Source organism: Bos grunniens, chromosome 11 (assembly GCF_055505025.1).
Source record: "Bos grunniens cultivar Pamir isolate PY7600 chromosome 11, Bosgru_T2T1.0, whole genome shotgun sequence".
Taxonomy (NCBI): Eukaryota; Metazoa; Chordata; class Mammalia; order Artiodactyla; family Bovidae; genus Bos; species Bos grunniens.
The window spans coordinates 105,227,938-105,497,763 of record NC_141175.1 but is presented as its reverse complement, the minus strand read 5'-3'; the positions used below and the strand labels follow the sequence as shown (position 1 = coordinate 105,497,763).

At 52.5% G+C, this 269,826-nt stretch overlaps 6 protein-coding genes and 4 long non-coding RNA genes across 43 annotated transcripts; 4 read left to right on the top strand and 6 right to left on the bottom strand.

Annotated features, from left to right (window-relative positions):
* Positions 1-7,612: 7,612 nt before the first annotated feature.
* On the top strand, positions 7,613-24,363 carry PROM2 (prominin 2). 18 transcript variants are annotated; one of them, XR_015137431.1, is made up of 24 exons: positions 7,613-7,973; positions 8,652-8,701; positions 9,508-9,710; positions 9,808-9,928; positions 10,211-10,274; positions 10,463-10,552; positions 10,815-11,014; positions 11,649-11,723; positions 12,508-12,571; positions 12,812-12,971; positions 13,270-13,422; positions 14,594-14,717; positions 15,258-15,349; positions 15,462-15,546; positions 18,260-18,406; positions 18,902-19,058; positions 19,925-20,017; positions 20,154-20,207; positions 20,507-20,587; positions 20,812-20,880; positions 21,550-21,639; positions 21,848-21,954; positions 22,292-22,366; positions 22,550-23,974. XR_015137431.1 is itself a non-coding variant. In XM_086328237.1 (24 exons), the coding sequence occupies exons 1-23, from the start codon at positions 7,730-7,732 to the stop codon at positions 22,353-22,355; spliced, it is 2,502 nt and encodes an 833-aa protein (XP_086184363.1). In that variant the 5' UTR covers positions 7,613-7,729; the 3' UTR covers positions 22,356-22,362; positions 23,525-24,363. The 18 variants fall into 18 exon arrangements, 17 of the variants coding, with proteins under 17 accessions (XP_086184363.1, XP_086184361.1, XP_086184359.1 ...); XM_086328237.1 differs by having other exon boundaries at positions 18,902-18,973; positions 22,292-22,362; positions 23,525-24,363; XM_086328235.1 differs by having other exon boundaries at positions 18,902-18,973; positions 22,292-22,362; positions 23,408-24,363.
* A 7,467-nt stretch (positions 24,364-31,830) lies between these two features.
* KCNIP3 (potassium voltage-gated channel interacting protein 3) lies at positions 31,831-125,426 on the top strand. Of its 3 annotated transcripts, XM_086328230.1 has the most exons (9): positions 31,831-31,973; positions 47,269-47,434; positions 113,856-113,980; positions 114,418-114,487; positions 114,751-114,821; positions 123,096-123,203; positions 123,891-123,995; positions 124,621-124,683; positions 125,250-125,426. In XM_086328230.1, exons 1-9 carry the CDS (start codon positions 31,890-31,892, stop codon positions 125,295-125,297), a joined length of 840 nt encoding a protein of 279 aa, XP_086184356.1. In that variant the 5' UTR covers positions 31,831-31,889; the 3' UTR covers positions 125,298-125,426. The 3 variants fall into 3 exon arrangements, with proteins under 3 accessions (XP_086184356.1, XP_086184358.1, XP_086184357.1); XM_086328231.1 differs by lacking the exons at positions 31,831-31,973; positions 47,269-47,434 and adding an exon at positions 97,187-97,833; XM_086328232.1 differs by lacking the exons at positions 123,096-123,203; positions 123,891-123,995; positions 124,621-124,683; positions 125,250-125,426 and adding an exon at positions 116,739-117,303.
* Positions 122,022-123,100, bottom strand: LOC147363781 (uncharacterized). The gene is made up of 2 exons (XR_015137428.1): positions 122,963-123,100; positions 122,022-122,818 (listed from the first exon to the last, which is right to left on the bottom strand). It is a non-coding gene; the product is annotated as an uncharacterized LOC147363781 (long non-coding RNA).
* LOC147363779 (uncharacterized) lies at positions 123,945-136,718 on the bottom strand. Of its 2 annotated transcripts, XR_015137427.1 has the most exons (3): positions 136,623-136,718; positions 128,618-128,740; positions 123,945-124,095 (listed from the first exon to the last, which is right to left on the bottom strand). It is a non-coding gene; the product is annotated as an uncharacterized LOC147363779 (long non-coding RNA). The 2 variants fall into 2 exon arrangements; XR_015137426.1 differs by lacking the exon at positions 123,945-124,095 and having other exon boundaries at positions 127,336-128,740.
* Positions 136,719-142,657: 5,939 nt separating this feature from the next.
* LOC147363778 (oxaloacetate tautomerase FAHD2A, mitochondrial) lies at positions 142,658-153,329 on the top strand. 7 transcript variants are annotated; one of them, XR_015137425.1, is made up of 9 exons: positions 142,658-142,834; positions 144,022-144,087; positions 145,903-146,153; positions 147,469-147,685; positions 151,250-151,295; positions 151,514-151,676; positions 152,707-152,815; positions 152,921-153,008; positions 153,122-153,329. XR_015137425.1 is itself a non-coding variant. In XM_086328224.1 (9 exons), the coding sequence occupies exons 3-9, from the start codon at positions 145,909-145,911 to the stop codon at positions 153,182-153,184; spliced, it is 945 nt and encodes a 314-aa protein (XP_086184350.1). In that variant the 5' UTR covers positions 142,658-142,834; positions 144,022-144,087; positions 145,903-145,908; the 3' UTR covers positions 153,185-153,329. The 7 variants fall into 7 exon arrangements, 6 of the variants coding, with proteins under 6 accessions (XP_086184350.1, XP_086184354.1, XP_086184351.1 ...); XM_086328224.1 differs by having other exon boundaries at positions 151,250-151,309; XM_086328228.1 differs by lacking the exon at positions 144,022-144,087 and adding an exon at positions 143,617-143,660.
* Positions 153,330-153,422: 93 nt separating this feature from the next.
* LOC147363777 (glycerol-3-phosphate acyltransferase 2, mitochondrial) lies at positions 153,423-166,113 on the bottom strand. 6 transcript variants are annotated; one of them, XM_086328222.1, is made up of 22 exons: positions 165,735-166,113; positions 163,462-163,590; positions 163,220-163,333; positions 162,468-162,541; positions 161,961-162,065; positions 161,587-161,715; positions 159,162-159,261; positions 158,633-158,766; positions 158,222-158,321; positions 157,908-158,120; positions 157,446-157,565; positions 157,196-157,278; positions 156,733-156,851; positions 155,980-156,050; positions 155,649-155,907; positions 155,414-155,562; positions 155,250-155,327; positions 154,673-154,804; positions 154,479-154,599; positions 154,313-154,378; positions 154,041-154,096; positions 153,423-153,713 (listed from the first exon to the last, which is right to left on the bottom strand). In XM_086328222.1, exons 2-22 carry the CDS (start codon positions 163,522-163,524, stop codon positions 153,597-153,599), a joined length of 2,403 nt encoding a protein of 800 aa, XP_086184348.1. In that variant the 5' UTR covers positions 163,525-163,590; positions 165,735-166,113; the 3' UTR covers positions 153,423-153,596. The 6 variants fall into 6 exon arrangements, with proteins under 6 accessions (XP_086184348.1, XP_086184347.1, XP_086184344.1 ...); XM_086328221.1 differs by having other exon boundaries at positions 166,068-166,113; XM_086328218.1 differs by having other exon boundaries at positions 155,649-156,050; positions 166,068-166,113.
* Positions 166,114-215,803: 49,690 nt separating this feature from the next.
* On the bottom strand, positions 215,804-224,690 carry LOC147363776 (uncharacterized). Its single transcript, XR_015135984.1, has 4 exons — positions 224,577-224,690; positions 217,752-217,834; positions 217,517-217,658; positions 215,804-216,539 (listed from the first exon to the last, which is right to left on the bottom strand). It is a non-coding gene; the product is annotated as an uncharacterized LOC147363776 (long non-coding RNA).
* Positions 224,691-240,909: 16,219 nt separating this feature from the next.
* On the bottom strand, positions 240,910-244,671 carry ADRA2B (adrenoceptor alpha 2B). Its single transcript, XM_086323888.1, has one exon. The coding sequence runs from the start codon at positions 244,221-244,223 to the stop codon at positions 242,880-242,882; it is 1,344 nt and encodes a 447-aa protein (XP_086180014.1). The 5' UTR covers positions 244,224-244,671; the 3' UTR covers positions 240,910-242,879.
* Positions 244,672-245,163: 492 nt separating this feature from the next.
* Positions 245,164-250,992, top strand: LOC147363774 (uncharacterized). Of its 2 annotated transcripts, none has more exons than XR_015135983.1 (3): positions 245,164-245,289; positions 245,456-245,487; positions 250,841-250,992. It is a non-coding gene; the product is annotated as an uncharacterized LOC147363774 (long non-coding RNA). The 2 variants fall into 2 exon arrangements; XR_015135982.1 differs by lacking the exon at positions 250,841-250,992 and adding an exon at positions 245,873-246,032.
* Positions 250,993-252,107: 1,115 nt separating this feature from the next.
* On the bottom strand, positions 252,108-267,444 carry ASTL (astacin like metalloendopeptidase). Of its 2 annotated transcripts, none has more exons than XM_086323889.1 (9): positions 267,295-267,443; positions 266,227-266,352; positions 264,142-264,203; positions 262,678-262,768; positions 261,572-261,689; positions 260,649-260,830; positions 257,663-257,744; positions 257,419-257,573; positions 252,108-253,414 (listed from the first exon to the last, which is right to left on the bottom strand). In XM_086323889.1, the coding sequence occupies exons 1-9, from the start codon at positions 267,344-267,346 to the stop codon at positions 253,143-253,145; spliced, it is 1,140 nt and encodes a 379-aa protein (XP_086180015.1). In that variant the 5' UTR covers positions 267,347-267,443; the 3' UTR covers positions 252,108-253,142. The 2 variants fall into 2 exon arrangements, with proteins under 2 accessions (XP_086180015.1, XP_086180016.1); XM_086323890.1 differs by lacking the exon at positions 252,108-253,414 and adding an exon at positions 256,102-256,133 and having other exon boundaries at positions 267,295-267,444.
* Between the last annotated feature and the right edge of the window lie 2,382 nt (positions 267,445-269,826).

Sequence of the window (269,826 nt, the reverse complement as noted above, 5' to 3'; positions counted from 1 at the left end):
TCTCAGAACTACTCTCCTGGGCTCGGAGTCCTAAACATTCCCACCAAATAAAATGACTCTCTGCTTTCAGGCTGTGACTATATTTTTTGCTCCACAGTTCCTGCTCCACTGTCCAGTGTGTTTTAAAGACAGCTGCGATGTCCTTTGTGTTTCGAGGGCACTGCCCACCATTCTCTGGAACACGTAGGCACAGCTCCGCGGGCCACTTCCCTGGCTAGTTCTGCTAGCGTCTGCATCTGGAGTCACTGCTCCACAGTCCTTTGCTTCTGAAGGAGCTGCTCCTGTGCTCTCTCATCCCCGTTGTGCTGGTCTACTCTCCTCTGCATTTGAGAAAGGCCCCGTCACCCACCTCTGTGTTCAGAGGAGGCGCTGGCCCACTGTCTTCTGCATTTAGAAAACACAGGCTTCCATCATCCCTGTCCCACTGTCATCTTGATTTAAAAGTCCTTCTACGTTGAAGGACCAGCTGGAGCAAGGTAGGGACCCCCCTGCTTTGATCACTGACTCGTCTGCTTTCTTGCCTGCATAGCAGCGCACCCCAAAGAGCTCACTGTGGCCTCACTGGCCCCCAAAAGCCCCCTAAGGAACCCCAGAGGCCGCTGGACCTTGGCAGGGAAGTCTCCCCATCTCCAAACATTCTGGGGACAGGTGTTACTCCCCCAAATCCCAGCTGGCCCACAAGTAACTGAAGGCTTCCCAAAAGGTGGTTCTGTGGGGCCCAGTCTCCTCCCTGCCCCCTCCCCATGCCCTGAGAATGGCTGCTCACTTGTACTCCCCACACCTACACTGATGTGGTCCCTGAAGCCTGGCTCAGTGGTTACAGTGGGGAGAAGGGGGGGATGGCCACAGGCAGGGATAGAGTCCTGACACCCCCTCCCCGTGTCCCCACAAGAAATCTCCTGAGTTCGTGAGGATAAGGGCTGCACTCCTGTGAGGGGGGCTGGGACCACCCATGGCGATGGCTCTCAGGTCATTCTCGGCCCATCGGAACCCCCGGGGAGTGCAGGAACCCACATCCACCTGAGCGCCACCCCTGGAGACTTGCAACCCAGGCCTCTGCAGGTGATTCAGCTTAGGGCATCTGCAGCCTGTCGAAGGCTGCAGACTACCCCCAGCCTCGTCTCTGCTCTTCTTGCCGGCTGAGCCCAAGGCTCCTGTGCAGATGACAGCTCCCTTTTCAGCCCTGAAAAGCCCAGTTCACGCTGAAGTTTCAGGACTTGCACCTTAGGAGGAAGAGAAGGTCTCCCGTGGGAATGATTGCTTTTGCCATCATCCCCATTCCTCAAAAGTTGGCATTTGGGGCTTCTCTGGTGGCTCAGTGGTAAAAACTCTGCCTGCCCATTCAGGAGACACGGGTTTGATCCCTAGTCTGGAAGGATCCCACATGCCACGGAGCAGCTAAGCCCATGTGCCACAACTACTGAGCCTGAGCTCTAGAGTCTGGGGGCCACAACTCCTGAAGCCCAGTGCCCCTAGAGCCCCCGCTCTGCAACGAGAGACGCCACAACAGTGAGAAGCCCCTGCACCACAACGGAGAACAGTCCACGCTCTCCACAACTAGAGAAAGGCCTGCACAGGAACAGAGACCCGGCACAGCCAGAGATAAATAAATAAACACAATTGTTCTTAAAAAGAGAAGCTGGCATCCCTTCAGGTGAGGGCACATGACTCAGAAGCCCCACAGTTTTACGTGGCTTCCTTATGTTGTAGGGGCACGCGTGTGCTAAGTCACTCAGTCGTGTCCGACTCTTTACGACCCCATGGACTATAGCCTGCCAGGCTCCTCTGTCCATGGGATTCTCCAGGCAAGAATACTGGAGTGGTTGCCATGCCCTCCTCCAGGGGATCTTCCCAACCCAGGAATCAGACCCGTGTCTCTTATGCCTTCTTCCCTGGCAGGAGGGTTCTCGGCCGCTAGCACCACCTGGGAACTGCTATGTAATTCGTATTCCTAGGTGAATATGTCCACAGTTCGTTTTGTGGTACTTGTGTTCATTAGCATCACTGCATACCTTGGCGAGCCCTCCCTTTGGATTTGAACTTTTCTAATGAAATGGCCTTCAATACTTTGGCCACCTGATGCAAAGAGCCAACTCATTGGAAAAAACCCTGATGCTGGGAAAGATTGAGGGCAGGAGGAGAAGGGGGTGACAGCATGAGATGGTTGGATGGTATCACTGATTCAATGGACATGAACTTGGGCAAACTCTGGGAGATAGTGAGGGACAGAGAAACTTGGCGTGCTGCAGTCCATGGGTCGCAGAGTCGGACACGACTTGGCAACTGAACAACAGTGAAGTGAGGGCGAGGGCAGTTCTACCTGTAAATCACCCAGAGAAGAAAGACCTTCCTTTCTTCTCAGATGAGCAGAGAGGCTCAGAAGAGCAACTTGCCGCTTCCTGCAGACAGCACCCTGCCTCCTGAAGGTGGTTGCTGCAGACTTACCTCCGTGGGGCTGGCTGTGGGAGTACAGGAGTGCCTGTGACCTCTCAGGGCTCAGGGGGCTGCTATGTCCTCACCCAGGGTCTGGGGGGCCCCGACTCGTTCAGCCATCGTCAGCCTGGGGAAATAGGAGCTGCATGGAAATGGGGAAATGCTGCTGGTGTGGAGCCCTGAGAGGCCTGCAGTGCCCACCCTCGTCCTCGGCGGCCGTGAGCAGCCTCCGTGGCCCGGTCTGAAGTGGGGCAGAGAAGGCAGGAGAGAGGCCTAGGGACATGAGGGCCTGGGGACAGGCAGGGCAGGTCTCTTGGCTGCTTCCAGCGTGGAAGACCAGAAGTCAAGGGGGCCTTTTCCCTGACACTCCTGTCCTTTTGAGGCCTGTGGGGTGGTTCTGTCCTGGGCACAGGTGGCCACTCCTGGCATGGTGCTCTGGTCCTGCCTCATCTAGTCGTGGCCATCACCAGAGGAACTTAAAGTTCCAGAGTCCAGTTGAGCAGCACTGGACAATGGCCCTAGGCCTCTGCAGGGGAGACCTTTGGCCTCTCAGGCCGGCTCCCTTGCGGTCAGCTGGCCCTTCGTGGTCTTTTTTGTTTCCACAAACAGTTATGAATCTAGGAATCTGTAAAATGGCTATTTCAGTTCTCCTGCTCCATTTCATGCTGAACACTTGAACCGCCTCCTGGTCCGGTCCAGTGGATGGAGATTCTCTTGAATCTTCCTTCTGTCATCAGGACCACTTTCCTCCCCAGTTTCACGTAGTTGGCATCAAGCAGGAGACAGGTTCTGATTCAAAGAAGGCAACATGTCACGTGAAACTTCCCTGTAGACTTTATTGTGTTTTTTTTTTTTAATCTTTTTTATAAAACATTTATTTGGCTGCACTGGGTATGGGTTGCAGCATGCCGGATCTTTAGTTGTGAACTCTTAGTTGCAGCACATGGGTTCCCTGACCAGGGATCAAAACTGGGCCCCCTACATTGGGAGCATGAAGCCTTAACCACTGGACCCACCAGGAAAGACTCCCTGTAAACTTTAGGTATTGTGTGTTCCCCACTCTCCATGACGTCACTCATCTCCTGGTCATGGTTGGGTGGGCTTATCTTTTGGGCCTAACCCCCTCTTCCAGCCCTCCACTCCTAAGCCTGTGTCCTTGCAGAGCTGTATCGTGGGGACAGAGGGTGGAGCCACTTCTTCCTGGATACAATATAAGATCTAGTTCTTTAAGATTTTTGGCCTGGAACTGCTGGGCACCTGGATGGAACGTGTCCAAGAGGAGACTAAGGGTGCAGACAGAGCTCCTGGGGGTCTGCTCCGTGCTGCTGTCGTGAGCACCCAATGGGAAGAAATGGATGCACAGCACCTCTAGGGGCTCTCTCTTCGGGCTGGACCACAGTGGCCTGGGGGAGGCTGTTTCAGGTTGGCACCGTCAGTGTCTTGCTGCTTGAGTTCAGGATGTGGCTTGTGGTTCTTTGGTCTCTGGCACCAGCAGATCTGGGAAAACAGGTACCCTTGGGCTGGCAGGACAGCGTTCTTTGCCCTCAGACCCACAGTCTGATCCCTGGCCAGTGTGCAACAGGGGAGGTCTCTGACCAGAGACTATCTGAGACAGAGCAGGGAGCACTCAGTGGTTTCCTGTTTCGGCCCCCAGCCCTCCTGAGGCCCAGCTCCACTTCCCATGCGTGGGCTCTTCAAATGCCCTGTATCCCTATAATAAATGCTCACTTTTAAAATCTCTAAGTGGATCTCTGATTCTTGCCATCAAAAGAGGGTTGACTAAGGCAAAGCTGATCTGTCCCCTGGGATGATTTACAACCCATGAACTCAGAGGTAAAGAACTCCTGCCATGCAGGAGACGCGGGTTCCAACCCTGGGTCGGGAAGGTCCCCTGGAGGAGGAAATGGCAACCCACTCCAGTGTTACTGCCTGGGAAATCCCATGGACAGAGGAGCCTGGCGGGCTACAGTCCATGGGGTCGCACAGAGTTGGACACGACTGAGCACAGGACAGCAGCAGCCCAGGGCAGAAGACAGACTCCAGAGGCCAGAAGCAGGAGGAGCCCGCTCTGTCTGATGCTTCCCTTCGTTTCCAGGGCAGGCAACATGAGCAGCCAGAGGGCCCCCTGCTGTTCTTGGGCCCTGCTGCTTTGTGAATCAAGGCAAAGGTCCCTCATACCACCCCCTCAGGTCTCCACCTCCACACTCCCCTCCCAACCTCAAGGCCTGTGAGATTTAGGAACTACCAACTTCTGACGATGTGTGAGGTCAAGTGTAGGAAAGTGGCCCCGGAAATATTCCCAAGGTAACAACAGTCAGTCGATCCCAGACCAACCAAGGAATTTCCATGGATGGTAGTGGGTCCCAGGGATAGCAGGAGGAAGGGACATGCAGGTATGCCCAGAAAGGTGTGACTACAAGGGGGGAGCAGGACAGAACCTCCTTTGGACCCCCTTCCTGATTCTAGAAGCCCTCCAGCCCCTGCCTGCCAGCTCCACACCCTTAGAGGCTGCTGCAGGGGTAACCCTGCGGCCCAGAGGCCCAGCCCCCACACAGCCTGCTTGGTCTGCTCCTCCTAGGAATTCAATTATAGCAGCAATTTCCTCTCCTCCTCCACCGGCAACCACGGCTGCCCCGCTGAGCCTCACCTGCTCTCCCAGGTGGGGCTGGGGGAGGGAGGAGACTCGGGCCACCAGCCGGTCTGACGAAAGATTATTTAGATTGCTTCATCAGGATCTGGCTCAAGAGGGAGACTCGTGGCTTTGATCACTGCCTTGGCACAGTCCCTGTTTCCGAGCCTCACTTGGCCTACCTATCAAATAGGCAGATTCAGTATCTTTATCAACCCTCCTCGCCCTAAAGGAGGCTTGGTATGTTTTGCTTTTTCTTGGGGAAACTCTTTTTTTTTTAATTTTTATTTATTTATTTGGCTGCAGTGGGTCTTAGGTGAGGGCTGCGGGATCTAATTCCCCAATCAGGGATCAAACCCTGGGCCCCCTGCATTGGGAACACGGAGTCTTAAGCCACTAGGCCAAGGAGGAAGTCCCGACTGGGGAGACTCTTATCTTGAAAGTGCAGTGCTTTTGTTAGAGTCACATGAAAATTAGCTTAATAATAATTGTTAAGAGAGGGGTGGGTGGGGAGACAGGACCTGGGGGTCTGGGCTGCTTTTTTCCCAAAGCCCAAAGGGTTTCTAATCCTTCCCAGGTAGTTAGGACCTCAGCTTCCCTGCTGCTGGTGCACTCAAGTCAAAGCACACAGAAAATCCTAAATGGCAGTTACTGAAATTGCACAGGTGGATTATACCAAGCCGGGAAGGGGCTATTTCCATCCTACTGGCGGCAGGACTCAAGTTAGAAAGTGATGGCCAGGGAAGTCATTCCTTCTAGCAGCTCACATTGGAGGAGGAGAGTGAGGGGAGCAGGAGGCTCTGGGGAGACCAGCCCTTCCTGATGGCAGCCTTGGTGTCCCCAGCTAGGTGCAAAGCTCAGGGAAGTCAGATGGGAAGGGTGAGGGTGGGCACAGCCTGTATTTAGCTTTCGACACAATTACAGGTTGAGTGGTCAGGGGCCTCCCTCCACAGCTGCAACTGGGCTCCAGGGGTCAGTGCTGGCCCTGGACACCCCTCCTTCTAGGGCACCCCCGTCCATTCCCCGAGTAGCCCTGATCCTCGTCTCTGAGTCACCCTTTGATGAGGTTCTGTTTCCTGTCTGCACCCTGTTATTAACTAGACTATTCTTTCCACAACTTCATCCTCTTAACCCCCAGCTCTGCGGGGGTAGCAGTGGGACTTGTCGGGGCTCTGCTGCAGGCCCAGCCGTGGCTTAAGCTTAAGGCACTTCAGGGGACTTGCCTGGTGGTCCAGTGGCTAAGACTCTGGGCCTGATCAGGGAACTGGGTCCCACATGCTGCAGCAAAGATGGAAGGCCCTGCATGCTGCAACTAAGACCTGGTGTGGCCGAGTAAATAAATAAATAAATATTAAAAAAATATTTAAAAAAAATTTGAGTCACTTCTCTACTGCAGACCCCCATGAGCAGCCCAAACCCCTATTCCCCTCACACACACCACAAACCAAGCCTGAGCTGCGGGGTCCCACGGACAGGTGCATCCTTTCCTTCCAGGGCTCCGTGGTGGCTGCTATGGCCACTCACAAACTTCTCATACTTCTTTGAACGTGAGAAACGCTTGTAATTGTTGCACACACATTAGTAAGTGCAGATGAGCAGAAGAGAATGAGAAATTGCCCGAGGTTCCACTTGGAGACGATCATGGTTTTATGCCTTCACTCCAGATACCCCGCTATTTGTCATCAGCTACTCACACTTGTTAAGACGCTGAGTACCTTTCAAAAGAGCCATTTCCACATCATTTTCTTTATTGACAGCCCAGTGTGTGAGATGCTCATTTTGCCAGTTTCTCCACCACCCCATGATGGTGCCATCAGGGCTGTTTCCGGGATTGTGAATAATGCTGCCAGGAACATCCATCCATTTAGCAAATATTTCCTCCAACATGCTCAGCTATGGGCACCCTCTGCGTACTGGGCTCACAGCCACTCACAAAACAGAAGCCTGTGCAGACACATCTCTGGGCATATTCTTGACAGTTCTTTCAGCCGATGACTGGATGGGGCATTGCTGGGCTAAAGGGCATACCTTTGCCAGGACTCACCCTCCCAAAGGACTGTACCCATCTGAGTGACTCGTCAGAGAGCCTCGGTGGACAAAGCCTGGTGGCCTCTCTGCTCCAGACTGACCTGGCCTGGGCGCAGGCATGGCTGGAGCCAACAGAACAGGCCCCAGGGGGAGCTGAGAGAGGAACCTGGTTCCTGGGCCCAGGTGGCTGGTCTTGCCACCCCTTGCAGTCCTTCACCTGGTGGCTGTTTTCCCAGGCTCCAAATTTGGCTTCTGAGTCTGGGCACTGAATATAATCGTTGAAATTGGGCAATCCTCCATAATTCAGACGTGTGCGCCCCCACTCAGCTCGGAGGCTAAGCCCTTCCAAGAGCGTCTGGCGAGGGCAGAGGGCACCCAGGCTCCCACCCGAGGCCGCTGCGGGGCGGGTCCGGAGCAGGCCCTGCCCCCACCCCCACCCCACCCCCAGCCCAGGCCTCCACCCCTGGCCCGGCCGCGCTCGGGCGGATGCCCAGGTAGCCCAAACCTGTCGGGCAGGTTTGGAGAGCGGAGAGCGGCGGGACGGAGAAGGGTGAAGGATGCGCGGCCTGCCCCGTGCGCCGCTCGCACTCTCGGCTCCCTGAACCCGGTCCGTCCACCCGCAGCCTACTGGCCGACCCCATGGTGCGCTCGCCCGACCTCCTGGCGGCCCTCCTGGGCCTGGGCCTGGGGGCAGTCCTGACCCTCCCGGGGGCGGGCGCGGCGGGCTGCAGGGCCCTCGGCCCGGCGGAGCGCCTGGTTTTCGCCCCGGCGGCCAAGGCCCGCTGGCTGGCCCCTCGCGTCCGCGCCCCGGGACCCCTGGACTCACTGTACGGCACCGTGCGCGGCTTCCTCTCCGTGGTGCAGCTCAACCCCTTCCCCGCGGGTGAGTGCGCCCCACCCCCGGACAAGCCTGGACGAGTTTGGGTCCCCAGCCTCACCTTAACCGCCTGTCCACCGCGGGGCGCGCCCACCCTCATCAGCCACTTGGAGGGCAGGGTCCCAGCTCTCCCCACCCCCGTCTTCCTCCCCCAGAAACTCCCAGAGCATCACCTTCCTGAGTGACCTTGGGGAAGCCCCTGTTCCTCTCTGAGCCTCCGTTTCTCGGCCCTAGAGTAGAGAAGATACATTCAAAGTTCTCAAAGAGCCGGCTGAGGTCTTCCCTAGGACTGGTGTTGCGAGGGGCTTGCAAGGACCAGGAGGGACGGCCAGACCACCGCCCCTCACCACCCCCCAACACCCCCCCACCCCGCCCCCAGCCTGTCCCTAACTCTTAGCAGGGAGGGTTGCTAGACCAGGCCCCTTCTCTGCTTTTAACCGGCTTTCCTGCTGCTTTCCTACCCCGGGGGCCCAGAGGGAGGGTTGGGCCAGGCCTGCCCTCAGAAATACCCTCCTGTATCCCTGCGGAGGCCAGGGTAGGTGGGCACTGGTCTGTGGTGACACTGCCTTCTCTGAGGGTGCCGGGTGGTGGGAGGACCCCCTCTGGAGAGGGATTAGCCTGGCAGTGGGGATGGACACAGAGGCAGGGCCGCTGCCCCCAGACTCAGCTTGACTCTTTCCCTAGAGCTGATAAAGACCCTGCTGAATGAGCCGGCCTCTGTGAAGGTGGATGAGGTGAGTGTGGAGGCGGTTTGGGGGAGGGTGTTCAGGTGTGAGCATCTGGGGCAGGAGGAGACAGGCCTTCTCAGCTGAGCCCACTTGGCTGGGTGACCCCCAGGGTGGGGTTCAGGCATCGCTTCCTCTCTTCTGTAAGCAGTCCACAGACCTGATTTCAGACCACAGTTCTGCCCTTAAGTGGTTTTGGGGTTGGCGTGTGTGCGTGCTAAGTTGCTTCAGTTGTGTCCAACTCTGCGACCCTATGGACTGTAGTCTACCACGCTCTTCTGTCCATGGCATTCTCCAGTGGGTTGCCACGCCCTCCTCCAGGGGATCTTCCCGACCTCGAACCTGTGTCTCTTATGACTCCTACATTGGAAGGTGAGTTCTTTACCACTAGCGCCACCTGGGACAGGGAGCCCCAACTCCCTGGACTTCCTTTCCCTTATTTGTAAGATGGTAAATAACAATATGGGGCTTCCCTGGTGGCTCAGTGGTAAAGAACCTGCCTGCCGATGCAGGAGAGGCAGGTTCGATTCTTGGATCCGGACGATCCCCTGGAGAAGGAAACTGCAAATCCACACCAGTATTCTTCCCTGGTAAATCCCATGGACAGAGAAGCCTGGCGGCTACCTTCCATGGGGGTCACAGAAGAGTCAGACATGACTTAGCGACAAATAACAGTAAGGACACTGTGCCCCTCACAAGGAAATAGGAGATGTGGGCAAGGTGCCCCCTGCCCCCCTACCCGCTTCTGATGTCAGGCGGCAGAGGGCTGGGGAGGGAGGGTCAGCACAGCCCCTCATGCCTCGCCGCTGGCCCAGGTGGTGCGGTACCAGGCCGGCTACGTGGTGTGCGCTGTGATCGCCGGCCTCTACCTGCTGGCGATGCCCACCGCGGGGCTCTGCTTCTGCTGTTTGCGCTGCCGCCGGCGCTGCGGTGGTCGAGTGAAGATGGAGCACAAGGCGATGGCCTGCGAGCGCGCTGTCCTCGTGACGTTCCTGCTGCTGACCACCCTCGTGCTGCTGTGAGGGGCGCCCAGGTCAGGCGGGAGGCGTGGGCCGAGGCCCGAGGGGCCATGGGCATCCAGCCAGCAGCCCCCTCCTCCTTCCCCATCCCCGCAGGATCGGTGTGGTCACTGCCTTTGTCACCAACCAGCACATGCACGAGCAGATGGGCCCCAGTGCCGAGGCTGTGCCGGAGACCCTCCTCAGCCTCCGGGGCCTGGTCTCCGAGGTGCCCCTGGTGAGCACCGAGTAGCCCCTCACCCCCACACGCCCCCAAGTGGGCGGGACAGAGCAGGGTGGGGCCTGCAAATTCCTGCTTAGCCCACTCATTAGAAAGGGTGCCTCTTCTAGCGTGCACCTGACTGCCCCCTGCTGGGGAGTCGCGTTCATAACCGCACTCTTGCTAGTCTCAGGATGGACGCCCAGGTGCAGGGATGGTGGGAGGAAGGGCCGGGGAAGGCATGGGAGCCGGGCTGTTCCGTGACGGGGAAGAGCAACCTCCTGCCCTGTGTTTGCCTAGGAGCTGCAGGCCGTGGCAGAGCAGTTTTCCCTTCCTCAGGAGCAAGTCTTGAAGGAACTTAATGGTGAGGGTTTGGGCTGGGTTCTGCCCTGGGGGCCCTCTCATCCCCTCATCCATGCCCTTGAGGAGGTGGGGATCAGGCCCATCCCGGCGGCATGGCACTCACTCCACTGCAGAGCACCCCGACCCAAGAGGAGGCGGAGGGAGGGTGGGGAGGCCCGGCCGCCCTGCAGACTGTCCTGTGCTCTCCAGGCGTCGGCAGCAGCATCGGGAAGGCGATCCACTCCCAGCTCAAGAGCACCGTGTATGAGGCGCTGGCCTCAGTACTCAGCCTGGGCCAGGGTGAGTGTCTCCGGGGGCCCGGCCCCACCCTCGCCCAGCCCTACATTTCTTCTGCCACCTCAGGGGCCCCACTCCTGCCTTTCTGCACTCTCTGTCCACTCCTGGCTTCATGTGCCCTGGGGCCACTTCCATTATAACTACAGAGAGCAAGGACCAGCAGGCCCCTTGGGCTGGGGGAGGGAAAGATGCTCCGACTCCCCCCAAGGCCTCTGAGGATGCTGGTAGCAGCAGAGACCCCTCAGTCTGGATGTGGGTCTCTCAGCCCTGCAGGTCTCCGTGGATCACCTCCGAGGCCTGAACGCCACCTCTGTGGAGCTGCAGGAGGGGCAGGAGGCCCTGGCACCGGCTCTGCATGGGCACCGGCAGCGCCTCCTGTCACTACTGCAGGAGCCCCCCTGCCAGGGCTGTGCAGGGGCCCTGGACAAAAGCCACACCCTGGAGCTGGGAGCAGACTTCAGCCAGGTGCTGGCCCAAGACTGAGTCCTCTTGGGGCGAAGGGGGCTGCTCTGCCCATGGCTCCAGGGCAGCCTGTGCTCCAGGTGTCTTCTGAAGCGAACACCCAATCCCTTTCTCCAGCTGCCCCTCCTCTGTCCACACACCTGGGGTTAATGACCGTCATCCTGTACCATGCTTGTGCCAGTGAGCCTCACGTGACTTAACTGCTTTTTTTGTTTATTTTTTTATTTTTGGCTGTGCTGGGTCTTCGCTGCTGCTCTGGCCTTTCTCTAGCTGTGGTGAGTGGGGGCTGCTCTCTGGTTGCGGTGCCCAGGCTTCTCACTGCCGTGGCTCCTCTTGTTGTGGAGTGTGCATGGGCTTGGTTGCCCCACAGCATGTGGGATCTTCCCAGATCAGGGATCGAACCCACGTCCCCTGCACTGGCAGGTGGATTCCTAACCACTGGACCACCAGGGAAGTCCCGGTTTAGCTTCTTGAGTTCTCACTATCACCCAGGGCTGTCGGGGCTGTGGTGCTCCCCATCGTGTACATAAGGACACTGAGTGTTCAGAGGCCTCTGCCCCCATCCTTCCCCAGGGACCCCTCCCAGGCTTCTTCGTGGTCTTTGTCATAACAACCCCCTCTCAAAAAACCGTTTCAGGTGCCCTCTGTGGACCACGTCCTACATCGGCTGAAAGGCGTCCCAGAGGCCAACTTCTACAGCATGGTCTTGGAGGTGAGTGTCCCTGGTCTCCCTGACTTCTCTCCCACCTGCCTGGGAACTCAAAAGTGAGGGACCTCAGTTCTTCCCTTTTGGGGTGGGAGCCCAGTGGAACCTCAGGCTTGGGTCCAGTCAGGGCCTGACCTACCACGTGACACTCTGGACTGGAGGCTCACGATGCTGGTCCTTGCACGCACAGTCTGGTGGGGGAGGTAGGCCTGGAGTTCAGAAGGAAGGGCTAGGATCCTCATGAGGTGTGGGCTGGGGATAGCTAGGGAGCAAGCTCACACCCTGAGCCCCAGAAAACAGGCAGGTTCTCCTGGGTGGAGACAGGTAGTGGGGGCAGGGTGCAGGGTGAGTCAGCATCTGTGACCCAGGGCCTGGAAAATGCCAGGGCTGGGAACTGGTGAGTCAGTTGTGCTGGGTGACTATAGCAAACTATTCCAGGAGGAAGGAAGTGGAACCGGAGGCTGGAAGAATAGCCCAGAGCTGGACTTTAGGGAAACAGAGGGTGCTGTGCAGAATGGCTGGGATAGATGAGACACTGGCTGGGAGTCTACTGCAATAGTCCGGGCAGGAGGGTCGAGACAGAAAGGAGCCGCGTTTGGGGGAGTTGAGTCAGCTTGGGCTGAGGGAGGGGAAAAGGACCAAGAGAGCAGAAGGACGCGCATTTCCCTGATTTCCTGGGCTGGGAGCACCATGAGGGATGCTCTCCCTCCAGACCTGGTGAAGCAAGGGTCCCCCAAGCTGGGCCCCCCGGGTGGAAAGCAGGAGGCACAGCCTCGTTTGGTTCCGGCAGGAGAACACCACCTTCAACGCCCTCCCGATCCTGGCTGCCTTGCAGACGGCCGACATGATCAGAGGTGAGGGCCTGCCCAGGGGCCAATTGGGCTATCCAGAATGCCCCCCACCCTATCCCTACCAAAGAAGCTTATTGAGAAAGGGGCAGGGCAGTGGGGTGGGGGAGGCTGAAGGCTGCCCTCTTGGGTGGGCAGGCCTGCTAGACCATCTCTATGCATCCCAGATGTTCCTCCTGTCTATCTCCTCCTTCCTGGGCCCTGGGGGGTCTCCCCCATCTCTTAAGCCCCTGCTGCTTTGGGCAGAGCTGAAGAAGGTCGTGGCTGAGCAGCCCAGAGGGCTAAACACAATGGGAGAAGCGTTCCCAGTCTGGGAGGCAGCTTCTCGCTGGAGCCAGGCGCTGGAGGAGGTCGAAGAGCGCAGCCGCCCCTTCCTGGAGGAAGTGCAGAACTATGAGAGATACAGGTGTCTGGAAACCTGTGGAGGGGGGTGGGCGGTTCAGCCTGTCAGCCACCCGGGGCCCAGTTTCCAGCCCTAGTCAGCCCTCCTTGTACTAAGTGCCTGCCTCCATTTAAGCCAAGACCCCTTACTCATTGGGCCTCCATGCCCCCAACTTAGCTGTGCGCCCTGGGGATCTGAGCCTGAGGACCCTATAGGAAGTCCACTTCTAAAGCCCCAGCCTCGGGGCTAGGCGCCTCCCCCAGCCAGTAGGTCCTCAGTCAGCCCCCGCTTGTTTCCCTGATGCCCACCTCCTCCTTGGCAGGTGGATTGCAGGTTGCGTGCTGTGCTCTGTGGTCCTGCTTGTGGTGGTCTGTAACCTGCTGGGCCTCAACCTGGGCATCTGGGGGCTATCTGCCAGAGAGGACCCCAGCCACTCGGAAGCCAAGGGTGAATCCGGAGCCCGCTTCCTCATGGTGTAAGAAGGCCTGGGGGAGAGGGGAAGGGTCTCCGCCTACCGGACTGGCACTTTCTTCTCATGCTCCTCGTGTGACTACAGGAGCCGGTCCTGGGGATCAAGAGACTGAGCTCTGCTCTGGCTCTGGGCCAACTTGCTGCATGGCCCTGGGTGAATTATAACCCAGCTGGGCCTCAGTGTCCTTCTTTGTATAAAAGGGTTGGCCTAGAGCAGGAATGGCAAAGAAGAAGCGTGTCCCCTTCCCCATTGGTGGCAACTATGGTAATTGATGGGTGCCTTTCTCTCAGAGCCCAGATGAATAATGGTGGCTCAGCTGTAAAGAGTCCGCCTGCCAATGCAGGAGATGAGGGTTCGATCCCTGGGTCGGGAAGATCCCCTGGAGAAGGAAATGGCAACTTCACTAACTATAATAATCAATGGGCACTTTTCTCTCTGAGCCTCAGAATCCTTCTTAACCCAGTGTCCAGCCATTAGCAGGTGGCACCAGAGGCAGGCTCTATTTGCCCTCTCTGAACTAGATCATCTCGAAGGCCAGGGCTGCCACATTCTGCTGTGCAGGCTGGGCACTGCATAAAGGGGCCTGGCCCTTTATGGGTGAGTGAGATCCAGCCCACGTTTCACTCCCCAAGCTTCATGAAGAAGCTCTGGATGGTCGTACGGGTCCTACCTACGCCATAGGTGGCTGCCCCTGCTGGTAAGTCATGGCTGGCCATGCCAGGTAGTCGTGTTGAGGCTGAGCCCTGGAGCTGGCCACCTGCAAGTGCCCTTGGCCCAGAGACCGGCAGCGCTGGCTCTTTTTCTAAAAAATTAATTTATTTTAATTGGAGGATAATTACAGTATTGTGATGGTTTTTGCCATACACCAACATGAATCAGCCATAGGTATACATGTGTCCCCCTCATCCTGAAGCCCTGGCTGCCCTCTCCTCTAGGCTGCCAGCCAGGGCATGGAGTGGGGATGGGGTGGGATGAGGTGGGGCAGTCGTCAGTTCTGAGTCCTTCCTCCTGCCCTGGAGGCCACGTCCTGTGAAGTCCTCTCCCCAGAGGGCTCTGCCCTGGGGCCAGCTCACTGACCAAGGTGGCCCTGGGATGCAGAATGGGGATGGAGAGCATGGTCCAGGGCATCCTCCTTGCTCAGGCCATCTCAACCGTGTCCCCCCACCTTCCTCAGCGGTGTGGGCTTCAGCTTCCTCTTCGCTGTGCCCCTCATCATCCTCATCTTCTCCACCTTCCTGGTGGGCGGCAACGTGCAGACGCTGGTGTGCCAGAGCTGGGAGAGTGGAGAGCTGTACGAGGTGGGCTTACCTAGCCCTGGGCCCAGAGGGACATGGAAAGAGATAAGGGTAGAGCTGGAGGTTCAGAAGGAAGTTTGGAGCCAGAGGGGGCCAGAGGGCAAAAGGGACAGGAAAAATGATGGAGACGGCTAAGAAGAGAGAAATTCACCAATAATAAGGAGTAAGAGAAAAGAGCCAGTGAGTCCCTAGGCCCCAGGCAGGGACCTCGAGGGATGACACCCAGACATGAGCCCCTCTGTTTCCTAACACTAAGTCTGGGAACTGGGGATCCTGGTTCCCTATTGCACTAAGCAAGTGAGCTGAGATGCTGGCCCAGATCCTCTGCCAAAGAGCAGGCTGGCCACCCACCTAGAGATTCCTGGAGAGAGTCCCTGCCAGGATTTAGGGCCCAAGAGTGACTGGAGATAGAGGCAGGTGTGGGCTGAAGTCACAGGGATGTGGTCTCTGCTGTGCCAGGGCAGCAGGGGACCAGGCCCTGGGAAGCTGTGCCATATTCCCTACTCCCTGCTCCAAGCCCATTCCCTCCTGCCCCATCCCCAGTTTGTAGACACTCCAGGGAACTTGCCACCGTCCATGAACTTGTCCCACCTCCTTGGCCTGAAGAAGAACCTCAGCATCCTCCTGGCCTACGAGTGAGTGGGCAGCCTGGGCTGGGGGATGGGGTGTGAGGAGGCACTAAGGTGGGTGTCCCGTTGGGATGACACACCTGCCCTCCTTGCTCTCACCTCCCATGTCCATCCCCAGGCAGTGCAAGCAAGGGGCCGTGCTCTGGACTGTCCTGCAGCTCAATGACTCCTATGACCTGGAGAAGCACCTGGATATCAGCCAGGTGAGAGAACCTTCTGGAATACAGTGGGGACCCCCCTCCTGCAGGTCCCCCCTCTTTTGGTCTTGCCTTTATGGAGGAAACTTCTCCTTCGACCTGAGAAGTCTGCAAGAGCGATGGAGGTGCCTCCGGGGCAGAAGAGCCAGGTGCAAGCTCAGGGCATGGCCCAGGGCTAGAGCCCAGGGAAGGTTCCAGAGTGTGTGGGTGGGTGCATGAGTGCCTGGAGGCTGTGATCAGCTCAGAGTGCTGTGCTCCCAGGAAAACTGAACACACCTGAGGTTGAGACTGGACAGGGTGGTGACCGTGAGGGAGAGGACTCGAGTGTGTGTCCTGACCCAGGACAGGCATTGGTTGGGATACTCCAGTTGGGAGTGGGGAGGTTGGGGAGGGGTGTGACAGTGAAAATGATGGTGATAAAGTTGGGTACCACTAGAGTAGGGCTCCCCACAGCCCCCTCCTGAGCTCACACAGCCTGTAGGTGATGTCAGGATTTGAACCCCCACCAGCCTGTTCCCTAACCATTGGACTTTGCCAGAACTTGGTGTGTAGAACTGGAGAAACTTATTCACAGTGGCAAGAGACAGTTCTAGAACAGAGAGAAGGAAAGTCTACTTCCCGAGAGGAGACGTGCTTTGTGAATGTGGCTCTCTCAACGGTGCACAGAGGCTGTAGAAATACCCGTCCAGTCCTCCCTCCACTCCTCCTAAGACGCTAACTCCTGATTCTGCCCCCTCTCCTTTCTGAAAAATATTTATTTAAGTATCTACTTGCATTTTCTGCCGCTTTTATTTTTTCATGGCATTTTCGTTGTTGTTGCTTTATTTTTATGCATTTATTTTTAGGCCATGCTATGGGGCATGTGGGATCTTAGTTCCTCAACCAGGGATCAAACCTGTGCCCCTGCATGGGGAGTGCAGAGTCTTAACCACTGGGCTGCAGGGAAGTCCCCTTACAACTCCTTTTGAATTCGCCATCCGTTCCTAGCCCACAGCATAGCATAGCCAAGTGGTCCAGATTTTCCGTCCCAACTCCATGTCCTAAACTGTATAACCTGGGGCAGTTTCCCTAACACGGTAGCCACCTCCTCCTTCAGCATCTCTAATCAGATGGGAGGTCGACTGAGCAGACTCTGTCCTGGTGGGAGGCTACAGGGTGAAAGCTGGCCAGGGAGGGCTTCTGTGAGGGGCCTGGGCACTGAGACGAGGTCCCATGCTCCGCTGACTGGAAGGAGGGGGAGCTCTCAGCCCCGGTCCAGGGAAGGGGTCCAAGTCACAGAACAGCTTCAGGTCCAGAGGGATTGGAGCAGCCCTCAGGGGCCATCTGGCAACATTCCAAATATGACCTTAGGAGAACTTGTCCTCAAAGGAGGTAATAGTGAGCTGATGATGCAGAGATAAGTAAGACAAGGTGTGCCTTCCCGGGCCCCAGGAGGGCTCTGGCCATCTGGAGACACGTGTACCTGTCTGTTACTGATGCCTAAAGCCTCTAAGGTTCTGGGCTCTGAGAGGATGGGCCTTTGCTCCCCTGAGGAAGGCAGTGTGGGGGATGGGGAGAGGTAGACTGAGCCGCATCCTCTGATGCCCCTCCTGGCTTCAGCTTCTCATCTGTGAAACTTGGGGCTGAATTTCATGCCCTTTAAATCTCTCCCAGCAATGGTTGGAAAATGTCGAATCCCTTTTTAAACTGCTCTATCTTAGAAATAATTTGGCCATCTAATGCGAAGAGCCGACTCATTGCAAAAGGCCCTGATGCTGAGAAAGATTGAGGGCAAGAAGAGAAGGGGGTGACAGAGGATGAGATGGTTGGATGGCATCAACAACTCGATGGACATGGGTTTGAGCAACTTCCAGGAGATAGTGAAGGACAGGGAAGCCTGGTGTGCTACAGTCCAGCGGCATTGAGTTGCAAAGAGTCAGGTACCACTGAGCAGCTGAGCAACAACAAATTGTAGAAATGTTGGTTATGTCCATTCATTCATTCATTTATTTTTGCCCATTCATCAGACTTATACTGAACCTATCACGTGTGAACCTCTGGTCTAGACACTGCTGGTTTGATACAGAGTTGAGCAGACAAGATGGCATTCTCATGGGGGCTGATGGCAATAAACAAGCACCCACATAAGTAAATAGCATTCTTGGTGATATAATTAAGCACATAGCCTGCGTGTGTTAGTTGCTCAGCCATGCCCAACTCTTTGCAGCCCTGTAGCCCGCCAGACTCCTCTGTCCATGAAATTCTCCAGGCAAGAATACTGAAGTGGGTAGCCATTCCCTTCTCCAGGGGATCTTCCCTATTCAGGGATTAAACCTGGGTCTCCTGCATTGCAGGCAGATTCCTTACCATCTGAGCCACCAAGGAAGCCCAAAGCACATAGCATACTATGTGTTAAATAAGTAAATACCATGCTATGAAGACCTTAATACAAGGTGATATAATAAAGATGGGCCAAGGAAGCTGTTTCTACTGGGTGACCTTGGAAGGTCTGTGTTGCTGTCCAGTAGCCAGATAGGTGCTGGAGGAGAGCTGAGTCTTGGTGAGGGTGAGTTGGGGATAGGGAGCGTGGGGAGCAGAGACCTGCTAGGAGCCTGTCTGGGGCTGGTAGTGTCCTCAATATTCAGAAGGAGGGCCTTGAGGGGTTCCTCACCTAGGATAGCAGCTTTGGGGTCCTGGCTCAGCCATCGAGCATGGCCCCAGCCTGCCCCCTCCCTCCCAGTACACCATCAAGCTGCAGCAGGAGTTGCAGAAGCTCAAAGTGGACGTGAAGAATCTGGACCTGCTGAGCCCAGCCGCCCGCCGGGACCTGGAGGCTCTGCAGAGCAGTGGGCTCGAGAGCATTCATTACCCTGGCTTCCTTGCCGAGGTCAGCAGTGGGCACCTCAGGCCAGACCTTGGTAGATCAGAGGAGGTGGGGGTGGGTTACTGTCTCACCTCATCTGGGCCCTCCATTCTCCCTTGACTTCCCTACATGTCTCTAGGGCCTCTTCTATTGGGGATGTCCCCAGACCCTGTGCCCCAGAGTGCCACACCCCACCCCTGCCCCGTCCCAGGCTGGGGGGGAGTGAATGCGCCCCACCCAACCACAGGTGTCACTGTCCATGATCCTGAACCCACTGCTGTTACAAAAGCTGGTGGGAAGTTGCCTCTCCATTGGGTTACACCAGAGAGTGCCTCATTTTTTTTTCCCTTTCCTAATGGAAAATGTCTCATATATTTCACAATTTCAGGTCAAACCCACTGTGATTGATGTGTTGTTACAGTAGACTTAGCTGGTGTGGGTACTTTCGAAAATACTGGGAATTCTAGGGTTGGGGGAGCCGGGGTTCATCCCCTCTTGGCCTTTCCTGTCTATCTCTAGATTCAGAAGCCAGTGGTGAATAGTGACGTGGAGAAGCTGGCCCAGGAGCTGGAGGGACTGTCCCAGACCCAAGTGAGAAGGGAGCAGCGACCCTGCTGGGCAGGCTGGAGACAGAAGCCAGGGAGAGGGGATGGGCAAGAATGCCTGACTTGGGGAGGTGTGTGTGTGTGTGTGTGTGTGTGTGTGAAGCTGCTTTAGTTGTGTTCGACTCTTTGTGACCCCATGGACTGCAGCCTGCCAGGCTCCTCTGTCCATGGAATTTCCCAGGCAAGAATACTGGAGTGGGTTGCCATGTCATCTTCCAGGGGATCTTCCCAACCCAGGGACTGAACCCGTGAATCTTATGAATTGGGGATGGGATGAGGGCAAAGGCAATGGACTGAGGACCCCCACCACCAAGGGCTGAGACCCTGGGCCCCTCACTGGGATGCAGGGTCAGTTTTGTAGGGTCAGTTCTGACTCAAACTCTACCACCAATTCGCTGTGGGGCCTTGAGCAAATCTTTCTACATCTCTGGGCCTTCATCTCTAAAGTAGATTATCCCCCATCTTAGATCAGATGCTGTCAGATGTGGTCTGACATCACAGCTGGGCAGGCATTACTAGGTGCACACGGCTTGTAGCATCCACAGGATCTGATGCTGTGAGGACAGTGGGATCGGATGTCATGACAGTTGCCTCTCGAAGCTTAAAATCTACTGGAAAAAAATATACTTTGTCTTTATAAATATTGAGAGTTTAAAAAGTTCTCTTTGAGACATCTCACAGACAGCCCTCCCCAGTTCCCCCATGGTGGACAGAGCAAGTGAGGGCTGAACTTGGAACTTGGGCTCAGGTAGGCCCCCAAACCCAGATGTGGTCCACGAGCTTCAGGAGGCCTCAGTTTCCTGCCTCTGAGCCCAACTGCTGATTCCCGCACTTTCCATGCCCTGCAGTGTGTCTTGTTGAGCAGTTTGGTGAAGGGTATGTTGGCAGGGGCTGTCTTGGCCTGGGCAGAGTGCCATTCTGATCTGTGCCCCCTCAGGGCAATGCTACGCTGGGGCAGAAGCTGCAGGAAGAGGCCCGAGGGCTCCAACACCTCCATCAGGAGAAGATCCTCCCACAGCAGAACCTTGTGGTACGTCTGGATGCTCAGGGAGCTGGGGACCTGGAGAGGAGATGCAGGGAGGGGACGTGGAAGAGGAAGGGGGATGCTGTGACCCCTCCCTCCTACCCAGCCCTTCCCCTGACCAGCCCTGATCTCTCTTTCACAGGCTAAACTCAACCGCAGTGTCCAGGCACTGGCATCCTCTGCCCCACATCTCCAGGTGGCCACTAGGGAGGGCTGGGGAGGGTGGGGTGGGGCAGGTGGGCAGTAGAGGGAGGAAGGACGTGACTTTCAGCTGACACGAAGCCTTGCCTGCTCTGATCTGTCCCAGTGGAGGCGGAAGGTGGGGTGGAAAAACGTGAGGCTGGTGGGCAGAACCCACCATATACGGCCTCTGTGTCCTTGGGGCCTAACATCCCCCACCCCAAGTTGAGTGTGTTGTGTGTCGTATGTTGAGTTAATGGATGAACAAGTGAATGAGTGGCTGTTCCCTGATGGATCCTCTCTCCTCCCCCACAGTCGGAGATCTCAGGTGTCCTAGACAGAGTCACTCACCTGAAAGAAGAGCTGCCAACCTGGGCCACCCATATCCTGAGGAATGTGAGTGGGGGGCGTGGGGCAGGGACAGGGGTCAGCCTCAGAGTTGGAGGTGAGTTGAATGGTTAAGGCACAGGGGCCTCACACCCTATGATTCTCCAGCCCTGCTCCCTCACCAGGGGCTCCCAGAAAAGACAGCTCAGCCTGTCCTGATGGAGCCAGGCATGGGGGACAGGGCTGCTGGCCCGGGGACTCTTACCAGCCCAGGACTCCTCTCTTCCTTGTAGGAAAGTGAGTGTTTCCTGAAGCGGGAGATGGGCTACTTCTCCCAGTACATGGCCTGGGTGAGAGAGGAGGTGAGTGGGGGCTCAGACCCTCCTGGCCTCAGGCAAGCTCCCAGCTATTTCCCTTCCTCTGCCCGCTAGAGCCCTTGGGGGTGCCCTGGACCCAGACTCCCAAACCTGGCATCTGGATGCTGAGTTCTGCCCACCCCCAACCTCTGCCACAGCCCTTCTCTGAGGCCCGAGCATGGCCGGGCTGGGACTGGTCAGCGTCGCTCTCTAGGGCGCGCTGTCCATCGGCCCCTGCCCCTCCTCGTGCTGGTCCCACGCCAGCCTGTCTGAGGCCGCGCAGCACTCAGAGCCCAGCTCCTCCCGCGGGCCCTTACTGATCACAGCTTCTGCAGGCAGTCTGCCACTCGCACGAGGCTGAGGGGGTCTTGCTTAGCCTGAGTGTGTTTGAATGCGTGTGTGGGTATGAGTGTGTGCAGTGCACTCTGTGTGCACATGTGTTGTCCCCCAGTGTGAGTGACTTAGAGGGAGGGCATCTCTGGGCACACAGCAGGGGCTTAGCACAGGCTGGTGCTGGGGTGGGGAGTGCAGGAGGCGAGTGGCGGGCCGAGGTCAGGGGGTCCTCACTGCTCTGTGTTTCCCTGCCTGGGCCCGTCCCGCGTCCCTGTCGCCTCTCTCTGAACACCCGTGGGTCTGGGAGTGCTGGCATGTAGCTGCCTCATGTTGATACCACAGGTGACTCAGCGCATTGCCACCTGCCAGCCCCTCTCCGGAGCCCTGGACAGCGGCCGTGTGATCCTGTGTGACATGGTGGCTGACCCCTGGGTGAGCGCCCTGCCCCAGCTCACCAGGGCTCGTGGACGGGGAGGCCGCCGGCGGGGGGCAGCGTGAGCCCACACCCCGGTCCTTCCCCTCAGGCCTGAGGTCACATCCCCGCACCCCTCGTTGAGTCCATGGGAGGCTGGGGGTGTCGAGCCGTGTGGGAGGGTGCCGCTCCCAGCACAGCGTGCTGACCCCACATCCTCTGTCCCAGAACGCCTTCTGGTTCTGCCTGGGGTGGTGCACCTTCTTCCTGATCCCCAGCATCGTCTTTGCTATCAAGACCTCCAAGTACTTCCGTCCCATCCGGAAACGCCTCAGGTGAGGACGCTGCTAGGACTAGGGGTGGGGGCAGGGGCTGAGGAAGGAGCCCTTCCAGCTGCTGGCCCCGGCCCCCTGCTGCCTACCCCCACTTCTTGAGACACACACCCCTCCAGGCCAGGGAAGCCTATGCCTAACCCCAAAGAGTCACACATTCTGAGGTACTCCAGGGCCAGAAAGTTCTTCCGTGTCTCTGCCCCGAAGCCTTCTTGCTGCAACACACCCACAGTTCATAGCTTTGGGGAACTCTGCTCTTCTGGGCTCAGCTTGTTCCTGTGTCGGGGCTGAGGGTCTGGGCCTGGGGCTCACACACTCATCCCCTGCGACAATGCTGCAGCTCCACCAGCTCCGAGGAGACGCAGCTCTTCCACATCCCCCGGGTCACCTCCCTGAAGCTCTAGGACCCCAGTGAGTGAGTTTTCCCAAGCCCGTAATTCCTTGGTGCCACGGGTTGGGGCGGGAAGGGAAGGGCTGGGATCTGGGGTCCCCAGGGCCCAGGAGGAAGGTTCTGGGATGTGGCCGGGACGGACGGGCCTGCGCTCGGCTCTTCCCTTCCCACCTCCTCGCCCTTCCCCATTTGGTTCTTAATCCACAGCCCGGATATGGCCGCAGGGTGGTACAGGGTCTGCCTGCCTCCCCACTGACTTGGCTGGGACCAGAGGACTTCTGTCACCTTTGCTGCCAGAGCCCAGGCTGGCATTCAGGCCTGGGTTGTCCCGTCTCCAGTTACCAGACACCCTCTTGCTAATCCCTTTGCACCCCACTTTCTGCTCATGACCCCTTCATTCATTCATTCTCAAAAACACATTTAGCTTCTTTGGAACTTCAGAGCCAACAGAATCCCCCAGGTGTCTCCCTTCTCCTCCTCCTCGCAGTATATCAGCACCAGGAAGAGCCTCTTGTCTGCCTAGAGGAACCCCCCCAGCCGCGGAGGGTACAGAGACCCTGCCCAACCCCGTGCTGCCCCATCCCCTTCCCTGCGCCTCTCCCAGCCCCTTGCTCACCCCTTCCTCTCCTCTGGCCCCCACTTGCCCTCTTGGCTCTGTTTCCTCCCCGGCCCTCACTTCCTCCCCCTGGGAAGCCCTTTCCCCCTGTGTCCCCTCTGTACCTTATGCCACTATCTGCTGACCCTGAGACCTCTCCTGTCCAACCACACTGATGAGGTAAAGCCACCGAGCAAGCCTGGGCCAGCTGCAGGCTCTGCCTCGTGTCCCCTGAGCCCTCCACTCCTAGGGCACTGGGACCATCCCTCCACAGACCCCGGCCTGGATTTCTGGCCCCCGGGAGTGCAGGAGGCCCATGTGAAGGCTGAGCCCCCGCCTGCACCTTGGGCTGGGAATTACGTTGCTGCCCCTCTGCCCTTCTCTGAGCACTGGCTCCCTAGGAAGGGACCTAGGGTGTGGGCTGCCGTGGGGCTCACCCTCGGCACCCTAGTCAGTAGCCTCTTCGACAGCTACCCAGCTTTTCCAGGAGAGATCTGGTGGCCACAAGAGGATTTTGCACGATGGCCCTTACTCCTTCAGGCCCATGCATGTAGCCGGGTGTCATCCCATCTCCATCTTTGTGTCAGATCCTGAGTTCCAGAAGTGGGGAAGAGGAAGAGAGACAACAGGAAGTGGACAGGACCTCGAATCCATTGAAGTGTTTTCACTTGGCTAAGCCTTGGCCTTGGGTCTTTCAGCTCTCCCAGGCTGGGGCCCTGGATGTGGCTGGTGTTCAATGAGTGTGGAGAGGGAACTTCAAGGCCTCCTCTGACCACAGGCATCCAGGGGTCACCCCGACAATGAGCAGATGGGCTGGGGCCCACTCTGGGAGCAGTCAGACCTGGCTTCACTCTGGGCTCTAGTGTATGGTGACCAGGTACCTTGAACATGATCCATGGGTCCTCCAGACCTCAGTTTTTCCACCTGTAAAATGGGAACAGTCATAGCCATCTCATATCTCATACGGTTGTAAATAATGTAACAATGTGTGGAAACCCCTTGGCAGGGGACTGTCACAAAACAAATACTCAAATGCTGCCATTTCTCTCTGTTTTTTTTTTTTTGCCATGACTACTCTGGGCCAGGGGCAGAGCTGGGTCTGGGCAGATACAAGTGAAGAGGGAGACAGGTTCCTGTTCAAAGGAGCAAAGCCCTTTAAGATAACAATCTGCTGAGTTTTCAGGGGGTGTCTATTTTTAATTGCATCTTACAAACCAGCAACAAATTTGCTACTAGAAATTGGGATGGTGTCCCAATTTCCACTCTCAGACCAGCACCCTTAAATGTGGCACAGCCGCCTCTTTTTGGCTTTTCCCAGAACACTCCTGGCTTGCTTTTCATCTGTTGTCCGGCACGGGGAACTGTAGCGCCTCGCATTTTAAGAATTAAATTGATGGGATAAAAATAGAAAATGATTAAAAAATAATCTCTAGTTCTCGATCAATATTGCCTTTTATATATTTGACCAAACTAGGTATAGTTTAAGTTCAGTAACTCCCTAATAAGGAGCCTCTGTGAGCCTATTTCTATTGTCTGTTGTTTCTCTCGGTTTTTCTTAGTATTGTCTCCTTGCCTACTTGGAAAAAATTAAATGCCACATATTTTATCTGTAAATCTATAGAACTAATTTGAGGCAGAATGAGGTTAACTTGGAGAAGGAAATGGCAACCCACTCCAGTGTTCTTGTCTGGAGAATCCCAGGGACGGGGGAGCCTGGTGGGCTGCCGTCTCGGGTCACACAGGGTCGGACACGACTGAAGTGACTTAGCAGCAGCAGCAGCAGCAGCAGCGGTTAACTTGCTCTGTGAGGATTATGTGTACATTGGGCAGATGGCTTGCGATCCTGCAAACCAAGTTGTTTTAATTGGCTTTCAGGGACTGAGATGATTTGCAGTGCCTTGGAGCACTTGTCTGTTTCCAGTTCATTCATACTTTGGGGATGAAACCATCCCGGGTCCCAACCTGAAGCATGAAGGATTTTTCAGGCAACCCCCCTGCTCTTGGTGGCCCTAGTTTTGACCTCCTTAGATCCAGAGGCTGTCAACAGCTCTGCTCAGCATCTTTGCTCTATCACCAGATCCTTTAGGGAGAAAGTAGCCCCAGATGTCTCTGGGTTTCTTTCTTTTTCCAGATCTTGGCCCTGTGAGTTTTTACTGCCTTGTTTGCTCCCTGATACCCCTGAATCAAGGGCTTCCCAGGCGGTGCTAATGATAACCCACCTGCCAATGCAGCAGACAAGAGACTCGGTTTCGATCCCTGGGTCAGGAAGATCCGCTGGAGGAGGGCACGGCAACCACTCCAGTATTCTTGCCTGGAGACGCCCATGGACAGAGGAGCCTGATGGGCTGCAGTCCATGGGGTCACAAAGGGTTGAATACACCTGAAGCAACTGAGCACGCACCCCTGAATCAAACTTTCAAAAACTATTTTTTGAGCAGCTTTTAGTTGTCCGCAGTTGGGAATTTAGTCCAAGTTACCTAGTCCAACATGATCAGAAGTAATAGTCCTAAGAAACTAGCTAGGTTTTCCCCTGTGAATTGGGAAAGGCTGCCGTTCGTTGAATTTAGTATCTAGAAACCTTGGCCTAGGGCACTGGACTCTTCAAAGGAGCTCCATTCAGGGAGCATCATTTGTAGGCTCTGATAACCCACGGGTGAGGGTGGCGCTCGGCAGGTGACAGAAGTAGCCACAGGGAGAAATAAACTACATATTTTCCCAGTTTTTAAAATGCTGGGATCCTAAAATGCTCTTCCTCTACGTGTGAAACAAAGCCCCTTCGAGGTGTGCAGTCTCATCTGTTCTCAGGACAGTCCCCAAAGCGGGCAGAGTGTCATCCAGTTTCACAGTTGAGCAGGTGAAGCTCAGAAACCCTGTGGCTGCGTCAAGGACCCATAAGCTGAAGTCCCGCCAGGACTTGGATTCAGATGTCCTGACCCTGGTGGCCCCGGAGGTTTCCTCCTGGGCACGCTGCCAGCCCACGTCCCCTGTGAGTGGGTGGGAGGGAGGCCCATCTCCAAGGAGATGTGAGCCACGTGTCCTTGCTGTCCCTGTGACAGGAGAGATGACAGATGGGAGGCCCTGGGAGTTCTGCCAGCCTGGCCACCCCAGAGTGAAGGCCGTGAGCCACAGGTGGCGGATTCTGCCAGAGAAATGCCACATGGGCCAGGTCCCAGGCGGCTGGCCAGGGTAGTTCCGGTTGGCTCCAGGTGTGCAAAGAAGTCAGATGGCCAGAGGCCCGCTCAGGCTACCTGAGGGGACAAACAGTTTCGGTTTTTGGGCTCTGAGTATAAATGAGGAAGTGTGCTAAGCATTTCTCATGGACTTACTAAGAGATTGTTGTTGTTAAGTCACTAAGTTGTGTCGGACTCTTTGCAGCCCCATGGACCATAGCACACCAGGCTCCTCTGTCCTCCACTGTCCCCGGGGGGTTTGCTCAAGTTCATGTCCATTGAGTCGGCGATGCTCTCTAACTATTTCATCTCGGATACAAAGGAGCTTACTTACAAAACAGAAACACAGACTTAGAGAAGCGGGGGCGAAGAATGGGGTAAAGATAGTTTGGGATGGGCATGTACACACTGCTATATTTAAAATCGGTAACCAACAAGGACCTACTATACAGCACAAGGAACTCAGCTCAATTTATGCGGCAACCTGCATGGGAGGGGAGTTTGGGAGAGAATGGATACATGTGTAGGTATGGCTGAGTCCCTTCGCTCTCCACCCGAAACTATCACAACATTGTTTGTTAATAGGCTAACACTCTTGGATTCATGGGATTTCCCAGGCAAGAATACTGGAGTGGGTTACCATTTCTTTCTTCAGGGGATCTTTCCAACCCAGGGATCGACCCCAAGTCTCCTGCATCGGCAGGCGGGTTCTTTACTGCTGAGCCACCAGGGAAGCCCTTGTACTAACCACTCTAGACACTTACTGTCACCTGTTTATGGTTGAGAAAACTAAGGCACAGACTGGATATGGGCTGATTAGAAAGGACACAACTTACCCCAAAGAAACATTGATAATGGTGGCTTTATAATTCAGATGATACCATGCTACTGGCATGAAGCCCCTTCTCTGTGGCCCCTAATCCTTCCTGCACTGTCCGGGATGTGCCACTCCCGGAGCAGTTGTTAACTGTAAGAGGAGTTCTCACCCCTCTTACAAACACAGCACCGCAGTACCCAGCGAGGGCAAGGTGGGGTGTGGGCAGAGATGACCCCACCCGGCCCCAGCCTTTGCCCAGCAGTGATGCAGAATTTCAGTAGCCTGAGCCCTCCCCACACTAGGGGTACCTAGGAGTCAGGCTTTGAGGTTGAGGGGGAGTTTTAGGAGGTGGTGAGCTGAACACAATGGGGGGAACCCTCCCTTCACATCAAGCCAGAAGAAAGGGGCCTTAAAGAAAACCTTCAGGGCTCAGTGGATAAAAATCCTCCTGCTAGTGCATGAGACTGGTTCGATCCCTGGTCTTGGAAGATTTCACAAGCCGAGGAGTAACTAAGCCTGTGCATCACCACCACCAAGCCTTCGAGCCACAGCTACTGAAGTCTGAATGCCTAGAGCCCATGCTCCGCAGCAAGAGAAGCCACCGCAATGAGAAGCCTGTCTGCAACTAGAGTGGCCCCTGCTCACCACAATTAGAGAACGCCTGTGCAGCAACGAAGACCCGGCACAGCCAAAGATAATTTTTTTTTTTTAAGACTGTCTTCAGGGCTTTCCAGGATCCCCTGCGGTTTGAGGAACACAGCCGATGCCCCAGCCCCACCTCAAGGTCTAGAGAGCAAGAGACAAGCTGGCTGCTTTGCTCACAGAGCCGAGGAGAGGCCGGTGAGCCAGACGAGGGCCCCATGTGAGGGGGGGTCAGCGTGGAGGCTGCCTGGAGTGTGCACAGGCCCCAGCAGAGGGCAGATGGATCTGCCTGGGGGTGTGGAGTCTCCTTGGCCCCCCTGAGGTTCACATGACGTACGGGGGGAAGGTGAGAGGACCACATGACATCAGGGGGAAGGTGTGGGGGTGCCCAGTGATGGCCAGGAAGGAGGCGTATAGCTTCTGTCTTTTGACCTTCGCCAAACCCAGAGCACCACCCAGGAAGGATCCACTGGGGAGCCGCGCCCTGCCCCTGGAGCTGGGCAGAGTCCCCGGCTGTGCACCAGGACAGCTGGCCTGGACTGGAGCTGGGACAGTCTGGTGAGATTAAGTGAACCACTGTATCTCCCTACCAGGCATCATCTCAGGTCTGCCAGGGCTTCCATCCAGCCCCGGAAAGGCAGGCAGCGGAAGAGGTATCCAGGCAGTGAGAGACAAATAAAGCCAAGTAAGACAATGGCACAGCTGTGCCGACTGATGGGACAGCTGGGTGCTGTGGCCTTCAGGGAAGCACTGCTTGAGGGCAACAGACTTCTGTTGAACTCCTGTGGGGAGGGGCCTCCACCTGCCTGGGGAGACCCACCACCTCCCAGAGAGGCTTTCCTCACAGGTAGGGGCTCTTGGTGGAGCAAGGACCTAAACCCTGAAACTGTACTGTCTGTCTCCTGTGCCCCTCAGCCAGGGGTAAGCAGAACCAGGGCTCAAAGGAATCTGGAAAAAAGATACAGAGTGGGGACTCCATGAAGCCAAGTTTGGGGTACCAAGGAAGAAGGGTTTGAAGTTGGATCTGGAAAGAAAGTATTGTTGCTCAGTCATGTCCAGTTCTTTGCAGCCCCATGGACTGTAGCCCGCCAGGCTCCTCTGTCCATGGAATTCTCTAGGCAAGAATACTGCACTGGGTTGCCATTTCCTTCTCCAGGGGATCTTCTCGACCCAGGGATCAAACCGAGGTCTTAGGGATGAAAGTAATGGGCTTTGCAGGCATAATCTGCCTTGGGTCTGGAAGTGGAGGGGATTGTTTGCAACAATTGAGGAAGGTCCAGAAGACCCCCAAGGATTGTGGGTAGGTCAGTGTGAGCCCTCACCAAGATGGGATTACAGTGAGGGCCCAGCTGGCTCAGATGGCTTGCCACTGCCTCCTCTCAAATGCAAGCTACTCAACCTTCTTCCAGGCTTGAAATGGTCCATTCCTTCCCACTTCCAAACTCCCCTCTCCTGGGTCTCATCACCCTCCAGGACGAGGGAAAGCACAGCTGAGACCCATGAGGCTGAGGATTGTGGCTGACAAAGTGAGGCCCTTCTGCAGTCTTCCTTAACCTTTTTTGGGTCTGATGCACTGCCAAATGAAGAAGGCAATGGCACCCCACTCCAGTACTCTTGCCTGGAAAATCCCATGGACGGAGGAGCCTGGTGGGCTGCAGCCCATGGGGTCGCTAAGAGTCGGACACGACTGAGTGACTTCACTTTCACTTTTCACTTTCATGCATTGGAGAAGGAAATGGCAACCCACTCCAGTGTTCTTGCCTCAAGAATCCCAGGGACGGCGGAGCCTGGTGGGCTGCCGTCTATGGGGTCGCTCAGAGTTGGACACGACTGAAGTGACTTAGCAGCAGCAGCACTGCCAAAGAATCTCCAGAAACTCTCAGACATTCACAAGGAGAGTTAGCTGCCACCTATGAGTCCATACCACTGCTAGGCTTGCTGAGGCCCATGTGGGGAGCTCTGCTCCGGGGTGTCCTTGACCTCCACACTCTCCTAACCTTTCTCTTTCCTGCATCTCCCACAGGCCTGGGCAGGAACAGCTCATAGTGCTCTGGAAAAACCCCTGTGGGTGCTGGGGAAAAAAGAGATGGGGGGCATACATCATGCAGGCCAACCCCATGTGTGTTTAATGAGGGGCACACCCTTGGTGGCAGCTATGGGTGGAGATTCTCCAGGCCCAAGGTGCTAGAGGACTGGTGGGGGAGTGGGGTGTGTGGGCAGCTGCCCTGTTTTGTTGTATTGGGTTGGCTCAAAAAGCTCATTTGGGTTTTTTCGTAAGATGAGCTCCTTGAAGCTCATTAACTTGTGAATTCAGAAGAAAGCATATCTGGTAATGGAAGTTCAGCCCTCATCCCAAATGGGGAGCGGGGATGGGGGCCTTCTCTGGTCCTGCCTCATGCTGACTAGGCCATAATTATGGCCAGGTCTGTCTTGGACAGCATGACTGGCAAATTCCTAAGCTGATGTCTGCAGCATGGGAGGTTCGGCAGGGTCTTAGCCATGTATGTCACTTAGGGATGAAAGTAATGGGCTTTGTGTACCAGCTTTGTCACTTTCTAGGTCTCAGTGGCGCCAGTGGTAAAGAACCCACCTGCCAATGTAGGAGACATAAGAGACATGGGTTTGATCCCTGGGTTGGGAAGATCCCCTGGAGGAAGATATGACAACCCACTCCAGTATTCTTGCCTGGAGAATCCCATGGACAGAGGAGCTGGTGGTCTACAGTCCATGGGGTCTCAAAGAGTCGGACACAACTGAGTGACTTGGGGCAAATCCTTTACCTTTTCTGGGTCTCACTCTCATCATCCACAGAGATAATGACACTTCCCTGCCGAGGCCACTGTGAGGACCCAACCTGCTCGGGCAGGGGGCGGGGCGGGATGCTGGATAGCTCAGAGCTGAGATTACCAGGTCTCCAGGCTCTCGAGCTCAGCCTCTGCCCTGACCCGACAGCTGCAGGGGGCTTGCACGCTCCTCTGCTGCCGTAGTCAGCTCCAGGGTCCACTGAGTCCCTGCCCGGTGTGAGGCCCAGGCAGTCCAAACTCCTCCCCCCTCGGTGGGTCAACTGCTCCAGACTTTTCTTCCTCCCAGGACCTGAAAGTTGGAGCTGATTGGCTGGCGCAAACACACACAAATGGAGAAGGGTGTGCAAGTGCACGCAGAGGAGGGGGTGGATCAGGGCTCTGTTTCCATGGGAACCAGTGGCACAGGCTGGCTCCTTCCTGGGGTGCAGAAAGGGGAAACTTGGCTGAGATTTTGGGCACCTGGCTCCTGGGTGCTTTCCCTGGGGGCTGAGCAAATGCCCGGAGACTGCCCTCCTGAGGGGCGGGAAGGAGACTCCCTCCCCAGGATGTCCAGGTACCCTCACCTCTTTCCTCCACGTCTGCCCCGGGAAAGTCTAGCCAGGTCCCTCAGCTGCCCCGATGTGGTCCCAACCTCAGACACAGACATCAGGGAGAGATGCTGGGCTCCCCAGAGAGTATAAGGAGTTCAAGTTTGGGGAGAGCTCCCCCCCATGGCAAGTCCCCACGTGGGGTGAAAGGAGACAAGTGAGGGGGCACAGGTGAAACAGGTTGAAGGCCCCCTGGCCTGTGACCCGCATGATGTGGTCTTGGTAGCCGTCACCATCTCTGGGTGGTGCATCCCCATCGCTGGGGCCATTGAGGGCCCAGCACCCAGAGCTATGTCACCACTAGGAGCATGCTCTGGATGCCCGGTGCCCAGAAGTCACCTTCAGGGCTGCTGGAGGGAGACCAGAGAGACCCCTCTCCAAACCCCAGCTTGACTGTAAAGGCCCAAGGTCATAGGCAGGGGTTGGGGTCACTCCACCCGTTGTCCATAAGGGGCTGGTAGCACGAGGGAGGGCGCAGCCAGAAGGGAAGGAGCTGGCCTGTTCTGGAAAATGCTCTGGGAGGCTCCCAGTGCTGCCCTGCTGTCCTTCCCTCTGTTGGGCAGGAACGCGGGGCTCTCTCCACACCCGGCAAGCTTCCCCCTTTCAAGGTTAGGGAGCAGACAGCGTGTTAGAGAAAGAGACAGATGGGATGAAAGTGGGCATAGACAGAGACCCGGGGTGACAGGGGCAGAGGGGCGACCCAGAGGGAGAGCCGGACTAGGAACGGTTACACAGACAGTCGGGCAGGGAGACCGGGAGAGGGACGGGAAAGATGAGAGAGAGCTCGAAGGAGAGAGGTGCACGCGGAGGGCGGCTGAGCACGGATTGACACAGCAGAAGGGGCGGAGCCTAGGGTGGCAGCGCTGGCGAGGAGGGTGGGCAGGGGGCGGGCGGGAGCCGCCAGCAGCAATTGCGTCTGGGTCCCGGCAAGCATGAGGCAGCTGCCCGCTCGGCCGGCTGCGCGGAGGGGAAGCCGGCAACAGTTTTCTCGGTTGTCCAGGATGCAGCGGGCCAAGGTAGGCTCTGGCGGGGCTGGGCGCTCGCCCAGGGCTGGGGCGTGGGGGCTTCGGGGGTTTACCCTGGACCAGGAAGCCTTGCTGTGCCTCTTTGTTTGACCCCATTCCCTGCTGTCCCCCGTAGGGTCGCTATGGAAAAAGTAAGTGTTGAGGTGTCCTGCCTGGGAGGCTAGACTCCTGGGGCCCCCTTCAGACGGCAAACGCTGTAGGTGTTTGTGGAACAGAAGCTGGACAGAGGAGTAGCTTGGGGTCAGCCATGTGGTTCAGTTAAGTCCCTGGGGCAAGTGCCAGAGTGCTGACCCCAAGCCTCTGACTCATTAGTGCTGGGGAAAGGCTGAATGCTGGGAGGGGGTGTCTTACCTTTGAAGGCTGGGCAATGAGTGCATCATTTAATTATCCAAGTAATTAATGAATATCCACTTCCTGAAGGGCTAGAGGACCCCTGACAAGGACACATGCGGTTAGTTCCCGCTGTGGGGCTGTTGGGAGGCTGGAGAGAGAGAGAAAGCAAGGGAAATACCGGGAGTAGAGTTCAAGAGATGGTGTCAAGGAGTTGGGAAGGATGAAGAATAATTAATGCAGAATAATGAGGAAAAGGAAAACAAGCTCCCCCCTCCCAGAAGACAGTGAACACTCAGAAAATCTGCTGATGCTTTGCACCTCCCCACACGTCTGGGACAGTCTTGCTTTGGATGGAAGAAGAAACACCAGGATTAGATTTGGCTGCTTATAACAGAACAACCCAAATAACAGTGGTTTGAACACATTTGCTTACATTTCTCACACAGAGTCCAGAGGGAGGCAATAGAGGGCTGGCACCCTATGATCCACAGGGACTAAGGGCCATCTGTCTCAGCATGGACTCAGGCTCCATCTGTCTCACTGGCTTCCATTCGAGAGGTTACCTTCACGTCCAAAATGGCTGCTGGAGTTCCAGCCAACACACACAGGCTGCAGGGAGTAGAAAAAAGGAAGGGCCAAAAAAACCAACAACCCTCTAATAAAATCAGGGCTTTGTGAGTAAGGAAGAGTGGATATTGGGCTGGTGTGTGCCAGTCTCCCCCCCAGCTCCATGCCCTTCCCCCCGAGATGGATTCCTACCTCTCTGTCACTCATGAGGACAAGCAGTCCAGAATGGGCTTGTGGCTGCTGGCTCCAGGCCACCCCGCCCCTGACCCCAGGCCACCCCCCGTCCCCCGCACTGTCTGCTCCATCTCAGTGGTGTCAGGAGGATCGGCAGAGGTGCTGATGTGAGACCCTTCGAGCACGCCGGCGGGGCGTGTTGAAAAGGTGTTTTTCTCCCCGTCGCCTTAAGTCTCCCCGCCACCTCCAGGCAGACAGGGCAGGAGTAGAGAAACGTAGAGCCTTGTCACAGGCTCACACACTGAGTGCTCACTGTATACATGTGCCACAGCCATCACAGGTCATGCGCATCCTCGGGCATCAGTCTGAGCCTGCGACGCACAGCCACACCCCGTGGCTGTACCCATGGTTGGCCAGGTTGCCAAACCTGCAGAGGTGGGGCTCTCAACTGAGTCAGGCTGCGTGCAGGTTTGCATTCAGCCTGCTGTGTCCACCAGCCTCCCGACAATCCCCCTTCTCTTGCCTTTCCCCCACTGGCTCCTACCTGCCAGGAGGTCACGCCCTGTCCCTGCCAGATGAGTGTGGTGAGTGGTTCCCGTCCTCCACATGCATCTGGCCCTTCCCTTGGTTATCATGACCCCACACTGGCCCCTGCCCTCTCTCACAGCCAGGCCCCAGTGGGTCCACCATGCCTGCCAGTGCCCTTCCTACAGCTGGCCTGGCTGGAGACTGGAACGGACCCCACACCTTCAGCGGTGGGCCAGGCTGGGACAGTGATCACCACTGTCACCAAGGTCAGCAGGGAGATTATGAAAAATCAGCTTCCTCTCAGTGGTAAAGAATCTGCTTGTAATGCAGGAGACGCGTGTGTGATCCCTGGGTCAGGAAGATTCCCTGGAGAAGGAAAATGACAACCCGCTCCAGTATTCTTGCCTGGAGAATCCCATGGACAGGGAGTCTGAGGGCCTACATACCCCTACATTCTTATGGGGTCACAAGAATCAGACACGACTTAGCGACTAAACCGCCACCACCAGTAGCGGCAATAGGGGCGACAGTTCGGAGCGCAGGCTGGGAGGTGGCCTGACCCATCCGTCCTCAGCGCCTGTCACTGTCATCTGTGGGTCCTCACAAAGTCCTGGGAGGGTGGGCCCTGCCACTTCCCCTTCTGTAGACATGAGGCTTGGGATTGAGGGTGGTGGGGGTGGGCGTGCAGCTCGCCCAGCACAGGGCCGGGACTTGAACTCCTTGAGATCTTAGGAAAAAGGAGCAAGCAGAACCCTTGCTCTGCTCCTGGGTCTTCAGGGAGAGCTGTCTTCACGGCCCGGCATGTCCACTGGGACCCTCTACCTGCCCAGGTTCCTGCCTTCTTGCAGGGAGTTTGTGGGAGGCAGTCCCTAATTGTTTCCCTTATTTCCAAGTATAGTAATCACATCCCTGAATTGAATGGCAAGTAAAGTGGTCCTGGGTGTTCTCTGGGACAAGGCCAGGGCCGAAGGGCAGAGCCCTGAAGTGGCCGCTCCTCCCTCCAGGGTCCTTCCAACAGGCTCTGCACCTGGATTATCTCTCTGGACCCCCACGCGGCCCCCCAGGTAGTGCTTGGTATTGTACCCACTTTACAGATGAGGAAGCTAAGGCCCACCCTAGATTGCAAGCTACAAAGTATTACAGTGGGAATTTGAACCCTGCTCTGTCTTACTCCAAAGCTCAGTTCCCTACTGCTTGTGGGTGGGGATGAATGGGGATGTCATGGGAGAAGGCTACAGGGAGAGAGGAGTGTGCCTATAACCAGGCAGCTGGTTATAGGAGATGCCCCACCCCGGTTGGGGGCTGGCCCCATGGAGTTGTGGCCTATTGCACCCTCCGAATACTTTAGTGAGTACACTCGGGTCAGACCCTACCCCAACCATGCCTCCTGGATTATTCGTGTGACCTTGAGCCAGCCACATCCCCTTTTCAGGGGCTCCAAAGAATAAGACCCCAATGTTTTGACACTAGGAGCCCTTTTCTTATCCAAATCTGCGGCAAGCATGGGAGCTGCTTTGCCAGCTGGGGCTGGGGGGCCATCTGCTCTCCCACCCCAGCCCCCTCCCAGGAGCATCTGCACAGCCCTGAATGTGGCCTCTGTGAGGAAGAGGGGAGACCCTGGTTTCCAAGGCAAAGAAAAAAGAAGGGAAAGCACTTGGCGCGCCTCCCTTTGCTGGTCCTGCAGCCCCGGCCGGAAGGAGACAGAGCGCGAAGGAGGGTGCAGTGTGGAGTGAGTCACTGTGCGGCCCCTCCCGCAGCTCCAGCTGACTGATGTTTCTCTGGAACAGGCAGGTGCATCTGTCAGCTGTGATCAGCCCACATCCCGGAGCGTCACAGAGCATCCACGTGATGGGGACAAGCCAAGGGGACCCGCAGGCGCCAGAGTGAGGGGTGGATGTGGGGTTAGCTGAGCTGACCTGAGAAGGACGGCTGAAAGGGCCTGTCCCAGCTCCCCAGCTGGCCCAACTCTGATCTGTTGCCTGAGGTCTCTGCCCAGCGCTCCCCTCCAGCAGGCGGCCCACACCCACGCCAGGCTCAGCCAGGCAGAGCAATGCTGGTCTTTCCCGGCCTCACCTCTACCTCTTTGGCCACCCCCTGCCCTCCCTGGCCCCCCAGCACATGCCTTTCGAGGCAGGCAAGGGATAAATCCGAGACCTGCTGCTGCTGCTGTGCCCTGTGCCCAGTCCACCCTGGCCCTGTGTTCAGATTCTCTCTCGGCACTTCGCTGGGGGTCCAGTGGTTAAGACTCTGAACTTCCATTGCAGGGGGCTCAGGTTTGATCCCTGGTCAGGAGATGCAAGAGACGTGGGTTCAATCCCTGGGTCTGGAAGATCCCCTGGAGGAGGGCATGATGACCCACTCCAGTATTCTTGCCTGGAGAATCTCATGGATAGAGGAGCCTGGTGGGCTACAGTCCACAGCGTCACAAAGAGTCAGACACGACTGAAGCCACTTACCACACATGGGTTCTATCCTTGGTAAGGGAACTGAGAGTCCACATGCCACGGTGTGCAGCTATTAAAAAAAGATCTTGTCTCAAGATGGGCCCTCTGGGCAGTGACTCCAGAGCGCCAAGTACTCGCCCCAACTCTGCCCAAGTGACACTGTGAGCGTGGGCAGCATCCATCCCCTCCCTGGGCCGCAGATATGCTCATCGCCTCTGCCAGGCCCTCACCTGAGGTTGGGCCCTATGCTGAGCCATGGGGGCTGGGGGGCCATAGTGCAGATCAGCCTGCCCCTACATACGTGTATGCCCCCAGGCCCGTCACAGAGCCCACCCCCAGCATTTGGAATTGACGGGCCAGCCACGCCCGAATGTAGCTGCGGAAGTAACATGGCTGTGCCTCTGGGCTCAGTTCCAGGCCCCTCATGCCTTAGCTGTCTGTCTTCAGACAAGTTAGTTAGCTTCTCTGTTCCACCGGCTCCTCGTTTTCCTTCTTGGTAAATAAGATCCTCCACCAACCCCGCCCCCCAACACCCGTGCATAGAGAGAGCTCTGTAAATAGTGTGAGTATCAGTGTTGTCATTTTGGGGTTACTGAGTCGAGCCTGTGAAGGGCACCCCAATGGGATAGTGTGATCTGTGAGCGGCTCAAGTCCACCCCCGGGTTGGTGAGAAGCCTTCATTGCCTGGGCAGCAATGGGCAGGTGAGGAGATGGTGGGCTGCTGGATGTGGCAGCACCAGAAGCAGGGCAGCAACACCCCAGTGGCCCCCGCCTCGGCGCCAGTGTTCTGAGTGGATCAGCACCCAGGCATGTGTGTGTGTGTGTGTGTGTATGCGTGCCTGTGTGCACGTGTGAGTTCTGCAGGGGCTCACGACAGTCTCACCTCCCCTCCCATCCGGGAGGCAGGCTGCCTGGCTGGCGTCTATTGATGCCCAGGGGTGGGAGGAAAACCAAGCGCTCCCCGCTCCTCCTGCGAAGCCTTCCCATCCCAAATCCTCAGGGCCTGCATGACTCGACGCCCACTGCCACTTCCTGCCATCTGTCCCGAGTGATGGAAATAGAGCGAGCGAAGAAGAGTGGGTGCTCACGAGCCTGCCTGCAGCAGTCCCCACGGACAGGGTCAGGGCGCCAGGCAGCCCCACACCTGGAGCCTGCACGTCCCTGCCGGTCCAGGCTCTGGGTTCGAGACAGCCCCCCTCCCCACCCCAGCTGGGAGAAAGGGAGAGTGTGAATGCGAGACCCCTTCTTGCCACAGATAAGGCCCAGAATTTCCTATCTGGTGGGATAAGCACTAAACCTTGGCTGCACTTTCAGATTGACTGTCGAGCTTTATAAAAATAGAGTGGTGCAGGCCCCACTGAATCAATAATGCAGCCCCCGGGGAAGGCAGAGGTGGGGAGACTTCCCAAGTGATTCTGCTGTGCAGCAGCTGAGCAGAGTGAGTTGGGTGGCCCTGCTGATGTCACTGGGTCATGGGCTGGGCCCTGCCCCTGCATGGGGCAGCCAGACCCTCACGCAGCACCAGGAGGGTGAAGGATAGTGCTGATCACTCCTGCTGGGGGTGGGGCGTGTCACCTTATTTAACCTCCCCCATAGTCCTGTGAATTATACCCACTTTATAGACAAGCAAACTGAGGCTTGGGTCTTCCCCCATGGCTCAGTGGAAAGAATCCACCTGCAATGCAGGAGACACAGTTAACATGGGTTTGATCCCTGGATTGGGAAGATCTTCTCGAGGAGGGAATGGCGACGCGCACAAGTATCATTGCATGGGAAAATCCCATGGACAGAGGAGCCCGGTGGGCTACAGTCCATAGAGTCACAAAGAGTCGGACATGACTGAAGCGACTGAACACACACACACACACACACAATGAGTCTCAGAGTGGTCAAGAACTTCATCCAAGGTCTCCCAGCCAGGAGAAAAGGGCCCAAGTTTCAAGTCCCTGCCTGGTTGACCACAGACCTCTTCCCACCATACTTGACTGAAATATCATTCTGCTGGAAATCTTCCCTCCCCCACCCCCCAAAAGTCTTCCCTCCCTCCCCAGCTAGGTGTGTCTTCTGAGTTAGAGGCCAGTGGGTCCTGGCGGCCCTTAGGAAGCTGTTCGTGCTGTTTCTCATGCACAAACGCCTGTAAGCATTTGGGAGAAGCTAGGCGTGCCTTTGCGTATGCGTGACCTCGATCACTTTACCTCTGGGGAAAGGAGCCTGGGTGTTTTCAGCCCAAAGGCTGCCACCTATGTGCCCACAGGTCACCTCTGCCAAGCCTTCTCTGAGATGCTCTTTGGGGGTTTTCTGGAGCCCAGGTGACAAGAACCCCAAAGACTGAGCCAGTTGCTCAAAGGTGTGTCCCTAACGGCCTGACCGCACGGGCCTCCACAGGATGGAGCTGTGCCCACTGGGCATGGGGCAGTGCCCAATGGGCTGCTGGCCTTTCTGGGGGCCTGTGGAGCCACAGGGTAGAATGTCCCAGTTGCGGTCCCAGTGGTTTGTTTAAAATGCTCTGGCCTCTTTCTGTGGCGTGGTGAAAACTCTCAGATGGTGATTGAGAATGGAGTGTTCTCATGGAGAGTCTGGACTGCATTTGCGGGGAGCTGGAAGGCATGGGGGGTATTCTTCCTGTACCATCTCCATGGTGTTGATGTCAAAGTTACTGAGGAGTCACCTTGACCCTTCCGTTGCTGCCCACATCTATGGCAGAACCTAAATACCCACCACACTAATATGCCCCCACCTGTCCCACTGCGGGCATCCGGCTCCGTGCTCTACCATTTTCCCCTCAACCTGGGCAGATCCCAAGCTGGCCTTCGGCCTCATTGTGCCCCAGTTGCCCTCCACGCTCCACCAGACCACCTTTCTGAAGCAACTCTGACAGGCCCTCGTCTGGACTTGGGTGGGAGAGAGGAGCTGGGGGTCAGGTGTGCCCTGGTAGCAGCAAGCTGCCCACGGCCCCACAGCTGGAAGGTCTAGAAGGTGCCGGCCCGCAGACATGAATTTCATGGCGCTTCCCTCGTGGTCCAGTGGTTAAGGATCCACCTGCCAGTGCAGGGGATTCGGGTTCGGCCCCAGTCGGGAAACTAAGATCCCGTAAGCCGTGGGGCAGCTGAGCCTGTGCGCCTCAACCGGACAGAAGCCCGCGTGCTGCAGTGGAGATCTCATGACGCAACTGAGACCCAACACGGCCAAAAATAAATATTATTTTTTTTAAAGAAGTGTATTGCAAGGCACAAGTGTCACTTTAAATGGCCAGGCAGATACATTAAAGAAAGTAAATTAAAAGAGAAAAATTTTAAATAATATATTCTATTTAATCCAATGTAAATATTATTTCAGTGTGTGCTCAATATAAAAATTATTAATAAGTTATTATCCTACTAAGAAGAATTTGAAATCTGGTGTGTATTTGCACTAATGGCACGTCTGCATTTGGACTAGTCTCGTTTCAAACATTCAGTAGCCACATTCAGCGCGTGGCTGAGGCGTGGGGCACCCAGTCCCAGAGGACTCAGTTCTCTGAGCTGAGCTGAGCAAGGGAGCCCTCAGACTGCAAGTTTTCTAGCTGTTGGTATTCCTGCACCGATTTTATCTTGCCTGCTGCAACCTGTGCTATAGTTTATTTTTCTTTAAATTAACTCATGTTTTAAATTTCCATAAATTCAGTTAAAAGGGAATCAGTAGATCACTCTTGTAAAAGGAGAGCTGGTAGCAGGTGAAGAGGTAACCATAACAACGCCCCCAAAACAAACAAGAGCACTGAGTTCTAGCGGCTCTCCGACCCTCCTTCCTCCCACTCTTGCCTGCTGAGGCTCTGAGCTGAAGCTAGAGGGATGCTTCGGGCACCCAGAGTCTCAGCCAGGGTGCCCAGCTTCTGGGATCTAATACCTGATGATCTGAGGTGGAGCTGACATCATAACAATGGGAAGAGAGTGCACAGTAAACGTAATGCTCTTGAGTCATCCCCAAACCGTCCCCCCTCCAGTCCATGGAAGAATCGTCTTCCACGAGACCCGTCCCTGGTGCCAAAGGGGCTGAGGACCGCTGGTCTAAGTCATCCCCTCTCCCAGACAGGAGGTTCTCCCAGGCGTTCCCTTCCTGGAGCCAATGCATGTGTGCGCTAAGTCCCTGCAGTCATGTCCAACTCTTTGTGACCCCCATGGACTGTAGCCCGCCAGTCTCCTCTGTCCATGGGATTCTCCAGGCAAGAATTCTAGAGTGGGTTACCATGGCCTCCCCCAGGGGATCTTCCCAACCCAGGGATTGAACCCCTGTCCCCTGCATTGGAGGCAGATTCTTTGCCCCTGAGCCACCTGGGAAACGCCCTGGAGCCAATGACCTCCAGCCAAAGCCCCGCAGTGAACACACCTGGATGTGAACGAGCGGGGCTGGCTCCTCGTTGGCCTTGGGCAACAGAGAACACACCAGATGGGAACATGGCGATCTTGGTGAGAGGGTATCAGAAAGACCTATTTCAGGATTTGTGCTCCAGCTGGGTGATTTGCCGGAGGGCCTAAGGAACCCTGAAAGAGGGATGTGGGCTTAAACATGGCACCTCTCCAAGCACCCAACACAGTGCCTGCTGGAAAGCAGAGGCCTCCCCAGCACGCTGCCCTTTCTATACACCCCCTGCTCCCCCAACTCCTCCTAGACCTGGGACTTGGAAGAAGGGAAGCTGACACCTGCCCCTGGACTCCCCTGGAGGGCAGGAGCTGCCAGTGTGGGCTGAGTGGCCAGAAATGTCTCAGCGTAGCTGCAGCACTTGCCCTGAAGGTACCTTGTCAGCCTCGGAGGAGGCTGCAGGTCCCGGGCCAGCCTAGGGCCACTTCTGGGACCTGGCTCGGAATGCTCACTGCTGGGGATGCTGTGTGACCTCACGACCCAGGTCTTCTGGCTTCACTGGTCTCTGCCACCCAGCTCTGGCCATCGCCTCCCCTGAGGGCCATGGAGGATGAAAGGATGGCTCCATCCTTGTTAAAATGCATCAGACAAGAGCAAGAGGGGAGAAAGCCTCAGCGAATTATGGCAAGAGCTTCAGAGGGCTTTCAGTCAGGCATTTTAGGATATTTATTGAGGGTTTTGTGTGTGTGTGTATTTTTAAAATATTCTTTTTTTTGTATGTGTGAAAGTTTTTTTTTTTAATGGAAACTTCATTGAGACCATTGCAGACTCACTTGCAGTTGTAAGAAATAAAACAGAGGGGATTTCCTGGTGGTCCAGTGGCTAAGACTCTGAGCTCCCAATGCAGGGGGCCTGGGACTGATCTCTGCTCAGGGAACTAGAGCCCCCATGCTGCAGCAAATAAAAAAGATCCTGTGTTCCTGAAACCAAGACCTGCCATAGCCAAATAAATAAATAAATGTTTAAAAAAGAACTGAAACAGATCCCGAGGACCCGTCACCCAGTTTTACACGCACTCGTGTGTGTTTAGCCCTGCGCACTTAAACACACAAACACGCAGTATCATATGTGTCCGTTCGTGTTTCCATCCCTGCAGTTAACACACGTGACAGTTCCATCACCTCAAGGACTCGTGTTGACCTTTCATAGCCACACCCACCTCCCCTCTTCCCCCTATCCTTAACCCCTGTCCCACTAACCTGTTCCGTTTCTAAATTGTTGCCACTTTGAAGTGCTACGTAAATAGAATTACATCCTTTGTGACCTTTTGAAACTGTGGCCGTTCCGACAGTGTGACATCTCCTTGTGGTTTTGTTTGCCTCTCCCTGGCGGCTCATGATGTGGAGCGTCTTTTCAGGGCTTCGTGCCACCTGTCTGTCTTCCGTGGTGACATGTCTGTGCTAGTCTTCTGCCCATCTGCCAGCTAGAGGCTTTGTTCTTTTACTGCTGGGTTTGGAAGTGAGGGTCTTTTGGGTGTCAGGCTCTGTGATGGGGAAGAGCAGTTCACACAGGAGGCCAGGGCCGGCTCTAGGAGCCAACATTCCAGGAGAAAGAGACAGAAATGCACCCAGGTAAACAAATAAACAGGGTTAGTTCAACAGCCAGCTGTGCTGGGGATCACAGCAGGTACTGGTGTGGGTGAGGAGGTGGGGGTCTCCTAGCACCTGATCTGAGTGAGGCCTGACAGGGAGCAGCAGTCCATCTTGAATGTCCAGGAGGAGTGTGCAAGTGAGGGGGGAGGGATTGCAGGTAAAGGTGCAGAGAAGTGTACAGGGGGAGGGGGCGTGTGCAGGGGAGAGGGGAGTGTACAGGTGGGGGAGGGGCGTGTGCAGGGGTAGGGGGGAGGAATTGTGCAGGTGAAGGGGGAGGAAATGCAGGTAGAGATGTGGAGAAGTGTACAGGAGGGGGAGTGTTCAGGGGGAGGGGATTGTGCAGGGGAGGGGGAGGGGTGTGCAGGGGAGGGGAGTGTGCAGGGGGAGGGGGAGGGGAGTGTTCAGGGGGAGGGAGAGGGGTGTGCAGGGGGAGGGGAGTGTTCAGGGGGAGGGAGAGGGGTGTGCAGGGGGAGGGGAGTGTGCAGGGGGAGGGGAGTGTGCAGGGGGAGGGAGAGGGGTGTGCAGGGGGAGGGGAGTGTGCAGGGGGAGGGGAGTGTGCAGGGGGAGGGAGAGGGGTGTGCAGGGGGAGGGGAGTGTGCAGGGGGAGGGAGAGGGGTGTGCAGGGGGAGGGGAGTGTGCAGGGGGAGGGGAGTGTTCAGGGGAGGGAGAGGGGTGTGCAGGGGGAGGGGAGTGTGCAGGGGGAGGGGAGTGTTCAGGGGAGGGAGAGGGGTGTGCAGGGGGAGGGGAGTGTGCAGGGGGAGGGGAGTGTGCAGGGGGAGGGGAGTGTGCAGGGGGAGGGGAGTGTGCAGGGGGAGGGAGAGGGGTGTGCAGGGGGAGGTGAGTGTGCAGGGGGAGGGGGGAGTGTGTAGGGGAAGGGGGGTTTAGGCGTCCCTCCCCAACTTCCAAGGCCTCAGAAAGCCGCGCAGCACCGCCCATGGCTGAGACCCCCTGAAAGTTGGAACCAGGAGGCCGCGAGTACAGCATGGCCCTGGCGTGCCCCCAGGCATCTGAGGCTTAGTTTGTGCTTCTGTGCTTAGTCGCGCAGTCCTGTCTTTACAACCCTAGGGTGTGTAGCCTGCCAGGCTCCTCTGTCCATGGGACTCTCCAGGCAAGAATACTGGAGTGGGTTGCCATTTCCTCCTCTAGGGGATTTTCCTGACCCAGAGATCCAGCCTGTGTCTCCTGCATTGTAGGCAGATTCTTTACCCACTGGGCCACCTGGGAAGCCACCTGGGAGACTTAGTTTGCGCATCTTTAAAATGGGCGGGTGCTGCCAACCTCCTACAGTTGTCGTAACAATGAGGTGCCTTAAGGCCCAGAAGTGCAGGAGTGGGGTTCTCGGCTCGCCCTCTGGGCCCTCCCAGCACGGCCCCATCTCGGTAGGACAGAACCCCAGGTCACCTGCTCAGGATCTCAGCACAACAGCCCAGGCCTGACTGCAAGACAGAGTCCTCAGGACTAGCCGCGGGCTCCGTGAGGGCCACCTGTGCCGGCCACCCAGTGCTGTCCTGAGGCAGGGGCACCGACAGACAGCTCCTGCCCAGGCTCTGAGCCCCTCTTGGGTTTCCCCTCTGACCTTCTCCACTCAGCCCATGTACAGAGCGTTCAGCAAAGAATTCATGAAATCATGAAGGGCCAGCTGCCCATAGTCCCCCACCTGCCTCCTGGGCTGAAATAAAGACCTGATTCATTGAGGCCTTTTCTCTCCCGAATAAGATCATTAATAATGGAGAAGGTCTCTGTCAGCCTGAGCAGGGCCTGTGCACATGTGTGTGTGTATGTGTGTGTGTGTGTGTTAATGTGTAGGGCGCCTCCCTCAGCATCCCTGGCACCTGGGGCCTCCGGTCACCCTCACCAAAGCCCCTTTCTGCCCTGTTGGGATGGTGAGCCCAGTCCGGCTATAGCTCTGCGCACCACTGACCACCCCCGACAGCAGGCTAGGCTAAGCCTGGGAGAAGGGAAGAGCGTGGAGGGGCTGCTGAGCATGTTTGTTGGAGGGGCGGCCTGTGGGGGCAACAGCCACGGGGGGGACGGGCAGCTGGGACCTGGCTGGAAAGATCGCAAAAGTCAGGATAAGTGGTTGGGTGTTGCTGGGTCTAGACAGCTGCTTCATCGAAAGCTGACCAGGAGGCCCACCGCCCAGCCCCAAATACGGACTGCCCTCGTGGGGCCATGAGCCAGCTCAGCTCCTGGAGGGCTCCCCCAGCCAACAAGAGCCCGCAGGAGGTAGCGCACCAGCCTCTCCTCACCTGAGCGTTTGCTCAGATTCCACAGTTTCGGGGACGTTTGTAGGGTTTTTCTTATTCGTCAAGTTTAGGAAAGCCACCACAGAGGACAGGCAAGAACCCAAAAGGCCAGAAGCTTGCTTTCGCAGCTCTCCTTGCAGCCAGAGAGGAGACATATGACGTGGGCTGGGACAGTCTGACTCCTTTGCTCTTGACCTTGAACCAGGAGCCAGTGACTCAGCCGAGACTCCCACAGGGTGGTGACACCAGTGGGGGGTCCCAGGCCCAGTGTCCCTGGATGGCCGCGCCAGCAGCAACAGAGGTCCTTGTCCTGGCCCCCGGGTGTCCATGACTGAGGTCTGGCTGTCCGTCAGCCTGCTCTTTGCTCTGGTCTGTCTTCCAAGCCTGTCTCTGTCTGTCCCGGGGAGGCTGCGAATGGCCTGGGTCCCCCACCATTGATTCCTCTCCAGTTACCATCCACCTGGGTGCATTGTTCTGGTCCTTGTACCCAAGAACCCACCCATCGCAGGGGCCGTGCTGGAGTCTCTGCATCTGCAGAACTTGCCCGAATGTACATCTGTTTGTGATGTGTTTCAGACACTCATATACTTTTCAGGACCGTATAAATGTCTGCCTACGATGTGGGAGTCACAGGAGACATGGGTGGGATCGCTGGGTCTGGAAGATCCCCTGGAGGAGGAAATGGCAACCCACTACAGTATTCTTGCCTGGAGAGTCCCATGGACAGAGGAACCCGGCGGGCTACAGTCCTTGAGGTTGCAGAGATGGACACGACTGAAGTGACTGAGCACGCGTAAATGTAGTGAAATCCCATGGCCCTGGAAGGATATCACCACCATCATCCTGGCCAGTCCGCCCACCCACTCAGAACCAGGGCCCACGTGGGGGCGCTGCTTCCTCCCGCGCCTGGAACTCAGATCGCACGTACTGAGTACAGCGAACCTGGGGGCGACCTGGGGCCGTGACCCGACAGGCACAACTGGGGCACAGCCATCCTGAGCAGGGGGCATGACGCACAGGCAACAAGTCAGACTCAGCAGATGCCCAGAGGGGCCACCCTGCTGCCTGCCTGGGCGCTGAGGATGCTGGGCCAATGACGGGCTACGGGAGGGCAGGCCAGGTGAGAGTGCTCCACTTATCAATGCAGGAAAACAAGTCTTGCAGCTCCGGGGTCCACTGTGCCCGCTGGCTGTCCTTTCCTGACCCATACTCGGTGGGGCTCACAGCCCAGCATCTCAACAACTCACCCGCAGCTCCCTGCCCCAAGACTCCATCCACCAGTTGTCTGAGTTGTTTCTGCAGATGGTTACGCAGTGTAGAGTGGTGGGTTCCATCCACGTGCCCCCTCCCAGGGAAGTCGTCAGGCCCTTCTGCAGCCTCTATTTGCCTCAAGGTAAAAAAATTATAATAATAATAATCAGGGACTTCCCAGGTAGCTCAGTGGTAAAGAATCTGCCTGCCAATGCAGGAGACCCAGGTTCAATCCCTGGGTCAGAAAGATCCCCTGGAGCAGGAAACGGCAACCCACTCCAGTATGCTTGCCTGGAGAGTCCCATGGACAGAGGAGACTGGCGGGCTACAGTCCTTTGTGTCGTAAAGAGACGGACACGACGGAGCGACTGAGCACGAATGCAAAAAATATTGAGGGCTCTAGAGTGAAGCAAGGAGGCCCGACTTTGCTCTGTGGCCCAGTGTGGATCTACCCCCCTCTCTGGGCTTAGTCACTGAGGGATTTGGACTGGGATCTCTGACTGACATACAGACTTGTGTCGGGGTGCTGGGGAGGTTGATAAGCCAGTCTGGACCCTCACCTCCCTCCTTCCAAGGGCCCCATCATGTGCCAGAGCAGGTGCCCCGTGGAGAAGCCCACGGACCCTGCCCTCAGCTGGGAGTTCCTCCAGCAAGTCACCACTGCACAGTCCATTCCGTGGTGGAGATGTGGATGCAAGGGTAGTCCCAACGCCCGCAGCTGTAGAGCCCAGGGTGCTTCATGCAGGAGATGGCTTTCTGGTTGCATCTTTTTTTTAAAGTTTTACTGATTTTTATCTTGGGCTTTCCTAGTGAATCAGGCTGTAAAGACTCTGCCTGCAATGCAGGAGACCCAGGTTCTATCTCTGTGTGGGGAAGATCCCCTGGAGCAGGGGATGGCTCCCCACTCCAGTATGCCTGCCTGGAGAATCTCATGGACAGAGGAGCCTGGTGGACTGCAGTCCATGGGGTTGAAAAGAGTACACGAATGAGCGACTAACACATTCACATTTTTATTTAATCTATTCATTATTATTTGGGGCTGCACGAGCTCTTCATTGCTACGTGCGGGCTTTCTCTAGGTGTGGCGCGTGGGGAATACTCGCTAACTGTGATGCGTAGGCTTCTCATTGTGGCGCCTTCTTGTTGCAGAGGACATGCTCCAGGGCATGGACGGGCTTCAGTAGTTGCTGCCCAAGGGCTTAGTTGCCCTGCAGCACGTGGGTTCTTAGTTTCCCTACCAGGGACTCAACCCATGTCCCCTGCGTTGTAAGGCAGATTCTTGACCACTGGACCATCTGGGGAATCCCTGTTAGCTGGATCGTAAAGCATGAGCAGGGCTTGTGTGGAGGGAGTGTGTGTTCACAGATCAGCCTAGCGAGGCTGGCAGGGAGCGTGCCTGCGAGCAGAGGGTGCCCAGCCCCACGGTGGCCTTGAACATCCTTCTCAGCCCACTCCTCCAGCTTGGATCACCAGCGGACACTGCGCTTGCAAGGTGGCCTCGCCATGCAGGGACAGAGGCTTCTTGGAGAGAGAGGGGGAGGGTTGAGAGATGGGGCAGGAGGTGACCCACGCTGGGGGCAGTGGTGCCCTGGGAATCGTCCAGTGGGCCAGGGGGCTCCTCTCACACGCCCCCGGAAGGTAAGGGCCTGTGTGGAGTGAAGGACCTCCCCGAGGAGGAGGATCTGGAGGGGACGATCTGCAGGTGCCCTTGGTGAACCAGGGCTCACGGTCTCTCTGCCTGTTCCTGCTGCAGGAGGTGATGAAAGTGTCCGACGGCAGCCTCCTGGGGGAGCCCGGGCGCACTCCACTGAGCAAGAAGGAGGGCGTGAAGTGGCAGCGGCCGAGGCTCACCCGGCAGGCCCTGATGCGGTGCTGCCTGGTCAAGTGGATCCTGTCCAGCGCGGCCCCGCAGGGCTCAGGTAGGGGCTGGGCCCCCTGGGGAGAGGGTGGGTGTCTGTCCTGAGCTCAGAGACCTACCTGAGGACCCCAGCCTGGATCTCTGCAGGGAGGGGCTTCTATTCACTCACGCCTGTCCCTGTGCCTTGGTGTCCATGCCCCACGGGGCACAGAGCTCGAGGCAGGGGCCCAGGGAGGCAGGGAGTGTTGGGTCCTCACTGGGGTTCTCCCAGCCAGGAGGATGGAAAGGGGTTTCAGAGCCTTGCCAGCTGGGGGACCTTTAGCATTACACTCTTCCTGAGTCCTCGGTGAAAAGAGGGGCTGATGCCCCGCTACAGGGGCCTGGTGAGGAGGTGGCCCGGCCTTCGGCCTCCTCAGTCCTGCCTGCACAGCCCGAGGGCTGGCCGTGTACCGCAGGCTGCGCTCCGGGCGTTGGCAGCACAGACAGCGGCCTGGCTCTTGCTGGGGCACTTGGGTGTCCGTGATGCAGTAAGTGGTGCAGGAGGGACTTGGTGCAGCCCCGTACTCTCACACACATGTGCTCATACCACACACTCACACTCATACACACCCACTAAAACCTGTGGGCACACACAGGCATGCACACCGCACACAGGCACACGTATCGCGCACACTCCCCGTGACCATACACACAAGGCGTGCTTGAGAGTCTGCCTATTTGACTTTAAGGAAAAGGTGCGGACTTGGACCCCTGAATGCTGTGTCTTGTTCATTGTCTCAGACACTCTCTGTGATTTCCAGAGACTCAGTCTCCTTGACTGGAAAATGGGGACATTCATGACCCCCAGCATCCCAGGCTTGATACGGTGGGGGGTCAGCCGTGTGTGCAGGCCAGGCCCCTGTCCTTGACTTGCACCCCTACTCCACAGCACACTCATCTGCTTCCCAGAGCCCCTGCCATCTGTGGTGCTTTGCCACCCTCCTCTGGCCTTTTTCTTCTCCACAGCAGCCTCCGTGGAGGCCCTGAAGCCTGTGAACACGCGTGAGGTCCATGGGGGTTCTCCACTTCTCGCGATGGAGCAGAAACATGAAGTCACTAAAAGTTCATGCAAACAGCTTAACTGGGAAGCTCCCATCTTCACGGACTGTTTTTTCTGCAGCGGAGTAAAAGCAATTTGTTTTCCATCAGGGTAGGAACAAGGAGCAGACGTGAGCAGTGGCGCCCTCGTGTGGCTAGTCCTATGCGCCTAGCGGACTCGAGTTTGCTCTTGCAGACCCCACGTGACCTCACTGGAGGCACAAATTTTTAATTTGATTGAAATGTAGTTGATTTATAATGTCGTGTTAATTTACGCTGCACAGCAGAGTGATTCAGTCATACATACATACATATATATTCCTTTCCATACTACTACTACTAAGTTGCTTCAGTCATGTCCGACTCTGTGCGACCCCATAGACGGCAGCCCGCTAGGCTCCTCTGTCCCTGGGATTCTCCAGGCAAGAACACTGGAGTGGGTCGCCATTGCCTTCCCCATTCCTTCCCATATTCTCTCCCATCATGGTTTATCACAGGATATTGAACAGTTCCCGGTGCTGTGCAGTAGGAGCTCCTTGTTTATCCATCCTATAAGCAACAGTTTGCATCTGCTAATCCCAGACTCTCTCTCCGTCGCGCCCCTGAGCCGCGGCCACCACAAGTCCGTTCTCTCTGTGAGTCTGTTCCCGTTTTGCAGATAAGCGCATATGCCTTGTATTTAGAGTCCACATATAAGTGATATCATACGGTATTTGTCTATTTCTGACTTACTTCATTGAGTATGACAGTCTCTAGGTCCATCCAGGTTGCCACAGATGGTAGGATGTCATTCTCTTTAACGGCTGAGTAATATTCCATTGTGTCCTTGTGAAGTCATCTCTGACTCTTTTTGACCCGGTGGACTGCAGCACAGCAGGCTTCCCTGTCCTTCACTGTCTCCTGGAGTTTGCTCAAACTCATGTCCACTGAGTCGGTGATGCCATCCAACCTTCCCATCCTCTGTTGCTGCCTTCTCCTCCTGCCCTCAATCTATCCCAGCATCAGGGTCTTTTACAGTAAGTCAGTTCTTTGCATCAAGTGGCCAAAATATTGGCGCTTCAGCTTCAGCATCAGTCCTTCCAGTGAACACATATATTTTCCACATCTTCTTTATCCATTTATTCAAGGCTCCAATTCTCAAGGTCTCCTTGGCAGCAGCACAGGCTCCTTTTCCTCCTGTGACCTCACAGCCCCTCGGTGACCCGTGTCTGGTTTGCTCCGTCCTGGGTCCTCTCCACCCAGCAGCCGTCTCCCTGGCCCCAGGACTCTCTCCTGCTGAGCCCCAGCTTCCACCTTCCAGGAGGAACATCTGGCATGCGGTGGTCTTCAGGACAGTGCTGGAGTGTCCTGCACTGAGGCCTCTTGCACACCTACTTGTGGGTGGACACGCGGAAGAGCAAGCCAGGGAACAGGCTGCGTGTCCAGGGTCACAAGAGGGGACCACACCCACAGGTCCCAGCTTTAGCTCAGGTGGGTTTGTAGATGGCAGGGCCTGTTCCCTGCAGCTCCTTCTAGAGCTGTGTGGAAGTGTTTGCTGAATGACTGGTCTCGGCCAGGAGGCAGGGGGGCAGGGAAGGGGTGCACAGCCTAGGACACCACCAGGGCTTTGCCCAGCCCTGCCATTCCCCTGGCGACCTGGCGACCTGTTCACCAGACACCCTGCCAGGCCGTGAGGGGGCATGCGGGGCACGGAAAACGTGCCCTTAGCTGTGTGGGGCAGGCGTGGAGGGCCGCACTGTTTTACTAAACCTAGAGAGCAAGTGTTCAGGAAGGTCACAAGAGTCCATGGGTCACACGGGCCAGGGCTGAGTGAGGGCTCTGACCCGGGGCGTCTTCCATGCGCTGCGGGCAGGGTGCCCACCCGGACGCACTCTCCCTGCCTTTTCTCTCGCGAGCTGTGGGAAATGGGGGTAACTCAGGGTCTATGGAGGCAGCAGCCACTCTTGGCAGCAGAGGAGCAGAGACCCCCAGCCTGCCCCCCTAGCCACTGGGCATTGCTCCCAGGCCTCGCGCCACAGTCTAAACAGCTCCTTTGCATGTCCCTCCGGGACGCACTGTTGATGTGGTCATTCCGAGGGCTCTCGTGGAACGCTCAGCTGTGCCCAGGCAAGGTGCCTCTCTGCTCCTTTGGGAGCCTCCCAGGCTCTGGGTGCAGAGGCCAGCTGTGCCATTCAGCACCGCTCTGTCCCCATGCTCAGCCTGGCCTGGCTGGGTGTCCTGGGCCAGGGCCTCCCGAAGGCGGGCAGGCGGCCAGGGCACTGTGCCCTCATGGCGGGTGGGCATGGTTTCCATCAGCAGAAGTGGTGCCTGAGACACCGATTTCTGGGACACCCTGGAGCAGGGGTCTGGCTCAGTGGAACACACAGGTGTCCTGAGCCTCTGTGACATGGCAGGATGTGCGGGACTCAGAGGCTGGGGTGCATGAAGACAAGGGCCAGGCCCGTGGCTGCTGCGGCCCAGGGGGTCAGCCCTGGCTGAGAAGAGCCTCAGCATGGGGTTGGCAGCAGGTCAGCAGGGGTGGTCTCTAAGATGGGTAGACCCAGGTCCCGGCAGCACAGAGAGGGCCATGGCCCCCACCCCACTCAGGAGGAGCGCCTGTCCTTGGCCCAGAAGTGTGTCCCTCCCCAATACCGGGGGCCCATCCTCAGTGACCCAGAGGCTGGGACTCTGAGCTGCTCTGCTTATCTCCCCAGCATCTTAAAGTCCTTCCTATTAGGATGCGAGGCGGCCTCGCCAAGGACACAGCTGAGCCACCAATCGGACCAACCTGTTTCTCAAGTCTGGCTCCCATGAGGCCTGTGAGACTGGGTGTTTTTAACTATAAGCCTGGAATAGTAACACCATCCACAGAGTAACCTGGGTCCAGCCGGGCTGGTGTAAGCAGAGAGGCACTTGCTCTAGGCTGTTGGGAACTTTGTAGAAACTCTAGAGGACCAGAGGAAGAGGCCTGGATGGGAAAAGGCCGGGGTCCTGCCTGCTGCTGTGGGGGACGCCCCCGTCCCCACCCATTCTGGCAGGGACCCTGGAGCTGCAGCCGCTCCTGCATGACAGTGTGGCCATCCCTGCACAAAGGGACACAGTCCTGCGCCTCTCCAGATGGAGACCCGGGCTCTCGGCCACTGCTGCCATCTCTGGGAGGTGCTCATCTCTTCTGGGGTTTTGTCGACCCCGTGGAAGATCACAAAGTCACTGCCACCACCAGCATCCCTGGTTTAAAAAGTGGTAGTAGAAAGGTGTGTGTGGGGGGACTTCCCTGGCAGCACAGCAGACTGCAATGGTTAAGAATTCGCCTTCTAAAGCAGGGGGTGCAGGTTCGACCCCTGCCTGAGGGATTAAGATCCCACATGCCTCCCTGGCCAAGAAAACCAAAACGTAAAAACAGAAGCAAGATCGTAACACATTCAACAAAGACTTTAAAAATGGTCCACATCAATAATAATAATAATTATAATAATAACACCTTTCAAAAAAGGAAAGGTACAGGGACAAAGAGTTGACTCATTGGAAAAGACTGATGGAGGGAGGGATTGGGGGCAGGAGCAGAAGGGAACGACAGAGCACGAGATGGCTGGATGGCATCACCGACTCAGTGGACATGGGTTTGGGTGAACTCCGGGAGATGGTGATGGACAGGGAGGCCTGGCATACTGCGGTCCATGGGGTCGCAAAGAGTCAGACGCGACTGAGCGACTGAACTGAACTGAACTGAACTGAATAGGGACAGAAAGGTAAATTAGCTTGTCTGTAATACATAAGCATATATAAATACAGGCTAACAGAAGTTTGATGCATTTGAAAGACCAAGATATACTCGACGTCACGTTTCAGAGTGAGACGCCAGGACTTCCCCAGTGCTCCAGTAGTGAAGCATCTGCCGGTCTGAGCCCGTGTGTAGAACATGCACCTACCTGGGGCTTCTGGACCCCCGACCCTGAGCTCATACTCAGCACCTGTGTGATGGCGGAGTGCTGTACACGCATGTGTCTTTAGAGCTGGGGGAGAGATGGACATTCGGCTCTCTCTACTTTTTTTTAAGGTTTTATTTACTAATTTGTATGTTTGTTTATTTTTGGCTGTGCTCAGCCTTCGTTGCTGTGCTCCGGCTTTCTCTAGTTGCAGGGCAGGGGCTACTCCATTGCAGTCTGCAGGCTTTTCATCATGGAGGCTTTTCTTATCGCGGAGCACACAGGCAGCATGTTGGTTGCAGCATGTGGGATCTTCCCAGACCAGGGATCGAACCTGTGTCCCCTGCATTGGCAGGTGGATTCTTAAATCACTCGACCTCCAGGGAAGTCCCAAATGCTCAGCTCCTGACAGGCAACTGAGGTCTCAGGGCTACCTGGTGTCAGTCAGAGATTCCATCTCACTGAGGGCCCAGGAGTGAGCCAAAAATAGTGTCACAAGAAGAAGAGATTTTTGCCGAAAAAAAAAAAAAGCAAGCCTGGTTTTGCTCAAAACCCTAGCTTCTACTGGGGCCTGCGCTGGCCCCAGCAGAGCATCCTAACTTTTCTTAGACACACTGTGTGCCATCGAATGTGCTGGGTCATCAACCCAAGGGGAGACCTGCTTGTCCGGAGGCTGGACCTGCTGCACAGCCTTTGCTGTGCCAGAGCCGCGCCCTTCCCGGTGGTACTCGAGAAGCCCCGTCAATCGCTGCACTTTCTTTCACTGGCTGAGAGTACAAGGTGTGACAGTTTGCCTTTCACTTGGAATATTTCAACTTGCCTGCCCTCGCATGCAACAGCAACCCCAAACAACAGTGGCTTCATTTAGACGGGAGCATGTATTAGTATCTCCTGTCTGAGAAACCTGGGCTAGGCAGTGGCTGGCACTGGTTTAGCAGCTTGAGGATATCGGAGTCAAGGTCTGCAGTTTTGTGTGTGTGTGTGTGTGTGTGTTTTCCCTCAGTTGTTGCTCTGGCTCCAGCCATCATGGCTTTGCTCCTGACAAGAGAAAGGAAAAATCAGGGGAAAGGAGGAAGTGGGAGTGCCTACATCGGGAAAGCAGCACTTTCACAGAACTCTCTGGAAGATTTATGCTTATATTTTGCTGGGCAGAACTGAGCCACCCTGACTGCAGGGAAGGGGTGAGGATTGCCTTTTAAAAAAAAAAAAAAAACCTGAGCACATTTGCGCCCCCAAGGCAACCTGAATTCTGTAGGTTAGAAAGCAGAGGAGAATGCCGACGTGATGTTCTCTGCCACACGCACCGCATGGGGTTGTTTGGATGCCCAGATGGGCCTTAGCAAGCTGCCTGTGCACACTGCGTGCTCCAGGATGCGGGCCAGGGTCGTCAGCAACAAGGATCCCTTCCCACCTCCCCTTTCTCTACTCCGCAGAGGTGCCAGCAGGGCTTGGGGCTGGGGTCAGTGAGCACAGGTCAGAGGGGAAGAGCTAGCCAAAGGTCAGGTTCCCACCCTTCCCCCAGCTCTGCCCAGGGTCCCTGGCCCCTGAGCCTTCCACGTGGGGACTCGGGCGGGGGCAGGGAAGTTCCCTTTCTGGCTGTCTAGAAGTCCCGCGACCTGGATAGGGCCCCTTTGCAGTGTGATCACACCCTCAGTTGAAAATCACACAAAGGCACCTCCCCCAGTGGTGGCGGAACTCAGGAATAGGGCCCACCCTGCCCTCACACCCTCCCAGCCCAGGAAGCTGCAGGAGCCCTTCTGTCTCCTGGGAGAGGGAGCACCCAGGTACTGAGGAGCCAGGGTCAGGTGCAAGGTAAAGGGCTGGCTGGGGGGCAGGCGGTCCTGGGAAAGGCCAGAGCAGGGAGGGGAAGACAGAGCACGAGGAGGACAGGACAGGGCGGAGAGGCTGAGACACAGAGGGGCGACTGAGACCCACAGGATGGGCACTGAGATAGGGAGACAGAGGAGAGAGAGCGCGCTCTGAGCGCCTTCAGGCTGGGGAGAGGCAGGCAGAGAGGGGACAGAGAGGCTGGCGGGCTGGGCAGAACAAGGGGTCCCTGGACCAGGTCCCGGGATGGCGGGGCGCGGGGAGACCCCTGGCCCAGCTCGGCACCCTGCCCTGAGGCTGCAGGAGTGCCAGCAGGGCTGCACAACGCACCTGGGTGACATCATCAGCGTCTTCTTCCGCTTCATCTCGGGGAACCTGGCTCAAGGTGAGGATGGCCCGGGCTGGACTGGGGACCAGGGTGCCGGAAGGGGCAGGCTTGGGGCTTAAAACCGTGCCCTCCAGGAATGGGGCAGGGCTGATGGGGGGTGGAGGTGGTCCTGAAAGCAGAACAGGAAGGCACCCCAGCCTTAGAGTCCTGTCCTGTGACAGGTGGGCAGTGAGTACCAAGCCGGGGTTTCCCCACCCGTCGGCCTGGGGAGGAAAGCCGGTGGGAGGGGGCTTCCTCTGCAGGGCTCATGGACTCAGGTACCTCCCAGGCGGGAGGGAGCTGGCGCTCTCTGGCCGACCTACCTGCCTTGTACACACCGACTCATTGCTGGGGTCTTCTCCTCTTGTCCCTCCCTTTCTGGAGACTCCTCTGCTCCTGCATCAAAGACTGATATGACATCTGCAGCATAGATGAGAGAAAACGAGCCAGCCTGTGTAAAGGCCTGTGTGTGGAAAGTGCTGGAGGGGCGCAGAGCCTGGTGCACCAAGTACTTGTCAAACTCACGAATGATGTTTTAAGGATAAAAATTGAAAATTGAATATATAATCCATCGTCTCAAAAATCAGTCAAATAATAATGGTTTAAAATTTCAAAAGCAGTAATAAAACTCTTGGAATAGAAGAGACGATTCTGAGAATACCCTGGTGGTCCATTGGCTAAGACTCTCCCCTCCCAGTGCAGGGGGCTCGAGTTCGATCCCTGGTCAGGGAACTAGAGCCCGCAAGCTGCAACTAAAGATTCTGCATGCCACAACAAAGATGGAAGACGGGTACAGCCAAATAAATGCATAAAGGCAGGCTTCTGATACAGTGAAGGTTTGCAGAGGGAGCTCAGATGGGAGTATGCATTTAAGGAGGGTTGCACCTTAGGGGCTTCCAGGGAGCATTCGGGCTAGTGCTGTTGTCAGGAATGGGAGCCCAGGGTCACTCCCCAGCTTTTCAAAAGAAGGGAATTTTGCACCCCCCCTCCCGCTCCCCGCCACTTCCCACCCCATCTCTGTTCACAATGCCGCTAATTCCTGCCTCCCAGTTGCTAGACTTCCCCTCTCTAGGCTGTTGTTATTTTCGAGGAGGACAAAACTTTGAAGATGTTGGTCCTTGAAGACAGACGTCTTGGGGGTGGACCCAGGGGCAGAAGGAGGTGCCTGGAGTCACCAAGTCTTTGGCAGTGGAGACCCAGGTTTGCTTCCTGGGTCTGGAAGATCCCCTGGAGAAGAAAATGGCACCCCACTCCAGTATTCTTGCCTGGAGAATCCCATGGTCAGAGAAGCCTGGCGGGCTACAGTCTTTGGGGTCGCAAGAGTCGGACAAGACTTAGCAACTAAACTGCTAGCTGCTCCCACTCGCTGCTGCTGGTTGGTGACCTGGAGCGTCTCTCCTGGCCACCGCGCACCCCCTCCTCACTAACCAGAGTGGACGGAACAACACCTGCTCCACAGGGCTGCCGCGAGGGCCAGGGGGCACCCTTGCTCAGTGAAGCTTCAGTCCATGGGCGTCTTCATTGCTGGTGGCTTCAGGCATCTTTTCTAAATCTTTTTACCTGCCTGATACCTTGGCAGGTTCAGGGCTGCTTTCTCTCGCTCCCTCTGTCTCAGTCTTTCTAGAAAGGGAAGGAGGATACTGCGGGCCTCTGTCACCGAAGATTGCAGTCTGCCTCCAGGCCTCGGATCCCTCTTCTGACATCAGTCAGAGGCTGGGATGCTTGTCTCCGTCTGAGCCCTTTCCAATTCTGGAGGCTGCTGGTTCTGGGATTCACAGCCTAGCTGGGGTGGGAGGGGCTGCCTGGGGGGCAGGGAGCGGGGAGTTAAGCCAGGGGCAACTGGTAAAACACAAGTACTTGACTTCAACTTGCAAAACAATCTGAAGGAAGCGTGATTCTTTGTCACCTCTGACTCTTTCAGTTGCTCTGTGCAGTTGCTCTTTCCAGCCCTTTGCATAAAAGGTTGTGCTCCTCCAGTGGTCATCTTTCAGGTGTTAGTGGGTGCTCCGAGAAGCCTTGTAGCTCCAGACTGTCATTCACCCCAGAATCCCTTCTTCTGACTCGTCTCAGGCTTCAGGTTGGAGCAGGAGGGCAGGGCACGGGCACCTCTGAGCATCTTTGCTCTTCCTCTGCAATGCTCTGGCTCAGAGCGGTGGCCAGGTCAGTGCCACCACCCAGCAGCTGCTTAGCCTCGACTCCCAAGTTTTGAGACTTCCCCTCACCAGGCAGTGTTTCTTGGAGGAGGACAGACCCCTAGTTCTCTTCCACAGGGTCTGAGTGACCCTGCAGAAACGTGCCCTCTGCCTCCATGACTGTCGCTGCATAGGTGTCCAGGTCCCTGCCGTCTTCCTGCCTGCCTCTGGCCAGTGTAGCCAGGACCATCACCTAACCTCCTCCAGGTGTGAGTCACACCCGCCTGGCCCTGCATCCCCCAGACTCCGGGGACACATGCCCAGATGCCTACAGGCTTCCCAGAAGCCCTTCAACTGGACAGAGACCAAAGGCCCCCTGGACGGGGAGAGGGGTGGAGGGAAGACGCCCCAGCACACCAGCCGGCCTTTCCAGGACCTTCCCTCCCTTCGCCTCGCCAGCCTTTTTCTTCTCTGCCCTCTGGTGGGGCCAAGAGGGTGAGTCACAGAGTCAGTTTCTCAGTCCCCTCATGTGACCTGCAGAACTGGTCTTGGCCTTGCTGACCTCTGCCCAAACCCAACAGGAAAAGTCACACTTAATACCTGCATGTCAAATGTGGAATCCACACCAAGATGGGGAGGGCCTCAACTTCTGGGCCTTTTATCACACCTTGCCGCAGGTGCCCAGGCCCAGGGCTCCCAGGGACAAGGCAGGGACGGGGCAGAGGCCAGGAGGGGCCAGGAGAGAGGGCTTGGGCTCCAGAATGAGGCAGCAGAGGCCCCAGGTTACAGACAAAGGTGGGCACTGCTGGCTTGAATTGTCAAAGCATCCTTCTCAATGTGTTAAAAATATCATTCTACAAATAGACAGCATGTGTCAGGTCCTACTGAAGTCCTTAATGAGGCAACCAGCAGAGTGACAAAGCAAAAAAGAAACAGATTTTTAGAGGGGCTGGAAATAAAAGAAACATGGACATGTTATTGCTCAGGCATGAAACTAAGAAAGATTCAGGGCGGAAGCCACCACCTGTGCGGTTATCTTCTCCCCAAGAGAGGAGAGGATGCCATCGCGTCTTCTCAGCTTTACAGGCTTGTGAAACGTCCGGGCCTCTTCACCGCTTAGTTCTGCTCCCCTGGCCAGTCAGGTGCCCCGCAGGCACTGGACAGTGCCCCAGCAGGGCCCAGGAGATCAGCCATGCTCTTGGGTTTTATTTCTATATTTTGAAAACAATGTTTAAACAACAAAGAACCTTAGCTCTGCCACTTGTGGCTGTTACAAGGTGAAAGGACATTCAACATTTCACAAATTTATTTGAGTGCGGCAGCAGCAAACCAAAGGTGTTGCTGTGCTGTGCTTAGTCGCTCAGTCGCGTCCAGCCCTTTGCGACCCCCTGGACTGTAGCCCACCAGATTCCTCTGTCTATGGAGTTTTCCAAGCAAGAATACTGGACTGGGCTGCCATTTCCTTCTCCAGGGGATCTTCCTGACCGAGGGATGGAAACCGTGTCTCATTGCAGACAGACTCTTTACCACTGAGCCCCCTGGGAAGCCAGGTTGTTGGGAGCATACCCGTGAAGAGAGCCAGTGGGGAGGTTTTTTATAAAGAGCCAGAAGCAAAGCAAAGAAGCTGATTGGCTGCAGCTTAAGCCATTGTCTTAGTTGTCTGTCTGTGATTGGTTGCTCGTAAGCTGCCTTTTCTTGGATTCAGGTGCGTTCACTCTGGCTTTTTAGGTTTTGGTTTGCTTGCATGAGCTACCAAGGCATCAAAGCCACCTCAGTCCAATGGCCTCTTGTTTGTTTGTTTAATTAACTTATTTATGTATTTGGTTGCACCGAGTCTTTGTCACAGCACACGGAATCTTTCACCGGGGTGCAGGAACTCTCTAGTCGTGGCACACGGGCTTAGCTGCTCCGAAGCCTGTGGGATCTTAGATCCCCAGCTAGAGACCGAACCAGCATGCTCTGCATTGCAAGGCAGATTCTCAACCACTGGCCCACCAGGGAAGTCCCTGGCCTCTTGTTCAGTTGCTTTAACAATTCCTCCCTTTTGGTCATCCTCTCCTGCATAAGAGATTGACCAACAACTTGGTATTACTGGGAATTCCTTGATGGTCCAGTGGTTAGGACTGGGTGCTTTCACTGCTGAAGGCCCAGATTTGATCCCTGGTCGGGGAACCAAAATCCCACAAGCCATGTGTGGCCAGAAAAAAAAAGTAAATAAAAAATTTTCGGTTTGTAATTCCTGTCATTCTCAGTGGCCCTCAGGTGATGCGCCTCATCCTGCACCTCCTAGGTTTTGCTGTTGGCCACGGAGAGTTGTTTCTGCTCTTCATCTCATTGTCCACCGTGTTTCTGTCACTCCAAGCTCAGTGAGACCATCTGATGTACTGCTCAGGAACTCAGACTCGTATTTAAGACCCCTGAGAGCACACAGCCCACCAGGGAGACTCCAGTGGTGACTGTCAAGAGGTTAATACCAAAAGTCTGAATATACTTCTTATTTAGGGCCAAATCAGTTGGTATCAAGTAAATCAAATAATGTACCCGAAAAGGCATCAGCCTTTTTTTTAGCCCAGTGGCTTATTTTTTCAATTCTTGTATTTGAGTTTCTTTTATACCAGAGTTGTTGACCCAAGTGCACCAGGAGGTCATTGCTATGGCACAGATTCCTCCTTGTTCAGCCAGCAGGTAATTTAAAGCAGTACTATTATCTGAAACCACTTTATTGGCTCAAAATAACCCCTAAGTCAAAGAGGCATATTTGGAAGGGGCATAGTTTCCTACCCCTCATTCCTCACCTTTTAAGTTTATCCCAGAAGTCTTACAGTCTAGACTGAGTTGGTAGTTGGCTGCATCTCACCGAACCAGTCTCTTAGTCCTGAGAAGAGGTCAGTTCAGTTAAACAGTTGCCCCTTTGGCAACCATAAATCTGTTCTCTATGTGTGTGAGTCTATTTATTTTTCATAGATGAACTCATTTGTGTCATATTTTAGATTCAACATATAGGTGATATCATACGGTATTTGTCTTTCTCTTTCTGACTTACTTCACTTAGTATGATCATCTCTAGGGCCATCTATGTTGGTACAAATGGCATTATTTCATTATTTTTTATGGCTGAGTATTATTCCCTTGTGTGTGTGTATATATATATATATATATATATATATATATATATACCTATATTAATTAAGAATATTCAATACGTTTCTAAATTCTGAAGAGATCAGGTAGAGAGAAAAGGATAAATATATGCCATTTTTGTTTACAAAAGTATACTTTACCAAATTTCTGTGATATAGATTACTTAAAAGAAAGGAGAAACAGGGTTCTTTTAATCTGGAAAACAAATTATTAAAAAAAATCAGCAGTTTCTCAACCAAAGTTGTAAAATTATAATTGCTCCCATCAGCACTTCCATCCTCATGTAATTAATTCCTTTCCTTTTCCATTATGGTTTATTATGGCATACTGAATGCAGCTCCCTGTGCTATACAGTAGGATCTTGTTGTTTATGCACCCTATGTATAATAATTTGCATCTGCTAACTCCAAACTCCCAGTCCATCCACCCTTACCCTACCTCCCCTTTGGCAACCTTACGTCTGTTCTCTATGTCTCTGAGTCTGTTTCTTTTTCATAGATGAGCTCATTTGTGTCATATTTTAGATTCCACATATTGGTGATATCATATGGCATTTGTCTTTCTCTTTCTGACTTACTTCACTTAATATGATGATCTCTAGGGCCATCTATGTTGGGGCAAATGGCATTATTTCCTTCTTTCAGCTATAAAGCTGAGTATTATCCCATTGTGTGATCTTCTTTATCCATTCACCTGTTGATGGACATGTAAGTTGTTTCCATGCTTGGCTATTGCAAATACTCCTGCTGTGAACACTGAGGTGCATGCATCTTTTCAAATTAGAGTTTTCTTTGGATATATGCCTATGAGTGGGATTGCTGGATCATATGGCAACTCTGGAACATATGGCAGAGAGCAAATTGCCTACATCTGCTGGATCATTGAAAAGGCAAGAGAGTTCCAGAAAAACATCTATTTCTGCTTTATTGACTGTGCCAAAGCCTTTGACTGTGTGGATCACAATAAACTGTGGAAAATTCTGAAAGAGATGGGAATACCAGACCACCTGACCTGCTTCTTGAGAAATGTGTATGCAGGTCAAGAAGCAACAGTTAGAACTGGACATGGAACAACAGACTGGCTGTATATTGTCACCCTGCTTATTTAACTTATATGCAGAGTACATCATGAGAAACACTGGGCTGGAGGAAGCACAAGTTGGAATCAAGATTGCTGGGAGAAATATCAATAACCTCAGGCAGTTGACACCACCCTTAGAAAGTGTCAGAAGAACCACCCTTAGAAACTGTCAGAAGAACAGCAGAAAGTGAAGAAGAACTAAAGAGCCTCCTGATGAAAGTAAAAGAGGAGAGTGAAAAAGTTGGCTTAAAGCTCAACATTCAGAAAATTAAGATTATGGCATCCAGTCTCATCACTTCATGGCAAATAGGTGGAGAAACAGTGGAAATAGTGACAGACTTTATTTTGGGGGGCTCCAAAATCACTACAAATAGTGACTGTTGCCATGAAATTAAAAGATGCTTACTCCTTGGAAGAAAAGTTATGACCAACCTAGACAGCATATTAAAAAGCAGAGACATTACTTTGCCAGCAAAGGTCCATCTAGTCAAGGCTATGGTTTTTCCAGTGGTCATGTATGGATGTGAGAGTTGGACTATAAAGAAAGCTGAGTGCCGAAGAATTGGTGCTTTTGAACTGTGGTGTTGGAGAAGACTCTTGAGAGTCCCTTGGACTGCAAGGAGACCCAACCAGTCCATCCTAAAGGAGACGGGTCCTGGGTGTTCATTGGAAGGACTGATGTTGAAGCTGAAACTCAAATACTTTGGCCACCTGATGTGAAGAGCTGACTCATTTGAAAAGACCCTGATGCTGGGAAAGATTGAAGGCAGAAAGAAAAGGGGACTACAGAGGATGAGATGGTTGGATGGCATCACCGACTCAATGGACATGAGTTTGAGTAAACTCTGGGAGTTGGTGATAGACAGGGAGGCCTGGCGTGCTGCAATCCATGGGGTCGCAAAGAGTCAGACATGACTGAGTTACTGAACTGAACTGAATGGCAAATCTATTTTTAGTTTTTTGAGGAATCTCCATATTGTTTTCCAAAGTGTCTGTACCAATTTACAGTCCCCTAATACCATGCAATTAATTCCTGATTAATGCTTGACCTTCGGTCAGTAGTTTTGTGAATTCGTCAGTTTTCTCCAGCAGCGTTCTGAACATTCTGATTTAGTGCAGTGCTATTATGATCTTCAAGTTATCAGAAATCTGTACCTGTAAGAATTCTTTCCATAAATCTCTTTGAAGAGGAAGCATTTTTGCAAAAGCATCAGAGTAAAACCATCACTGTCTGTAAACGTCAAAAGACTTAAAAGTGACCATGGCTAAATAGCTGATGAGATTTCTTTATAATGCAGTTGACAAGGAATTTTTATTCTGTCTGTGACATACAACATTTTAAGATCATAACTAGAATTATGATTATATTATGCCAGGTCATATCAGATCTCTAGAAATCTTACACAATTTCTCATTCTAAAACAACCAGTTATCCTACTTGAAAACAAAATAACTTTTTTCCCTTAAAAATGCATTTCCCCCTTTTATACCTTTTCTTACCCAAAACACATCCTACTTTTATTGTATACAGTCATTTCTCTTATCATTTCTCATAGTTTCGTTTACATATACTGATTAGATTTCTTAACCCTTAGAAACCTTAGTTTCTAGTGAAACTAAGAAATTAGCAATTATGGACTACTATGCCAGCATTCTGTAGATTGGCAAACTTATTAATACATTTCATAATTTCTAGAAGCATATTGTCCACAGTGAAGTTTCCAGTGTGGCACAAAACATGTTTATTAACAGACCCAAATATCTTTCATCCTTCTGTAATAAGAGGCCAAAAATATGTAAACCCGTGTTCAGTAATAAATGTTTCAGTATTTTACCTTCGTTGGTGGGAGGGCAGCCTCATATGCCGTCTTTTGATGCTCTCACTCGGCCGCGTGAGAATGCGCCTTGGGCCTGGAACACTTTTTTACCAAGAGATATAAGGCCCACACAGGGACTTCCCTGGTCGTCCAGTGCCTGAAAGTCCGAGCTCCCAACGCGGGGGGCCCAAGTCTGATCCCTGCGCTGGGAACTAGAGCCCGCAGGCCACAACTGAGACCCAGTGCAGTCAAATAAGTAATTAAAAAAAAAAAAGAGGTCTCACATTCTGTGCTGGGCTTTTCACCTTGTATGGAAAAATCCCTCCTTGCCTAATTTTTTGAGTGTTCCTTTGTCTCTTCTTAAAGAATCTGTCTGCAGTACAAGAGACCTGGTTTTGATCCCTGAGTCGGGACAGAAATGGCAACCTGCTCCAGTATGCTTGCCTGGAGAATTCCATGTACAGAGGAGCCTGGTGGGCCACAGTCCATGGGGCCGTAGAGTCAGACACGACTGAGCGACTATTTTTTTTAAGGCTCGTGCATTCGACGGCAGCTGGCCACTCACTGTTTTACCCGTCCTCTGCGGGGAGGGGGCAGAATTCTTCCACCGTGGCATGAGAGGGGTGCTCACAGGTCAGCTGCCCTGTGCCAGGTGCCAGGAGAGGCGGGCCGTGGGGGCCAGTCTCCACCATCATAATGCATCTTGCTTGGTCTCTTCTCCATGTAAGTAAAGCATCCCATCCAGGGCTGTTTCCCCTGGAGACGCCAACAGAAGGAGATGCAATAAGCAGAAGTGTTTTCAGTCCCTCCCTGGAGCTGGTTCCTGGTGCTCGGTGTTCTTCTCCCTGGGGATTGGTAAAAAGACCGGGTGAGCTTTGAACTGCTTCTGAAGCTGCTTTTCTGTTCTTGTAAAGACGCAACTTGAAAGGCCAGAGCCGTTGTTTGCAGTTCCTCAAAGAATTGCATTGCTGCCTGAATAATAATGTCAAGGGCTGAATCCACCCATCCAGTTTGCTTCTTTATACCAGGGAGAAGATTTCCCACTAAGATGGAAATTTAAAAATTTCTGTATTTTGGATTTAGAGCTGCTTGTATCTTTGGAACATTTCAATGCATTGTTCCACAAAGGCTTCAGATTGCTGTCTTTCCCTCTGTATGTATAGTTCTATTTTAGCTTGGGTAGGAAGGCCTCAAAAAGTTCCCATCGGCCCTGAATATCAGTCTCTAATCCAGCCAACTTCTGACCATACAGCTCTTCTTTTCTCTTTTTTAAACAACAATTTTTAAAAATTAATAAATTAATTTTTCTTTTTGGCTGCCCTGGGGGCTTTCTCTCGCAGCAATGAAGACCCAGGGCAGCCAAAAATAAAAATTAATTAATTAGTTGCTGTGAGCAGGGGCCACGCTTCATCGCAGGGCACGGCCTTCTCGTCGCGGTGACTTCTGTTGCTGGTGGAGCACGGACTCTAGGGCACGAGACTCAGTAGCACAGCACACGGGCTCAGTAACTGTGGCGGGTGGGCTTAGTTGCTCCACGGCATATGCAGTCTTCCCAGACCAGGGACCACACCCGTATCCCACGCGTTGGCAAGGGGATCCTTATCCACCAGGGAAGTCTCTTAAAGAAAAAGTCATTTCCAATATCTTATCTTCAGGTTTTAGCTGGGACACACAGGAAATATTCCTGGCAGTATTGAACTCTTTAAAAGAGACGATTTTGATTCATTTTGTCTTAGAAACTTCTGCACATCAATTAAAAAAAAAAATGCATCTCATTGTTTTGGAGAAGTTTGGGACTGATTTTTCCCTACAGCGTTTTGTAAGTGGACAAGTTCATCTAGGTTAAAAGTTCTCCACTGTGGCCACTGTAATTCAAGATTATCTTTGGTTAGGTTCATGCGCTTGTCCAGACAAACGTGGATTCTGGGCCTGTCATTGTTATACCCAGTTATAACAGTTGGTTAGTCCAGATGGAGGAGGCCCAGACTCTTTAGACTCAGAGGAACCCATTTTCTCCTTCCTCTCCTTCCCTTCAAACAAAATTTTATACACCTCAGGCCTCGTGGGTAGCCATTCCCTTCTCCAGAGGCTCTTCCCGATCCACGGATCCAACCTGGGTCTCCTGCATTGCAGGCGGATCCGTTACCATCCTTTACCAGGGAAGCCCACCTCAGGTCCAGCTTAGGTCTGACGCACTCCGGTGGAAGTCAGAGGAATTCATCATGTTTTGTTTGGCCCCAGTGTACCTCGGGACCCAGTCTGGTAAAGGAAATGCTCAGAGAGAGTCAGAGCTCGTAACGCAAAAACTGTGGAGCTCAGTTATGCAAGGACTTGCCCGTGACCTTCAAGGGTAGTGAGGGAACAGCAAGTGTAAAGGGGTCAGCACGTGGTGGCTGTGCCTGGTTGCTTGTTGCTCCCAGGGCTGTAGGTGGGGGCCGGGGTGTCTCATTCGAATTGCACCTCTGACACCGGAGCTGTGAAAAGGCAAACGCAGGCACAGGCAAGCAGGCAGCGCCACGCCAGCCCACCAGCATGAGCTGTGTGAGATATTTAAACAAGAGGCCATCGCACCGAGGTGCCTCTAATGCCTTGCTAGCCTACGGAAGCAAGCCAAAACCTTAGTCAGTCAATGTACTTGAACTCGAGAAAATCGAACTTGAGAACAACCAATCACAAACAGCTGATTAGGCGTTCCCAAATAAGATGACCACTTCAGCCAATCAAATAACTTCCTTGTCCTGCTTCAGCCTCTTCTTTATAAAACCCAGCCCCCAGCCCCTGTTGGTGGAGTGCTCCTAACTCAAATTAATAGACGTTCATACCACACATACCATAATTAGACTGTGAAAAGTAAAAAGATAAAAGGAGAAGGTTGTTGTCACATGCATGGGGAAATCTCTGCACCAGTGGTGTGACTGTTTACCTTCTCCACCTGACACCAGAGTGGTCTCCTGAACTGGCTTACCTTACGTTGGTGCGTGGCCTTGGGGAAGTTGCTTGGCCTCTGTGAGCCTTAATCTCCTCGCCCATTGAGTGGGTACAACAAAGGGTGGTTTTGAGGGTTCTACCAGACTCTGTAAAGGGTCAGTGAGGGTAATGCTGTCCCCTGTGATTTTAGGGGCACGGCTGGTGATGTTGGGGATGTACTGCATGACTCTGAGCCGGAGTTCCTTCTTTCTGGGCCTCGGTTTCCTTATCTGTGAAATTAGAGCTGGAGAAGGCAGTTTTCGAGGCCAAGTACCAGCTCTAAAATCTGTGATTTGTCCCCATCCCCTTTAGCCAGGTAGAGAGGCCTGGGAGCGTGGGATCTATCTAAGACTCCTGCCTTTAAAGCCACTGCCTACTCCTTCCTGGTTTCTTCTTAGACGCTCTTTCTGGGCCCTGAAAGGCTCTGGGTCCTTCCACCATTCAGAGCATCTGCCAAGCCTCTCCCCAGGGCCTTGCTAATGAGTTAAAGTTCATTACAAGTCAACCTTGAGCACCTCACTCTTCCTTAGCATTTGCCAAGAGGTTGGGATTCTCCCAACTGATATAATAGGCTGCTGCTGGACCCCACCTCTGCTCAAGGCTCTACCCGCCTGGCCTCCCCCACTGCCTGCCTCCAAACGGCCACTTCAGAATAGGAAGGAGAGGCTGGGTGGGACGCAGAGGAAGGGCTCCCTGGGCACTGACTGGAAAGGTGCTCTGGGGGGACCCCCAGGAAGGCGTTGGGGAGCCACCTGCCCAGACACAGGGGCCCCAGGGGTCCTGTGCCAGACACCTACCCCAGCATGGGGTGTGTGTGTGTAGCAGGGCATCTCTGCTGCTGTGGGACGCAATTCCCTGCCCTCTGGGGCGGAGTAGGATTGGGGGTGATTTGGGATGGGGCGGGGTGGGGGTGGGGAAAGAATAGCTTCCAGATGCGCCAGGATGGGAGGAAATGTTTTTGCGGCACTTGGGGTGGTTCAGGAGAAAGGCAGAACCCTGGTGACTGTGCCTGGGGCTCCAGGACAGACAAGCACGGGCGAGCCACTAGTGCCTGTGGGCCTGACCACACGCCCGCGAATGCCTCCCCCGCTCGTTGCCTGCGGCTCTCTTGACAGGCATTCCCCTGTCTTCCACCAGAGGGCAGCAGTGACCAAGCTGTCCACCAAGCTGGACCTTTTTTTGTTAATTGGAGGATAACTGCTTTACAGTATTCTCTTGGTTTCTGCCATACATCAATATGAATCAGCCACAGGTATACATATGTCCCTTCCCCCTTGAACCTGCCTCCCTCCTCCCACCCCAGCCCACCAGACTAGGTTGTCAGAGAGCCCCAGTTTGAGCTCCCTGAGTCACACGGCAAACTCCCACAGGCTCTCTGTTTTACGTGTGGTAGCGTGTATGCTTCATGCTCCTCTCTCCACCCGTCCCCCTCTGCTTCCCCCACTGTGTCCACAGTCTGTTCTCCACGCTTGCCTCTCCACTGCTGCCCTGCAAATAGACTCACCAGTACCATCTTTCTAGATTCAAGCAGGACTGTTTTAATCTGAAATCACCAGCTCTGCATTTTCTGGTGGCCGAGATGGTAAAGAATCTGCCTGCAGTGCAAGAGACCCAGGTTCGATCCTGGGTCAGGAAGATCCCCTGGAGGAGGAAATGGCAACCCACTCTAGTATTCTTGCCTGGGAAATCTCATTGACAGAGGAGCCTAGCGGGCTACAGTCCATGGGGTCGCAGAGAGTCGGACATGACTGAGAGTCTGAGCATAGTCTGCATTTTCTGACATAACTCTCCCTGCCTACCCAGCATTTCGCACCTTTGGGGGTTAGAGACATGGGATCTGGGGCTCCCTGGGCTGACACCTCTCTTCCAGGACACCTCCTGTCTGCTGATGCTCTGAGCTAAGCCCAGGACAGGCTGGGGTCCTCTCACCAATGGGCCTCCCCTCCCCTGCTGCCACCTGTTAAGCGCTGCCTCGGTCCCTAGGGTTCTGTGTGCCTGGTGGAGGTGCTGCCCTCTCAGGTAACCCCCGGAGGCCCCAGAAAAGCAGGGTGAATGTCCCTGTGAGCGCAGGCCTTCTTTAGCTGTCCTCCCCTGTGGATAAGGGACGAGGCTCAGACAGGAGTCGTGCTTTTGTGCTGGGCGGAGGGCGCCTTGCCTTGTGTGCGTACTCAGCCGACTCTGTGCAACCCCACAGACTGTAGCCCTCCAGGCTCCTCTGTCCATGGGATTCTCCCAGACAGGAATACTGGAGTGGGCTGCTGTTTCCTCCTCCAGGGGATCTTCCCTGTTGTGGTCACATTCCCGAACAACGATGATCAAACCTGCATCTTTTGTGTCTCCTGCATTGGCAGGCAGGTTCTTTACCACTGTGCCGTCTGGGAAGCCCAGATGTGGGGTGGGGGAAACCTCTAAGTGAAACCATTAGGTATCATTTTGGGGGCTCCAAAGAGCTCTGGTACCATAGTCCTTTATGTCTCAGGCCAGAAAAAATTCAGCAAGAGGTAAAGTGAAAGATGAGAAGCGTTTTATCAGAATAGGACGCTTGTGAGGCTTACAGGTGGGCGGGCGAGGGAGTGCCATGCCCTGAGACCTTACCTGACTACAGTTTTATAATCAAAGGGAAAGTCAGGAAGAGGGAGAAGAACTTCTTTTTCTTGAGTTGTTTAGTCCCTGAGTTGTGTTTGACTCTTCGTGACCCTATGGGACTGTAGCCCACCAGGCTCCTCTGTCCATGGGATTCTCCAGGCAAGAACACTAGAGTGGATTGCCATTTCCTTCTCCTGGAGATCTTCCTGGCCCAGGCATTGAACCTACGTCTCCAGCAAGTCTGCTTTGCAGGCAGTTTCTTTACTCCTGAGCCACTGGAGCGGGAGAGTTTTCTTGTCCCTGTGTGGTCAAGCTAGGTCCACAAATTATTGTTTTGTGTGTGTGCAGAGAGCATGTCCCAGGGGTCACTGACTTACTGAGCTTACTGGGCAGATGTGGGTCTTAAGCCACCATTGTTTCATTGTTTAGGGCACGTCTCCTGCTTCGGTTGCATGGTTTTGTGCTAAGCAAGCCTGCTTTCTTGAGCCATCATTAACTTACAGGCGTGTCCCATTTTTCTACTTTCTTGAGTAATCATTAGCTTACAGGGTGTCCAGTGTTTCTTTCTACTCACCATCCCCTGGTGGGCTTGACTAACTGCCCACTTTGTCTCCTTACTCTGTATCACATCCACAAAGCACCTGCTGTGCCCGGCACAGTATTGAGCAGGGTTTGAGGCCGTGGGAGGGGAGAGGAGCTGGAGAAGATTTTCCTTCTGGCCTCCCCCCACCACACAGGGCTCCCCCGCCCCGACATCTCCCCACAAACACTCCTGGAAACCTGCCGTGGTTGGGCCTTCAGGATCAGGCCTGAGTCGTGGAGATGTGAGCATACCCTCTGTGCTGGACAAGCCTGGAGCTCCGGGTTCCCTGCACCGTCTGGGTGGCTGTGGGGTCAGAGGCAAGGGTCTGGGTGCAGTTTATCCTCGCCCTCCACGAGGATCTCAGAATCCTCCCTCCCCCATCTTCCCTGGGCCTGGGAAGGGAATCCAAGAGCAGGCCCCACCCCTCCCCCAGACCTGGGGCACAAATGGAAACAGTCTGGAAAGAGAAAGGTGAGCTGCCCAAGGTCTAGGTCTGGGAGCTCCCAGGACTGTGCTCTGTCCTCTACTCCATGAGGCTGTCTCAGCCTCAGTGTCCCTCTCAGGAAATACAGGGATTCGGGGATGCTAGTGTCCTGTCTCCGAGGAGGGCATTGGATGCGGTGTGGGCTCAGCTCTTTCCAAACACAGGACTCGGAGGTGGTGGAGATGAGTCTGCAGGGAGACCGGGAACCACCACGTGCTGTCTCAGCTGCATGTGTGTGCAAGTGTTTGTGTGTAAGAGTGTGTGTGTGCATGAACCTGTGTGTGTGAACATGCGTGTGTGTAAGAGTATGTGTATGTGTGTTTGAACCTGTGTGTGTGTATGTGTATGTGTGTGAAAGTGTGTGTGTGTGAGCTTGTGTGTGCGTGCTCACCATCTACATGTCTTCCATAGCCCTTGTGGGCTTCAACACACCTGTGTTTCCAGAGAAGAGACCAGGCCCTGTCTTGCAGCAACAGCCTCAGCCTGTGATGAGAGGGTCCTTATTTTATTTTAATTTTTTGCCGCACTGTGTAGCATGAGGGATCTTAGTTCCACGACCAGGGATGGAACCCAGGCCCCCTGCAGTGGAAGTGGGGAGTCTTAGCCACTGGGCCTCCAGAGGAGCCCCTAGGGGGTCCTTAGAGATCAGTGAGTGCCCCATGGGACAGCCTGGCCCATGCATCCCCCTTCTAGCATGGATCTGAGTGCAGGGGCTGCTGGGCAGAATGTGCCTGGCAGAGGAGCAGACAGAATCCGGGCCCCCTGTCAACTGTGACCTCTAGATATGCCCTCAGGCATGCGGGCAGCTGGCTGGGGCCGGGCACCTCTTAGTGTCTGGTGGAAGGACAAGGGGGCACCACGGTAGAGGAGAAGAGCACAGAGAATGGGTAGGTCTCAGCACAGCCCCGGGGTTCCTAGAAAGGGTGAGAGGGACCTAGACTCTAGTTCTGGCTCTGCCACTTACCAGCTTTGTGACCTTGGGCAAGTCATTCCACCTCTCTGAGCCTCAGTTTCCTCACCTGTAAAATGGGGGGTAAAGATAGACAAACTCTCCTTTCTGGGCTGCCGTGAAGATTAAATAATAAGCAGCACTCAGCCCAGAGTGCCCAGTACACAGAGTGCGTCATCAACATGCTGGCTCCCACATCAAGGCTGCAGGGCAGCCCCACAGCAGCCCCATCTCGCATTTATGGGACTCCTGTTAAGAGCATCCCACTTCTGAGACTTAAGCTGATCCTATATTTTAACTAAGCAAGCATCCTGTTAGACCAGAGCCCTAAGCATCCCATACAGGCCTCCACCTCCAGACCACTGGGCCCCAAGGCCAACGGGACTTGCACTTATTAAAAGCCAGATCCCTCCGCCCGCCAACTCCAGACACTGCACTGGGAGGGCTTGTGTGCCCTGAGGTGGACCCCATCAACCCATTTCACAGATGAGTCAGAGGTCCAGAGGCTGAGCAGCCCATGAGATGTGAGCAAGCTAGGAGGACACTTCAGAGCCCATGGCCCTGGGGAGCCTATGGCATGGGGGCCCCTCACGCAGGGCTGGCCAGGCTCTGAGGGGTGGGGCTGAAGCTGCTTTTCTCTGGGCAGCCTGATGGCGGTCTGTCGAGCAGGGACCCCTGCGTTAAGCACAGGGTTGGCACACACATTCACAATTAAGCCAAGTAAATATTTACAGCCATTATGACGATTGATCGCCTTCGACCCTGTGCTCTGCTGTGAGAGAGTCCTGCTTACTCATGCTTTCTTAAAACCAGCCTCTCCTCTCACACATCTTTAATAATTCAGCTCCTAATTGTCTCCAAACGCAAACCCGAAAATGCCAACTCAGGGCTTCCTCCCCTCTCTGGTCCTCCTATGGCCCTCCCTGCCCGCGGCGGGGGTCCCTCACTCCGTTTCTGCTGCAGCCCCGGCCCCCTGCTTGGCCTGTGATCACTTCAGGAGGGACTCGGGCCCGGTGGGTTCCGTGCTCCCCTGCTCCGACTGCTGTCCAACAGGGAGGGGCACCTGGAGCAGCCGAGATGCCCCGCTGAGAGGCGGCAGGAACCGGAAGGTGTGGCCAACGCCCCGCAGTCTCCGAGGAACGGGAGGGAGGGGGGAGGACACGGGCATCTTGGGGTGACGGGGGAGGCCACCCTGCCTGGGCCCCTGGATGGGCCTCTGGCTTGGACTGCGGGGCGCAGGTGGAGCCTGATCACTGCTACGGCGCCTCCTGGGTGCCAGGCATCCCTGGGCTTCTTGGCTGGCGGTGCTCTCTGGCGCCCTCTGGGGGCCATCTCCATAAGGGGAGACGGGCGGGGGTGCTGCCAAGGTCTCATGTGGCCTGTGTGGACTGGGTCCCAGCACTGCCTATCTGGGTGACCAGCGGATACTAAAAGCCCCATTCTGGGCTTTCCTGGGGGTCCAGTGGTTAAGACTGCGCTTGCAATGCAGGGGGCACAGGTTTGATCCCTGGTCGGGAAACTAAGATCCCACATGCTGTGCAATGCAGCCAAATAACTGCCCCACCACTCTGAGCCCCACTTCCCACATTCCTCGAGGTCCAGCCAGGCTGACACAGAAGTGCTAGGGAAGAGTTGCCCACCCCCTCAAGCAGAGCGTCTTACCGAGCCAGGCCTGACTGGGGTGAACTCCACGGCGAGGGGAGCAACGAGGGACCCCGGGATGATGGTCTGTCCTAGGTCAGCACCCGCGGCTGCCAGGGAACCACAGGCCAGGGTTCCCCATCCCCGTGAGGTCTCTGGGTTGGTCCTATGTAAACTTCCAGGCACCCTGCCCTCCAGTCCCAGGCCAGGCTACGAGCACCCAGTTGTATTTTCACTCTGCACGTCCTTGTGTTTGTCCACCAGGTGCTGTCCTGAGCTCTGGAAACATAATACACAACAGGGAACTGGACAAGTCAAATTCCTCTAGAGATTTTTTTGTCTTTTAATTAATTTTGCTGTGCAGGGTCTTAGTTGAGGCATTCAAGATCTTTACTTGTGTCATGCGAACTCTTAGCTGCAATATGTGGGATCTTAGTTCCCTGACCAGGGATCGAACTCATGTCCCCTGTGTTGGGAGTGTGGAGTCTTCGCCACTGGACCACGAAGGAAGTCCCCCTGCTAGAGTCTGTGTCTGTGTGCTTGGATGTGTCTGACTCTTTGTGACCCCGTGGACTGTAGCCCGCCAGGCTCCTGTGTCCATGGGATTACCCCCAGGCAAGAGTACTGGAGTGCTCCGCCATTTCCATCTCCAGGGGATCTTCCCAACCCAGGGGTCAAACCCACATTTCCTGCATTGTGGGCAGATTCTTTACCGAGTCACCAGGGAAGCCCCACAAAGATGGGATTTTAAAATCAAAAGGCTGGACGGAAGTTGTCCAGGGCAAGCCAAGCATGAACACCAAGATTTAAGGGTCTCTGGCTCCTGTGCCCACCCCCTGAGCTTGGCCCCTGGCATCTGCAGAAGGGATCAACTGTTTATTCTGTCCTGAAAAGCACTTATCTGTGTCCCAGACCTTCATTTTGTTCTACCCACTGATCAAGGTGAGGCGCCCAGCTGTTTACAGGCTTGTGGGTCTAGAGGTGGACCCATGATCCAGCAGCCAGTCATGGAGGGAAAACTCCCCAGGGCAGGGCGAGCACCAGGCCCAGACTGGGGCAATGAGAGCCCTTCCCAGATCTTCTGACAATGAGTGGCCCCAGGTCTGGAACAGAGAAACTGACTTACAGGCCTGGCGGCTTCTAGCAACCCCCCTCGCCCCTCCCAACTGTGTGCAGAGGTGGTCACAGCAGACCAGAGCCAAGTGCAGGCATGAGGTCCTGAGAGCAGTGCCCGGGGCGACGGGCACAGACATCCTGGTCCCAGAAAACAGGACATGGGTGAACCCCATGCCCTGCCCACCCCCTTCCCCCCCTGCTGCCCCCGCAGGGCCGGGTCCACATGCACTTGACAAGCAGATTTGGTCACAGGCTCAGCATGTGAGAAAAACCAACGACATTGAAGGGAGGCATTAAGCTCAATGAAATGCGTGCATGCTCAGTCATTCAGTCGTGTCCGACTCTTTGTGACCCTACGGACTATAGCCCACCACTCCTCTGTCCTTGGGATTCTCCAGGCAAGAATACTGGAATGGGTTGCCATGCCCTCCTCCAGGGGATCTTCCCAACCCAGGGATTGAACCTGCATCACTTATGTCTCCCGCATTGGCAGGCGGGTTCTTTACCCCTGAGCCACCGGGGAGGTTCTCAAGCTCAATGTAATAAAGACTCCCAAATCAGCAGTTACTAAGACAAAAGAAAAGTGTACAACAGAATGAGTATAATGAATATTCTCAGAGACCCAAGAAGACATTGTCTGCATACAAAAGAATCAACAGTCTTGGAAGTGAAACTATAATTGCTGAAACGCAACGGCACCCCACTCCAGTACTCTTGCTTGGAAAATCCAATGGATGGGGGAACCTGGTAGGCTGCAGTCCTTGGGGTCGCTAGGAGTCAGACACGACTGAGCGACTTCCCTTTCACTTCTCACTTTCATGCATTGGAGAAGGAAATGGCAACCCACTCCAGTGTTCTTGCCTGGAGAATCCCAGGGACGGGGGAGCCTGGTAGGCTGCCCTCTATGGGGTCGCACAGAGTCGGACACGACTGAAGTGACTTAGCAGCAGCAGAAAATACTATAGATGGGTTGAATAGCAGAATGATTACCCTGAAAAGCAAGGCAATATAGCCTAGAATTTTTTTCAAGTGATATATACTAAAAAGCGAAGAGATGAAAATATGAAACATAAGACCATGAAAATATGAAACAAAATAAGATCATGGAAGAGAGTTCAATTCTCCGGCTAAGAGTTCAATTTCCAGGAGTTCCAACTTTCACCTAAAAGGAGTTCCAGAAAGCAGGTATTGGCAGAACAGAGAGGAGGAAATATTAATAGAAAAATTATGAGTGTCATTTCATTTAATCTTTTCAACAATGCAGTGAGGACCCCAGAGGAGATGGGAAAGGGACTTTTCCAGAGCCCCATAGCTGGAACTAGAATTTGCTCTGGGTCTGCCTGACTCCAGACTTGGGCTTACACTCAAACACGCTGGTTACTTCCTAGAAGCTTATATGGGAGAACAGTTCCTCCAAGTATGGACCACGGGATATTAATATGTGTTCCATGAAAAAGGGTTCCGTTGCAAACGCATTCGAGAAGCGCTAGGTGGAGGCGGTTTAACAAAGTGATGCACTCTTTATATTTTGAAAGCAGTGTGGGGGCTAAGAGCCCTGGCTGGCCTTGGAATCAGTCAGACTTGGGTTCTCAACACCTCTCTGCCTCTTTTTTTGTGTGTGTGATGGTTGGGAAGACATTTTGTGCCACTACCCTACCCTCCCAACCCACCAGGCCTCGCTTTTCCTATCTGTTAAATGGGAATCATAATTACATCCTTGATATCCCTGGATGTCTTCCAGGGTTTAGGGGCCACAGGAAATGAGAGCTGTGGAACTGCTCCTAAGGCGTAAGGTTGTACAAACATGACACATCCTTTCTCCCGTGAATTCTGTCACTAAATCCTCCACTTGCTGCTTCAGCAGACGATGGGCGGCTGTACACACTCAATGTCTAACACAGTTTAGCAATCTGGACTCCAGTGCTGTTCTTTTGGTAAACACATGAGAGATGAGAAGAGGCTATGATGCTGGCTTCAGTGAAACCTTGGGCAGCCCTGCACCCCATTCTTTTTTTTCCTGCACCCCATTCTTGAGCCCTGGACATTGGGGTACAGCAGGAGACACCCAGAGACCATCCCTCCTGCTGCTGTGGGGGCAGAGGGCTGTGTGTGCTCCCCACGCCCCATCAAGCTTCTGCCAAATAGCATTGTTTAATTGAAGTTAGTTCATTTACTGTATTATATAAGCTCAGTTCAGTTCAGTCGCTCAGTCGTGTCCAACTCTTTGCAACCCCATGAATCTCAGCACGCCAGGCCTCCCTGTCCATCACCAACTCCCAGAGTCTACCAAAAACTCATGTCCATTGAGTCGGTGATGCCATCCAACCATCTCATCCTCTGTCGTCCCCTTCTCCTCCTGCCCTCAATCTTTCCCAGGGTCTTTCATCAGGGTCTTTTCAAATGAGTCAGCTCTTCGCATCAGGTGGCCAAAGTATTGGAGTTTCAGCTTCAACATCAGTCCTTCCAATGAACACCCAGGACTGATCTCCTTTAGAATGGACTGGTTGGATCTCCTTGCAGTCCAAGCGACTCTCAAGAGTCTTCTCCAACACCACAGTTCAAAAGCATCAATTCTTCAGTGCTCAGCTTTCTTTATAGTCCAACTCTCACATCCATACATGACTACTGGAAAAAACCATAGCCTGGACTAGACAGACCTTTGTTGGCAAAGTAATGTCTCTGCTTTTTTAATATGCTGTCTATGTTGGTCATAGCTTTCCTTCCAAGGAGTAAGCGTCTTTTAATTTCATGGCTGCAATCACCATCCGCAGTGATTTTGGTGCCCCAAAAATAAAGTCAGCCACTGTTTCCTCTGTTTCCCCACCTATTTCCCATGAAGTGATGGGACTGGATGCCATGATCTTAGTTTTCTGAATGTTGAACTTTTTTTTTTTTTTTATAACACTTTCTTTTTATATATATATATTTTTTAATTTAATTTTATTTTTAAACTTTACAAATTGTATTAGTTTTGCCAAATATCAAAATGAATCCGCCACAGGTATACATGTGTTCCCCATCCTGAACCCTCCTCCCTCCTCCCTCCCCATACAATCCCTCTGGGTCATCCCAGTGCACTAGCCCCAAGCATCCAGTATCGTGCATCGAACCTGGACTGGCAACTCGTTTCATACATGATATTATACATGTTTCAATGCCATACTCCCAAATCTTCCCACCCTCAAAAGCAAAAATAAACAAATGGGGCCTAATTAAACTTAAAAGCTTCTGCACATCAAAGGAAACTATTAGCAAGGTGAAAAGGCAGCCTTCAGAATGGGAGAAAATAATAGCAAATGAAGCAACTGACAAACAACTAATCTCAAAAATATACAAGCAACTCCTAGAGCTCAACTCCAGAAAAATAAATGACCCAATCAAAAAATGGGCCAAAGAACTAAATAGACATTTCTCCAAATAAGACATGTAGATGGCTAACAAACACATGAAAAGATGCTCAACATCACTCATTATCAGAGAAACGCAAATCAAAACCACTATGAGGTACCATTTCACGCCAGTCAGAATGGCTGCGATCCAAAAGTCTACAAGCAATAAATGCTGGAGAGGGTGCAGAGAAAAGGGAACCCTCTTACACTGTTGGTGGGAATGCAAACTAGTACAGCCTCTATGGAGAACAGTGTGGAGATTCCTTAAAAAACTGGAAATAGAACTGCCTTATGATCCAGCAATCCCACTGCTGGGCATACACACTGAGGAAACCAGAAGGGAAAGAGACACGTGTACCCCAATGTTCATCGCAGCACTGTTTATAATAGCCAGGACATGGAAGCAACCTAGATGTCCATCAGCAGATGAATGGATAAGAAAGCTGTGGTACATATACACAATGGAGTATTACTCAGCCATTAAAAAGAATACATTTGAATGTTGAACTTTAAGCCAACTTTTTCATTCTCCTCTTTCAATTTCATCAAGAGGCTCTTTAGTTCTTCTTCACTTTCTGCCATAAGGGTGGTGTCAACTGCATATCTGAGGTTATTGATATTTCTCCTGGCAATCTTGATTCCAGCTTGTGCTTCTTCCAGCCCAGTGTTTCTCATGATGTACTCTGCATATAAGTTAAATAAGCAGGGTGACAATATACAGCCTTGACATACTCCTTTTCCTATTTGGAACCAGTCTGTTGTTCCATGTCTGGTTCTAACTATTGCTTCCTGACCTGCAAACAGGTTTCTCAACAGGCAGGTCAGGTGGTCTGGTATTCCCCTCTCTTTCAGAATTTTCCACAGTTTATTGTGATCCACACAGTCAAAGGCTTTGGCATAGTCAATAAAGCAGAAATAGATGTTTTTCCGGAACTCTCTTGCTTTTTTGATGATCCAGAAGATGTTGGCAATTTGATCTCTGGTTCTTCTGCCTTTTCTAAAACCAGCTTGAACATCTGGAAGTTCATGGTTCACATATTGCTGAAGCCTGGCTTGTAGAATTTTGAGCATTACTTTACTAGTGTGTGAGATGAATGCAATTGTGCGGTAGTTTGAGCATTCTTTGGCATTGCCTTTCTTTGGGATTGCAATGAAAACTGATCTTTTCCAGTCCTGTGGCCACTGCTGAGTTTTCCAAATTTGCTGGCATACTGAGTGCAGCACTTTCACAGCATCATCTTTTAGGATTTGAAATAGCTCAACTGGAATTCCATCACATCCATTAGCTTTGTTTGTAGTGATGCTTCCTAAGGCCCACTTGACTTCACATTCCAGGAGGTCTGGCTCTAGGTCAGTGATCACACCATCGTGATTATCTCGGTCATGGAGATCTTTTTTGTACAGTTCTTCTGTGTATTTTTGCCACCTCTTCTTAATATTGTCTGCTTCTGTTAGGTCCATACTATTTCTGTCCTTTATCAAGCCCATTTTTGCATGAAATGTTCCCTTGGTATCTCTCATTTTCTTGAAGAGATCTCTAGTCTTTCCCATTCTGTTGTTTTCCTCTATTTCTTTGCACTGATCACTGAGGAAGGCTTTCTTATCTCTCCTTGCTATTCTTTGGAACTCTGCATTCAGATGCTTATATCTTTCCTTTTCTCCTTTGCTTTTTGCTTCTCTTCTTTTCACAGCTATTTGTGAGGCCTCCTAAGACAGCCATTTTGCTTTTTTGCATTTCTTTTTCTTGGGGATGGTCTTGATCCCTGTCTCCTGTACAATGTCACGAACCTCCATCCATAGTTCATCAGGCACTATATCGGATCTAGTCCCTTAAATCTATTTCTCACTTCTACTGTATAATTATAAGGGATTTGATTTAGGTCATACCTGAATGGTGATGTGGTTTTCCCTACTTTCTTCAATTTAAGTCTGAATTTGGCAATAAGGAGTTCATGATCTGAGCCACAGTCAGCTCCCAGTCTTATTTTTGCTGACTGTAGAGAGCTTCTCCATCTTTGGCTGCAAATAATATAATCAATCTGATTTTGGTGTTGACCATCTGGTGATGTCCATGTGTAGGGTCTTCTCTTGTGTTGTTGGAAGAGGGTGTTTGCTGACCACTGCATTCTCTTGGCAAAACTCTAGTAGCCTTTGCCCCGCTTCATTCTGTACTCCAAGGCCAAATCTGTCTGCTATTCCAGGTGTCTCTTGACTTCCTACTTTTGCATTCCAGTCCCCTATAATGAAAAGGACATCTTTTTTGAGTGGTAGTTCTAAAAGGTCTTGTAGGTCTTCATAGAACCGTTCAGCTTCTTCAGCATTACTGGTTGGGGCATAGACTTGGATTACCACGATATTGAATGGTTTGCCTTGGAAATGAACAAAGATCATTCTGTCATTTTTGAGATTGCATCCAAGTACTGCATTTTGGACTCTTTTGTTGACCATGATGGCTACTCCATTTCTTCTAAGGGATTCCTGCCCACAGTAGTAGATATAATGGTCATCTGAGTTAAATTCACCCATTCTGGTCCATTTTAGTTCGCCGATTCCTAGAATGTTGACGTTCACTCTTGCCATCTCCTGTTTAACCACTTCCAATTTGCTTTGATTCATGGACCTGACATTCCAGGTTCCTATGCAATATTGCTCTTTACAGCATCAGACCTTGCTTCTATCACCAGTCACATCTACAACTGGGTGTTGTTTTCGCTTTGGCTCTGTCTCTTCATTCTTTCTGGAGTTATTTCTCCACTGATCTCCAGTAGCATATTGGGCACCTACCCACCTAGGGAGTTCATCTTTCAGTATCCTATCATTTTGCCTTTTCATACTGTTCATGGGGTTCTCGAGGCAAGAATACTGAAGTGGTTTGCCATTCCCTTCTCCAGTGGACCACATTCTGTCAGACCTCTCCACCATGACCCATCCGTCTTGGGTGGCCCCACACGGCATGGCTTAGTTTCATTGAGTTAGACAAGGCTGTAGTCCGTGTGATTAGATTGGCTAGTTTTCTGTGATTATGGTTTCAGTGTGTCTGCCCTCTGATGCCCTCTCTCAGCACCTACTGTCTTACTGGGGTTTCTCTTACCTTGGACGTGGGGTATCTCTTCACGGCTGATCCAGCAAAGCGCAGCCGCTGCTCCTTACCTTGGACGTGGATTATCTCCTCATGGCCCTGCTCCTGACCTTTGACCTGGGGTAGCTCCTCTCAGATGCTCCTGCACCATGCAGCTTTTTATATAAGTTACAGGTGTATAATACAGAGATTCACAATTTTTCAAGATTATACTTCATTCGGGCTTCCCAGGTGGTGCTAGTGGTAAAGAACCTGCCTGCCAGCACAGGAGATATAAGAGATGTGGGTTCAACCCCTGGGTCAGGAAGATCCCCTGGAGGAGGAAATGGCAATCCACTCCCGTATTCTTTCCTGGAAAATCCCACAGACAGAGGAGCTACAGTCCATGGGGTCACAAAGAGTCGGACACGATTGAGTGACTGACACTTTCATTTCATGAGTATGGCACATGCGGCAGTGGTTACTATAGAGGAAATAAACCAAAACACACCAGACGCTCCATTGCCCTAGAAATGAAGCCCTGTCCCAATTCAGGCTTGGCCTTGGGCCCCTGCGGCCCTGCCTCCCTGGGCCATGCTCCCTCTGATCATGATACCAGCTCACCTTCAGTCCCACACACCGCCCACCCTTCTGCCCCAAGCTTCATAGCCTGGCCTATCACCCTGAATCCTCCACACACCCTCCCTGCCTTTAGACCTTCCCTCTGGGAAAGCTGGTCTGGACCTTGCATCCAAGCCGGGAGCTCCTCTGACGTATTTCTCCCATCACAGTCCTTACTTCTCTGTCACAACTGTTTCACTGTCTGTCTCCCCTCGAGAATGTCAGCTCCTTGGGGCCAGTGGCCGTGTCTGCCACATTTACCGCTGTATCTTCCAGACACAAAGTACAAAATAAAATACATGTTGAGTGCGTAATGCGTGAATGAACCTAGGCCTCTTCTATTCTGAACTCTTATGACTCTCCAGACTGAAGGAAGAATCAAAACCATTCTCCTCCTCTGGTCCCTGACTCTCCTCTGTGAGGGCCTCACAGGTACTCATCCTCAGGGACTTGCCTGGTGGTCCAGTGGTTAAGACTCTGCGCTTCCAGTGCAGGGGGCACATGTTCGATCCCTGGTCAGAGAACTAAGATCTCAAATGCTGTGCAGTGTGGTCCAAAAAAAATTATTTAATAAATAAAATAGAAACAAGTAGCTGCCCTCAGCCAGTCCAGCACTCTGAGACAGAGTTGGATGTTTCCAGGAGCCTTCTCAGAGCGCCTGTTCAGGTTAGACTCTTGACGCTCTTGGAGACCGGGGGGAGGGGCAGTCTGCAGCCCATTTTGCAGTTGTGACTGGGGCTGCTAATAGGGATGTGGAGGATGACGTGCTATTATGAATGCCCATGCCTGGGGCTTCCCAGGTAGCACTAGTGGTAAAGAACCTGATGTAGGAGACACAAGCAGATCGGTTTGATCCCTGGGTCAGGAAGACGCCCTGGAGGAGGGCATGGTAACCCACTCCAGTATTCTTACCTGGAGAATCCCATGGACAGAGAAGCCTGGCGGGCTGCCATCCGTGGGTCCACAGAGAGTCGGACATGACTGAGCGACTCAGCACACACATGTCAGTGCCTAGGAGACCGGCGCTCAATAGATGCACTCAATTGATGAAGATGCTGCTATTACAATTATTACCCAATTCCCTCCCTCCATTGAACTCAGGGAGGAGGATGGACAGCTTGAGACCATAGGCTGGAGACAAAGATGGGACTCAGATCCTGGACTTCCAGCCCCGGCACCCTGTCTGGAGCTCTGGCTTCTCCCCTGCTGTTTTCCATCCCAAGGTTTTGATTCCCAAGTCATTCATCTGTATCCAGCTGACCAGGGCATTTGTAATAACATACCTCCCTGAGCTGCCAGAGGCCGCCACGGAGGCCAAGTAAACAGCGTGCCGGGTGGAAATTCCCCAGGACATCCTTGGGCCCCTGGCTCGAGTTCCAACAAAGAAATACTTACGTCCAGACATCTTTACAGATCAGCAACAACGATGTGATTTGAGAGCACTTAGCTGCATTGTCATAAAACATGAGGATTGATGACCCCCTGTGACTAGGGCGAATGCCAGGGGTAGCAAGCAGACTCCAAGTTGGACAGCGATTCTTCCTGGGCACCTTTTGTGTGCGGAGACTCAGCCTTGATTCAGCGCTGCATTAAAATACTGCAGCACTGGCGAGTATGTCCATAGAGCCCCTCATTGCTCAGAGCGCTCTCGCATGCATGGATGCCCCTGAGTCTCATGACAACATATGAGGGGGTGTCCCTGGGATTAAAGAATGCTTTCCCCACTTTGGAGATGAACGACTGAGGCCCAAAGAGGTGGAAAGCAACGTGACATAGGCTGCACAACCCTAGAACTCCTGACTCACCATCACGCTCTCCTCTTGCCAACAGAGAGAGGTGGGAAAGCCAAGGTCAGCCGAGAAACAGAAATGGACCCAAAGAAACTCACAAGTCAACATGGTGGACATTCTATAAACTCCAAGGGTTTCAAGTCTTCCTGGGTATCCAGTGGCTAAGCCTCCACACTCCCAATGCAGGTGGCCTGGGTTCAGTCCCTGGTCAGGGAACTAGGTCCCACATGCCTCAACTTAGACCAGAGGCAGCCAAGTCAGTTCATTCTTTTTTTTTTTTTTTTTTAAGATATTAAGTTTTAAAAAGCCAGAAACAAACAAACAAGCAAAGCAAAACAAAACCAAACCTTTAAGAGTCTGAAGTGACATTGCTGAGAACTACGGCTCTCCTTATCTGGTCCTGTCATTTTGGAGCTGTTTGGTTCCCCTGGGATGGAGCTGGGTAAGGTTAAGAAAAGACACAAGAAGAGGTGAAAAGTCCTCCAACTGAGGGAGAGAACAGGAACTCTCCATCACAGTGGACCAGTGAGTAGGATGAGGGGCCCTGAGAGCATGATGCCCTTCAGCATTCCATCACTCATTCAGTATTCAGTTCAGTTCAGTCTCTCAGTCGTGCCTGGCTCTTTGCAACCCCGTGAACCGCAGCATGCCAGGGCTCCCTGTCCAGCACCAACTCCCAGAGTTCACCCAAACTCATGTCCATTGAGTCAGTGATGCCATCCAGCCATCTCATCCTCTGTCGTCCCCTTCACCTCCTGTCCCCAATCCCTCCTAGCATCAGAGTCTTTTCCAATGAGTCAACTCTTCGCATCAGGTGGCCAAAGTATTGGAGTTTCAGCTTCAACATCAGTCTTTCCAATGAACACCCAGGACTGATCTCCTTTAGAATGGACTGGTTGGATCTCCTTGCAGTCCAAGGGACTCTCAAGAGCCTTCTCCAACACCACAGTTCAAAAGCATCAATTCTTCAACACTCAGCTTTCTTTATAATCCAACTCTCACATCCATACATGACTACTGGAAAAAACGATAGCCTTAACTAGATGGACCTTTGTTGACAAAGTGATGCCTCTGCTTTTTAATATGCTATCTAGGTTGGTCATAACTTTTCTTCCAAGGAGTAAACATCTTTTAATTTCATGGCTGCAATCACCATCAGCAGTGATTTTGGAGCCCCCCAAAATAAAGTCAGCCACTGTTTCCTCTGGTTCCCCACCTATTTCCCATGAAGTGATGGGACCAGGTGCCATGATTTTAGTTTTCTGAATGTTGAGCTTTAAGCCAACTTTTTCACTCTCCTCTTTCACTTTCATCAAGAGGCTCTTTAGTTCCTCTTCACTTTCTGCCATAAGAGTGGTGTCATCTGCATATCTGACGTTATTGACATTTCTCCTGGCAATCTTGATTCCAGCTTGTGCTTCTTCCAGCCCAGTGTTTCTCATGATGTACTCTGCATATAAGTTAAATAAGCACAGTGACAATATACAGCCTTGATGTACTCCTTTTACTATTTGGAACCAGTCTGTTTTTCCATGTCTGGTTCTAACTGTTGCTTCCTGACCTGCAAACAGATTTCTCAACAGGCAGGTCAGGTGGTCTGGTATTCCCCTCTCTTTCAGAATTTTCCACAGTTTATTGTGATCCACACAGTCAAAGGCTTTGGCATAGTCAATAAAGCAGAAATAGATGTTTTTCTGGAATTCTCTTGCTTTTTTGATGATCCAGCATGTGTTGGCAATTTGATCTCTGGTTCCTCTGCCTTTTCTAAAACCAGCTTGAACATCTGGAAGTTCATGGTTCACGTGTTGCTGAAGCTTGGCTTGGAGAATTTTAAGCATTACTTTACTAGCGTGTGAGATGAATGCAATTGTGCGGTAGTTTGAGCATTCTTTGGCATTGCCTTTCTTTGGGATTGGAATGAAAACTGACCTTTTCCAGTCCTGTGGCCACTACTGAGTTTTCCAAATTTGCTGACATATTGAGTGCAGCACTTTCACAGCATCATCTTTCAGGATTTGAAATAGCTCAATTGGAATTCCATCACATCCATTAACTTTGTTCGTAGTGATGCTTTCTAAGGCCCACTTGACTTCACATTCCAGGATGTCTGGCTCTAGGTCAGTGATCACACCATCGTGATTATCTGGGTCGTGAAGATCTTTTTTGTACAGTTCTTCTGCATATTCTTGCCACCTCTTCTTAATATCTTCTGCTTCTGTTAGGTCCATACCATTTCTGTTCTTTATCGAGCCCATTTTTGCATGAAGTGTTCCCTTGGTATCTCTCATTTTCTTGAAGAGTTCTCTAGTCTTTCCCATTCTGTTGTTTTCCTCTATTTCTTTGCATTGATCACTGAGGAAGGCTTTCTTATCTCTCCTTGCTATTCTTTGGAACTCTGCATTCAGATGTTTATATCTTTCCATTTCTCGTTTGCTTTTTGCTTCTCTTCTTTTCACAGCTATTTGTAAGGCCTCCTCAGACAGCCATTTTGCTTTTTTGCATTTCTTTTCCATGGGGATGGTCTTGATCCCTGTCTCCTGTACAGCGTCATGAACCTCCATCCATAGTTCATCAGGCACTCTATCTATCAGATCTAGGCCGTTAAATCTATTTCTCATTTCCACTTTATAATCATAAGGGATTTGATGTAGGTTATACCTGAATGGTGATGTGGTTTTCCCTACTTTCTTCAATTTAAGTCTGAATTTGGCAATAAGGAGTTCATGATCTGAGCCACAGTCAGCTCCCAGTCTTGTTTTTGCTGACTGTATAGAGCTTCTCCATTTTTGGCTGCAAAGAATATAATCAATCTGATTTTGGTGTTGACCATCTGATGACGTGCATGTATAGAGTTTTGTGTTGTTGGAAGAGGGTGTTTGGTATGACCAGTGCATTCTCTTGGCGAAACTCTATTAGCCTTTGCCCTGCTTCATTCCATATGCCAAGGCCAAATTTGCCTATTAGTACAGGTGTTTCTTGACTTCCTACTTTTGCATTCCAGTCCCCTACAATGAAAAGGACATCTTTTTTGGGTGTTAGTTCTAAAAGGTCTTGTAGGTCTTCATAGAGCCATTCAACTTCAGCTTCTTCAGCGTTACTGGTTGGGGCATAGACTTGGATTACTGTGATATTGAATGGTTTGCCTTGGAAACAAACAGAGATCATTCTGTCGTTTTTGAGATTGCATCCAAGTACTGCATTTCAGACTCTTTTGTTGACCATGGTGGCTACTCCATTTCTTCTGAGGGATTCCTGCCCGCAGTAGTAGATATAATGGTCATCTGAGTTAAATTCACCCATTCCAGTCCATTTCAGTTCACTGATTCCTAGAATGTCGACGTTCACTCTTGCCATCTCCTGTTTGACCACTTCCAATTTGCCTTGATTCATGGACCTGACATTCCAGGTTCCTATGCAATATTGCTCTTGACAGCATCGGACCTTGCTTCTATCACCAGTCACATCCACAGCTGGGTATTCTTTTTGCTTTGGCTCCATCCCTCCATTTTTCTGGAGTTATTTCTCCACTGATATCCAGTAGCATATTGGGCACCTACTGACCTGGGGAGTTCCTCTTTCAGTGTCCCATCCATTCAGTATTACTAGACTCTGAAACCCCTGGGGCAATAGATGGGAATTTGGATAAGCCTTGCACAGGGATGGAAGCATGAAGAGAGATCCTCTCCTTCTGACCAAGGGGGAATCAAGCAGGTCAATGGGCAATCAAAAGACCATTTTCCCCTCAAACAGGCAGTGAGGGTTCCCCCAGCATGGTGACATTGGAGATGTGTGCACTTGGTCGGGTTTCTCAGTTCTCCCATGCTTTCCAAGTCTTTCCAGGCCATGAGAACCATGGGACCTAGAACCACTTAACTAAGCCGCATGAAGTTCTTCCTTCCGGAGACCACTGGCCTTGATTCTGGCCAAGGTGCTGAGAGATCCCAGAGACTCCTGTGGTGGGCAAAGACTTGCTGCTAGCAGCTGGTCCCACGATGGGGAGCTTCATCTCTTCAGTACTCCTTGAGTAACATGTCTAAATGAAGAACTCCCTCGGGTTTAAGCTCTGAATGTCTTAATCTGTCTTAATGTCTTAATCCTTCATTTTGAAGGACATTATTTTTTTGGTCTATAATTATAATTATAGATTGGCCCATTGTTCCTCCTAGAGTACTTTGGAAAATAATGTTGTTCCACTGTATTCTGGCTTCTGTGGTTTTTGTTGCAAAATCTGCCATCAGTTGTACTCATTCCTCCCCATCCACTGGATGTCTTTTTTTCATCTGGATGCCTTTAAAGTGTTCTCTTTACTGCTGGTTTTCAGCAGTTTGACCATGACATGCCTAACTGTGGTGTTCTTTGTATTTATTCCGCCTGGGTTTTGTTGAGCTTGTTGAAACTGTGGTGTAATATCTTTCATCAGTTTGGGGAAATTTTCTGCCATTATTTCTTCAGATTTTAATTCTGTCCCTTTTTCTCTCTCCTCTTATTTTGGGACTCTGTTTACACATTTGTTAGTCTTTTTCACCTTTGTCCTTTGCCCACATCTTCCTTATATTCTTTCCAGTTTTTTTTCCCATTCATTTTTAGTTCATTCACATTTACTATAATTATTGTTACAGATGTATTTAATCTGTGATTTTACTACTTGTTTTCTAAGTGTCACTTTTTTGTTCTCTTCCTCCTTTACTGCCCCCTGGTGTGTAAAACAAATGTTTTTTAGTGTACCATTTAAATTCCCCTGTTGATTTTCAAAACTATTATTTTGAGTTACTTGCTTAGTGGATCTTCTAGGGATTACAGTATACATTTTAACTTATCACAGTTTATCTTAGAGTAATATTAAATTAGTTTCAATAAAATATAAAAACTTTCCTCCAATATGTTTTCTTTTTCTCTCTTCTTTTTTTTATCATCACATATGTTATATCCATATATTGTTATAAGCCAAAACATACAGTGTTATAATTATTGGTTTATGCAAACTTATATCTTTTAAAGAACTTAAGAGTAGAAATTTTTAAAAATATATTTATACAATATTTTAAATTTATCCACATAATTACTATTTCTGGCACCCTTTGTTTCCTTCTGTGGATTTGAATTATTTTCTTTCAACCTGAAGGACTTTCTTATGTATTTCTCATTAGGCAGTTCTCGTAGTAATGAATCCTTTATATTTATCTGTGAATGTCTTTATCTTCATTTTTGAAAGATGAAAAGTGAAAGTTGTTCAGTCAATTCTTTGCAACCCCATGGACTGTAGCCCGCCAGGCTCCTCTGTCCATGGAATTCTCCAGGCAAGAATACTGGAATGGGTAGCCATTCCCTTCTCTAGGGGATCTTCCCCACCCAGGGATCAAATCCCAGTCTCCTGCATTGCAGGCAGATTCCTTCCCGTCTGACCCACCAGGGAAGCCCTTGTGAAGGATAGTTTTTTTCTGAATAAAGAATTCTTGGATGATAATTTATGTTTTCTTTCAGCACCTTAATTATGTCATTCCACTGCTTTCCAGCACCCATTTTAAAAAATCTCATTTTGTATCAGGGTAGTAGACACAACTTAGCAACTGAACAACAATAGCCAATTAACAATGTGGTAAGTTTCAGGTGAACAATGATAGATTCAGCCATACATACACATGTATCCACTCTCCCCCAAACTCCTGTCCCATCCAGGTACACAACATTGAACAGAGTTCCCTGTGCTATACGGTAGGTCATTGTTGGTTATTCACTTGAAATATAGCAGTGTGTACCTGTTCATCCCAAACGCCCTAACTATCCCTTTCTCCCAGCCTCCATAATTTTGATGGGAAATCAGCTTAAATTCATATTGTCATCTGTATATGATATGTCCATTTTCTCTTGCTGCTTCTGAGATTTTTTTCTTTGTATTCCATTCAACAATGATGTGTACAGGTGTGAATATCTTCATGAGTATATTTTGGATTATTTGAGCTTCTTGGATACGTAGGTTTATGTTTTTTGTTAAACTGGGGAACTTCGGGCTATTATTTCTCCAAATATTTTTTCTGCTCCTTTTTCCAGTTCTTCTGGGACTCTCATCACATATATGTTGGTGGGCTTAATATTTGTCCACAAGTATCTGAGACTCTTCATTTTTCTCTCTGTTCTTTTGTTTCCGTAATTCCTATCAATCTGTCTTCAACGTTACTGATTCTTCTGCCAGTTCAAATCTGCTAGTGAATCCCTGTAATGAATTTTAAATTTCAGTTACTTGACTTTTAATCTCCAGAATTTCCATCTGGTTCTTTTATATTTTCTTTCACTTTATTGAGATTCTCCATCCACTAAGTCATCAGTCATATTTTCCTTCAATTTTTAAAATAGGGTTTCGATAAGTTCTTTGAATATACTTTGACGTCTTTGTCCGCTGAATCTGGCATCCTATGATACTCAGAGACAGTTTCTTCCTCTTTTTGATAATGTTTTTATTATTTATTTTTGACCGTGCTGGGTCTTCGTTACTGCAGGGGCTTTTCTCTACTGAGGCGAGCGGGGGCTGCTCTCTAGTTGCTGTGCAGGCTTCTCACGTGGCAGAGCCACGGGCTCCAGGGCACTTGCTCGTCAGTAATTGCGACACCTGCGTTCAGTAGTTGCGGATTCCAGGCTCAAGAGCTGTGGCGCACGGGCTTAGCTGCTCCGTGGCATGTGCTCCGTGGGATCCTCCTAGATCAGGGATCAAACCCATATCTCCTGGATTGGCAGATGGATTCTTTACCACTGAGCCACCAGCGAAGCCCAGAGACAGTTTCTTTTGACTGTTTTGTTTTCCTCCCCCCTGAATATGAGCTGTATTTTCTTGTTTCTTGGTACGACTTTTCACTTTCTGTTGAATACTGAGCCATGTGCAGCTGTTTGGCAGATGGGATCCGCTCCTATGGGTCCCCTGTGTTGTCAGGGTTGGAGGCAGTGAGAGGCAGATGTGGATTCCAATTTGTTCTCACCTTCACTTCATGTCCAGGTTTTTTTTTTTCCTGTCTTCTGGAATCTGCTGACCTACAGCAACTTCAAGGACAGGCAGACGGACCACCTTCCATAGACCTCTTCCCCAGCTGCCACAGTTGTGTAAGGACTCATTCTTATAATTAAGCCCTTACTCCATATCACTGATGGTGGTTCTGCTTCCTTTACCAAGCCCTGACACAAGATCCCAATTCTCTGTTAAAATTTAAACTTCATCTTTTCATTCATCTCATCCATTTCTTTTTCCATGTATAAAAATATTAAGTATAGTTATTTTGAAGTTCTTATCTGCTAACCCCGGGCCTCCCAGGTGGCACGAGTGGTAAAAAAAAAAAACTCACCTGCCAACGAAGGAGATGTAGGAGGTGTGGGTTCAATCACTGGGTCAGGAGGATCCCCTGGAGAGGGCATAGCAACCCACTCTGGTATTCTTGCCTGGAGAATCCTCATGAACAGAGGAGCCTGGTGGGCTACAGTCCCTGGGGTCACAAACAGTCAGACATGACTGAAGCGACTGGGCACTCACGCACATCTGCTAACCCCAGCATCTGGGGCACCTCTGGCTTCTGTTTCTGTTGACTCCGTGATCGGCCACCTTTTCCTTCTTATGTTCAACAGTCTTTCATTGCGAGGCAAACACTGTAAATGAGATGCTGTGGACCCTCTGGATTAGTTTCTCTTCCTGTAGAGAGTGTTAAGCTTTGTTTTGGCAGGCAGTTAAATTCCTGGCAAATCACACTAATTCTGTCAAAGCTTACTTTTTGGCTTTGTTAAGGCAGGTCTGTTTCAGCTTTCCCCCTTATTTATAGAGTGTAGCTGTTTTCTTAAGGCATGGTCTTAATTCCGAAGTGTGGCTTTCGTGATCTCAAAGGAGAGCACAGGGTTCACCTGTGTCCTCCGTTTTGGCTGGGCATGAACCTCAGTATTTCCCTGGAGCTGTGTGACCTCTGAAATCTCTGTCCAGCAATCAGTCTTCCCAGCAGCTATTTTCAGCAAGTCCTCTTGACGTTCCCTGTTCATGTACAACCTGAACTGAGGGCCAGGGGAGAGTTTCATATAGATTTTGGGGGCTGATGCTGCACTGTGGCTTCCTTCTCTCCAGATCCCTGCCCGCCTTAAATCACAGCCACTTAAGCAGTTCTGAACTCTGATTTCTTTTTCCTCTACCCAGTGTGACCACTATTACTGGGAGGTTTTACTGCATTTTGGAAAATATGCTCAGGGATAAAGATGAAATGAATGTGGGAATCATTTAATGTGATTCTGTCTCTCAAGGACCATTATCCTGTGTTAATTGCTGTCCAATGCCCGCACAGAGTTGTTTTACATTTTTTTCCCAGTTGTTTTCCATGGTAAGAGAGGTCTGATGCCAGCTATTCCATTATGATTGGAACTTCCTTTTCTGCTCTCAAGGGAGTTGAGAGAGATAGTGGCATTTGTATAGTTAAAAACACAGACGTATTCAAGCTCACCCATATTCCTCCTTGGCCTCTGAGCCAAGGATGTGCAATAAATCCTTTTTCTGTAATAACAACAAAAGCTACAGCCCTCAGATGGGCAAAAGACACTGTTCTAAGTGTTTTACATGTGCTTATTTTACCCTCATACTCACTTGATATAGATATCACCATTCCCACTTATGGTTGCAGAAACTGAATCAAATTGAGGCTAAGTTACTTGCCTAAGATCACATGGCTAATAAGTGGAGAAGCCACGATTTGAACCGATGCAACCTGACTTTGAATTATGTTGCCGAAGATGACTCTTAAGAGTCTGTTGGACAGCAAGGAGATCAAACCAGTCAATCCTAAAAGAAATCAACCCTGAACATTCATTGGAAGGACTGATGCTGAAGCTGAAGCTCCAATACTTTGGCCACCTGATGTTGCAACTAAGACCCAGTCAAATAAATAAGTAAATAAACAAATAAAATATATTTTTTTTAAAAGAAGCCAATTCCTCTGCAAAACACTCACCGGGACCATCTACAGGGTGAGGGCTCAAGAAATACTTACATCATTGACTTATCTAAGCCCCACCCACAGAGAGGCCTATCAGTAGGGGCCGATGAAACACATTCTGAAGCCTTTTTAAAACTCTGCATTGGAGGAAATTGATTCTCTTTATTTAATGTCTCTTTACTCAGCAGGCAGATGGGTAAGACCTTGGATCTTGGGCCTAGGTACTGTAAACAGAAGGTTTTTGTGCAGTGTTGCTTGTTTGTCTCAATACACTCCTTACCTTCTCCCTGTTTAGAGAGGGCCACTCACTGTCTTAAGGCTTCTGCAGCAGTCTCTGCTACACTGGTGTTCTCACTCTTCTTGCTAGCAACTGGTTTAGGGATGGCATGTGAAACAATTCCAGCCGATCAAACACGAGGGATTGTTCATGAGAAGTTTAACAGAAAAGTCTTCCCTGCTATAAGTAAGAGACACAGGAAGAGATGGTCCCTTAATATTTTCCAGGATATGCCAGGGTGTGATGTCCGGAACTAGGCATCCATCTTGTGATCATGAGGTCAGTCTGCTGTGGATAAGATAGACACTCTGTGGCTTGCAGTGTAGATAGATACAAGAAACCAGTACCTTTAAAGGTATTGTTGAATCTGAGCTGCCTGTCCCTGGAGCCAGCCTCCTACTGGACTTCCTGTGTTTGACATGATACAGTTCCTTGTGGTTTAAGCTAATGAATGAAGATTTTCTATTACCTGTGGCCATGAATCTCTCCCATTCCATCTGCAGTTGGGCTGGGACAGAGATTATGTGAATCGGTTCTGTGCAGTCCCATGGGTCTGTTCGATTGGAGGGCTTGGGCACTGGACCCCTCTCCATCGCTCCCTCCGTGGGCCTAAAGAAGCTCCTTCGGGCCCTTCACGTGTGTCTCAGGATGCTTTCACATCCGTCAGCTTGTCAGATGCTCACAGCTCAGTGTGACAGGCAGGTAAATGTCATCAAGTGACCCCATTTTGCAAGAAGGAAAGGAAGGCTCGGAGAGGTGTAACGCCTTGGCCAAGTCTGCCAACAGGTCAGGGTTCCAAATAGGGACTTGGCCCTGGTTCACATGACCAGCCTCAGCTTAATGTAGAGACTAACAAGGGGGAGGAGGCCAGGAGAGTCCCCTCTGTAGACAAGACATGAAGCTGAGACTCAAAGAACGACTAGGGTGGGTGAAGAAGAGGAGGAGGGAGGGCACTGCGGCTCAGGGAAGAGCCTGCACAAAAACCTGGAGATGGGAGAGTCCTGGCAGCTGCGGGCGCGGGTGGGGTCATGTGAGCCAAGGAGAGGTGGAGGAGCCTGACCTTATGGGTCTAGAGGGATAAGGTGGTGCTGAATTACAATCGCAGGCTCTGAGAACTTCCCTGGTGGTTCAGTGGTTAAGAATTTGCCTTCGCATGCAAGTTTGATCCCTGGCTGGGGAACTAAGATCCCCAGAAGGCTGTACACTGTGGCTAGGACCCTGTGCAGCCAAATAAATAAATACTTTTTTAAAAGTCACAGGCTGTGGAGCTGACTGCTTGGGTTCAAATCCTAACACTGTGGTTTATCAGCTGTGTGCCCTTCAACAAAGCATCAACCACTCTCTGCTTTAATGTCTTCCTCTTGTCAAGAGATCGGAATCTGTGAGGAATGAGGGAGATGAGTTATACTGAAGTGCCTGGTGGTAGTAAGTGCTCAGAGATGCCAGCAGCTCGCATGGGGCTTGTTAGGGATTTTGATCTTTGGTCTGTGAGTCGTGGAGAATTCATTCATCAGGAACATCTTGGTCGCGAGGGACAGCAACCCAGATCACATCAGCTTAAGCAACAATAGGGGGATTTATTGGCTCCTCTAACTGGAAGAAATAGGTTTGGATGTGCCATCAGGGACAGCTGGATCCAGGCACACAACAATGTCAGTGGGACTCAGTCTCTTTCTCTCCGCCCTTTGCTCTGTTTGCTCATGAAGTGACTACATCCTCAGACTTGCTGTCCTCAGATGGCGGCAGGACGGCCCACTCTCTGTCATTGTAAGAGAGACAGCGTCCCTCCCGTCCCAGGGCCAGGCCCACGGAGGCCTGTCATCACCCTGGCCCCCATGTGGTGCCCGTCCCTGAGCCAGTCGCATGGCGGTGCAGCTGCATTCTGGAGTTGGAGAAGAATCATTGTCGACGGACCAGTCATGTCCCCAAACCTCTGAAATTGCCTGCCAGAAATCAGGGTGCTGCTACCAAATCAGAGGGAGGAATACAGAGCAGGCAGACACAACCAGGGTTGAGTCAGAGAGCCACTGGAGGTTTCAAGCAAGAGAAGGACCTGATGTTCACCTTGAGATGATCACTCTGGCTGCTGAGCAGAGGCAGGAGGGCAGAGTGGAGGAGGTGGAGCCCTGCTTGGAGGGCAGAGTCAGGAGTCCAGGAGAAAGGGACGATGGTATGGCCAGGCTGGTGGCAACCAGGAGCAGAGATGGAGGAGAAAGAGGCACGGTGCCAGGGCTGAGTGACAGACTGGGCCGGAGAGGGGACAGGCAGAGCCCAGTCTAAGAGCCAGGGTTTGGGCCTGAGCAGCTGTGACAGAGAGCTTGAGAGGGGACTGGTTTGGGGTGAGATTGCGTGATCAGCTTTGGCTGCACTGCATTGCAGGAGCCCTGGGACATCACAGGGAGGAATCTTAGAGGCATTTCTTTGGCTGTGGAATTCCATTCCTGGGCATTCTCGTCCGGCTGTTATGAAATATGAGAAGGATGACTAAATTGCATGATGCCCGTTCTGCCCAATAGAATGCACTAGAACCAAGGAAGGCCTGCCCTCCAGAGAATTGGGACAGGAACAACTTGCTGGGCTGTCTGCAGGAAATGGGTCTCTTGAACAGCATGTGTCCGTCCCAATCTCTCCCTTAAGAGTTGAAAGGCCTCTTGAAATCCTTGGGCAGCTAGGCGGTCAGGAACAGTAAGCAGGCAGCGCCCAGTGAATGCTGGCCAAGCTGACAGGGTCTGAGCTCACAGGGGTGGGCGGGGCAGCTGGTGAGAAAAGATGACCACGGATGACGTGGGAAGTGTCGGGGCTGATGGCCAGCACGCAGCACGGAAGGTGTAGCCCAGGCAGCAGAGGCCTTGGGGGTTCGAAGGACACAGGGTTCATGCAGAGGGTTAGTGCAGGGTTCCAGGGTGGCTTCCTGGTTGTAGAAGTGGACTGGCACCAAAGATATTCCAGGCACCTGCTGTGCAGCACAGGGAACTCTGCTTAATGTCATGTGGCAGCCTGGATGGGAGGGGAGTTTGAGGGCGAATGCATGCGTGTGTATGTGTGGCTGAGTCCCTTTGCTGTCCGGTGGAAACTTTCACATTGTCAATTGGCTACGCTCCAAATTAAAAGTTAAAAAAAATATTCCAGGCCAAAGGAAGACTATGACCTCAGGTGCGAGGTGCAAGCCTAGGTTTAGAGGGTACCCCACCCAGCCCCAAAGCAGCTGGGTCTCTGAAACATTCTAAATTAGACCAGTCCCTCTGGGGCCTCCCATACCACCTGTGAGGTCTCCAGTGAGGGTTCAGCCACCCCCACCCCTCGCCCGCCTTCCCCTGTCTCCTGAGGAAGAGCCAGCAGCCCCTGGAGTCCCTACCTCTGCGGCCCTGCCCTGCAGAGATTTCTCTGTTTGCACTCCTCCCCTGAGCCTGCCCCTCCCCTAAGGCAGAGAGCGGGTGTCAGGGAGCACAGCCAACACCCAACTTGCTTCCTGCCCCCTGAGGCCTTTAGGGGGTGAGGAGGGGTGAATGAGTGCCAGAGCAAATGCCCCCTTGGGAGGGGAGCCAGAGACAGCTGGAAACAGCCAGGCCTAGCCTGGCCCTTCATGGGTGTGGCGAGGATGTATGGGACTTGGGAGGGTTGTCTGCCAGCTCCCCGCTCCAGGTCCTGGGCAAGTGGGCTCTGAGAGTGCTGCTGGCACAGCCTCAGTGGGCCTGGGTAGGCCCCCAAGCTGGCAGGCCCCAGGCTAGTGAGCGAGCAGGGCAGTCAGCTTCCCATCCATTAGGCCCCTGGCCTGGGCTGCTAATGCCAAGCAAGCGGACATTCTCCTCTCAGCCCTGGTACCCACTTAGGCGTCGTTAATATTTTACGCTGCATAGCCAGGGATCGATGTCTGGTTTCTAGCTCAGTATTTATGGGTAGTCACTGAAACTTTCATGGGGGAGGTGTTTGGCAGCACCAGGGGAAACTGAGGCAGGAAGCAGAGTCGGGGCAGCTCAGGAGGAACCCCCCTCACCCCGAGACGGCTTCCTTTGCTTGCTCTCTTCTCTGCCCCCTGCCCTCCGTCTATCTTAGGTCTAGCACCCTGCTCGGAGAACATGGGCCATCAGAGCCTGCGACAGATGCCAGGCCTTGTATTATCCAATTCTTTACAGGCCTCTGTAGGTTCTGGACCATCACCACCACCACCCCTTTTATGAATGCATGTGAGAGTGCTTAGTCACTCAGTCAACTCTTTGGGACCCCATGGACTGTAGCCCGCCAGGCTCCTCTGTCCATGGAATTCTCCAGGCAAGAATATTGGAGTGGGTTGCCATTTCCTTCTCCAGGAGATCTCCTACCTTGCAAGCATTTTCTGTATTCTCTGAGCTACCAAGGAAACCCCTTTTATGGATGAGGAATAGGCTTAGGGAGGTTTCATGCCACTGGGCTCTTAACCAGGCTATTGAGTGAGGACTGGCTAACTAGCTGGGAAAAAGGCTACACTTTGCTCAGCACTGAAGTGTGTAAATTAGATGGCAGGAGGCTTTTTAACCTTTCTAGACTATTCACAAGCAATTCGTGGGTTCCAACAGAACCATTAAGACCTCTTGCTTTTGGTCAGCGGAGACTCACCACATGCCCACTTAAGTGGAATTGAACGCTGCGGATTTACAGTTCTTTAAAAATATCTCCAATAACTCAGTCTTTTACCCACCTGTGTTAAACAGTGACGTTGAACTGCACAGACAGAGAGAGACGCCAGGTTCTGCTTCAGTTTCCACCAGAAGCAGTGCCCTGTCCTAGGACAACATCTGCTCTGGAATTCAGCAGGCCTCGGGTGCACTTGTATCCCCTTCCATAATCCACTCTCTAGGTCTCAGTTTTCTCACCTGTGAAGTGGGAGAAGAGGAATACCCACTGGGGGAGCCTTTAAGGATTACAAGTAAACCTAAAGGCTCGGCTCGCCTGCAGTTCCAGCAGGGCCCTTGGCTGTGCACGCTGCGGTTTTCCGCCACGCCACACCCCTCTGCACCTAGAGCGCAGTACACGCTCAGTATTTGTTGAATGAAAGAGCGGGTAGCAGAGGCTCCATAAATGGGAGCCGCTATTGTTCAAGCCCTAGGTCCAAACAGGGCTCACTTTCACGGGCGTGGTCCGGGGCTGGATTTCCCCCTCCACTAAGAAACCAGAGAACAGCAGAACTTAGTGTTCACAGCAGCACACCGTGGCCGCGCTCGGAGCCCTGGGCCGGTGAGTGCACCACGCGCGCAGCGCCCGCCGGAGGGCAGCAGAGAGTCACGGCTTCGGCCCCCAAGTCCCGGAGTTTGGGGGCTAGGAGGATTCCGGGCTCCGCCCTGCCACGCCCCCACCTCTCCCCTTTCTTTCACCTTCCTTTGAGCGGCTTTCCTTTCCTACTCTGTGTCCCCGGGCAGGAAGAAAGCGATCCACAAACGATTTAGCACTCCCTCGAACTGCCCGCGCGTAGCACTTGACATCCGTTCGGCTCTTTCCCACAGCCGGAAAGGCAGGCACCAGCCCCTCTTTGTGGACGAGGAGGAGGAGGCTGCAAGTCCCTGACTCGACCAAGGTCACGCAGCAAAGTCAAGACTTGAACTCAGTTTAGTAGACTCTAATGCCAAAGCCCAACTCCCTCCTAAAAAGCCTCGAGCGCATGAACTCGAGAACTTTGAGTACCAACTTTTCCATTTCTGCACGGAAGCCAGACCAGGGCCAAGTTCAATCTCCGGCCGTGGATTGATGGTTGTGGGAAATACCCTGGGGAGAGAGGGCTTCCCGGATCCTCCGAAGGCCAGCTGTGTCCTGGCCCGCCGGGCGAAGAGCGGCGGTGGCCAGGCTCCGCGCCCCTCCATCGGGAGAGTGGAGCCCCGACTTCCCCCGGGGAGTGGCGCTGGTGCTCCCTTCCGGCCCCGGCCCCCTCCCCAGCCACACAGCCCCACCCTGCACGAGCGATTCTAAAACCGCGGACCGCTCGGTCACGCGGGGGCTGGCTGGGTAGCGCCGGCTCTGCGCCAGGCACCGTCTGCGGGCTGGCCCGTGCGGGGCGGGGCCACCTCCCTCCGCCCCTTCCCGGTCTGGCGCGCACGGTGTGTGTGGGGGGTGGTGGGAGGGGAGCCCGCAGGGGACTCCTCCCCTGGTGGTCGCCGCGCCTAGGCCAATGAGCGCGCGGGGAGCCGCGATGGAGGCTGGGGCGACCGGGAGCGCTGGGGACCCCCGCCGCCGCCGCCGCCGCCGCCGCGCCCCCGTGCCCTGGAGCCCTTGGGGCTGGAGAGGGGCCGAAAGAGGCGCGGCGCCCGCTCCGGGCATGGAGGCGCCTCTGGCCAGAGCCGGCCACGCGAGCTGTGCTCCGCGCCGCCGCCGCGCCTCGAAGTTTGCCGGCTGACTCGGAAAGTTGCGCTCCGGCTCTGTCGCAGCTCCGCATCCGACCTCCGGGCCGGCCCCAGCTCGCTGCCGCCGCCGCCCTCTGCGGGGCCCCGGCCCCGCCGACGACTGCAGCCCCGCCTGCCAGGGGCATGTGAGCCGCGGTCTCCCCTAGAGGCCGGGCGGGCAGCACCGGCCCCGGTGCCTCCGGAGGCAGCGTGAGGGCGAGGGGCACGCCCCGGCCCCAGGCAGCACGGGCCGCCATGGGCATCCAGGGCATGGAGCTGTGCGCCATGGCCGTGGTGGTACTGCTGTTCATCGCCGTCCTCAAGCAGTTCGGCATCCTGGAGCCCATGTCCATGGAAGGTAACGCGTGGCCACCCGCCCCTTGGCGGCCCTGCGCCGGGGGCCGGCGGTCAGAGGGGAGAGAGCAGCACTTGCGCTCCGGGGTGCGGGTACCCAGGTCCACCCGGCGAGGAGCGGCCCTCGGGGACGCTGTGCTCCGCGGCCCTGCCCGTCTCGGCCACCGCCCCCTCCTGGCTCCCGAGAGCTGGTCTGGATCTAAGGGCGCATAGAGGGCTCAGACTGAAAAGCCCCAGAGTGGGTGCAGCCGCGGTGTTCGAGATGGGTGTAAGCGAGATCCCGGGAGAAGCCTTGAGCTGGCATCCCCGGCTGTCCTAGGCCCGCTGGTCCGAGCCGCCCCCGGTGAGCTTGGCGCCCGGCGGTGGGAGGTGGCAGAGGGTGAAGACAGCAGGGACGACCCTCAGCCCAGGGCGTCTGACTGCAGCAACGAGTAACACAAAACCTCTGTCTCGTGATGAGGCCGGCCCTTCACCCGTAGCCCACATCCAGTCCCCTTTCCCCACGCAAGACTCAGGAATGGGTAACCAACCCTCAGGCGCCACTGTTTTCGTCCCAATAAATATTAACCGAGGAGACAGACAAACTCTTAAATCAGACGCTGACGGTGTCCCGGAGACCCCTGACACGTAGGTACCCTTAAGAGTTGCTTCCGGACGCAGTACCTCCCACCCACCTCTGGGCAGGTTAGGAGAGGAAGCCCCTCCAGGGCACATCCATTGTGAAGGGGGACCTTGACCCACCAGGGCTGTAACTTATCGTCTGTGTCCTGTCCCTCTGGACTGTGGGGAAGGGGCTGGCCGGTCTTCTTTCCGTCACCTGTGCGCCCCTGCGGTCCTCAGGGGAGGATGGGCATCCTGCCTGGCTCAGCACTCTGCTGACCTTGCCAGGCTCCAGCTCCTGGGACTAAAACCCAGAGGCTCAGGGAGGGGAGGAGCGAGAAACTGCCCTTGCCTCTGAACTGTCCAGCACACCCTCTGGCCTAGGGATGTGCCCCCCAATCCCCTGCTGAGGGCAGGATGGGGCCCCGGGGCCAGGAGGCCAGGCCCAGGTCTGACTTGTTGCCTGAAGCCCGTGGCCGTGTGACCTTCAGAAGGCACTGAGCCACATCACACCTTTCAAGGTGAGTTCAGGAGACCCCGAGAGAAGGGGCTTGCTGAAGGGGGTTCTCAGAGGCCCCATCTTGAACTTTACATTGTAGCTGGGGAAGGTAGGCTTCCCTGGTGGCTCAGATGGTAAAGAATCTGCCTGCAATGCAGGGGACCCAGGTTCAGTCTCTGGGCCAGGAAGATCCCCTGAAGAAGGGAATGGCAACCCACTCCAGTATTCTTGCCTGGAGAAACCCATGGACAGAGGAACCTGGCGGGCTACAATCCATGGAGTCAGAAAGAGTTGGAGCGACTGAGCGACTTTCCCTGGGAAGATAATTGCCTAAACTGGGCCTGCACTTGGCTGGATGGATACTGGCCCTGGCAGGGAGAGTCTGTGACAGGCACCTCCATGGGAAATACAGGCAGAGTAGGGGGCATCTCACCCAGCGGTGCCCTCAGAGCCCATGCCTCCTGCGTGCACTACTGCACCCCCATCCCCCATCCTTTCCCCACCTGGAGTCCATCGTAGGCAGGGGGGATTTGGTACTCGGGAATCTGAGGCCCCTCCTTTACTCTTCCTCCATTTCCTGGGCCCTTCTGGGACCACCAGCCAGCCTCGCTCTACTTGTTATTGACACGACACATTCTTCTTAGGGAGCCCATCACTCTTGTGGTTCTAGGAGCTTGAAGTTTACCTTTGCGATTTCTAAGAAGGGATTTGTTTACAAGGTGGATCGGACGTGCAAGAGCACAGGTGGTTTATTCGACTTGCTGAGAAACCCACTTCCGTCTCTAATAAGTTTGTCTTTTCTGGTATACCTGTCCACTCATGCCTTCTGACTTCTGGGGTCTTGACGCGGTGGGAGGCACACGGAGCCTCAGAATCAGCCAGAGATCCCTGAGCTCGGATCTCCTATCACCCACACATACTGGCTTAACCTGGTTGAGCCTTGGCCTGTCTATAAAGTGGGGCCAATAATAATGCCTGCCCCGTAGGACTGCAGCAGACTTTGAACTAGTTGAGTAAAGGCTTTGATGCCCTCAGGATCATTCTTGGTATGTAGTAAATACACAAACTTTGTGAACCATGGCTATCACCAGTAATTAGAGGATGATTACTCTTAATAGCAGAATTGAGTCACGGTTGAAAACATTCTCTCACTCAGATCAGCCACCTCTTCCTGCATCAGAGGAAGGGAATTCTGAGTACCAGATGGTCCGTGTTGATGGCAATGATGCCAGCTAAGTGCCTGGAAGGGCCCATTGGCCAGGCAGTGTCTAAGGGACTGTCATGGGCTGTGAGGAGCCTAGGCCCTTGGGCCCCAGCCTGGATGTGAGCTGGCACTGAGAGAAGAGGGCACCCCTCCAAGAAGACGTGCATTTGATTGGATGTTGTCTTTTGTCCTCTTTGAGCCTCCTTAGTTCTCATCTGTAAGAGACCAGAGTTATGGTGCCCCTGGGGATTGTTAGGAACTAATGGATTTGAGTTCTGGGGACACGGGCTTCTAGAAGAAGATGCAGAAGTTGAAAGACCTTCCTCTCTGTCCTACCAGTCTCTGTCTCTAGGCGACTCCGTTGGCGGGGAGTCCCAGCCTAGCTTGGCCGCTAGCTCACTGGGTGACTTTGGTACATCAAACCTTCTCAAGCCTCAGTGTCCCAGATTCCCAGGTTGCTCAGTGGTAAAGAACCTGCCTGCAGTGCAGGAGATGCGGGTTTGATCCTTGGGTCGGGAAGATCCCCTGGAGAAGGAAATGGCGATGCACTTCCGTATTCTGGCCTGGGAAATCCCATGGACAGAGGAGCCTGGCAGGCTACAGTCCATGGGGTCGCAAAGAGTCCGACATGGCTTAGAACTAAGCAAGAACAAGAAAATGAGGATACTGATAGAATATCTCCCCCTGTACACCTCCCAGGGGTGTGGTGAGCTGAAGCACTTTGAAAAAGTTCCCGACCCGACACAAATCTAAGGGATCTCATAAGTGTGGACACCCTGGTGAAAAGTGAGCCTGGACCGGTAAGCTGGTTGCTCATTGGTAAGGCTGGCCTGGCCCTGACACCAGACTGTCGTCCACATCTGTGGCCCAGGGCTTGACTGGGGCTGCTGCCTCTCTTATCTCAGTCCACATTTTGCGAGCTCTAACTAGTAGCTCTCCACTGAGAGCAGCTTTGCTCCTCAGTGGATGTTTGGTGATGTCTGGAGGCGTTCTGGATTGCCACAATTAATGGGAAGGGTACCAGTGGGATCAAGTGGGTAGAGGCCAGGGATGCCACTAAACATCACGCAGGCCCTGGCAGCCCCTCCCCACAAAGAATGCTCAGGCCCAGGGGCTTCCCCGGAGGTCCAGTGGCCAAGACTCCATTCCCCCAGTGCAGGGGGTGCGGGTTCAGACCCTGCTCAGGGAGCTGAGATCCCACATAGCAAGAAGTGTGGCCACAAAGTAAAAAAAAAAATTTTTTTTAAAAAGAATGCTCAGACCCAAATGTCAGTGGTAAAGTTGAGAAACCTTGTTCTAGAAGGAGCACTGGCCAGGGGCTAGGAGAGCTGCCTTTCAGCTCTGACGTGGTCCCTGACATGCTGACATTAACTTGGGGAAATCACTATTCCTGTCTGAGCTCCACTTCTTCATCTGTAAGTGAGGAATGGGATTAAAAGCACCATCTCCCCCCTGGGAACTCCCCCTGGCCCTTCTGGATCCCTGCCCCTGGGATTGTATTAGATGACACTGTCCTGGAATTTTCTAGATCCCTGTCCCCACTTACAGTGACCTCTCCAAAGGCTGCAAGCACTGTGTCCATACACTTGTGGCCCCAGGGTGTGCCCAGCACTGCCTGCCACACGGCAGGTGTGGAGTCTGGGTAAATCATAGGCCATTTTCAGCCATACTTACGGGACACCCATTGTATACCAGGCCTGGAACACAAGATGTGCAGGGTCTTGGCCCTCCCTGTAGGGTGGCCCTGGGAGACACCCTTGGAGGGGAGGTCCCTCTGGTCGGGGTGGGGGCAGAGCCGGTGGCTTGTGGGGGCCTGAGTACAGACGGGTAAGGAGAACAGAGCGGAGGGGAAGGATGGGGAGTGCCCACGTGGAGACAGCCTCCTCCAGGGTTTGGTCTGCCTGTTGGGAGAGCCAGTGTCTCCATGGTGCTTCCGACATGTTCCAAGACTTGGGCTGGTTATATTCATTCACTGCAGGAATGCGCTGCAGCGCCAAGGGCAGGCTGATCAACCTCTGGGTTCAGGAGGGATTGGAACCAGCAAGTGTGGACAGAGCAGCTTGGAGCTTAGCTGCAAAGGGGAGTGAAGCCGCATACTGGCTGGCAGAGGAAGCATCGTAGTGCAGAGCCTCAGGGGGGTGTAAGGGCAGCCAGGTGGGGGGAGTCATGCACAGGGCTGCCCCTCGCCCAGTACCTTGTGACCTTACCTCAAAAGACTGAAAACTCGGAGCCACCCTTCCCTCGCCCCTGCAGGCGGGTCTTGCGCGGAGAGGGCTGTGTTGAGTTGGGGACACGGTACAGGGACTAAGGCTTTTACTCAGTGGGAAGAAAGCCTGGTCTGTAACCTGTCAGACCATGGTACGACTTTGCATGCATGCTGTGTTGCTTCAGTCGTATCTGACTTTTTGCAACTCTATGGATTATAGCCTGCCAGGCTCCTGTGTCCATGGGAGTCTCCAGGGAAGAAACTAGAGTAGGTTGCTACACCCTCCTCCAGGAGATCTTCCTGGCCCAGGGATTGAACCCACATCTCTTACATCTCCTGCATTGTCAGCCAGGTTCTTTACCACTAGCACAAACAACCATGGAATATTCAATCATAAAACAATTTTCTTTTAAAGCCTTATGCTTTCATGCCTTTGACAAAATGCTTGTTTGATAAAGAGGTGAAATCCGTATTGCTGATGCCCTGCTTATCACGAATACCTGATGGAGAGGGGATGATCCCAGACTAGCCCTTGGAGAGGGAAGGGGAGGGCTGAGCACCAGGGAGACTGTAGAGGCAAGTTAGCTTCATGGTTTTGCCGAACAAGGCTACTCAGCGTGGTGAGGAAAGCAGTGCAGGTGGCTGTTAGGGCCCAGGACCGCCTTGCCCTGGTCTACTTGGCAGCCAGGGCCAGTGGCTTCTTCCTTCTTGACACTTCTCGCCAGTCTCTCCTCTCTGTGTCACTTTGTTGGACACCCGAGACCAGAGAGGCCATTCTGGAATGGAGATCAGACACGCCCTTCCCACTCTTTGGCTCTTAGGTGGTTCTCATGCCCACATACCTCTTGGCATACCCTGGACCCCCTGCCGGGGGTACCCTTTGACCCTGCTGTCATTGCACCTGATTCTTGGAATATCGCTTCTCTCTGATTCCTCACCCATCCCTGCCCAACAGGTGTAAGCAACAGGGAACGTTGCTTCAAGAGATAGGCCCAGCCTGGAGACATTAAAATTGACACCCAAGGGACTTCCCTGATGGTCCAGTGGCTAAGACTTCTCGCTTCCCAATGCAGGGGGCCAGGTTTGACCCCTGGTCGGGGAGCTAGATCCCATGTGTCACAACTAGAGTATCCCACACACTGCAGCTAAGACCTAGCACAGCCAAATTAAAAAAAAAGTTGACATCCCAGTCAGTAATTCATGGACCCACCCAAGAAAACATCTGTGAGGGATCCGACCCAGCATGTGTTACAGGGCACCTCCCACACTGCGTGGGGGCTTTGTTCCAGACTGGGTGAGCTGTGAGCAGACAGGAGGGCCACCTGGCTTGTTCTCCTTGAGCTGCCATAACATGGACTGTAGCCCTTCAGGCTCCTCTGTCCATGGGATTCTCCAGACAAGAACACTGGAGTGGGTTGCCATGTCCTCCTCCAGGGGATCTTCCTGACCCAGGGATCAGTTCTGGGTCTCTTGCATTGCAGGTGGATTCTTTACCATCTGAACCACCAGGGAAGCCCTAGTAGAAAATCACAGACCAGGCCTTTAAACAACAGAAATGTATTTTCCCACAATTCTGGAGGCTGGAAGTCCCCAGCAAGGTGCCAGCAGAGTTGGTTGCTGATGAGGCCTCTCTTCTCACGTAGACGGTCACCTTCTTGCTGTGTCCTCACATGGCTTTTCCTTCCCTTCCTTTTGGAAAGGAAATCACTCTTCCTCCTCTTATAAGGTCACCAAATCCTTTGGATTAGGACCCCACCTTTATTAGGATTTCATTTAACCTTCAGTTCAGTTCAGTCGCTCAGTCATGTCTGACTCTTTGCAACCCCATGAACCGCAGCACACCAAGGCTCTCTGTCCGTCACCAACTCCCGCAGTCCACCCAAACCCATGTCCATCGAGTCGGTGATGCCATCCAACCATCTCACCCTCTGTTGTCCCCTTCTTCTCTTGCCCTCAATCTTTCCCAGCATCAGGGTCTTTTCAGATGAGTCAGCTCTTCGCATCAGGTGGCCAAAGTATTGGAGTTTCAGCTTCAACATCAGTCCTTCCAATGAACACCCAGAATTGATCTCCTTTAGGATGAACTGGTTGGATCTCCTTGCAGTCCAAGGGACTCTCAAGAGTCTTCTCCAACACCACAGTTCAAAAGCATCAATTCTTCGGCACTCAGCTTTCTTTATAGTCTGACTCTCCCATCCATACATGACCACTGGAAAAACCATAGCCTTGACTAGACAGACCTTTGTTGACAAAATAATGTCTCTGCTTTTTAATATGCTGTCTAGGTTGGTCATAACTTTTCTTCCAAGGAGTAATAATTTCATGGCTGCAGTCACCATCTGCAGTGATTTTGAAGCCCACTGTTTCCACTGTTTCCCCATCTATTTGCCATGAAGTGATGGGACTGGATGCCATGATCTTCGTTTTCTGAATGTTGAGCTGTAAGCCAACTTTTTCACTCTTCTCTTTCATGTTCATCAAGAGGCTCTTTCTGCCATAAGGGTGGTGTCATCTGCATATCTGAGGTTATTGATATTTCTCCCCGCAATCTTGATTCCAGCTTGTGTTTCTTCCAGCCCAGCGTTTCTCATGATGTACTCTGCATATAAGTTAAATAAGCAGGGTGACAATATACAGCCTTGAAGTACTCCTTTTCCTATTTGGAACCAGTCTGTTGTTCCATGTCCAGTTCTAACTGTTGCTTCCTGACCTGCATACAGGTTTCTCAAGAGGCAGATCAGGTGGTTTGGTATACCCACCTCCTTTAGAATTTTCCACAGTTTATTGTGATCCACACAATCAAAGGCTTTGGCATAGTCAGTAAAGCAGAAATGGATGTTTTTTCTGGAACTCTCTTGCTTTTTCAATGATCCAGCGAATGTTGGCAATTTGATCTCTGGTTCCTCTGCCTTTTCTAAAACCAGCTTGAACATCTGGAAGTTCACGGTTCACGTATTGCTGAAGCCTGGCTTGGAGAATTTTGAGCATTACTTTACTAGCGTGTGAGATGAGTGCAATTGTGTGGTAGTTTGAACATTCTTTGGCATTGCCTTTCTTTGGGATTGGAATGAAAACTGACCTTTTCCAGTCCTGCAGCCACTGCTGAGTTTTCCAAATTTGCTGGCATATTGAGTGCAATACTTTCACAACATCATATTTTAGGATTTGAAATACCTCAACTGGAATTCCATCACCTCCACTAGCTTTATTCGTAGTGATGCTTCCTAAGCCCCACTTGACTTCACATTCCAGGATGTCTGGCTCTAAATGAGGGTGAGTGATCACACCATCGTGATTATCTGGGTCGTGAAGATCTTTTTTGTACAGTTCTTCTGTGTATTCTTGCCACTTCTTAATATCTTCTGCTTCTGTTAGGTCCATACCATTTCTGTCCTTTATTGTGCCCATCTTTGCATGAAATGTTCCCTTGGTATCTCTAATTTTCTTGAAGAGATCGCTAGTGTTTCCCATTCTGTTATTTTCCTCTATTTCTTTGCATTGATCGCTGAGGAAGGCTTTCTTATCTCTCCTTGCTATTCTTTGGAACTCTGCATTCAAATGGCTGTATCTTTCCTTTTCTCCTCTGCTTTTCACTTCTCTTCTTTTCACAACTATTTGTAAGGCCTCCTCAGACAGCCATTTTGCTTTTTTGCATTTCTTTTCTCTCTTTTTTTGGCATTTAACCTTAATTACCTCCTAAAGAGCTTTTATCACACTGGGGATTAGGGCTTCAACATGTGAGTTGTAGGTGGAGGGGGAAGTGCTTTCCTGGTGGCTCACTGATACAGAATCCACCTACCAGTGCAGGAGATGCCAGTTCAATCCCTGGTCAGGGGAGGATCCCACATGCCTAGGAGCAACTGAGTCCATGCACCACAACCACTGATCCTGTGCCTTAAAGCCCAGGAGCTGCAACTGTTGAACCCGTGGGCTGTGCCTGCTGAAGCCTGCACACCCCAACTGGAGAGTAGCCCCGCCTTGCCCCAACTTCATTGCTGCTGAGGGGAACAGCATAGAAGACCCAGCACAGACAAAAATTAATAATTTCTTTTTAAATTGGGCTTCCATAATGGCTTAGCAGTAAAGAATCTGCCTGCCAACGTGGGGAACATGGGAAACTGGGATTTGATCCCTGGGTTGGGAAGATCCCCTGAAGTAGAAATAGCAGCCCGCAGTGTTCTTGCCTGGAAAATCTAATGGACAAGGGAGCCTGGAGGGCTGAAGTCCATGGGGTTGCAAAGGGTCAGACACGCATGCATGCAATAATAGTGCAATTGAAACAAAACCAAAACATATGAGTTGTGGAAAGAGACAAAATTCTGTCCATCACACCAGTAAACAGAGAAATATGTATATGCCAGAAAGTCATGGCCAAATGAAGAAAGGAAAACAGAGACGAGGGAAGACAGGAATGGCGGGGCGCATGACACCCTGGAGGAGGTAACAGTCAAGCAGAGGAAAGCAGGAAGTGTGGATTCTGAGGAAGAGCATTCAAGCCAGAGGACAGCAACGGAGTGCGCCTGGTGGGTTTGAGCGGCTAGAGGGGCAGCATGCTGAATCCAGGGAGTGGCGAAGCAGCTGGGGGGCAGGGAGCACAGTTATTGGCCATTTACGGACTTCTGTGTTTATACTCAGAGCCTGGGGGAGGCTGTTGCACAGAGAGGGACCTGAGGATAATGTTTTCAGCAGCTTCCTCCAGCCCTATTTGTAAAATAAATAGACCAGCAGGATGCAGGGCAGAAGCCGGAAGGCAAGGCAGAAGAGATGGTTTACGGGGGAGGACCAGTGGAGGTGGGAGGGGGGCTCAGAGGCGGGTGCAGGTTGAGGGGAGTGCTGGCAGGGTTTGCGTGGGAGCTGGGGGCTGGGAGGAAGGTCTGTGCCCAGGCTTTTGGTGAGAGCAGCCACAGGGTGGAGTTGCCATCAACTGAGCTGGGGAAGGCTGTGGGTGGAGTGCGTTTGCAGGGGGAGATTAGGAGCTCAGTTTGGGTTTGGTCCATCTAAGGACCTCCTGGATTTCCACTTGCAGGTGGTAAGCAGGCAGGTGAGTCCAGAGCTCAGGAAGAAGTTAGCCCACATTTCCTGACTGAGGCTTGACTCTGTAAGGAACTTGCTGATTTTGCAGGTTCATTGGGTGTAACTTTTTCTTTCTAATCATTCTCAGATGCGTTTTTCATACTCATGATTCTGAACACCAATGTGCATGTTTATTAGCTTTTCCTGTTTCCTTATCTGTCAATTTCCTGTGTATATCCTTTAACCATTTCTCCTGGGATTGCTGTGCTTATTTTCCAAGTCACCAACAGTTCATTCCGACCAAAGGTGTTTTCTCTCTCTCCCCTCTCTTGGTCTGGGGACTCTAATTACTTTTAAATATTTTAATTAACCTATACTAAATGCATTATTGGCTTCCCCGATGACTTGGCGGGTAAAGAATCCATCTGCAATGCAGAAGACCCAGGAGACTCAGGTTCAATCCCTCGGTCAGGAATACCCCCCATAGGAGGGCACGGCAACCCCCTCCAGTACTCTTACTTGTAAAATCCCATGGACAGAGGAACCTGGTGGGCTACAGTCCATGGAGTCACAAAGAGTCGAGCACAACTGAGCGACCAAGAACATTAACATAACACATTAAACACGTATGTAAGGATGGATATATATATATATAAATGTGGAGTCCTAACTACTGGACCAGGAGGGAATTCCCCTTGGTTTTGAATTTTATACCAAAAAAACAAAATAGAATCATGGTCTCCTAGGACTGTTTTTTCAGCTACACTGTTTCTAAGACTTACCCACACTGCTCTGTGTTATAGGTCATTCATTTTTCACTGCAGTGTAATCTTTCCTCCGGTGGGGGCACAATCTATTTATCTGCTCTGTTGTCCATGGACATTTGGTTGATTCAGGCCATCATTACTGTGGAGTGCTCCAGGGACCCCTGGGCAATGGTTTTCTCTGGCACGTGTACCCCAGGGAGGATTACTGTGCCCTAAAGTTTGCTGTGTGTGTGCAGCCATGTCTGACTCTTTGCGATCCCATGAACTGTAGCCTGCCAGGCTCATCTGCCCAGGGGATTCTCCAGGCAAGAACACTGGAGTGGGTTGCCTTTTCTAAGGTATGCAGATGTGAAAATGCAAGTGGTTTTCCACAGTGGTTGTACCAATGTACACAGTCACCAGCATGTTTAAAAATGACCATTGATCTATGTCCTCTCCTGTGACCCTCATTTCATCATTCTTGTTTCTTGTCAATCAGAAGGTGTGGACTTCTCATCGTAATTCGCATTTCCTGTTTGCTGAGGAGGTTGTGCTGTCTTCCTGTCCTTATTGATGTCTCTGGTCTCCTTTTCCGACGTTTATCAATTCTAGACCTTCTTCTTCCGTCAGCTGTAAATATTGCCTGCTGTCTCCTCCCACTGTGTCGAGCACCCCTCGCCATCATGGTGCCCTTTGTTGAGCAGATGTCCTTTGATGTCATGGAGTTCATCAATTTTCGTCCTTTCTGGTTTGAAGTTTTAAGAAATCTCCCCCCACCTTTAGGTTGGCAAGATACTGTTTTACATTTTATTTTTATTTATTGTAAAGTTTTATTTATGTTTGGCTGCGCTAGAAGGCTGCTGCAGCTACTTTCTTGCTGGAAGCGGGCTTCTCTAGTTGCAGCAAGCAAGGGCCACTCTCTACTTGCAACTTGCGGGCTCTAGAACTTTGGCTCAAGAGTTGTGGCACACAAGCTTAGTTGCTCCGGGGCATGTGGTATGTGGGATCTTCCCAGACCAGGGATCAAACACATGTCCCCTCCGTTGGCAGGCAGATTCTTAACCACTGGGTCACCAGGAAAGCCCTACATTTTATTTGAACTGTAGAGCTCACTGTTCACGTGTTATCTTTAGTTAATCTGGAGCTCGCTTTTGCACATGGTATTTATTTTCTTTATGATTTATTTTCTTTATATGATGAGTCAGTTTTCCTGACACCGTCTATTATACTAAACAACTGGCCTTTCCCCAAAGCTTCTGGGAAGGCCCCGCTACACCTCAGCCTCTTTCTGAGCTCTCTGGTCTGTTTTTAGTGTGTCTGTCTATTCTTGTAGACAATTTGTATTACAGTGATTATAAATGCTTTAGTATATAATAGGGAAAACTCTCTCTTTACTCTTCCTTTCTAGATTCTTGCTGCTGCTGCTAAGTCGCTTCAGTCGTGTCCGACTCTGTGCGACCCCATAGACGGCAGCCCACCAGGCTTATGGATTTTTAAATTCTTTATTATACATTTCAGAGCAAATTTATCAAAGTCCTCAAAAATCCAACTGGGTTTTTTATTGAGATGGTGTTGAATTTATAATTTATCGCAGGAGAAATAACATCTTTATAATGTTATTATAATCGTATCTAAGATGGAATGTCTTGTTTATTTAGATTATCTTTCTTTATAGAGGTTCTTTGAGTTTTGGTTAATACTTAGATACTTTTTAGTTTTTATTTCTATTATGAATGTTATTTTTATTGTATTTTCTAGGTGGTTATTACTGGTGTAGAAAATTGCTATTGATTTTCATGAATTAATCTTACATCTGGCAGCATATACTGAACTCTCATGTATATTGATTCCTTTGGTCCGTGTAGGGACCGTGTCATCTATAAACAGTGTTAATTTTATCTTATACTTCCCAACTCTTACACTGTCTGGGGTTTTTTTGTTTGTTTGTTTGTTTCCTTTTTCAAAATTGCCTTAGAGTATTGGCCAGACATCAATTAGTGGTAACTGTGGCCAGCCTTGGCTTGTCCCAAATCTTAAAGAGAATGTTTGTGACCCTTTGCCATTAAACCTAATATTTTCTGTAAAGAAATATTTGTTTTACAAATATAAGCCACATCAAGTTTACAAAGTTCCCTTATAAAGTTCCTAGTTTGCTAAGAGTTTTTGCTTGTTTATTTTAATTATAAATAGATGTGGATGTTTATCAAATGCTTTTTCTGTATTAGGATTTTCATATGATTTTCTCTCCTTACACTCTTACAGATAAAACCTTTTTGATCCTGGTGTACTTTTTTTTTTTAATTCAGTTGGATTAAGTTACCTAACGTGCTTTAAGATTTTGCATCTATGTTCAAAAGTGAAATGGGCACATAATTTTCTTTTTGTTCATTTGTTTGTTTTTCCAGCTGTATTAAGCTATAATTAACACCTAACAGGAGAAGGCAATGGCATCCCACTCCAGTACTCCTGCCTGGAAAATCACATGGACGGAGGAGCCTGGTAGGCTGCAGTCCATGGGGTCGCTAAGAGTCGGATACGACTGAGCGACTTCACTTTCACTTTTCACTTTCATGCATTGGAGAAGGAAATGGCAACCCACTCCAGTGTTCTTGCCTGGAGAACCCCATGGACGGGTGGGCTGCCGTCTCTGGGGTTGCACAGAGTCGGACACGACTGAAGCGACTTAGCAGCAGCAGCAGCAATACCTAACATTGTGTAAGCTTATATAAAGATCACCTACAATAAAGATAACTGATGCATCCATCACCTCATTTTTTTGTTATTGTGGTGGTGGTGAGAACATTGGAGATCTGCTCCCCAGTGGTTACGAATCCACCTTGCAATGCAAGGGACACAGGTTTGATCCCTGGTCAGGGAACTAAGATCCCACATGCCTTTCGGAACAACTGAGTCTATGCATTGCAACTACTGAAGCCCACACCAAAACTAAGACTCAGTGCCGCCAATAGTTAATTAATTACTTAATTTAAAAAATAATTTTAAAAGATCTACCCCTTAGCAACTTTCAAGGGTACGGTACAGTATTGCTGCCTGTAGTCACCATACTGTAGTTTAGATCCCCCAGAACGTATTCGTCTTATACTTGGAAGCTGGTACCCTTTGACCAACATCTCACCACCCCCTACCCTCTGTTTCCTGGCAACCACCAGCCTACTCTCAGTTCCTGTGAGTGTGGCTTTTCTAGGTTCCACATATAACTGAAATCGTACAGTATTCGTCTTTCTAGACGTCTTCGCTTAGCATAATATCCTGAAAGTTCATCCGTGTAGTCACTATGCTTTTCATTCTCATGTTGTCCTTGTATGACTGAGGAGTCAAGATGACTGTGCTGATCCCTGGATTAGCGATATGGAGATCACTGGTGATCTAAGAAAAGCAGTCTGCTTGGAGTGGTGGGGCACAGGCCCCAGAGGAGTAGGATCAAGGGAGACTAAGAGGAGAGGAAGTGAAGACGGTGAGTTTAAGGAGAGAAAAGAGCAACAGCTTGAGAGGAAAGTAGGGTCAGGGGAGTTTTGTTTTCTGTATTTTCAGTGAAAGAACCCGCCTGCCAGTGCAGGAGACATAAGAGACACGGGCTCAGTCCCTGGGTTGGGAAGATCCCCTGGAGGAGGGCAAGGCAACCACTCCAGTATTCTTGGCTGGGGAATCCCATGGACAGAGGAGCCTGGTGGGCTGTAGTCACACGACTGAAGCGACTTAGCACATGATTCGTACTGGCGTGCAGTGGTGTTTCATCGTGGCTCTAATTTGTATTTATTTAATTAAATACGGTGTTAAACATCTTTCTCATGCTTATTTGCCATCTGTATATCCTCTATGGTGAAGTGTTTGATCAGGTTTTTTTTTTTTTTACCCATTTATTAATATTAATTTGAGTTGTACTTTTTCTTACTGATAAATTTTGAGAGTTCTTTATATATTCTGAACATCCTTTGTTAGAAGTTCAATGTGCAGATCTGTAGTTTCCCTTTCTATTTAACAATGTCTCTTACAGAGCAAAACTTTTCTTAAGTACAGGTTTTCAGTGTTTTCTAAGTCATTCTGTTGGTGCCATGCCTAAGAACTCTTTGCCTAAATCCAGGCCGTAAAGACTTTCTCCTATTTTTTTCTAAAAGTTTTATAGTTTTACATCTGACTTTTAAATCTGTGCTCCATTTTGAGTTAATTTTTGTATAAGAAATAAGATTTAGGTCAAAGTTCATTTTTTGAGTACGTGGATGTCCAATTTTTCTCGCACCATTTGTTGAAAAAAATTAAACTTTTTCCACTGAATTGCTTTTGCACATTTGTGGAAAATCCTCTCAGTCATATTTATGTGGATGTGTTTCTGGGTTCTCTGTTTTGCTCCACTGATCTGTGTCTGTCTTTTCTCCAACACCACACATTCTTGATTATAGTTGTATAAGGTCTTGAAATCAGATGGACTGATTTCTACCACTTTTTTCTTTTATCTAATCTATTTGTTTTGCTTTTCCACATAAGTTTTAGAATCAGTGTGTCTATATCTACAAAAAAAAAAAATTGTCCTGGGGTTTTTACTGGAATTATGTTAAATCTGTAAATCATTTTGAAGATATTTGACGTCTTTATTATGCTGAGCCTTTCAATCCATGGGCACAGTGTGTCTCATTACCTATTTAAATCTTCTGTGATTTCTTTTATCCGCCTATTGTAGTTTTCAATATACAGATTATGTGCATGTTTTGTTAGATTGTTTTACCTATTTATTTTTACATTTTATATTATTTTTATTGTTTATTATCATTTTATATTTCATTATTTGTATTTTTTAATATTTTAATCTATTTTCCCTACTTCACTTATGAGATGGGTGATTGTAATTAATATAGCAAATTTTTTAGAATTTTGGTTTCCAATGGTACATTGTTGATCAATAGAAATGTAACTGATTTTTTTTAATATGGACCATTTTTTGAAATTATATATTTATTTGTTTTTGGCTACACTGGGTCTCTGTTGCTGCATACAGGTCTTCTATAGAACTGTGATTGATTTTTGTATTGACTTGGTATCCTGTGACCTTGCTAAGCTCATTTATTAGAGGATTTTTTTGTATGTTCTTTGAAACTATCTACATGGATAATTATGTCATCTGTAAATAGAGATGGTTTGGGTTTCTTCTTTCTAATCCGTGTCCGTGTGACCCTGCTGTCCATTTTGATGTGTTGTGATTAAATAAAAGATCTGGTCCCCACCCTACAGACAGAGAACTTGAAATTTTACTTTCTACTCAAATGTGAATTAAGCCCATACACGAAATGCAGCCAAGCAGCAATGTGATGAGCCAAGAGGGGTGCCCTTCCCATTCCTGGGGGAAATTTGGGAGGGCTGCATGGAGGAGGTGGTCCAGGAATTGGGTCTTAAAGATCAAGGTGCCCTGTAACTTGTCTCTGTTTCCTTTCCACCTCCCCTTGTTTAGTGCGTTTCCACCCCCATCCCACCATATGGCTGAGAGGGTGGGCATGCTCCAGGTGAGCCCAGCAGGGAGGGCCCATTGTGTGTGAGGAGCAGGGCAGCAGAGAGACCAGGAGGCACACCTGAGTGTGCTGTTGAGCGGCAACCGGTCCATTTGTGCAGTGCACAGCCTGGGCAGCCGTACCTGGTAGTCACACAAGGAGAGTCTCCCCACTCCTTACTTCCACCCAGAGCCGGGCACCCACACTGGAAAGAGGGGCCAGGGCCACGTGTCCCACCTCCTGGGTCTGTGTCCCCCCAGACAGCAGCGACAGTGAGCTGGAGCTGTCCGCAGTGCGCCACCAGCCAGAGGGGCTTGACCAGCTGCAGGCACAGACCAAGTTCACCAAGAAGGAGCTGCAGAGCCTCTACAGGGGCTTCAAGAACGTGAGTGCCCCACATCCCCCACCCCCAGGCTTGGCCCTGACCCCCCGGCTCCCCTTTGCTGGCTCCAGGGTGCTGGCACAACTTCTGGAAATTCCCCGTAGCACAGTGCATACCCCAGGGTCTTTATGGGGCTCGTGTTCTGTGGGACAGCTGCCTGGGGGGAGGGCCAGGGCCCTTCCCTTATGAGTATCTCAGGACTGGTGCAGTGGAGGACCATGGGGACAGACCAACCTAGCATGAGGGTCCTGCCACCCCTCCCGCCTGCCCCTCCCATGATGCCCACTCCACTGGGCTTTCCCCTGCCTGGGGCTGGGGGAGCCCAGCAGTGCCTTGCGCAGCAGGCATTGGCCAGAGGGAAGAGAGAGGCCAGGCCCCCTGGAGTCGGGGTGCAGGGCAGGGTGGCTGGGGTCACTGAGAGGAGTCCCTTCCTCCTGCAGGAGTGCCCCACAGGCCTGGTGGACGAAGACACGTTCAAACTCATTTACTCACAGTTCTTCCCTCAGGGAGGTGAGTCCAAGGTCCACGATTCCTCCCGAAGTCCCCACTTCCCTGTGGCCGCCCTCCAGAGTGTGGGCTTCCCTTTTATAGGGAGAGGACCCTCAGCCCCCCCACATCCTCCCCACCATTCCTTGCCTGGTGCTGCCTCCACCCAGTAGGAAGGGCGGACTCCAGCCCGGGACGCGGTGGGAATGCCCAGTGGAGCAGCGTGGGGTTGGGACCTGGGCGGCCGGGCGGCCTGGACACCCCAGCCTTGCCCTCGGTCTCCCTAGATGCCACCACCTACGCACACTTCCTCTTCAACGCCTTCGACGCCGATGGGAATGGGGCCATCCGCTTTGAGGTAGGTCCCTGTCAACCGCTCCCGCATGCCTGGCTCCTGCATCTCCCAGACACGGTACCACCCCCTCGGGGCCATCCAGAGGCTCAGACGTGACCCTGGTGTCAGCGGCCCAGCGTGTCACCCAGGGAACACACGGACTCGTGGGGCTGGCCCTGGGCCTGACTGAAGTCAGGGTAATTCGAGTTTGCTGTCTGGCCATCCTATTCCCAGCCTTTCCTTCCAGCCCTGCCAAGCCAAGGTGCACCGAGGTGGTAATGATCCAATGGAAATTTGTATTTGAAAAAGGGAGCAAGGTTAACTAGAGGTCTGTGCCCAGAATTTATCCCTTTGCCCCCAAACAGGCAGAGCATCCCTGCCTGAACAGGCTTGGGGGTTGTCCCAGCCACAGTGTGAGCCAGCCTCGTGCTCCCCACCACTGGGAAAGCAGCCGCCTGCCCCCAGGAGGGCCCTGCCTGGGCTCTGAGCAGGCAGCACGTGGGCCCCACTGACACCCGGCCACACGGCATCAGTTGAGAGAGGCCCCAACCGCGGAGCCCAGGCCCCTAAAAATAGCTGCAGGCAAAAAGCTGAAACCTCTTTGGAGAGGAAAACCTTGCTGAGAGCCAGGCTTAATCAATAACCACCCAGCTCGGCTTCCAAGGCCAAGGGCAGCTGACCGGAAAGTGAGAGAGAAAGCCCCTGGACCGGCCGGGGTAATAACCCGAGATTCCGCTCAGCTTCCCTTTATGCTTGCATCCAGCCCGGCTCACTGACATCAGGCCCCGGGCGGGGCGGCCCAAGGGCATCGCCAGCTCTGTGCCCACAGGGGCCCCACCCTCCCTGGACCACGCCTGTAGTGTGCCTGTGAGCTCACAGTGTTTTCGGCTTTTCTGTTTTCAGTTCTGCCTGCACAGGGTAAAATTAGAGTCGGTCCAAAGGAGTCAATAGGGAGCATTCACTCTTCTCCCTGGTCCCACCCCCGCCTCCACCATGACCAGGTTCTTGCGTGTCCTGTGAGAGGCACCTGAGGCTCCTGGGAGTGAAGTGCCAGAAGCAGCTGTGTGGCCCACCCAAGCAGGGCTTTGATGAGGGTGTCTCTTGTTCAGGAGTCAGATGACCAGACCGCTTAGCGAGGCCCTGGCACAGTGCCGGCTGTCAGGAAGGCCTCTGTCAAGCTCCTGTGGTCCCTGCTCTCACTGTGGTCCCTTGGACGTGGTCGATGGTGGATCTTTGTTGGGGGTGCGGGTGCTGATCCCCTTCTGCTAGGCACCGTCTCAGAAGGTTGTGCATCTCTGGCATGAAATTAATTTCTCAGGTTCCTTCCAGGGAAGTTTGTTTACCTTGAGGACCGTCTTCCTTGTTCACCTGCAGGATCTTGATATCAGAGCTCTGCTCTAGGAAGCCTTTTTGGAGTCTACCTCTCAGGGACCTTCCACTGGTCAGGGCCTAATCCTGGGTGCACCACAGTGGGGACCCCTATGGTCAGGAATAATCTGGAGGGGGTGGGGTGGGGGGACATTCAGCCCACCTCGCTGCCTCAGACCAAACCTCTCAACGTGCCCTTAAAACCGAAAGTCAGGGGGCTTCCTTGGTTGTCCAGTGGTTAAGAATCCAGCTTCCAGTGCAGGAGACGTGGGTTCGATCCCTGGTCAAGAAACTAAGATCTCACTTGCTGTGGGGCAACTAAGACCCAATGCAGCCAAAAATAAAAATAAATATATGAATATTTTAAAACAAAACAAAGAAACCAGAAAGTCAGATCTGCTAATTAGTATTTACAACGATTCAAATCCTTTTGTATATTCTTGAGATAAGACACATGTTAACTAGAATTTATTGATATGGTAGCTATGGCAAACCTAGACAGCATCTCAAAAAGCAGAGACATCACTTTGTGGACAAAGGTCTGTATAGTCAAAGCTATGGTTTTTCCGGTAGTCATGTGCAGATGTGAGAGTTGGACCATAAAGAAGACTGAGCGCTGAAGAATTGATGCTTTGGAACTGTGGTGCTGGAGAAGACTCTTGAGAGTCCCTTGGACTGCAAGGAGATCAAACCAGTCAATCCTAAAGGAAATCAACCCCAAATATTCATTGGAAGGACTGATGCTGAAGCTGAAGCTCCAATCCTTTGGCCACCTGATGCAAAGAGCTGACTCATTGGAAAAGACCCTGATGCTGAGAAAAATTGAGGGCACGAGGAGAAGGGGGCGACAGAGGGTGAGATGGTTGGATGGCATCACCAACTCAATGGACATGGGTTTGAGCAATATCCAGGAGGTGGTGAAGGATGGGAAAGCCTGGCGTGTTGCAGCTCTTGGGATTGAAAAGAGTCGAACATGACTTAGAGACTGAACAACAGAGTTGACTTCTTTTGCACTGGGAAAATGAACTGATGTTTGAAATGGTTTTAAAATATTTTTTTAATTAAAAGAGCACTCTGGAAAGTACTAAATACCTGTAACTTATAAACACCAACTTTTGATGTAGTAAGTATACCTCAATCATATGTGTGCTTAATGGGATTATATGGATTTTTTTGGCTGTGCTGGGTCTTCACTGCTGTGCAGACTTTTCTCTAGCTGTGGCAAGCAGGGGCTACTCTCTAACTGCAGTCCATAGGTTTTTTACCGCAGAGGCTTCACTTGTTTCAGAAGACGGGCTCTAGGCTCCTGGGCTTCAATAATGGTTGCAAATGGGCTCAGTAGTTGCGGTCCCTGGGCTCTAGAGCGCAGGCTCAGTAGCTGTGGTTCCTGGGCTCTAGCGCAGGCTCAAGAGTTGCGGTTCCTGGGCTCTAGAGCGCAGGCTCAGTAGCTGTGGTTCCTGGGCTCTAGCGCAGGCTCAGTAGTTGCGGTTCCTGGGCTCTAGAGCGCAGGCTCAGTAGCTGTGGTTCCTGGGCTCTAGCGCAGGCTCAAGAGTTGCGGTTCCTGGGCTCTAGAGCGCAGGCTCAGTAGCTGTGGTTCCTGGGCTCTAGCGCAGGCTCAGTAGTTGCGGTTCCTGGGCTCTAGTGCGCAGGCTCAGTAGCTGCGGTTCCTGGGCTCTAGCGCAGGCTCAGGAATTGTGGTCCCTGGGCTCTAGTGCGCAGGCTCAGGAGTTGCGGTTCCTGGGCTCTAGTGCGCAGGCTCAGGAGTTACTTCCTGGGCGCTAGAGCACAGCCTCAGTAGTTGTAGGGCACGGGTTTAGCTGCTCATTGGCCTGTGGGATCTTCCTAGACCAGGGGTTGAACCCGCGTCTCCCGCCCTGGCAGATGGATTCTTCACCACCGAGCTACCAAGGAAGCCCAGATTTCTTATCTTTTGTTAAAATATGTATACTCAGTGGACCAAAATAATATCAAAGTATGTATATGTTACTTAAATATATGTATCTAAATCTCAAAAAAGTGAAAGAAATACAACACCGTTCATTTTCTTCACCATACACACGAGACTTTCAGGCTCCAGTAGACTTACAGGGTGTGCTTTGAAAAACAGCATTGCCACCCGCAGACACGCCTCCTTTGTTTGGGCTGACTCTCCCTGTTTGTGTCCTTGCTGCCTGATGGTGTCCTTTTATTGCGGCTTCTCAAGTGCCCAGTTGAGACGCCGTCCCTTGGCTCTGCACGAGTGAGGAGTTGGGTCTCCCGCGCACTCACACACACCTTGCCCATCCCCTGGCTTTCTCTTGGTTTTCTCCTGACGGGAATTTGTTCCCCAGGTGAGCCTGTCAGTGAACTGTGATTACGTTTCCCTTGCCTGCACAGATTTTTCTTTTGCCTACAGTTAATAGTCATTTGGCTGGTGTCTGGCATCACTGACTGGATGGATGTGAGTTTAAGCAAGTTCCGGGAATTGGTGATGGACAGGGAAGCCTGGTGTCCGTGCGGTCGCAGAGACTCGGACACGATTGAGCGACTGAACTGAAGTGAACTGTGACCTTACCAGTAATTCACCCTTGACTCTTTTCCTGTCGTCTCAATGAACATCTCCCTAGCCTCTGACTAGCTCCATCATCGTGGTGCTGATTGTCCTCTGTGGACCTGTTCTCCTCTCTCCTGGATTGGGTCTCCTGGTTCTGGACTCCTTCATCTTCTTCCTTGCTTTACTTTTTCTGCAAAAGCATGGGAGGTGCTGTGCTCATTTGCTTTGGTCGTGTCTGAAGCACGACTGTGACCCCATGGACTGTAGTCCACCAGGCTCCTCTGTCCATGGGATTTCCCAGGCCAGAATACTGGAGTGAGTTGCCATACCTTCCTCCAGGGGATTTTCCTGATCAAACCCTCGTCTCCTGGATTGCAGGCAGATTCTTGACCGCTGAGCCACCAGGGAAGCTCCTTTCAAAAGCATATCTTCCAGGAATTTTCTGCAAAAGGCTGCCTGGGAGGTCATTTCTGAGCCTTAGACACCTGCGAGTACCTTTGTTCTGTCCTCCGTCTTTCTGTTTGTTTTTAAATTTTATTTATTTGGCCCGTCTCAGCTGTGGCACGTGGGCTTAGTTGCTCTGCAACATATAGGATCCTAGTTCCCTGACCATGGATCGAGTCTGTGACCCCAGCATTGCAGGGCAGAGACTTAACCTGTGGACCACCAGGGGAGTCATTCCGTTCTCACTCTTTTTGACCTGTTGTGTGGAACCGGAGCTCCGGCAGAAGCTGTTTCCTGTTGATTCCTGGTCCTGTGGACAGGACCTGATTTGGTGATTGTTGTAGTTTCGGTTTGGTTTTGTTCTTCTCTCTGGAAGCTCATAGGATCCTGTCACTGCACCCGTTTTCTGAAATGGCTTGTGATGGCCCAGCCACACCTCGGGCTGTTTGCCCTCATTGTTAGGTCCTTGGCAGTACCTGGACAATCACAGCCTTCCCCTTCATCCCCTCGTGGGCACGCCCCCTCCATTTCCTCAGCCTCTTCCTGGAACTCCTGCTGGTCGAGTTTCAGTCCCTCTGGAGTGGACTGCTCGTTATCTGCTTTTCTCTTCTCTTTTCCAGTTTGGCCTTTTCAGGCTGCTTTATGGAAGATTCCACGTGCTTTTCTAACCCTTCTTCTGAGTCTGTCATTTTCTTTTCTCATTTTTAATTCCCAAGAGCTCTTTCTTGTTCCCAGTGCCGACTTGAAAAAAAATAAATAAACACACAACCTGAGTTGTTGTTAAATCGCCAAGTCATATCTGACTCTTGGCAACCCCATGGACTATAGCCTTCCAGGCTTCCCTGTCCATGGAATTCTCCAGGCAAGAATACTGGAGTGGGTTGCCATTTCCTTCACCTGGGTATCTTCCCAACCCAGGGCTCGAACACACATCTGCATTGGCAGACACTGAGTCATGAGCTTCTCATAAAAAAAAAACAACAACAACAAAACTACAACCTGAGAGTTGTGAGTTAAGTTTCATTTGGGGACAAAAATGAGGACTATAGCCAAGGAAGCAGCACTTGAGATAACTCTGAAAAGCTGCTCCAAAGAGGTAAGAGGTGGTGGTGGTGGTGTTCAGTCGCCCAGTGTCTCACTCTTCGTGACCCCATGGCCTGCAGCACACCAAGCCTCCCTGTCCCTCACCATCTCCCAGAATTTGCCCAAGTTCGTGTTTACTACATCAGTGATGCTGTCCAGCCGTCTCATCCTCTGACACCCTCTTCTCCTTCTGCCCTCGATCTTTTCCTGCGTCAGGGACTTTTCCAAAGAGTTGTCTGTTCCAATCGGATGACTAAAACACTGGAGTTTCAGCATCAGTCCTTCCAGTGAACATTCAGGGTTGATCTCCCTTAAGATTGACTGGTTTGATGTCCTTGCTGTCCAAAGGACTTTCAGGAGTCTTCAGCACCACAGTTCAAAAGCATTGGTTCTTTGGCATTCTGCTTTCTTTACAGTCTAGCTCTCACAACTGTACATGACCACTGGGAAGACCATAGCCTTGACTGAAAGTGAAAGTGAAGTCGCTCAGTCGTGTCCGACTCTTTGCGACCCCATGGACTGTAGCCTACCAGGCTCTTCCATCCATGGGATTTTCCAGGCAAGAGTACTGGAGTGGGGTGCCACTGCCTTCTCCAGTATAGCCTTGACTATACTGACCTTTATCGGCAGGGTAATGTCTCTGCTTTTCAGCACACTGTCTATGTTGTCATCATTTTCCTGCCAAGAAACAATCGTCTTCTGATTTCATGGCTGCAGTCACCGTCCACGGTGATTTTGGAGCCCCAAAAGAGGAAATCTGTCACTATGTCCACCTTTTCCCCCTCTATTTGCCATGCGGTAATGGGGCCAGATGCCATGATCTTAATTTTTAAAAATTATTCAGTCTTAAGCTGGCTCTTTCACTTTCCTGCTTCATCCTCATCAAGAGGCTCTTTAGTTTCTCTTCGCTTTCTGCCATTAGAGTGGTATAATCCGCATATCTGAGGTTGTTGATGTTTCTGATGTGGGTCAGCATATATGTGATTTTGGTGAAGGGGGAGTACACACAATCAAGCACATATTTTTTGCAGAAGGTTTCTGATAGTCACGGGCTTCCCTGGTGGCTCAGATGGTAAAGAATCTGCCTGCAATGCAGGAGACCCAGGTTCTATCCCTGGCTTTGAAATATCCCTGGAGAAGGGAATGGCTACCCACTCCAGTATTCTTGCCTGGGAAATCCCATGGACAGAGGAGCCTGGCAGGCTACAGTCCTTGGGGCTGCAAAGAATTGGACACGACTGAGTGATTAACACTTTCAATTTCTGCTAGTCACAAGGAGCAGTCACCATGAAGGATTTTAGTGCTTTTCTAGAAATAAGGAGATACAAGAGTCAGACTCATAAAACTGGCTCCTGAAAATACACCTAACTGTCTGAAGACCTGTCCCACCAGTTTTTCCCAGAGCACAGAGTGCCTCATTCCTGCTCTCCACCCTGAACTCTTTTCAGCGGGTGTTGAAAATCAGCAGCTGTGGCAGCACATGATTTAATCCTTGGAGAGATGGATGGCAAGTGCCAATTTGTAGTTGACATCAAGTATTCCTTTTTAATAGCACCCTATTCTTATTGTTGTTCTTGTTATTTAGTCCCTAAGTCATGTCCAACTCTTTTGAGACCCCATGGATTGTAGCCCACCAGGCTCCTCTACTGGAGTGGGTTGCCATTTCATCCTACAGGGGGTCTTCCCGACACAGGGATCAAACCCATATCTCTTGTGTTGCAGGTGGATTCTTTCCCACTGAGCCACCAGGGAAGCCATTCTTATTGTAAGGATGCCAGATTTCTAATCCCTGAATCTAATGGTTTCTGTGAATTTTTTTTTTTTGGTCCTGGAATAATTTTTGTTTCTTCAAAACTGCTTTTCTCAGTTTTCCTTAGTCTTTCTTTCTCATGATACAGGCTTCCTCTCATCCAGAAAATCAAAATTTGAATGAGGTCCTGTTGGTCCAGTGGTTAGGGCTTGACACTTCCAGTGCTAGGGCCCGGATCTGACCCCTGGTTGGGGAAATTAAGATCCCACAAGGCATGTGGTGCAGCCAAAAATAAACATTAAAATTTGATCGGGGACCAAGCCCCTTGGAGCAGGGCCTGTCCCTTCACAGTCCACCGTCCCCCACTTCCCACCCTCAGGACAGCCCCTCTCAGCTCCCTCCTTTCAGAGCAGCCTGGGAGACCCCGTGGGGCAGGAAGGGCGTTAACTTCGAACCTTCTGGAAGTGACAGGAAAGAATTGCTTTCCACCAAATGCTCCAACAAAACAGTTGAAGTTTTCACACAAAAGCCATTTGAACGTTCATGTCTTGTCACGCTAGTAATAACCTGTCCCATCTCAGACGTGACTGCGCACAGGTGCAGCGGGGCCCCGGAGCTGTTGGTTTAGTCTTTAAGGTGTAGCTTTTTAAGCACTTTGGCACGCAGACACTTGGTAACGTGACTAGTGTGCCCTCTTCACAAAAGGAGCGCCCTCAGGCCTTCTCTGTCAGTGGCAATGCATCAGATGGGTCGAATTCCCTGGTGCCCCCGTGGTTAGAACTGCACGCCTTCAGCGCTGCGGGCCTGAGCTTCATACCTGGTCAGGGAACTGAGATCTCAAAGCTTCTCAAAAAAAAAAAAAAAGTCATACATTTGAATGTCTTTTCTTTGAGATGATCAACACCAGCCACCATGCCATCCCCACCACACACATGCATGCGCGCACGCACACACACACACTCACACTCACACTCACATTGTATTCACCTGAGGGGCACTGTCCACCCGGTCTGTGATGGAGCCGCCTCACCTATACAGATGGGCACTTTAGTGGAAGCCTCACGGCAAACTGGAAATAGAATCTGGGGCCTCGGCTGTCACCCCCGCCCTTTCCCCACAGGACTTTGTGGTTGGTCTCTCCATCCTGCTGCGAGGAACAGTCCATGAGAAACTCAAGTGGGCCTTTAACCTCTACGACATTAACAAGGATGGCTACATCACCAAAGAGGTACGGGGCTGCCTGGGGAGCTGAGCGTAGCCTGGCTGCCTGCTCCGCTGCTCCACACCCCCAACCTCTTTCCTCCTCTCTCTCGCTGCCCTCATTTCCCATTTCCCCTCCCTGTCCAAAAACAGAGCACCCAGCCCGCCCTCAGAGGGGACAGTAGCCAGGAACTCCTCTGCCAGGCTCTCGGCCTGGACACCTGGGTGTGCAGAGCATGGAGCTTGTGTGCCCCTCACCACACATCTCCATCCCCGTCAACAAGGTCCCCGATCACTGTTTCTTACTGCGAGGTCATGTGGGAGACCCAAGTGGAAAAGCTGGAGGCAGGGGTGGGAGAGCTGGCCTTGGTTCCCAGCAATCAAGGGAGGGCAGTGTGGTCCCTTAAGGTAGGGTGTCAACGGGCCCACAGTCCAGTTTTGTTTGGCCCAAACACTCTTTCTGGTGTGTAAGAAATCGTTCATATACCAAAAAAAGGAATATTTCATATACAAAAAAGAGTGTTTGGCTGGAACAAATTCTAGAGTTTGCACATAAAAACCTATCTCCAGATGCCCTGGAGAGTCAGAAGCTTGCGCTGGGTGGACTGGATGGGGCTGAGCCTATCTCTCTTTGGCCCGTACAGCCTCGCCCGCTCACCCACCTGGCAGCCAGGTTCATGCCAGCCCCTCCGCCCTCCCCTCACTCCCCCCGTAGGAGATGCTGGCCATCATGAAGTCCATCTATGACATGATGGGCCGCCATACCTACCCTATTCTGCGAGAGGACGCGCCCCTGGAGCACGTGGAGAGGTTCTTCCAGGTGAGCACGCGGGGAAGAGGCCGCCAGAAGAGGAAGGAAGGGGCTTCTGCTCTCAGGGCCTGCTGCTCCCATGGGAGGTGCAACTTCCTCATCTGGCTGGCTGAAAGAATTAAAACCATCCCTTTGCCCCCCATCTGCTGAACCTCATCTCAGAGCAGACGGGCTCATGGATTCTGAGTCAGCCGATACCCCCCGGCCAGAGCTTCTCCCACCCCCTGCCACCCCATCTCCACCAGGGGCTTCTCTCCGAGGGGAGGGTGTTGAGGTCACTGCTCTGTGTCCGTGGGGCCTAGGGGGACTGAGGCTCCATCTCCCGCTCCTGAGGGCCCTCAGCCACTCCACCTTCCCAGCTGTCTGTCAGGGAGATGAGGGGGGTCTGTGAGCATGGGGGTGCCTGCCGGGAGGTGGCTGAGGTTGGGGGCGGGCTGGGGAGATACCAGAGTGGTTGGTGGTGTGGTGGAGGCGGCTTGAAAGGGCACTTTGTGTGGTCTGCATCCCAGGGAGGGGGCCAAGGGGACGGGTTGGAGTGGAGGGCACACGCCTGCCCAGCGCCATTCCTCAGGCCTAGGGCAGGGGGCAGCCCCAGCGGGACACAGCCTCACTGAGGGCATGGCTTGAGTTGCAGAAAATGGACCGGAATCAGGATGGGGTGGTGACCATCGACGAGTTCCTGGAGACCTGTCAGAAGGTAGGCAGCATCAAGGCTCGGAACCCCTGCGTCCCGGCCCAGCCAGTCCCCTCCTCAGCGCAGACTTCCGACGTCCACTTGCACTGTTTCACCAGTGCTCACTCCTGCCCTGCCCGCTCCTGCCAGCCCACAGCCTAGCCAGGCCACGTCCCGCAGCCCCCCTCAGTGGCCCCCGTCAGAGGGGACAGACACGGGGCCCTGAGGACCGGGTCACGCAGTGGGAAGGAGCCTGGAGTCCCCCCCTGGCATCGCGGCTAAACATCCTCTGCAGAGCGCTTTCAGGGGACAGGACGCTGGGCCTCCACCCGCCTCCCTCCCCTCAGCTGCCCTGGCTGCATCTGGGTGGGTGGCAGTTGTCTATCAGTGGGTTAACATCTCCCAGACGGACTGGCCATCAGACCCTGGAGCTGGACACAAGCTCTACATCAGCAGCTCCTCCTTCATCCAATGAGATGGGCAGAGTCCTCGGAGGGTCGCAGGTCCCTAATGAGACTTTGAGCACGGTGAGGCTGGAGATGGGCGCCGCCCAGGGCTGACCAGGCCTCTGGTCCTCTCTCTCCACGCAGGACGAGAACATCATGAGCTCCATGCAGCTGTTCGAGAACGTCATCTAGGACTTGTGCATGGGGAAGGTGGGGGGATCCCTGAGTGGCTGTCGCCACCTCTGCCCCCAAAGAAACCTCAGTCCTGCCGGGAGCAACCTCCATGAGAAACTTTTTTCTAATATATTTGCACAAAGTGAATAGTTTGCTCCACACACACACACACCCCCCCCACACACACACACCCTTCATCTGGGCTGGCAGGTGGGGGGACAGAGATGAGAGAGGGGCTGGGTCTGGCTGGGAACTGAGTCCAGGGAACACGTGCCACACAGCTCCCAGAACCCCATTCCCAGGCCTCTTGGGTGGACAGCTGAAAGAGAGGCATCTTCAGGCCGCTGGCTGCTGGGTCATCCACAGATGAGGGTCCAGCCTGCAAAGCTAAGGCCCCAGCCCTGTGAGCCCACTTGCCCGCCCCTCCCTTCTGCCACCCCTCTTTTCCACTACACTCACATGTCAGGCCCCGGGGGCTGTGCTGACCTGCTTGTCCCCCAGCCACTCCCTGCCCACCGACGACCCTTCCAGAATGGCCCTCAGCTCAGGACCCCAGAGGGGCAGCGCAGGGTCAAGGGAATTCGGACCAGGAAAGAGGTGGCACTTAGAGCCTGCTGCTCCTGAAAACGCTTCCCTGGTGTCAGGACACCCACCATCCACTGAGCTTGTGTGAGCCCCAGTGGGGACACACCAGCGGGCACTGTTCTCCACCCAGTAAGGGGGCTTCCAGTCTGGGGACTGGGTTCTTGGTGGGAATCTGACGGGACCTCTCTGCCAAGGCTGCCTCCCTTGCTCCAGCTGGCTCAGTGAGGGCACAACAGGAGGAGCTGCCCACAGCCCTCAGCCACCCAGGTCGTCATTCAGGGGTCCTGAGAAGAGGTCCCAGGGCTCAGGGCCTAGCAGCCAGGGAGCCCAGGGGGGCCAAGCAGGCCTGGGAAGGGGCTTCTCTCTCCTGTTGGCCCCCATCTCCCTTGCCTCCCCGCCCCCAGCTTGGATGAGCTCCCCTCTTCGTGGTTAGGGTTCTGGAGCCATGTGGCCGCCCCTCCACACACAGGCTCGCCCAACCCCATGCGCAAAGCACAAGTGCCCCCAGAAGCTCAGGCTGCAGCCCATGAGGAGAGCCAGAGACTGTCTGCTTTCCAAGGCAAGGCCCTCCAGGTGGGCTGAGGCTTGGGCCCCACCAGCCCACATCAGGAGGCCCCCGGGGTTCTGTGGGGAGTCAGTTCTGTGCCTCTGAGCAGTGTGTGTGGGGGGGGGTGGCTTGAGGCCCCCCCCCACCCCCAACTCTGCGAGCCCAGCCCAGCTCACCAACATTCAAAAGCACAAACCCCAGGGATTCTGCTTGGCCGGGTACTGCCCTGAGGACAGAGGCAGACGTCGGCCGGAGCCCAGCGCCGCTAAGGGGCGCGGGGCCGAGGGGCAGGTCACCAGAAGCCGGCGGGAGTGGGAGCGGGGCTGCTCCCTCTGGCCCAGGCCGCCCGGGAGGGGCGCAGCCTCAGGCAGCACGGCAGTCCCAGAACATTCCCGGTCATACATTCCATCGGCTGCCGCCCCCGGTCTCTGCCCGGACCTGGCCTGAAGATGAGCGGGGACCGGGCGGCCGAGGCCGTGGAGATGGGCTGGCTCAGCCACGGGGACCCCTGGGCGCCACACATGGGCGACCCCCTTGGAGTTGCACTGACACCCCACCTCCAGTCTGACTGGGGCCCCTCCCCCTCCCCAGGGAGGAGGGCATCAGCGTTCCCTGGCTCAGGGATCTTCTCTCAGCCCCCACTCCCGGCCCTCAGCCCAGCCCTCCCCGCTGGCGAGGCTTTGCTTCTGAGGGCCTGAGGCCAAAGCAGAGGGTCACCGCCACCACGCTCTGCCCTCCCCACCTTGGCCTTGGGCTGCACGTGCCCCCGGAGGGGTCTGCCTCCCATGCTGGGACGCGGGCTGGCCGCATGTCTGCATGGCAGAAGTGTCTCCCTTGGGCGCGGCCGAGGAGAGTGGTGCCTGTTCTCAGCGCCCACCAGTATTCAGTCCTGTATATTTTAATAAAATAAACCTGACAAAGGAGAGCGATTCTTGGTGGCTTTATCCTGACTCTTCGTCCAGCCTCTCCCATCCCTGCTGCTGTTAGCCAAGGCTGCTGCCCAGAGATGAGCTGGTAAATGTTTAACAGTCCCTGAATTGTCCAAGATCCCAGCGTACAGTCACTGAAAGCAGAGTCAGGAAGAAAGGCCCACGGTTTGGAAGCCTCTGTGAGATGCTCCAGCCCTCCAGCCTATATACAGAGCCATGGGGCAGCGTAACTCCTTGAGGTGCCGTTGTGTTTCGTTCACAGGTTTTTTTCTTCCAGCTCCAAGAAGTCATTTCTGCATATCCCCTTGGCTAGAGGGTGCAGGTCACAGGGCAGAACCAGAATTTGCCTGAAGACATCTCCCTTTCTTGGTTTTAGTTTCAAAAATCTAAACTCAGTGCGGATTATGCCAGGAGAAGGGCAATGAGAAGCTTCGGGGAGGAGAAGTGAAAGAAGTCAAAAATGCAAGTGTGAGTCGCTCAGTTGTATCCAACTCTCTGCAACCCCACGGACTATGGCCCACCAGACTCCTCTGTCCATGGGATTCTCCAGGCAAGAATACTGGAGTGGGTTGCCATGCCCTTCTCCAGGGATCAAAGCCAGGTCTCCTGCATTGGAGGCAGATTCTTTACTGTCTGAGCCACCAGGGAAGCCCCAACTCAGGGATGGAGGTTCTGAGCGTCTGGCAGCGCTTCAAGGGCCAGACCCCAAGCCATGTGACGTCACCTCCACTGTGAACACAGACCTCATCCTCCATGAGTCACCCGATTTGGCTGACTCGATTTGGTAGGAGCCCCGTCCTACCACCAGACACACCAAAGGCTGCAGGCTACCGGACTCCCAGGGTCCGGACACCATCCAGGCAGGGGAGCCCTGACCTTGCTGCCTAGGATGGGCTGTCTTGCTGCTGCACAGGCTGGTCCCTGCACTGAGTGCACCTGCCCTGGCCACAGCCTTTTGGGCACAGATGGGGAAGCTGTTAAGACAACCCTCAGCCATTGAAGAGTGGAGCCCGGGCTTGGACCCAGGCAGGGGGCTCCAGGCCAGGTGTAAGCACTGAGGTGCCCACTTCATGGTCGCCCACAGAGCTCAGCGAGCTGTGCCATGTCTCTGAGGCCCACGTCTCTAAAGCATGGGGCCCACGCTTTGATTCTGGGGCTTTCTATTCTCTCTTAAGCCTGTCAGTTTACCTGGCTGAGCCTCAGTTACATTATCTGTAAAATGAGCAGAAAAACAATCCTCTGGAACTTCCCTGGTGGCCCAGCGGTTAAGACTTTACCTTCCAGTGCAGAAGCCACAGGACACTCGGGTTCAATCCCTGGGTCGGGAAGATCCCCTGAAGAAGGAAATGGCAACCTGCGCTCCAGTCTTCATGCCTGGAGAATCCCATGGACAGAGGAGCCTGGGGTGGCAGAGAGTTGTACACAACTGAGCACACACACACAGTTATAAACATGAGCATCCTTCCTTCTTGTCCTACTGAAAAAGTTTTCATGAAAATGAAGTTTTCATGCATTTTTTTCCCTTTCTATCAGAGAGTGACTCATAGCCAATAAACCACCAGAGGAAGTACAGACATTTCAGAAGTTTCCAGGGGCTGCAAATGAATCTGTGATGGTCCTCAGTTTCCCTGGTAACCCCAAGGCCCATTTAGGAGTCAGCCAGCTAAGGAAGGGCAGGCAGACAGAGCCATCAGTGTCCCCCCCTTCTGCCACCACTCACTGCGTGGCCATGCTGACCTGCTCAGGGTCCTGAGCCAGCACTTAGCATCCCATGTCCCTGCTTGACTCACAAACCTTTATAGAATGGGAGGGGAAAGGGCCACAGGCATTGAGTAAGGCACCCATACCCTTCCTCCACCCAGCTCTGCAGCACAACTTTCCAGGGCAATGACCAGTCTGTGATTTAGAAGGTCTGTGGTTCCTCTTCCTCCTCCATCTGTGGTTTTGTGTGTGAATGCGTTTATTTGCTCAGTCGTGTCCGACTCTTTGCGACCCATGGATTGCAGCCCCCCAGGCTCCTTTGTCCATGGGATTCTCCAGGCAAGAATACTGGAGGGAGTTGCCATTTCCTTCTCCTGGTGATCTTCCCAACCCAGCGATTGAAACCAAGTCTCCTGCTTTGGCAGGCGGATTCTTTACCACTGAGCCAAGTCCTTCTCTGTCCATTTGTTCAGTCGCTGTGGAGTTTGACTCTTTGCGACCCCATGGACTGCAGCATGCCAGGCTTCCCTGTCTCTTACCATCTCCCAGAGCTGCTCAAACTCATGTCCATTGAGTTGGTGATGCCATCCAACCATCTCATCCTCTGTGGCCCCCTTCCCCTGCTTCTGTCCATCACCTCTGGTTCCAAGTGCTATGCTTCCAATCTACCACCAGGGGGCGACAGCACCACACACCTGCCTCCACTGATTTCCTGCTCTCAGGTCCCCTGGGAAGCTTCTTGGAAGGGAAGCTACTTGTCATTTCTTTTAAGATCCTGAAGACAGTTTCATATGCCAGCCTTTCTCCACTGGGTGCTGGGAGCAAGACATACTATCGGCCCTATTTTATTAACTAGGACACATAACTCTCATGAGACTGCATAACTGTTACCACACAGAGCTGACTTCGTTCCAACCCAAAGCACAGTGTACATTTGGATTAGTCAGGCTAGACTTAACCTATTAGGCTCCCCACCTCCCCTTTTCTCTCCTTCTCTCTCTCTCTCTCTTTTTTTTTTTTTTTTTTGGCTGCCCGGCATGAAGGATCTTAGTTCTCCAACAGGGATCAAACCCATGCCTCCTGCAATGGAAATTCAGGGTCTTAACCACTGGGCCAGCCAAGGAAGTCCCAAGGCTTTTGAAAATCCTGAAAAGAAGCTTGAAGAGCGCACTCACTCCCGTCCCAGGGGAAGTCTAGAAGGCTGAGCAGGAGATAGCACTGCAGGAGAAACACTGGGCTGTCTGAGACCCCAAGTGTCTGTTCGGGTGGGATTCCTGTCCACCAGGCAGGGAGGTCCCTGTGACCTTCTTCCCTGCTCCTTCCAAGTTCCAAGTTCCCAGGTCCACACAAAAGGAGGCATTATCCTCCCTCTAGTCAATGCTATCCACACACCGGGTGTGGGCCGTGTTGTGAGGAGACCACAGTGGACAAGCCACAGGCTCTGCCTTCAGGAAACTCGAGTCTGTGGGGTCACCGAAGGCAGAAATGCCCAAGGCAGTGATTCGGGCCATGAGGGAAGCTATAGGCTGGGAACCAAGCTTGCCGCAGAGGACTGCAGGGCGCTGGGGCCTCCCATAGACCTGTGAATAAAACAAGAGGAAACAGATTCCAGGCGAGAAGTTGAGGAGCCTGCCACAGAGTAATGGGGCATCCCCGATGGCTCAGCAGTAAGAAAAAACACCTGCTGTGCAGGAGCCACAGGAGACACAGGTTCAATCCCTGGGTCGGGAAGATCCCCTGGAGGAGGAAATGGCAACCCACTCCAGTATTCCTGCCTGGAGAATCCCATGGACAGAGGAGCCTGGTGGGGTTGCAAAGAGTTGGACATGACTGAGCAACTGAGCATGCACTCATCAGTGCGGTATTCGGACCGTCTGCTCACAGTGCTTGGAAACCTTTATTCCCTCGTCTGTCCATCTTCCTTCATGAACACAGTCCAGACCAGAGCCATGCCACTGAGTCAGGAGGACTCTGAGACTTCATACAGGCCCTCCCTGAGCCGGGTTTTGTCATCCTAACATGGTCCCTGTTCTTTTCACTGCCCCCATCAAATTTCCACCTTAGGCAAGCCCCCAAGGCCATGGACACAGCTGCCAGCCCTCCGGCCGACTCACAGGGGCCCTGGCCCTTTGGGTGAGGGGAGCAGCAGGCCCAGCCAGCTCTGATGTCACGTGGTCAGCTCAGAGCACAGGACTTTGTCTGAAGCCGCTGGGTACACAGAGAAAGTACAGGCTTGAGCTGCCTGCAGGATGCGCTTTTCGGGGTTCAGAAACTGGAGAGGAGAGTGGGGTATAGGTGGGGCCCGATGCATCAGGAGTGGTGCTTGTGGCCAGAACGGAAGTCATCCTGGCCAAGATGAGGGGGCCTGGGAGAAACCGCTTAGCTCGTGGCCAGAGCTTAGCCCGTGCTTCTTGAGTGGCTCAGTGGGTAAAAAAATCTGCCTGCAATGCAGGAGACAAGGGTATGATCCCTGGGTCCAGAAGATCCCTGGAGAAGGGAATGGCTACCCACTCCAGTATTCTTGCCTGGGAAATCCCATGGACAGAGGAGCCTCACGGGCTACAGTCCACATTGGGTCACAAGAGCTGGACATGACTTAGTGGTAAACAAGAGCTGAGAGGTCCCAGAGGAGGAACAGTGTAAGGGGAGTGGGCCGGGCAGGAAGGCCCAGTGTGGCCCTAGAAGATATTCAGGGCCTCTCAAGCACAGCCCTCTCTTGGGTGGTGATGACACCAGTCAGGGCTCCATCCAACCTAAAACTGTCCCCTTGACAGCTGCCCTGACTAGGAAGGGCTGCCAGTCTTAGAACTGGGCTCCTTGCCAACTGCTATGTGCCTTTTTTTTTTTTTTTTGGCCTAGCCGTGTGGCATGCAGGATCTTAATTCCCTGACCAGAGATCGAACCCATGTCCCCAGCATTGGAAGCATGACGTCTTGGCCACTGGACCACCCTGCAAGTCTCACTGTACGCCTTTTTATTCTGTCTGTTCCTCCAGCAGGAAAGCCCAGCTTCCCTCTAACTCACCTGCCACTGCCCTACCTGCCTTTGCTCTTACACCTCGTCCTAGGCACAGGGTTCACCTCTCTTGAACCCCTGTGGATGCATGATCTTTGCCCATCCATCCCTCCCCGACATGACCCCTCTGTTCCCCTGGCAAGAAAACGCCTTTGGGAACTTCCCTCCTGCTGACGTGGGTGTCTGGGGGCAGTGAAGACCAGCCGATTGGACATCAGTCTTCAGCCTCCGCAGACACGCCCTCTTCTCCTGGCCACGCCCCTCAGTCTTGCCTGGGGACCCCTCCGCTCTCTATCTGTGCAGTCTTGGAGTTCACCTGACCTCCAAGGCCAGCCCAAGCCAGCTGGTGCATTAGCTACCCCCACAACTCTGGGGCGGGAGTGGGGGGCACCCCTTCCAAGGGAAAGCTGACAAGGCCCCAGTGAGACCTCTGCTGCTGGGAATGCTTGGGAAAGACACTGTTCCCTCACCGAAGCCGGGAGGTGAGCCCTAGGGCTGTGGCGGCCATTTTGCCACTGTTAGGAGCTGCGGGAATGGAGGCGCGCGGAAGGGAGGGGTGAAGAGGAGAAGATTGCAGGGTTAGGGGGACGGGTCCGCCCTTGAGCTCAAAAGCAAACTGCACCTTAAGCAAGTGCCCCCCTCAGTCTCTAGACCCTTCACTCGTAAGAGCTCCAGCCTCCCCACAAAGCCAGTTAAAAAAAAAAAAAAGTGGGTTGACAGGCACTTTCAGCTGAAAAGTTCTCCACTGCTACAGCCCCTCATGTCAGGCTCAGCTGCGGGTGGTGAAGGTGCTTCCAAAACTCCAGTGGGCCCTGGAGCCAACATGCCCAGCCCTGTCTCCCCCGCCAGGCTGCCTGCCACCTTGCAAGCGTTTAGGCCTGGAGCCCCGCCCAGCACTGGCACTGCGGGAGGCACAGGGGGTGGGGATCAGCCAGTAAAACCGCTGCGCCCAGCGGCACAGGGAAGGAGACCATGGCAGAGAGCCCAGGTGGGCGGGGTGGCAGGTCTCAGGCCCCGAGCCTGCAGGGTCAGGGGCCAGCTCTCCCGGCACCAGGGTCAAAGTCTCTTTGAAACACTTCTGCTGGCCGGCAGCCTTAGGGCATCTCAGCCGGGCTGAGCCACACTTTCCTAACCCCAAGACAACTTCTCAAAAGATAGCATTCCTTCCTGATATTGCTGTTGTTTAGCTGCTAACTCATGTCCCCACTCTTTGTGACCCGATGGACTGCAGCGTACCAGGCTTCCATGTTCTTCACCATCTCCCAGATCTTGCTCAGACTCATGTCACTTGAGTCGGTGATGCCGTCCCATCTCATCCTCCACTGCCCCCTTCTTTTCCTGCCCTCAATCTTTCCCAGCATCAGGGGCCCTTCCAATGAGTCAGTTCTTCGCATCAGGTGGCCAAAGCATCAGTTTTTCCAATGAATATTCAAGACTGATTTCCTTTAGGATGGACTGGTTGGATCTCCTTGCAGTCCAAGGGCCTCTCAAGAGCCTTCTCCAACACCACAGTTCGAAAGCATGAATTTTTGATCTTGTAAGGGGCCACAGTGACACTTAGGTCTGGACGGTGTAAACTGTCAATAATATATCATTTAATGTCCAGCCCTCTGACTCAAAAAACTTGCATAACTGTGCCTTGCCTTGTAATGAGTGGAATGGTTCTCAGAACTTTCTGAGGAGCTGTTCCCAGGTTATAATTCTCCATTTGGCCTGAATAAAACTTTCCATTTTCTTTCTTGGCTGGGCTGAGGAATGTTTTCATTGACATGCGTGATATAACCAGCAGGATATTGGCCATCCAGAGGGCCCCCTGGAGTCCACCCAGAAGGGAACCAGCACAGCCCAGAGATCCCCACCAGCTTCTCGGTACTCTTCAGGTGTTCCCGAGAGTTCTCCTGATATATGGATTTCACTGTTTGAGTGAGAATCCTGAACATTTTGAGCTGCCTCACTCAAGACTTGGAGTCTCAAGGGACACCAGTACATTTCTTCAGCAGGACCTAGGGTGGTTGGGTAAGATGCCCCGGGGAAACACGGGTGGCTGGATTTTTGTTAAAACTGACTTAAATCACAAAAAAATGAGTTGATAAAACATCTGAACAAAACTTGTGCTAGTGAAACGAGAAGCTGAATTATTCAACTCTGAAGAATGAGGGAGACCCAGTACAATCGTTTGGAGAAGGCAATGGCACCCCACTCCAGTACTCTTGCCTGGAAAATCCTATGGATGGAGGAGCCTGGTGGGCTGCAGTCCATGGGGTCGCTAAGAGTCAGACACAACTGAGCAACTTCACTTTCACTTTTGACTTTTATGCATTGGAGAAGGAAATGGCGACCCACTCCAGTGTTCTTGCCTGGAGGATCCCAGGGACGGAGGAGCCTGGTGGGCTGCTGTCTGTGGGGTCGCACAGAGTCAGACACGACTGAAGTGACTTAGCAGCAGTACAATCGTTAAGTAAATGCTGCTCATCCAGGGAGGAGAGAAGGGCTGGTAACCTAGCGTTCTGAGCAGCCATGATGGTTTTAGGCTGTCACGGAGTCATTGAAGTAAGCCACAGGGGCTCTGCCCACACCCTAGCCCAGCCAAGGCTCTCTGCTTTTGCAAGGAGCTGTGGGGGAGGGTTCTTTTCCCCTTAGGGTTTAAGTAGATGAATAACGAAATCTAAGCTAAGATCTGGGCTTCCCAAGTGGCTCAGTGGTAAAGAATCCACCTGCAATACAGGAGACACAGTTTTGATCCCTGGGTTGGGAAGATCCCCTGGAATAGGAAATGGCAACCCACTCCAGTATTCTTGCCTGGAAAATTCCATGGAGCCTGGCAGCTACAGTCTGTGGGGTCGAAAAGAGTCTGACACAACCGAGCACATACACATAGTGGAGATTTACACAGCACAAGCTGCACGCGATGGCCAGTGACTGCAGAAACGGGAACGAGCTCACTGATAACTTCTCGGGATTTGATTTTAAAAAGTAAAAACAAAGGGAGGAGGAATGAGGCCTACGATGGGGAGGTGTATGCATTAGTCTACACCAGGAAGAGGCGGTTTTCCCGAGGGAGTGGGAAACACGTTTTATCCTTTTTTGATCCTTAATGTCAGGTCTCGGCCACCAGCAGGTGTATCACTTAACATGTAGTAAAATCAACACATGGGCTTCCCTGGTAGCTCAGCTGGTAAAGAATCTGCCTGCAATGCAGGAGACCCTGGTTCAATTCCTGGGTCGGGAAGATCCCCTGGGGAAGGGATAGGCTACCCACTCCAGTATTCTTGGGCTTCCCTGGTGGCTCAGATGGTGAAGAATCTGCCTGCAATGTGGGAGACCTGGGTTCAATCCCTGGGTTGGGAGGATCCCCTGGAGGAGGGCATGGCAATCCACTCCAGTATTCTTGCCAAGAGAATCCATCCCACAGACAGAGGGGCCTGGTGGGCTACAGTCCACGCAGTCCCAAAGATTCGGACATGACTGAGCGACTAAGCACAGCACAGCACAGCACAAAATCAGCATATAATGAGACTCGAGGTCTGCTGGAGGTCGGATTCATCACCATTTTGGTTGCAGCTGGTTCCATCTGGGTTTTTGTTTGTTTGTATCTATCTTCCTTTCTTCTCTCTGGATCCTTTAAAGATTTACTTTAGGGACTTCTCTGGTGGTCTGGTGGCTAAGGCTCTGAGCCTCCAATGCAGGGGGCCTGGGTTTAATATCTGGTCAGGAAACGAGATCCTACATGCCGCAACCAAGACCCGGTGCAGCCACATAAATAAATATTTTTCCAAATATTTACATGAACTCCTGCTAAAGGCAGGGGTTGGCGGGTCTGAGCAAAGACCTGGAGCAGCTCTGGCAACAATAGGCCATGGCATGCCATGGGAAAGAGTCGAGCTGAAGAGTAACTCCTTGGGGAGCTAGGCTCAGAAGCAGCACAGGAACTGCCCTCAGAAAGTTGTTCGGATCATAACTCTCATCCGAATTAGGCCACAGAATTCATACTGGGAAATTGTGCCTCAAAGGGCAGACAGCTCCTGTGTAAACCACCACCTCTGGGAGGGTCGCTGGGTTTATATATGCTTGCAAGAACTTAATTGGAAACTACAGGAAACTGGGCCCTAAAATTGCCAATTGTTTTGGGCGCCCCAAAACAGTTTTGAGTTCACAGTTAAAGCCAGCAGTCTTCTGGATCTGTGCCTGCAGGGTCTACTGGAAACAGCAGTGGTAAGTGTTTTTCATTTTTCTAAAATTAGGTTTTGTGTGTGTCCGACTCTGTGACCCCATGGACAGCGGCCCACCAGACTCCTCTGTCCATGGGATTTCCTAGGCAAGAATACTGGAGCAGGTTGCAAGGACAAATATTTTAGGGCTAGCTCCTTGGATCCTTTGAAGTGGAGAAATATCTAAATTGGTACAGTTTTTTAGAGAGCTCTCATCTTAAACTATTGTACCTTTTCTTTTGGCACCTTTTACAACTGGTATTCAGAAGCCCGAAAAACCTTCAAAATTCCAAAATGCCCTCATTGAAAGGTTTCTGTAGGAGGCTAATGAAAGAGCAATGGTCTAAAAGGTACTTACAACATTATCTGGGGCTTCCCTGATGGCTCAGCGGTAAAGAATCTGCCCGCAATGCAGGAGACTCGGGTTTGATTCCTGGGTCAGGAAGATCCCCTGGAGAAGGAAATGGCAATTCACTCCAGTATTCTTGCCTGGGAAATCACATGGACAGAGGAGCCTGGTGGGCTACCGTCCACAGGGCCGCAAGAAGTCAGGCAGGACTTAGCAACTAAACAGGAACAACAAAACTCTCTACTGCTCCCCTCTGTCTTCCTATATTAGAGCACTCGCTCCAGTCATCTTCAGTCTGAATCTCCTTTCCACTCAGAAGACACTATTAAATGATTACCTTTAGAAATGGAACCACCTGAGATTGTAAGCAAGGCTGTTCAGATAAAGGCCAACTGAGGACCACAGTTAAAGGAATTCTTAAACTCAGGGAGGATCCTCAAAAGTGTTTGTAAATGGATTACCCAAATGAGAGGCCACTGATCTGAATAAACTGACCACATGTGATGTTTGGAGCCTGATAGGAATTTTGGGGGGAGTAGGGGCGGGTTTTCCCTTAGGCTAAATGAGGGTAAGTAAAACATCCCAACACAGGTGAATTTGCTGTCATTGAGGAGGCCATAAACTCCGGGAGCTGGCGATGAACACGGAGGCCTGGCATGCTGCAGTCCATGGGGTCGCAGAGAGTCGCAACTGACTGAACTGAACTGAGGCAGCTTCCACTGCAGGGGGCACGGGTTTGATCCCTTGCCAGGGAACTAAGATCCCACATGCTGCATGGCATGGCCAAAAAGAAATATCATTTCATAATTAAAAAAAGAAATAAAAACAACTGTCCTTGTCTTACAAGTCTAGTCTTTATAGAACAAGAGGTGTAGCTCTAGAAATAATGCAAAGCCCACCACTCATTGTATCACAGTGAGGAAAGAAATTCTATGAGAAGGTGTATGTTTCCAGAGGTTATAAAACATATTCATAAGCACCAAGCAGGAAATCCTAATATGACATCTGGTTCACCATTACTTCTTGGTTTGTTACTAGAGATTAAAGGTTAAGAATTATAATGTATGTAACTAAAATTACTAAAATAATCAGGGAAACATTTCAATATGCAAGGAAAATGGGAAGTGCATTTTCAGTGGAAGGAGGGTGTAAGGAATGGAAAGGCATTTTCTCCTGAGATGCTGATCCCAGGTTATAATTCTCAGTTTGGCTCAAATAAAAACTTCCATCTCTTTCTTAGATCGACTGATTATTTTTTCTCTGATAGATGAGTAGGAGTGAGTCAGGTAAAGGGCTGTGGGGCGGGAGACACTCCTGCCCAGAATTAGGGGCCAGGCGGATGCAGCCAGAGCCTGGAATCGTGGGCCACGGCACGTAAATTTCTTGTCTTCCCAGCACACGTAAAGTCGCTACATTGCACTGTAGTCTAGAAAGTGTGCAGGAGCACTGTCTAAAAACTGTGCTGACTCAGTTGCTCAGTCGTGTCTGACTCTTTTGTGACTTCATGGATGGTAGTCCGCCCAGCTCCTCTGTTCATGGGATTCTCCAGGCAAGAATCCTGGAGTGGGTTGCCATTTCCTTCTCCAGAGGATCTTCCCAATCCAGGGATCAAACTCAGGTCTCCTGTGTCTCCTGCACTGGCAGGCAGATTCTTTTTTACCACTGAGCCACCTGGGAAGCCCTATAAAAGCAATGCACATACATTGATAAATAAAGACCTCCTTTTTATTGAGATATGGGATTCCACATGGATGTACCACATTGTGTCTGACCCACTGTGAAGCATTTTGTTTGTTTCTATGCTTTCAGCTGCTACAAATACCACTTCCATGAATAACCATGTACAGGCATAAGGCCCACAGTACAGTTGCTGGGCTACACCATAACTGCCTCTCTATTTTTTTTAAGAAATAGTCAAACAATTTTCTAGACTGGCTCTGACATTTTACATTCCCGCCAACAATGTATAAGAGATCCAGTTATCTACATCCTCTCCAGCTTGTGAGATTGTCACTATTTTTTATTTTAGCGGCTCTAATAATTTTGCAGTGACGTCTCATTCTGGTCTCAGTGTGAATCCCAGAACCTCCTGCGATGCCAGACATGTTTCACGTGATCATGTGCCATCGGATAGCTGCTTCAGTGAGACATCTCTTCATGTCATTTACTCATGTTCTACTTATATCGGCCTTCTTCTCTGTTGATTTCTTTTTAGATCTTTTTTTAAATACATGTAGTTTACTTTTTAGCTGGGCTGGGTCTCCATCGCTGCACATGGACTCTCTCTCGCTGCAGCGAGCAGGGGCTACCCTTCCTTGCGGCGTGCAAGTCCCTGCAGTGACTTCTCTTGCTGCCGACCACAGGCTCTAGGCCCGTGGGCTTCAGTGGTTGCAGCACACAGGCTCAACAGTTGAGGCTCACAAGCTCTAGAGCTCAGCCTCAGTAGCTGTGGCACACGCCGTGGCATGTGGGTGCTTCCTGTGTCCTTTATATTGCCAAGTTGATTCTTAACGACTGGACCACTAGGGAGGCCTCTCTCTGTTGACTTTTGAGCATTCTTTGTATATCCTAGGTCTGAGTTCTTTGTCAGATATGTAGTTTGCAAATCTTTTTTCCCAATTGGTTGCTTTTTCTTTCATACTTAAAGCATCCTTTTGCAGAGCAGAAGCTTTTAAGCCCATTTCATCGATCTTTTTCTTTTCTTTTATTATGCGTTTGGTGGAATGTCTATGAAACTTTTACCAAGGTTATTGAATTAGCTTTGCATTCTTGGATAAGGCCCATTTAGTCATGGCAGATGGGCTTCCCTTGTGGCTCAGATGGTAAAGAATCCACCTGCAATGTGGGAGACCTAGGTTCGATCCCTGGGTTTGGAAGATCCCCTGGAGAAGGACATGGCAACCCACCCCAGTATTCTTCCCTGGAGAATTCCAAGGACAGAGAAGTCTGGTGGGCTACAGTCCACGGGGTCACAAAGAGTCAGACATGGCTAAAGAGGCTTAACACATACCCCCAGGAGGAGCTAAGCTTACTGGTTTGAGAATTTTCTTTTCTAAAATAAGAATTTAGAGTTATACATTTCCTTCCGAATACTGTCTTAGCAGAGTCCCACAAATTTTGATATGTTATTTTTCATTTTCATTAAGTCAGCCTCCATGACACCCAAGGATCATTGTTATAGTGGGAAGTCCAGCTCCTCACATGGCCTCCACTGTGGAGGGTGACCTTGTTACTACCCAGCAGGGAGGACAGTTCAGGCTCCCCACCTGCCCTTCTCTGACCCACCCTGCTCACCACTCTGACATGGGGGAAGGGCTGAGGCACTTCATTACAGGCTGGCAAGGGTGAAAATCCAGGCTTCCTACTCCGCCTGTGCTAGTGGGCATGGGACCACAACAGTTATTGTCTAAATTTTCTGTTTTGCAAGACTGTCCCTTTCCGGGTCCTTTGACTAAAGAGAGCAGGATTTTCTTGGGGATTTTTGTGTCTGCACCAGTTGGCATTTCCAGTTGCCAGCTTTCTCAGCACCAAGAATGGATATATGAGAAAAAACAGCCCAGAGAATTCACTGCTGTATCACCTCATGGCTCTGCAGACCCCGCGCCGGCCTGCCTGTTCATCTTTTTTCAGAGTCTTATGATTGCTTTGTGTAGGTTTTTAGTTGTACTTAGCAGGAGGAATAAAGACAAATGCTTCTCCATTTTTCTGGACATAGAAGTCCTCTGGCTGCTTTTCAATTTTTCTGTTTCTCACTAATATGGACTAACTTGCTTATGCTCTGCCATGACGTCATTTTCCTCGTGTGTCTTGTGTTTGAGGGTTGTTGAGTTCTTGTATAGTGGGTTTACAGTTTTCATCACGTTTAGAAAAGTCTTGGTCATTACGTCTTCAAATATTTTCTTTCTGTTCCCCCTTCCCTCTCCTCTACTTTGGGTCCAATTACACATATATTAAGCTGTTTGGATTTCTCCCAGAGAAATGGTCTTTCCTAATGGTCTTAAAAAAAAAAAAAAAAAACACCTCACTAGACCTAAGATCTGCTGGCATATTTTAAAAAATAATTTTAATATTTTTTGGTTGCATCGGGCAGCATGCAGGATTTTCATTACTCAACCAAGAATCAAACCCTCTGCAGTAGAAGAGCAGAGTTTTAAATAGTGAACTGCCAGGGAAGTCCCACTGACTTTGTGCTTCTATTTTTTTCCTTCATACGTTTTTCAGGAAGCTATCTCAGCTCCTAGAGTGCTGAACATCCTCAATATGTACATTAATTTTCTTGGCAAGAATCTTGCCTTTGTTTGTTTCCTACAATGCTGGCAGCATGCAGGGATACACTGCAGACTCAGTTCTGCTGTGGGCGCAGTCGGGGGCTTCCCTTTTTGAGCAGTGCCCTTTCTTGTAGATTCACACGCATGTGGCCGTGTTTTCTAAAAGGCCTAGAACATTAGTTTCTCCTCATTCCCTTTGTGTTGGTCATTTTGGCGAATTACCAGAAGATGGAGGCACCAGCCCAAAAGCTAGTGCTGTTTTCAAATTCACCAATCTTTTTTCTGCAACGTTGACTCTGCCTTGTAGGGTATTTGTCATCTCAGACATTGCAGTTTACATTAGTAGAATTACATTCCCTTTTTCTACTTAACTTTTGAAGTTACGAGTTCCCATGTCTCACTGTTTCCGTTCCATCTCTCTGGCTCATCCTTACATGGTGGGTCTCCTGACTGGGGGTTATGCTAGGTTCTCTTTAGCACATCCCCCCACCCCCACCCCCCACCCATGACACCCCCACCCCCCACCCATGACACTCACTTGCCATGTTCCATTTATATGGGCTGCTGTCCATGGGGTCGCACAGAGTCGGACACGACTGAAGTGACTTAGCATGCATGCATGCTGACCTGCATCTTCAAGCCAGACAAAAGCTGAAGCTCCAGACCCCCTTTAATACCCTGCTGCTGCTGCTGCTAAGTCGCTTCAGTCATGTCCAACTCTGTGAGACCCCATAGACAGACACATTAAATACAACCCACCCAAAACTGAGCTCACCATCCTCTCCCCAGACACATTGCTTCCCTGGAACCCGTGTCTTGGTGAATGGCACTGCCATCTACCAGGCCAGAGACCTAGGAGTCAGCCTTACACTTCTTTCCCCTTTAATCCCACCTCCTGTCATCATTGAGGGCTGTCAGTGCTGCCTTCTCAACATCTCAGAACTTTCACTATCTCTGCCGCACACCAAGTCACCACTGTTCTCGGCTGCATCACTCTTACCCAGACACCTTTCCTTGTTCAGGAGTGGCCTGAACAAAACTTCTCAAATGCAACCCACTCCCTCTGAGGACATTCCAGTGGCCTCCTGTGAGATTAGATAAGGGTCAAACTCCTTCCTAGGGCAAATAAAGCCCGTGATGGCTCCTTGATTAAGTGCTGGGACTCTAGCCCAGACCCTCTCCTATGTCTCCATATGCCAGAGGCCTGGAAAGTAAGATTGTTTGTTTAATTAAACCACCTCTCCACTAGAATACCTGTTTTCTAATAATGGAGGTTATGCCTCCCACTACCCTGTGTGCAGCCCATATGAAGACAGGGCTGTAAAAAGATGTAAAAGGCTGCACTTGGGGTCAATATGACATCTTGAGTAAAACACTTCCGGCCTCAGGTTGCCCAGATGTGAAATGGGTACAAACATCCCTCCTCTCTTCACTGATCTTGCACAATCGGAAGGCTTGTCTTTGTCAACCAGCGCGCCATAATTTGGTCTCCACCGCGTTTTGCTCAAAGATCAGAGCAGGGCTGGTCCAGATGCAGGGCCTCAGGCGGGCCCAGGGCGCAAAATTTCAGGAAGCACCCACTTTCAGGTTCCTGCAAGCGCAGGGCGTCCCAAGAGCGAGTGCCTCCGGGAACGTAGCGCCCGGCGTATAGAGTCTGCGCCAGCAGGCCTGCAGAAGCAAGTAAGAGACCACCTACCCGTCAGCGCTGGGCCCGCCCCCTCCGCAACGTGCTTCCGGCATCGAACTAGACGCCCTGCTATTGGCCGTTGTCCCCGTGACGCCACGAGAGCGCGCCCGCCTCCGCTGACGTCTTATTTAGGGGAGCCCCTCGGCTCACCCCCTTGTTAGAACTCTAGGCTGGTAGCTGTCTCACGAGCTCAGTACCTGCGCTCAGGCGCCGGGTGGTCGTGGTCTCGGGCCCGCGAGTCCTATCCCGACAGCGCAGGGCTCCAGGTAGGTTAGATCTGGGCCGGATGGCGGGGCACGCTGGGCCTCAGCCTCCCTCCCGGCCTCCCGGGATGGGCAGGACTGAACGCTGCTGCCCCGCCTCTCCGAGCACTCTGGTGGGGTGGGCGGGCCTTTCTGAGCGCCCACTGAGCTAGGCATACAGGGAAACTGGGAGACCCACGCAGGGGCCCAGACGAGTGAATAGTAGCACGCGATCCCGGGCGCAAACCTTTGTTTCGCAGGCTTATGACGCCCCAGGTCCCAGCCTTTTTGCTTAAGGACCCTTTTACGGAGCTGGATTGAGCTCAGGCACTGTGGCTCATTGATTCCCACAGAAGCAGCGGGGCCACTTTCTGGTACCTTGGCTGGTGACTTCACCTTAAGCCTCAACCCCTCTTCTGTGAAATGAGGCTCTCTGCCTGGAGGGATTGCTATAGAACGAAATGAGAACCTGCAAGGGTCTGTCGCGTGGGAAGGTCAGCCTGTGGTTATCTGGGAGAGCAGGTGACAAGCCCTCTCCCCGAGGCAGTAGCCAGCAGATCAAATTTCCCGGAGCATGGCTGAAGGCTTGCAGGGCGTCCCTGAGCCTCCCGATCTCCTGTTGGAGGTTCCTATTTCTCATCAATACCCCTGGGCTAAAGTGTCCCGTGCTTAACACCCCGAGGACACGAGGACACGTTAACCCAAATCAAGAACTCCAGTGTCACCTGGACCTGGATTCAAGTCCCAGCACTTTACTGTAGATTTTTTATCTGTGAAATGAGACCAACAGACCCTGCCTTCCACAGTTGTCAGGAGAATTAAATCAGACATTGCAGGTAAAGCACTTAAGGTAAGACCTGGCATTCAGTGGGATCGGTTTAATCTTAGTGTGTGAAGTATCTCAGTGCTAACACTGTAGCTTGAACAGCCCTTGCCCGTGGCATGGTTGGTGCTTGTGTAAGGTAGGAGGGTAGGAGGTTTTAAACTCCTGGTTTTCTGGCTAAACTCATCAGCCAGCACAGTGAGCAATCAGAACAAGTGACCTGGATCTAATCAGTCTCTAACTTATCAAGGCAGACCGAATCATCAGAGAACCAGGAGTCTGGGATTACCTCCAAGTGCCTGAGCATAATGCATGCTAAGTCTCTTCAGTTGTATCTGACTCTTTGTGATCCCATGGGCTGTAGCCCACCAGGCTCCTCTGTCCATAGGATTCTCCAGGCAAGAATACTGGAGTGGGTTGCCATGCCTTCCTCCAGGAGATCTTGGTGACTCAGGTATTGAACCCATGTCTCTTTCTTCCCCTGCATTTGCAGACAGGTTCTTTACCGGGTCACCACCATGCCATGCCCCCCTCCAAGGTATTTTCCTGACCCAGGGATTGAACCCGTGTCTCCTACATTCCCTGCATTGGCAGGCAGGTTCTTTACCGGGTTACCACCTGGGAAGCCCAGGCATAAAGGGCTGCTTTTGAAAGCAAGGAGCCATGAAGAGGAGGGACTTTGGGAACAGAGGCCAGACTTAGAAACAAAAAAAGAAGAGAACAGGTTTTGTCTTTGAGTGGAGCCTAGAACTCAAGATGGGACCTGAGCCTTGTTGATACTTTCTCAGTGATTTGAGGAGGGATGGCACCTCCTCCTGAGATGGATAATCACCAAGCTTTCCCAAGTAGAGCAGCTTTCCCTGCTCTGACATTCCTTCTTTCAGCTGAGACTAGCTGAGAGCCTGCTGCGTGGCAGGCACAGTACTAGGCATCACGCACCCAGTAGTGAAAGAGATAGTCATGGCCCAGGGACCCAGAGAGGAGAGGGCCCCTGTCAGGCTTGGCCCCTGAACTCTGCCTGCAGTCTCTCCCCAGGCAGCCTGTACTCTCCCCCATGCATGCGTGCTTATTTGCTCAGTCATATCCAACTCATTGCGACCCCATGGACTGTAGCCTGCCAGGCTCCTCTAGCCATGGGATTTCCCAGGCAAGAATACTGAAGCGGGTTGCCATTTCCTACTCTAGGGGATTTTCCTGACTCAGGAATCAAACCTGTGTCTCTTGCGTCTCCTGCATTGGCAGGCGGATTCTTTACCATAGCACCATCTGGGAAGCCCAAATAGGAGGGTAACAGGATCAAATTGACATTAAAAAAAAATTGCTTCTGTCAGCTTGTCTTTGAGTGGAGCCTGTTTCACCTGCGGTCTCTTGCTCATGGTGGGCCCCCCTTTAATGAATTCCTAGACCTATTCATTTTAGCCTAGCCCACACTTCCTCAAGAAACTCGACAAAGGCAGGGCCCTCAATCTTCCCAGCTGCTGCTGCTAAGTCACTTCAGTCGTGTCCGACTCTGTGCGACCCCATAGACGGCAGCCCACCAGGCTCCCCTATCCCTGGGATTCTCCAGGCAAGAACACTGGAATGGGTTGCCATTTCCTTTGCTAATACGTGAAAGTGAAGTTGCTCAGTCGTGTCTGACTCTAGCTACCCCATGGACTGCAGCCTACCAGGCTTCTCTGTCCATGGGATTTTCCAGGCAAAAGTACTGGAGTGGGGTGCCATTGCCTTTTCCGCAGTCTTCCCAGAAGTGGTCTCAATTGCTGAATCCTACTTGACCACATCAGTTGCTAACATCAGCCTTCCCTGCAGGCAGGACGGCAGGGCTGAGCGCGTCTGACCTGCATGGTTTGCCTCAGCGGTGCCAGGTACAGCCTAAGCTGTGAGGGGCACTGGGTGAAGGAAGACTGGAATCCTGGGGACCTGGCTTAGTGGCTGGCATGCAGGAGTTGCCTCTCTAGAAGTGTTTCATTGTTGTTGATCAGTTGCTAAGTCGTGCCTGACTCTCTGAGACCCCATGAACTGCAGCATGCCAGGCTTCCTGGTCCTTCACTGTCTCAGCGTTTCATTACAGGCCCAGAATTGAGCAAAACATGACCAATACATGGTGAGCAATACACGGTGAAATAACTTAAAATCTGGACCACTTCCCATGCCGTGTGCCGGGAAAAGCTGATGGGGCGAAAAGCCTTGGGCTGCAGCTCGAGAAGCTTTGGGAGCCCCAGCGATGGTCTCAGGCCCTCTGTCCTCAGGACCCACTTTCTCCCCATAGGAGCTGATGCTGGGGTCCAGTGGCAGGAGGTTGCTCACGACTGTGCTGCAGGCGCAGAGGTGGCCCTTTCAGCCCTCCAGAAACATGAGATTGGTGCAGTTCCAGGCACCCCACCTAGCGGGACCCCACCTGGGCCTGGAGTCAGGGAATGGCAGGGGTGTCATCGACCTCAACGCCTTTGAGCCCACACTGCCCAAGACGATGGTGGAGTTCCTGGAGCAGGGAGAAGCCACTCTGTCAGCGGTGAGAAGGTAAGTCAGCAGGCAGCACGACCCTGCCTTAGCTGCCCCGTTCTCCCTCGCTCCTCACCACCCCGTCCCCGCCCTGGGAAACAGAACCTGGGTAATTCTTTTGCAAAGGATCAGGGTAATGCAGGCTTCCTCTCTCTTAGCAAAGAGCCTTAGGAGTCTTGTGTGTCAATAGCCTCAGTTTACAGGGGCCCCAGGGAGGATGACTGGCCTTCCCAAGGCCACATACTTGGTGAGGGGGCAGGATTCTACTCTGCCCCACTGCCTTCCCGAGGGGGCTAAGGCCTGCTTGCTGGAGGGGTTGGCACCTGGGGCCCTAAGAGGACTGAAAAGATGTTCTTAAAGACAGTTCTTGGGTTTGAGTTGGATTAGGTAGGTGCCTCCCTGAACCCAGGAGCCCTATGGTATCTGGTCTAAAGACGCTGACACACAGGAAATTAAAAACTAAGTTAAAAAGCTAAAAACACTCTGAGATGTCATTTTCGCCTGTTAAGCTTATATAAATACGGATGTTTGACAGCACACAGTGTTGGTAACAGTATTTTCCCCCTACTTTCATATTCTTGCAAGATTAGAAACTCCTTCCCTGTCCTTTATTAGAGAATTGGGTGTATCTACTGTGCAGTAATATACAACTGTACAAAAAAGAGGAAGCTAGTAGACTTTATATGGTAAGATCTCTAAAATACATATTTTTTAAAAGATGTATATAACATGCTGTCATTGGCGTAAAAAAGATGGGAGAAGAGTATACACAGAGTGACTGTGAAGATCCATACAGGACACAGCACTTGTCTATGGGGAGGGAGTGGGGTGACTAGGAGAAGGGGTGGAAGACAGAGCTTTCCCTTACCCCCATTTGCACCCTTTGAATTCACTTACATGGAAATTATTATGTATTTCTGTATTATGTTGTTATTTAGTCGCTAAGTAGTATCAGATTTTTTGCGACCCCACAGACTGTAGCTCACCAGGCCCCTCTGTCCATGGGATTTTCAGGCAAGAATACCAGAGTGGGTTGCCATTTCCTTCTCCAGGGGATCTTCCCAACCCAGGGATTGAACCCTCGTCTCCTGCATTGGCAGGTGGATTCTTTACCACTGAGGCACCTGCGAAAGCCCGTATTACCTCATGGGGGATCGGAAATCAACACTGGATGAGCATAAGCAGTGCTCTCATATCAAGGGGCAATAGCTGGGCTTGATTTTCAATGCTGACTCTGATGGTTGATCTAGAAAGTATGTTTTAAAAAGCAAAGCGTGGTAGCAGCTGCAGGATATCCCCAGAAAACCCCTCTCTCCTGTTCTGGTCTTTGCAGAGCACTGGCCACCCAGTTGCCAGTCCTCCCACGGTCAGAGGTGACGTTCCTGGCCCCAGTCACTCGGCCAGACAAGGTGGTGTGCGTGGGCATGAACTATGCAGACCACTGCAGAGAACAGAACGTGCCTGTGCCCAAGGAGCCCATCATCTTCAGCAAGTTCGCCAGCGCGATTGTGGGGCCCTATGACAACATCATCCTTCCGCCTGAGAGCCAGGTGGGTGCCCGCCCTCCAGTCCCCCACCCCGAGTCCCTGGGGCCATCACAGGTGCTCAGCGTCCAGCCTGAGGGAACCACCTGCTGCTCAGTAGCGCATTAAACAGAAACTCCAGGGTGTTATACAGTGATAAGACAGCTCCTGGGGGAGAAAAAGACATTAATTGTTTTCCTGTTTGATTATAAAAGTAATATACTTGCTTTATAGAAAATAAAATATGTAAAGAAATTATAAATTTCATAATTTTCAAAATTACATAAATACATAAAGAAATGAAAAGCTACACATGTCCCCACTGTGCAGGGCTTGCAACATTTGTTTTACTATATATCTTCCCAGAATTTTTTTTCCTTTTGAACTTGTGTTTTGGGGGAATAGCCAATTAACCATGTTGTGATGGTTTCAGGTGAGCAGCAGAGGGACTCAGCCGTACACATACACGTGTCCATTCTCCTGCAAATGCCCCTCCCATCCAGGCTCACATGACATTGGGCAGAGTTCCCTGTGCTGTACAAAAGGTCTGACCTTGGTGGTTATCCATCTTAAATACAGCAGTGTGTACATGTTCATCCCGAACTCCCTAACCATCCCTTCCCCCCGTCCCAGCAACCGTCAATTCATTCTAGCCAGTGAGTCTCTGTTTTGTAATTAAGTTCATTTGTATCACTTCCCTTTATTATTCCACTCATAATCCCTAGGGTTTTTCTGTTTCTGTCTCTTTATACTGCGCATATGCCTACCATTTACTTAAGTTCCCCATCAAGGACATTTTTCATGCCATTAAATATTCTCCCCAATGGTTTTTAGGTCACTGCTTAGTTTTCTCTTGTGTCAGTGGCGATAATTCATTCAATAGTCCTCATATTGCTAAATAGGTTGTTTCCAGTTTTTAGCTTTTATAATGTTGCAGTGAATATCATTATAGAAGAGACTTTGCACATCCATCAATGTGTGGTTATTTCCTTTAAATTAACTCTTAGAATGTGAGTGTCTTTGTCAGAGTATAGGCAGGGTTTCAAAAATTAGCCAGAGTGACCTTCGGCTGCAAAAGCAGTTTACATATCCACCAGCAGTGTATGTACCCGTACTAGTACTTTAAAATTTTTAGTTTAGAAATACTTTGAAAATTATAGAAAAGTTGGGGGAAAAACACGCAGCGACTGCCCAGAGTCTTGACCTGGAGTCACCACGTGCATTTTGCCGTCTTTGCTTTTCTCTCTCTGCCTCCCCGCCCTGCTTTCCCGCTTCTCTGCTGCTTTCCTTCCCTCCTGCCCCACAGCCACACACACTGTTTAAAGGGGGGTTAGTAGAAGGAACTTTACAAAGTAAATTGTAGACGTTGAGCCGGTTCACTCATAATTGCAAGTCATGTAGCAGAGCAGTCCTGCCCCTGGTTTCCTTACCCTCCGGCTCTCCACCCAGGCGCCCCTTCCCAGTAAAGTCTGTTGCTTTGTCAGCAAAAAAGAAAGTTCACTCATAGAAACTTCAGCATACGTCTCCTGGGAATAAGGACAGTGTCCTACATGACCACAATACCATTACCACAGCTAAGAAAGTTAATATTAACCATAGCTAATACATAGTCCAACTGGGAATATTACCCGTTGCCTCCAAAGGTGACTTTTAACTTGGGTCCCGTTTTGATTTTTGGAGTTGGTCCAGGATCAGTCAGGGTCACACATTGTTTTTGGTTGTATCTCTTAGTGCCTTTTGTCTAGAACAGGGATTCACAGACTTTTTCTCAGAGGGCCAGTTAATAGTGAGTGCTCGGCTCTGAGCGCCCAGCAGTGTCTGTAGTGGCAGCTCAGCTTGGCCGCTGCTGTGTGGAAGCAGCCTGGATGGTCCATGGAGGAACATGGCTGTGTCCAGGAAAACGTCATTTACAGGAACACAGACAGCAGACAAGCAAGGATTTGGCCTGTGGGCCTCAGCTTGCTGACCCCTGATCTCAGCAGTTTTTCTCCCTACCCTTTTTTACCTTTCATGACAGACTTTTTGAAGAAATCAGGCACATTGTCTCATAGCGTGTCTCACACTCTGGATTTGTCTGGTCAGTTCGTCATGATTAGATTCAGGTTAAACATTTTTGTAGAGTTCTACACAGCTTAATCTGTTCAGGCTGCTGTAACAAAATACTGTAGAATGGGTGACTTATAAAACAACACTTGAGTTCTTGAAATTCTGGAGGCTGGGAAGTCCAAGATCAGGGCACCAACAGATTATGTGCCTGGTGAGGGCTCCCTTTCTGTCCACAGGTGAGTGTCTCTTCACCGTGTCTTGGGTTATGGAAGTGAGCTCTCTAACACCGCTTTCCTCATGGGGGCTCTGCCCTCGTCACCTAAGCACCTCTCGTGCCCTCACACCTCATGCCCTCACACTGGGGTTTAGGTTTCAGTCTGAGAGCGGGGGATGGGGCAGGACACCGACATTGCTGAGGCAGCAGGCGCGTGCTTGCATCACGTCCAGTGTCGGGTGGTCCTGAAGTTTGATCGCCTAGTTTCCTTGATGCTCACGTGACCTCTCCGTGGTAAGGTGCCTTTCACTGTGGTAACTGGTAAACAGTCTGCAGAAGAGTCACTGAAGCCACATGACTATCTTATTTGCCCCACAAGTTCTCTTCCAGGGATCATCTGGTCACCCTTCCCTGAATCCATTACTGCAGTAAGGGTTAGAAAAAGGTGACTTTTTCTTTCTGTCATGCCTTCTACTTTTATTAGCTGGTATTCTGTGGAGAAACACTGCTTGGCTCTTTGTTTTACCCCTGTCCCGTTATCACTGTAAATTCCTGACTTTTACTTTTATCCAATATGTCATAGTCCATAGTCCATCATGGACATTCTTTCTGATACTCAGAGGATCTGTTTGGTCAGGGGGCGGCTTTCGGATGGCCCCCACCCACAGCACTTTCTGAGCACTTCCTTCCTACGGCGAAGCAGTTCCATGCTTGTCTCCTACTCTCATCACCGACATGGACTTGGCCGTTTCCCGAGGAATCCAGTTCTTTTTTGTGTTCACGGTTGTTACTATTAGAAAAGTCAGTTTGCATGGCTAACTTGTATCTACTATATATTTGCGCTTTGCTGATTATGGAACGGGCTGAGCATGTTTTCCTTTTTGTGGCCCTGTGTATTTATTTTTGTAAACTGCTTATTCAACCTTTGGCCCACATTTATTTTGGCATGTTGATCTTATTTGAGTGAGTTAGTGCATTAAAGCACTTAGAATAGTGTCTGGCAAACAAGTAGGGTTCGCTATTGTTACTCGGTATTTATCCTTTTTTGGAAGTATCAAGAGTGATTTTGGTAAACCCCCCACCCCCACCAGATTGCTCCTCTGCAGTCACTGGAGCCACTCTGCCTGCCTGCAGCGGTGCTGCCTCCACTGCCCCGAGGCTACGGTCCACACGCAACACCTCCCCTGCGGGCCCTCCCCTAGGGTTGTGGTCTTCCACACACGGCCCGGCAGCCACCCCACCGTTCAGAGGCCTGGCCCCGTGGCAGGAGCCCCTTAGTGGAATAACGGGGCCCGGAGCCAGGCAGCTTACTGCCCTTTCCCGCCCCACAGGAGGTGGACTGGGAAGTGGAGCTGGCCGTGGTCATCGGAAAGAGAGGCAAGTACATCAAGGTGAGGGAGAGAGGGCCGGCTATCCTGGCACTGCGAAGTGGTTGGCATCTACCCGCTCCTGACACTGCCTTGCCCCTCACCCACCACCACCTCTGGCTACCTCCAGCCACTAACATGGGATCAAGGCTTTGAGACCCTTTGTGATAGGGCTTGGTGTCACCATGAGCTAACCTCCAATCTGGCCAAATCCCCTGCCCCCAACAGGCTACAGATGCCATGGCCCATGTGGCTGGCTTCACTGTGGCACACGACGTGAGTGCCCGTGACTGGCAGATGAGACGCAATGGAAAGCAGTGGTTGCTGGGGAAAACCTTTGACACCTTCTGCCCTCTGGGCCCTGCCTTGGTGACCAAGGACAGCGTGGCAGGTAGGTCTCTGACGGCCCGCTGGGCAGCTTCTCTCCTTCCTCCTGCATAGATATGTCAGCGAAGCCACTTTCCAGTAGGGGAGTGAGGGGCGTGGCCCGCCGAGGGCCCGTCCCCAGCTGCCCTTTCGTTGACGGTTGGATTAGAGCAGATCTCTCCACTGGCCTCCCTCCCGGTCCCCACTGTAGAGGCCTACAGCAGCAGAGGCGGTGACTGTGCACTCAGGACGTGAATTACAGGGTAGGGCTCTCTCCTGACGGCTGGGTCAGGCTTCCTCTGGCTGCCACCATCTGGGAGAGTCCTTACGTTGGAAGGAAGCAGAGATGGCCTTGGAGCATCACAGAGAACAGCTGTTCCCGAGTCCCCGGCCCTTTCTTTAGTGAAGGAGATGGGAGCTAACCCCCAGGGCCTCACCCAGCCACCGTGTAGCCTGGTGGCAGCAGCTTCAAGCAGCAAGGGCACAGTGGGAGCCTGGAGAAAAGACGGGGGTGAAGAGGACAGCACAGCCCCGGGCAGGAGTTGTCTGTGTAATTCAGCCTCACGGCGCCCTGGGTAGTCAGTCATCAGTGAAAGTACACTGTGCTCCTGGGGGCGCGCTTGTGAATGTGTGAAACACCAGGAAGTTAGGACGAAAGTGCTGGTTACCCAGGACACATTTACAGGTCAGCCATCAGGTGCAGGAGTCTTCACTACTGCTCAGGCTGTTACCCTGTGGCTTTATATCACCTAGTCAGCCTCTGCTGCAGATAGAATCTGTTTTTTAAGGCAAAACCCAGCCACTGTTCTCAGCCCCTGGAGTCTGGAACACCCCCTCATTAACCCACCCAGTGACCACTGGTGGGCGCTCTGCTGGGTGGTGGGCACAGGGAGGCCTGGGCAGGCCAGAGTCCACACAGACTCCAGGGTGGGGAGCCAGCAGACAAGCCTCTGCCTGGCAAGTTACAAGGCCACCTGTGCTCTCGTTTCCTGGTTGTCAGGAGGGGGTTGGGGGTCGGAAGGGAGAATCCCAAATATGTCGTTTTTGCGTTTCAGACCCACACAACCTAAAGATCTGCTGCCGAGTGAATGGGGAAGTGATGCAGAGCAGCAATACCAACCAGATGGTGTTTAAGACAGAAGAGCTGATAGCCTGGGTCTCCCAGTAAGTGGGGCGGAGCCTGGCCCCAACCACCACCTGGGGGCTTTACCCCCCATGCCAGGCTGTGGCACCCCAGCCCCTGACCTCACCTGGCCCTTCTGCCTCTAGGTTCGTCACTCTTTACCCAGGGGACATCATCCTGACCGGGACGCCCCCAGGTGTGGGTGTGTTCAGGAAGCCTCCTGTCTTCCTCAAGGTAGGTTGGCTGAGTGAGGAAAGGCAGAGGCCTGGTGGCGTTGGCTCAGACTATGTGCAGACATGTGCACGCCACACTCAGGCCTGACAGCCTCATGGCCCACTCTATTGCAGAAAGGCGATGAAGTCCAGTGTGAGATTGAAGAACTGGGTGTCATCATCAACAAGGTGGTGTGATGCCTTCTGCTGCAAGCAGAAGGGGCATTTGTTCCCACGGAGCCCAACATGGCAAGAGGCCCGGTGCCAGCCCCTTCGAGACTTCTCTTCAGGTAGAGGGAGAGGAGATGGTGCTCACCTCCTCAATAAACTTCTTTTTATCTTCCTTTAGGATGTGTTTCCAGGAGTGAGAGGGCATTCCCACCCAGTGGGGAAGGAGAGCAGATACATACACATGATCACACCAGAGAAACAGTGCTGAGCCTGGGCACAGGGGACTCATCCAGTCCTCTAGTTTATTGCAGCAAAAGATGCAGAAAACAAGGCATAGTCAAACCGCAAAAATTTGACAGTCCAGCTAATAAGTCTTCTGCCTCAGGGCAGGCTGCGGTCCAGGGCTGAAAAGTCTCGACATGGGCTCCTCCCCACCGTTCTAGCTACAGATGAACTGCCGGATGAACTGTCCCAGCTTTTCCTGGCTATCCCGGCTGGCGAAGGCAGGGGACAGGTGGAGCATGGGGCCTGTGGGGCCGGGCGTCTGCTGCAGCACCTGAGCCGCAGAGAAGGGCTCTGAGTGCTCACATGGGCGCTGGGCCCCTCCCCTGGAAAACTGACCCCCTAAGCCTTAGTGTCTGAGGTCAAATGCTGCCTCTCAAACATCCTGATACCCCACCTGGGAGCAGGATGAGCCAGTGGTCAGGGAGACAGAGGAGCAGGAAAACTGTCCTACCTTCCCCAGCTACTGTCTGCACGCCTGCTCTTGGGAAACCCTGGGTAAATCCCCGAGTGGGTACAGCCAGCTCCCCTCAGCAGCTCTGTCAGGGTATGGGGGTGGGAGGCAGGGGGACAGGAGGATGGAGAGACTGGCCCCTCTCACCCCCAAGTCTCTGAAGGTCCAGATGGCACTGATGGCAAGATTTGGGTCCGCACACTCTGGATGAAAGAGAAGTGAAGGCTGTAGGTGGCGACAGTCCCCTGGCACAGCTTCTCTTCTCTTTAAAGAGGGAACAACCCAAGGAGAGGACTCAAGCTGGACCCAAAGGCCTCTACACTGCAGCCAGTACTCCTGACCTTGGGCTTTCATTGCCCACTAGGGGGCAGCAGCCAGCAGCCTGCCTCCCGGGGCCTGGGCTGGCTGCTGGGACTCACCGAAGAGCCCTTCCTCCTGGGCTGTGGCCCGTAAGAACTGGAACAACTGCTCCGTGTAGCCGGACTCTGTGAGGGAGAGAGTCTGAGACCTGGGCCCCACGCAGGCAGAGCTCACCCCGCACCGTATTCGGCCTCTCCTTAGGATGGCACGGTGTGCGGGCCTCACCCGTATCCGGGAGCCGTCCTCGGTGGAGGAAGGCGGCAGCCTGCGCAAAAGCCTTCAGCACTGGGCTGAGCAGGCGGCAGAGGAAGAGAAAGAAGTCGGGGCAGCGCGACTGCTGGCTGAGCTGTAAGGGGACAGGCCAGGGTGAGGGCGGCTCCCACCGCCTCCCCCGCCCTCCCCAGCGGCGCCCCACGCACCCTGAAGTAGCGGCCCTCCGCCTCCTCGAAGTCGTCGCTGTCGCTGTCGGTGAAGTCCCCGCTCAGTTTCCACAGCAGTCTCGCACTCAAACGCTGCCTCCCTGTGTCACAGGCTGGCTGGGAGCCCGGGGTCTGAGGGCCGGGAGAACCACGGGGCCCTGTCAGGCTGGCCAAGGGCCAGTCTCGAGGCCCCCCAACGGGGTACATGGCCATCCAGATGCCGGGAGGTGAAACCAGACGCAGACCTGGGGGGCCGAGGAGGATGCCCCAGGCCACGCCAGACGGTGACAGCTGCTGAGAGGACAGGAGCACCTACCACAGGGGCCACAGCCCCTGTGGACAAGAGATGTGGAGGGCAGGGGGTCTGCAGAAGCCCCCAGAGGTGCGCCTGTCAAGTTCTGCCAGTACAGGCACGCACGGGTCCAGTGCAGGCGTGGTGACACCCCAAGGTGGAGTGTGGCGGCGGCAGGACCCAGGCGTCTATTCAGCTGGGGCCGGGGCTGCCCTCCCCCACCCCCACACAGGGCAGAGGAGCCGGGCTCCAGGCAGGGCCTTCTGTCTGCAGCCCCCTTCCTACCTCCTCAGCCACGAGGAGCCCACACTGGATGAGACGGTCCAGCACCTCCTGACAGTAGCAGTAGCAAGACTGGCAGGGCTGAGGGGCGACAGGCACCAGTGTGAGCTCAGGCAAGCCTGACCAGACCTGCTGCCACAGGGCTGGGGCAGGCGGGGAGGCCTGACCTGCAGCAGCAGCAGGTCCTGTGGCAGCAAGTGTAGCAGCAGCAGGATCTGGCAGTACAGCTCCTTCTGGCTCAGCAGCTCGACGCCCTGCAGTTCCCAGGGGCCCTCGGGCGGCACCCTGCCTGCCAGCAGCCCTCGCACAGCACAGGCTGGGGGAGGAGGCGGCGGACATGAGGAGGCGTGCAGTGCCCCTCACCCTTACGTGTTCCACCCACCGCAAGCCCTGGGGACTCACCACCCACAGCCTCGCTCAGGAAAGTGGGCAGCAGCTCGGCGCTCAGGCGTGCCAGGGACGTGAGGCCTGGGCCAGGGCGCGGAACCACCAGCAAGTCCCCCTGCTGGATGCGCAGCAGGGCCACGTGTGGCCGCAGCAGGCTCAGCGTGTGCTGCACCAGGCACCGCAGCTGCCCCGAGAAGCCCACGTCAAAGCCACGCAGCAGTGTCTCCTCTGTCAGCCAGGAGAACTCCCCCAGGAGCTGCGACAGGAACACGCCCTGGGTGGGCAGAGGGGGACTGAGCCAAGGGCCGGGGCTCCTCCCCTGGGCCCTTAGCACCCTGGGCCCTACCTTCTGGTGCTTGAACAGCAGCAGCGTCGCCATGATGGCCGTGCTCATCACCGCGGAGCTCGCCACGCTGGCTGGAGCCAGAGGTTGGGGATGCTGGTCAGGGCCGAGGCCCAGCAGCCCTGTCCCTGTCACTGGGCAAGTCTTCCCAGCCAAGAACACACGTCCCTGCCAGCAGCCACATACACACTCCCACACAACTCCACCCTGGGAAGGGCACAGCAGGCCTGGTCCCTGCATGCCACTCTCCCTGGTGGAGAATTGACATCAAATATATGCTGCAACCCAGGCTGGGAGCTCCGAGACCCTCCCTGCCTCCTGTAGGCCTGTGCTGTGCTTAGTCGCTCAGTCATGTCTCTTTGCAACCCCATGGTGCTACCCACGAACCCACAGTCTCTGCCACGGCAGACACACTTGAGAAGATGGTAACTATGCTGTTAAAAGCCCCCTCTGTTCCAGGTACCTGTTAAGCCCCTGACATACATTATTCAGTTCAGCGAATGTCACCTCAAAGTGCAGTGGGCCGGGCAGCTGCTTGCTTGTGTGCTCTGACCTAGTGGCTCATGTTCCCCCTGGCTGCCCCCTCCTCAGGGGCAAAGACAGGGACAGGCTCCACTCTTCATGTGCCCCAAGTGGGCCCACAGGAGGGGGCAGGTGCAGAAACCCACCTGGAACGGAGGGCCCTGACCCACTGGCCAACTTGGAGAACACAATGCTCAGGAGCCTCCCCCAGAGGCCAGACCGAGGGCCCCTCACCATTCAGGACGTGCCAGCTCAGCCTCCTGACCAACAGCTGGTCCTCCTCCCTGAGGGCCAGAAGGGGTCCGGTCACAGGTGTCCACTCCTGCTCCTTCTCAGTGTCGGGGACAGCCGTACTAGAATAGAGACATAGGCCACAGGATGAGGGGACCAAGCGTACAGACAACCACGGGGCACCCAGAGCTTTCCAAATACAAAGGTGAGGGTGTTTCCCGTCCCTGCAAGAGCGGGCCCGTGTACCCTTAGTGCTTTCCAGGCTGGTGTGCCATAACCCACACCCAACTTACAGGCGGGGTGGGGGGCACCTGGATGGTTTGAGATGACAAAGATTAGCTGGTGAGGGAAGGCTGGGGCTGCTGATGTGTCTGTGGTCAGGAGAGGAGGGGGTGCCAGCTCACACTCAGCCGGGGTCTGAGAGCTGCCTTCCTTGCCCAAAACCCTCATACTCCTCTGCCCTTACCACTGGCCCAGCACGATGGGCTGCAGCAGCTGCTCCAGGGTCTGCCTGCTGCCCCAGCAGCTTCTGGCATTGATGATGTATTCCTGCCCAGGACAAGGCTGTCAGGTGGTCTGCCCTGGCCCACCTGGAAGCCTACATACAGCCCATCTGAAGTATGCCAGGCTGTCCTTGCAGTGGCCTGAGGGCCAGGCTGCCAGAAGCCCTAGAATGGACCACAGGTATGCCCAGCCTTGCCCAACAGGGCTCACACCTGCAGGGAGAAGGGCTGGGCCAAATGCACACGGACACAGACTCGGCGGCCACAGCCCCAGCGTCGCAGGCTCCGCAGAACAGCCAGAGCACCTGTCCACAGCCCCAGTGGGGCCAAGGCCTGCAGGGAGGAGGAAGGCAATGAGGGAGCCGGCTTGCCTGGGGCATGCTTTCTGCTCTACTTCATCTTAGGCTCAACCTGGCACATGACCATGACCTCTCCAGGCTTGTTCTTGTCTGTGAAACAGGAGAAATCCTTCCCTAGCAAGGTCTTTTGGGAATGAAATGAGAAGATGACTGTTACAGCCTTGGTGGGTGCCACAGGATAATGACCATAGGGGTAGAATTGCTTTGCACTCCCCCCTGAACCCCAGCCCCGAGGGGCCTCAGTCACAGGATACAAAACTGTGCCTCCTCTCTGGAGATGGTATCCACTTGGGGACCCAGGGCAGGAAGGTCTTACGTGGCATGTATCATGGGGTGCCTCTGGAACCAGGTCATAGGTGACAGCCACCGGCACAAGCAGAGTGTCTGGGACGATGCCTGCCTGGACCCCCTGCACCACCAGGCCCAGCCAGGACAGGCCCAGGGCTGACAGCCGAGGCCCCCGAACCCCAGGGGGCTCCTCCAGGAAGATGAGCAGGGGCTGCCTGCTGGCCAGCAGCTGCTCCACAGTCTGCAAGTGGGTGGAGGGAGGCAGGTGTCAAAACCAGAACAGCTAAGGCCCCTGTTCCCTTGCCTGGCCCCATAAACCACCACTGGGGGCACAGCACTCACCGCATGGACCACAGCCCTTGCAAGAACCCCCTCAGGGCTGTCCGGGGAGAGGTTGGCCTCTGGGGGCAGAAAAAGCCCCCCAAGTTTCTTCAGCAGAGCTCTGTGGGGCACAGGGCAGAGGTGGTAAGGTGCTCAGGAGATGGGACCAAGCAGGAGGCTAGTGAGAGCCGTGGCCCCCTCAGGGCCAGCCTGGGTCCTGCCTCAACACCCTGAGGCCAGGCATGGCCCTAGAGCCCACAGCTGACCCTCCATCTGAGCCCCACAGGCTGGGCTGCACAATATGCTGAGAGCAGAGGGGCCAGGAAGAGACCCTCTGGGGAGCTGATGCTGGCAACACCACCTCCCTCCCCCACACCTCTATCCCAGTCTGGGGACCTCGCCGCTGTACATCCAAGGGCACAAGCCTTTTACCTGAGGAGGGGGGAACAGGTGCGGGGGTCCCAAGCCACACGGAGCACGCCCACGCCCTGGGAGAGCAGCACAAAGGGCAGCAGGATGCCATCCAGGACTGACTTGTGGGTAGAGAGGAAGACGAGCGGCGAGCCCTGCTCCAGGGAGAGCCAGAGGGAAGTGCCAAGCCACACCCCCGCCCTGAAGATGCAGGCAGCCGAAACCTAGCACCTCCAGACCCAGGGCAGTCCCAGAGGGAGGGAGGGTTCGGCTGAGCAGGCTTTCTGAGCACATTTCCCAAAAGCGGAGGAGCTCTGTCAACAACTTTTAAGGTAATGCATTGACGTAATGGTTGTTAAGACATGATGAAAAGCCGTTAGAGGAAGCCTCTAGGGAGCAGGACCGTGAGACACGAAGACAAGGTCATCAAAGAGCAGTGCATTTTTCCCACCCAGCTGACAGGGCTGGTCCCGACTTAGGGCTTGGCCTAGCCTCTGCTCCTGTCCCCACCATCCCACCCCATCCCCATCCCAGTGAAGGCGGGCCTTACTGCCTGGGAGGCCTTCTGGACCATCTTCATCTGGCCCCTGTACAGCTGCACGTTCAGGAAGAGGCAGTTCAGGAACCGCAGCAGTGCCCAGCTAAACAGCCTGCAGAGCAGTGCCCAGTCTGAGGTATGGGCCGCCCAGAACTCCTCTAAAGCAGGCACTACTACTGTCCTCATTTTACAGAAAAGGAAAGTGAGGTTCAGACTGGTTGCAGAAGCTGCTGGGTAGGAGAGAAAGCTAAGAAGTGGGGGTGCTGGGACTGGAAGGTGGGCCTGACAGCAGAGCACACACCTGCAAGGTGCTGATACTCCCCTAGGAAGACGTCATGGGCCACTGCCTCAGAGCACGTCTGTGCCCCCATGCATCCCAAAGGAGATCAGAGAGCCAAGACTCTCTCCAGGCATAACCAGCCTTGTCTTTGCAAACTGCTGAGGCAAGTGGACTAAAAGGGAGGGGTTAGTGATGTAAGAAGGAGAGGGGACAACGAAGGGGCAAAGTCTGGGGAGGGGACGTCCAGAGCCTGATGAGAGGACTGGCTTTAAGCGGGAGAGGGGCATAGATGCAGGCAGCATGGAGACACGGAGGACACGTGGCATGTCCTCATCAGATGGCTCCTGTTTCTCCACGAGGTGCGATCAGGACACAGCGCGCGAGTCAGAGAAGCAGCAGTCCAGATCAGAGCCTTGGAGAGCGCGCTGTGCCCCTCTGAGACTCACACTTAAAAAGGAAGCACATCTACCCGCTGTGCGTCTCTCCAGGGACATTCGGCTGCTTCGATGCAGAGAAGGCAGGTGGCTAGGTTTAAACACAACTGGGTTGTGCCCAGTGACTCCCTCCCAAGGACACTTCTGTCACCCGGGGCCCTGGAATCTAAGCTAGGCCTGGAGGGCAGGAAAGACAGGAGGTGGGCTGATGGCTGGTGTAAGGTGCTCAGGTCAAGGAACTGGAAGTCGTGACAAAGCCAAAGAATGGTCACGTGGAAGGCTGGTCACAGGTCACCAACAACCCCTACTTCCTGTTCCTGTTCACTTGACCCTTCAGCACTTTCAGGACGGCTGAGCCTCGCATGTGCTGCCCTGTACCCTTTTCCCTCAGTGACTCACTCCTCCCTGGCTCTAAGTATCGCCTATGTGCTAAAGATCTGCAAATGCACATTCCTGGTCTCAACCTGTTTTCTGTGCTCCGAATTCATATATTAATATATAAGCAGCTGCCTCAGTGTCTCCACCACTATGTCAGGTGTCAGAAAACTTTTATGTCCAAAACACCTTTTGTGGGCCAAACTCACCCCCCCCCAAGCCTGCCTCCTCCCCTCCAACCACACCGCCAGGCGCTCAGCCAGATGCCCAGCCCCCCTGCAGCGCCCCCTTTCCCTCCACTGGCCCCATTCCAACCCTCCTCTACATCAGTGAGTCCTGTTCATTTCACTTTGGTTTCTCCATCCATTTTCCCAAGTTCTACTGCCATCCCCACCCCCCATCATCTCACCTAGACTAACAAACCAGCCTCCCCAGAGGACCTGTTCTCTATTCTTGACCTCAATTAACCTTGCTGTCACTCTCTGTCTAAAACCTTTCCATTGGTTTTCATTGCACTTAGAAATCAAATCCAAACATCTTGTATACCGCTCTGCATATCTGCTCCCTTCTACTTCTCGATTTTGTTTCCAACAACTCACTCCCTCACTTGCCAGCTTCCAACCACATCAGCTTCTTGAACAAACCTGGCCTTTTCCTGCAGCCACAGCTCATGCTGTTCCCTCTGGGAGAACTGCTCCCTGACATCCTCACTTCCCTGAGGCTGGCTCAATTCCCCCTTCTGTCCCTGGCTTACAGGTCTCTTCCCCGCCTTCAGGTTTTCTCAGTCCTAGCCCTTGTTCTGTCCTTCTTGCAAGCATGTGCCACCTCCACTTCCCCAGAGGCTTGCTCTGCATCTAAGAGGAGCTGCACCCTGTGCAGGACATGTGTGGAAGGAAGCAGGTGGTGACAGTGGTGGGTATGTGTGAGTGAGTGGGCAGGCCTACAGATGGGGACCCCGGTCTCCTCTCTCCACCGGAGCCTGACCTGGGGGAAGGTGGAGGGGCAGAGGAGGCACTGAAGTCCAGGTCACAACCAGGCATTCCTGAGATGATCCCCCTAAGCCCCCACCCTCTCAGGACAGATACACACAGGCCAGCAGTGGTGAGAACACGGACTGGAATCTGGGAGCTGGCTCAGATCAAAGCCCCTCCCCCTTCCCCAACTGGTCCCCTGAAGGAGCCAGCTGTGTTCAAAATTCTTAGTGTCCAGATCAGGGCTCTTCCAGGCTGTCTGGTAAATACACCACCCAGCTCCCCCAGGAGGGGAGTCTAGTCTTTCCCCAAGCCCAGCCAATGCTCTCTCCCTAAGAGCAGAGGCCCCAGCTCAGGGCGCCCTTCAGCAGAGTTACCTGAGCAGGAAGGGGCGGGGCGGGGCCTGGATGTGGCCCAAGATGCGCTGTACCTCTTTCCTCACGTGGCTGGGCACCTGGCCTTCCCCAGCCCCTCCCGGGGCCCTCCCTGAGATGACATTCTGCACCCTGTGGTGGAGGGCAGGGGAGGTGGTGGTTGCAGTATAGGGCTGAAGCAGGCCTAAGGTCACTTCCCTCAGCCCCGTAGTCCCCAGGGCACAGCCTCCAGCCTTCACCCTCCCTCTTTAAAAAAGGGTCCCTGACCAAGCTAACACTCTCGAAACCAGTCCTTTCAACCAGCCCCGCCTAGAGCCTTTGTCATCCCTTTAAGGATCCCAGAAGTACCAACCAGATCCCAGTCCCTGCCTCCTCACCCAGTGCTTTCCATGATCTTCTGTGAGGCATCCTGGCAGGGTGGTATGTGCTGCTCCAGTGACCACAAGAAATAGCAGAGCCTCCGAACCAGCCAGCCCCGAAACCTGGGCACAGCCCCCAGAACAGGGGGTAGATGTCTCAGAGGCCCCCACCCCAACTAGGGCCCACAGAGGGTATTCCATCAGGAAGGGATCACATCCTAGTCCTGTGGACTGGGAACACCTGAGCTTGGCTTATGGAGCAGGAAGAGGAAGCACCTGCCCACCTGTGGCCCATTCCTATCCCCTCTCCCCAGGGAACAGGGTACAGGTTCGGGGCTTGAAAGCTCACAAAAGGAGCTGAGGGAAACTCCAAGCCTGCCTGTCCTCACCTGTGGGTCTGGAGCAGAGGGCACAGTCCATTCTTGTCCCATCAAAAGAAGAAAATGATAACACAAAGCAGGGCCCCAGCAGCCCTGTACCCAAGGGCCCTACGCACCACCCGGCACCACCCCCAGCTCGGACTACCTGGTGTTCTCCTCCTTCACCAGGATCACATTGCAGAAGCCGAGGTCCATTATGCTTCTGTGGAAGAGGGACTCCTGCCGGAAAGGGGTAGAGAGCATGTGCTTGGGGGCGGCCTTTGCAAACCGGCAAAGGAAAGCTCCTGCTCTGTCTTCTGCAGTCTTTCCCTGATGGGCTCTACAGTCTACCGAGAGATGGATTATAGCACTGCAGTTCCCAAAAGATGTCTGACCTCAGATCCTGAAGTTCACTTAGGAGAGAGGGCTCCATGGTCAAAAGGAAAGGGCTGCATCCTCTACAGAATCACCCTCTTGGAGAGTAGCATATCATCTCTGAGAAGTTCTCTCACCAACAGCAGGGAACATGTAGCCTGGATCTCCACAAGAACCCTGAGTCCCACCAGCCCCAGCACGGACCTACAAAGGCCCCAGGCATGTGCCGAGTGCTCGCCGACTCTGAGTGGACAGTGTCTCCAGGCCCTCCGCTCTGAGTGCAGGCATGCTCAGACCCCAGCCCTCTGGCCTCTCAGATCCCTCTGTACCTCCCCACCCAACTCTCCCAGGCCTGGGAGCCAGAAGCCAGGAGCAGGCCCAAACCACCAACCAACAAGCACTAGTGCACCCACTCCCCTGAGACAACAGGCTAGGGAAGGGCTGGGCTTGAAGACATGAAGGAAACTGTTTCCCGGGGCTGCGGCAGCTGTGGCTCCCAGAACCAAGCTTCCCAAGGTAGGGCCTGGCTTGACCGTCACTCACCCAGCTCTTAGGGGTACAGGTCTGGCAGCAGCGACCCACAAAGGGGCGGTATTTCCCCAAGAATGGGGTGACAGCCTCCAGCTTCATCCCAAAGCCTGAGGACCACAGGCTGGTCTGGAAAAGGGCCACAGGGAGAGATGAGGGGACTCAAAAGTCCTTGACAGAGGGAGGTGGGCTCCAGGAGTGAGGGCACAGGACGGGAGGCAGGAGGGTAGAGGGTGTTCTGGGAATGGGAATGCTACCTCCTGACCATCCTGGCTGCTTTTCTTCTGGGTTTGGAGTCTGGTTTCTGCCATGGTGTTCATGGGGGTCTACAGCATCTGGGAACCAGCCACCTCTGCGCCCCTCCTCTCTCTCCAGAAGAACCTGACCTGGGAAGAGGAAACAGGATGGAGGAGGTACTGGAATCTGGGCCACAACCAGAGGTTACTGGAGTGACCCCCACTCCCCCACCCCAAAACAGACAGACAGCATGCAAGCCAGCAGTCATTTGATCCAGGGCTGGAATCTGGGGGCTGGCTCAGATCAAAGCCTTTCCCCTCAATACCCAACCGATCCCACCAAGAAGCCAACTATCCTCAAAAGATCTCACAGTGTCCAGATCAGGGCTACCTCAGGCTAGCACTCAGAAAATGGGTTGTCTCATCGTCGATATCCACTCTGCCTTCTCACAGCACAGATGGGGCTGTATTAGAGACTCTGACACTTTTTGTGCACTAGGAAGGAACAAGCCTGGACTGGCAGGAAGGAGGCATTAGGCTGCCAAATAGGAACAGGACCACTGTCCCGAGGCCACCACGGCCTGCTCAGCACCAGAAGACAGCCCCTTTCCCCTCAATCATTACAAGAATGAGGGCTGAGGGTACTGGATGGGTGATCGTTCTCTGGGTCAGAACTCAAAGAAATGCCACACAGACCTGTCCCCAAGGAATGGTCTTCTGGTTGGGGATAAGACACTTTTCCACAACTGGTATCCTTTCACACAGCACTCTCTATGGAAGATCCCACTTGGTATTGCCTCGGCCTCCTCCTTTCTACCACAGTATAACATCCATCTTCCATAAGACAGCACCAAACCCCTCCTAGTCCAGAAACTGGGCCCTAAAAACCCTTCTCCCCTGATCTCTCTCCATGTCCCTGATGGATAGGCTGATCCAATTATTGCTACCATCTCTACCCTCACTACACAGTTCCTACTCCTACCTGGGAATGCATTCTCCCTTCCCATCACCTCCCCAAATTCTAAGTCCACGGCTCTAAGTCCATGATGCTTCTGCATCACCTTCCAGGTTTTTCCTCCCTTCCTTGGTTCCCCCAGCCCAAGCCTGCCAGGAAAGAAGCCTCCTCCAGAGTTAGCCCATATCATCTGAAAGTATCCTGAAGGCAAGAGCTACAATGCACTCATCTTCGTATGCCCAGCCTTCTGCCCTGCCCAGAGGGGGGACCCAGGAGATGCTAGTTAACTGACTGTAACTTCGTCTCCCAGAATTCCTCTGCATCTCTCCTCTTCTCCTCAGTTAGCAGTTTAGAACCACAAGACCAAGTGGTACCAGGATCACAATTCCCCAGTGAACAGCTCTGCTAGACTCATCTGGAACGTACCTCCTCCTTTGAAAATGTTCTCCCAGCCCAATTCACTAACACTTGGCACAGGAAGTCCCCAAGACCAGGCTCCAGTCTGTGGAGTCCTGCCTGCTTGGCAAGGAGGGTGTCTTCACCCCAGCTTCAGAACACCCCCACTCTCCAACCTAAACCCCCTAGATCTGGGCTAATGCTACAGGGACAGAGGAAGGGAAGGATATGTTAAGGCAAGGCAAGGGATAACTCCCAGTCACCAACCAAGTCAGCTACTCAGCTCACACAATCCAGGGCTCAGTTTGGGGATAGATCTTTCTAGCACCCCAGCCCCCCAAATGGGGACTTCTCTGTCAGTCTGCAACTCCCCGCCTGGACACCCCTCCCCGCAGGACCCCAACAGCAGAGGCGGCAAACTGGCCACTAGAGGGCCAAATGCAGTTCACAGATGTACTTTCTTTGGCCCTGCAGTCTTCTACAACTTGGCGGATTAACCTCAACGTTTAAAACTAGAGAGCTTGTCAATCATAAATCAATTAAAAATAAATAAACACTTTTTAAAAGCCAGAGAGCTTGTTACTTTAAAACAACAACAACAAAACAAAGAAAGAAAGAAAAGAAAACAAAACAAAACCCGCGTCTCCAGCGGCTGTTGTTAAAAAAAAAAACAAACACAAACCAGCGACCTGGCGTCTCTGGCACGCACCCCACAGGGCCTCGGCTGGCCAGAGCCCAGCGCCACTGTCCCCATGCCCCTCGCCCGGCCGCACGCGCCCTCCCGTCCACCACCACTTCAGGCACACCTGACGCCCGGCCCCTGTGCGCATCTGAGTTTGCGTCCCTGATCAAAAGATCTCATCCAAACCCGTTCCCCTGCCTGGTATGCCTGTTCCCTACAAAGAACATGCTGAACACGACCTCTTCACCCTGCATCCCGCACCTGGAGTTGGAGGAGAAGGGACTCAACTCAGCCCCTCGCAGACCCACAGCGAGCGTCCCCCGAGCTGCCCTTAGACGGAAGGAAGGGGTCCTGCCACACTGGTTCTGCGTCCAGGGTGACGAGAAGCGGAGGACCACACTTAGCTAGGCTCTCTGAGGGGCTGCCCTTTAGACCACGTACCCCACAGTGGGCGCACAGGGCCGGCCCCCTGTCCAACCCTCACCAATCCCCAAAAAGGCCTTCCGGGTTGGCACCCAAAGCGGGAAGGCCCCTGAGCGGTCCTGAGCCTGGCCCGACCCAGCCCAGCCCGGGAGCAACTCCCTCGAATCCTACCTCACACCCGGCGCCAACTCCCGCCAAAGTAGCAGCCGGAAGTGCACGCCGGCAGCCTCTGCGCGCCGTCTGAAAGGCACCTCTGAGAGCCAATTGGAAAGCGCGCAGGGGCCGAAGCCCCGCCCCTGGCGCCCTGCCGCGACGCACGCTGCGTGGCCTCGCGGCCCTGAATATGGGTGGGCGGAGCTGCTTGTGTGGGTTAGGGTGTGGGGTTGTCTGGCCGTGGAGTGTTCAGTTCAGTTCAGTTCAGTCGCTCAGTCGTGTCCGACTCTTTGCGACCCCATGAATCGCAGCATGCCAGGCCTCCCTGTCCATCACCAACTCCCGGAGTTCACTCAGACTCACGTCCATCGAGTCAGTGATGCCATCCAGCCATCTCATCCTCTGTCGTCCCCTTCTCCTCCTGCCCCCAATCCCTCCCAGCATCAGAGTCTTTTCCAGTGAGTCAACTCTTCGCATCAGGTGGCCAAAGTACTGGAGTTTCAGCTTTAGCATCGTTCCTTCCAAAGAACACCCAGGGCTGATCTCCTTTAGAATGGACTGGTTGGATCTCCTTGCAGTCCAAGGGACTCTCAAGAGTCTTCTCCAACACCACAGTTCAAAAGCATCAATTCTTCGGCGCTCAGCTTTCTTCACAGTCCAACTCTCACATCCATACATGACCACTGGAAACACCATAGCCTTGAGTAGACGGACTTTTGTTGGCAAAGTAATGTCTCTGCTTTTGAATATGCTGTCTAGGTTAGTCATAACTTTCCTTCCAAGGAGTAAGCGTCTTTTAATTTCATGGCTGCAGTCACCATCTGCAGTGATTTTGGAGCCTAAAAAAATAAAGTCTGACACTGTTTCCACTGTTTCCCCATCTATTTCCCATGAAGTGATGGGACCGGATGCCATGATCTTCGTTTTCTGAACGTTGAGCTTTAAGCCAACTTTTTCACCCTCCTCTTTCACTTTCATCAAGAGGCTTTTTAGTTCCTCTTCACTTTCTGCCATAAGGGTGGTGTCATCTGCATATCTGAGGTTAATGATATTTCTCCCGGCAATCTTGATTCCAGCTTGTGCTTCTGCCAGCCCAGCATTTCTCATGATGTACTCTGCATATAAGTTAAATAAGTACTGGTCATGTGCTGCTCACTTTCCCAGGCGAGCTCCACGGGTGCATGAGATGTCCGTGAGACCCAGGGTACTTGAAGAATGGGGATGCATGGGCTGCCAAGTTCTAATGAAAACGGTTCCCAGGGTTTGTGAGTGCGTGGTGAGTTGTGTGTGACTCTTTGAGAGCCCATGGACTGAGGGTCCTCTGTCCATGGGATTATCCCAGCAAGAATACTGGAGCTGATTGCCTTTTCCTACTCCAGGGGATCTTCCCAACACAGGGATTGAACCTGCATTTCCTGCTGCTCCAGCATTAACAGGCAAGTTATTACTGGGCCACCTGGGAAGCCCTTCCCAGGGTACACATGCTGCCAAATCGACGTGAAGGCTTTAGCAAAATCCCAGATTAGGGACACTTGGAAAAGAAATCCCCAGAAGCCAGTTTTGGATCATGAAAAACAAGTCAGGCCTCCTCGGTGTCCTTTCCTTTGTTGGTTAGAATGCTAGACCACAATTAGGAATATACCGCAGTCATCGGGTGCCTGAGTGTCAGCTAGCCCTGTGACTGGTATGCTTATTGGTGTGGTTGTTTGGTAAATATCCAACTCCTGTCTCAACCCTAACATCCCTTTGTTCTGGGAACACCATCTGTCTATGCAGTTGAATTTCACAGTTGTCAGTAGGCCCCCACCATTCCTTCTTAGGAAGAATTAATGCTCAGAAGTAGCCCAGAACAGATACTTCACACCCAAAAATTGCATGGATTATGATGGTAGAGACCAGATCTGTCATCCAGCAGAGTGTCTCTCCTCAGTCATTTTGCTTCTTTGGAAGAAGTGTTTTTTGCTCATGTAGTTTGCTGCAATTTGGACATTTTAAAAGAAGCATACTTCTCAGGCCTGGATTTTAGCTGGGATACCGAGAATTCAGTGTACTCATCAAGCAGTGCACAAAAGATGTGGAACTCCCATGCCATGAGACCTGTGGGCCAGCTGCTGTGCAGACTGACTGGCTGACTGGGACCTTGGGAGAAACAGAGAAACTCCTTGGGTCTTCTTGGCCCCACCCAACCTGAACTGGACTTCAGGAGCCCCACCCCAGGCTCAGGCCAGATAGCATCACCCAGAACATCCTGATGCATGTAACTGAGCCTCTGGACCCAGAGGGATGAAGAGCCTCCCTACGGTTGGGGGCCAGTGTCCCCTGAATTAGACGGGCTTCTCTGCTGCACGTCATCTGGAGAAGAGGACTTAGGCCGGCACTCGTCTGGGCAGGAGGGCTCTCGGCCTCTCTGTGGGGTCACCAGGCGTGTCCTCTCTGTTGTCAGACTTGGCGAGCACTGGAGGGCATGGTGCTGAGGAACATTCCAGGCCCACTCCTCATCTCCCCTTGGATTTCCTCCCTAGCATTTACTTTTCAAAGGACTGAATGCCTGCTCATTGCTGGATGAGCACAAAGTCAGGATGAAGACACCCCCTCAAGTAGTCAGCTCATGCTCTTGGGAGGGGTGGCCCAATATACGACTGTGTCAGTTCTCCCTAAATTAATTTCTAACTCCACTATAATCGCAATGAAAATTCCAGCTGTGTAAACTTGCTCTGAAATCTGTGAGGAGAGATTAAAGGTCTCTAGATGTCTAAGTGAAACGGGTTGGGCAGGAAACTGTCTTATACAGATATTCAGATGTATGACAGTGACATTGTTTTAAAAACAAATGAAAAACCAATATGGTTTCAGTGAAAGAATGGACAACTCACTGGAACACGATGGAGAGCTCAGAGTTGGATCCCCGGTTATTGGGGAGCTTTGTATGTGATAAGAGGTGCACCTCAAGCAAGTGGAGAAAGAATTGTTCTTATTGGGAAAACGCTGACTCACGTTATAGAGAAAAATGATGTTATCCCGTAAAAGATGGTGGATTAAAGAATCAGTGTGAACAGACAAATTATAGCATTGATAAAAAATACATGAATGGAACATCTTTGAGACCCAGAGGGAAGAAAGGATTTATTAGACAAAACTTCAAAGCACAGTCCATAAAGAAAAATAAAGAGAGGAATATATTGTGTCACAATTAAAAACATCTGTTCCAAATGATATGTTACACAATGAGAGAAGACATGTGCTAAGTCTAAAAGAACAACGAATCCTTTGTCCATTAATTTGTCCTGTTGGAGGAGGCTCAATATTCAAGGAACTCCTGCAAATTAACAAGAAAAATAAATGGACAAAGGATTTGTTGTTGTTTTAGTCTCTAAGTGGAGTCCTACTCTTTTTGATCCCTGGACTGTATAGCCCACGGGGCTCCCCTGTCTATGGGATTTTCCAGGTAAGAATACTGGAGTGGGTTGCCATACCCTTCTCCAGGGAATCTTCCTGACCTAGGGATCAAACCTGGGCCTCCTGCATTGCAGGCAGATTCTTTATCATCTCAGCCATGAGAGAAGGTTCTTCCTTGATGGCCCAGTGGTTAAGAATTTGCCTACTAATGCAGGGGACACGGGTTTGATCCCTGATCCAGGAACTAAGATCCCGTATGCCAAGGAGCAACTAAGCCCGTGCACCACAACTGACAAGCCCAAGCACCACAACTACTGAAGCCCGCACACCCTAGAGCCTGTGCTCCGCAACAAGAGAAGCCACCGAAACGAGAAGCCCGTGGACCACAGCGAACAGTAGCCCCCGCTCACAACAGCTTGGGAAAGCCTGCATGCAGCAACAAAGACCCAGTGCAACCATAAGTTACTTAGTTAAATTTTAAAAATAAGAGTATCTCTGTATAAAAAAAAGATCCTGCAGGCCTCGACTAAGAGCTGATGCAGCCAAATAAATATTTTTTAAAAATATATATCTCACACCATACCTGTGTGGCAGGCAGAATTCTAAGATGAGCCCCAGTGGCCAAGCCCGTTTATGAGCCTCTTCCCTTGAGCATGGTCAGGGCCCATAACTTGCTTCTAACTAAGAGAATATAGCAAAGAAGGTGTTGGACTGTCAACCCCTGATTAGGTTACTCTGGAAGAAAAGAGTGAAGGGAATTTGCTGATGTAATTAAAGTCCCTAATAAGTTGATTTTCAGTTCACCAACAGGGAGATTATCCTAGGTGGATAGAACCTAGTCTGGTAAGCTCTTTTAAGAGGGAAATAAAGATCAAAGACTCTCTCTCCTGCTGACCTTGAAGAAGCAAGTTTCCTTGATTTCTGTGACCACAAGTTGATGGTTTCTGCTCACTACCTGAGGCAGCCTGGAAGCAGGTCTTTCTCTAGTTAAGCCTCTGATGAGAACATAGCCTGGTTATTATCTTGATTGCAGCTCGAGCAGAAGACCCAGCAAAGTCATGGACCACAGAAAACGCAAGATTAAAAATGTATGTTATTTTAAACCACCAAGTTTGTGGTAACATGTTACATGGCAGCAGAGAACTGATGCAATCTGTAACACCAGGTCAAACACAGCTGCATAAAGTCTACTGGTGGTGTCGGGTGGGCATGTGGGGATGGCTATTCATCACGGTTGGAGAGAGAAGCTACTGTGGAAGTATTTTGGTTAATAGCACATCTCCCCTGTGCTGTGCTTAGTCACTCTGTCGTGTCCAACTCTTTGCAACACCATGGACTGTAGCCCATTTGGCTCCTCTGTCCACAGGGATTCTCCAGCAAGAGTACTGGAGTGGGTTGTCATGCCCTCCTACAGGGAATCTTCCCAACCCAGGAATCGAACCAAGGTCACCTGCATTGCAGGCAGATTATTTACCATCTGAGCCACCAGGGAAGCCCAAGAATACTGGAGTAAGTAGCCTATCCCTTCTCCAGGGGATCTTTCCAACCCAGGAGTCAAACCGGGGTCTCCTGCATTGCAGGCAGATTCTTTACAAGCTGAGCTACCAGGGAAGCCCAGTACATCTCCCCTACAACATGCAATTTCATTTCCAGGTATAGATGAAAAAGAAATTGACACAGGTCCAGAACACATGCATGTCATGATGTTCACTGCAGAGTTCTTTGGCAGGGATCGGGAGTGGGCAGGCAAAGGTTGTTGGAGGCAAACTAGGTGTCCACCTCAGGGAGAATGGAAAGAAAAATGAGAGTGATTCACAGCATGGAGAACTCTGCGGCAGCTAGAAGAGAGTAAATGCACACAGAGCAACATGGATGGGCCTTAAAACAATGCTGAGTTTGTAAAGTAAGAAGCAACATGAGAATCAAAACACTGCCATTGGCATAAATTTAAAAACACATAAAGACAATAGTCATTTTGCACGAACATATACCACCGGAGAAGGGAATGGCAAGCCACTTCAGTATTCTTGCCTTGAGAACCCCATGAACAGTACAAAAAGGCAAAATGATAGGATACTGAAAGAGGAACTCCCCAGGTCAGTAGGTGCCCAATATGCTACTGGAGATGAGTAGAGAAATAACTCCAGAAAGAATGAAGGGATGGAGCCAAAGCAAAAACAATACCCAGCTGTGGATGTGACTGGTGATAGAAGCAAGGTCCGATGCTGTAAAGAGCAATATTGCATAGGAACCTGGAATGTCAGGTCCATGAATCAAGGCAAATTGGAAGTGGTCAAACAAGAGATGGCAAGAGTGAATGTCGACATTCTAGAAATCAGCGAACTAAAATGGACTGGAATGGGTGAATTAAACTGAAATGACCATTATATCTACTACTGCAGGCAGGAATCCCTCAGAAGAAATGGAGTAGCCATCATGGTCAACAAAAGAGTCTGAAATGCAGTACTTGGATGCAATCTCAAAAACAACAGAATGATCTCTGTTCGTTTCCAAGGCAAACCATTCAATATCACAGTAATCCAAGTCTATGCCCCAACCAGTAACGCTGAAGAAGCTCAAGTTGAACGGTTCTATGAAGACCTACAAGACCTTTTGGAACTAACATCCAAAAAAGATGTCCTTTTCATTATAGGGGACTGGAATGCAAAAGTAGGAAGTCAAGAAACACCTGGAGTAACAGGCAAATTTGGCCTTGGAATACAGAATGAAGCAGGGCAAAGACTAACACAGTTTTGCCAAGAAAATGCACTGGTCATAACAAACACCCTCTTCCAACAACACAAGAGAAGACCCTACACATGGACATCACCAGATGGTCAACACTGAAATCAGATTGATTATATTCTTTGCAGCCAAAGATGGAGAAGCTCTATACAGTCAGCAAAAACAAGACCAGGAGCTGACTGTGGCTCAGACCATGAACTCCTTATTGCCAAATTCAGACTTAAATGGAAGAAAGTAGGGAAAACCACTAGACCATTCAGGTATGACCTAAATCAAATCCCTTATGATTTTACAGTGGAAGTAAGAAATAGATTTAAGGGCCTAGATCTGATAGATAGAGTGCCTGATGAACTATGGAATGAGGTTCGTGACATTGTACAGGAGACAGGGATCAAGACCATCCCCATGGAAAAGAAATGCAAAAAAGCAGAATGACTGTCTGGGGAGGTCTTACAAATAGCTGTGGAAAGAAGAGAAGCAAAAAGCAAAGGAGAAAAGGAAAGATATAAACATCTGAATGCAGAGTTTCAAAGAATAGCAAGAAGAGATAAGAAAGCCTTCTTCAGCGATCAATGCAAAGAAATAGAGGAAAACAACAGAATGGGAAAGACTAGAGATCTCTTCAAGAAAATCAGAGATACCAAAGGAACATTTCATGCAAAGATGGGCTTGATAAAGGACAGAAATGGTATGGACCTAACAGAAGCAGAAGATATTAAGAAGAGATGGCAAGAATACACAGAAGAACTGTACAAAAAAGATCTTCACGACCCAGATAATCACGATGGTGTGATCACTGACCTAGAGCCAGACATCCTGGAATGTGAAGTCAAGTGGGCCTTAGAAAGCATCACTACGAACAAAGCTAGTGGAGGTGATGGAATTCCAGTTGAGCTATTCCAAATCCTGAAAGATGATGCTGTGAAAGTGCTGCACTCAATATGCCAGCAAATTTGGAAAACTCAGCAGTGGCCACAGGACTGGAAAAGGTCAGTTTTCATTCCAATCCCAAAGAAAGGCAATGCCAAAGAATGCTCAAACTACCGCACAATTGCGCTCATCTCACATGCTAGCAAAGTAATGCTCAAAATTCTCCAAGCCAGGCTTCAGCAATATGTGAACCATGAACTTCCTGATGTTCAAGCTGGTTTTAGAAAAGGCAGAGGAACCAGAGATCAAATTGCCAACATCCGCTGGATCATGGAAAAAGCAAGAGAGTTCCGAAAAAACATCTATTTCTGCTTTATTGACTATGCCAAAGCCTTTGACTGTGTGGATCACAATAAACTGTGGAAAATTCTGAAAGAGATGGGAATACCAGACCACCTGATCTGCCTCTTGAGAAATCTGTATGCAGGTCAGGAAGCAACAGTTAGAACTGGACATGGAACAACAGACTGGTTCCAAATAGGAAAAGGAGTACGTCAAGGCTGTATATTGTCACCCTGTTTATTTAACTTATATGCAGAGTACATCATGAGAAATGCTGGACTGGAAGAAACACAAGCTGGAATCAAGATTGCCAGGAGAAATATCAATAATCTCAGATATGTAGATGACACCACCCTTATGGCAGAAAGTGAAGAGGAACTAAAAGGCCTCTTGATGAAAGTGAAAGAGGAGAGTGAAAAAGTTGGCTTAATTTAGAAAACGAAGATCATGGCATCCAGTCCCATCACTTCATGGGAAATAGATGGGGAAACAGTGGAAACAGTGTCAGACTTTATTTTTCTGGGCTCCAAAATCACTGCAGATGGTGACTGCAGCCATGAAATTAAAAGACGCTTACTCCTTGGAAGGAAAGTTATGACCAACCTAGATAGCATATTCAAAAGCAGAGACATTACTTTGCCAACAAAGGTTCGTCTAGTCAAGGCTATGGTTTTTCCTGTGGTCATGTATGGATGTGAGAGTTGGACTGTGAAGAAGGCTGAGCCCGAAGAATTGATGCTTTTGAACTGTGGTGTTGGAGAAGACTCTTGAGAGTCCCTTGGCCTGCAAGGAGATCCAACCAGTCCATTCTGAAGGAGATTAGCCCTGGGATTTCTTTGGAAGGAATGATGCTAAAGCTGAAACTCCAGTACTTTGGCCACCTGATGCGAAGAGTTGACTCATTGGAAAAGACTCTGATGCTGGGAAGGATTGAGGGCAAGAGGAGAAGGGGACGACAGAGGATGAGATGGCTGGATGGCATCACTGAGTTGGTGGACGTGAGTGTGAGTGAACTCCAGGAGTTGGTGATGGACAGGGAGGCCTGGCGTGCTGCAATTCATGGGGTTCAAAGAGTTGGACACAACTGAGCAACTGACCTGATCTGATCTGATCTGTTCCAGTAGGGGGAAAAAGGTCCATTAGCATGCTGCCTGTGCAGAGGAAGGGAATGAGAGAGCGATAGATACAAGAGAATGAATAAAACAAGAGAGGGGCTTTATGGGACCAAAGATGAAGTTGTGCCAAGGAATTCAACTCAACTTGAGAGCATAATGAGCTGCCCCTGAGGTCCAGTGGCAGCTGAGGCAGCAGCAATGTCCACTCCTTCAAAGGGGATGGTTCTGTTGGGCAGGCAGAGAAAGAAACAGCCAATGCTACCCAAGTGGGTAAGTGCTGTGCGAGCAGCATATGGAGAGTGATAAAGGAGAAGTTAAACCTGCCTGATTGGGAGCACTGGCTTTCTATTTGCAGTGAATGACTTTCAATGTGAATGCCTGAAAGTCCTGCTCGAATTGTTTTTTTATTTTCAGGGTTTGCTTGTTTGTTTGTTTGTTTTCTTTGAACAAAGGGAATTTCTTGACTCAAATGACTGAGAAGTTCAGAGGTAACTTTCAGGCATAGATGGATTCAGGTGCCGTAATCATGTCATCAGGATGTCCCCTAATGCCTTTCCAATCTGCTTCCCTCTGGGTTGGTTTCATTTTGGGGCTGAGCCCCTTGGGGGACAAAGATGGTCCCTGGCAGTACCAGCTGTATATTCTCCAGCTAACGAACCCAGCGGTGTGGGTGTCCTTTTCCTATAGGTTCCCACAGAATCCCCAAAGCTGATGCTCTTGGGCCCAGAAGGAATCATGTGCCCAAGCCTGAACCAATTCATACGATTCTGATGGCCACACTGGAGAGGCACAACTGTCTAGGATCAGTAAGGGGATTCTGGCATGGGGAATGGCATAAGCAAAAAGCCCAGCACCATGAAGCTGGACCAGCAAAACATGAAGTTCCCTCAGATCAGATCAGATCAGATCAGTCGCTCAGTCGTGTCCGACTCTTTGCCACCCCATGAGTCGCAGCACGCCAGGCCTCCCTGTCCATCACCAACTCCCGGAGTTCACCCAAACTCATGTCCATCGAGTCGGTGATGCCATCCAGCCATCTCATCCTCTGTCGTCCCCTTCTCCTCCTGCCCCCAATCCCTCCCAGCATCAGAGTCTTTTCCAATGAGTCAACTCTTCGCATCCGGTGGCCAAAGTACTGGAGTTTCAGCTTTAGCATCATTCCTTCCAAAGAACACCCAGGGCTGATCTCCTTCAGAATGGACTGGTTGGATCGCCTTGCAGTCCAAGGGACTCTCAAGAGTCTTCTCCAACACCACAGTTCAAAAGCATCAATTCTTTGGCACTCAGCCTTCTTCACAGTCCAACTCTCACATCCATACATGACCACAGGAAAAACCATAGCCTTGACTAGATGAACCTTTGTTGGCAAAGTAATGTCTCTGCTTTTGAATATGCTATCTAGGTTGGTCATAACTTTCCTTCCAAGGGGTAAGCGCCTTTTAATTTCATGGCTGCAGTCATCATCTGCAGTGATTTTGGAGCCCAGAAAAATAAAGTCTGACACTGTTTCCACTCTTTCCCCATCTATTTGCCATGAAGTGATGGGACCGGATGCCATGACCTTCATTTTCTGAATGTTGAGCTTTAAGCCAACTTTTTCACTCTCCACTTTCACTTTCATCAAGAGGCTTTTTAGTTCCTCTTCACTTTCTGCCATAAGGGTGGTGTCATCTGCATATCTGAGGTTATTGATATTTCTCCTGGCAATCTTGATTCCAGCTTGTGTTTCTTCCAGTCCAGCGTTTCTCATGATGTATGCATATAAGTTAAATAAACAGGGTGACAATATACAGCCTTGACATACTCCTTTTCCTATTTGGAACCAGTCTGTTGTTCCATGTCCAGTTCTAACTGTTGCTTCCTGACCTGCATACAGATTTCTCAAGAGGCAGATCAGGTGGTCTGGTATTCCCATCTCTTTCAGAATTTTCCACAGTTTATTGTGATGCACACAGTCAAAGGCTTTGGCATAGTCAATAAGGCAGAAATAGATGTTTTTCTGGAACTCTCTTGCTTTTTCCATGATCCAGCGGATGTTGGCAATTTGATCTCTGGTTCCTCTGCCTTTTCTAAAACCAGCTTGAACATCAGGAAGTTCATGGTTCACATATTGCTGAAGCCTGGCTTGGAGAATTTTGAGCATTACTTTACTAGCATGTGAGATGAGTGCAATTGTGCGGTAGTCTGAGCATTCTTTGGCATTGCCTTTCTTTGGGATTGGAATGAAAACTGACCTTTTCCAGTCCTGTGGCCACTGCTGAGTTTTCCAAATTTGCTGGCATATTGAGTGCAGCACTTTCACAGCATCATCTTTCAGGATTTGGAATAGCTCAACCGGAATTCCATCACCTCCACTAGCTTTGTTTGTAGTGATGCTTTCTAAGGCCCACTTGACTTCACATTCCAGGATGTCTGGCTCTAGGTCAGTGATCACACCATCGTGATTATCTGGGTTGTGAAGATCTTTTTTGTACAGTTCTTCTGTGTATTCTTGCCATCTCTTCTTAATATCTTCTGCTTCTGTTAGGTCCATACCATTTCTGTCCTTTATCGAGCCCATCTTTGCATGAAATGTTCCTTTGGTATCCCTGATTTTCTTGAAGAGATCCCTAGTCTTTCCCATTCTGTTGTTTTCCTCTATTTCTTTGCATTGATCGCTGAAGAAGGCTTTCTTATCTCTTCTTGCTATTCTTTGGAACTCTGCATTCAGATGTTTATATGTTTCCTTTTCTCTTTGCTTTTCGCTTCTCTTCTTTTCACAGAACCCCATTAAGTTCCCTACTCCCCAGCCATTCCAGGGCAGTGGGCACCATCAGAGTTTCTGGGCATGGGAAGGTTTGATCATATCTGTAATTTGCAGCTGGTGGTGGATGTCCTAGAGGAGCAGAGACATTCAGGCCCGCTAGCATTTCCCCCAAGAAAGAAAGTGCCTCAAGAAATAACCTTCCAAAAAAATAAATAAATGAAAGAAATACCTTCCTCTAAGGACTTTCATGGTGGTCTAGTGGTTAAGAATCCACCTTGCAGGCTTCCATGGTGGGTCGGTCGTAAAGAATCCGCCTGTCAATGCAGGAGACATGGGTTCGATCCCTAATTTGGAAAGATCCCACATGCCGTGGAGCAGCTAAGCTCTTTCACCAGAACTGTTGAGCCTGTGCTCTAGAGCTCAAGAGCCATAACTACCGAAGCCCATGTGCTCTACAGCCCATGCTCTGCAACAAGAGAAGCCACAGCAATGAGAAGCCAGTGCGCCACAACTAGAGTAGCCCCCACTTGCCAAACTAGAGAAAAGCCCGCGCACCAAGACCCAGGGCAGCCAAAAAGAAAGAATCCGCCTTGCGGTGCAGGGGATGCAGGTTCAATCCTTGGCTGGGAAAATAAGATCCCATATGCTACGGAGCAACTAAGATGGTGAGCCATGACTAGAGAGTCCGTGCATCCTGCAATGAAGGCCCGACGTGACACAATAAAGGTCCTGCGTGCTGCAACTATGACCCAACACAGTGAGGGGAAGAAGGAAAGAGACCTTCCTCTAGGCCCTTCTTTCTACCAAAGAAGGTAGCCTGTTCAGTACTTCAACACAAGTGGCCCTCATGGGGTCCTGGATCATTGCAAGAGAGAGTCCACATGGAAGCAAATCTTTATAATCAGTCACCTGAAAAATACTTAACTGGCCTGTATTCATTCTGCACCAGGCAAGCTGCGAGGACAGAATGGTCACACTCTAGCTACAAAAACCCATTCTGGGCCAGCCCCAAACTCTGGGAATTCTTCAGCACTTAACCAACAGCCCTTCTACCCCACCTAGCCTACGAGCAGCTGGGAGGGTGGCTGATGGCATTGTCTCCAGGGTCACTGGGGGCCACACTGGGTTGGGCAGGGCATGGTGGGGGGCAGCATGGGGGTTCTGAGGGGCAGGAACGGCCTTCTTTTATGCAGCCCCCACAACATCCCTTTCAAAACCACTCCTCCCCACTGCCTGGGATTTTGAATGCAGTTCTCAGCCTCTTTCTGGCTGTGGTGAGCAACTAAATGCAAGAGGCTGAGCTCCAGCCACGTGGGCCCATAACGGGTAGCGTTGCTTTTTCCCAGAGGGGCTGGTTGGTGCTAGTCTGCACCTTCCTCCAGGGCAGGACACAGAGCAGAAGGAAACATGTAGGTTCTTTAGAAGGATTTCACCTGCAAGGAACAGAAGGCCCACCTTAAAGGGGCTTAAACAATAAGGGAGATGGGCCTTCTGTGCAAAGAAGCCCCAAGGTAGGACAGCCTGGGGCTGTTTAACTCAGTGCTGCAGTGGCAGCAACAGAGACCCAAGCCCACCTTTCGTGCTTCCTGCCTCTCTCCTCAAACCAGCTTCCCTCATGATCCCAAGGTGGCTGCCTCAGTTCCAGCCATCACATCCAGCAGGGGATGGCATTCAGGAGAGGAGATCACCTCTTTCTGGATATGTCTTTTTTAAGAGTGAGGGAACCTTCCCCAGAATCCCCTAAGCAGCTTTTCTGTTATAGCTTAAGTGACCAGAATTACATTACACACCTATTCTTGGTCGGTCTCCAGCAAAGGGCACAGGAAAACCACAACTGGCTTACATGGACTCCCCCCAGTAGCACAGAATTCTAATGCCCCAGCAGCATCTGCTGCACCAGGACACAGAGGTTCTTCCCACTCAGAGAGCAGTAGAAAGGAGATTGGAATTCCAGTCTTGTTTTCTACACCAGTCACTGTGACCCTGGATACATCAGGTCTCCCATTGATCCTCCATCCACAGGCATCCTCTCCTGTCGACACTACTCTGATATTACTTGGTGGCAAAGTGCCCAACCAGGGGATGGCTCATGACTGTGAAAACAGTTGTGGAGCACCTTTGCCTCTTATGGGGCTTCCCTGGGGGCTCCGATGGTAAAGAATCTGCCTGCAATGCAGGAGACCTGGGTTTGATCCCTGGGTCAGGAAGATCTCCTGGAGAAGCGAATGGCAACTCAGTCCAGTATTCTTACCTAGAGAATTCTGTAAACAGAGGAGCCTGGGTCGGCTACAGTCCATGGGGTCACAAAGAGTAAAACACGACTGAGCGACTAACACTCATTTTCACAGTTTCTGCACTTTGTTAACTACTTGCCTGGAGTAACCACATGACCAACTCCCAGGCAAAGAGAAAGAATGAGGACTCTGCTAGAGTCTTTCTGGGAGATTTTTTTCTGTAAGAAAAGCCTCCTTCATTTTTCTCTCGTCTATCCTCCCTTCTTTCCAGTTTTGTTTGCCATTAAATGAGAATGTGATGGTTGGCGCTTTGGCAGCCATCTTGCAGCCATGAGGGAAATACTAAGAAAATCTCAGACTTGCCATCCTCATGCTTCGACTTTTGGGGGCTGTGGGACAGTCCTGCAACCACATCAATTTGTTATGTGAGTAAAATAGACTCCTGTTTAGTTAAGCCTGCATTACTTGAGCTTTAATTACTTATAACCAGGCATATCTGAACTGACATGGAGCTCAGTTTCTTCATCAGTAAAGTGAAGCGGATGGTTCTGAGGGTGGCCACCCTCCTTTGGGCTCTCATGTTCTGTGATGAGGGGATCATCCTAGAGCTCACTCGTCAGGGCACTGAGTAAAACCAGGTTCCCCTTAACTCTCCATCTGCACCTGTGAACTTGAGAGGACAAAACCATGTGATTGGAGAGTCCCTGAGCCCTATCCTTTCCTACTGGGAATCTCCACCCACCACCCAAATTCCCAGAGGACAAGGGTGAGCATCAGTTCAAATTGCACATAAGAAAAACAGAAACCTGACGGCAGTGTCTGAAGCAAAGAGGGCTCGGGAGCTCTCTCCTGCAGTAATAAGAAATCCAGAGGCCAGGAAGCCACAGGTGGTCACCGCAAACTCCAGGAGATGGTGATGGATGGCGAAGCCTGGTGTGTTGCAGTCCATGGGGTTGCAAAGAGTTGGACACAATTCGGCAACTGAACAACAGTAAATATATATGTGTATATAGAAGGTTAAGTGGTGGGTGAAGGACAAAGTTGAAGAGCCACTGGGTCTGACAGGAAAGCAGCAGCCATCCTGGAAACCCCGCTAAGAGGAGACGCCTGTCATCAGGCTTCCTGAGTTGTGCAGACGTCCTCTGCTTTGAGGGAGAGGAAGGGGAGAGTGGCTGGTAGGCAGACAGCTAGCCACGGAGCCACCAGGTTTGGGGTCAGGAGACCTGGAACTCAGGCCAGCACTGCTTCCTGTCACCCTCCGGCCCTGGTGCTCAGCTCATACTTTAGCCTCAGCAGTCTCCCCTGCCTGACGCAGAGGAAGGGGGCCACATTTCAAGTGCCCAAAGCCACAGGTCAGTGGCTACTGTGGTGGACAACGCAGGCCTGGTGGATTTCCTCTGGTTGTTAGGCTGGCAGTGGGGGGCATTAACCGGAACAGGGATTCATTTTTTTTAATTAATTAATTTATTTTAATTGGAGGCTAATTACTTTACAATACTGTAGTGGATTTGCCATACATTGTCGTGAATAAGCCATGGGTGTACATGTGTCCCCACCCTGAATCCCCCTCCCACCTCCCTCCCCATCCCATCCCTCAGGGTCATCCCAGTGCACCAGCCCTGAGCACCCTGTCTCATGCACCGAACCTGGACTGGCAGTTCATTTCACATATGATAATCTACATGTTTCAATGCTATTCTCTCAAATCACAGGGATTCATTTGTTAGAGAGACAAGAGGGAAACTGCCAGCCCCTGCTGATCTATGGCTGTGAGAAAGACAACTGAGAGGCGAGTTCTCTCCTGATGGGGGATGTTTCATGAACACAAAGTCCCCCTGATTATGTTTATGCATCTCAGAGTCCAGAGCTGTAGGCTCAGTCATGTGAGCAGGAAGTCCCTAGAGAAGAGGGACTGTGACTGCTTGTTGGGGCGGATGACAGTTCCTTGGGTTAAGGGCAGGGGGAGGAGTTCCAAGGGAACACACACAGGTTAGGAAGGAAACTTTAAAAGGGCCTGTGCCTGGAAAGCTGCCTTTAAAAAAATCTGATGAACTCAGAGCATGGAGCCAACTACAGAGAGAGGGCGAGAAGCCTTCATATTTGGAAGAAATGGTTACTCAGGTTTTGGACACAAAGCATCAGAAACCCCAGGAGGAATGAGATCAATTGGGGGAAAAAATGGGTTTGATCTTGTAGATCAAAAAGGAACAGTGCGAACAGGCCAATAAACGGAGTGAACAGTCAGCCGCTTCTATGACTGCAAGCCTCCTCCTCTTCTATGGAGGACAGTGGAGCCGGTTCAGAAACAGGCTGAAGGGATTGTTGGAGCAGAGGCAGAGTAAGGGGATGGCTGGGAGAGGAAGTGAAGCTGTGGATGTCGTGGGAGAGGGGTCAAAGGGAAAGCCTGTGCTACTGACAGGCCACTAGCGTCACGTGTGGCTTGAGGACTTCAAGAACCAAGGGAAGCCTGTCTGGGTCCTAGACTCTCAGGCAGGAGCACTTGCTGGTCCAGCCAGCCCTCCCAAGGTATGGACAAGGGCAGTAGCCCTCAGCGTCTCTCCCCACACTGTCGAAAAAAGAGAGCTGGAGAAGGCCGAGAGGGAGGGAGCTGGCTTGGATCCCCCGTGGTAGGGTCCCCCCAGGCCTCCTGCATCCCATGGACCTTGCCCATCACCCTGGGGCTCAACCTTTAAACTCTTTGCTCAGCACTAGAAAAGTTCCAACCATTAGCAAGGGCCAAGCAAATGCCCCTGGCCTTTGACCTTGGTGCATGGCAATGTTCCTCTTTTTCAGAGGAGGTGTGGGGCCTTCCCTAGCGGCTCAGTGGTAAAAATCCACCTGCCAAGTGGGAGACATAGGTTCGATCCCTGGGTCGGGAAGATCCCCTGGAAAAGGAAATGGCAACCTGCTCCAGTATTCTTGCCTCGGGAACCCCATGGACAGAGGAGGCTGGCAGGCTACAGTCCATAGGGTTGCAGATGAGTCAGACATGACTTAGCGACTAAATGGCGGCAGCAGGGGCCCAGGAATGGAGAAGATCCTTCAGCCAACTTGTATATCATCTCACTTAACTTCCCAACAATCATTCATGGTGAGCATCATTCTTACTCACTTTATGGATTAGGAAACAGAGGCTCATGGAGGTAAGGGTCACCCTGTGTAATAGCCAGGATAGGCTTGGTTATGCTGCTGTAACAAACAGCTGTAAAATCTCATACTGTAACAGAATGCTTCTCATTCCCACTAGATGTATCCTGGAGGCTGGCAAGGGATCTGCTCCACACAGGCCACTTAGGGATTCAGGCTGATAAAGGGTCTGTTCTCCGGAGCAGCCCGTGCATGTGTGCTTAGACGCTAAGTTGTATCCGACTCTTTTGGGACCCTATGGACTGTAGCCTGCCAGGCTCCTCTGTCCAGGGGGTTCCCCAGGCAAGAGTACTGGAGTAGGTTGCCATTCCCTTCTCTAGGGGATCTTCCCAACCCAGGGACTGAACTTGTGTCTCCTGCTTGGCAGGCAGATTCTTTACCACTGAGCCACAGGGGAAGCCTCCTCTGGAGAAGAGTCCTTCTCAAACTCTCCAGCAGGGGAAGACGTGGCCAGAGGGCCCACACACCGGCTCTTTGATGCTTTGGTGCGACACTGTCTAACTAGAAAGGAGCTGAGGAGTCCGGGAGAGCAGCTGGGATGTCGGATAGGCCACCTCAGTTAGGAAGCAGGAGCAAGATGAACCCAGGAGAGTCTAATGTCAGTCTGTGCTCTCACCCCCACATCATGAAGCCCTGGATGACTGTGCAAGCTTGTTGTGAGCCGCATGGCCACGTGCAAATTCAAGGGGGTGTCAACATCGTGACCCCCAGACATTCTCATCCACCCCCTCCTTAGCCCATCCCCAGGCAGACATTTCTGCAAACCTAGGGCCCTTGCAGGCCGGGGGACAGTTGGATGGCCCCTCCCCTGCCCTTCCGGTTCTGCCCTCCTGGTTCTGCCCTCCCACCCTCCAGCTGCCCTCGGGCTCCTGAAGCTTAAGTCACCTTGTCATTCCAGTGAAACCTGGAGCCCCACCTCCAGCCCCCCTCCCCCGCCAGGCCCAGGCACCTGCCCACTCCTCCTCCCTGGCAGCAGCCTCGCTAACAGCCTTGCTAATCTGTTAATTATCTACTGCTAGCAGAGGTGCCTGTTAATTGAAAACTCAGCCCCCTCCTTTAATTGCTTGCCTACCTCCTGGCTGTCTCCGTTTTGTCTGGGTTTCTTCTGGGCCCTTTCCATGCCCCCCAGGGCCCTTGGTTCTCAGTCTTCGGGCTCCTGATTTCTCCCTGGTCAACACTGGCCTCCTGCAGAGCTCAGTCAGTAAGGCTTCTCAGGTCGGGGATGCAGGAGGTACACCCTCAGCTGGCAGGAGACATCACACCCCCGCCTGGTCTTTTGTGGGAGGCCAGAGCGGTTAAAGCAATGTGCCTGAGGAATTAATGGAGGGCCAGGGGGAGGACTCAATAGGGGCGCAGATTTCGACTTAAACAAAAGGCCAGACTCCTCTGGTACAGAGCTGCCTGGAGGAGCTGCTGCCTGGAGGGCTGTTAGTTAGTTAGTTCAGTCGCTCAGTCGTATCCAACTCTTTGCGACCCCATGAATCACAGCACGCCAGGCCTCCCTGTCCATCACCAACTCTCAGAGTTTACTCAAACTCACGTCCATCAAGTCGGTGATGCCATCCAGCCATCTCATCCTCTGTCGTCTGTGGTGGGCTATAACAAGAAAAAGAATTAACTCAAGGGTCGAAGGTTACAAACATTAAAGCTACTACTTACACCAATTATATTAATCAATACACTGCCACGGACACAGTAGATAAGGGATATGGAGACTTAGCAGCAAACATTGGCCCAACAAGTGAAAAACCCTTCACCAATACAATTTTTAATCAATCTTTTAACTGCTCAAAAGAATCTGTATTTAGACAGTTTAGAACATCTCATGCCTCTCACAATTGGGAGGCTCTGAACAATCACATGTGGCCAGAAAAACCTATTCAGGCAGGCTAGAGGACTTCCAAAGGAGTTTGTAGGTTGAAACACTATCCCACCCAGAAATTATTAACTGGAGCTGTAAGTTAACTCTTTTTTCAGAGAGAGGTAGTGGGGGACAGCCCCCCATAAAGTCAGAGGTGTAGGTGAGAGTACAAAGTAGAAAGTAGGCAGACTCTGGTTTTGGAGGTAGATGTTCAAAAATTTCCAGGGGGACCCCTGAGGCTCGATGCCACCTTTGCATATGTCGAGCCTCCTTCCTCATGACCTTTGCCACGGGCAGAGCTCCTCACGCCAGCTCCTGGCAGTCGTCCCCTTCTCCTCCTGTTCCCAATCCCTCCCAGCATCAGAGTCTTTTCCACTAAGTCAACTCTTTGCATGAGGTGGCTAAAGTATTGGAGTTTCAGCTTTAGCATCAGTCCTTCCAATGAACACCCAGGACTGATCTCCTTTAGAATGGACTGGTTGGATCTCCTTGCAGTCCAAGGGACTCTCAAGAGTCTTCTCCGGCTGTTAGCAGTCCTGAAAGGGGCTGAATCAGGCTCTGCCCTGACTCTCCCCACGTCCCCCAGTTCAGTTCAGTCGCTCAGTCAGGTGCAACTCTTTGCAACCCCACGGACTGCAGCACGCCAGGCTTCCCTTCCATCGCCAACTCCTGGAGCTTACTCAAACTCAAGTCCATCAAGTCGGTGATGCCATCCAACCATCTCATCTTCTGTCATCTGCTTCTCCTCCTGCCCTCAATCTATCCCAGCATCAGGGTCTTTTCCAGTGAGTCAGTTCTTTGCATCAGGTGGCCAAAGTATTGCAGTTTCAGTTTCAGCATCAGTCCTTCCTGAATTAATATTCAGGACTGATTTCCTTTAAGATTGACTGGTTGGATCTCCTTGCAGTCCAAGGTATTCTCAAGAGTCTTCTCCAATACCACAGTTCAAAAGCATCAATTCCTTAGCTCCCAGCTTTCTTTTGGCCCAACTCTCACATACATACATGACCACTGGAAAAACCATAGCTTTGACTAGATGCACCTTTGTCGGCAAAGTAATGTCTTTGGCTTTTAATATGCTGTTTACGTTGGTCATAGCTTTTCTTACAAGGAGCGAGTGTCTTTTAATTTCATGGCTACAGTCACCATCTGCAGTGATTTTGGAGCCCCCAAAATTAAAAATCTCTCACTGTTTCCATTTTCCCCCCATCTATTTACCATGAAGTCATGGGACCAGATGCCATGATCTTGGTATTGTTCCAATGTTAGCATATGTGCTGCTGAAGTGAGTACCCACACCCTCCACCCCCAGGATTTTCTGACTTGATTTCTTTAAGGCCCCTGACCTCATTCACCACCTCTCTCCCTGCATAACATCAGTTGGGACAGGTATAGATACTAGGTTGGTGCAAAAGTAATTGCGGTTTTGCATTGTTGAACTTTGCCATTTGATATTGGAATACATTCTTAAACAAATGTGATTATACTATACATCATTCTAATGCACATTTCCCACTTTATGGTTTTGTTTTGTTTTTTTTTTTTGCTAATGACATTACTTGCTGTTTATTTTGTATTGATTTTAGACTAAGGAAATGGTGTTAGACAAAAAGCAGATTTTAGTGATTTTCTTATTCGAGTTCAAAATGGGTCGTAAAGCAGCAGAGACAACTTGCAACATCAACAATGTATTTGGCCCATAAACTGCTAACGAACATAGAGTGCAGTGGTGGTTCAAGAAGTTTTGCAAAGGAGAGACTTAAAGATGAAGAGTGCAGTGGCCGGTCACTGGAAGTTGATAACGACTAACTGTGAGCAGTCATCAAAGCTGATCCTCTTACAACAACACGAGAAGTTGCCGAAGAACTCAACATCGACCGTTCTATGGTCGTTCGGCATTTGAAGCAACTTGGAATAGTGAGAAGGCTCAATAAGTGCGTATCTCATGAGATGACCGCATATCAAAAAAATCATCATTTTAGTGTTGTCTTCTCTTATTCTACTCAACAATAGCGAACCATTTCTCGATTGGATTGTGATGTGCGATGAAAAGTGGATTTTATATGACAACCAGCTCAGTGATTGGACCGGGAAGAAGCTCCAGAGCACTTCCCAAAGCCAAACTTGCAGCCAAAAAGGTCATGGTCACTGTTTGGTGGTGTGTTGCCGGTCTGATCCACTACAGCTTTCTGCACCCCAGAAAAACCACTGCATCTGAGAAGTATGTTCAGCAAATCAATGAGATGCCCTGAAAAACTGCGGTGCCTGCAGCCGACACTGGTCCACAGAATGGGCCCAATTCTCCTGCGCGACCACACCCGACTGCTGACCAGTAGGACAGCCTTCTTCCCAATCCAATCTTTCCCCTCCTCCAGAAGACACACGTCTGAAGGTGGAGGAAAGTAGGGGATACAGGGAGTGGGCACAGTGTTTGGTAAATCTTGCCTGAGGATTCAAAACATAAAGGTAGCTGCTGTTCACTCCCATGGTCCCTCCCCTGCTTCATCTTCAGAAACATCATCTCCATGTGGTCATTTTAGGAGGAGGCACCAAGCAAACAGGAACTTGAGGACCCAGAAGTCTGGGTTCAAGCCCTGGCTCTCCCACTAACTGGCTCTGTGATCTGGGCAAGTTGGCTAACCCCTTCGAGCCTCAGTTTCCTCACCTGTAAACTGGGTTCATTGTAATGTCTGCCCACCTGATGGTCCCTCTGGATTTTTTTTCTCTTTTGGCTGCATTGGGTCTTCCTTGCTATGTGCAGGCTTTCTCTAGTTACAGCGAGTGGGGGCCACTCTTCATCATGGCACACAGGCTCTAGGCCCGAGGGCGTAAGGACTGATGGTTGTGGAACGTGGGCTCAGTGGTTGTCGCACACGGGCTTACTTGTTCTGTGGCATGTGACCTCTTCCCCAACCAGGGATCAAACCCGTATCCTCTGCATTGGCAGGTGGCTTCCCAACCACCGGGCCACCAGGGAAGTCTGGGCCCTCTGGATTCTTGTGAGAACTGGTCGTTCTGGCTGTCTTGGCTCCTCATAAGGGGTGACACCCCAGGCAAACATAGAAGTTATCATGGTTGCTGTGGGCTTCCTGGGTTCCTGCCCCCAAAACCCACCCTATCTCGTGCCTCCCCACCCAGACATGAAGCAGTCATTCTGCAGCTCAAGAGAAGAGCTCATCTCTGAGATTTTAGACAGAATAATTTCTTCTACCTCTCACACCTGCCTGTCCGGGAAAATCACACAACCCACACAGCAAACCCCCGTGGGCACCCACACGCTCCTGCAGCCATTGTTCCCCTCATCTGCCAGCAAAAAATCTCCCCATCTCTGCGAAGCAGGGTGAGGCATAGGAAAAGGAGGGGGAAGCTGAAGAAAGGAAGAGGGGCTGACAGCCCTAGCCCCCGAGGGGCCCCCCGTGCCAGGCTGCATCAGGAGGCAGGGACCAGCTTCCTTTCGGATTCCCGCCCCATCTTGGTTCCAGCAACATAGCTTGCTCTGTGCCGGGTCAGCCATCTGCAAGGCTCACCCGGCTGAGACCTTGACCCAAGCCACCGCAGGAGCCACACAAGGCAGGAGTGAGTGAGTGTCAGCGCCCTGGTGTTACGCCTGCAGGCCGAGAGGGCCTGGATCACACAGCCTGTTAGAGGCAGAGACGGCATGAGAGCTGCCAGGTCCTGTGCTTTTTCTGCACTGGAGGCCTGGAAGCCAGAAGGGCCAAGGAAGGAGGGACAGAGAGAGCCTGCACCCCGCTCTGGAGAGGAGAGTCCAGGGACACAGCACCCCAACTCCTTGCTCCCAGCTCTGCCCATTGCTGCCTGGGCTAGGGCTCCGCCAGTTCTCAGAAACAGCAGACCCCTCCCTCACCACACTACTGTTTCCAATGCACCATGCCATCGGTGCAGTAAAACCTCAGAAGTGCAAGTCACTCAGTCGTGTCTGACTTTCTGCAACCCCACAGACTGTAGCCCACCAGGCTCCTCTGTCCATGGGATTCTCCAGGCAAGAATACTGGAGTGGAGAGCCATTCCCTTCTCCAGGGGATCTTCCCCACACAGAGATCAAACCCAGGTCTCCTGCAGTACAGGGAGATTCTTTACCATCTGAGCCACGTTATTCCTGAGGTCCCCATTAAGTCTCCCCAAGACAGGGAAGGCATGCCTGGGAAGGGGTGCACCCTGGCCACCCTGCCCTCCTGTAGGAAGTGAGTTCTGGGGCCAGGAATCAGAGGGACCGATGTGGACCCCTCCCCCTCTACCATCCAGGCCTCTGGGGCTGGGTGCTAATGATAGGTTAAGTGGGCTCAGGGAGCTGCAGAAGTGGAGGTGGAGGCTGGGGACCAGGTGGAAGGCAAACAGAGCATGCTGGGGGAGACTGGATCTCAGACCCATTTGTTACTAAAACAATGGCACAAACTTCTGCTCAAAATCAGTTTCCACATCTGTTTCTCTCAGGCACAGCCTTCTACCCAGGGTCTGGCAGAGTGAAGTCAGGAATAGCTGTGGCGCCAGAGTCCCTCCCTCCTTCCAGTGGACCCCTTGGTGGAAACTGCTCCCCGCTCTGAGACTGAGTTGGGCAGGGTGGGGGGTGCTACAGGACAGGAGAGAGCTGACCCAGCAGAGAGAAAAGGGTCTGGGAGAGGCAGGGCCTTCCTGTGCCCCAAAACAGGGCTCCTGGCCCCAGAAATGGGGGACAGGCTTCATCTCTACCCTCCCCCACTGACCCCTCTGTCCACCCCCATGAGCTCCCGCACCACTGCACCTGGCCCCCCACCCATCAGGAGATGAAGAGTGAGTCTCTCATCATGCCAGGGTCACATCTGGCACCAAAGGGAAGGGACTTTCATGGGAGTCACTCAGAGGCAAACCTTGGGGACAGCATGGCTGGCCTGGGGGCTGAGAATTAGCCAGTCCCACCGTATCCAGAGCCATAAATATTCCATGATCTTTGACCCACAGTAATCCCACTGTTTGGAGTCCTCCCAAAGACATAATTGCAAAGGGAGAAATAGCTATATGTGCACAGCTGTTTATAGCAACATTATTTATAATAGTACAAAAGTGAACTCAGCCAAAATGCTCTGCAAGTTGTGGAAGGGAGGGGATGACATGTCAATAAGGCAGAATATTTATTATCCAGCCAAGAAAAATGGCAAACTTGGAAAATTCGTCCTGGAATAATGTTAAGGGGGAAAAGAACACAAAGTTTTGCATATTTATTCTGTCGACAAATGATGACTACCCTGTCTAGGCAACTGGTCTAGGCACTAGAGAGACCACTGTGAAGGATAGAGCCACTGGCCTCCAGGAGCGGACATTCCAGCATGGAGCCATGTGGTCAACAAGGAATCAAGGCATTATGAGTGCAACCCCCTGAGACGGGAGATGGAAAGACAGACAAGCGTCTTGGGACTTCCCTGGAGGTCCACTGGTAAGACTTTGCACTCCCAATGCAGGGAGCCTGGGGTGGATCCCTGGCTGGGAGACTAGGTCCCACATGCTGCGACTAAGAGTTCTCATGCTGCAACTAAAGATCCCTTGAGCCACAGCTAAGACCTGGAGCTTCCCTGGCAGTGCAGTGAATAAAAGTCCTCCTGCCAGCGCAGGGTACACTGGTCCAGTCACTGGTCCGGGGAGATTCCACATGCCACAGAACAGCTAAGCCCATGTGCCACAGCTACGGAGCCCATACTCTATGGCCTGCGATCCGTAACTATTGAACCCGCGTGCTGCAACTACTGAAGCCCGTGCACCTAGAGCCTGTGCTCTGCAACAAGAGAACCCACCGCAATGAGAAACCCGTGCACCACCGCGGAGAGTAGCCCCGCTCACCACCCCGTGCACCACTGCGGAGAGTAGCCCCGCTCACCACCCCGTGCACCACCGCGGAGAGTAGCCCCGCTCACCACCCCGTGCACCACTGCGGAGAGTAGCCCCGCTCACCACCCCGTGCACCACTGCGGAGAGTAGCCCCGCTCACCACCCCGTGCACCACCGTGTAGAGTAGCCCCGCTCACCACAACTAGAGACCGCCCTCACGCATCAACAAAGACCCAGCACAGCCAAAAAGTCTTCTAATTAATTACACTAAAAAAAATTTTTTAAGTGTCTTCACCCCAGCCCTCTGATACCCACTGTGGGGTCTGGTCTGTCTGGCTGGTGGGTCACCAAGAGGTGGCCCAGCAGAGGCCATGGATCTAAGGGAAAGCCATTCATCAGGCAGAAGCTGAGCCCAGGAGCAAAGAAGCCAGGGCCCCCGTGAAGGCACCAGGCCACCTCAGTGTGCACAGCCAGACTGAGGGTCTTCTCCAAGGGGAGGGGAATCTCTCAGGCTCCTTTGGGGAAGCCTGCGAACCCTTAAGAGTCTCTAGAGTGTGGGCTGGGTTTTCTACTGACCTGGCAAGTGGGGCCTGAGGACTGGGGGTCGGTTTTGCTCCCAGGGTGAAATGTGGCCTGTGGAGGCCTTGGGGAGGTAATGGGGTTGGAGGAAGGGGTGGAAGTGTCATCTGAAGGGGGGCTGGCCCCCGTCCTGCCTGTCCAAGATGTCCAGCCTGCGCAGAAGGGCTCAGAACCTTCCCACACTTGGTCCTGTGTGTAGATAAGAGATTTCATAGAGTGCTGAGCTGAGAGGGCTGGGACACCCAGGTCTTCAGGAGCAGGAAGCCCTTTCACTGTCCCAGAGCCTGGAGGGAGCTCCCTGGGAGGTGGCGGGGAGCTGAGGCACAGAACTGCAAGGGGTCCTCTGAGGCCCCGGGAGGACCAGGGCTGGGGAACGGGCAGGCCCCCTCCACCACACTATCCCACCCCAAGCAGGAGCTGAGACTCGCAATTCCGGGCCCGTGGGAGGCACCAGGCAAACAGAAGACTCAGCGACATAAGCGTGCTATTAGCAGCAATGGAGACGTGCGATTATCTGCACAGCTGTCAGCATCTCCGGCCCCCTCACACCCGCCCTCGGGGAAGGGCTGCTGTTCCTCTGCCTCCCAGAGACCCGGCAGCCCTGGTGACGGTCTGGTGACAGGGGCCCTGAAGGCGAAGCTAGCCCCTGAGCCTGTCCCCCTGTGGCTGGGCCTTTGTTTCTCAAACTGTAAGTGTGGGGTGAGGGCCAGGGATGAGTGAGCCGCCACCTACAGGGTCGTCAGGAGCACCCTGATGACATATTTGAAGTGAAAGCATCTTGCAGATGATAAAGGGCTAATGGGCTCACTGGTGTCACCATTTTCCATCAAAAACCTTATCTTCAGCAGCTCTCGCTATGTTTGCTCCACCCGGAAGGTAACGGAGGCGATGGAAGGTCAAGTGATTTGACCCGAGTCGCAGCTGCAAACAGAAGTGCGTCTTGGTTTCTGATGTAGAACCAGGAGGAAGCTCAAAGAGCACCCTTCTTTCACCTTTGCTGTAAAAGGGGACCTGATGGAGTAGGAAACTGCAGCCCACTGCAGTAATCCTGGGAAATCCCCTGGACAGGGGCGCCTGGCGAGTTACAATCCATGGGGTCGCAAGGGAGCTGGACACGACCGAGCAACTGAGCACACACATATACGTGTGTATACTGCTTCACTTGGCTGTACATCTGAAACTAACACAGCATTGTAAATCAACCATACTCCAATAAAAATTATTTTTTTAAAAAAAGAGGACCCAAGATTCAGAAAGGTGGCCGCAGAGCAGGATGGAGGGCCAAAAGCAGGGAGGCCAGCTCTGCCTGCTCCTGCCAGGCTCACTCCCCAGCGAGGCCTTGTCCTGAGTGGGGAGCAGGTGGAGTAAAGGCAAAGTCAAGAATTAAAGCGACCCAGCCCGGGTCCCTTCATCTCAAGGGGACTCTCTTGGCGCCCCAGTGCATAGCCTGGAGTAATACTCCTCTAGTGGTGCGAATGTGGGCTCTACCAGCTGAAGGGAGGGCGGGCCTGCAGCAGAGCGCTGAGAAGCCTGCCCAGACACCTTGGGGGTCATGCCGTCTGGAGCCTCTAGCCCCGACTGAGGCCCTTAGGCACCCAGCCTGTTTCCCAGACCCTGCCCCTGCCCTCACCTCTCCAACTCTGTCAGTCTCCACACCTGACGAGAGACAGCACTGGGGCCCCCGGGGAGGCCCAGGAGATGGACGGGTAAGTGAGTGCCCTGCCCACCTGCCCACCCCGCCTCCAGTCAGCCTTTGCCTTCTCAAAGCGCTCATGCAGGGAGGGCAGGTTGGGGAGGCGGGATGATGCTGGATCATACGGAGTGGGAGGGATGCTGAGGGTGGAGAGGTGACTCACGGGACAGTGGGGGACAGGAAGCATCTCAGGGAAGCACGTGGAAGAGAAGGGTGCTCGTGGCTCAGGGACGGTGCGGGAGGAGGTCATTCTCTGGAAGCCACCAGGAGTGTGCCCAGCACTGTGCACACAGGGTCTTCTGACTCCTGCTGGCTCTGGGGGCTGCGTTCACCCGGGGCCTCCCAGAGGCTCTGGTAGACTTTCAGAGACCCGCACGCACAGCTGCCAGCGGACTCTTGGGGAAACTTGCTGAGAGGACTGAGGTGGCTGCAGGCATCCCCTTAAGACGATTCCCCACAAACAGCAAATGCTCTGGGCTCTCTGGCTCCCTGGAACCCTCTGTACCCCTGCCCTGTGCTGGGCTCCAAGACTGGTGGCCTGTTTTACTTTCTCTTAGTTTTGACTGCTGCCTACAAGGCCCCTCTGGTCTCCTCTAATCAGTGCCCTCTTAGCCATCCCTGAAGGCCCAGATCAAACGCCCCTCCTCTGCCAAGCTTCTGAACTCCTCTCAGCAGAAGCCCACAGTCCTGCTACAAATACCTTCATGTGGAACTTCCACACAATTCTCTGTCCCCCTGTCACGTGGTCACCCCACCAGGCTCTGAACTCCTCAGTGGGAAAGACCCTTTCCACTTTATCTGGGTCTCCCCTAGCATTGCACCTGGTAGGCTGCAGGTGCTTCGTAAATGCTGAGTATCAGGTGAATGAAAACTGCTTCCTTGGCCTCCTCCAGCCCTCAGCTCTCCAAGGTTCTTCCCCGAGGGGGCAGGAAAGTGACGTATCTCTCAATCTCCAGGACAAAGGATGCCCAAGGTCACCAGGCTGGGTGGGGCAGAGTGAGAACACCGAGCTGGGCTTCCTGGCTCCTGTCCAGGGCCCTTTCCAGAACCAGGTGGAGGGAAATGAGCACGTTTCAGACCTGACGTGACAGCTGTCCCGGCTGACATGACAGTGTGGGAGGCAGGAGCTGAGGGAGCCAAGGGAGCTGAGCCGCCTGCCACCGAGGAGCGGACGGGCGAGGAGGGCGGTGGGCGCTGGTCCCAGGAAGGGGCCCTGGGCCTCCTCCGGTAAACGCACAGTCCTCCCTGTGCCCTGCCCATGCTGGGTTAAACCTCACTCTGGGCAAAGGTGTGGACCCTCAGACTGGTGGGCTCAGGGACCACCAGGGCCCCCTTGGGGAACCCAACGAGGGGGGCTTGGAGGGCTTGGGAGATTGGCATGGTGCTTCGCCTGTGTAGCCGGGCAGAGATGAACGTCAGGAGCGCCATCCGAGACTTCCCTGGTGGTCCAGCGGTTAAGACTCCACACTCCCCATGCAGGGGGCCCAGGTTCAATCCCTGGTCAGGGAACTGGATCCCACATGCCACAACTACAACCCGACACCAAATACATTTGTTTAAAGTTTGTTTAAAAAGAGAGGGAGGGAGAGCATCCTCCATTTCGGGGGAGCTCCACTGGGCTCCCAGGTCCAGCCCTGCTCCTGTGAAGTTGCTGCAGGATGGGGTAGGTGCTGTGATCTCTGAGTCCCCCCAAGCCCCATGAGAGCTGGCGTGCTGAGCGCTGAGCCGCCCTGACCAGAGCACACAGCTTCTCTGGGCCTGGTCCCTGCTGGAGCCCAGCCAGTAAGGCCTCTGCAGGCCTTCTTCCAGCTGCAAAGATCTACGTTCCTGAGACCTGAGCCTCCCAAGCAGAGTGGAAGTGGAGGAGGTGGAGGAAGCATGGGGAAAGGGGAGAGCAGAAGCCACAGCCAAGAATTTATTTTTTATTTATTTACCAGGTTTTTAAGAATTTTCTTAAATTGCTCAAGAATATCTCTTTGCAAAAAAAAAAAAAAAAAAATTAAAGTTCTAAACAATGCTAATGTGTCTCCAACTACCTCCCTTTCTTTAAAACGTGTTTCTGACTCCAGAGGTAATGACTAAAGCTAGTTTTTTGTTTTTTTTTTTTCTTTTTTAACAAAAGTCATACACCATAGAAAACATATGCGCGTTCATGGTAACAATTGAAGCAAATACCAAATGACTGAGATGAAACATCTCTCTTGCTCGAATAAGCATTATTATTAACAATTTAGGGGATATGCCTCTGTCTCTTTTTAAAAGTCACATACAGGGCAGAAGAAGTTTGCTGTTTCCTCATAAAATATACATTCATTTTTTTCCTACACAAATGAGGTCACATTCGGCACACAGTCCTGCTGCTGGGTGTTCTCACAAACGCTCTCGGAGGTTTATCCTCACAGCCTGTGTTGGCACCGCACTTCATTTAACCCTCTCCCTGGCCTGGGCCACTGGGGTGTCTCCAGCTTCCCTGGCAGCCTGCGGAGGAGCTCAGGGTCCATGATTCCAGGTGGCTGTGCCAGGCACCATCAGTGCTTGGGGCTCTGTGATGAGCATTCAGAGGGACCCAGGCAGCCAGCCAGGAGAGAGAGCTGCCTCTGTGGGGACCCAGGGCAGCCCTGAGTGGGAGGGAGGCGGGGACAGGTCCTGCCACCTCCTGGCTGCCGGTGACCTCAAGCCAGCCACCAGCCTCGAGTTTCCCCGCTGGGGCTGGGGGTGAGTGGAGTGAGTGGGGTCGACCTGTCCCTTCCAGCCTCCCTAAAGGTGGGCAGGGGGTCACAGTGGCTGTATCTTTCCTAGCAGATGACATCTCCTTCCAGAACCTCGGCTAGGGCTCCACTGCACCTGGGCCCCCTTCCCTTTACTCCTCTGTCTGTCCTAACGGCTGAACCCCGCAGCAGTGTCACGCACGGACTGTGAGTGCGTGTGCCCAGTGTGGCCTCTGAGGGCCGGGGCAGCGGGCTCGAGGGCCACCCTCAGGCCACCCCCAGCCACGGCAGATACCTCGAGCCAGCTTCTACTTGCTGCCATTTCTCTCTCTACCGCTGCTGCTACTGGTTCAACAGATAAAGTAAACACCCTCTCCACCGAGAAAATAAGAAATAAAAAGGAACAATAAAAAATTTAATACTCCTGGGATGTAGGTCTTCTCAAACAGGAGGCAGCTGTAGCTAGAGCCGAGTCTGGCAGAGGCTGGGAAGGGCTGTTTTATTCTTATTAGCATTTTCCAAATTTTCCCCAGGAGGTGCGTCTAGTTAAGACACATCCCTAGAATGTGAGCTCCATGTGCTTGGCTGGTAATTAAAGCCTCTGTTTGTTAGTGTTTCCTCTGCCTATTATCTAGTTTGTAATGATGGCTGAAGGCTTCTGAGCGACAGGATGGTACAGTGGAGGTCACACGTCTGCAAGGTCAGGGGGATGCTGCCCTCGTAGCTAGGGGCCCACAGGGTCAACCAGCCAGGGAGGTCAAATCCGCCCTGGAGCCAGCCATCTGCTACAAGAACCAGACTATCTGTTGAAGGGGGTGGAATGAAGACATTCTCAGGCACACCTGCCTCTTCTGTGCCTTTTCTCAGGAAATTTTTGGAACCGGTCTTCCATCAAAACAAGAAACTATTATTAAGAAAGAGTCGCCATACCGGCAGCGCCCAGACGTGTCGTTTTCAGTTGCCTGAAAGTGGCGACTCTTCCTCCATCTTTGCTCCACAAGTAATGCGAAGGCCAGGGTGGGGAGCGCCAGGGAGAAGCTGGGTTAGTGAACAACATACAAACCCAGACAGCCCAGCCCGAGTGGTTCACAGGGAGAGGAAGAACATAGGAGTGAATTCAGGATTCATGTTCCCAAGACCCTTTGGCTGTGCTCCATGATGGCACCTGGCAAGCATCCCGTTATACAGGTTGGTCGCTGCACAATCAAATATGGCAGCCTGCAGAGACCAGCCTCACACCCATAGCGTCCACGCCCCGTGTGCCCTGTGCTTCATGCCCCACCACGGTGCTGCTATGAAACAAACGTGTAGCCCAATGTCGCCCCTCCCCCTTGACCCCAAGAGCTCAGTGACACTGCTTGGATCCCCTCCCTGCCCCCTCCTCCTTGAGCTGGAGTGGGGAGTCCAGAGCCCTTCTCTAAGGACAGTTTGGGACCGCCTCCCACCGGTCAACCCCGCATCCCCGGCTCAGGTGACATCGAGTCCCGGCCACGTGGTACTGAGGACCAGGGAGCCTACTGTGCTATGCACAGCCTCTCCCTCCCTTTCCTCTCTCTGACCCTCCGTTCCTCCCTGCCTCCTTGTGGGTCCAGAGTGGCCTCCCTACCCCAGCCCCAACACATACATCTCTCCCCGCTATGCGTGACCTGTGTTATACCCCTTGGGGTGTTTGAACTCCTAACCCTGTTCAACTCTATACAGAGGAGTCAACTTCCATTCATGGGGCCAAAATGGGACAAACCCTGTCCTTTCAATGCCCCAGATCAATGAGGAAAGACATGACGGGGAAAGAAAGAACCGGTGGATGGCACACTGGCTTTCCCAGAGCTGAAGACCAGAACTCCAGCTCACCCCGGTGTGGACTTCTGGACTTTTGGCGACATGAGGACTCAGTACACCTCCTGGCCTGAGCCAGAAGGAACAGGGCTCAGGACAAAGACGTTAAGCAGCTGCTCGGGTCCCTCAGCCAGGCCTAGGTCCCCGCTTCCTCCCAGCTCAGCACAGTGAGCTGCTGATGGATCCAGCCATACCGTGCTGCGCTAGCTCTGGGGTATTGCTGTGGCTCTCCACCCCTTCACTGGTGCTGCCGTCTGGAGTGGCGTTTCAAGAGGAATTCTGAGGCTGCCCTTGGCATCAGCAGGGACAGATGTGTGATGGGTACAGGAGTAGTTATGTGTGGCCAAGGATTTTCAAAATCTAGTCCAAACAGCCTCTAAGATCCTGGCCCAAGTCCAGCTTTTCTCATCAGGCAGCAAGGACCAGATTCCCGGCCACAGGCCACCTGAGACAACCCTAAGAGGCCAAGACAAGGAAGCGGCGGCCCCAGGGTTCTGCTCCTGACCCTTTTTCCCCCCTGGAACCCCCTCTCCCAGAGGAGAATCTGCAGCCCAGGGGAAGGGGCCAGGCAGGCGTGCGTCCCAGGCTCTCCCCATGGTCCTCTCCCCTCCTCCAGGTCCCTTGGGGAGTGGCACCATAATTCTGTGACAGTTGGCACTGTCAGTTGTCAGAGCTGTCTCAGTTCCTAAACGCACCTCTTAAGGAGAACCCATTAAGCCTTCTTTTATTATTGCATACTTACTGCCATTACAAGGGCTTTGTGCTCTTTATTTTGGAAAGAAAACAGTTTTAAATTCCCAAAGCAAGAGAGGAGCACGCACCAACTTGGGGTTCTTTGTGGGAAGGTGTGGGGGCAGGCAGAGGTTCCTGGGGTGGGGCTCCGGGTCCCCAGGCTCCTGTGGACCTAGTCAGGGGACCGACACGGGTTGGAGCCGACAGAACAGTGGCTGGTGGGCCTGCCGCCGGAGGGGAGCGGTGGGACTGCTCACCTCCTGGCCCAGAGTCGCGGGACGTGGCCACGGGCCCCCTCGGGCATCAGAGTCTCCCCGCTTCTCCTGCCACCACCACCATCACACAAACAGCCTCTAACCCACTCCAGGGTCTGGCGAGCCAGGCAGGGCGGGGTCAATATTCCCTTTACAGCAAGAAAACAGAGGATGGCAAGGGTCTTGCAGGAGGCAATGGGGATATTGACAGGAAGAATAAGACTTGTCGCTCACTGAGCGTTCTCCTTAGACAGCATCTCACTTAGCCGTCACCACGGCCTACAAAGGAGGCACTAGCGTCTCCTTTTATGGTGAGGCGCAGAGGCGTAAGGCAAAGAGTCCCGGTTCCCCAGCTCCTGCGTGACGAGCTGGGATTTGAACCCGGAGTGTTCTGCCTTTGGAGCTTCGCAGCCTGTTCGTTCCTCAGTCTCCCAAGAGTGTGACTGGCCAGGGCCAGGCCTCCCAGGGCACTCAGGGATGCTGTGCTCCGCCAGCCTCTGAGGGATCAGAATGCGTGTCCTGAACCCCGACTGTGTGCAGGTGCTGTGCGCTGGGTGGACAGGAGGAAGAGTTCCAGGCCTCTGCCAGGGAGGCCCAGAAAGCAAGGAAAACCCCTGGGGAAGCTCGAAATGGCTGTTCCTGCAGTCACTGGGCACCGCACCCCTGCCAGGGCGAGAAGAGGTGGGGAGAGTGCGACAGAGGCCCAGGCACAGAGGAGCAGAGGGTGAGGGCACTGGGGGGCTTCACAGGTGGCTCAGCGGTGAACAATCCTCCTGCCAGTGCTGGAGACTCGGGTTCAATCCCTGGGTTGGGACAATCCTCTGGAGGAGGGAAGGGCAACCCAGTATTCCTGCCTGGGAAATCCCATGGTCAGAGGAGCCTGGGGGATTATAGTTCATGGGGTCGCAAAGAGTAGGAAATGATTGAGCACGCATTGAGTGCATTAGAGGGGCTTCGATGCCTGATGTTGAGAAGGAACTGGGGTAAGTTCCTTCCCCCAGGCAAGAGCCCCCCTGGCAGGGGTCCCCTACTTCCCTCTGGGCTTCGAGTAGAACGCCCCACCCCCCACCCCTGTCCAGGGAGGGCTTTGCTGTCTGGAGCTGGCCAGAGAGGCAGACAGGATTCAGGTGTGAAAAGAAGTCTCTTCCAGCTCCGTTCATGAGGCAGCCTGGACGTGGTGGCGACAGAGGAACTCAGAGTCCACCCCACGGCATGGCCTTCCTTCTCTGCCCCACAGATTCCCTCTACAATCTTCTACGGTGGTCTTCAGGGCCAAAGCTGATAACAAGACCACCTCTATAAAATGAACACACTAGAAGGATGTATTGAGTTGGCCACAAGTTTGTCTGAGTTTTTTGTAAAATCTTAGGGGAAAACCCAAGTGAACTTCTTGGCCGATCCAGTAAGAGAAAAGGGCTGGGATGTCAGGGAGGAAGAGCTTCTGAGCTATGCTAGTGTCCAGTTTTCATTTTGTGGAGGAAGCGTCAGACCTGGGGAAGTCAGATCATTTGTTCAGGGTAGTTAAAGTGGAGACAGAACCCTGCCTTTCCCCTTACCCCATGCTGCTTCAAAACGGTGACTCTTCCCACTCTCTTTGCCTGCTCCTGCCCCAAATTATTTCTCCCCAGCCTCGCATGCTGGATGGGATCACATTATTAAGACAGTTTCTTGGAGGTGGTTAATATGCCCTTTCAGGCAGGTTTTAAATCGATATCAGTCGCTCATACCGTAGTATGAATTAGTTTCATCAGCTGCTTTCCCCAGAACTAACAAAGCACGGGTATTGGTGGGATGGAGAGCTATTATTTCATTTGGCTGCACCAGGGCCTGGTTGCAGCCTACAGGATCTTCGATCTTCTTTGGGGCATGTGACATCTCTAGTTCCAGTGTGTGGGGTCTAGTTCCCTAACCAGGGGTCAAACCCAGGCACCCTGCGCTGGGAATGCAGAGTCCCAGCCGCTGGACCACCAGGGAAGTCCCAGGATGGAGGTTTTTTTAAGAAAAGGGCAGAGAAACAGACAGCTGTGGATCGTCCAGCTTTGTTCAGGAGGGCAAGCTTATATGGGCCCAAAGCAGCTTTTCTATTAATCGTACAAAGAGAAGGCCTGATTTCAAATCCAGTTTCTCGAGTTTATTCATTCTGAGCTCCAAGTCCTCTCTCCGTAAAATGGCAGCAGGGAACTGACTGAATCAGAAGTCTTTTCCAGGCTGACACCCCACCGCAAGAGAGGGTCCCAGGAAGGGGGTAGGCTATCTTCCAGCCTCCCCATCCTCACCCCTGCCTGAGTCCCAGAAAGGCCAGACCTCAAGGCCCTCCGTGTCACTGGCCAAGTCCTGTCGTATCTCTTCCTGAGGACAGGAAGACTGGCTCCAGCAGGAGTCAGCCACAGAAGGACGTTCCGGCCTTGTCTGAGCAACAGGAAGCTGATTCAACCTCAGCTCAACTCCATCTTTGGCTTGTAATGGCCTCTTCCGGGGAAAAGGACTTGACTCCCTCATAACAACACAAATTCACTCTATTTGTGAGTTCAGCTTACAGAGCTCTGTCTTGTCCATTATTTCTCTCTTTGTATGTTAAGAGAAGCACGGTATAATTAACATATAATGAAGCACATCAATCTTAACTGTACAGCTCTGGGAATCTCTGCAAATGCATCTACATGCCTGTAGCCATCATTCACATCAAGATAAGAACGGAGCCCTGCAACGGTATAATTTACTTTATCTTTTGTGCTATGGTCCCATATATTTTACATTTTTATTATTTTTGCTTCAAACAGCCAAAAGTCTTCCTTGTTGTTGTTGCTATGAAAACATTAGTCTCCTATTTGTCTACATGTTTACAATGTCTGATGCTCTCCATCTCTTTCTGGTAGTCTAGACTTCCCTCTGGAAATTTTTTCTTGGCCTGAAGGACTTCCTTTATCATTCCTTTCTTTTTTTCTTTTCTTTTCTTTTTAGCCTTTTTCTTTTCGGCTTTCAGGATCTTGGTTCCCTGACCAGGGACTAAACCCAGACCCACAGCAGTGAAAATGTAGAATCCTAAATATTGGACTGCCGGGAAATTCTCCTTTAGCATTTCTTCCCAGGTGACTCAGTGGTAAAGTATCCACCTGTCAATGCAGGAGACACGAGTTGGATCCCTGGGTTAGGAAGATCCCCTGAAGGAGGAGGAAATGGCAAGCTGCTCCAATATTCTTTCCTGAATAATCACGTGGACAGAGGAGCCTGGTGGGCTACAGTCCATGAGGTCACAAAGAGTCAGACACGATTTACCAACTGAGCACCCTTGCATGCACAGGTTTCCTAACAGAATTCTCCAAGCTTTTGTCTGAAAATGTTTTAACCTGGCCTTTATTCTTGAAGGAGATTATTACTGCATATAGACTTCTAAGTTTGCAGGGTTGTGGTTTTTTTTCCTTTAAGCCCTTTAAAATTGTTCTTCAGTTGTCTTCTGGCTTCGATTTCTAGTAAGAAGTCAGGTATGGTTATTATTTTTCCTCTGAATGTAATAAGACTGTACTTTCTGGATGGTTTTAAGACTGTCTCTTTACTTCTGATTTCTAGCTTGATAATTGATAATAAAGTGATCCCGGAAACAGCCTTTCTTGTCTTCATCCTGCTTGCTTTACAGAGATTCTTAAATGCATGGCTTGATGTCTTTCATCAGTTCTGGAGAAGGCTCTTTCTCCAGTTGTTTACTCTCTCCTCATTCTCTCTCCTTTTCGTCGTAGACTCCAGTCATACGATGTCATACTACTTAATATTATTTCATAGGTTTTTGTTGCTCCGTTCCAAGGGCTTGCAAAGTTTTTTTCTGAAGAGTGTAAATATTTTAGGCTTTTCAGGCCTCAGTCACAATCACTCAGCAATGCCATAGTAGTCCTAAGCCAGCCATTTAGTTCAGTCGCTCAGTCGTGTCTCACTCTTTGCAATCCCCTGGACTGCAGCACACCAGGCCTCCCTGTCCATCGCCAACTCCCAGAGTTTACTCAAACTCTTGTCCATTGAGTCAGTGATGCCATCCAACCATCTCATCCTCTGTCGTCCCCTTCTCCTCCCACCTTCAATATATATATAATACAATATAATATATATAGTATATTATAGTATATATAGTATATTATAATATACTATATTATAATAGATGTACTATATATTATATATAATTATAATATATATTATAGTATATAATATAATATAGTAATATAATTATATGATATACATAATATATACAAACTATATAACATTATATATTATATATACTATAACACTATATATAATATGGTATATTATATAATATACTATAATATACTATATATAATATATACCATATATAGTTTATACAATATAATATAGTATATTATAATATATAATTATATATAATATAGCATATTATAATATATACTATACTATATTATAGTATATAATATAGTATATTATAGTATAGATAGTTTATACAATATAGTATATTATAGTATATATATATACTATATTATACAGTTATATAGTTATATATTACATATAAATATTATATATATTATATATAATATATATTATATAATTATATATTATAATATACTATATTATATGACACTATATATAGCACATATTATATATATACTGCTGCTGCTGCTAAGTCATTTCAGTCGTGTCCGACTCTGTGTGACTTCATAGACAGCAGACCACCAGGCACCCCCGTCCCTGGAATTCTCCAGGCAAGAACACTGGAGTGGGTTGCCATTTCCTCCTCCAATGCATGAAAGTGAAAAGTGAAAGTGAAGTCGCTCAGTCGTGTCCGACCCTCAGCGACCCCATGGACTGCAGCCTTCCAGGCTCCTCTGTTCATGGGATTTTCCAGGCAGGAGTACTGGAGTCGGGTGCCATTGCCTTTTCTGATATATATACTATAATATACTATATTATACAGTTAGATATATATATTATATATATATTTATACAATATATATTATAATTATGAATATAATTATAATATTATATATTATAGTATATAATATAGTATTATAATTATATAATATACATAATATAATACATATTATATATATACTATAATATACTATATTATATATTATAATTATAATATAGGAATATAATTATATTATACAATATATATAAAATAGTATATTAGAATATATAATACTATATTATATTATATTATATATAATATATATAACATACTATAATATATATTATATAATATATACTATAATATATATACTATAATATCGGAGAAGGCAATGGCACCCCACTCCAGTACTCTTGCCTGGAAAATCCCATGGATGGAGGAGCCTGGTAGGCTGCAGTCCATGGGGTCGCTAAGAGTCGGACACAACTGAGCGACTTCCCTTTCACTTTTCACCTTCATGCATTGGAGAAGGAAATGGCAACCCACTCCAGCGTTCTTGCCTGGAGAGTCCCAGGGACAGGGGAGCCCGGTAGGCTGCCGTCTATGGGGTCGCACAGAGTCGGACACGACTGTAGTGACTTAGCAGCATAATATACTTTATTATATATTATAATATACTATATTATGTATATCACATAATATAATTATATTACTATATTATATATTATATACTATATTATACTATATAATATATTTATATAATTATATGTTATAATATACATATAATATAATAATAGTATTATATATTATATATTATGTATATAATATATATACTATACTATATTGTATATAATATATATATTATATATAATTATACATAATATACAATATAATATATATTATATGTACTATAATATATATTATATATTATTATTTACTATATTATGTATATCATATAATATAATTATATTACTATATTATATACCGTCTACTATACTATATATTGTATAATATATTTATATAATTATATATTATAATATACATATAATATAATAATAGTATTATATAATATATATTTTATATATATATATATATATATATATATATATATATATAGGCTGCAGTGGGTCTTCCCTGCTGTACTGGGCTTTCTCTAGCTGTGGAGAGCGGGGTGCTCTCTAGTTGCAGTGCACAGGCTTCTCACGGCAGCGGCTTCTCCTGCTGCAGAGCACAGGAGCTCTAGGCACACAGGTTTCAGCAGCTGAAGCCCACAGGCTCAGTAGCTGCGGCTTGCTGGCTGCAGAGCGTGGGCTCAGTAGTTGTGGCACATGAGCCTAGCTGTGACATGTGGAATCTTTCCAGACCAGGAATCAAACTGTGTCCCCTGCATTGGTAGGTGGATTCCTATCCAGCGCGTCAATCCCTTGGCTTCTTTATCATTATGTAATGCCCACCTTTATCATTATTAACTTTCCTTGCTCTGAAATCTGCTCTGTCTTAAAATTGATATGGCTAAAACCACTTTCTCTAGGTTAGCATTAGCATGGTATATCTTTCTTCATCCATTTACCTTTAATCTGTCTGTATCTTTACACTTAAAGTGGATTTGTTGTAGACAACATATAGTGAAGTCTAATTTTTTGATCCTCTCTGACAGTCTTTGTCTTTTACTTGCTGTAATTAGACCATGAACATTTAATCGTCGATATAGTTGGATGAATATTTACCGTTTTTGTTACTGCTTCCTATCTGTTACCTGTTCTAGGTTCCAGTTTTTATCTTCCATCCTTCTTTTTTTGGCCTTTGTGGTTTTAATTTGGGTATTTTTAAAAATAATTCCATTTTTCTCATTTCTTATCATGTCAGTTAAATTTCTTTTTTTACACCCTTTTTAGTGATTGATCTAGAGTTTGCAACATTTATTTACAAATAATCCAAGTCCACTTTCAAATATCATTATGGGCAGTGTGAGTACCTAATAATAGCAACTCTTTCCTCCCATCCATGTATCATGGCTGTCATTCATTCCATATATATATATGCCCATAATTGAATACGTTGTTGCCATTAGTACTTTGAACTATTTTTTGTAGATCAATCAAGAATAAAAGAAGTTTTATTTTACTTTCGTTTAGTCCTTCTCTGATGCTCCTTCATTCTTTATATAGATCCAAGCTTCTGACCTATGTCATTTTCCTTCTCCCTAAATAACTTCATTTAACATTTCTTGTATGACAAGTATCCTGGCAACAAATTCCTTCAAATTTGGTTTGAGAAAGTCTTTATCTCGCCTTAACTTCTGAAGGATAATGTCACAGAATGCAGAATTCTATGCTAATGAATTTTTTTCTCTTAACACTGTAAAAATTTCACTTCATTTTCTTCTTCGTTATGATTTCTGAAGAGAATTCAGACATAACTTTTATCTTTGCTTCTCTATTGCTATCTTTCCCCCTCCTCTGGCTTCTTTCAGAATTTTTTATCTTTGATTTTCTACAGTTTGTGTATGATATGCCTAAGTGTAGTGAGGTGGTTCTGGTTTTCCTTTTTTTTTTTTTTTACAGTGTTATACTTGGTGTTCTCTGAGCAACCACTAAGTGCTAAGGGAACTTAGCACTTACCATGCCAAGTGCTACGGTCTGAGAGTTTGTATTCCCCCAAAATTCGTATGTTGAAACCTAGTGCCCGATGCAACCCACTCCAGTGTTCTTGCCTGGAGAATCCCAGGGACGGGGGAGCCTGGTGGGCTGCCATCTCTGGGGTCGCACAGAGCTGGACACGACTGAAGCGACTTAGCAGCAGCAGCAGCAGCAGCAGTGCCCGATGTGGTGTATTAGGAGGTGGGGTCTGAGAGGTGATTATCATGAGGGGAGAGATCTCATGAATAGAATTAGAGACCTAATAGAAGAAGCTCAGGAATGATCCCTTACTTCTTTCACCACGTGAGGTTTCCGGAGAAAACTGCCACTTACGAACTAGGAAGCAGGCTCTCACCAGGCACAGTACCTGTGCTAATACCCTGCCAGGGACTGATCTCAGACTTCCAGCCTCCAAAACCGTGAAAAGCAAATCTATGTTAATACCCTGCCAGGGACTGATCTCAGACTTCCAGCCTCCAAAACCGTGAAAAGCAAATCTGTGTTTATCAGCCATTCTGTCTGTGGTATTTTGACACAGCGGCCTGAACTTCGACACTGGACTTCCTGGATCTGTGGTCTGGTGTCTGACACGATGTGGAGGCGTCTTGTCGCTCATCACTGCTGTGAACACTCCCACTCTTTCCTCTTCTTCCAGTGACCCCATTATGCATATATGACGTCTGTGGCACTTGTCCTGCAGCGCTTAGATATCCCATACCTTTTTCTTTTTTTTTTTTTTTGCTCTTTGCTTTTCCATTTTGGAAATCTCTATTGACATATCCTCAAGCTCAGAGATTCTTTTCTCAGCCATGTCCAGTGTACTAATGAGTCATCAAAGGCATTCTTCATTTCTGTTACAGCATTATCTCTAGCATTTCTTTTCAATTCTGAGAATTTACATCTACCTGCTTATATTGCCCAGATGTTGTGTGCTGTCTGCTTTATCCATTAGTGCCCTTAACATGCTAATCATTGTTGTTTTAAATTTCTGATCTAATTATTCAAACATGCCTTCTCTGTCTGAGGGCTGCGTCTGATATTTGCTCTGTTTCTTCAAAACTCTTGCTTTTTCTCCTGGGCATGTATCCAGGGGGGGAAAAAAAAACTCTGATCCAAAAAGATACTTGCACCTGAATATTCACAGCAGCATTATTTACGATAGCCATGACAGGGAAGCAACCTAAATGTCCATCGACAGATGAAGGATAAAGAAGATGTGGTTCACATGTACAGTGGAATATCACTGTCAAAAAAAAGAACAAAATAATGCCATTTGCAGCAACATGGATGCAACTAGAGATCATCATACTAAATGAAGTTAGCCAGGAAGAGAAAGACAAAATGCCATATGATATCATTTATATGTGGAATCTAAAATATGACACAAATAAACTTATCTCTGAAACAGAATCACAAAGAGAACAGACAGGTTGTTGACAAGGGGAAGGTGTGTGGGGAGGGATGGAGTGGAAGGTTGGGGTTAGTCAAAGTAAGCTTTTACATATAAAATGGATAAGCAATAAGGTTCTACTGTACAGCATGGGAAACTGTATTCAGTATGATAAACTGTAATGGGAAATAATATTTTTTAAAGGAATACATATATTCAAATATATATGTATATATAACTGGATTACTTTGATGTACAGCTTAAACATGACACTGTAAATCAACTATTCTTCAATAAACAACAGCAAAAACAATATTTCAAAGGTGAGCTCAGCATCTTCCCCCCGTCCAGCAGGACTCTGGATCTAAGTCCTCTCTCTCGCTTTCTATTCTCCAGCTCTGCCCCCAGCTGATGCTTCCCTCTGTCAAACCCCTATGGGGTTGGCAGGCCAGCTAGTCGGGAGTAGCTCCATGCTGCAGGCTCCCCCAGATTCAGACCACATACAAGTTCACCCAGGTGGTGAGAGTTGGGGCCTTTCCTCCTTTCCCAGCAAAGTCCCCCCACCTGCGTCAGGCCTGCTCCTCCACTCCCCAGTTTAAGCAGCCACCCCCACGAGGCAGCACAAAAGCAGCTGCCAGTCTCTTCTCTCCTGGAAAGGCTCATCCTGTCTGTAACTTGGCTCATTTTGACTCTGTGTGTGCGCGCAGAGCTTTCCTTTGGCTTTAAAGAAAGCATTTAAAATTTTTGTCTGCTGCGCTCTTCAGTTTGGATAATTTATCTCAACCTGCCTTTGAGCTCACTGGTCCTTGTTGCTATGGAAGGAACAATGGTCTTTCACAACCAGCTACATCCTACCAGAGCGCTATCTATTATCTCTTTTCAGTCTCCCATTAGCTCTGTGGATTGGTCAGGTCAGGGACTGGCTTCATTGTCCCCATTTCACCGTTGAGGTCACAAAAGACCAGAAGGGTCTGAGAATGCGCAGAAGACACAGTGAAACCTGGCCTAGAGTCCAGTCTCCCATCCCAGCTCCCTTCCCCACAGCACTCTGCCTCAGGGCCCTGCCCCTGAGATCAGCCTCCTGTCTCTCAGCTTAAGGTGGGCCCTCAACCAGCACACAGAGCTGGGCCCTAGGGTTCCGGTCCCCTGCCTGGAGTTGCTTGATCTCTGTGCCCAGTCCTGTCTCTCGGATTGGAAGGAGGGCTCAAGCATCCTTAGTGAGGCTTTTGTCATTGTTCAGTTGTTCAGTTGTGCAGACTCTTTGTGACTCTACAGACTGCAGCACACCAGCCTTCCCTGTCCTTCCCTGTCTCCTGGAGTTTGCTCAAACTCATGTCCATTGAGCTGGTGATGCCATCCAACCATCTCGCCCTCTGTCATCGCCTTCTCCTTCTGCCCTCAATCTTTCCCAGCATCAAGGTCTTTTCCAATGAGTTGGCTCTTTGCATCAGGTGGCCGAAGTATTGGAGCTTCAGCATCAGTCCCTCCGATGAATATTCAGGGCTTATTTCCTTTAGGATTGACTGGTTTAATTTCCTTGGTGTCCAAGGAACTCTCAAGAGTCTTCTTCAGCACCACAGTTCAAAAGCATCAACTCTTCAGTACTCAGCCTTCTTCATGGTCCAATTCTCACATCCACACATGACTACTGGAAAAAACATGGGCTTGCGTGCCCCCAAACTGAAGGTGCCTACAGGACATTCCCAGAATCCAGTGGGCATGCAAGCCTGCTCATCCTTAGACACATGCACAAATGCTCTCCATTTTCATCCAGGCTCCAAATATCCCTGCTTTTTCCTCCCCAACCTCTGCAGTTAAACCCTCTAAACCCAGGTTTTCAAGCCAATAGCTCAGCTAACAGCTAATTCCACAAAGTTGCCACAGATGAACCAGGGGACCATCTCTGGTACCCAGGTCCTCATCTGCTGGACTTTTCCTTCCAAGATATGTAGTAAATGAATGTAATAAATACCCCAGTCTTGTCTTATACAGTTTTGTCTTATTAAGTGCCCACTGTATGCCAGGTTTTGGGCACTACTGCCACAGTTCTTCACCTTAATATGCAATCTGGCATTTCAACCCTGTCCTCCCAAATTCCACTGCCCCTCACATGTCTGGAAATGAAGGATACCTCAAGATCATCCCTGATTTGCCATGTCATGGTGACCAACAACCTTAAACAGTCTTATTAACTCTAAGACCGGGTCATCACCTCCTCCCCTTCCCTGAAGCATCCTCACTAAACCCATCGTGCTCACAGTGGGGCTGATTGCAGGGCCCCAATATCAGACACTGATCTTGCCATATAATTTGTGTTACTTGCTCAGTCGTGTCGAACTCTTTGCACCCCAAGGACTGCAGCCCGCCAGGCTCCTCTGGCCATGGAATTCTCCAGGCAAGAATACTGGAGTGGGCAGCCATGCCCTTCTCCAGAGGATCTTCCAAACCCAGGGATCAAGCTCACATCTCTTAGGTCTCCTGCTTTGGCAGGCAGGTTCTTTACCACTAGCGCCATCTAAGGATCATGCAATCTTTCAAATCCTGGTCTGTCACTAATCACCGCTGTGACCTTAGGCAATTACTTGACTTCACGGAGCTTGATTTCCTTATCTGAAAAGAATGATAACAGCACCTGAGATGAGATGATCCATGCAGAAATGCACTCAGTGCACAAATGTGTTCAGTGGTGTCCACTGTCTGCTTTCTTCCTTTCTCTCCCCTCCCCCAGACCCAGGGGACTACAGAAACCTGCAGACATAATCAAGCAGACCTCTGAAAAATCAGCGTGACTTGAAAAGTGTCCACAGATACGGACACCTGAAAATCTGTGCCCATTTTCAAAGAGGAGATTCAGGAACCTGCACACAGATATGCTTGAATTTTATCTCTGGCAAGGTTCTTGAATTATTCAACAGCTTTATTTACAAGAGCTGAACACAGCATCTGCAGACTCTTCTAGAGGGAGGCAATGGTCCCTTTCTCCACTTTGATATGTGACTGGCATTAGCAGGAGAAGGATAAAAGCACAGCAGTTCTCGATTTGGCAAACTACCTTATGACTCCCTGGAGGTGATATACACAGGTTATAGCACAACAGTGTTTTTCATATGTGTCTGAAGAGCAAATTATTCACAGAGTGGGCCTCTGATACTCAGCCACAGGGGTCCATCCTAGGCATTGAGCATGGCCTCCCTCCCAAGGGCATTCTCAGGTGAGACTCACTCGGGTCTGACCTCCCAGTGTTAGGGGTTCCTAACAATCTAGGCATTGAGTTAGCTGGGCCATAGCTGCATATTAATCAACCTTGAGGATCACACTGACTGGAACGGATGGTGAGCGCACTGAACGATGGGATCGAGATTCAAAATTAACCCAAGAGGGACTTCCCTGGTGGTCCAGTGGTTAAGAATCTACCTTCCCATGCAGGAGATGTGGATTCCATGCCTGGTCAGGGAACTAAGATCGCACGTGCCGTGTGGTAACTAAGCCTGCTTGCCCAGATGCCACGGCTAGAGGACCTGGGACTGAATGGCTGAGTTGGCTCTCACAGCGTCAGTCTTTTATAATCAGTAGTATTTTTGAGATTCACCCACACTGTTGCTTGTCCCTGTGGTCTCTTTCCTTTTGTCATCGAAAAGCTTTCAATTGTATGATTGTATCATAACATGTTTATCTGTTCTGTTAAAGCTATTTCTCGTTGTTGGCTATTATGAATGAAGCTGCTAAGAACTGTTGTGTACAAGCCTTTGCATGGAAATATGTCTTCATTTCTCTTGAGTAAATATTTAATATTAGAATTGCTGGCTCATAGGTAGATATATATTTAATTTTAAAAGAAACAAATAGATCTTTTCCCAGTGTTGCGGTGTCTGAGCATGCAGCCACTGCTCCACACTTGGGTTAATTTTTTAAAAATATTTATTTATTTATGGCTGCATTTGATCTGGGCAAGAGGGCAACATGATGGTTTCCTTCAGATTCTTTAAAGGACACAGGACAAGATTTGCTCTCTGCAGCTCCAAAGGGAAGCCTGAGGACACTTCCAACAGCTGGGAGTCACTGGCTTTGGGTCACAACAGGAAGCGCTTTCTAGAGAGCACCCATGACCCTGAGACCTGCATGGCCCAGTACAGTGCCCGACACTGAAGAGCTGACTGCATCCATCCTCCCCATTCACCTGGAAACACCAGGCCCGTGCATGCATGTATGCATGCCAAGTCGCTTCAGCCATGTCTGACTCTTTGCGACCCTATGGACTGTAGCCTGCCAGTCTCTTCTGTCCATGGAATTCTCCAGGCAAGAATACTGGAGTGGGTTGCCATGCCCTCCTTAAGGGGATCTTCCCGACCCAGGGATTGAACCCTCACCTCTTGTGTCTCCTGCCTTGGCACAGCTGCCCATAAAGCAGTGAGTCCCCTCTCCCTGGAGGATGCAAGCAGACCCTGGATGGCCACGTGACATCCTGTGGATGGAACCCCTGCATTGGGAGGTCAGACCCGCGTGAGTCTCACCTGAGAATGCCCTTGGGAGGGATGCTATGCTTTCAGCCAGGCTGCTGCAAAACCGAGGTTCCAAACATGCATGCTTTCTGGGAGGGTCTGCAAGGTGGAAACCCCCAGCTGGGCTGCTGCCCAGGGCTCTGAGACCTTGAGTGGTGGCCAGGACTGTTACTCAAGGTCCTTGTGACCTTGAGCAAGGGACTTCACTGCGGGGGAGTGGCACCAAACTAACACACTCAAGAGTAATGAAAGCAGCCACACCTGTGCTGTCTCAGGGACTCCTAAGTGCATCTGCCACAGCCACGTGGTGAGAGGCTGGCAGGCTGCCCGGTGTGGCTCCCACGACCCATGCAGAGCCTCACCCTGAGCAGGCAACTCTAGGCCACTCACTCTCCCACCCTGGGCCGACTGTGTGCAGAAAGACCAGCCACATCACTGATTTGCTTCCCAAGGGTGTCAGACTGGTCTCGCCATCCTAATAACCTTCCTCATGAGAACAGCCCCTTCCGGTTTACAAATGCAAACTGCTGGAGCCTCTGCAGCCTCTAAACCTCTGTCCAGGTCAGGACGGAGGTCTGTCTTGGACTCACACTCACCCCAGCCTGGGCGCTGGGCCCAGCTGCCCACTCTGGAACGGGAGGCAGGAACTTCCCTGGTGATCCAGTGATTAAGACTCTGTGCTCCCAATGTAAGGGGTGCAGGTTTGATCCCTGGTTGGGGGACTAAGATGCATGGCCAGAAAAGTTTTTGAAAAAGGGAGGGGGATGTGAAAGAGAAGGGCCTTCCTGTCACCTAGATGCCTGCCCTCCCCCAGGACCCCTCTGCTTGCCTGGTGAGGTCATCGGATCCTTGACCAGAAGACCAGCTCTCCACACCACCTCCTACTTCAGGCAGCATGTAATTTATAAAGGAAGTTTACCTACCTCACAACTTCCTTAGAGAGAAGAGCTTGTCCAAGCCCACAGTACTGGTAAAGGACAGGCGAGGTGGGGAACCCACAACTCCTGTCTCTCCAAGCCCAGAGCACTAAAGCCACCCCTACCCCCTACTCCCTCATGGCCGGCTGGCTCTCTGGCTTCCATAGGTAAATGGGAAGCCCACCTGCCTCTTCCCCGGCCCCCAAGACTCGCACATACCATGCAGGACTGCTTTCATGAAGAGGCAGAGGGGATTAAGCTGTGAGGCTTTCACAGCACCTTCCCCTTCCCTCCTGCCCTGGGGGTCCCTCAGGCTCCAGTCCAGCTCCCCCCATTCCTTCCCCATAGAGGCACTGGCCTCCAGGGTGATGGGGAGGAAGGTCAGACCTGGCTCCAAGCTGGCCCGCCAGAGGCTGGGGCAGTAGAGCCGCTCACGTCTGCACATTTCTGAGCATCCACATCCTCAGGCTTGCTTCCAGGGGCCAAGGCTCCCACCCCTCCCCTGGGGATGGCCACCCTCTGCGCTCCGCCAGTGGTGGCCTGTGAGTTCTGGCCTGACCTCAGCAGAATGGCATGCGGGAGGCCAGCTCTCCAGACCCTCCTGGGCAGCCCATGTCCAGGCACCACAATGCGTCATCCAATGCTGACCCTGCAGGCTGCTGCCAGGCACGGGCTCCTCCCACCCTGCACCCTCAGGGCCACACGCCGCTATTTCACATCCCCTGCCTCAGCTCACCTTCTCTCTGCACCCCCCCACCGCCCCTCCCCATTCTGCCTCTTTCTTGCTAAGCGCCTCAGTCAGCCACACGCCTCCAAGCAAGGCCCAGCCTTACCTGCAGGCCCTGGGAGGGGCCACTCAAAGGATTTATTCCAGCTTTCCTTTCATCCTGGGTCCACCCACTAACTCCCATGGATGTCCTTACTACTACTACTACTACTAAGTCGCTTCAGTCGTGTCCGACTCTGTGCGACCCCATAGACCGCAGCCCACCAGGCTCCCCCATCCCTGGGATTCTCCAGGCAAGAACACTGGAGTGGGTTGCCATTTCCTTCTCCAGTGCATGAAAGTGAAAAGTGAAAGGGAAGTTGCTCGGTTGTGTCCGACTCAGCGACCCCATGGACTGCGGCCCACCAGGCTCCTGTGTCCATGGGATTTTCCAGGCAAGAGTGCTGGAGTGGGGTGCCATTGCCTTCTCCAATGGATGTCCTTAGATACATATATATACTTAGAACTTTCTGGTATGATCCAGTTGTAGGCTTGTGTATTCAGTTCACAGGAGAAGTGTCATGGCATAGCTTCATCCATCACATGCTTTCTCACTCAGCATCGTGTTTACAGGGTCTCCTGGTAACTGTCTCCTTGTTCTGACGGTTCTGTGGCCCACACCTGTGCTGCGCTGGGCCTAGTTGCTCAGTTGTGTCCGACTCTTTGCGACCCCATGTCGCAAAGTGTCGCCACCAGGCTCCTCTGTCCAGGGAATTCTCCAGGCAAGACTACTAGAGTGGGTTGCCATGCCCTGCTCCAGGGGATCTTCCCAACTGCAATCGAACTGGGGTTTCCTGCATTGCAGGTAGATTCTTTACCAGCTGAGCTGCCAGGGAAGCCCGTGGCCCACACCTACCTGTACTCTAATGTTGGACCACCAAAGTTTTTTTGAAGTATAGCTGATTTACAATGTTGTGCTAGTTTCTGGTGTATAGCAAAGTGATTAAGTTATACACATATTCTTTTTTTCAGATTCTTGTCCATTAAAGTTTAGTACAAGATGTTGAATATAGTTTCCTGTGCTAAACAGGGACTTATTGAATATAGGTCCCTGCAAGAACTAGCCGTTTATCTTTTTGGACCTCTAAGATTTATATATATATATATATATATTTGGCTGCACCAGGTCTTAGCTGCAGCTCACAGGATCTTTGATCTTCATCGTAGCACGCAGGATTTTTAGTTGCAGCACGTGGGAAATAGGTCTCTGACCAGGGATTGAACCTGGGCCTCTGCAATGCAAGTGCAGTCTTAACCCCTGGACCACCAGGTAAGTCCCTGGACCACTAATTTAATCCCAGTCATCATGGCCATAAATAACTTCACGAGAAACATCCGCATGCAGCTTCCTACAAATCCAGATGGAAGCCTCCTGGGAAAAACACCCAGCGTGGGATGGTGGCTCCAGACGCACACACACATGTAGCCTAGGAGCTGTCAGATGCTTCCCAGAGTGACTGCATAGACTATACCCCCCGAGCCGGCCCGATGAGAGGGGAAAGGATGTACCTGTTTGAAAAAGTCTTTGCAAGAAGTGGAGGCAGAAAGTGATGCTTCAAAGAAGGCAGGCTGAAGCGGCAGGAGATCAGGGGGGCTGTGATGGTCTCTCCGCATCACAGAGAAGGTGGGAAATGATGGAGAAGGAAGGGAGGAGATCAGGGTGGGGATGGGGATATGAGCTGAAGTGCCACGGGAGACTTGGCAAGTGAAGACCACCACCCACACGCCAGGGAGATGGAGCCATGAGGGGCAGGTTCCTGGCACTTCCCTGCAGGCTGTGAGGCGGAGGCTCACTGGAAGCAGAGCTGAGTGAAGGGAGAGGAAGCCCCACCAGTGGCCTGAGCCCTCCCCCAGCCCACCCCCAAGAGCCAGGCACACTCCAAAAAGTTGAAAGAACCCGAATGTTGATCAGCTGTTGAGTAGATAAACACATGGTGCTATATTTATTCAGTGAAATATCATTTGGCCATAGACAGGAATGAACTACTGACACAGGCCACGACATGGATGAATCTTGAAAACTGGATGCTACTGGAAGGAGCCAGTCACAAAAGGCCACATGTTGTGTGAGTCCATTTATATGAAATGTCCAGAGCAGGCAAATGCATGCAGACAGGGAGTGGGTTTCATTGCCAGGGGCTGTGGGGAGGAAGTGGTATGAGACGTTGGAGATGACAGATACAAGGGTTTCTTTCAGGTGATGCAAATGTTCTAATATCGATTGTGGTGATGAATGTACAGCTCTGTGAACATACTAAAAGCTGTTAAAGTGTGCACTTTGGGTAGATTATATAATATATTATTGTTGAGGTCCTTTAATGGACCGGAACCTGGTGGTCCAGAGTCGACGATAAGAAAGTAAAGGAGAGAAAGAGGCTGATATTCCTTGGTTTACACAGAAAGCCAATAAAGCTGCTGCACAAGGCTTGCTGTGTTCAAGAAGGCCTCAGGCGCCCTCTCGATGGGGTGAAGGCGCAGAGCACCTTCTCGAGAGGGTCTTAGAAGCCCAGGCAGGAAAGTGAACTCAGAGAGTCTCTGTGCTTCAGGGGATCAGCCTGAAAAAGAGAGAGAGAGAGAGAGAGAAAGACACGGGGACCTCTCTGATGGAGCAAAGGTGTTTTATTCAACATTGTGTAGGTATTTATACTATCTTACAAGATAGCTATTTTCAGCAGAGATAAAAATCAAAACTTACAAGTTATCAAGAAAACATGAGGTCATCCATATGAAAGACAGAGTTGTAAATAACCACTTTTACCATATGGTTCATAAAAAGGAAGAGGGTACTTATCACCGTATAGAAAAACTAATGAAGGAAATGCCTGGATTCCTCAACTCCCGGGAGAGGCTTGCCTCTCCTCTTAATGCCTGAATATTCAGGAATTAATAAGGAACAGAGAATTCCTGACAGATCCAAAACAACACACAGGAAGCTCCTGTTAAATGCTTCCTGACATATTATGAATGGTATCTCACTAAAGAGATACAATGAAGTGTCAATTATATCTCAATAAAGTTTTTTTTTAATCTCCTTGGAGGGTCATTTGCAGAAGTTTGATCCTCTTTTTCTAGACCACAAAAGCTTCAAGGAGAGGAAAGAGCAGCCCCACAAACTTTCATCGGGCCACCTCCCCCCTCTGCAGCTCATCTTGTCATCTCGAGGATGGAGGGACCAGGTCACTTCTGAGGGCCGTTCTACCCCGATGTGCATTCACTCAAAACCCTGAAGCCTTTCGAGCCAGCAGCCCCAGTTCTGGACATCTTGCCTGGAGAGCCGCGCTCATGCAGGAGAAAGCACTTATATTCCAAAGTGCTCCATGCAGCGTTTTCTGTTGTGCTGAAAAAAGCCAGAAACCACCTAAGTTTCCAAAAGCAAGAGAACAGTTACGTAAATGGTAGTTGTGCCATTTGACAACGTGGCCTGGAAACACTGACAAACACAGGGAAATGATGCAGCTGTGAGGTTCGGTGGAGAGGCCAAACCCGGAACTGAGTGAGAGCTGTGGGCTCTGCGCCCCGCAAACGTCACCGGGTAGGAGAAGGGAAGACTGAGGCTGCGGTGCTGGAGGGGATGGAGAGTTAGGACTGAGCTCAGCTCCCTCTTCTGCCTAGAAGCCCATCAGTGTCAGTGTCAATAACGGTGTTGGAAATCAGTTCTTTGGTGTGTCTGCTGCCTGTGCAGGTTACCTGCAGGCGCCTCCCAGGGCAGGTGGACTTGGGGGCGGGAATGTGAGGAGACCCGGTGGCCACTCCCCAGGCTGCCTCACAATAGGAGGGCAATGGGCAGAATTTCTGCAGGGACAGTGGCCTTGGGCCGTCGTGGGCTCTGGTGGAGGAGTCCTGCCTGCCTGCCCTGCAGAGCATCCTCACCCCACTGGGTTAGCCCCTCAGGAGAATCTGGGGCTCCATCTGGGGCAAGTCGCTGCCCCCACAGCAAATTGGAACCATCTTGGGGACAGTGACCTTGGTAGCTCATTCTGTGTCCCTGCCCCTCCACTCAGGAGCCACCTGGGATCTGAGGCATCAGTGAGAGAGCGAGGAGGAGATGCTGGAAGAAAACGTTGCCCCGGGGTCCAGCCCATGCCCCATGGCCTCGGGGCGAGGCTCCCCCTGCCCAGCCTTACCTGGCAGCTGGGGCAGAGGCAGTGGGGACTGGTCCGGCACCCACCCGACGGAGTCCCCTCCTGTCCTTTCAGAGGCCCAGTCACAGCTGAACAAGGAGGTACACACTCTCCTCCTTCCGCCCCGACCCCAGGCGACTCCCGCCCACACCCCTCACGTCACAGGGGCAGACAGGTGGCCACACTCCGTCACCTGAGGGAGGAGATGAAGGACGTGAGGAAGGGCCCAACGGTCAGTAGCAGCCCCCAGCTGGCTCGTGGCTTGGGTCCGGGGTTACAGGCCTCATCTGAGTTCTGCTTGGGGCCAGTGGCCTTGGCAGCTGCTGTCTTTAGGCCTGAGAGACAGAGAGAACCAAGGCAGGCTGAGCATTCAAGTGGATAAGCTAGGAAGTGGGTGAGAAGGAGGTGCTCTGGGTCAATGAACTAACCCCTCAGAGTCTTGGAGAGACTTTTCCATTTTCCAGAGCAGTTTCCCATGAAGGCCTCAGTCCCATCACAGCTTGGTCCCAGCCTGAGGAACAGGACAGACAAGCCATGTTTTATAAACCAAAGAGCCACTTGTAGGGCCTGCTCTGCCGGGCTCCACACAGGCTGTTGGAGGTGCCCAGTCCAGCAACAGACAGACAGACAGACAACTGAGAAGGCTGCAGTGAGGAAACTGCTGACAGACAGTGTCCACAGGCTGCAGAGACCAGGCAGGGGAGACCTGAAGCTGGGGCTCTTTCTGAGCAGCAAGGCCCAGAGTGGATAAGGAGGGGGAGAAACAGCCAGGTAGAGAAAACAGCACCTGTGAAGACTGAGGGCTGATGTCAAATAGTTTCAGTTACTGAGAGCTACTAAGCTCTGGGTGCCCAAAGTCACTCCACCCCATAATCCTATGAGGGAAGTAGTATCATCCCATTTCCTGGAGGAGAAAACTGAGTCTCATGGTGCATGATTTGCCCACAGTTCCTCCTAAGATTTTTGGAAGTTGGGGGTAGGCCCACTGCTATAACGAGGACACCCAAATCTCTGTGGCTTAGCAGAAATAGCTCACATCACAGTTCCATGTGAGTCAGGCAGCTCACGTCCCAGCCATGACTCAGGGACCCAAACTCCATTCATGCCCTGGTGCCACTGTCTTTGTGGCCTTTGAGTCGCCACAGAGGGGAAACTGAGTGGAGGATTGCAGGAGGGAGATGTCTATGGGCCAAAAAAAAGCGGTATGGGTCTCCGCTGACCCCTTTCCACTGGCCCGAGTCATTCCTAGGTCAAGGGAGCTGGGAAATGCAGTCTAATGGGTGCTCAGGAAGCAGAGGAACCCAAGGATCTCAGAGACATGGGCGGCTCAGCCCTGAGCAATCCATCTGGAGCCCAGGTCCCTAACTATAGGCTCTGCCTCCCATTCACCTGGAGGAACTGGGCAGCTGGGGGCATGGCGGGTAACTGGGGGATGCAAGGGTGGGGAGAAATAGCCCTGGAGGGGCAGTAGGCATCTGGACCTTGTCCTTGGGCAGTGAGGAGCCACTGACAGCAGCCAAGAAGTGCCATGGGCAAGTCTGGGCTCCAAAGAGATAAGGCTGCCAAAGAGAGAGAGATGGGGGAAGCGAAGGGTAAGGAAATCAGGCCAGGAAGTCAAGTGAGTGGCCCAGGGTCCCTGGTGACCCAGAAGCCAAGTCTCTGGATCCCTAGGTTCAGGGTTCATCCACCTTTGTCCCAGCCCATCATGAAAGCCTCATCCAGGTGGTCCCTGCAGGGGTCCTAGGCAGGACAGCCAGCCCCATCCCCAGGGCAGCTGAAGGGCACCCTGGCTCCAGGAGGGTGGATATGAGGTTGTAATTCTATTGCAAGCATCTGGGAGCTGCAGGGGCGGAGGGACCAATAACCATGTTTTCTTCATTGCAGGCGCCAAGGACATCGCTCAGGGCCAGCGAGGTGCCATTAACCCAGACTGAGTGGGCCCTGCAGGGACACTGTCTCCCAGCAGCCTCATTGGGCCAGGGCCTCGCAGTGGGAGATGGCCTGGGTGTGCTGGGACCACTGAAGAGACTAGGGGGCCGCCCCCAGGGAAGCGTGGGTGGGGCAGGTGGGTCATCTAGCCCTGGATCTTGGCTCATGAGTGACTGAGGATAAAGATAGGTGTTTCCTGATGTGTATGGGCCACCTGGTGACCAGGTACCAGCTCCTGTAACACCCCCTACCCCGCCTCCACTGCCTGGTAACATCCGCTCCCTCCTCCCGCCGCTCTAGACTCTAGACACAGGTTATGCAAGGGGAAGTGGGAGGACCTCCTGCGGGGTCTTCCCCAGCCCCTGACCCTGATCACAACTGCTGGCTCTTCCCCTCGCCCATCCTCACTCCACCCACTGAACACCTGTTGTTCAGTCGCACAGTTGCTCAGTCACATCTGACTATTTGCGGCCCCGTGGACTGCAGCACGCCAGGCTTCCCTGTCCTTCACAACTCCCAGAGCTTGCTCAAACTCGTGCCCATCGAGTCGGTGATGCCATCTAACCATCTCATCCTCTGTCACCCCTTCTCCTCCTGCCCTCAATCTTTCCACCTCCCTCCCAGCTAACTGAAGTCACCACCACAACCCCGCCGCCCCCGCCAAACCCCAGTGCTTGACTTGTGTTATCTGAACTCATCTTCAAGAAGGACCTTGTGAGCACAGCGCCTCCCTAATCCCGGGAGGAGGGGCTGCTGCCCAGAGAGGGGACGGAGCTTGCCTGAGGTCACAAAGCAACAGGGGCAAGAGGCAGCACCGCTACCCCTCCCCGCCTGCCCCGCCTCTACTCTCTGTCCCCCTCTCCCCCTGCGCTCCCACTCCAGCCCCCTGCCCATCCTTTCCCTGGGAGGAGAGCTCCGGCTCCTCTCTGGGTGGGTTGTTCAGGTCTGGGGTGGGGTCGGGTGGGGAACCAGCCTGATGGGTGGACTCAGGGCTCCATCCCACCAAACCAGAGGAAAGGGATAGCAGGAATAACTTCCAAAAAGCTAGCCCCTAAGGGAGCCTCCCATGGTGGACTGGTCCCTCTAGCACCAGGATGATATAACCACACACAGACACACACACCCTGGGAAACCGGACAGCTGCCTTTTCCTGGCAGAAGCAGCCAGTGAGGATGTCCAAAGGGCAGCAGGGAAGGCTGGCAGCTGAGAGGTTCACCTGCAAGTGGGCTCTGGGGCCCTCTCCTCCACCCCTCCGGCCCAGGGAGGAATGGAAGGAGAAAGCTGGCGGGGAGGGGCTGGAGAAGAGCACAGAGAAGGGTGTGGAAGGGAAGGGCTGTCTCAGCACAGGATCTCACCTCACTCCAGCCATGAAGGCTGACAAGGTCACATCTTCAAGCCTGTGTCTACACGAACATGACTGGTGTTCCAGTCCCTTCACAAACAGCTTCTGCAGGCGCCCAGAGTGTGACTTCACCACCTCCCCCATAGGGGAGCCTCATGAGCCTCGTCCTACCTTGTCTCTGCCTCCAGCTGCTGCACTCAGGGCAGGTCCTGGGCAGAAGGGCCTCCCGTGGCGCTGGTTCTCTGGCGCAAGCAGCCTTTGGAGCCAAAACCTGGGTGTACCTTCCATCTTTCCAATTTGGGAGTTGTGTGCCCCCGGGCAGGTTGCTTCACCTCTCTGAGCTTCCTGGTGTGTATCTAACATAGTCTAACTTACAGGGTTGTGAGTATCCCGTAATCACCTCACAGGCCACACCTAGGCTTGTAGTCCTTGGAAACTGGCTCTGCCACCTCCTAATCTGATTGCCCAGGATCCTGGCTGCCTCTGGGCACTTCTGTCCATCCACTTGGCCTCTAAGTCAGCTAGTGGAAGACTGAACTCATTGTTGAGCTCCATACCGGGTCCCCTGAAAATAAAGTCATACCAGATGCTGACGCTAAGCACTGGGAAATCATCTTTGACTTTGTCTCTCAGCTAAAATGTTACCCACTGGTAAGTCCCTCACCCAAATCTGCCTTCACCCCAGCCCCCTGTCCTCAGATCTGGGTCAGGACCAGAGCCTGTCTGTGGCAAGGGCTCACTCTGTTCCAGGTATGGGGTGCAGATAGGGGATGTAGAGGCAGGGACCTGCCTCAGTGACCTTTCAATCAAATACAGGAAGCCCACCTATGCAACCTTCCTCCACAACACAGAGAAACTGGGAGGAGATGGCATTGAGATGGGAACTTAAAAGACAAGGAGATGGAAGGGCGTTCCAGGCCAGGGAACGGTGACTTGTCCGTTTAGTGATATTTTAAGGGGCTGTTAAGTGCAGGCACCTTCTGCCCAATAACTAGGACAGAAGACTCTGCTTTTATGGAGTTTACAGATTCAAGCATGATAAGTACTATGAAGAAAACAAAACAGAGGATGTGGTGGAGAGTGACAATCAGAGGCTTCTATAATAAGACATTTGCAGAAGGTCTTAATGATAAAAAGGAGTCATGTGAAACTGAAAGGAGGGACTTCCCTGGTGGTGCAATGGTTAGGAATCTGCCTGCCAATGCAGGGGACATGGGTTCGATCCCTGGTCAAGGAACTAAGACCCCACATGCCTCAGGGCAACTAAACCCGCGCACAGCAGCTACTGAAGCCTGGGCACCCTGGCGCCCGTGCTCCGCAACAAGAGAAGCCACGGCGATGAGAAGCCTGCACACAGCAACTGGAGAACAGCCCCCACTCTGGGACCAGAGAATGCCCAAGCAGCAGTGAAGACGCAGCACAGCCAAAAACAAGTAGGAATAATAGATAAATAAATGTTTTTTAAAAAACTGAACAGAAGGGTATTCCAGGCAAAGGGAACAGCAAGTGTGAAGAAGACAAGGCTGACTTCTTCAGGGAACAAAATTCACTTATAATCCAGATAGGCTAGACATACAGACTAATAAGGCAGAATCAGGAGTCCAGCAATAAACCCATGTATCTACATCCTTTCAACAAGGATGCCAAGACCATTCAATGAGGAAAGAATAGTTTTTGGTGTTTTGTTTTTTTTGGCCACCCCATGCAGCTTGCAGGCTCTCAGTACCCTGATCAGAGATTGAACCTAGGCCACAGCAGTGAAAGCCCAGAATCTTAACCACGAGGCCACCAGGGAACTCCCCAAGAATAATGTCTTTGATAAATGGTGTTGGGACAACTGGGTATCCACATGCCAGAGAATGAAGGTGGTCCCTTACCTCACAGCATAGGCAAAGATTAACCCCTAAAGGATCAAACATCCAAACGTGAGCACTAAAACTATAAAACCCTCGGAACAAAACATAGGAGTAAATCCTCATGACCTTGGATTTGGCAATGGATTCCAAGATATGACATCAAAAGCACAAACAAAAAGAGAAAAAAGTAGGTGCTTCCCCGGTGGCTCAGTGGTAAAGAATTCACCTGCCAGTGCGGGGGACACAGGTTTGACCCCTGACCCGGGAAGATCCCACGTGCCATGGAGCAATCAAGCCTGCACACCACAGCTACTGAGTCTGTGGTCTAGAGCCCAGGAGCCCCAACTTCTGAAGCCCTGCGCCTGTGCTCTGCTGCAAGAGAAGCCGCACAACGCAAACCAAACATCAGTGAGAAGCCTGCACACCGCAGCTAGAGAGTGGCCCGCGAGGTAATGAAGACCCAGCACAGCCAAAAACAAATACTCACATTTTTTAAAAAGACATAATTTTTTTAATGTATTAAAAAAAAAGAAGAAAATAGATAAATTGGGCTTCACCAAAATTTTAAAAGTTTTGAACATCAAAGGACATGATCAAGAAAGTGAGAATAACAAAGCCTACGGATTGGGGAAAAGTATTTGCAAATCAGATACTTACAGATCTGAAAATGTCTGGTTTGTAGAATATATAAAGTACTTTTACCATTCAATAATAAAAAGATAATCCCACTTAAAAATGAGCAAAGGACTTGAATAGATATTTCTTCAAAGGAGATACATAAATGGGCAAAAAGCACATTAAAAGATGCTCGATGTCACTAGTCATTAGAGGGATGCAAAACAAAACTGCAGTGAGACCACTTCACATCCACTGAAGAGGCCAGATTGTTTTTTTTTCCTTTGGCTGTGCTCCATGCCATGTGGGATCTTAGTTCCCCAACCAAGGATTGAACCCATGCCCCCCTGCAGTGGAAACACAGAATACCAACCACTGGACTGCCAGGGAAGTCCTCAGAATTAAAAAAAAAATAAAAATAAAAATAAATTAAACAATCTAATGTGTTGTTGAGGCTGCAGAGAAATTGAAACACTCACCCATTGCTGGCAAGACTGCTTTAGAAAACAGTTTGGCAGCTTCTCAGAAATCTATACATAGGACTTCGCTGGTGGCCCCAGTGCCTAAGACTCCGAGCTCCCGAAGCAGCAGGCCTGGGTTCGATCCTTGGTCAGGGAGCTAGATCCCATATGCCACAACTAAGACCCAGCCTAGCCAAATTGATTAACTAATTAAAATAAACTTTTAAGAAACAGAAGGAGTGTTTGGATGATGAGCCCCAGCCCAGAGGGCGGGAGGGATGCGTCCTGCTCGCGTGGCAGGAAAGCAGGACAGAAGTGAGGCCCTGGTCTCCCCGCCCCGGCTCCCACCAGCTGTAGACTGCTCCCACAAGGCGTCCTGTGTCCTTTGAGAGCCACACGGGAGGGCAGGGAGGGTCGTTCCAAGACCTGAAGAAGCTGGCATCCACATGGGGTTGGTGAGAGGAAGGCAGGCAGGCCAGTGCTCAGCATGGACCTGGCTCCTTGTGGGACCTGTAAACAGCACGTTAGGAGGTAGGAGCGAGCCCTGAGGCGTCTAAGGAAATTGGGAACAGACGGGGCCCACGCTTCATCACGCTGTGTGTTCTAGCTGGAGCTGAGAAGAGCCTCTGAAGAATGAGCATCTTTCCTCAGAGGCACAGAAAAGGCAGGCAGGAGGGCTTCCTCAGTGGTCCAGTGGTTGAGAATCCCCCTGCCAATGCAGGGGACGTGAGTTCCATCCCTGGTCCGGGAAGCTCCCACGTGCTGAGGAGCAACTGAGCCCGTGAGCCACAGTTCCTGAGCCCGCACTCTGGAGCCCGTGCTCTGCAACAAGAGCAGTTACCGCAACGAGAAGCCCGCCCAGCACCAAAAAGAGTAGCCCCCACTCGCCACAACTAGAGAAAGCCCGCTCGCGGCAACAAAAACGCAGTGCAGCCAAAGAGTAAAGAAATAAATAAATCTTTGGCGGGGGGTGGGGAAGGAAAGACAAGGCTGGGCCAGAGGCGGGGGAGAGGGGCATTGAGGAGGGAAAGGCACTTCTGGGGTTCCCACCTTGCCAGGCCCTCCTTGGGGTTGACAGCCAGGTAGCAGCCAGTCTCTACCCAACCATCCCACCAAGCCCCGGGCCTGCTGAAAACTCTGTGGGCTCTTAGGCCTAGGAGCCAGGAGGACAGAGCAGGAGGGAGGGGACGGGAAGAGGGACCTGAAGTTCTGGTCCCCGCCCTCCCTCGAAGCCTCTTCCCCTGGCCTGGAAGAGGCCCTGTCCACCCATGAGTCTCAGCTGTTAAAAATAACCCGCCTCTCCATCATCCCGACAGCCGCGCTGCTCGGGGACAGTGTGTTCCAAGCCCAAGTTGCTCTCTAGGGACCAGAGTAGCAGGGCAAGAAGGGCGTGGATGTTCCTGGCCGGCCTGGGCCAGGAGAGCGTGTTCTGAGGCTGGGGCCCCACAGGCTGTGACAGCTCAGTCTCCCTCAGTCATGTTGGCCCTCCTGCCCCCGAAGATCCTGGGGGTTGGGGCCCCGGAAGGCTTGGGGTGCTCATGCTGTGCTCTAGCTGCCCTGGAGGCTCACAAGGAGCTACGTGATCAGGGACCTCTCCTGGTGACCTGGAACTTTCTCCCCACTTGCATGGAACCCCGCAAAGAAGACACTGTGGTCGCCGGTCACCATACAGCTTCCTCCTCTGATTCCCAGAAAACACCCGTGGGTGGGCCTGCGGTGGGGCTATCCTGAGGGTCAGGGAGGAGACAGAGGGAGCTGGTGCATGCGCAGCTGTGCCCTTGTCCCTCAGATGCAGTCCTCTCTCTGCTGTGGCCCCCTCCCCACAGGAGAGGAAGAGGGCAACAAGAGCTCTCAGAGGTAAGAGCCCAGGGTCTGGAGGCAGAAAGGCCCGTGTTCAAATCCTGCTCCCCACCCCTGACAGCTGTGACCTTAAGAAAGGTGCTTGACCTCTCTGTGTCCCAAGTTTCTCATTGGTAAAATAGATGCTCGTTTTCCTAACTGGTAGGGTTGCTGCAAGAGCTAAAGGAGTTCCAATGCTGCTCAATGCATAGTGTCCAACACCCAGTGAGCACTCAGTGACAAGGACCCCTCTCAGAGCGCCGTGTTTAAGAGCATCAGCTCTGGAACGGAACTTCAGCTGCTGTCTCTTCTACCGACCAGCTGTGTGGCTTCAAACAAGTTGCTTAACCTCTGACCTTTGATTTCCTGGCCTGTAAAAGGGAAGAAAACCACTTACCTCCTGGAACCCTTGCAGGGCTTCTTGGGTGAACGCCCTAAGGATGGTGCTGAGCATGTAATGAACATTCAGTAAGTGTGCGAGGCCCCTGGGAGAGAAGCCAGAGAGGAACAGGCCGAAGGCAGGTGGTGGGGGTGAAGGAGGAAAGACAGCCCCTTGGGCCCACGCCTCTGCAGGAGCCATTGGAGGCCTTCCTGACCACACGCCAAACGGACTGGAGGCTCTGGGGGTCTGCATACCCTGGGCTCACCTCGCTGCAGACCAGGGAGCCCCCACAGGCTTCCTGAGGCCTCCGCACAGCAGACCCGTTCCAGCACCTTCATGCTATCCTGCTGCACCCAAGGGTGAGAGAAGAGGAGGGAGACAGAGACAGAGGGGAATTAAGAGACTCGGGATCCAGGGAAAAGCAAAGAAAAGGGGAGAAAGGAGGAGAGATGAGAAAGAACAAGGGAAGGGAGGAGGAGGAATGAGACCCAACATGAGACAGAAGACAGAGGCACAGAGGAATCCTGCAAATGTGGAAACCAGGAGTGACTGCTTCAAAAGGCCCAAACAGGAGGGGGCTGAGAGGGAGAGGGCCGGCTGGGGGACCCTGAGGCGGGGCTGGAGGCAGCCTGGCTCCCCTGCAGACAGGGCTTTACCTAAAGATGGATATGTTGCCATGACAACAGATGTAGCATTTAGGGCAATTAGTGGTGAATAACAGACGGAAGCGGGAACAGCCCAGGCTGGTGATGCAGCCCAGGGAAGAGGGGTCTTGGAGGCAGCCCCAGGCCTCCATCAGCCCCTATCCCACCCCAGACCCTCATCCCAGCCTCAGCTTAGCCAGGATCTTTAAAGTCCAAGAGTCTGCCCAGGGCAAAATTCTGAACCACACCCCCATCCCCAGGCCCTGCCTCCTCTCCATCCTGCCTAGCCTGACAGCAAACTCAGGCACAGTTTCTGCGGCAGCATCAATGCAACTTAACTCTCCACGACCCTCTGAGCAAGGCACAAAGCAGGCTTCATTTTAGAGATGGCAGTACAAGAGTCAGAGAAGTTGAGTAACTTTTCTGGGGTCACACAGCAAATAAGCTGGTATCTGAAGGCCACTCTGGGATGATTCCCAGGACCTGGGCAGGCCTAGAGATGGACCATCGCTGAACATTTCACCCTCCAGCACCTGTTGGAAAAGGTCCAAGACAGCATTTGTGGGTGAGAAGAAAGCGAGGGACAAGATATTGAATGCACTGGTTCTCTACAGACACCATCCCATTTCATCACAAAATAATTCTATTTTAGAGAAAACAGGCTGAGAGAAGTGGCTTCCCCAAGGACCCCACTTGGTCAGGAGCAGATGCCAGCCCCAGCCCCTGATGATGCCGTACTCCAGGGCTGCTCCAGGCCTGGTTGACTGGAAAGTGAAAGTGAAAGTCACTCAGTTGTGTCTGACTCTTTGTAACCCCATGGACTATACAGTCCATGGAATTCTCCAGGCCAGAATACTGGAGTGGGTAGCCTTTCCTTTCTCCAGGGGATCTTCCCAACCCAGGGATCAAACCCAGGTTTCCCTCATTGCAGGCAGATTCTTTACCAGCTGAGCCACAAGGGAAGCCCAAGAATACTGGAGTGGGTAGCCTACCCCTTCTCCAGGAGATCTTCCTGACCCAGGAATCGAACCGGGGTCTCCTGCATTGCAGGCGAATTCTTTACCAACTGAGCTATCAGGGAGCAGGTGGCAAAGCAGCTCTCTGGACTGCAGGATTTCAGGAATTTAGGGGGCTTCTGCAGGGTGATGGCAGGGCCTGGGCTCTTTTTTCTGGGGGTCCCAAGTCTAGGGCCTTGGGGAATTCAGAGGCCAAGGCTCCCATCTGGTTCCCCGCGGTCGCGGGCAGCCCCCATTATGAGGCCTGAGTGTCCACAGCTGCTCTCTGCTTCCATCCGCCAGGCTGTTGGTCTCACACCCACAGAGCCTGCAGACCGACCTCCACTTCAAGGCCACCAGGCCAAGGGGTGCTGGGCCATGCAGCGTGCCTGAGCGAGCGGGCAGCCAGGAAGTGCATGCTTGGCCTCTGCAAGAGGGCACGTTTGTTAGTAATCCCAGTCTCTGGGAGGATGAGGTTCTGGCCTTTCACAGGCCTTCAGAGCTCGGCCTGCCTGGCGTCAGGGTGAGAGCAGGGCCCTCTTAACACTGTCCTGACCCACTCTGAGGGCGGTTCCAGGACTCCAGCATCTCCCTGAAACTGCCACAGAACCCGGAAAGGCTCGCCAGGGCCGAGGCCTGATCCAGCTGGGAGGGGAGAAAGCTAAGGGGCTGGGGGCTCCCAAAGCGCTTATCACTGAGGCATGGAGCTAGCGGAGGGATGGGAGGATGGAGTGTGTGTGTGTGCATGTGTGTGTGTCTACACGTGCATGCATGTGTGTGTGCATGTATTTGCTTGTGTGGGTGTGTGTGCGCACGTGCGTGCATGTGTGCACATGTGTGTGCATGTGTGTGCACATGTGTATTTGCGTGTGTGTATGTAAGAGAGCTCACTAATGGAATGGACTACAGTTGGTGGGGTGGGGCTGAAGATTTTAAGACTTTCTAGAGAATTTATCAACTGACTTGACAAAACAAAGGGAAAGAAGAGGAAAGGAGATAGAATCAAGGGGCTGATGTCCCTGCACGGGGCCCCTCCTGGAAGCCGCCTGTCAGTCCGGGCCTCCCCTCAGCGCCTCCTCTCCATGCAGGCTGGTCCCTGCAGCCGCCAGTGGCACAGGGCCTGAACCAGCCCTCCCGAGGGGCTCACGGCCCCCTCACACAGTGATGAGGTGGGGTGGGGGATAGGTGAACAGCCAAAGGCCCCCAGAAGAACAAGAGTGGCCCAGCGTGGAGCTGCCAGGGCACGTGATCTCTGCATCGTCAGGTTTCAGCCTAGTGGAGGCGCTTCTGACTGGGGATAAGAGACAACGGTGGGAGGGGGTGCATTGGTCACAGGGAAGACTAGGGGAGCGGGCGCGCTGAGGGAGAGGCCAGGAGCTCTGGGAAGAGCTGGAGGTGGGGGCTGCGTCTTCTGAGCCCCCTGCCCCAGGCCAGAGGTCAGGACATGAAGGGCTGCATCCATGTGGCTCAGATGAGCTCTGTATCCATGATGAACGGTGGGCTCTGCACTGGCCTCACCCCTGAGCCAAGGGGCGGAAGGCACCGGGCTCACCAGATAACCCCTAGGCATCTGCAAAGCTGCCCCCAACCTCCAGAGTGCAGGGCATGGGGGAACACGTGTCACTGACAAGCTAAGCCCTTGAGGGTATGGAAGCCTGATGAGTGGGGTGTCTCGTGAACCCTGATGACTCGTGATTTGGCTGGTGCCAGCCTCCTCTCACAATTCCACACACCCCACCGGCCCCTCCCCACTGTCTGCCCTTCCTCAGAAGGCATCTGGGTCATGGCTGGGCCAGGTCTGAGCTGAAGCCCCTCAGCCCCACAGACAGCCGTGACGTGAGTTCGGGAGACTGGGCTCTTTCCGCAGATCCAGGCACTGCCAGCTATGGGACAAGTCCCGAAACCTCAGGGCCCGGTTTCTGCACCTGGGATGGAGGGCAGAGAAGAGACTAATGCTCCAGGGATCATGCTCTTCCTCCAAACAAGGGCTTGGTAACCTGGTCCCCTTCTCCTTCAACTGCATGGTCCCAACTCCTGTTCTCCACTGCATGCTTGCATGCCAAGTCACTTGAGGCATGTCTGACTCTTTGTGACCCTATGGACTGTGGCCCAGCAGGCTCCTCTGTCCATGGGATTCTCCAGGCAAGAACACTGGAGTGGGTTACCATGCCCTCCTCCAGGGGATCTTTCCAACTCAGGGATCGAACCCCCGTTCTCATATGTCTCCTGCATTGGCAGGTAGGTTCTTTACCACTAGAGTCTCCAGTGACAGGGTCTCAAAGGAATGCATGGGAAATGAGATGCTGGGCTGGTAACCAGGGGTCGGGGAACACCCACAGGTCTGCAGAGACCAGTGCCCCTCACCCAGACCCTGGGAGGGAGCTGTGGCTTGAGAGACTCTGGACCAGAGAAGAAAATAAACAAGCCAGTTCATGGGAGGCTGACAACTGCGGCTGTGTCTCAGCCCCTTTCCTCCTCCCTCCCCTCCTCCTCCTGACACTCATCTCTTCCCCACTTCCTGGAGCCAGGAGACCCTGACATCCCGATTTATTTTTAGTCTGCTGCCTCTGGAGCAGGGCTGTTGGCCCCAGACCTCATGCTGCCCTGCCCCCTGCCCCTAGGGAGAGGCAGCCTGGGGCCAGAAGGCATCTCAGAACGTGGGGGAGAGCACACCCGAGCCACAGTAAGGCCCAGGCCCTCCCCTCCACCCTTTCCCGCCTAAGACTCCAGCCACCAGTCCTCTGCTGCCTGTAACCTCCAGAAGGCCTGCTCCAGCTTCCTGCCCTCACCCAGCCCAAGCCCTGCTGAGCTCCATCCCTCAGCGCTCTGTGACTTTGTGCTGGAAGCCCCTCCTCCACCGGGGCACAACTCAGCACCAGGGGTCCGGCTGGTGTTTGTGGAATCCTAGCCCAAGGCCACAGATGGGACCTCAGAGTCAAGGTCACCTCTGAAATTGTCTGAGCCCCTTTATAACCATTGCTAAAAGCCCCCCTGATTGTCACTAGCTAGCTTCCTCACCCCCTATTAGGCAAAAATGCCCACCCCGGTACTCATCCTATAGCGTCCCAACCAATCGCGTAATACTACCATTCCGTAAGCATTTTCTTTGCCTTGAGGCTATAGAAATCGGTTACCAGCCCAAGAAAAACTTAGGCTCTCCCTTGAGCCGGCCCACTGTTCTAACACTGTCTCATCTGCTCTCCCTGATCTGTCAGAGGTCGGCAAGCTGTGTTCTCAGCACCCACCTTATCTCTGCTCTTTGTTTTTAATAAACTCACTCCCTTCTGAAATGCTCTGGGTCTGGAAATTCTTTTCCAACCTGTGCTCGGACTACCTCGTCAGTGTTGGCTCTCTCTGTGGCCCTTTGAACGAGTCACAGAGCTTGGCACACTGAAAGGGCAAGGCAGGAGGGGACCCAGATGTCCAGGCAGGTTCAGCACAGGGCCCTCCCGGCTTATCCCGGACCAGCCAGCCATCCCGAGACGGCAGCCAAGATGGGCGTGGGGGCAACTGACATCACAGGGCCACCACTGCCCATCTCCATCATCCCCCAATTCCCTTCCACCCGAAACTTGCACGCTCCACTCTGCCAAGCTAAAGCTGTGCAGTGGGGGGGACTCACAGCCCACCCTCTGGGCTCCCCAAAGATGATTCGGCCAACAGCCCACATCTGCCTACTATTCTTCCCTCCCTGGGAGGAGTTCAAATAGCTGTGACTTTCTCCACCTCACCACACCCCCAGGGACACATTAGTGCCCTAGGGACTGGCGTCAGGGCAGCTGACTGCAATCCCTTGTGTTTTTGCTCTTTGCCAGGCACTGTCAGTCCTGGGATGCACAGTGAACAAAGCAGATGAATATCCCAGCCCTCTCAGAGCTTACAATCCAGGAGAGGACAATGGTAAGGAGCAGATCAGATCAGATCAGATCAGTCGCTCAGTCGTGTCCGACTCTTTGCGACCCCATGAATCGCAGCACGCCAGGCCTCCCTGTCCATCACCAACTCCCGGAGTTCACTCAGACTCACGTCCATCAGTCAGTGATGCCATCCAGCCATCTCATCCTCTGTTGTCCCCTTCTCCTCTTGTCCCCAATCCCTCCCAGCATCAGAGTCTTTTCCAATGAGTCAACTCTTCACATGAGGTGGCCAAAGTACTGGACCTAACAGAAGCAGAAGATATCAAGAAGAGATGGCAAGAATACACAGAAGAACTGTACAAAAAAGATCTTCACGACCCAGATAATCACGATGGTGTGATCACTGACCTAGAGCCAGACATCCTGAAATGTGAAGTCAAGTGGGCCTTAGAAAGCATCATTATGAACAAAGCTAGTGGAGGTGATAGAATTCCAGTTGAGCTATTCCAAATCCTGAAAGATGATGCTGTGAAAGTGCTGCACTCAATATGCCAGCAAATTTGGAAAACTCAGCAGTGGCCACAGGACTGGAAAAGGTCAGTTTTCATTCCAATCCCAAAGAAAGGCAATGCCAAAGAATGCTCAAACTACCGCACAGTTGCACTCATCTCACATGCTAGTAAAGTAATGCTCAAAATTCTCCAAGCCAGGCTTCAGCAATGTGTAAACCGTGAACTTCCTGATGTTCAAGCTGGTTTTAGAAAAGGCAGAGGAACCAGAGATCAAATTGCCAACATCCGCTGGATCATGGAAAAAGCAAGAGAGTTCCAGAAAAGCATCTATTTCTGCTTTACTGACTATGCCAAAGCCTTTGACTGTGTGGATCATAATAAACTGTGGAAAATTCTGAAAGAGATGGGAATACCAGACCACCTGATCTGCCTCTTGAGAAATCTGTATGCAGGTCAGGAAGCAACAGTTAGAACTGGACATGGAACAACAGACTGGTTCCAAATAGGAAAAGGAGTTTATTAAGGCTGTATATTGTCACCCTGTTTATTTAACTTCTATGCAGAGTACATCATGAGAAATGCTGGACTGGAAGAAACACAAGCTGGAATCAAGATTGCCAGGAGAAATATCAGTAACCTCAGATATGCAGATGACACCACCCTTATGGCAGAAAGTGAAGTGGAACTCAAAAGCCTCTTGATGAAAGTGAAAGTGGAGAGTGAAAAAGTTGGCTTAAACCTCAACATTCAGAAAATGAAGGTCATGGCATCCGGTCCCATCACTTCATGGGAAATAGATGGGGAAACAGTGGAAACAGTGTCAGACTTTATTTTTCTAGGCTCCAAAATCACTGCAGATGGTAATTGCAGCCATGAAATTAAAAGATGCTTACTCCTTGGAAGGAAAGTTATGACCAATCTAGATAGCATATTGAAAAGCAGAGACATTACTTTGCCAACAAAGGTCCGTCTAGTCAAGGCTATGGTTTTTCCTGTGGTCATGTATGGATGTGAGAGTTGGACTGTGAAGAAGGCTGAGCCCGAAGAATTGATGCTTTTGAACTGTGGTGTTGGAGAAGAGTCTTGAGAGTCCCTTGGACTGCAAGGAGATTCAACCAGTCCATCGTAAAGGAGATCAGTCCTGGGATTTCTTTGGAAGGAATGATGCTAAAGGAGCAGATAGGTAGGTTGAATAGCTAGTATGATAGCTGGAGATAAGTGCTGAGGGAAAAACTCACAGCAGGGAGGGGAGGTAAGTGCTTGGTTGGGCAAGAGGCGGGGTAGATGCAGGAGTAACAGTGCTCATGGGTGGATGGGGCTGCTGGGCTGGCCCCGCTGCCATGGAGCACTGTACCCGTGAAGGGAAATGAAACTCAAACTCCTCTCCTGGAGCAGAGGGACAACAAGTCTGCTCAAGCCAGGTGCTCAAACTCACAAGCAGCATAACAGGCCATTCAGCTGTGGGGACTGGGTGGCTCTTGAACCATCCTTACCTCGCTTTGCACACTTCTGAGAGAATAAGACCTCCAAGGGGCCCCAGCATCCCTTTCCTACTGCTACTGCTCTGCTCCAGCCCAGGTCAAAGTGTGAAGCCCAGAGAATTCCCTGGAAGTCCAGTGCTTAGGACTCTGAGCTTTCATCACTGAGGGACCCCATTCAATCCCTGGTGGGGGAACTTCGATCCCACAAGCCACATGGCACAGCAAAAAAGAAAAGTGTGAAAGCCCAGGAAAACCCCCATTCTCACCCAAATCCACCATGATGTTTAGCCTCAATCCTGGAAATCTTCTCCCAGATCTCCCCTCTGCTGGAAACTGAGAAAATGCAGTTTTCTCAGAATCTCTGGGGTCCTCCTGGGATCTGACATCTGATCTCTGGGTGCCCGGATTGCAGCAGCAGTACCAAGACCCTAGACGTCTCCAAAGATGGCTCCCTTTCTCATCCCAGTGGCTCCCCTCACGTCACGCTGGCAGCCCTTTCCCCATGCCTACAGAGGACAAGGCCAGGACTCCCCTTAAACCTGAGAGGCAAATAGGTTTCCTCTTGTACATTAGCTGCAGTCGTTTGATTATGCCTTCCTGGCACCCCCTTTAGCCTCAGCTCGTAGAGTGCGGGTCTCTGTTACTAATGTCTGTCATGGGCATAGTAGTAAGGCTGTAGGCACAGGTGTGGTGTGGTGTATTTGACATTTGCCTGAGAACATTTCCCTCTCAGCTACACACTAGAAAAAGCCTGGCAGAAGCTCATGGAAGCATGGGGTGAGGGAAGGTGGGTAGAGGAGATTCCATGAGCAGGATAGGGCCATTTTCCAGGGCAGAGTCCACCCTCTTTCTATCAGGCCACTGAACAGTGAGTCGGGGCACACCTGGGGGACAGCGGCTTCAGCCAGCTCACCTCGGAGAAGACCCAGGCTTCCAGAGGGGTCATCATAACGACTCTGCCATTCACAGTGCCCACTCTGCACTCCTGCTCTCTATCAGGACATTTTATGTGTCATATCTTCATCTCAACACACCTTCCCATCTTAAGGAAGTTAACATAATCCCACTTTAAACATGAGGCAATTGACGCTCAGAGAGGTTTTACACTTTGTCTGAGGCCACATAACCAGCAGAGGATGGAGTCAGGTTTGACTGCAAATCCAAGAGCTGCTTTCATGCTGCCCTGGGATAACCTGGGAGGCCCTCTCCTTGCCTGTGCCTCCTCTGCCCTGCTGCCCCTGGGGTCACCCGGGCAGGCCCTCTCCCTGCCTGTGCCTCCTCTGCCCTGCTGCCCCCGGGGTCACCCGGGCAGGCCCTCTCCCTGCCTGTGCCCCTTCTGCCCTGCTGCCCCTGGGGTCACCCGGGCAGGCCCTCTCCCTGCCTGTGCCCCTTCTGCCCTGCTGCCCCTGGGGTCACCCGGGCAGCCCTCTCCCTGCCTGTGCCCTCTCTGCCCTGCCACGTTAGCTTGTCCCCACTCTGGGACAGGACCCTGCCACCACCTCCCAGGATGCCCCGGTGCTTCCCCAGCTCCACAGGACAGTTCTCTGCCTGTAACTCAGCCAAGCCCAGGATGGAATCTTCCAAGAGAATTTCTCTAGGAAACTATGGGAAAAACATAACAAATCAAAGCAGAAAAATTAAACATCCAATCAGAGATGCATTCCTGGAGCACAGGGTTCTCAGCCTTAGGTGACCGAGGCCAAGGCTGTCCCAAATTACTGGGAAAACAAATGTTTCTGTGTGCCGTCTCCGTGCTGCCCTGTGCTGTTAGGCGAGGAATGGGCATCAAGGAAGATGAGTCCCCGCCCTCACCCGGGAGGCCTGCAGGCACGTGTGCCCATGGCAGGGGTCACTTAAGAACCGTATCTTGTCCTCGCATCATTCTGGGCCATGACCCCATGGGAGCCTGTTTTCCCCGGGAGCCCCCTCCCTTGCCTACCCCTCCTGGAGGACCTGGGCTCACTTCCTCCTCTGTGACCCCCAACCCACATCTCAAGTCCCCTTCCAGCCTTACTTTAGACACGATGTCAAGTGCAGGCTTGCTGCTGTCACCCCCAGGCACATCCTGACCCCCTCCCTCGTCCCACCAGCCCCCAGCCTGCCTTGGGGGAGCATCCTTCAAGACGGCCCTTCATGCCACCTAGATTTCCCTGGGACATTGGTGTCACAAGCAGGCCAGGGAGGTGACTGAGGGTCATTACTTGAGCTTCGGCTGGGGAGGAGATGGTGGCCCTAAGTGCCAGCAGAGGAGGAAGCCTGGTGGGTGGGGCGGGGGGCTGCTTCCTGAACGATAGACAGGGGTGAGGTGGGGGCGGGAGGCCGCTGACTCAGTCCCCTCTCCTCTCTGTGCCCCGTGCCCCAGGGCATCATCTGAACCATGCTCTAGTCTGACTCCACCAGACGATGAGGCATTTGAAGCCCAGAGAGGTGAAGGGATTTGCCCAATGTCACACAGCCATTTGGCAGCCTGGCTGGGGCAAGCTTCTGGACCCTGGCCGGTGCCTCCAAACCAGCCAAGGAAATCCTTCTGAGGGCTGCCAGCCCTGTGCCCACCTTAACTCCAGCAGGGGGAGGAGAGGCCATAGCTGGGATTTGCGGCTCGGACAGCCTTGTCCCATGAGCAGCTGAAGACAAGGGGCGCCCAGGGAGCCTGCTGTCTGTGACTACCCCGCCCACCCTCCTCCTGCCTGGGACAGGGAGGGCCGGCTTTAACCCTCGCCGGCCCGAGTGTCCAGGGACTCCAAGTGGCAGGATCAGCCAGCCTCCCACGCTCCCTCCCTCCCAGCTGCAGCTGGGCTGGGTGGGAACAGGGACGACTCAGGGACAACCGGGCTCCCCACAGCCTGTGTGGCCCAGCCCTTTTCCCTCTGGAAGCAGCCCAGGTCCCCTGCCATTTGGAGGTACTGGCATTGCATCTGAGCCCTGGCTGCGCTAAGATGGAGAGTTCCCCCCCACCCCCCACCCGCCCACTCCCCAACCCTGCCTGACTCCAGAAGGGGCATGCCCCTCCCCAGGGAACTCAAGAGGTCAGGACCTTTGCACACTTGGTTGGAGCCCAGCACCTCCCCTGCCTGTGGGGGAGCCCAGGGGCCCCAGAGGGCTGCAGAAATAGCCAGAAATAGCTCCGACTCGCCAGGGAGGGAGGCTCTGTTTTTGGTCCCCAGTGCATTCTGGTCCCCTTGCCATCACGATGGTCCATGGAGCCGGTGAGCCCCAGGAAGAGCCAGGCCCATCCGCAAAGGCAGTCAGAGGGTCAGCAGCAGACAGAGGGGAGACTGAGAGAAGGTGGAGAAAACCCCTGAGGGCCCGGAAGTGGGAAAGAGCCAGAGAAGGGAAAAGAGGGGGGAGAGAGGAAGGAGCAGGGTAGATCCCCGGGGGTAGAGGGTGGATATCACCAGGGGTGTGCCTCTCCCTTTGAGATCACTGTTATCAATAATCTGTCACAAGGTCAAGCCAAGGGCAAGAGCCTTTGGCCAAAGGCCAGGTGAGGGTGTGAGAAGATCAGAGGCAGTGAGCCCTGGGGAGGGTGCAAGCTGACATCCAAGACTCCTCAAGCCCTGGCCTTCTGACAACCACCATCCCCACACGCCACTGCCGGACGGAAGAAGGAGCGGATGCGGGAGCTCGAAGAATCTAATTTTAGCTGAGTGCTCCCTGCTCCCCTGCCAACAGCCAGCAGAGCCTGGAAGGGTGGCGACCTCCCACTCCCTGCCCAGTGCCAGCAGCAGGGAGGCTCCCCCCAAAGCTATGGGGTCTCTGCTGGTGAGACCCTCCAACTTACACAAGGCAGGGGCTTTGCTGGGCTGGGGGCTGCAGGGTATGCCCCCCGGTCTTGAGGAGGTGGGCACTAGGCCAGTGAGCGCCACAGTTGAGGTTAGATTGGGTGGATTTGTGTCCTGCTCTGGGTGATCTCAAAGAAGGTCTTCAACCTTCCTTGGCCTCAGTTTCCTCAGCTGTAAAATGGGTACGTCAATCTCTCCAATCTCAGATGACATGTGTCAGGCACTGGCCCTAATGACTCACAGCAGTCACTACTCTTCTCACTTCAGAGGGCCGTAAACTGATTCCAGACCCGGTCTGCATCTGCACTGAGGTACAAAGATGAGGAAAACAGTCCTAATCTGCCCAGGATGTCGACTCTAAGAGCAACTGTTTAACTCCAGGAATCTCTATGTCTGGACTTTCCTGGGAGCTGGGGTGGGAGTGGGGCAGAGGTGAATCCTCAAGCTAGGGGTGATCCCTCATGGGCAAACAGGTTCATCAAGGCCCCGAGAGGGACCCAGCCCTGCCCGGGAACAGATGGAGAGATGACAGCAGAAGCAGATATGACCCTGGCCTCTGTACCACCTCCTCCCTGGGATTTTCGCTGGAGTGGAAATCCCACAGCAACCAGACCCTCTGTGCAGAACTCCCAGCCTGCACAGGGGACATGAAAGGGCCTGGTGTCCACCCCAGCTGGGCAGATGCCTCCTGAGGCGGCAGCAACCTCATTAGCAGGTCGCATGTCCCCTTCCCGGAAGACCCACCCCCTCCTCCAAAACACACAAGATGGAGATCAGACGGAGGATGGGGAGGGGCAAAGGCCTGATGGAGCATGAGCCTCCCTCCACCTACAGTCTTGCTGGCAGGGCAGCACACCCTCCTGCCATGGGTACCTTCTAAGCTGGTGGATCTGAAGTGCTTCCTGCAACAATGCTCCAATGAGGAATTCCCAGCACCCTGGATTTCTCAGTAGCTGGCCTGAGGCAGGGGCTGTGTCTAAACTCTGTTTCAAGGTTATTCCTTGTGGCCTAAGGACCCAGATTCCCACAGAGTGGATGCAGATGAGGGGAAGGGTCTTCCTGAGCCCTCCCCATGCTGTGTCTTTTCTGTCTTCTCTGTCCGTGCTTCCCTTTGGTCAGAGAAATTTTTTCTTAATTTATTTATTTGGCTGCACTACGTCTTAGTTGCAGTGGGATCTTTGATCTTTGTCGAGGCATGCAGGGTCTTTGGTTGCAGCATGCAAACTCTGAGTTGCAGCACATGGGTCCCTGTCCAGTGCTGGAACCTGGACCCCTGCATTGGGAGTGCGGCGTCTTAACCACTGGACCACCAAGGGAGGAGTCCCAGGGACATCTTAAGGAAAGGGGCTTCCAGAAGGTGGAAGTGCCTGGCCAAGATGGCTCACCCGCTTGCCTGCTGTCCCCTCCCTCACCTCCAGGCCATTCACCGAGAGTGCTCCTGGGAGGAGAAGGGCTGCACCCCACCCCCATATCTCTGCTGGTCTGAGCTCAGCTCATTGAGCCACTAGCCCTCAGATGAAATCTGAGGGCTCAGGGTGAAATCAAAAGTAGGTGCTGCTCACACAGAACAGCAGGAACAGGGTATGAGAGGAGGAGAGGGCCAGGGTGGGAGCCAGGGGTCCTGGGATCCAGCTCCAGCTGCACAAGCCTAGCACAGGACCTGTCAGACAGAGGACTGTCAGCAGACGTGTCCTGGACGTGGACCTTTTATTCCTTGTGTCTGGATGCAATCCCTTCAGTACGAAGCTGTGGTGTGGTGGGCTCAGAGTCAGACTGCCTGGGTCCAATGCCTGGCTCTCCCGCTGTATGACTATGGTGCTGGGGGATGAGGGTGAAGGCTCCAACCCAGTCATCTCTCTCTCTCTGGGCTTCCATCTCTTCTTTAACAAAATCCAGGGATTGCACTGAGCTGTCAGGAACAGAAAAGCTGTGACACACACTATCACTCACCCATTCCCTGGCAGCAACAGACATGAGCAGTGGATCACAGCACCACCACTAACTGAATCGAGCCAGATGCAGCCTCAGCATCCCCTGACCCCCAGCAGCAGCTGGGTGACCTTGAGTCCCAGTTTCCTCTCCTGTAAAATGGCCACACCCAGCTACATTATGAGGATTAAACAAGATAATATATCCAAACTGGACTGCCAGCAGTCGGGCTCTAGCAGGGGTCTTTTTCTGCTATTGTTTCCAGAGACTAGGCCGGGAGATCTTCTTCCAGAACAGCAAGGAACAGTGTGGTCCAGCAGAAAGAGCTTGGGCCTGGATGACCTCAGGCAAGCCATCTTAGCTTTCTAAGACTCAGTTTCCCCAGAATAAGATGGGCTGATACTTACCTTATAGGATGAGCATAAGGATGAAACGAGTTAATCAGACAAAGACACCACAGAAGCCATGAGCTCAGTAAATGGGAAGAGGAGAGCTACCTTGTGGCACTCGTGGTGAAGAGCCCGCCTTCCAATCCAGGAGACATAATAGACGCAACTTTGATCCCTGGGTTGGGAAGATCCCCTGGAGGAGGGACTGGCAACCCACTTCAGTATTCTGGCCTGGAGAATTCCGTGGACAGAGGAGCCTAGTGGGCTACAGTCCATAGGGTCACACAGAGTCAGACATAATTAAAGCAACTTAGCATGTGCAAACATGAGCTACCTTGATCTGCCGTCATCTGGCTGAGGCTTTTAGGGGTGAATATACAGGCTGGTGTGAGGTGATGGGAGTTCCTCAAGGCAGGGCGTGGCTTCCTCGTAAAGTCTCCCTTGAAGCCCCATTTCCCAAGCCCACCAGTGATGATGAATGCATTAGTCTTGGGTGGTTGCCCCTCCTCCGCCGGCAGAAGCCATGGTCCCACTGAAGTGTGAAAGCTTGGTTGTGGTGGGCGTGGCCTCCCCCCAGCAGATCCGGGTCCTCCCCTCCCAGGCCGCATCCTTCCCTGGGGTCTGCCATTGGTATCAGTCCTACCCCGGCCCTCTGCCAACTGCTACTATTAATACAACCAGCCTGCTTCCTGGCCTCCCCTGCCAACAGAACCTGGCCCACCTAGTTCGGGCCCCAGAGACTGCCTTCTGGGACCAGGAAGCCTGCTGGACTCAGCTCCTGACCCAACTCATGGGGTAACTTGGGGCCTCAGATGCTTCACCTGGAAAGTGGGGAGACTGACAGGAACCACCTGCAGGCCTTCCAGTTCTGAATCCTCATGCCAGACAGCCTGACATAAAGCAGATCCATCCCAATCTCCTGCCCCTCACTGAAGTCATTGTTATTCTTCAGTCTCTAAGTTGTGTCCAACTCTTTGTGACCCCATGGACTGTAGCACGCCAGGCTTCCCTGTCTTTCACTGTGCCCCAGTTTGCTTAAATTCATGTCCATTGAGTCGGTGATGCCATCCAATCTCATCCTCTGCCACCCTCTTCTCCTTTTGCCTTCAGTCTTTCCTTAGGCATAGGGTGAAGGCAGCAGCTTCAAACATTCCTTTGAGTGACCTTCTTTCCCTCCCTCCCTCCCCGTGTTCCTCCCATTCTGTGTGGGTGGTGTCAGCCCCCATGTGCTGGTCTCCTGCCCAAAACACCCTCCTGTCTTCCTTCTTGGTGTACTCCTGCTCTTCACCCAAGGCCCTGCCCAAAGGTCACCTCCTCTGGAAGCCTTCCCTCCCTTCCTTCCCAGGCAGCCAGTCTCAAACTCCCCTGGTGACTCTCACCCCCACTGACTTGTAATGATGAATGAGGGAAGCTGAGTGGACAAACTCAGGCAGGTGGGTGGGGACCAGCCAGCCACACCCAGAGGTGGAAAAGGCAACTGGCCCTGGGAGGGCCCCTGTGCCGGAATCTGCTACACAGGTAGCTGAGAAATAACTACTATCGGTCATCTTTGGGCAATGAGGACACAGCTTGCTTATTACAAAATATCCTTTATTGATAAAATAGCTCAGACTTTAAAAAAAATAAAAACCTGCATATCACAAGGGGACACCAGCAACATCAGCAGTGGTCCCACGGGGGGCACACGTGAGCCTAGTCAGCAGATGACACAAGTCAGCCCCTCCCTGGGCCCAGCCTCCCTGGCCCTGCCCCCAGGCCAGGCCCAGCCTCACGCTGAGACCAGGGAATGAGCTGGATGGCCTCCTGCCCCAGGAGTGACTCTGGTCCCCTCCGTTTTCTCCACCCCAGAAAATTCCCCCAACATCCCTCCAGATCCAGCCAGGCCCATCAGTGCCTGTGCTGCTCAGCCCAGCCCCCAAGATAAGATGCTCACTGGCTTAATGGTGAAGCCACGCATACCCATGGGGAAGGCTGGGAAACATCTTCCCAGTGCTCCCAGTTGTTCCAGGAGGGATGGGAGAGGAGACCAAGAGGGAGAGGCCCCTGGAGCCCCCGCAGTGGGGTGGAGCAACACGGCTGGGTCTGAGATGGGCAGACGGTACCCACCAGGGGCAGGGTCAGCTATGCATCACAGGGGCCCACGCGGGGCTTGGAGCCCAGCCTGGGGACTCCAGTGGGAGCCCCCTAGGAGTCCACAGGCCCCTACCCACCTGCTCCAGCCCCAGCACTCCGTCACACACTCTCATCTCACCCCATTCCCTTGCAGTGGGTATCTTTAGAGATCTCGGGGAAACATTCACCAGCTTGATGACAAAAGATTTCTCACCCGTTGTGGGGGAGGGGGGTCCAATCCAATGAAAACCCTCTTGGTGTTGCAGGTGAAATGTTGGGAAGTTGTCATGCAGCATAATAACTCAAATCTTTGCAGGCATAAGAACACATTCTCAAAGAAATCCTCGAACTGAAACTGTGGTTTTGTCTGCCACTCCCCACTTCCAGTTTGGGGTAGGAATTCACACCCCAGGCACAGAACAAAAGTCTACAGGAAGACAGGCAGTGGTAAACACAGAAAAGGGGGATTTTTGTATCACTGAATAATCACATTTTCTGGTTCTCTAATGCGTTACCCCCATGGAGCTCAACGCTTTCAGCCATGCCTTTCGTCTCCCGGCGGCAAGTAGGCGGCAAGCTATTGTCACCCCAGTTTTTGCAGGGGGTGAACGCTAGTGATCAGGGCCCTCCCGTCGAGGAGGAGGCCAGGCCTCCAGACCACCCCACCGAGGCACCCACACACCCACCTGCCTTCCAGAGGGGCGTCGAGTGAGGAAAACGATCCGAGACTCTGGTCTTTAAAGGAGTTACAAACCCAAAAGCAGGACGAAGGCGAAGAAGGGCCCAGAGACAGTGCCAGCCCGTACACCCCCACCCAGGGCCTCATCGGGACCTGCGCACCCAACGTGGGTGCCTGTCGTCATTTCTGCTGCTTCCTCCGCAGCAGGCCCTCCCGGAAAAAGTGGAAGGCTGGCTTCCTGCTGTTTTCCAGGGGAAGAAGAGAAAGAAAGAAAACGCCGCAAGTGGTCAACCAGAAGACACGGGATTCTCAGGGGAGGGAAGCCCACCAGTGGTTGGCAGGGGTCTGTGGTTCTGGGAGGGGAGTCCAGAACATTCAGCTACGTTCAGGATGGGCCAAGCCTCGTCCATCTGCCCTTGTACAGGCAGTGGGTGGAGAAGATGGCCCCCCACAGCCAAGCCAGCAAGTGTATGTGTGTGTGTGTGTGTGTGTGTGTGTGTGTGTGTGTGTGTGTGTGTGTGTGTACGGGTTAGTCGCTCAGTCGTGTCCGACTCTTCTTGACCCCATGGACTGTAGCCTGCAAGGGGAGCCTTCAGATAGACCCCCTGACCCTCCCAGGGGGTCCCCAGGATGAGGCTTCAGGACCGGGAAGGGACCAGAAAGCCCAGGGAGGTGGCCACCTAAAACAGGGTGAAGCAGGGTGACCCGGGCACCACCTGGCACCACCCCACACAGGCAGCAGGCTGGCGGGCTCACCAGGCTGTCTGGGTCCACTCGCGGCACAGGATCCTCCGGAAGGCACGGCGGAAGTCCTGGTTGAAGACAGTGTAGATGACGGGGTTCAGTGAGCTATTGCAGTAGCCGATCCAAAAGAAGAACTGGAAGATGCCGTGGGGCACCTTGCAGTGCTGCGGGCAGATGGCACCCAGGCTGTAGCTGAAGAAGAAAGGGAACCAGCAGAGCACGAAGACGCCGATGACCACAGCCAGCACGAAGGTGAACCTCTTCTCTCGGCTCAGCTGCGTCCGCCGCCGCCACCACTGCGCCCCCGCGGTGCCTGTGCCCCTGCCCAGGAGCACCTGGCCACGCAGGGTTGCCAGCACCCGGGAGCCCTGTGGCTGCTGCAGGGGCGGGCTGCAAGCTGAGGCAGGAGACGCCGGCAAGGCCTGCGGCTCACAACCCTCTTCTTCCTCCTCTTCTGCCTCCTCCTCTGGAGATGAACCACAGGCCCCTTCCTTCTGACCCTGGCCTGACTTGGGGATGGCAGGCCAGCTGGGTGGCAAGGCAGGAGTGCCAGGGGCTTCAGGGGTCTCCCCGTCACCCTTCTCCCCTGGGTGAGGTTGGGAGCATCCGTTGGCCTCTCCAGGAGTGGCCAGTTGAGAGGCCAAGGTTGGCAGTTTGGCTGAGTCTGAAACTTCCCCAGGGGCAGGGTGTGGCTGCTTAGACTCCCTCTCCCCAGGCCCCCCTTTGGCCCTGGGGCCTCTGCAGTGGCTGCGCTTGGCAATCAGGTAGATGCGCAGGTAGACCAGGATCATGATAAGGCAGGGTGCAAAGAAAGATCCAATGCTGGAGGCAAGAATGTACCAGGCCTCTTGGTTGAGCTTGCACTGAGGGCGGGCCAGGGGCTGGGGACCCTGGTCGCCCTTGTAGATGAGGGGCGGCAGCGAGATAACCGCTGCGATGAGCCATACGATGAGGATGATGAACTTGATGCGGCGCGGGGTGCGCTTGGAGTTGTACTCCAGGGCCCGGCTCACCGCCCAGTAGCGGTCCAGGCTGATGGCACACAGGTGCACGATGGAGGAAGTGCAGAAGAGCACGTCGAGCGCCAGGTACACCTCGCACCAGGTGCGCCAGAAGTACCAGTAGCCCAGCAACTCGTTGGCCAGCGAGAAAGGGATGATGAGCGTGGCTACCAGGATGTCGGCGGCGGCCAGCGACACTAGGAACAGGTTCTGCGGGGCGCGCAGCGAGCGGCTGGTCAGCACAGCCAAGATGACCAGCGCGTTGCCGAAGATGGTGAAGAGGATGAGGAAGGTGATGACCGCCGCGATGGCCGCAGTGGCCTGCACCGAGTAGGGCTCCTGGTGGTCCATGGCGGGGCCGGACGCGGCCAGAGCGGGCGCTGCTCGCCCCAGCGCGCGCACAGCCGGCGACGGCGCTGTCCCACCCAGGTCGGCTGGACGAGGGGTCGCCCCCCTGGCGGTGCTAAAGGCGCTGGAGCCCCATGGCCAGGCCGAAAGGGGTCGGGGGACGCCCCGGGGCCGGCCACGGCCCTCCTACATCCCGGTGTACCGGCGTCCGGCGCCCCTGCCGTCCGCCCCAGAGAAGTTTACCAAGTTGTCCCTCTGAGGTCCCCGCCCCGCCGGGAACCAGGGGAAAGTTGCGCCCTGACGCGGGGAGGCTGCTGGACTCACGCTGGGGCGCGGGGCCCGGCCAGCCGGGCAGGGGGTGCGCAGCCGGTTCGGAGGAGGCGCGGAGGCAGATCCGCTCCCGGAGCTCCTGTAACCCGGAGCCGCGCCTGCAGGCAGCGCGCCGAGACCAGGGAGTGGGGAGGAGAGCAAGCGCGGCTGGAGGAGGGAGGAGACTGGAGGCGGGAGCGGGAGGAGGAAGGGAGGCGGGGCGGGGGGTGGGAGGGGGACCCAGGGTGGGTGGAAGGTGCGCCTCGCTGGGGGCCGCGGGGGCCGCAGCCTCCCCGCGCCCCTGGCCTCCTCTCTGGCGCCCCTACCCTTTTCCTCCCAGCCTCCACTCTGCGGCAGGTCAGAGAGGCCCGGCGTCTGGGATCTTCCGGACCGAGGGAAGGATGCTGGCAGAAGTGGAAGGGTCGGTGCACCAAAGGAGCCGGGACGCGGCGCTGGAAGGTCCGCGGGCACGAGGCTGGATGTGTCTCCTGCGGATTGCGCGGCTAGGGCCGACCCCTCCGGTCTGGGGGGGTGGCCGCAAGCAGATCTCCCCTTCCCGCTGCCCAAGAGCCCCAAGGAGAGGGTGGGTGGGTGTGTCGGGGCTCTGGAGCATCATAAACCACACGCGCTCCCCGGAGCCCGACAGGCCAGAAGCCGAGCGGAGGGCGTGAGGCGAGCGGGCAGACCCTTCCCCAAATGCTTTCCCGCCCCGACTGGACTCCGTCGGGCCTGCGGACCCCGAGGAGGAGCGCGTGACAAGGTAGCGAGCGCCCCCTGCCGCCGCCCGCCTGCGAGCTTGTCCTCGGCCACCGGGGACCCGAACCCTCACAGCGTCTTGGGGTCGCTGAGAAGGCTCCCAAGCCGAGGGTCAAGCAAGTGCTCAGAGCCTGGGATTGCCGACTTCAGCTTTCCTGTTTCTCCTGCAGATGCCTCAGTTTCCCCTATTAAGGGCAAAGAGGTAAGAAAAAACTGGCCTTGGACTCAAGTCTCGGCAACACCTGAGACTCGGGCGGGGAAAGGGGGTTGAGGGGGGCGGGCGGTGTCGGGCAGTTGCAATCTCCGACCTCCTGACCAGTAGGAAGAGGATGTCGCCTGGTGCAGAGCGAGGAGATCTAGTCAAAGGCAGGGTCTTTTGACACAATTTCTCAGACAGTAGAGAATCTGCCTGCAATGCAGAAGACCCAGGGTTCCATCTCCGGGTCAGGAAGATCCCCTGGAGGAGGGCATGGCAACCCACTCCAGTGTTCTTGCCTGGAGAATTCTATGGACAGAGGAACTGGTGGGCTACAGTCCATGAGGGTGCAAAGAGTCAGACTTGACTGAGCAAGTAACTTTCATTTCAGAGAAAATGTAGGTTTTGGGGGCAGCTTGCAAGGGAAGAGCTGTACAGTGACCCCCTCCCTGCTCCAATCTTGCTGATGGCGCCCGCCCCATGCATGCTGCACACCCCTCTTGAAGTGGCCCTGGAAAGTACATCTGGGGTAAGAAGAAACTTCCAATTAAGCACACTCAGTCCTGTCTGACTCTGTGACCCCATGGGCTGTAGCCTGCCAGGCTCCTCTGTCCATGGGATTTCCCAGGCAAGACTGGAATGGATTGCCATTCCCTTTTCCAGAGGATCTTCCCGACCCAGGGATCGAACACAGGTCTCCTGCATTGCAGGCAGATTCTTCACCATCTGAGCCACCAGGGAAGCCTGATTAAGCACATACCCCACCCTGACTGCCTTCTGGCCTCAAAGTGCTTCAAAGGACAAGGACTCCCCATGTACCCTCCTCCTACCCACACTCCCTGTGGCCATTGCAGTGCCAGCCTGGGGAGCTTCAAGGGCATTTTTTCACTGTTTCCAGAGCCTTTAATGCTATAACCCCAGCCTAGACCCAGCCCTCATATATCTAGCCCATAGCCATACGTGGCATCCTCCCTATAAATAAGCATCAATCTGCTTCTGAAAGTAGGGCTCCTCCGACGACACGGCCTTGATCCAACATGCCTGCTCCATCTTCATGGGAGCAAGGAGTGTGGCCTCAAGGTGCCCCAGTGTCTCACCCCCAGCCAGGTTCAGAAGAGGTGGTACCCGCCCCTAGCCCCCAACACAGGGCAGGACTGAGGGGGCTCTCCCTTGATCCTGGGCTCTCCCTGCCTCCTGCCAGCCCCTCTGTTAGATGTGAGTGCCCACAGCCTGGTGGGGAAGGTGCTACCTAGGCTCGGTTGGAGAGGCAGCCAGCCTCCCTGGTCCCCTCCAAAGACAGGTGTCGTGAATGCATCCTTCCACTTGCTGGGCTTCCACCCCAGGGTCACCAGGGATGGGGAGGTGTCATCAGACCCTTCGCTGAGGAAAGACAGACAGGTGGCCATTGGAGCCTGGGAATCAGCCACTTGAGCAAATTCCTGCCTATCCCCCTGGTCCCTGCCCCATGCTCTCTGTCCCACGGCAGGGAATCTGGGCACTCTGGTGACCCAAATAGGCTTTGGGAAGGACCACTTCTCATCCTCTCCAACCACTGTCAGGCTGGGAGGCCAGTAGGTATCTTCCCAGACACTGCAACTCACAGCAGCTTTTTGTCTGCTGGCCTGTTTTCCTTGAAAGGCCACGCCTCCAGGACTCTGCAGAACTGAGGCCAGGGCTCCTCAATCCCATCCTGCCCCACCCTCCGCATGCTGATTCTCAGCTGGGCCTTCCCTGTAGAGGCAGCTCCACATCCCCCTATCCCTGGGCCCTGCTGGGTACCACCCTTGGTTGAGGACAGCCAGAAAGAACCCACAGGAACCCACGAGGCTCAGCCAACACCCAGGCTCTGTGTCACCCGCTGCCGTCCCCCAGCCCCACCCAGCCCCAAGACCAGCAGCTGGCTCTCGGGGCAGTGGGGGCTGTTACATAACTCAACTCCCTGCTGCTCTCTGCCATCTCTTTCTCCCCTACACACACCCCTTCCCCAGCTGCCTGCTCTGCTGAGCCCTTTGTGAATCAGAGCCTCAGGCCGCAGTAGGGCTTCCTCCCGCCCTTCCCAAACTAGCTCTGACCTACCAGTATCATCCTGCTCCACCAGGGCTGGCAGAGCTCAGTCCCAGACCTGCAGCCAGCCAGCAGTAGCTGCTGCTGTTACTCCCAGCCACGTGTGAGGGGGAGGCCGAGGCAGAGACAGGCTCTGGTCCACCTTCTGTCCCACACCAGGCTACATACTGGTCCCTGGATGCGCCCTGAGCGCCCGCATCGCCAGTCCTTTCCAGGACTGTTTGCTCTGCCAGAAACACCCTCCTCACCTTTCTTTCTGTGCTTGGCGGAGCCCTACTCTCTCCTCAAGGAGTTCACCCCTCACCACCTCTCCTCCCTTGGTGCCACTCTCACGTCCAGAGGCTATACCACAATGGGGTCTGAGGGCCTGTTGTACCACCTCTTTCATCAGAGCAGACATCCCTCCTCGGTCCGCAGTACCTGGCCCAGATTGTTGAAAAGTGAAGGGTAATGGCAGTAGGCCTCAGCAGATGAAATACACATAAGCTTTTTTTAGACAGGTGGTGCCCAAATGAAGGAACCCCCAGGGATGTCCTTGAAAAGAGGGGCCATGGTGGAAAGGTGACCTAGTAGCATCTTTTCCAAGAAAGGGGAGACAGTTGTCCTATCCTGGCCGTGAGAGGACAGCAGGAGATGCACCATGTTAGCTGAAAGCCCTGGAACCACTTCTCCAGGTCTGAAAGGCAAGACTGGCCCCACTGTCTCCTGGGCCAGGACGCCAGCAGCTCAAGCTGCTGCACTTCCTACCCCGAGAGCCCATGGGGACGATCCCCAGCCAGGCTGCACCCACCCCCAGCTTTCCCCAGAAGCCCCAGCCTTTCAAATCCCCAGGGATCTTGCCCCCAGACCACCCTGTACCACCCAGCCTCCCCACCTCCCCAGACCCCTGAGCATGCTCTCTGTGATGTCAGTCGGTCATCCTCTCTCCCCCCATCATACCTCACCCGACAAAACCCCAACCCTGGTCAAACCTAAACCATCCACCCTGCCTTTGACCAAGCGGCTGCTTTTTCCAGAGCAAAGCGCTCAATTGTCGGCTGGCTTCGCTTTAGATTCGTGACCACAGATCTCCAGATGTTCCAGTGTGCTCACTTCCCCACGCCTCAGAGTTGGCATCTGTCTCCTGCTCCTCTTCCTGCCTGCGCCCTCCTCGCAAGCTGTGGCTTTGCCTTCTACTTAAGAGAAAAGGGAAGCCAACCCACAGGCACGCATTCCCCGCACACCTGCCTCCAAGCCGCGTCTCGGCTCTTGGGGCAGGTCCTCTGCATACACCCTGGACCTCGAGTCCTCTCGTGTCCCCTGGGGCTCTGCTCTGTTGATTATCCCTTCACCAGCTGTCACTCCCTGCACTTTTAGGAAGCTCTCCACACCCTCTGTGTGCATGCATGTGTGTGCTAAGTCACTTTGGTCATGTCCAACTCTTTTGCGACCCCATGGACTGTAGCCCACCAGGCCCCTCTGTCTGTAGGATGGATTCTCCAGGCAAGAATACCAGAGTGGGTTGCCATGCCCTCCTCCAGGGGATCTTCCTGACCCAGGGATTGAACCCGCGTCCCTTACCCCTCCTGCATTGGCAGGCGGGTTCTTCACCACAGGATCATCTGGGAAGCCCCTGCAGCCTCCACATTCTTGTCTGCCTGGTCCCTGTCTCTAGCCCCTCACGTTCTCCCTTCGCCCTCCACTGAGCCCACTCCTGGGCGTCACTCATGCCTCCGCATCGCCAAGCGCCAGGCTCGTGTCTGCCTGGTCCCTGTCTCTAGCCCCTCAGCTTCTCCCTTCGCCCTCCACTGAGCCCACCCCTGGGCGTCACTCATGCCTCCGCATCGCCAAGGGCCAGGCTCGCGTCTGTGTCCTGGTCCCAGGCAGTTTCTCAGCCGCATTTTATACGACAGACCCTTCCCCAGGGCCACTCCACAGGCCCTGCTCCCTCCTAACAGGCCACTCCTCCTCAGCTTCCTTTCCCTTTCCCAAACCCCAAATCAGAGATTCCCACTAAGACTGGTTTTTGCCCCTTCCCAGGGACGTTGGGCAATGTCTGGAGACATTTTTGACTCACCACAGGAGGCAGGAGGTTGCTACTGGCTTCTAGCGGGTAGTGGCCAAATATGCTGTCAAAACACCACACAAGGTCCAGCCCAGCCCCCTCTCCCCAGCGAAGACTCATCAGTCAGAAAATGCTGCAGGACCAAGACTGAGAAACTGCAGGGAGCGATTCAGCACTGGTTCAGTCCTGGGATCCTTTCCTTCTGCGCCTGAACTCTTCTTGGGGAATTTCACCCGGACGCTAACCACTCTCCAAAGTACGTCCCCTGCCCTGAACTGTAGGCTCACTCAGCCCACGCACTTCCTGACCCACCCATTTGACATCCAGGAGCCCCCAACTTACCTGGTGGCTCAGCTGGTAAAGAATCCACCTGCAATGCGGGAGACCTGGGTTCGATCCCTGGGTTGGGAAGATCCCCAGGAGGAGGGCATGGCAACCCATTCCAGTATTTCTTGCCTGAAGAATTTCATGGACAGAGGAGCCTGGAGAGCTACAATCCACAGGGTTGCAAAGACACGACTGAATGACTAAGCACAGCACAGCCCCCGACTTAAAACACCTATTTCCCCTGAACTCTGTCCCCTCAGTTCTCAAGGCTGAGATGCCTTCATCCCCTGCTCATCCAACGGCAGGTGTGGTTATTTCAACCTCCAAAACGCACTCCAGAGCACCCACTTTCGCCCTTTCCCATCATCCCGTCACTCTCGCTCGCGCGGCTGCAGGGGCTACCAGCTGTTCTGCCTGATTCCAACTCGCTTTTCAAGGCACATCCAGAATAACTTTTTTAATATAATTTTGTCTATTTGGGGCTGCTCTGAGTCCCCGCTGTTGCATGTGGGCTTTCTCTAGTTGCGGTGCTCGGGCTTCTCACTGCAGCGGCTTCTCTTGTTGTGGAGCACGGCTTAGCTGTGGTGCACACGCTTAGCTGCTCCGCGGCTTGTGGGATCTTCCCAGACCAGGGATCGAACCTGTGTCTCCTGTGTTGGCAGGTGGATTCTTTACCACTGAGACACCAGAGAAGCCTCTGAATGACTTTTTAAAATTTTAGATCAGGTCTTGTCACACCTCTCCTTAGAAACTCCCAGCAGGGGCCCCTGTTGCTCTTGGAATAAACCATCCCTCCATGACTGAGCAGGCCCTTGCCTGCCTCCTCCTTACCTCCCACACACACACCTCTCTCCACACACGCTGGCCTGACACACCTTGCTCCTTCCTGCCTCAGGGCCTTTGTACTGGCTGTTCTTTCCCCAGATGGCCCCAGGATAGCAGCGTCCTGCCATTCAGGTGAAATGCCATCCACAAACGCTCCCTCTTCCATCACTTATCAACCCCAGATGCTTCATTTGCCTGTTCACTGTCCATTCCTCTCCCCATCCCCAAATAAACTCCGTGAGAATAGAAAACCTGCCTGTTCCCTATATTATTCCCAGTGCCTATAACGGAGCCTGCCTGGCCCCCAAATACAACAGATGTGTGTTGGGTGAGTGAATAGACTGATGAATGAGCCCACAGAGCTGTGTGGTCGGGGACTGGCGAACAAGTCGCAGGCCGTGAGAGGTGGCGGCTAGCCCCCTGGGCCCTGGTTGACGCCCCAGGTCCCACACATGTCACACCCTCCATGCTGGGGCTCCGGGGACCTGACCATGACTGGATCATCAGGACAGTGTGGGGCTCAGGGGACAGGCCTGGGCCCAGAGCTGGCCTGGGGCCCGGACTCTACTGACAGGCATCTTCTTGGGGACGACAGGACAAGGACAGCCTTGTCCCTGATCACCACCAAAAGAGAGTAAGCAGTCTTCCCCGTGAGGCATCAGGATCAACCAGCCCCACCGCCCTGTACAGAGAACCCAGCATCCAAGATCAAAAGCCGCCTGTTGATGGAGGCTCATGACAGCAGCCTCTGCGAGCTGGGCGGGTCTCGCAGTGCAGAGCACATCACCTCCTCTGACCCACAGTGGCCATCGGGAAATCCCAGCCTGGTGTCAGCGGCCTGGCTCACTACTCAGAGACCCACAGGTCATGAGGCAACCATGCTGATAAACAGGCACACGTACCATCTCTAGCCTAGGGTTGGCCCAAAGTCTTTTCTTGGGAATCTTCCAGGGGAGCGGTCACCCTGCTAGGATCATGGCCAGAGCCCTACTTCTCTACTGTGGCACCCCACCTCCCAGGTCTGGAAGCAAGACAAGGGACAGCATCTCCACACCACAGTCCTTCCCTGACATTCACACCTGAACTCAGGCCCTTGCGCAGTCTCGGAAAATCCTTGACTCAAGACTGAAGCCGCAGATAGACTGAGGGCAGAGGCTCCAGGCCCCCCGACACAGTGAAGAGGACGGCAGAGGGCGCGTCTCAGCCCTGCTGCTCAGTCCTATTTCCTTGGGCACACCAGTTTGCTTCCCCGAGTCTGTTCCTGACTCTGAAATGTGGGTCTCAGTGCCTAGAAGGCCCCTCCCAGGGCAGTCAGGGGAGGTCAAGGCACCGGGTATGAGGTAGTCAGCACAGCCCAGCACCAGACTCCTGGAGCAAGTTCCCAACTTTATTTCTACTTTTCCCGAGACATCAGGGGGACCTGGCCCCACTGGGACAGGCAGGGGCTCCTGCTGCCCTCCCACCCAAAGCAGGCCCCTAGACCTGCACGGGGTCGCTCACTGCAGTCCCTAGAGACTTTCTGGACCCTGAACAGCCCTCACCAGGGAGGCCGGCAGCTGAAGGAGAGGAGTGGGGATTGGCAGAAGAAAGACAGTCAGGGTGGCCCCGCAGCCCCTCCCCACCTTCCAGGGCCTCCTCGGGCCAAGTCTGGGGGCGCGGGCTCTGAGCAGAGGCAAAGTTCCTAGAAAGCGCAGCGCGGGTGACAGCTCTTGAGTCCTGACTTCAGGTCCTCATGTTCTTGCTGAGTTTCCCGCAGCAAATTTCCCTGCACCTAGGGCCCCCACCTCTTCACCTCCCCGGGAGGCAAGGGAGGAAGTGGGGCTCTGGAAGCCTCCTGGAGCGCAGGGCTGCATTCCCAGGTTCCCAGCGCTCAGACAACCGGGAGAGGGGCTGCTCCCAGGGTCCCGAGCACGGGGCGGCCTGAGGGTTCGTTAGTCCCTGCGGGGGGCTGCGCCTCAACCTCAGAGGGGCTCCCGGGGCCTTCAGGGAGGCCCAGCCCTCCAGGTCCCTTGTCCCTGGAGCCGTCGAGAAGTCACCTCCCATCCTCCCCAGGGACTGAGGCAGGAGATGAAAGCCAGCAGAGTCAGCACTCCCCCGACTGACCTAGAGGGTCTCTCTGTCCTAGGAGCCCTTGGGGAAACATGACAAGGAAGGAAGGAGCAGAGAGAGGGGCCCAAGCCTCAGACGGGGGAACCAGAGAAGCTGGAAGGCAGAGGTGTTGCCTAGAGGGGCCAAGGGGACGGAAGCCACAGGCTTGACCTCTGGGTGTCTTCATAAAGTGATTTCTGGGTGCACGGGCCCCTGGCAGAGCAGGGTTCCCCAGAAGAGCCTAGACGGATGTGGATTGGTCTTCTTCTAGAAATGGGGTATTTGGTGCTGCCAGGATGGCGCCAGGGCAATGTCAGGAAAGACTGCCCCAGGCCTTGGCCTCAAGGAGGAAGCTGGGGGCTGACGGGGCAGGGTCGGCAGAGGCCTTCACTTCGGAATTCCTCAGGGCGGAGGGCTTCCATGCACGAAGGCTCTCTTCAGACTTGGCAGCAGCATGTTGGTCTTCTGCCCCGAAGCCTCTGGGGTCAGATCTCCTGGATTCCTCCAACAGTGCCTTCAGAAGCTGCTGCAGCTGTGACCTAGAGCCAGGAGTGGGGCTCCTACCACTCCCGGGGGTCTGGAGCCCTAAAGCAGGAAAGACAGGTTATGTCCCAAAGTCACAGAAGGACAGTGTGAGAGCCAGAGCACCCTTCAGCCTGTTCATAGAGACCTAGAACCCACCATGTTCCTGCCATGCCACTGCCCAACACCTTCGAAACCCTGATCCCCAACTCCCCAGAGAGACAAGAAGCGTGGAGCCACGCCATCCCCTCCCCACTTGGCCCCAGAGGTCAGTGTCAGACGGTCAGCCACTGGGACCCTCAGTGACCTCCTATCATACCCTGGCTCCGCTGATGGCCAACCCCCTGACCGAGCACTGCAGCCCTCAGCACAACCCCCCCGGGGCCACTCTACACAGCAACACCTCATCCCTTACCTGTATCTGAAGCCTTTTCCAGAACTTCTACACTTGCAGCTACACCCTGACCCAGGGTGTCAGCAGGACACACGTGACTGTCAGGCCCATGAGCTCAGCGGGGTGGGTCCTGCTGGCCCTTCACCGCCACTCCCAGACCACAGCTGGCTGCCACCGGCTACTTCCTAAGACTCTTCATTTTGGGCCCAAGTTATCTGGCTGGCCAGCCACACCCCCTAAGCACTGCTTTGATCCTTCCCATTCTCCAGCTGCTTCCTAATGAGGCCGTATCTTCCATCTGTGAACACTGGCCCATCTGAGTTGACACACTTCAGCCAGTGAGTTCCCAGGCCGCTCCCTGCCTGGACCTGCAGAAACCACCCCCCCTAAAGTCTTGGGCCCCAGCAGCCCACCCTCTGACCTCTGCCTCCTCTGCTTCCATCCCACTTGCCTCAGCACCATGACCCCCCAGCCCCGCTGAGCCCCAAAAGCCCATCTTCTTGCTCCATAGCCTCTTCACTTCCAAAACACCCTCCACACCTGGCATGGGTCCCCAAGACATCCCCAGGCACCCCCACTCTGGCAGAACTGCCACAGCACCCCAGTCCTAGAGGACGAACTGACCAACCTGGGCCACCTCCGTCGGCTGCCCAGCACCACTGCGCCCCCACCGAGTGTCTCTCAGAGGTTTCCTCTCCTGCGCCCCAGTCAGCCACTCCACACCTTTCCCTCCCCACACATCCTCTTCTCCCCAGCCTCTCACCTCACTCTTGCCATCAATGCCTGGGACGGAAGCCCCTCATAGCACATCAAGACCACACACCAACTGGAGTCTGCTCCCATCTTCTTCCTTGCCACTAGGTCCAAGAAAGTGCCTCTGCTCCCAAGGAGAACAGCTCCTTCTCGAATATTCTAGATATTCTTCTGCCCCATGGATCCATTCCCCCTTCTCCACGGGGTCATTATTTCCATACCCAAACTTGCTTGTATATCCACTATCTTGATGCACTTTCCATTGATCCATGACCACTTCTAGCCACCTCTCAATTCTGTTCTTAAAGCTAATCAAACCTCTCAAATAGTGACCCACAAAACTCTTGCTATTGTCTCTTATTGTTTAATGTTTAATCTTTCTAATATTTGATATCATAGGAAATAAGTCTGCAAAATGGTGCTGGAGCTGCATAATCACATGCAAAACGACTGAACTATTAAGCACAGCGCACGTCCACCTCTTTGACACTCCATGGACTGTAGCCCACCAGGCTCATCTGTCCATGGCGTTTTCCGGCAAGTATACTGGAGTGGATTGCCATGTCCTTCTCCAGAAGACCTTTCCAAACCAGGGATTGAACCCAGGTCTCCCATATCACAGGCAGATTCTTTACCATCTGAGTCACCAGGGAAGGCCTGATGTACATGCAAAATACATTGGATTAAATCTACATGACCTTGAGTTAGGCAAATTCTTCTTAGATATGACACCAAAAGCACAGTGATAAAAGAAAATGTAAGTTGGACTTTGCTTATAAACATTTGAAATTTTGATGCAAAGAACACCATCTAGAAAGTTAAACAACTGATAAAATGTGAGAAAATATTTCTAAATGATATATCCTATAAGGGACACGTATTCAGAATATACAAAGAACTCCCACAATTTACCAGTAAAAGACAACCCAACCAAAAAACAGGCAAAAGATTTGAACACTTTTCCAAACATATACAAAAGACTTATAAGCAGATAAAGAGGTGTTCACAGCCATTCAGGAAACGCAAACCAAAGCGACAACAAAATGCCACTTCACACCCACTTGGGCATGGTTATAACCCGAAGTGGTGACAAGGGCTTCATATGAAACTTCATATACCTGCTGGTCTAAGCGAAAAACAGTGCAGCCAATTTGGAAAACAATTTAGCAGTAAAGTATGGAGTTACCAAAGAACCCAGAAATTTTACTCCTACGTATATATCCAAAAGAAAAGAAAATACATGTCCACATAAAATCTTGTACATGAATGTTTGTCCCAGTAGAACTAGAAATGGCCCAAAGATCCTTTGATAATGGATAAACAAGATGTGGCATATCCTTCAATAAAAATGAAATACAGTTGACCCTGAACCACACAGGTTTGAACTGCATGAGCGCACTGATGCGTGACTTCTCAGCAAACGTTCTACAGTACCACACGGTCAGTGGAATCCTTGGATGTGGAGGGCTGACAGCAAACGTTCTACAGTACCACATGGTCAGTGGAATCCTTGGATGTGGAGGACTGACTGTGAAGCCGTAGGCAGTCAGAGGGTCTGTTGACAGAGGGTCAGCGCCACTAACCCTCAGACTGTTCGAGGATCGGCTGTACTGATATGCTATACTGTGGATGAACCTTGAAAACAGAATCCTACGTGAAAGAAGCCGATCACAAAAGACCGTCTTGTATGATTCTGTTTATACGACATGCCTGGAGTAGGCAAACCTACAGACACAGAATGTAGAGTGGAGACTGCCTACCGCTGGAGTTGGGAGTACACGTGTGCGAAAATACTAAGGAGTAGATTGAGTCGTGGGGTATACACACGTCAGCTTTGCAAGCTGCCAAATTGTTTTCCAAGATGGTGCAGCATTTATACGCCTGTCAGCAGAGTATGAATGTCATCATCGCTTCATCATCTTATTTGTATTCGGCAGTATCTGACTTCTAAACTTCTGCCAACTTAAGGGATAAAAAAGGGTACTGTGGTCTTTATTTGCATTTCCCCAATTACTAATGAGGTAATGGTGATGAGAGAAGGTCACCAGGGCAACCAACTTCAGAAGAATGTTTCTTCACAAGACGAAATAACAGTTGCCAACTGATGGGTATCTCACAAGCTAGAAGGCAGTCACCTGGTCATGCCCAAATGCAAGGAAGACTGGCAAATGTAGACTTTATCCTAGCCAGCCATGTGCTCAGCTAAAAATCAGCGGGCCTGGTACTATAGTCAGGGAACTATAGTCAACATGTTATAATAACCTGTAAAGGAAAATACTCGAAGCCGTCTCAATTCTCTTTCCTGTGGATCTTCATCACGCCTCCTGCTTCTCCCTTGCACAGCCACTGCCCGATTCTGCACTCTCACCCCTGCCTGGGCCAGCTGCATCTTTTTAAAGGCTTAAAATGTATTTTAATAAATTGATGCTGCATTACAATACAACTGACTTTTGTATATTGATTGTATTCACCTTTAAAAATTCTTATTAGTTCTAGTAATTTTTTTGTAGATTCCTTCAATGCAGATTGTCATCTATGAATAGCGACTCTTTTCTTCCTTCTCAAACCTCCAAGACTTCATTTTTTGTTGTACCACAAGGGCTAAGACTTACTACATTGTTGAATAGATGAGACAAGAGTGGAAAACTTGTCTTAATGTTTTGACATTTAAAATGATTTTTGGTCTGTTTTTTTTGTAGGTACGTTAAAGTTAGGCAAGTGACCTCTATTCCTATTTGCTAACAGTTTTTAATCATAGCTGATTGTTAATTTTTTTTCAAGTGCTTTTTCTGCATCTGAATGGTGAGCCCCTGGTCTGCCCTGCTCACCTCTACAGACTCACCTCCTAGCACTTGACCCTCACTAATTCCACCTCAACCTTCTTCCAGCTCCTCCAATCGCTCTGCTCCCTGTCACTCACCTTTCCCACTGGGTTCGTGGCCACTTGGGCTGCAGTCATAAAACCTGAGGACCCGTGCAATGTCCGAGTTGCTGAGGTTCCATCGCTGGCCAATGTGGACACTGGGGGCCCAGAGTGGAGTGATGGTGGGCAGCCCGCGCCGGCTGAAGGCGAGCCTGAAACCCAGGAGGCAGGGGCCTGAGTCCAGACTGGCTGGGCTGGCAGGACTGTGCGGAGGAAAGAAAGCCAGAAAAGGGGTCCTCACCTCCCATAGTGCATCACTGAAGAGTAGTCATAGGGCACCAGCATGTTGCTGCTCCGAGATTTGATGAAGTTCATTTCAAAACCTGAAAAAAGCACTTGGCGATGGGGAAGGGGGCCAGGGGAGGAAGGGAAGGTGGCAGGGGGTTCCTGGAAGTGTCCAGCCCACCTAAGGGGGTCCTACTTGGCGATGGGGAAGGGGGCCAGGGGAGGAAGGGAAGGTGGCAGGGGGTTCCTGGAAGTGTCCAGCCCACCTAAGGGGGTCCTACTTGGCGATGGGGAATGGGGCCAGGGGAGGAAGGGAAGGTGGCAGGGGGTTCCTGGAACTGTCCAGCCCTCCTAAGGGGGTCCTACTTGGCGATGGGGAAGGGGGCCAGGGGAGGAAGGGCAGGTAGCAGGGGGTTCCTGGAAGCGTCCAGCCCACCTGAGGGGGTCCAAAACTACAGCCAGAGTGCATCTCCTCACCCCACCCCCGTTTCTGATCCCCGTCTCCTCGGTGCCCTGGGAGGGTTCCAGATCTGCGCCAGCTGATGTATTAATACAAGCACAGGGACTTGGTGGCTGGCCCGCCATTGCCTGCTAAGACTTCTCTCCCCCGTCTCTCCTCCTCTCAGGCTCGCCCTGTGTGAAACTATCTTTATACTAATATAGTCCAGCTCTCAAGAAGTCCCACGCTGCTCAGAGCCTTGGATGCCCACTACCAGTGAGACCCAGTGCCTACTTCCTCACCCCGCTCCTCCTCCCCACCCCAGGCTTGGAGACCTGTGAGCCCACCATCCACCGGGGGTATGCCCCACCCCCAGAAGCAAAGCCACCCGCCCTCCCTGCCCCCAGCCAATAGCACCTGCCCCACCCCCAACCCCAGGTGTGGAGCTCAGCCTTTTCCCATTGGCCAGAGCGCTTGCTTCTTCCTGTCCCTTGGCCCCTGCAGGCCTGGGAGCAACAAGCTTCCCTCCCTCAACTTCTCTCCTGCCCTTCAGTGAGCCTCTGAAAGAACGGCTGTACCCCCATCTTTGCTCCCCTAAAGACCCCAGGCCCAGCCAGCTGCCTTTACACTCACCCATGGTCACCAGCAGCCTCCTCACCACTAAAATGGTAATCTAACACCTTTATATCCCATCCCTGCCTGGAAATACCTACCCAGTAGAGTGCTTACTTTTTCCTTTTAAAATCCTTTAAGTTATTAAACATAACTTTGAGTAGGCAACATATTTATCTGACTCAAAACTCAGAAAATATGAAGATACATAATGCTCCCCACTCCATCCCCCTTGAGTTCCCACCTCCACAGTTAATTGATGTTACTGGTTTGTGTATTTTAGCCGTTTATTCTTTACATATTAACTAAGTACAAACATTCTCATTTTTCCTTGTTCTTTAGCAATTTTTTCCATTAGGGTAGCTGCTGTTTAATTTTATTGTTAAAAGAAAAAACAGCTTTTTCGTTTATTAGTGCTGTTTTGTTTTCTAACTCATTAATTTCTGCTTTTCCCTTCACGAATTCCCTTTTTTTGCTTAACTTGAATTGAAATGCCGAATTTGTCCTCTATCTTTGTTGATCTAAGTATTTCAGTCTACATATTTTCCCCGTGGGTTGCTTTAGCTATGAACCCTTGGTTCTAATTTTCATGCTCTAAGAATTCCTGCAATTTCTTTAACTCCATAGCTTCAAAAAAGGTTTGTTGTTTTCTAAATTTTAATTTTCAAATAGATAACATTTTTCGCTTATTACTAGCTTCTACTTTTTACATCATGATCAAAATGTTTGTATTAACTCTACTTTTTCAAATTTGAAGGTCTTGTGGCTATCATAAGTCTTTACAAGGATTCCATGGGCACTTGAGCTTTTTTTTTGTCTTCACTGCGCAGTGACATGCTCCCTAGAATGGAAGCACGAAATCCTAACCACCGGACCTCCTGGGAAGTCCCTCCATAAGCACCGAAAGGACTGTATTCTATTTTTATAGCGTGGTGTCACTATGGCCTCCCCACGTCTAGACTAATCTCTGATCTCAATCTCTATCCCCCATCCCACTAAGAGGCGCTGCCCATTTTCCCATCCCATTCTCGGCATGGGGGGCATCCATGTACGATGGCTGCTGTCTTGGGCCTCCTCCCCTCAGCGTAACCCCACAACAGCAGCAAAGGCACTCATACCAGAAGCCCTCCTCTTACACAAAGACTTTCAAGTGTTCATTTGCTTCCATACCCTCAAACCCAAATCACTCACCTCCTCTGCTCTCCTCCCTCATGAATCAATTGTCTCGACTCCTCTCACCTCCTATGTCAGGCTGTCCCCCTCTGCCAAGGACAGGGCCTCACCGCTGCTGAAGTCAGATCCTCGGCACCTTGCCCAGCACATAGCTGCAGCTCCCTGGCATCCAGTGCAGTGACCCACTCTCCAGACCAGCCTCAGCCTTCCCACTGCCACTTTTCAGGACCTGGTCCCCCTACACTTTATCCCAGAGGCCCATCAGCGGCCATCTCACAGCCTCTGCAGGGTTGCCCTCTACCTCCTGCATCGGGCACTTGGCACACACACATAGCCCACTACCTCTAAGATATCTGTCTTGGCTCAGCTCCTCAACCAGAGCACAGTCCCTGCCCTGAGCCTCAAGAGCAGTGTCTAAGGCATGTAGGGCTGCTGGTTGAGTATAAGTGAGCAAGAGTCATAAGACCATCAACTCCATCCTTAGGTAACTGCCAGTGTCAGTGAGGAGAGACGAGACAGGGCAAATTGATGCCCTAGTTCAGGGTAACTCTGGGTGGCACTGAAGCCTCAGGGCCCAGAGCAGCAGCATCTGGGTTATTCTCCATGTCTTGGAGGAAAACAGGAATCCCACCTTCCCCATGGGAGACAGGCAGATCGTGGGGAAGATGGACAACCTTTCCCAAATAGCCAGGCAATTCCCTGGGCGCAGGCCATGCCTGCCACCTTCTGGCAGGACCACCTCTCCTCCACCTCCCCCACCATGCACGACCTGGCTTACCTGGGAGGATCTCATTCCAGTTCACACGGATGTAGCGGTCCCGGTCGGCCCGCGAGTGCTCATGCCAGAAGCCCAGCACGTGCATAAGCTCATGCAGGACGATGCCCGGGCCCCTCTGGAGACAGCTGGGCCCTAGAGATACCACCTGCATCCCTCCGCTGCGGCCAATGCTCGAGAAGCACCTGCAGGGCCATGAAAGTGCTGGGTGGGCATTGGCCAGGAGAATCGGCAAACCCAGGCCCCTCGCCCCTCCTCCCAGGACCTGGGATAAGAGAGCACCCAGAGCGAGTCCCCGTCCTGGGCTGTAGCCAAGTCCCCCCACTGCTTGGCCCTCTGTGAACAGGGTGTGCTGGAACCCTGTTTCCAGCCTGCACTGTAAGGAGTTGGTGAGAACTGATGTTAACATGGATGATGGAAGCAGCTGATTACGTGAATGTCTCCACACGGGGAGCCCCGAGTCAAAGCTCTCATGCACATTCTCTTAGGGCCCTAGCAAGCTAGGAAAGCAGTATTACCGTCACCCACATTTCAGAGAGAAGACAGAAGGGGCTCAGAAGTTAAGGGACTTGCCAGAGTCACCTGGCTCCTGCACCATGGAACCTGGATCCTAGCCCAGGTCTGCCCCATGACACCTGCACTCACTCCCCAGGTCACGTAGTCTCCTGGGAGATGGAGTGGAAGGTTCTTTAAAGGATTGAGCACCTCCTTGCCCACCTCTCCTGAGTATTTGCCCTGAGTATTTGTAGGTCTAGCTCATGCTGAGCAGACCACTCAGATGGGCAGGGGGACTCTAGACTAGGGAGGACAGGCCCAGACACAGGTTTTAGACAACAGTTTTGTTAATTTCAGGCTGAACTCAAGACAGCTGAGGCTCTCACCATGCACACATAGGCACACTCACACACTCACCAAGAAGCACTTACCCAGACATGGGGATGATGGAAATGAAGTCCCTCTGGCCATCGTAGGCAACAAACCTGATGCACGTGAAGCGTTCAAACTCGGCAAATGCCTCCAGGATGACTTGGCGGCTAGGCTTATCTGGGAAGAGACCCGTCGGCTAAAGCCCCAGCCAGGCTGCCTGCACTGTTCTCCCCCAGATGTCTGCACGGGGGGAAGGAGCTGAGCTTTAGATCATTCTCCAGTGTAGAACGCCAAGAAATGTCAGCATGGGGCTTTCCTGGTGGCCCAGTGGTTAAGACTCCATGTTTCCAGTGCAGGGAGCATGGGTTCAACCCCTAGTCAGGGAACCAAGATCCTGCATGCCTCACAACATGGCCAAAAACAAGTAAGGATGGATGGATGGATAGAGGGGTGGATGAATGGGGGGGTGGATGTATATAGATAGGAAGAAAGGGCAGCATGATGGTGTGGGAAGGAAAAAGCAGGGCTCCAGGTGCACCCTGGCTGTGTGACCTTGGGCTGGTCACTGTCTTCTGGGCCATCTGGTCTTGAAATGGATCAGACTGCCCCTAGGTGTGGCTTCCCCATCAGCTCCTCCAGGACTTTAGCATCCCAGCTCAGGGGCCCATGAGACAGAGGGCTTCTGACAGAAGGATTCTTTGGGTGATGGTGGAGGAAGCACAAAGGGGAATTAAAACCCATAGAGGGAACTTCTCTGGTGGCTCAGTGGTAAAGAAGCCTCCTGCTAATGCAGGAGACATGGTTTGATCCCTGTTCTGGAAAGACCCCACATGCCACAGAGCAACCAAGCCCATGAGCCACAACTGCTGAGCCTGGGGTCTGGAGCCCACGAGTTGTAACTGCTGGAGCCGGCTCGCCCTAGAGCCAGTGCTCTGCAACAGGAGAAGCCACCGCAACGAGGAGCCTGTGCACACAGCTAACGAGCAGCCCCTGCTCACTGCAGTCAGAGAAAGCCCGTGCAGCAGCGAAGACCCAGCACAGCCAGTACAAATAAATAAAAATGAAAAATAAAGTCGCTGTATGTCATTAAAGAAAAACAAAGCGAAGAGGAGCCGGGCTGCGCAGGGAGGAAGGCCCACGGCTCCGGGGCCTGGGGCCGACTCACCGTATTTGCTGGAGAGCAGGAAGGGGACCTCCACAACACCGCCATTCTTAGGCCACTTGCTGCTGGTCGCCGAGAACAGCCGGAAGGGACTCTGAGGAGAGAGTGCGGCTCAGGGAGCAGCCGGCCAAGCTTCCCGCCCCGAGGCTGCCACCTCTCAGGCCCCAGGAGCCCTCAAGGTGTGCGCCGTGAGGGTGGCTGCTCATCAGAGAGGGGCCAGCAACAGGGAGGTCAGTGGCCAGCTGTGTGACGCGCAGCACAGCCCTTTGTTGTAGAGAAAGAAGTTGCCACTTACTCTATTGGGCAGAGAAACCCATGAAATTCAGAATGCTTATCTTTTCGACAGTTTTTCTAAATGTCCTGTGGACATCTAATAACATATGAGATACAAAATTTTAAACACTTTCTGTAGGATATGATTAATAAAATTAAATATAAATCTATTATATTTAAATTATTAATGATATCATTCAAGATCTTAATCTTTTCTGCACTTGATAAAATATTCTCAGGAATGTTAATATGTCTCACCACGATCATATATTTTTCTTTTTCCCTCATATTTCTTCTGATTTTTGCTTTATGTATCTTTGTTTGTTAAGATAACTAATGGTTTATGATGTCTCTTTTTTGTGAATTGTACCTTTTATCATTAAGAATATTCATCTTTGTTTCATTTAAAAATAAATTAATTTTTTTAAAAAAAGAGAAACCCAGACAAAATATTTCCTGCAGAGGCTACCAAAGGTTTTACTGGATCCCGCGTTTACCCTGTGCATTCACTAGGTAACTGGGAACAGGGGCCCTGCCCTGCCCTAGGGGTCCCTGCCCTGGCCTGGGCTGGCCTTCGGCTCTCCCGCCCAACTCAAGCTGAGCCATCAGTGGACAGCATCAGACCAGCACCAAAGTCTTGCTCTCGCCAAGTCACTGTCCTATTCAAGAGCCTTCTGCCATCCCCAGCCTCCTAAAAGAAGGCCCCGATTTCCATCCAGCCTTCTTCCTTTCTGACCCGCCCCTCATCCCTAGGCAGGATGGTTTGTGTGTTATTCCTCATTCTGTCCTCCTCAGACCATCACTGCCGCCCACGATGTTCACCACAGACACCTCCCCACATCCCCACCAGCCACTCTGCCAACCTGTGCTAGCCTCTTCCTTCGTCCCAGTACTCCCTGAGCGCCTCCCCGGGCCAGGGTAGCAAGCTGGGGCTTGACATTCCAAAACCCCTCCTGCAGGAAGCCCTCCCAGACTGACTGCCGCCACCATTCCAGATGTCACACCCTCCGCCAGGCTGGCTTATTCCTAACAACATTCGCGCTGACTTTGGCAAGAAGAGCTGTGAGTAGCAAAGAAGGATGGCTCACAAGTCACACCCCCATGATGCCTAGGGATGAGCTCACAGGTCTGACACTGCTGTGAGGTTATTTTACATGTGTGTGTGTGTGTGTGCGCGCGCGCGCTCACACTCACCGGCCGGAGGATGTCCCCCTCAAGGAGGAAGCTGCTCTCTGGGGACTCCTCTGGAATCAGCCCTGAGAAGGAAGGGACACACGTGTGTGGTGCATGCCCCCACCCCCACAACAGAGACCTCCAGCCAAGCAACTCCAGGGTCCACCCTTCCCTGGGCCCTGAGGCTGTGTGACCAAGTCACACAGCCCCTCTGAGTCCCCATCTACAAGCATGTGCAGCCCTTCTCAGCCTGATCACACCCTTCCCTGCTCAGACAGTACGTTTCTCCCGGGACCCACACATGTACACTATCCAGTCCCAGCGAATTCTCTGGCGGTTTAGTGGCTGGACTCCACACCTCCACAGCAGGGGACATGGGTTCAATCCCTGGTTAGGGAACTAAGACCCTGAATGCCATGCAGCCCAGCCAAGAGGGAAAAAAAAAAAAAACAACAACCCAGTCCCAGCTCCTGCCTCCTGCATCTGACACCCTCTGCTCCCAGGAAGTTGCCATTTCTTCCAGCTATCTCCACCCTCCGCTCCAGCCCAAGCCACGCTTCCAGCACACGCCCTGGCCCTCCTGCTCCACTCACCCCTGACCCATCCGTGTAGCACTCTGGACCCTCACTGCAGCAAGTCCCAGAAAGTCCAGCCCTCGCTATCACGGCAGGGGGGCTACAGCTCCACCCTCCTCTCCCACCACCCCCCCACCTCCCCCTGCACAGTGGGCAGCCCCTCCCTGCACAGCCTCCCTTCTAGGACACCAGCCCCAACAGGAGTCTTAGAAGAGTGCCTGGCATCCTGAAGGTTAGGCTGTTTTGGTCAGTCGCTCAGTCATGTCCAACTGTGCAGCCCCATGGGCTGCAGCAGCCAGCTTTCCTTGTCCTTCACTGTCTCCCTGGGTTTGCTCAGAGCCCTGTGCATACTAGAAGCTGGGCTCCCCAGAGCAGAGCCTGAGCCAGGGGGCCATCTGCAGGTGACTGAAGCTGGAGCACCCAGGGGAGGGCTGGGTTCAGCAGGAGGGCCACCCAGGCTGACCTCACAGGACCTTCGGACCCCAAGACTTATCCCGCCTTGACACGTGCCTGTGCATGCCCCTGTGGGAGGGCCGCCCTAGGCAAGGGAGGAAGGAAGCACTTTCCCCGGCATCCCTGGACGAGGGCCTCGGGCTACAACAGGTCTGAGCAGCAGCATCCCCAGCAGCTGGGGAGGGGATGTGCCTCCCGGCAAAGGGCCTCCCGACTGTCACTAGGCTAGGCTCACAGGCTCAGGAGTCCTCGGGCCACCAGCAGCCCTAGCAGAGTGTCCTCCACAGCCGCTGAAAAACAGTGCCAGCACAGCCTCAGGCTGACCTGGAGTTGGCCAGCTCCAATTAGTGACCCCAAGGTGGTGAGCCACCCTGCTCCAGCGTCTCACAGAGCAGGAGGGGGCGAGCCACACCCAGCAGGTTCATAGCTCCAGGACAAGCTCTCCCTCCGCCCCCTCCACTGTGCTCTGAAATCCCCATCTTTATTTCTTTTTCCACTTCCCCAGGCAGGAAGGCCTGAGACTCGCACTTCCTGAGACCCGCAGCGCCTCACACCTGCAGGTCATCCCACACCAGGTGGAAGGCATGTTTCCTAACAGCCGCTAATAATTCCACTCACATCAGACTCGGCCTGATAAAAGCCAAGTGTGTGTAGTCAACTGCTCAGTCACATCCGACTCTGCGATTCCAGGGACTGTAGCCTGCCAGGCTCTTCTGTATTCAGGCAAGAATACTGGAGTGGGTTGCCCTTCTCCAGGGGATCTTCCTGACCCAGGGATCGAACCAGGGTCTCCTGCATTGCAGGTGGATTGTTTACCATCTGAGCCACCAGGGAAGGGGCTCGCCATATTTTAAAACCTCTGCTTTTCCCCCTTCTTGTAAAAGTAACACCCCAGTAGAGAAGACACAGAAAAATAGACTTAAGAAGTTTCCCATGAACTACTGCTCACCATGGCCCCCTTAGCAAGCTGGCACATCTCCTCGCAGCATTTTCTACTCATCTGAGTGTTCAGCATGGTTTTCATAGGCTACATGGACAACTTCATACTCCTCACCCCACGAGAAGACAGTGTCCTCACCTTGGTTTATTGCAGGGATGTCCTTGTCCCAAGATGTCTGGGTCTCCTCAGGGGTGAGGTCTTCTGAGAATCTGGTCTCACAGGCTCCAGCGCAGTGAGAGGCTGAGGGTGCTCCTACGATGAAGCCTGGCCCAGACGCAGGTACGTACGCACAATGGTTACGCAGGACAAGAGCACGTGGGGTGAGGGGAGTGGGCTGTCAGGCCTCAGGACCCAGGCCCTTCAGGCAGCCCTCCAGGAGGAGTCCTGGGAGCCCACCTGGCCCTGAGGCCTGGACAACCTTGCAGAAGGAACTTCCCTAGGGGGACAAGTGTTAGACGCTGAGTCGTGTCCAACTCTTTGTGATCTCATGGACTGTAGCCCGCCAGGCTACATGTCCATGGGATTCTCCAGGCAAGAATACTGGCGTGGGTTGCCATTCCCTTCTCCAGGGGATCTTCCTCGCCCAGGAGTCAAACCTGGGCCTCCCATACTGTGGGCAGATTCTTTACTGCCTGAGCCACTAGAGAAGCCCAGACAGTAAAGAATCCACCTGCAATGCGGGAGACTTGAGTTCCATCCCTGAGCCAGGAAGACCCCTGGAGGAGGAAATGGCAACCCACTAGGAAGACCAAGACAGGGCTTCAAAAGGCAACCCTGGGCTCCAGGTGTCTGGGCAAGTATGAGGCAGGGGAGGGAGGGAAAAGGAGGGAGCAGGGGGCGGCCTCAGGCTCCAACACTGAGGCCACGGTGTGGCTGAGCTTCAGACCCCCCCAGCCCCCTCCTCAGCCCAGGCCTCGGGAAGCGGGCCAGGCAAGCCTGGCGCGGAGGGCAGGGCATGAATGTCTGGAGGCGTCACTCCTGCTATCTCCTGCGAGGCAGGCCTTCCACCCCCAGCATCCTCGGGAGGTCCTCCTGGGACCCCTGCGAGCTGACTTCTAGGAGCATCCCTGGAAGCCCATTCTCCGAGCCATGCTGGTCAACTTACATCCCTGCAAGCTGCAGCTATGCCCTCTGGTCATTCCCCACATGGGCTCCACAGGCTGGAGCCAAAGTGAGGGGGGTAGGAGAGTGAGGCAACCCACTTACCAGGCAGACAGACCAGAATCAGGACCCATGGCCAGAGACCTTCCATGCTCATGCTCCCCGCAGTGGGCCCCCGTGGCCCCTCAGCTAGCAAGAGCACCGATTCCTGCGAGATGAAACAGCCTAATCGCAGACAGGACCACCGCCTTCCTTAAATAGCATCTTCGCCAGCCCCCACCTGCAGGCCCTCCCCAGCCAGTTCCACCTGGAGCCCAGCCCAACAGCTCCCAGCTGCAGCCCTGCCCTCTCCTACCTGCACTGCCCCTCCCAGCCCAGGCCCGCACCTTCCGGACCCTGGCCTGGCTAAGCGGGCCAGCAGGGGTCCCCAGCCTCTGGGCTCTGATGCCCGACGACCTGAGGTGGTGCTGATGGGCTAATAATGAAGTGCGCAATGAATGTAACGTGCTCGAATCATCCCGAAACTGCCCTCCCACCCCCACCCATGGGAAAGTTGTCTTCCACGAAACAGGTCTCTGGTGCCAGAAAGGCCGGGGACCCCTGGAAGAAGCGGGCACGAGGCAGCCTTTGGCCTCCCCCTGGGGGTGTACCTCTTCTCAGGTTCCCTCCCACCACCAGGGGGCAGAGAAACACTGCAGAAAGGTGGGAGGCAGCCAGCGCAGGGCGGAGCTTCACCCTCCAGTCTGCGCAAACCCCTTTCCTGCCCCTGCCCTGTGCTCAGACGTGGGGAGCACTACCTGAGATCCTGAGGCACCCCCAGTCTGACTGTGGAAGGAGGAAGAATCACTACGTTTTTATAAGCTTTTATTATGGTATACGGGCTTCTCTGGTGGCTCAGACTGTAAAGAACCCGCCTGCCAATTCAAGAGACCCGGGTTTGGTCCCTGAGTTGGGAAGATCCCCTGGAGAAGGAGACAGCAACCCTCTCCAGTATTCTTGCCTGGGAAATCCCATAGACGTGCAGAAGAGTAAACAAGCATAAAACCAGGGAGAAATGAACACGGGGGTTGACAGCGCCCCCAGAGGAGCCTAATTTGTGGAAAAGTGGAACTTCTGGATAGCTAGGCCCTCACAAGGACGCTTCCTGTCACCCTCGCAATAGTCTTGCAATATCAGCGTTTATCCCCATTTCATGGGTTCAAGAACTAAAGCTCCTTCCCCATATTCCCCTCCTCCATACCCCCCTGGCCTCTCAGAAGCCCCATCCTCAGAGCTTGCTCACCAAGGGACAGCCTGGATTTAAATCCTGGAGGTGAAGGGTTTGGGGACATCCTCCCCACCAACGCCCAGTAAACGGAATGACAGAGCCAGGTGGCTCGGCATCCTGCCCTGCCTGGAATCCAGCGCTTCTCAAAAAGTAGGAGTCAGAATTATGGGCAGAGGGACTTCTGTGGCAGTCCAGTGCTTAAGACGTCATCTTCCAATGGGTTCAAGCCCTGGTCAAGGAACTAAGATCTCACATGCCTCCTGTCCAAAGAAATAAAACATAAAACAGAAGCAGTTTTGTAACAAATTCAGGAAAGGCTTTAAAAATGGTCCACATCAAAAAAAACCTTTAAAAAGAAATCATGGAGAGAACATGATGAAGACAGGCACCCCAACTGCCCAGGCAGGGTGTTAACATTTGTGTGTCCATGGGATGCTTCAGTCATGTCTGACTCTGTGCGACCCTAAGGACTGCAGTCCACCAGGCTCCTCTGTCCGTGGTTAGCAGTGTAGGGATGGAGCTGACCGCTTCAGATGAATGCTTGGTAAAATAACCATAACCAGAAGAGAAACAGATGAGTAGTTTAAGAAAATGCAGCTTGCCTTGAGGGCATTGTGCTAAGTGAAATAAGCTGATCACAACAGGACAAACGGTGTATGGTTCACTTACAGGGTGTTTCTAGAGGAATCAGAGGCAGATGGTGGGACGGTAGTTGTCACGGGCTGAAGGAGCAGGGAATGGGGAATTGTTTAATGCGTACAACGTTTCAGTTTTGCAAGACGAAAAAGTTCAGGACATCTGTTTCATAATAATGTGAATGAACACTCTTAACAAAGTGCACACTTAAAAATAGTAAAGATGGCACATTTTGTTACATATTTTTACCACGATTGAAAATTTTTTCACAAATTAAAGAAAGGAAGGGAGGGAGAAAAGAAGGAAAAGGAAAGAATGGAGCGGCTTCTCCGATGGCTTGGTAAAGAATCTGCCTGCAGGAGACTCGCGTTTGATCCCTGGTCCGGGAAGATCCCACTTGCTGCTGAGCAACTAAACCTGTGCTCCAGAGCCTGGGAGCCCCAACTACCGAGCCCACGTGCCGCAGCTACTGGAGCCTGCTCACCCTCGAGCCTGTGCTCTTCAGCAAGAGAAGCCACCACAATGAGAAGCCTGCACACCGCAACTAGGGAGACCCCCACTTGCTGCAGCAGAAAAAAAGCCTGCACAGCAAGAAGACTCAGCACAGCCAAAAATAATAAATATTTTCTAAAAGATCCTTATCTGCAAAGTCCCTTCAAAAAAAAGAAAAGAAGGGAAAGAAATGCAGTTTGCTTGAAAGGCAGACTTAAGAACAGGGAAGGGAGGGTGGAGGG

Excerpts from the sequence above, each read along its gene's own strand:
- PROM2 (XM_086328237.1), top strand. The coding sequence starts at position 7,730 with ATGGTGCGCTCGCCCGACCTCCTGGCGGCCCTCCTGGGCCTGGGCCTG. Across the intron at positions 11,724-12,507 it reads TCTACAGCATGGTCTTGGAG|GAGAACACCACCTTCAACGC; the intron begins GTGAGTGTCCCT and ends TGGTTCCGGCAG. Across the intron at positions 21,640-21,847 it reads ACATGGTGGCTGACCCCTGG|AACGCCTTCTGGTTCTGCCT; the intron begins GTGAGCGCCCTG and ends CCTCTGTCCCAG.
- KCNIP3 (XM_086328230.1), top strand. The coding sequence starts at position 31,890 with ATGAGGCAGCTGCCCGCTCGGCCGGCTGCGCGGAGGGGAAGCCGGCAA. Across the intron at positions 114,488-114,750 it reads ACAGTTCTTCCCTCAGGGAG|ATGCCACCACCTACGCACAC; the intron begins GTGAGTCCAAGG and ends CGGTCTCCCTAG. Across the intron at positions 114,822-123,095 it reads ATGGGGCCATCCGCTTTGAG|GACTTTGTGGTTGGTCTCTC; the intron begins GTAGGTCCCTGT and ends CTTTCCCCACAG.
- LOC147363778 (XM_086328223.1), top strand. The coding sequence starts at position 145,909 with ATGCTGGGGTCCAGTGGCAGGAGGTTGCTCACGACTGTGCTGCAGGCG. Across the intron at positions 146,154-147,468 it reads ACTCTGTCAGCGGTGAGAAG|AGCACTGGCCACCCAGTTGC; the intron begins GTAAGTCAGCAG and ends TGGTCTTTGCAG. Across the intron at positions 153,009-153,121 it reads AGCCTCCTGTCTTCCTCAAG|AAAGGCGATGAAGTCCAGTG; the intron begins GTAGGTTGGCTG and ends ACTCTATTGCAG.
- LOC147363777 (XM_086328217.1), bottom strand. The coding sequence starts at position 163,524 with ATGAACACCATGGCAGAAACCAGACTCCAAACCCAGAAGAAAAGCAGC. Across the intron at positions 158,121-158,221 it reads CAAGGGCTGTGGTCCATGCG|ACTGTGGAGCAGCTGCTGGC; the intron begins GTGAGTGCTGTG and ends ACCCACTTGCAG. Across the intron at positions 156,852-157,195 it reads CCCATCGTGCTGGGCCAGTG|TACGGCTGTCCCCGACACTG; the intron begins GTAAGGGCAGAG and ends TCTCTATTCTAG.
- ADRA2B (XM_086323888.1), bottom strand. The coding sequence starts at position 244,223 with ATGGACCACCAGGAGCCCTACTCGGTGCAGGCCACTGCGGCCATCGCG.
- ASTL (XM_086323889.1), bottom strand. The coding sequence starts at position 267,346 with ATGAGCATGGAAGGTCTCTGGCCATGGGTCCTGATTCTGGTCTGTCTG. Across the intron at positions 262,769-264,141 it reads AGGGGGACATCCTCCGGCCG|AGTCCCTTCCGGCTGTTCTC; the intron begins GTGAGTGTGAGC and ends CTCTCTCCTCAG. Across the intron at positions 257,745-260,648 it reads CTGGAATGAGATCCTCCCAG|GTTTTGAAATGAACTTCATC; the intron begins GTAAGCCAGGTC and ends TGCTTTTTTCAG.